Consider the following 288,358-nt stretch of genomic DNA (forward strand, 5'->3'; position numbering starts at 1 on the left):
AAATACTAAAAAGAGTTAAGAACGAATATGATGATAAAATACATAAAAAACACGAAGGATCAAGAAAATAAACTCAAATGAAGAATAAATCAACAACAAAAAAGGACGTCATTACTTACATAGATAAACAAATAGACAAAATAAATAAATAAAAGCCCAAAAAACTAGGAGGACAAGACAGGGATCAACAACAAATACTATAAAAAAGACGCCATTACTTACATAGATAAACAAATAGACAAAATAAATAAAAAAAAAACCCAAAAAACTAGGAGGACAAGACAGGGACCCAACTTCTACTAATATTCCAACCATCATCTCTATTCAAATTATTGGGTCTTTTTTCAATTTCTAGGGCCTCCCTCAATTTACGATGATGGAAATGACTAACCCTAGCAACAACTTGGGTCTCCTCAATGCACATGTGATGCTTATATTTATCTGCATGCTCCGCCAAAGCAGAAGAGCGGGTCTTGCCATGCTTGATGTCAGCACCATGCTCATGAATCCATTGATTAATCGAGTGACGAGTCTCACCAATATAGGGAGTCCCACAAGAGCATGGGAAAACTTAAACACCTTTCATATTCTTGGGGTCCACTGGGTCTTTTACAGATCTAAGGGAGCTCCGGATGGTATTTAAATGCCTAAAGGTCGAAGCCACCTTATGCTTCCTTAGGATCCTCACAATCTTGTCAGTGGTCCCTTGGATAAAAGGAAGATAAATCTAAGCATCACATGTGCATTGAGGAGGCCCAAGTCATTGCTAGGGTTAGTCATTTCCATCATCATAAATTGAGGGAGGCCCTAGAAATTGGAAAAAGACCCAATAATTTGAATTGAGATGATGGCTAGAATATTAGTAGAAGTTCGGTTCGTATCTTGTCCTCCTAATTTTTTAGGCTTCTTTTTGGGATTTATTTTGTTTGTTTGTTTATCTATGTAGGTATTGACATCATTTTTATAGTATTTGCGGTTGATTTATTCTTCATTAGAGTTTATTTTCTTGATCCTTCGTGTTTTTTTATTATTATGTATTTTATCATCATAGTCGTTCTTAACTCCTTTTAGTATTTTTGTTATTTGTTTAATGAGCATCAACCCCATATTTTATTGTCGACCTGTTTTATTTATTGAATACTTTTCTTTGGATATATATATATATATATCTTTTGACTTGTTATATATTTATTTTTTCATTAATTATTTTTAACTTAATTTATTTTATTTCCATTAATTATTTTATTTATCAAATGATCTTGTCTTGATTAAGGTCTTGACTCATTTTTATAATTTTTGACTTCCATCCTTTCCAATTACTTATTAATATTTGTTTTTAATAAAATATTAAACTAATATCATAATTTAAATATTATTTTTCAAAAACTACTAATATTTGGTTTGAATAAATTAATTTAAATATTATTTTTCAAAAAACTAACCATTTAATATAAATGCTACTAATATTTTTAATTAAATTAATAAATTCATATCATTATTTAAATATTATTTTTCAAAAACTAGTAATATTTGGATTTTATTTAATTAATTTTTAAAACCTAGCCATTTAATATAGACATTACCTATTAATATTTTTAATAAATTAATAAATTAATATCATTATTTAAATATTATTTTTTAAAATTAGCTGACCATTACTTATTAATATTTGTTTTTAATAAATTAATATCATAATTTTTGTTCAAATATAGCAGTTATTTGAAATTTTCTCTTTACATTACTCTCTATTTAACCATATGCTATGACCCGCCTTTTCATCTAATCTTGATGATACGAATTAGGCCAAAAAATTCTGTTATGTGATTTATACTGAAAAACTTTACATATTTCACAATTTAAAAAATAATAACTATTAATATTAATTTTTTGTTATTAATTAATTTAATATTATTATTAGGTTGAAAATTAAACTTAAACAAAAAAATAATAATCCTTCATCAAAACTATAATCAACTCCAATAATTTCCAACTTACTTTAATGAAAAAAAAGAGAATGCGCAGATATTGGTTAATTATTGAAATTTTTTATTTGAATGCCGTAGTTTACTATATCAAAGTATTTGCATAGTGCACGGACGCTGCTGGTTCTTGACAAAATGTAAAATGCATAGATATTAAATGATTTTTTATTATTTATATAAACATTTTGGTAGCTGAGAAAGCTAACGCCTGCACAGCGACACTTCCATGAAGGGAGACAATAATAAATTCGAATTTGTAAACAATAATATAATGTGATGATTTGGTAGCAATCGGTGTGATATTTTAATGTGCAACGTGATTGTCGTTGTCTGACTGAGTGACCGAGAAATTTCAGGGGTGCTGTATGATTTGAAGTTGAACCTCGGGTCAGTAATCCCTGTGCTTCGGAGGTCAAGAGATCGAGCCTCAGCACAGCCGGCATTGTGGCACAAATGGCCCTGATGAAGGCATTTCTGAGGTTCCGTCCGATTTCATCATCTCTGTGTCGCCATACATCCACAGTGGCCTGTGCTGATTCCGGTGCTTCTGCTGCTTCTGAATTACATAACTTGTCATCACCAGCGAGCGCCGAGGCAGAAAAGGCCGTCAGAAACGGTCCCAGAAATGACTGGACAAAACCAGAAATTCAGGCCGTGTACGACTCTCCTATCATGGACCTTCTCTTCCACGGAGTAAGTATTTTTGTTTGTTTGTCTGTAGTTGTATGGTTTAAGTTTTAATTATGAATTTTAGCTACTTGGAGAAATATGTCTCAAGATTTGAGGTCGCGCGGTTTTAAATTTTCAGATTAGATGTGAGGTTTGAGGGTATTATATTCTGCCAAATTCCCCAGGGTTTACACCCAGTTACGCTCTTTTTAAATGCCATTCCGGTAAACAGACGACAGTTAGAATAGAACCCTAGCGGATGGCTTCATACTATGTCAATGTCACTATAGAATTAAGATGCCATTTGCATTTTTCCTTTTTAAACTCAATTTGAAGCATTACAGCTGGCCTGAAGAGGCGGGACACAGCAAGGGGTAAAGAAAAATGATCTTCAAGCGCACTGAGCACAAGCCCATTGGTTCAGCTAAAACGCAGTAACGCGGTAAAATCACAGATCGAGTGGTTGGAGACAAATACCCACTTTGACATACATAGGAGGAGAGAAATTTGAACATTGCAACTCTTCCATGCGAGAGTAGTGATTTGACAATTTGGTCATGGGGCAATCCCATCAATCCTTTGACATTCTAAATTTTCTGAACAAAATTAAAATAATCTAAGAATCCATGTCGCTGATACTCTATTGACATGACACATTCTTACTCCGTTTTCCTCCCACGATCTTCATGCTAAGGAAGATGGTGTAGTTGTCCAATTTTGTTGGAGAACAAACGATTTCAGTTGTGCCCTACAGCAGTAGAATTTGGAACAACGGAAAGTGGCTTTACAAGCTACGTGCAGAAGACTGGAGATTTGAACCCACAAAGCCTGACTGAGGTCTGAATAAATTTTCGATATATTAAGAAAGCTGAGGCACAGATGTGGAGTGGTTATAATTAGAAAATGTTGGGATTGATACCTGTTGGTGAAGATCAAACCCAGCTTTGTATGGGGCTGAGCCACTTATGCATAAAACACATTTAACCAACGTCAGCCTAGAATTTACGCTGAATTTATTTATTTATTTATTTTTTCTACCTAAATATTTGTGATCTCCCTATGTTGTTTCATTCGAGTCTAATTTCCTTGACTGCTTGCACATCTCTCAAGAGTCTTTAAAAAAGCATATTACATAGCTTCCTATGTACAGAGGGTGCTTTATGGTACATAACGGTGAACTAATGATCCGTTACTTTTTACTTCCTTAACGTGGAGGTGATTTGCAGAGTGCCTAGGGTCAGCAGGACCACTATAAACAAAATCACAAGTTGTTGGACTATAATGATAAAAAATTCAAAGGCATTAGTTGTAGAACTTTCTAACCATAGTGAGAATGTAAGTACGTAATAAGCAGGGAGTTATATTTGAGACCTGTTCTTTGCCAGTTCAAAATGAAAATAACTTTAAATTGTATAAGAATATAGTAGAGAAGAAGAGAAAAATCCATGATTCAAGAACTCTAAAATTCAATAGCTACTCCCTTCATTTAGGATTTACTCCCTAATAATGCGAGCTGAGTATGGAACTTGGGACATGCATTTTGACTATTTGGACAGCATTTCCTTGGACACCATGCCCTTGCAGATCAGAGTCATGTGGGTTGGAAGCTTAAATTAATCAAATGACAAGGTTATGGTGATAGGGGAAGATTTTGTTGACAAAAGTTAGTGAGGTGAGTGACATGAAATAGTTTATTGATTTGTTTAGGAAGGTTTATTGAGAAGAGTTTTCAGCGAAAATCACGTCATAATTCATTTGTCGACGTGTTTTGAACCAATGAGTGTGGTTCCTCATTAGGTGTTCAATATTTATAATTAAGAGGGTTTCAATTATCCTCTTCTGGTTTAAAGTTTAGCTACTTTAATTCTATGTGCTTTTGAATGTTCATATGGAAACTTGAAAGATTTAATGTGCCAAGACTAAATGGAATTCGGAATTCCTATGTGCTAAGACTGAATGGAATTCCTCTGATTGCACATCTTTTCTTTCAACGTCTTAGATTGCCACCTAGGTCCATCATTAGGGGATATGAGCTGAAAAATTGAAAGAAAAAGTGCAATAATGGGAATTCCATTCAATCTAAGCTGCTTTACCTGTGAGAAACAAAATGAATAAAGAGTATGTAGCATTGAAGTTGTTGTTTAATACAGTGTTATCAGAATTGGACCGGAATCGGTGGAACCGGCCAGTCAGACTAGTTTGGGGGCCAAACCGGTCCTATTCGAGGTTGGAAATCGGAAATGGCTGAACCAACTAGTTCTGCAATGGAACCCAACCGGTCTAGTACAGAAGTGGCCATTTTTCATTGAACCGACTAGTTTTGTACCGAACCGACTGTTTCTATACAATTCGACCAAAGATGTTCCACACACAATTTTTTTAAGGAAAAACAAGATTTTCTGAGGGGGGTAGCCTAATATTCAAGCCTATAACCTTGGTATTGCTATGCATTTCATGTTAATGTTAAATTCTTAAAGTAACCTTTCATTTTCACATCCTTTTGCTTAAATTTTTAACATTTACCATGAAATGGCTCAGGATGTTTGAGAGTGGTTCCAAACTCATTGCATTTCATACAGAGAAAGTAGAATTTTAGATCTCACCCAAAATCTAGCAGACTTAACTTTTTTTTAGGATTTTGTTATGCGGACTAATCCCTCTTGCGGACAAGACGAATCTCCTTAAATCTCAGATGAAATCTATTAAAAAGCAAGAAAATAACTGTATACCTTTCCTTAGCTTACGATTGATTGAAACAAATAATATGCGAGGGATCGCTTATCGGTTTAACGAAATGCCTGTCGAAGTTCTTTAGTGCCTTCCACAGGCGGCTTCTCCTCGATGCTTTAGAGATCGTTCCAGCGCTTTCCAAAACTTCTCCATGATGTTTCGAAGGAGATCTGCATAGACGGAAACACACAAAGGATCAAAGCATCTACTGTATAGAATGAAAGATAAATGAAACACTTAACTCAACATATCTCATAAATTGAATCAGTAACCAATCATAACCTATGTGGATGATCAAGGAATCCCACGAATGATATTAGAAAAGACATCATTAGGAAAGAACAATTTATTTTTATTAAATAAAAGGGAGAACAAACTTACAACTTCAAAGCCTTGATGTTACAAGCCTCTTCTCACAATCTCCAACCTTCTCCTTGGATGAAAAGCCTACTAGCCTTATTTCTGCAACATAAGCCTACCTTCAATGGTCCTCTCCAATCCTCTGGCCTATGTTTGATTCATAGGCCAAGAGGAGGAAGTTTGAGATCCTCATCCTAAGGGATGATATCCACAAATGGTGGGATATGGGATCCACAAAGAGAGGGAAGTAGCTCTATGGTGGGAGAGATCAGGCTTGAGTAGGCATCCATTCGAAGCTGTTAGTTGGGAAAGATTCGAATAACAAGGCTTCTAGACTTTACTTTTTATTTTACTTGCGTTAAGTCATGTGCGCAGGCCATAGTGTAAGATAGAGCGTACTTTTGCGCAACTTCTAATGGTCTCTTCTGCGTATGCGCAGAAATGGACTAGGGAACTGCGTAGGAAGCCAAAAATAGGTTTTGGGCCTTGAGATCCAGGAATTTCATTCTCTTTGGGATTGTTTGGGTTCTAGCCTTGCGGGGAGATGCTTTGGAACACTTTGATGGATTGCGAAAGATCTAGACTGATGGTCATTTGTCTAATGCGACAAAATGACTTGTAACAATTGCCCGCTAAAGTGCAAAGTCAGAAGAGATGTTTGATGACCTAAGCGCTTTATCATGCCAAGGTTTGGGTTAGAGACCGTACTTGGAGACTTGAAACAATCAATCAAATGTGACAATGAAATATAAAATCACCGCTGAGGTAGGCATTCCCATACTCAGAGCATAAATGTCTTAGAGAACCAGTACAAAAATACACCTAAAGATCCATGTCAACAGAAGACACAGTATGGACGCAACCATCAATGGATATATGTTTACAATCATGAATATTTAATAACTCCACGTAGCTTGGATGGATGAAACTAGATCCAAGGTCTTGATCTCCATCTCTTGATTCGTAGTAAGAATCTAACCATGTGAGTGAATGTTTCGTAGTCGAACATGGTAGAAACCACTTGATTACCGATCAATGATGTGAATCGTTAACAAGCGCGAGAGAAACCACCAATAATGACAATGGTTCTCAAGGTACTTCCAGTACAATCTATGAAGTGTGAAAAGATGTCCTGAAGTCGAACACTCATAGAATCATTCGATCGAAGGTCAATGATGAGAACTTGTTGTCGAAGGCGAGAAACCTGCCATTAAGGCATGCAGTCTCCAAGGTATTGAATAAGGTTTCTAGATCAACTTCCTAGATAGTGAGCTGAAGTCGATAGGAAGCGACCCGTCGCAGGAGGGCCTATGACACGAAACTCATGTAAAGTTTTGAAGAACAATAGTTTGGAGTAATTCAGGACTGACTCAGGGATGACCAATGCGATTGAAGGCTATGAATTGCAAGGTAATTTTGACTGAGGTTGGACTTTTCTTGAACATATCGGCGGCACGACATTCTGACTTGGCAGCATTTGCCTCAAAAATAATACCCAAACTAACTGAAGTCTTTCAATGAGGTATGGTCGACTGAGAGGCAAATGGATTTCCCAACCCAGACACAAAAGTGACGGAGTGTCATGTTCAAGAGTGACATACTGCCTTTTACAATATAAACAAACATTTTTTCCCAATTCCCCCCCCACATTATTGACAAGTACCTCTTTATTTTTGGCAAGCTTGAGGAGGATAACATATGCTTGTCCTGTAAGCTCATCCTTCGGATGAGTCCTTCAGAGTATTTTTAACGAACCATAGGAAGGAGTGGTTCGGTCTCGTTATGATTAACGAGTCCTACACTATTTAAGTTTTACGAGTCCAGTGAAGGGGTAACTCGATGTCGTTTTCATGTTTAAAGAGTTTGAAAAGACACGAAAAGAAAACTCATTTAGTTCTTTCAACGTAAAATTTTAACAAGCCCGGAGAAAGTAAAACTTAGTGTTTTTCATTTTTAGGGAGTCAAGAGAAAAACATAAGTAAACTCCATAGTGTTCTTTTTCGTAAATTTAGTCTCTCAAGCCCAGAAAAGGGTAAAATAATGCAGGAGAGAACTCTATTGACCATGATTAGTCAACGTATACCTTTTTCGTAAATAGTCTAGTTCAGTCCGTAAAAGGGGTAAACTTATACTGAATAGATGACTATTCATTTAATTTACGAGTTCGAATAGTCAAATACTCGACAATCTTTTCATGTTTAGGGAGTCTGAAAAGGGCATAAAGAGAACTCTTGTATTTTGTTTTTTCATAAGTTTTAATGAGTCTGAAAAAGTGATAAAAGTGTACTCATATCACCGACTTTCAATTTAATTAACGAGCAAGAAAAGACAGAAATAACTCAGCATTTTCATGTACATTTTACGAGCATGAAAAGATAGCAAAAGACGCTCGGGATTTTCATGAGTTTAATGAGTCTTGAAAATAATAACTGAAATGGACTCAAGATAGGTTTCATTTTTATACAAGCTTGAAACAGAGAAAAAACTATGCTTGAGAGTGGTTTCATTTTTACACAAGCTTGAAACAGAGAAAAAACTGTGCTTGAGAGTGGTTTCATTTTTACACAAGCTTGAAACAGAGAGGAAAATGTGCTTGAGATAAGTTTTCATGCCCCCAACATACCGACATAGGCACATGCCCCCCAAGCTTCGTTTCATTCGCCTGAGTAGACTACTGTTTACTAATAGGTGGATGAAAGGAAGGTTCATTTACGAGATCAGGTGAAATAATCGACTTAATTAAGGGAGGATTTGTTTCATTTTTTTAACGACCTTTTGTTTCATTTTTTAACAAGTTTGACACAAGAAAAGGAATTATGATCATGGGTATTGTTTCATTTTTTAACGAGGTTGACACAGTAAAAGAACTATCCTCACAGGAAGAACCTGTTTCATTTTTTAACGAGGTTGACACAGTGAAAGAACCATCCTCAAAAGAATCTGTTTCATTTTTTAGTGAAGTTGACACAGTAAAAGAACCATCCTCACAATAACTTGTTTCATTTTTTACGAGGTTGGCACAGTTAAAGAGTCATCCTCAAAAGAACTTGTTTCATTTTTTAAAGAGGTTGACACAGTTAAAGAACCACCCTCACAACCACTTGTTTCATTTTTTAACGAAGTTGACATAATAACAGAAGCATGCTCTCAGGCACTTGTTTCATTTTAACGAGGTTGACACAGTAGAAGAATCCTCTCAAGTATTTGTTTCATTTTTTAACGAGGTTGACATAGTAAAATAACCATCCTTAGAGGTGGTTCTTTTATGTGAGTTGGAAACAAAAATAACTATGCTCGTAAGAACCTGTTTCATTTTTTAACGAGGTTGACACAGTAAAAGAACCATCCTCTTAGGGATTTGGATCATGGCTTCCATTTGGAAGAAACACATGCCAAGGGATACTTCCTGACCATGGCTTCCAAGAGATCTTCATCAGAAGGAAGAATAACTCTCTGGAAAGAAGACATGTGAAGAGAATCAAAAGGGGAAAGAAAATCCATTTCAAATTCCCTCATAGGGTTCCCTATGTCAATTACCAGATCTAAGTCATAAGAAGTCGAGCAAACAATGAGAGGCTCGCTTGCATCGGTAACTGAAAACATGGGATTGGTTACCACATAATTAACCCATGGTGGGGTAGATACCACTTGCATATAAGGAACATTAAGGGATGTCAGATGGCAGGTAGTCGAATCAAGACCAACAAACGAAAGTTGGTCAATCGTCACAATGTTTCCATTGTGAGGGAAATACATCACTTAAAAGAGTGTGGACACGACAACTTTCATGGCATAGACATAGTCTCGCCCAAGGAGCAAATTGAAATCCAAGGGGCCTTGGACTACCATAAGATCAATATAGACAATTTTTCCTTCCAGAGTAATAGGTAACTTAGGAAGGATCCCTAAAGGTTCGCTAATGGTTCTGTTAAAAGCCAAAAGATTCTGTGTAACAGGCACAAGCTGAGGGGAACCCAAAGCTTGCCAAGCGAATGAGGATAAAATATTGACAGAAGCACCTTCATCTACATTTGTGCGCCGCACATTCTTACCATACGCTTTCACAATGATTTGGAAAGGGGTGGAAGAAGGAAGACGAGGTCTTGTCAGTCTACTCCAATCAAAGGAAATAACCTCATTACTTGGAGGGGGATCACTGGAAACAGGTGAAATGCCCCCATGTGTAGAAGAATATGAGGTAACAAGAAGAACTTGAGCGGTATTAATTTCATTCTCTAAAGGGAGAGTGGGATCGACTGAAGATGGAATCGATTCGACCACTTGATCAACCAATGGCTCATCAACCTGAGTGATATGTGTTTCACTCTCCAATTGAAGAGTGGGATTGATTGTACTTGGAATTAGATTGATCACTTCGTCAACTGACGGTACGTTGGAAGAAAGTTTACGGTAACCAGTTGGAAGTTGTTGCTGTGAAACAATATGTTTTTCCAACAATTTTGATGCTTCATCCATATGAGGGCAAAGGTGATTATGATGAATCCCTTTGCATAACCTACAAGGTAACCTAACTTTACCCTTTTTCCTAGGAACCTCACAATCATTGGTCGATGGATCAACAGTAAGTTGATAAGAATTCTTTGACCATACTTCCAAGACCTTAGGAATACCAGGACAATCGATAAGGAAGTGGTCACCCTTACAAAGTTTGCAAGGGTATCTCGGCTTCTGATGCATGTTGGAAGTTTCCTCAACATCACCAATACTTGCAGCCATGGTTGGTTGGTTGACTTCTTTCTTATCTTGCCTCTTCTTCTTCTTAGTCACCTGGTTACTAGCATCAAGGCTTTTACCAAGCGAAGAAGAAGAAAGGGAGGACATGTTGGGTGAAGAAGGTAAAGGGTCAACATGAGGTTGGTGATGTTGAGATGGTGAACTCGGTTGAGGTGGAATAGTTTGGGTATTTGGGATCAAAGAAGTTGAAAACAACCACATCGATAAACCTATCGTGAATCTAGGAAGTGACAATGTAGCCATATAAGGAGGACTGACATTTGCAAAGTCAGGAAAAGGACTAGGATTCCCATTAAAAGGGGTTTCTTTATTGGTAACTTCCAACATTGTTGCCATTAGATTCAACTTATATAAATTTATTACCAATATTAATAACTCAAAATCACAATCCACACCTAAGGTCACTAAAGAGTAAAAACAAGAAAATAACACACGCTAGTAAATCTAAGGAGTCAAACCATGCAAACAAAATTTTCACAGAGAAATCACTAGTTGGTGATGAAATCCAACGTTGCGGAGATCAATGTGAAAGGTAAATAAAGATAGAGCGGGTGGAACCAGTTATGCTGACAACCTGCTTAATGTACATGATCTGGTGCAAGTAACTTCACTTATGCCATCTCGAGTGAAGAATACCCTCCAAAAAGGTCCAAGTGAGTCTAGCCAACGTTTGTTCCAGGTACAACAGAGACTTCCCCTCCGCTGTCACCTTGGGTAATAGCCCTAAGATTATGGTCTCTAAGGTTACCACTTAAAACAATTTAACCTGGGGGGGACAGTCACAGATTAGACGTACACGCAAGGGCAGAGTAACAAAGCTCAATCCCCTTGAAAGTTCCTCAACATGGTTAATCTGAGGTTTACTTCCAAGTGACTCCCAAGTACCTTTCGACACCATTTTTAATACGTGTAAATCACTCTACCATAACCAATGAAGTGGGGTTGATCACTCCACTGGGTCTGATATGATCTCATGCTTAACTCCTTTGTAAGGGGAGCTTCCCAGAGCCAAATTGCAGTAAATGGATTTACTCCCTATCACAAGATGCTAATATTTGTTTGCAGCTTTGGAAAGTTAACTCACTTCCCTATTCCAAAGCCCTACAACCTGATCTAATGTAGGTGGAAAAGAACCCTAAATAATAAAAAATTCTAAATTGATTTTATTAGCACTGTTTTTAAGAGCTGTTATTTACTCAGAGGTAAATGGACGTGAAACTCATGGTGTTATGACTTGACGCAAAACCTTAATGCAATCAAATATGAAAATGTAATCTTTCCTTCTCGATGAATTGTAACTAAAATAAGGGAAGAGGTTTCATTAACTTTTCAAAAAATACAAGAACCAATGAATCATTTTCAAGATACACGTCAGAGAGAATGCAAAATACACGATTCTTGTCTCTTCTTTGAGAAATGAAACCTAAATTCCTCAAAATCTAAGTTACAAGAAGCAAAATTTTGATCTTATAAACTTCTTTCATACCAAAAAACAAATAATGAATTCTTCCTTCAACATACACAAGCTATAATTTCAATTTGACGTAATGAGTTGCAAATCACTGTAAGCAGAAGATTGTGTTGTCTTATAGAGAGAAATAATCGGTAATCACTTTTGGCGAAACAAAAAACTCCCAATCACAAGTGCTCTCTTGCGAAACCCTAATTTTTTTTATTACTAATGACACTTTGCAATTGTAAAAACAAAGTACTTAATCTGATGCTTTGACATAAAAAAGGACATACTCAAACTATCTCATCAATGACTAGTCCTTCCGTTGATTAATTAGCAATTCACCAGATAAAACTTCGAACCCTAATTTGCAAAAATAAAGAATTCTTCAAAAAGGCAACCCAAAATGTCAAATCAAAATAAGGAGATTTCCAGAAGGTAAACAAGTCTAATTAAACACAGTGATAAAAAATTCATGGACTCAGCAATGAGAAAATTTTCAAAAATTTTCTGCATGTGCGCAGGCAATCAGTATAGTTCAGTGCGTATACGCACTGTTGCTAAACGGTAAGTGCACAGAAATACGCTCTGTAAGTAAAGATAAAGTGGGCACAATGGGAAAATTAAAGAAAAATAAAAATAAGCCAAACAAATCATAAAATCCAAACTCTCAATATTTTCAGACACTTAGAGAGGGCTATGACAAAAAGATCAAAAGTCAAAACAAAGAGAATGATGGAGAATGAGACGTTCCCCACTGTGGTTGCCAATTTGTTATGCGGACTAATCCCTCTTGCAGACAAGACGAATCTCCTTAAATCTCAGATGAAATGGCAGTAACAAACAAGAAAAGAACTGCTACCTTTCCTTAGCCCTACGATAGATTGAAACAAGTAATATGCGAGGGATCACTTATCGGTTTAACGAAATTCCTGTCAAAGTCCTTTAGTGCCTTCTCCTCGATGCTTTAAAGACCGTTCCAGCGATTTCCACAGCGTCTCCATGATGTTTCGAAGGAGATTTGCATAGACGGAAGCACACAAAGGATCAAAACATCTAGTGTATAGAATGAAAGATAAATAAAACACTTAACTCAACATATATCATAAATTGAATCAGTAACCAATCATAACCTATGTGGATGATCAAGGAATCCCACAAATGATATCAGAAAAGACATGATTAGGAAAGAACAATTGCTTTTTATTAAATAAAAGGGAGAACAAATTTACAACCTCAAAGCCTTGATGTTACAAGCCTCTTCTCACAATCTCCAACATTCTCCTTGGATGAAAAGCCTCTTAGCCTTATTTTTGCAGCGTAAGCCTACCTTCAATGGTCCTCTCCAATCCTCTGGTCTGTGTTTGATTTATAGGCCAAGAGGAGGAGGTTTGGGATCCTCTTCCTAAGGTATGAGATCCACAAATGGTGGGATAGGGCGACCGCAAATGGTGGGATAAGGGATCCACAAAGAGAGGGAAGTAGCTCCATGACGGGGGGGATCAGGCTTGAGTAGGCATCCATTCGAAGCTGTTAGTTGGGAAAGATTCGACTAACGAGGCTTCTAGACTTTACTTTTATTTTTACTGGCGTTAAGTCATTGCGCAGGCCATAGTGTAAGATAGAGCACACTTTTGCGCAGCTTCTAATGGTCTCTTTTGCGTATGCACAAAAATGGACTAGGGAACTACGTAGGAAGCCAAAAATAGGTTTTTGGGACTTGAGATCTAGGAATTTCATTCTCGTTGGGATTGTTTTGATTCTAGCCTTGCAAGGGGATGCTTTGGAACACTTTGATGGATAGCGAAAGATCCAGACTTATGGTCATTTGTCGAATGCGACAAAATGACTTGTAAGAAATTTCAAGATTGCGGGGATCGCAACATTTCCATCAAATTTTGTCATGTACGGGGTATGGAACTAGTATTTAATCAAGAGCACCAAACCCTCTATGTACTTTTATGTTAGTGGCATTGGTTGTCAAACTCCTTTATCATGACCCTACGAAAAATGGACCCATCACTCAAACAAAATCTTGATTTGACATGCTAAGTTTTTTCTATCTTATTTTAATACTTAGAGGGTGATATTGATTTTGAATATCCCAATATAGGCAATAATTTTGATGATAGGTAGGTATTTGTTGTAGCACAATTTTTTGGGATGCTAGAGGTCATATAGATTTATTTGTTGATGTTGGTTCATATATGCATTGCACTCGATGCTATTTTGGTTGTGCACCCTTACATGCTATATAAATGAGAACTTTTGTTTATTTGTGAATAAATGGTCTGGATTCATATGGATGCACATGACTATATATGCTTTTCTTTAAAATTTGAATATTTTGTGTTTTTGGTCGACTGTTTTTTTGGTTTACTGGTTCCGACCGTTCCCGGTCCACAAGGTTTTTATGTTCGGTCACTAGTTTGGTTCTGATAACATTGGTTTAATATGGGGGAAGGAGAATAAAGAGAGCGATGACATGATCAAAGCTCCAAAGAGATAAAGGCCTAGAATTTGATAACTAATTATGTTTTATTCATCGTACTGTCCATTGTTGTGTGTGCCTCCAATTTGAACAAGAAGTAATATCCACTCATCAATTGATCAAACTTGAAAGTGAATGAATGTTCAAGGAAGAGATCGCTGTTAGTTATATACAATAAATGATGTTGAACTGATGGTGAGTTTTGAAACTTGCTGGCATTCTGTATTCGCATTTCAATACCACTCTTTCTTGAAAGGGAATGTATGTTGGCACCTCTCTTTTTACGATCAAATTTTAAGACTCCTTACTGTTCGTACAATCTTTGTAGCTTTGTTTTTTTTGTTTTGTTTTTTTTTTTTTTTGCATGTGGTTCACGAGCACCCTGGTTAGTGAGTGATCGCTATGTCCACGGAAAAATCTGGGCGATAGCTAGGCTAAAACGCCCCTCGGCCTACTGCAAGACCTGACCCCAACGACTTCGGGTGGATTCGACCCTGTGACCTCCCGATGGCGAGGCACAGTTTTTGACCAACTGAGCTAACCCTTGGGCTTTTCCTTCTGAATCGAGGCGACCATCCTTTGTTTATTTTTCTTGTATGGGTGCTATTCTGCTTTCGTTCCTTATAGAATCTGCAAAGCAACTAAAAAATAGAAGTTAAGAATCTGCAATTTGGATTTTTTATTGGAATACTTTTGGCTGATACATCTTTGTTTGTGTTAAATTCGCCTTCCATTACTGCTTAAGCTGTTTACATGTCATATCCAACTGTATAATCGATTGTCTCATAGGATAACCCGACCAATGAGTGTTTTCAGGCTGTCAGATAACCAAAAAATAACACAAGGCAATACTAGTTGCCCTGAGGGCCAACTATATACCCTATCACTTTCTGTATAGGTGGTTACATTACTTAATATAACACTAAAGAGGCGTCATTTGTACATAGAATGAGCAGCGAGCAGACATAATTATAGTCAACCGAACTTTATCCAAATTTCCTCTTCATTTATCACCAGGCTTCTCCTACCTTTCAAGAGCCACATCTGTCGTGGGAAGATTGCCTTGAGTTGAGATTGCCAAGCAGGCATTTCGTAGATCTTCTGGCAGGTCTTGAGACCAATAGGCCTCCCAGAGAGGTCGTCCAATACCCAAGCCCCTGTTTGCCAGCATATCGGCTAATTTATTGCCACTTCGCCGAACATACATTAATGAAGGGCCCTTAATCTGATTCAGGAGCGAGGCTACCCTTGGAATGCACCCATCTATCCTCCAACTACCAGAGATCTTCGACACTGGAGTTCCATTTTGGACTTTTTTCAAAATTGAAATGACAAGCTGTGACTCACCTTCAATTATAATTTTCTGAAAATTCAGTTTGAGTGCTATTATGAGCCCCTGTTCCAGACCCCATAATTCTGCCACATTATTCGTGGTGTTGCCCAACTTGCCCATGAATTGTTGGAATTTCTAAGTTTAACCGTTAGAAATTCTTCCTGTATTATCTGATTTATTTCTTCCTACTTGTTCAATTACTTAACAAGTTATTTACCATGTAAATATTGAAAATAAATACAAGTACAATATCAACATCTATAGATCATCAATTGAAATTAAACAAGCACACAAGTGACACCATTATTTTTGGACTAATGTCCCCAGAAAAACCTAATGCGGGAAAACCGGTGCAACTATTCAGAGGGTTATATTATTACGCAGTTTATCAGAGTACAACTGGATGCCTAAACTGGCTCACCCGACAGAGAAAAATATACGGCAACAATACCTCTATATCCGAAAACAAGTATTCAGAAAACCTGTCCCACGAAACCCTCTCTAGCACAACTGAAGCTCAGCGCTGGCACTTCTGGCCTCTGCGTCGGCCTCCTGTTGACCTGCGTCAGCCCTCTGAGGCACTGCGTAGCCTCTGGAAGCTTCTGCGTTACTCCCTCTGCCCTCTGCGTGGATGGCGTAGTCTCTGTGGGCTCTGCGCTGCCTCTGCTGGGCTGTGCACTGCCTCTGTGTAGCCTGGACTGACTGTTGCTCTGGCTCTCTCTTCTTCTATGTTGGTATCCGTGTATTGTCCCTGCCTCTCTGCTTCATACTCACTGCCCCTTGCTGCTGATCACTGATTCAACTTTGCTTAGCAACCCCGCTCTAGCAAAATGAATGACTGATCACTCTGGCATATTCTCCAACTGACCCTCAAGCCTCTTCGTATACTTTTCCCGTTGGTCTCTCAATGACCGAGATTAAATCTCTAATCAATGCATAAGATTAGATTTGGCTTGATCCATGACTTTTGGAACATTCTAACCCAATTTTATATTAATACCGTTAATATTTTATTTTTCCTAAGTTTAGACTTAGGAACTCCATTAAAAATATTAACTATTTTAATATCTCCCAAACCAGGTACAGTTTGTCCAAATGATTTCTGGGTCTTGGAGATCTCATACGCTTTAGCCTCTCCACCAACTTTCATGGCTAGAGCACATTTGATGCTACTCCAAATCAACTCTCCCTCTTAGCAAGGACTATGCTCTAGTAATACTCCTCATTGAGTATATCACCCTGATCATCCAACATCAGTCCCTGTGCTGATGCTAGGACTCCTTGCCCAACATCTTCTGCGCTGCTGCATCATGTACTGCTACCCATGGCCATGCCACTGCCATTGTGGCATCCGTACGACAACTCCCTCTGCATTTGTGCTGCTACTGGTCCATATACCTAGTATTGCATGTGCACTGCATCCCCTTCTCCTCATGTTGCATCGTGCTGCCCATAGCACTGTCACTGCTAACTGTTGCACTCCAACCCAGTTACTGAGAAGGAAGTCACTGATCCACCTAACTCTGACATCCCTGTCAGGCTAGAGACTCTCCCGATGCTGAAGCTCCCTCTGCCACTAACAAGTGCTCCCTCTACTGACCTCTACGCTGCTACAACAACTCCATGCATCTGGCACCGTTGCACACCTCTCTATGCCATTCTGCACTGGTGCAACACTCCGTGCTTCTCGCATTGTTGCAGCCTACTTTCCTGGGACTCTTGCACTGTAGCACTCTCTGTTGCTCCATTCGCATCTGTCTCTACCGACATTTTCCAGTCCTGCTACTCCTCTTCGGGGCTCCCATAGCAAGGTATAATCCAAGAGGTTGGGTACCTCAAGGATCCAACCCCTTATCGCCAGTAGCCTGTCTGACTATAGCGTGATGTCACCCCACTTCCTCTCAAGTGGCGCATGAGCACTCATGGCACAGTCGTCATCTGTCTCGACTTCTTTCTCCGCCTTCGCTAGCGCTGCCTTGGTCTCAGAAGCCTCTCCCTTGCTCTTCTTCCTAGGACATTGGTTCGCAAAGTGACCCAGTTCCCCACAATGGAAGCACTTGACCTTGGAGAGGTCCTTCTTCTTCCGCTTCTCCTGCTTTCCGTAGATGCTAGAGCCGCATCCTCTTCTTCCTCCTTGATTCTAACTCCTTTACCGCTACTACCCACCTTGGTCAGCCGTTTGATCTCTTCTTGATGAAGAGCCGCCCACAGTTCCTCCCAATCGGAAGGCTCGTCCTGCCCAGAATGCTCTCGACAAATTTCTCCCAATCCTTTGAAACTGTGTTCAATGCGGTCCTCACCATCAATTCCTGATCCGGCGTGGCCCCTATGGAAGTTAGCTGGTCACGAATCTCCTTCAATCGACCGAGGAAGACATATATTTGCTCTCCTTTTTGCATCTGGTATGACTGCAATTGATTTTCAAGTAACATCTTCCTCTGCACAGAAGTATGCTGGTACAATTCTTCAGGGCTTCCCACATCTCATTTCCTGTATCCTTTTCGACAATATGTGGCACCACATGATCCTTGACTCCATAAAAGATGATGCACTTTGCCCTGGGCATTGCCTCCTCGTACTTCTCATTTTCAGTTGTGTCAACTGGGATCGCTATAATTTTCAAGGCGAAGTCCTTGATGCGATATCTGTCTAGAATGGACAAGATCCTGGCCTTCCAGACTACGAAGTTGGAAGCTCCGTCCAATCTATCCTGATCTCTTAGCCCATTCACTGCCATCTCGCTACTCTTCTTTCAAGTCCTCCGAGTCTTTCTACTTCCCTTCTGGAAGTTCTCGGTTTGACTCCCTTTGAGTCTCGATTTCCCTTCTGGAAATCCCTCTGCCAATGTCGAGTTGCTCCACTCCGATTGTCTGTGCAACTACACCACTGATCTGGATTCCTTGGCTAGAAATCCACCTCAGCAATGACTCCCTCAACCTTGGTCTTGCCCTGTTAGGTACTGTTCTGACCATAGTACCCCACCAGCTTCGCTCCGCAAATTTCCCACAGCCTCTTATGCCCTAACAACTAAAGGTCTGAGCATCTAGGCTCTGCGCAATCTCGGCACCGACAAAATCTGCACCTCTTGGCCACATCGTCGATCCTTCCTGACTAAGAAAGATGACCGAGCACTGCGTAGGTCAGGTTTGCTCCTCTCTGCCTCTGCAATGATCCTCCTCTTGGCTCGAACTGATGATGCAGGCCCTCTGCGTCACCCCTTCCTTGCTGCTTTCTGCTAGGAACAACTTTTGTCAATCGGGACAACTGTTTTTGCTACTATTGCTCTGCTAGCTGATGCCTTCTGTTATCCTGTGATCTACAACCACGCTCTGATACCATGTTGGAATTTCTAAGTTTAACCTGTTAGAAATTCTTCCTGTATTATTTGATTTATTACTTTCTACTTGTTCAATTACTTAACACGTTATTTCCCATGTGAATACTGAAAATAAATACAAGTACAGTATCAACATCTACAGATCATCAACTGAAAGTAAACAAGCACACAAGTGACACCGTTATTTTTGGACTAATGTTCTTGGAAAAACCCAATGCGGCAAAACCGGTGTAGCTATGCAGAGGGTTATATTATTATGCAGTTTATCAGAGTACAACTGGGTGCCTAAACCGGCTCACCCGACAGAGAAAAATATATGGCAACAATACCTCTATATCCAGAAACAGGTATTCATAAAACCTGTCCCACGAAACCCTCTTCAGCACAACTGAAGCTCAGCGCTGGCCCTTCTGGCCTCTGCATCACCCTCCTGCTCACTTGCGCCAACCCCAAGACTCTCTGCGTCAGCCCTCTGAGGCACTGTGCAGCCTCTGGAAGCTTCTGCGTCACTCCCTCTGCTCTCTGCGTGGATGACACAGTCTCTCTGGGCTCTGCGCTGCCTCTGCTGGGCTGTGCACTACCTCTGCGTAGCCTGGACTGACTGCTGCTCTGGCTCTCTATGCTTCTGTGCTGGTCTCCCAGTATTGTCCCTACCTCTCTGCCTCATACTTACTGCCCCTCGCTGTTGATCACTGATTCAACTTTGCTTAGAAACCTTGCTCTAGCAAAATGAATGACTGATCACTCTGGTGTATTCTCCAACTGACCCTCAAACCTCCTCTTATACTTTTCTTGTTGGTTTTTCAACGACCGACATTAAATCTCTAATCAACAACTAAGATACCCTCTAATCCATGACTTTTGGAACCTTCTAACCCAGTTTTATATTAATACACATTAATATTTTATTTTTCCTAAGTTTAGACTTATGAACTCCATTAAAAATATTAAATATTTTAATATCTCCCAAACCAAGTACAATCTGTCAAAACCATTTCTGGGTCTTGGAGATCTCATGTGCTTTAGCCTCTCCACCAATTTTCATGGCTAGAGCACATCCGATGCTACCCCAAATCAACATGAATAAGTATAAAATGGTCCCTCTTATCATTTCTGAAGGCACCACCAAAGCTGTCCGGTCCTGGATCACCGTTTGATGCCCCATCGAAATTCAGCTTGACGAATACGAGTGGGGGAGGTGACCAGAATGCTGGATTGCTAGCTTTTAAGGGAGAAGTCCCCCAATTCGTTACACTTTTTCTTGGTTCTAGGCCTAGGCGAGACAAGATCATCTTCTCAGGGATGGAACAGTCCCAGTCTTGATCGCTCCAAGGATAAAGAGTAATGGTTTCCTGAAGCATGCTTAACATTGAGTCCCATACCTTTCCTATCTCAAGAGATTTATTTCTGAAGATGCGATTATTTCTCTTTTCAAATGGCCCAGGTGGTGAATCTTGGGATTAAGAGCCAAGCTTTATTGAGAATTCCATTGGTGATGGAAGGGCTTGACCAATTCACTATGGTTTCAATGTCACTCGTTGATGTGGGAAAATTGCTCCCAAAGTCTTCATGTAGCCTGCACCATAGGTTCGAGGCAAAGTCGTAGTCAATGAAGAGATGATTCTGGTCTTCTCCTTGATTGAGGCATAAGACACATATAGAGGGTGTTGAGAAACCTCTTCGTTGAATCTTATCCCACGTTAGTGTTCTCTGCTTAAGAAGCATCCAAAGAAATAAAGTAAATTTTGGCCGATGTTTTAGATTCCATAGATGCTTCCAACGCGAGTCCTCTTCACTCTGTCGAGTTCTCATCAGGATATGACTGTGAAAATTCCTAAACCTGGAATCCCAACTGCAGCTAACTGATGTTACTCCTCCTGTTAATCCATACAAGTTATTTACTGTGTTCTACGGTAAATACCAAAGTAAATACAACTGTAACATTCACTATTTAAAATGATATGCGGAAACAAGAAACTGAACAGGAAAAAGATAAAACACAATGGCATGGATATTTTTGGACAAATGTCCCTGGAAAAACGCAGTGTGGGCAAACCGGTGCAACAGATCTGAGGGCTTTATTATTATGCAGTGGTAATTTCTGAATACAAACTCTGGATGCCTTGCTAGCTATCCAGTACAAAGAATATCACTCGGCAGAAGAAATTAGTGAGATTACCTCACTCTACACTACAAGTCCCGGTTGATCCGACAACTGAAACAACGAGTCCCTGGCTTCCTTTGCGCTGTCCCTACGCAATCACTACGTGGGCTTGTGTCACTGCCTCTGAGGAATTGCGTCACTTCCTCTACTGGATCGATTTTCTCTCAGGAGCCTCGACTTCAGCCCTCCCGGCTCAGAACATCAAACTCCCAACTAAATTTCAGACTTCTGCATTAAAGACACTGCACTGCTCTGCGTGAGCCCTTCGTGGCTCTGCGTCACCCTCACTAGGCATTGTGCTGCCTCCTCTGCGTCTTTCTATGCCTCTCTGCTGCGTATTCTTGGCTTAGGAGAAGATTCACCAACCAAAACTATCTCTACCCCTCTTTGCATGATTACCATGAAACAAGCCTTCTCTTTTAATCCTCTCGCTGATCAATCAAGGACCCACATTAGATTCTAATCAATGGCTAGGATCATATTGACTTGATCTCCGCCTTTTTCTAGAAGTTATACCCACAATTTAGATTAATACCCATTAATTATTTTAATTTCCTAAGTTTAGACTTAGGATCCCATTAAAAATAATTAATTATTTTAATAAAATTGTCTCCGGGTATTGGATAATGCATGTGTCTAAGCCTCCTTGCAAAATTAGAGACTTAAAGAACATCCAATGCTACCAAAATCAACACTCCCTCTTAGCGAGGAGTGTGCTCTAGCAATGCTACCTGCTGAAGCATCACTCTGTTCTGTAACATCTCCTTCTATGCTGTTGATGCCTGACATCTTGTCCATCAACTACTGTGCAAATGCTGCATCTTTACTATTGCTGACCCTGCCACTGTCAACACTGCTTTTGTATTGCAACTCCCTCTTAATTTTGCATCCATGCTGCTGCTGGCACTGCCATTGCCAATTGCATTTGCATTGCAACCTTCTCCAACTGCTACTGAACCAGCAACGAAATAGCATCCCAAATTACTGAATTGGTGTTCAGTATGATGCATTTTGTTGTTGGAGTCCGACTGCTGCTAGTCTCTACACTGACCCTCTGAAGTCTCTGCGCAGCCGCTGACTTCTGCTCTGTGTCAATTGCGCTGTTGCCAACTCTGCTTTGCGTTGCTCGGTCTTTGGCGCTCCTAGCCACTACAACTGTCACTCTGGCACTCCTCCGCACCAACCAACACTGGTCCATTATGCTACCACTAATCTGGGGTCCTGAAGCAAGGAATTGATCTGAGAGGTGGGATCCTCAAGGATCCTACCCATCTGTAGCTCTTCCGGACTACAACTCCAAATTATCCCACCTCCCTCCTGGAGGTATCACGACTGTCATGGCAAACTCATCCTCCTCGATCTTTGCAGTGGCAACTTTCGGATCATGCTTCTCATCTTTGTCCTTCTTCCTGAGAGGACATTGTGTTGCGTAGTGACCCATTTCACCACACTTGAAGCATTTGATCTTCGAGACATCCTTCTTCTGCCGCTATTGCTCTTGCTGCCCCTTGGATGCAAGGACTGCATTCTCTTCCTCTTCCTTGGGCTTTGACCCACTATTGTTGCTTCACTTGATGGAAGTAGCAATAGTGGGTCAAAGCCTAAGGAGGAGGAAGAGAATGTAGCCCTCGCATCCAAGGGGCAGCAGGAGCAGTTGCGGCAGAAGAAGGATGTCTTGAAGATCAAATGCTTCAGGTCTGGTGAAAAGGGTCACTACGCAGCACAATTGAAATTTTTGTGCCACTACAGTAGGCTGAACATTTAATTAGAATCTGTTAACGTTTTTACTCACTTGCATTGCTTACGGCCTTGGGAATCTGTGGAAGAAGTTTGTCTCTGTCCTCTGTGTTGGGAAAAAATGGGCTCTAGATGGTCCGGTCCAACATCTACATTTTGCAGAGGTGATCTCCGAAATCGAATTTTTGGTACGATATTTCAATTGATAAATCATTTGCACAATCTTGAGCAAAAGGCAAACACGTATTGAGATCGACGACTTCTTCCGGACCATCTAGAGCCCATTTTTTCCTAACACAGAGGACAGAGACAAACTTCTTCCGCAGATTCTCGGGCAGTAAGCAGTGCAAGTGAGTAAAGACATTAACAAATTCTAATTAAATGTTCATCCTATTGTAGTGGCACGAAAATTTCAATTGTGTTGTGTAGTGACCCATTTCACCACACCTGAAGCATTTGATCTTCAAGACATCCTTCTTCTGCCGCTATTGCTCCTGTTGCCCCTTGGATGCGAGGGTTGCATTCTCTTCCTCCTCCTAGGGCTTTGACCCACTGTTGTTGCTTCTGTCAAGTTTACGCTTGACCAAGCCCTTCCTTAACTCCTCTTGCTTGAGAGCTGCCCACATCTCATCCTAGTTTGGCAAAGTTGCCTTGCCCAGGATGCTTTGGACAAAGACTTGCCACTCCTCTGAGACTGAATTGAGGGCCAGTCTAACCATCTCGGATCCTTGAGGTGTCGACCCCACAACTGCTAACTCGTCCCGAGACTCCTGAAGCTTTGTAAGGAATGGATCAATGCATTCCCCTTTCTGCATCTGCATATATCTCATCTTCTGCTCCAAATACATCTTCCGTTGCTTGGAAGATCCTTGATACAACGTCGACAATGCATCCCGCATCTCTTTCGCAGTATTTCTGCTAGCTATGTGACAGAGTATATGATCCTTCACTCTGTCGAGGGTCATTTTTTTTGTCTTCGCCATTTCTCCCTTGTACTTCCTGAGCTGATCTAGATTTGTGGGCTCAGCTACCACTCATTGACATAGAATTTGAGAAAATGATCATCCAAAATGCATGACATCCTTGCCTTCCAGATCACATATTTGGATGCCCCATCCAACCTGTCTTGATCTCTCATTCCACTAGCTGCCATCTCTGCCAAATAGAAAGTCGAATAGCCTCCTCTCTTCTCTACGTAGCATTGGATTGGCCTATGCACTCCCTTCTGGAGCTTGTAGATTTGCCCCTTCTTGTTGCTACTCAGCTAGTGAGAATTTAGACTTCTTGGCTAGAAGTCCTTTGAAGAAGAAATTCCCTCAACTGTGTCTCTCTTTTCCCTCTAATGTATTTTTGCCTAGGAACTGCCTGCAGAAAATTGCGTCCCACCAGAAGAACCTCTTCGCTGAAGCTTCTGCTGCGTTGCTCCCTCTACCACTGACAAATCTTGATTTGGCAATACTACCTCTCTGTAGACTCACTCAGAGAGAGATTTGCCACGAAAATCTTGCCCTCTTGGCCTGACTGCGCAAACCCTCTGGGGATTCGAATTGCTACCTCTGCAATTTTTTTTGAATTCCCTTCTTCCTTCAGTGCTAGGTCTTCTAGCTCTGTTTTTCTTGCTTCACCTACAACTCTGATACCATGTGAACATTCCTAAACCCGGAATCCCTACTGCAGCAAACTGATGTTACCCCTCCTACTTGTTAATCCATACAAGTTATTTACTGTGTTCTACGGTAAATATCAAAGTAAATACAACTGCATCGTCCACTATTTAAAATAATATGTCGAAACAAGAAACTGAACAGGGAAAAGATACAACACAATCACACAATTATTTTTGGACAAATGTCCCCGAAAAAACCCAGTTTAGGAAAACAAGTGCAGCAGATCTGAGGGTTTTATTATTATGTAGTAGTAATTTCTGAATACAAACTCTAGATGCCTTGCTGGCTATCCAGTACAGAGAATATCACTTGACAAAAGAAATTAGTGAGATTACCTCACTCTACACTGCAAGTACCAGCTGATCCGACAACTGAAACAACGAGTCCCCGACTTCCTCTGCATTGTCCCTATGCAATCACGGCGTGGGCCTGTGTCACTGCCTCTGAGGAACCGCGTCACTTCCTCCTCCACTGGACCGATTTGCTCTCAGAAGCCTTGACTTTAGCCCTCTTGACTCAGAACATCGAACTCCCAGCTAAATTTCAGACTTCTGCATTGAAGACACTTCACTGCTCTGTGTGAGCCCTTCGTTTCTCTCCGTCACTCTCACTGGGCATTGTGCTACCTCCTCTGCGTCTTTCTCTACCTCTCTGCTGCGTATTCTTGGCTCAGGAGAAGATTCTCCAACCAAAACTATCTCTGCCCCTCTGCGTGATCACCACGAAATCACTGCGCTACTCTAGCCTCAACAATTCGATCTGACTGATCAACTCTGTGTATGTCCTCCGATTGCCCATCGAGCCTTCTCTTATAATCCTCTCACTGATCAATCATCGATCCAGATTAGATTCTAATCAATTGCTAGGATCATATTGACTTGATATCCGTCTTTTTTTAGAAGTTACACTCACAGTTTAGATTAATACCCATTAATTATTTTAATTTCCTAAGTTTAGACTTAGGGTCCCATTAAAAATAATTAATTATTTTAATAAAACTATCTCCGGGTGGAATTTCCCAAAACGATTTGTGGGTATTGGAGAGTGCATGTGTCTAAGCCTCCCTGCAAAATTTGAGACTTAGAGCACATCCGATGCTACCAGAAATCAACCATGACTAGCCTCTGGTTGGTAGTCCCATCTTAAAATGTCTTCCCCTTATTGAAATTCAATGCTTTGATCAGCTAAAAAAGTTGTGAAGAATTGCTGCTCCTCTAGGTGAGCTTCAACATATGCTGGTGTTAGAACTTTCCATTCCCGCCATGTAGAGGATTGATGCTGATTTTCCCAGTAATGGCAGACCAATGTTAATCATCTGTTGGTTAGGTTCTCACGTATCTAATGAGAATTTTCTGTTGTTAATCTCGGTCATTGATTCCATGAATCCTCCCAGAATAGAGCAAATTGGCCATTCCTTACCTCCCAGAAGCAATGATCTCGTACTAAAGACTTATTGTGCTTGGTTGCATTCCAGATATGAGATCCTTGGATCAGATTAGAAATTCTAATTAGTTGAGAGGTTGGAGTCCCTGAAGCGTATTTATTAGACTAGAATTTGCTCCACAAAGTTGAGGGACATTTGATCCAGCGCCACCATGTCTTGGCTGAGAGGGCTTGACTCATTACTGTAGGGTCATGGAGACCAAGACCCCCCATGCTTTTGAGAAGACAAATTTTATCCCACGCAACAAAAGCCCATTTGTGTAGTTTACTAGGGCCACCCCATAGAAAGGAGCGTTGAATGCTTCTGAGCTTACTGAAGATGCCTTTAGGGGTTGCTAGGGCTGAGAGCAGATATGTAGGAATGGACTGCATCATTGATTTGAGAAGGCGGAGGCGCCCTGCTAAATTTAGGGTCCTGAAAGTCCAAGTCTCAAGATGAGAGCTTAGCTTCCAATTTCACAATAAACTTCTCCCAAATTGATTGATGCAGGGGATTTTCTGTAAGGGGAGCACCCAAATATGTGGAGGGGAGACCTTCTCTTTGATAACCCATTATGCGCGAGATGTGAATCTGCACAACCAACAGAGTGTTAAAGATTTTTATTTTTTTTTGATATTTTATAAATGTACTTGAAGCGGCTCCAAATATTTCCGATATCTTCTTGAATTCTTGAGGTTCTTTGAGTGAGGGAAGGCCCATTAACATCATGTAATTTACGAATTGTTGATGTGCTGAACGCAGATGATCCGATCCTAAAGGAAGACCTTTGAGCTTTCCTTGTTCCAGAGCATGTTTAATAGATCGACCCAACCCTTCACCTATCAAGAGGAAAATATATGTTGACCCCTTGCCGAATGTCCCCGCGAAGGAATGAAGGTGGAAGAAGGCGATCCATGCCCAAAATTGAAAAGAAGGTTTTTGTGATCAAGGACATCACCCAGTGTACCAAATAATCATTGAATCCAAAGGCTACCAAATTATGAAAAATGAATTGCAAACTGATGTTGTTAAACGCCTTGTCGACATATCAAGTTTAAAGAGTATACTTGGTTTCTTAGGCGTGCGAAGGGAGTGAATTGTTGATTTGGGGTAGCATCGGATGTGCTCTAGCCTTGAAAATTGGTGGAGAGGCTAAAGCACATGAGATCTCCAAGACCTAGAAATGGTTTGGGTAGAATCTAACTAGTTTGGGAGATGTTAAAATAATTAATATTTTTAATGGAGTCCCTAAGTCTAAACTTAGGGAAAATAAAATATTAATGTGAATTAATATAAAACTGAGCTAGAATGGTCCAAAAGTCATGGATCAAGCCAGATCTAATCTTAGCCGTTGATTAGGGACTTAATCTCGGTCGTTGAATTGTCAACGAGAAAAATATAAGAGGAGGCTTGAGGGTCAGTTGGAGAACACATGGAGTTGATCAAGAATTCAATTTTTTGGGGCAAGGCTTGCTGAGGAAATCGAAGGAGTGATCAGAGTTGCAGTTGAGGGGTAGTGAATATAGTAGCAGAGAGGCAAAGAGAGTACGAGAACATCAACGCAGAAGCCGGGAGAGGGTTGACGCAGAGCCAGCTAGAGGCCACGCAGAGCTAGCCAGAGGCCACGCAGAGGTAGCCAGGGGCCACGCAGAGGTAGCCAGGGGCTGTGCAGAGCCTGAGGAGGGCCAGCGTGGGAGACGCAGAGGCTCAAGAGGCTGACGCTGGGCTAGAGAGGTTGACGCTGGGCTAGAGAGGCTGACGCATACCCTAGAGGCTGACGCCGGGAGATTTCGTGGCGTAGATTGGGGCTAATATCTGTCTCCGACTGAGAGGTACTACTGCTGAGGGCATTCTCTGTTGGGTGAGCCATTTCTGGCACCCAGATTGTATTCTGAAACTGTGTAATAATAAAACCCTCGGATAGCTGCACCGGTTTTCCCGCATTGGGTTTTTCTGGGGACATTAGTCCAAAAATAACTGTCACTTGTGTTCTTGTTTCTTTCAGTTGATGATTTGTATGTGTTGATACTGTACTTGTATTTATTTTCAGTATTTACATGGTAAATAACTTGTTAAGTAAATGAACAAGTAGGAAGAAATAAATCAGATAGTACAGGAAGAATTTCTGACGGATAGACTTAGAAATTCCAACATGGTATCAGAGCGTGGTTGCAGATCATAGGATAAGTGAGGGCATCAACCAAGCAGAGCAGCAACAACAGAAACAATTGTCCCAAGTGACAGAAGCTGTTCCTAGTGGAAAGTAACAAGGAAGGGGTGACACAGTACCTACGTCATCAGTTCGAGCCGAGAGGAGGATCAGTGCAGTGGCAGAGAGGAGCAGAACTGACCTACGCAGTGGCCGGTCATCTTTTTCTGTCACGAAGGATTGCCGCCTGTGGCCAGGAGGTGCAGATTTTGCTGGTGTTGGGATTGCGCAGAGCCTAGAGGCTCTAACCTTCAGATTGCTGAGGCATATGAGGCTGTGGGTAAGTTGCAGAGCGAAGTTGGTGGGGTACTGTGGTCAGAATAGTACCTAACAGGGCAAGACCAAGGAGGAGGGAGTTTTCGCCAAGGATTTCTAGCCAAGAAATCCGGATCAATGGTGTAGCTGCACTAACGATCGGAGTGGGGCATCTCGACATTCGCAGAGGGGTTTCCAGGAGGGAAATCGAGGCTTAGAGGGAGTCACACTGAGAAATTCCAGATGGGAAGTAGAGAGACTTGAAATAGTCGAAAGAGGAGCAAAAAAATGGCAGTGAATGGGCTAAGAGATCAGGATAGACTGAACGGAGCTTCAAACTTCGTAGTCTGGAAGGCCAGGATCTTGTCCATTTTAGACAGGTATCGCATCAAACACTTCGCCTTGAAAACGATAGCGATCCCGGTTGACCCACAAGGAGGCAATGGCCAGGGCAAAGTGCATCATCCTTGATGGTGTCAAGGATCATGTGGTGCCACACGTTGCCGAGAAGGAGACGGCAAATGAGATGTGGGAGACCCTGAAGAAATTGTACTAGCATACTTCTGTGCAGAGGAGGATGTTACTTGAAAACCAGTTGTGGTCATATCAGATGCAGAAAGGAGAGCAGATAGATGCCTTCCTCGGTGGATTGAAGGAGATCCGTGATCAGCTAACTTCCATAGGGGCCACACCGGATCAGGAACTGATGGTGAGGACCGCATTGAACGCAGTCTCAGAGGATTGGGAGGTATTTGTCCAGAGCATACTGGGCAGGACGAGCCTTCCAGATTGGGAGGAACTGTGGGCGACTCTTCGTCAAGAAGAGATCAGACGGGTGTCCAAGGCGGGGAGTAGCGGAAAAGGGGTCAGAATCAAGAAGGAGGAGGAAGAAGATGCGTCTCTTGCATCTGCGGGAAAGCAATAGAAACGGAAGAAGAAGGACCTCTCCAAGGTCAAGTGCTGCCACTGTGGGGAACTAGGTCACTATGCTAACCAGTGTCCTAGGAAGAAGAGCAAGGGAGAGGCTTCTAAGACCAAGGCTGCGCTGGCTAAGGCGGAGAAGGAAGTGGAGACTGATGATGACTGTGCCATGAGTGCTCATACACCTCGAGTGAAGATGCGGGGAGACATCGAGCTGTAGTCAGACGGACTTAGGCGATGAGGTGCATGATCCTCGAGGTACCCAACCTCTTGGATTATACCTTGCTACGGGAGCCCCGAAGAGTAACAAGACTGGCGGATGTTAGTAGAGACAGATGCAGATGGAGCGACAGAGAGGGCTACAGTGTAGGGTTCCCAGGACAGCGTGAGGTAGCAGTGCGAGAGGCATAAAGCTGTTGCAGTAGCGCATAGGTCTGAGAGGGAGCACTTGTGAGCAACAGAGGAAGCCTCAACACCGGGAGTGTTTCTAGCCTGACATAGATGTTAGAGTTGAGAGATCAATTACTTACTTCTCAGTAACTGAGTTACAGTGCAGCAGTGAGCAATGGTAGTGCTATGAGTAGCACGATGTAGGATGATGAGAGGGGATGCAGTGTAGATGTAGCAGTGGTAGTGGTAGGGCCATGGGCAGCAACACAGATGCAGAGGGAGCTGCCGTACGGATGCAGTAGTGGCAGGGCCATGGGTAGCAGTACATGATGCAGCAGTGGCAGGGCCATGGGTAGCAGTACATGATGCAACAGTGCAAAGGATGTTGGGCAACAGGCCTAGCATCAGCACAAGGACCGATGCCGGATGATCAGGGTGATACTCAGTGAGGAGTATTACTAGAGCACAATCCTTGCTAAGAGGGAGTGTTGATTTGGGGTAGCATCGGATGTGCTCTAGCCTTGAAAGTTGGTGGAGAGGCTAAAGCACATGAGATCTCCAAGACCTAGAAATGGTTTGGGCGGAATCTAACCAGTTTGGGAGATATTAAAATAATTAATATTTTTAATGGAGTCCCTAAGTCTAAACTTAAATAAAACTGAGTTAGAATGGTCCAAAAGTCATGGATCAAGCCAGATCTAATCTTAACCGTTGATTAGGGACTTAATCTCAGCTGTTGAATTGTCAACGAGAAAAGTATAAGAAGAGGCTTGAGGGTCAGTTGGAGAACACATCGAGTTGATCAAGAATTCAATTTTCTGGGGTAGGGTTTGTTGAGGAAATCGAAGGAGTGATCAAAGTTGCAGCTGAGGGGTAGTGAGTACAGTAGCAGAGAGGTAGAGAGAGTACCGGGAGCATCAACGCAGAAGCGGGAGAGGGTTGACACAGAGCCAGCTTGAGGCCACGTAGAGCTAGCCAAAGGCCACATAGAGGCAGCCAGGCGCTATGTAGAGCCTGAGGAGGGGGAGACGCAGAGGCTCCAAAGGCCGACGCAGAGCCCCGAGAGGCTGACACTGGGCCAAATAGGCTGACGCTGGGCTGATGCTGGGCCAGAGAGGCTGATGCATACCCTAGAGGCTGACGCTTGGAGATTTCGTGGGGTAGATTGGGGTTGATATCTGTCTCCGACTGAGAGGTACTACTATGGAGGGCATTCTCTGTTGGGTGAGTCATTTCTGGCACCCAAATTGTATTCTAAAACTGCTTAATAATAAAACCCTCTAATAGCTGCACCGGTTTTCCCGCATTGGGTTTTTCTGGGGACATTAGTCCAAAAATAAATGTCACTTGTGTTCTTGTTTCTTTCAGTTGATGATCTGTCTGTGTTGATACTGTACTTGTATTTATTTTCAGTATTTACATGGTAAATAACTTGTTAAATAAATGAAAAAGTAGGAAGAAATAAATCAGATAGTACAGGAAGAAATTTTGATGGATAGAATTAGAAATTGAAAAGAAGGTTTTTGTGATCAAGGACATCACCCAGTGTACCAAATAATCATTGAATCCAAAGGCTACCAAATTATGAAAAATGAATTGCAAACTGATTTTGTTAAACGCCTTGGACATATCAAGTTTAAAGAGCATACCTGGTTTCTTAGGCGTGCGAAGGGAGTGAATGTGTTCCTAAACCAAAATCAGACTGTTGAATATTTGTCTTCCTTCCACATACCCTGTTTGTTCCGGAGAAATCAAAGCTGGTAGAAGGGTCTTCAGCCTGTTAGCAATGGTTTTAGAGATTAGCTTATATAAGACATTGCACAAAGCAATTGGTCTGAAATCTGACTGAGCAGTGGCTTTATGTGATTTCGGCAGCAAGAAGATGAAAGTAGGCTTCGAAAGCTGAAAGAGAGAAGAGGTGCATCTTGAATTTTCCACCACTTGCCACATCATTGCCCAGGATTGACCAGCAGGCTGCGTAGAATTCTGCTGTGAATCCATCTGGACCCAGTGCTTTATTCTTTGGCATATTCATCACAATTTCCTCTACCTCACTAAATGTTACGTCTTTGTTCAAAATAGCATTTTGCTCCTCAGTTACCAGCTTTGGAACATGTCTGGTAACTTTCACTATTGCCTCCCTCCTGTCCCTTATTGGCTTTGAGAGTAATTCTTGAAAGTGGCGTTCCAGGGCACTAGATATATCATTATGATCCTCTAATACTTGACTTTTGGCTGATACATCAAAGTTGACTTCAGGATTCAGTTTAATTATGGTACAGTATTTATTGGCTGTCCACTCATGTTTCAAGAAAGAGAGATGCCATTTAACAGACTCTTGGGTATGTTTTTATATAGAAATTGTTTGTTTTCTTCTTAAGGAATATTTGTCTGGATGGATTAAGATTATGGTAGCAAACATGAATACCTGCCCTTTTTATTGCTTTCAAGAGTGCAATTTTAAGTGTTATATATGTTCAATTAATTGTTTACAATGTTTCTTTGCATATCCTCTAGGTTCTATCAATTGTATTATAGAGCTTAGGATGCAGCTTTTAGCTGTTTTTTTCTGCCATAGGCCACTTTTTTCTGGTTGTATTAGTTTCTATTTCTTGTGTTCTGCTTTGTGATCTTCTCAAGGAAGCAGTGACTACTTTAAGAGGTTAAACCTTTCCTGTAAAGTTAAAAATTGGGAATTGGACTTATTGTTTTGCTTGATTTGTTTGTTGGATTACTATCACGGATCCTACTATTCGTATATATTTCATATAAAGGGCTTTCACCCAGTCATCTCAAAATGAATTCTTTGACTTATGCAGGCTCAGGTGCACAGACATGCCCACAAATATAGAGAGGTACAACAATGCACTCTTCTTTCTATCAAGACAGGAGGCTGTTCTGAAGATTGTGCATATTGTCCCCAGTCATCTCGATATGACACTGGGGTGAAAGGCCAAAAGCTCATGAATAAAGATGCGGTGATTGAGTCAGCAAAAAAGGTGCTATTCTTTTTATTATTCAATTTGCGAACCAGGTGATTGTGTCCTTTGCTTTGATAGAGAGTGGGTTCACTTCTGTTTAATTTTAGAGGTTGTTATGGTAGAATGGACTATTTTCTAGTAAATTGTGTCTAGCTCAAGGTTTTGAGAGAAGAAATGTTATCATCTTCACCTGGATTCAAATCCCGTTTGTGACATGTTCGTTCTCTGTGAGCCAATTGTTGATTGTGGCTGGCAAGGTGATAGCAATCTCATTCTTGCTTACAGGCTTGAGGTTGGGTTGATATGTCACATGTTAAAAAGGGAATAGACATTTTTTCCTACAAATGTACTGGGCCCCTTTTGTACAGTACATCCCTTAGCTTAATATCTTGGTCACTACAAAGATTTCATGTAGCACTTTTTTACTTGTCATCCACAATCTAGAGATTAAGTAAATTCTAAATGTCCACTTGAAGAGTTCGACTTGGCTTGATTTCACCCTTGAAAGTGCAACGTTCCCTTTAATTTGACTCCAGAAAGGCAATAATATTATAAATGAAGAATAATAGCCCAAAAATACTCAATGTTATAATGAAGAATAATAGCCCAAAAATAATCAATGTCCAACTCAAGATGAGCCTCCGGCTAGATGAGGTGATTTGATTTGCTTTGCTTGGTTCAATTGGGTCCATGGGAAACTTGACTTGGTCAAAGTAAGTTCTATTTGGTTTTAAGCATCTTGATTTGACTTTGCAACTGCTATAACTTTGTCCAAAAGAAGACCAACTGTTCCCTTGACCATGTAACCACCCCAAGTCTCACTTTATTGACCTGCCATGTCTGTTGACCCCCACCTAGCATCTAGTGAGGATGTCATCATGCATGGAATGTGGATCTCCAACGCTCTATGGAATTTGAGGATTTTGCGACCTGTGTTTTGTTTGACCAACCTTGTAGATAACTTTTGATGTAAATATTGTCTCTTCATCCCAAGATTTGACCATGTTTTGCCACTTGGAATCCCCACGGGCCACGTGTCACTGATGACGTTTGACTATCATTTTTTGAGTGATTACTTCATCTTTTGCAAAAGTTTGCACATGCCATGTCATCCACTTTTTATTTTGAGCAATCTAAGAGCAAGTTGAATTTTTGACTTCTAGGACCAAATGCATTGGGAAATGTGCACTGCCTTGAGAAACGTGAACTGCTGAAAACTATGAAATTTCCATTTTGAGAACTAGCTGATAATTCTGTACCAAGGCCAAGATGCATATAGGCTTAATGACACATGACCATGTGGTAAGACAAAGATGTGCACAACATGAAATGATTGGCCCCTTCAATTGTGATCACTTGCACATAACCGGATGGTCCCACAAACCACTAGTCCTGAGGTGATCTACTCCAATTCCTCCAACCCTATACAGGATTAAAGGAGCTAAGGGCAGGAATCAAAGGGACTAGCCATGGTCTACCATAATAGGCCTAAGAGACCTCAATACAAAAACTCACATGGCCTACAAGGCTTTAGCTTGCATCCTTGGGCTTACAGTGATGTTATGCAATGTGGGGAATATCTGTATGTACCCTTGCTGAAATGAGGGCTAACAATACCTAGGATAAATCCTAGAATTTTCAAGGCACAAGGTTAGATAACAATAAGGCTCGAAGCCATTACAACAATATACTCGATATGAGCTCGACATGTCATTTGTGGGAATTGAACCTAGGTGGAGAGGATGACAATCATTCCTCCCAACCACCCGAGATAAACCCAATTGAATAGGTCGACAGATTGTTATGCCAATAGAGTGCACATCAAAATTGTGTTATGGTCTTTGGAACTTTGTACTGCTATCAAGCTAATATGTCTATGATTATGATGATACAATATTGATGTCAGGCTACGAGAATGCCCATTGCCATTGTATCAAGTTTTAAAATGGATAAGAACTAACATTGGAAATAATATTTCCTTGTTGCACACGTTAGCTTGCTCATGGTCATCGTATTCTGTCACTTTCCTTCTATTCGTCTAAATTTGCTTTTTTAGCTTCCTTAATGATGGTTATATTCACAGAGGAGTTTGGGAATGTAACTTCTTGTTCCTAAAAGGATACTTTTAGCCTCAATGCATTGTATATGTGACTTGTTCAACTGTTAATATTTTGTTATGTAATGCTACTGTTACAAGTATGGTAAGATCTGTTTATATTAGTGTTGCATGAAACGCTCCCCTCGGATCAAAACCCCGAAACGTGACCCTTATGGATCAAAATCCCGAAACGAAGATCCGGCCGAAAAAGCTGCTCCCTGCCCTGTGGGAACTATCTAGCCCGATCTGCGTTTTAGGGGGCAGATCGCTCGACCGAAACGCCACGTTTCAGGGCCGAATTCCTTCCCTAACCCAACTTAGATCCTCCCCCAACCACTAGTTAACGAAATAAATTAAAAAAACCGAATTAAAAAGCCCTTTCACGTCTCATTTGCGCACATGTATTTTTGGAGAGCTTGGAGAAGAGAGGAGAGGAGAGCTTGGAGAAGAGAGGAGAAAGAGAGGAGAGACTTGATGAGAGCTTGGAGGAGTGAAGAAGGAGGAGCTAGGAGAAGGAGGAGGAGCTTGGAGGAGTAAAGAAGGGCTTCCATCTACAAGAGCTAAAAAGGTAAGTGCAAACCTGAAACTCCCTCATTTTTTTGTCATTGTTTTTTGTAATTTTCTCCTCCCTCTTCTACTCTTTCCCATTTTTTCTTCTTGCTCATTTTATTGCAGGTTGCCCACCACCTATATTCATATTCCAAGATGGTGTTCTTTTGGCTTCTATGTATCATTCCACTTTTGGTTTTCATGATGGCAAGGGGGAGTAGGAATAGAAGGGAAGAAGAATAAGAGGATGGTCCCCATATGAGTGACCCAATGTATGATGAGGAGAAAGGGTTTGAAGAGAAAGGGGATGAACATGAAGGGGACTCTGAAACACTAGAGGGGAAAGCTGCCATGACACCCTTGTGGAACTATGTGACCAAACTTGAAGGCAGAAAAGGTGGTGGAAGTTACAAAATTTTGTGCCCTCATGGTTCTCATGGAGGAAAACCATTTAGTGGTTCATATACCCGTGTGGGGAGGCATCTTTGTGGGGTGATGGATAGTGATGAGAAAAAGGGTGTTGTGGGGATACAAATATGCCCAAACATTTCAGCTGAACAAAGAAGAAAATGAATCCAAATAGAGGAGGTTGCACAACAAAAAAGCAAGAAACAAAAATCTCAGTCTGAATCAAGTGCAACCTCTAGATTTGGTAGCTCATCTCCTCATGGTACTTTTGCAAGCTCTGGAGGTAAAATAACAATAGGGGATTTCCTGAATGTTGCTGGGAGGGATGATGTGGATGGAAAGGTAGTCTGATTTCTTTGTGCTTGTGGTGTACCTTTCAATGTGCTTCGCTCTACTTATTGGTATGAAATGGTAAAGACCATCAATGAAGCCCCAAAAGGGTACATGCCCCCCAACTATGAGAAAGATAGAACAATGTTATTAGAAAGAGAAAAAGCAAAGGTTCAAATAGATTTGACACATTTTACAAATGAGTGGGTGGATTGTGGGGTATCCATTGTATCAGATGGGTGGACAAATATTAGAAACCAACATTTGACAAATGTTCTTGGTGTTTCTGCTAGTGGTGCAGTATTTATTACATGTCATGACTCCTCCATCAGTGCAACCTCCCAGAACATTGCAAATCTCCTATTGCAATCAATCAGAGATGTTGCTCCCAATAATGTGGTTCAAGTGATCATAGATAATGCAACAAATTTTAAGGCAACAGGAAATGTGATTGAGCGTACTTATCCACACATCTTTTGGTCTGGGTGCTTGGTGCACACATTGAACCTTTTGATGCATGATATTATGAAGCATAAAGAATGTGGGTGGGTTAATGAGCCTTACAAGAGAGGGAAGCAACTCATTAAATTTATCATAGGGCATACAAGGGTAAACTACTTCTATGGCACTTACTCCAAGTTGCAGTTTCTTAAACTTGCAAAAACAAGATTTGCAAATTATTACCTCACCTTTAGGTGGCTAGTGAATGTGAGACAAGCTTTAATTAATATGGTGACCTCTAAATCATGGGAGGAAATTAACACTGATAGAGATGGTGCTAATGTTGCCAAGGACACTATTCTTGACATGTTCTTTTGGTCATAGGTTAAATATGTTTTGCAATTCACCAAACCAATTTATTACATGATCAAGTTTGCAGATTCAGATCGGCCAATAATTGGGTAGGCGTATGAGCAAATGTATAGCATGTTGGGGCAGATTTAAGACATTGTTGAGCCTAGAGATATCACCTTGTACAATTATATTCGTCCAAAGGTGGAAAAACGATGGGATATGCTAAATGTTCCATTGCCTGCATTAGCATATGTTTTGACACCTAAATACTATCATCCATCATGGCTTTCAACAGCAACACCTAGGGGGGGGGGAGTAGGAGAAAACCACATCTAGATCTAGAGGTTCTAGAAAAATATATGATTGCATTGGATAAATTAGTCCTTCATGAGGAGGAGGCTGCCATGGTACAGAAACAGTTGAGCAACTATATGCTTAGCACTGGTCCATTTGGGAGCATGCATGCAATTAGAGACTGAGAGAGTTTTTCTTCTCTTGAGTGGTGGAACATGCATGGAGGTGCTACTCCACTTTTACAGACTTTGGCACTGCGGGTGCTATCACAGGTGGTAAACACTTCTTCTGCAAAGAAGTGTTGGAGCTCTTATTATTTCATCCTCAGTGTTAAAAGGAACAGGTTGAGTTTAGACCCGACAGAGAGCTTGTTTTATGTTCATTACAACTTGCGATTGTTGTCCCATTACTGTGATGATGCAAAGATTAATAGAGACTTTAAGTTTTTGGACAAGAATCCATAGGAGCCCAATTTGGAGGATGGAGTGTTGCAATTAGAGCAATTATAGGATGCTCTTATCCAGGATGATGATGATCGAGTTGTGATGCCACCCCCATCTGGTCCCTTGGTTCCCAGGTTCGCAGGTTCCATGGTTCAACACCAACGACAGGGGCTTCGTCTTCATCAGTTTCAGTGCCACAACTTCCACAACCACCATCTTCTTCATTGTCACCACATGGAGGCCCACCACCATGTACTCTTCGTGGTTGAAGGAGGAGATATTAGTAGATATATTCAAAATTTACTACTTTTGTCATAGATTAATCATTAGACTTGTAGGCTTGTTGTGAATTTGAAATTTTTTGTTTTGGTGGTGGTCAAGTGGCCTATTTTGTAAACATTATTATTTTAATTTTGGACATGACTTATGTTGAGAGTTGCTCACTTGCTAGATAGTATGCTTTATGTTTTATAATATGCTTAAATGTTTTATGTTTTATAGTATGCTTAAAAATTTGATATATGTTTGTAATATCTAGAATATAGATGGTTGATGCTTGTTAAATAATCATTGATGTACAATGGAATCATGGATGTCATATCTATCTTGATTTATGTAAAAATATGCATGTTTTCATGTTTTCTACAACTAATTTGGTATTTGGGATGTTTATTTTGAATATAAATGCAAATATATATATATATATATATATATAGTAGACGCTTCGCTTCCATGATTTTTGGAAAATGACGCTTCAACGTCCCCGCCTCCAAAAAATGTCCCCGCTTCATGCAACGTTGGTTTATATGCTTTTAGCAAAGGGTTATATGCATTATTTTGGATAATATTAGCTGATTTTAAGGAATGTTGCATGGGATGCTGTATATATGTTGCGTAACTTGTATGTCTATCATTTAGATAGTACTGTGATTCTACTATTAGTAGATGAAAAACTTTCTGCTTGTTATTCAAATGCTTCCATTCATCATTTCTTTTTTGTGGTGCACAATTAGAGATTGGACCCATTGAGATAGAAGATAAATAGACACTATTGAATTTTCAATCACAATACCAAGTGACTTCTTGACCTTATCACGCAAATTTGTGTCCACAAACCTGCATGACACTTTTAGACAGTCAATCCTGTCATAATTGAAAGTCTGTTCGTTCGGACTGGTGTTTTCCAATATAAGAGCTTGAGTGCTGAAAGACAGTTTGGGACAGCAAAAGGAAAAATTACAGCTGCTGATTTTTCACTCAGAAAATTCCAGCAAGCTGATTTTTTTCATAAACAACAGTTTTATCTTTACTACAACAGTGCTATTTTTCAGTTTTAGGACAACAGGATGTCATTGGGATTGAGGGTGGAGGATAGGCTGGATGGGCATACAAATTACAATGTTTGGAAGGAGAGTATCTTTGAGGAGGCAGAAGTCTGGGATATCATGGTGCATACCACACAAAACCCTGTTGTTGTGCCTACTGATGCTACTCAGTTGACAACTTATAATAAAAAGAACAACAAGGGTAAGAGGCTGATTCTAGACGGAATCAAAGATCTCTACCAGAATACCAATGAGAACCGGAAGATGGTCCTGAAGGAGAAGCTGAAGAACATTAAGATGGGTAATGATAGTGCAGCTGGATATCTCACAAAGATTACTAATGTGAGAGATGAGTTGGCAGCGATTGGAGAGGCCATTCCACCCACTGAGTTGGTGCGGATTGCAGTGAATGGCCTCCCCCGTTCATGGTTGAATTTTGCTGATGGGGTTTGTGCACGTGAGACTCTTCCCACATGGGAGAGGTTTTGGGATGATTGCATTCAGACAAAGATGAGGAAAGGTCAGCTTGGGGCAGCCAAGCCAGTTGAGCAGGATGAGGATGTAGCACTGGTGGCAGGAGGCAAGAAAGGTAAAGGGAAGAAGCAGGCTTCCACAAGCAGTGGTGGGGGCAAAGGCAAAGGTAAAGGTAAACAGGGGAACACACAGAAGGACTATTCCAAGGTGAAGTGTTGGAATTGTCAAAAGATGGGACACTATGCAGTTGTGTGTCCGGAGAAGAAGAAGAAGAAGGGGAAGAACCAGGACGTGGCAGCTTCAGCAGAGATTGAGGACTTTGCAGGTCGTTTTGACCGGGAGTTTGCGTTCACTACGTGTGAGTCCTCTAGTGCAGGATCACTTGCCACACAGGTTCAGAGGGAGCATGCTTTTTCCGCGATTAGCAGAGAATCTTCAGGTATCTGGTATGTGGATAGTGGGGCTTCACGTCATATGACAGGAGTCCGTGAGTACTTCTCAGAGCTTTCAGAGAGTGGCACTGATATTGAGGTAGTACTCGGTGATGACAGAGTTGTTAGAGCAGTCGGGGTGGGGACACTGACATTTCAGAGGGAGTCCAAACCTCCATTGAAAGTGTCAGATGTTCTTTATGTGCTAGGGATGAGGAAGAACCTCATATCCTTCTCAGCTTTGGAGGACAGAGGATATGAGGTACTGTTCAGGGGAGGACAAGTGTTGATGTATCCCAGGGGCACTCCAGCTGATTCAGCTAGAGTGATAGGTGTACGCCATGCAAAGATGTACAAGTTTGCATTCCAGCCCCTTTTGGCATTAAGCAGTAGTACCGACAGCAGAGCTCGCAGTGCTGAGCTGTGTGAGATTTGGCACCGCAGGATGGGACATATGTATCATGGAGCCTTGAGGACATTGCGGGAGATCACTACAGGTGTGCCAGATTTCAGTACTAATCACTTTGATACTTGCAGAGGTTGTGCGATGGGCAAGTTTGCCAAATCCCCTTTTCCCAGCAGTGACAGCAGAGCGACTGGGATACTTGATTTGATTCATTTTGATGTGAGCGGTCGGATGTCTCATGTTTCCTTGAGTGGATATGAGTACTATGTTTTACTCATTGATGATCACTCCAGGAGGTACCTGGATTTATTTCTTGAAGACCAAGAGAGGTCTTCAAGCGGTTTGAGGAGTTCAGAGCTCTTGTGGAGACATAGACAGGTCGGAAGATCAAGTCCCTGAGGTCGGACAATGGAGGAGAGTACACCCTTGGAGAGTTTGTTGATTATTGTGTGGAGGCAGGCGTTAGGAGGGAGTTCACTGTTCCTTACAACCCCTAGCAGAACGGGGTTGCAGAGAGGAAGAACAGATCCATCAGAGGGGCTGCCAAAGCCATGTTACATGATCAGGGGTTGCCATTGTTCTTGTGGGCAGAGGCCTGCAACACAGCTGTTTACTTGCAGAATAGGAGTCCGCATCGTGCCTTGGGGCACATGACCCTGGAGGAGGCTTTCTCTGGGAAGAAGCCTGATATTGGTCATCTTCATATCTTTGGATGCATTACATACTCCTATATACACAAGGAGAAGAGGACCAAACTAGAGCCCACTGCAGAGAAGGGTATCTTTGTGGGCTACAGTGAGACCTCAAAGGCCTTTCGGATTTACATTCCTGCACAGAGGAGAGTTGTTGTTAGACGGGATGTGAAGTTCGAGGAGGACCGGGCCTTTAGGAGGTCACAGGAGTTAGAGTATCTGGATCAGCCAGACCCTCAGCAGCAGTTGAGTCAGTCGCAGGGATCCAGTGGGCAGGGATCAAGTGGATCAGGAGGATCAGGAGGTACATCTATGAGGATGTCAGGTCCGTCAGTGAGCAGTGGCTCGCCGAGCCAGAGGGGTGGTGCTCCGGGAAACATGCAGAGCAGTTCACAGAGCAGTTCACTAGGGAGTCCACTGATGGACAGTTCACATGGTACCTCAGCTTCTACAGGTTCAGGTCCAGGCAGGAGGACATCAGACAGACAGTCAGGAGTTCAGGCTACTGATGGTGATGAGGAGGAGGAGTTTCATTCTCCTATGGGAGAAGCATGCTCAGGGAAGAGGAAGCCCAAGTGGCTTCAGGACACCTTGAGAGATGCCTCATCTATTGCTGAGCCGAAGAGGCTGGTCAGAGAGAGTAGACCACCTGAGAGGTTTTGTAGCTATATGGCGATGGTTACCAGCATCCTTGACTCTGAGCCTTTTAGCTATGAGGAGGCAGCTAGCCAGCAGGTCTGGAGAGAGGCCATGCAGGAGGAGTATTCTTCTATCATGAAGAATGATGTTTGGGAGGTGGTGCCGAGGCCTGAGGGCAAATCCGTGGTTACTTCCAGATGGCTTTACAAGGTAAAGCATGCTACAGATGGTAGCATTGAGAAATTCAAAGCGAGGTTTGCGGCTAGAGGGTTCTCCCAGGTAGAGGGAGTTGATTATGAGGAGACCTTCTCTCCCGTGGCTCGATATACTTCGATCCGCTCCATTATATCGATAGCGACAGAGATGGGTTGGAAGATCCACCAGATGGATGTGAAGACCGCATTTATCAATGGCTTCATACAAAAGGAGGTGTACATTGAGCAGCCACAGGGCTTTGAGGTGCATGGGAAGGAGTCCCATGTGTGCAGACTGAAGAAGGCCCTTTATGGCCTGAAGCAAGCTCCCAGAGCTTGGTACTCCAGGATAGATACATACTTGCAGGGGATGGGTTTCACAAAGAGTGAGGCAGATCCGAACCTTTACTTTATTGTGATAGGTGAGGAGCCTCTCATTCTGGTGTTGTATGTGGATGACTTGGTCATTACAGGTGCAGAGAGACTCATAGAGCACTGCAAGAGAGATCTTGCGACGGAGTTTGAGATGAAGGACATTGGCTTGATGCATTACTTTTTGGGCTTGGAGGTGTGGCAGGAGGAGGGGAATTTCTTCCTGGGGCAGGGGAAGTATATTGTGGACATCCTTAGCAGATTCCACATGGAGGATTGTAGACCCATGTCGACACCGATGATCACCAACTGGAAGAAGCTTCATGCTTCGGATTCCGAGTTGGTGGATCCCACATTGTACAGGCAGCTGATTGGATCCTTGATGTATTTAGTCAACACTAGACCAGATATCTGTTTTGCAGTCAACACGATGAGTTAGTTTATGTGTGAGCCTAGGAAGGTTCACTGGGTGGCTGCAAAACACATTTTGCGGTACTTGCAGGGGACAGTGGATTATGGTCTGGACTACAGGCAGGGAGATGGAGTGAGATTGGCAGGATACACTGATTCTAATTGGGCAGGTTGTGCTTCTGATAGGAAGAGCACTTCAGGGTGCTGTTTTGGGTTGGGTTCAGCAGTAGTGTCATGGTTCAGCCGGAAGCAGCAGTCAGTAGCACTGAGTTCAGCGGAAGCAGAGTATATGGCAGCCAGTCTAGCTAGTTGTGAGGCTATCTGGCTTCGCAAGATGTTGTTTGGCTTATTTGGTCAACCGTTGAGACCTTCAGTGATTACTGTGATAATCAGAGTTGCATTAAACTCACGGAGAATCCAGTATTTCATGACAGGTCAAAGCATATCGGGATCAAATATCATTTCATCAGAGACTATGTTCAGAAGGGAGCTGTGAAGCTTGAGTATATTTTCACTGATGAGCAGGTTGCAGATATTCTTACCAAAGCCTTACCACGGGTCAAGCATGTCTACTTCAGAGACAAGATGGGTGTGGTGAGGAACACCTTCCTCGGTAAGAGGGAGTGTTGAAATTTGGTACCGGAGGGCAGGTGGTTCCCTTAGGCTTTGATCTTTGGCCTAGGGAAAAGTGTCCAAAAGAATTTAATTTTTCTCCTAAAGTAACTTTATAATTTTTATAAAGTTAAATCTAATTTAAAAGTGACTAAGTGATAAAGTTACTAAGTCTAATTTTAAAGTGACTTTTATAAAGTCAATGAAAAATTAGAAATGAAAAGTGAGTTTGGAAATAAATGACTAAGTGGGTCTTTATTAAAGTGGGGTGAATTAAAAAATAAAAAGTGAGATTTAAATGAGCATTTAATCTCAGCCTTAGATTTCAATCTATTTTAGCCATTGGATTTAAGGATCACCCAAAAGTAACTTGGATTACCCAAAAGTCACTTGGGGTTAGATTAAAGGAGGAAAATGAGGAAAATGTCATTCATTCTTTCATGAGCAGATTGGGAGAAGGAGAGCAAGAGAGCAAGAGAGATTTCTGAGCAGGGAGGAGAAGGAGACAGCAGCTTGGCACACATTCCAAGGCAGCAGTTGAGTAGATTTGTACAGTTGATTCAGCACACAGTGAAAGGCAGATTTTGGCACGATTTTCGAGTGGTTTGCACAAAAATCGAGGAGCAGTTTTCTTATTTTTCTGCACGCAAAACGAGGGCCGTACAATGTATTTATTGCAGTCCGTACAATGCATTTAATGTTGGCTGTACAACAACATTTAATGCTGAAAGTGGGCACGAAAATCGAGGAGGCTGTACAGCATTTATTGCTGTCTTGTTTGCTGTAATTTCTAGTTTGCTGTGAGGCATGGGAAAAGAGATAAGTTGTAAATTTGCTTGCTGATTTTTTGCTGAATATTTCTCACTGTGAAAAAGACATTTTCAGAAATAAAGAAGAGCTCTCGAACTGGTTTTCCCCAAGAGTTGTAGGGTGTTTTTCCAGGGTCAAGTTGACCAAAAATCTCAGTGTTTAAATGTGTTTTAATTGTTGTTTATTACTGCTGATTTTTATTTCTGCAATTTCCAGCATTCTGTAAAATTTCCAGAATTTGTGTTTTCAACAATATTTATTTTTTCAGCTTGTTAAATGTATGGTTATGGGAAAGGGCATTTAACTACATGGGAGAAATAAGGTGAAACTGGAAACCGGGGTGAGAAATGAGAAATTTCTACATTGTGCAACTATATGGTGCGTCTTTTCCTCTTTTTAGCCTCAAATTTATAACTTTAGATTGAGCTAAATCCCTAATGCTAATCTACTAAGTGATTTACTGTGGAGATTAGATTTCGCTTCGCTTGAGATCAATGGTTGAGATTAAAACATAATCATTAAAGTAAATACCTTACTTTTCCTATCTGCCAACATAATAATTATGTGCTTTTCCTAGGTGAAAAACTTAATCTAAGTTGCAATAGCAACTTGTTCACACTTTGGCAAGTGTCCTATGTTGATTTTTGGGTGACTTCTTGCATGCCTAGACACATAGGCATGTGCAGAAGTGCCCGGGCTACAAACATCAACACTCCTCCTTAGCGATGGAGGTACTTCTTCCCCTAAGAATGGGCTGCGTTCCTGGAACTGCATATGCTGCGATGGATGCCCCCTTTGAACTAGAAGCCTTCGCTACCACCTGGTCTAGAAACATCCTCGAAGCTCTGCCCCCCTTGGATTGGATTCTAGAAGCCTCCTGCACCTGAACTTGTAAGGTCATCTCATACCAAGAGACTTTCTTAACAGATTTGGAAGAATCTTCTGACTCCTTGTCTCTAACTGAACCTGAAGGTTGACATCCTCTGAGTTGCTCAATCTTTGCAACTATTGGCTCCTTGTTCTCTGTCATTGCTTTGCTTCTTGCCATCACTCAATTAGGTTGGCCATTTAGCCTATACAAGTTACTCTCTCTAACTCCAATAACGTGGCCCTCATCAGACTTAGATCCCATGGGTCTGATCAATGCTTGTTTGTCTTGGAAATGTACACAAAACCCCTTCTTCTCTATCATAGATACTGAGAGCAAAGTCCACCTGGGTCTTGGTACCCATAACATGTCCTTCACTTTTATCCTGCCTCCTGACTCAAGTTGGAATATCATTGTTCCAACCCCCTTCACTTCATGTTCGAAATCAACACCAATCTCTACATGCAGTTCTGAGCAATGTTGCGATAATCGTGATCGGGATTAAATTGACAAGGGTCTGGAAAAGGAAAAAAATCGGCAAAATTAAAAACATAAAAAAATTAAAAATATTAAAAAAACACAAAAATTAAGGTTTTTGGGGAAAAATCGCGATTTTTTCAAAATGAAGAAATACTGATTTAATCGTTTTAGGGAAAAAATCGCAATAAAATCGCGATTTTCGCAACACTGGTTCCAAGTCCCACTCGGTTAGGTTGTCAAATAACTCTTGTGCCCTTCTTCTTGTGGCCCTTGTGCTAAGTCCTTCTAGCACCCATAAGAAAACTATTGGTTTATAGACACCCACGTAAATTGCTGCCAAACCCTCGACTAGTACAGTTTCCCTCTCCACCTCAGAGGGTTGACCTCCACCAATCCTGTCGACAAGCCCTGTTGGTACTATCCTCTGTACCATGCTCTGCTGGGCACTACAGGTTCATGGTTGTCGCTGCGGATCCCCTTCCCAACAACTCTGCATCCTCTCATGACCGTTGTCCGGCCCGTGGCATTGCCAACAGGTTCTCATGGTTCAACCTACCACCCTATCCCTACTCAGTGCTTCTGCTCGTATCCGATCTCCTTGCGTGTGCTCGAACACCTTGTGGCAACTTATTTCCCATGGTTGGTCTCTACCTCACATGTCTACGACCTACTAACCATGCTAGTGGTTGACCCAACAAACTCCTACACAAGCCTAATCTGCGACTACTAGCTGCTATGGCATTGTGTATTGGCTCTAGCCTTGGCCCCCTTGCCCACATCTAGCACTACTCTCAACCGCTGTTGAGCGATAGTTTTCTTTGCCAACACTCTCGTGAACCCTGTCGACTTGTACCTGCATGGTTTTTATGCAGGTTGCTTGGCTTTACCTAGTGCCCACTCATCACAATACCTTGCAATGTCACTCATTTGTCAAACAATTGTGGGTTTACTTGACCACAAACCCGTGGCTGTTACCTGTGCCCTCGCGACCTTGCTTAGCAGGTGGCCCTTGTACCCTTTTGACATCATTGCCTCTACTATTATTGCTCGCGGTTGTGACTCCGTGGTTGTTGCCTTGCCCTTTAGTCCTGTCGCGGCTTTGATATCATCCCCATCTTTGCCACTTATCGAATTCTCTGTTGCTTGTGCTGTTGCGGCCTGTCTGGCAACTTTTCACCCCAATGGCTCAACTGGTTTGTACTATGCTTGCGTGTTCACCTTGTTGCCAACTTCTCCATAAGTCATTTGTCAATTTCTCATCAACAAGTTCATGGGGTATAATTGACTCATCGTTGTCATCCATCACCACATATGTTCCCAACATAGGTTCATATACCTCAGGATACAAAGGTACATTATTTAGTTGTTGCAGGTTTTCAACATCATGTAACATTTTATTCTCACAAAACAATCTAACCATGTAATTTGGCGCAACAAGGATATCATCATATGACTAGTCCATTTGAATCAGAATGTTACCTCCTACATTAGCTTCCCGCTTCTTGGACAGTAACATACCTCATTTTGGAGGACAGTCAATAACAACCATGTCCATGGTTAAGATTCAATTTGGATAATCTAGTAACTGGACTTCAAGGTATTTAATGACCTTACGTACTTGCACTTCATGTGAGTCCACAGGCTGTACATTCCTATATGGCTTAAAATTTTTTAGTCCTAATTCTTTCATCACCTTGAGAGTCGTGACATTTGTCGAGGCTCTTGAATCTACACACAATTGCGAAGTAATAAGCCATTTACAAGTAATGAAATGCAAAAGGGTGGGGGTTCACCAGTGTTAATCATACATAGATATAACTGTCGGTTAAATTCAATAGGTCAAGACTCAATAGAACCACCTAAACCCAGAATGTACAGATGATTTCTTCCTATCCAAGCATGCAGATCAGTTCTGTTAGTGTTACTAGAATCTTCACCTTTGCTAATTCACTTCGGAGGCAAAAATTTGAATTATGGAGGATCGCAGGATCTTGGTGGATTGCGGCAGTGACTTGTTGAGTATCATTTGGTAGATTAGGCTTTGTCTGTCAGTTGTTCAGTGCTTTACCTTTCCTGGCATAGGTTTTGGGGATCTCAGCAACCATGGCTGCAGCTTTAGACTGTACCTTATCAACATTTGATGCAGCAATTTGGCTTCCAAGGAGAGCCATACTGGTAGGCGACATATTACTCCTTCATGCATCAAAATGTTCAGGATTTAAAGGAAATTATTTATGTTGATACACCCCTTTACCATTGGAAACTTGGAATATCTATGGGCTACAATTGGCCTCAGTCATGGACAACATATTTAATGAATCTTCTGGTTGTTTGGGGAATTTTTTTGGCTGATGTTGACACCTAATCCTCAACGGATGGGTGAACTGGAACGTGAACTGTTGAAATTTGGTACCGGAGGACAGATGGTTCCCTTAGGCTTTGATCTTTGGCCTAGGGAAAAGTGTCCAAAAGAATTTAATTTTTCTCCTAAAGTGACTTTATAATTTTATAAAGTTAAATCTAATTTAAAAGTGACTTTAAGTGATAAAGTTACTAAGTTTAAAGTAACTTTTATAAAGTAAATGAAAAATTAGAAAGGAAAAGTGACTTTGGAAATAAATGACTAAGTGGGTCTTTATTAAAGTGGGGTGAATTAAAAAATAGAAAGTGAGATTTAAATGAGCATTTAATCTCAGCCATTGATCTAAATCTATTTCAGCCATTGGATTTAGAGATCACCCAAAAGTCACTTGGATCACCCAAAAGTCACTTGGAGTTATATTAAAGGAGGAAAATGAGGAAAAGGTCATTCATTCTTTTATGAGCAGATTGGGAGAAGGAGAGAAAGAGAGCAAGAGAGATTTCTGAGCAGGGAGGAGAAGGAGACAGCAGCTTGGCACACATTCCAAGGCAGCAGTTGAGCAGATTTGTACAGCTGATTCAGCACATAGTGAAAGACAGATTTTTGCACAAAAATCGAGGAGTAGTTTGCTGATTTTTCTGCACACAAAACGGAGGTCGTACAACATTTATTGCTGTCCTGTTTGCTGTAATTTCCAGATTGCTGTGAGGCACGGGAAAGGAGATAAGTTGTAAATTTGCTTGCTGATTTTTTGCTGAATAATTCTCACTGTAAAAAGACAATTTTCAGAAATAAAGAAGAGCTCTCAAACTGGTTTTCCCCAAGAGTTGTAGGGGGTTTTTCCAGGGTCAAGTTGACCAAAAATATCAGTGTTTTAATGGCTGTTTTTTATTGCTGATTTTTAATTCTGCAATTTCCAGCATTCTGAAAAATTTCCAGAATTTGTGTTTTCAGCAATATTTATTTTTTTCAGTCTGTTAAATGTATGGTTATGGGAATGGGCATTTAACTACATGGGAGAAATAAGGAGAAACTGAAAACCGGGGTGGGAAAACAGAAATTTCTACATGGTATCAGAGCTTGAGTGCTGAAGGGCAGTTTGGGACAGCAAAAGAAAAAATTACAGTTGCTGATTTTTCACTCAGAAAATTCCAGCAAGCTGATTTTTTCATAAACAGCGGTTTTATCTTTACTACAACAGTGCTATTTTTCAGTTTTAGGACAGCAGGATGTCATTGGGATTGAGGGTGGAGGATAGGTTGGATGGGCATACAAATTACAGTGTTTGGAAGGAGAGCATGCAGAGTATCTTTGAGGAGGCAGAAGTCTGGGATATCATGGTGCATACCGCACAGAACCCTGTTGTTGTGCCCACTGATGTTACTCAGTTGGCTGAGTATAAAAAGAAGAACAATAAGGGTAAGAGGCTGATTCTAGACGGAATCAAAGACCATTGCATTCCTCATGTGAGAGGAAAGAGCAATGCCCATGAGATGTGGACAGCTTTGTCCAATCTCTACCAGAGTACCAATGAGAATCGGAAGATGGTCCTGAAGGAGAAACTGAAGAACATTAAGATGGGGAATGATAGTGCAGCTGGATATCTCACAAAGATTACCAATGTGAGAGATGAGTTGGCAGCGATTGGAGAGGCCATTCCATCCACTGAGTTGGTGCGTATTGCAGTGAATGGCCTCCCCCGTTCATGGTTGAACTTTGCTGATGGGGTTTGTGCACGTGAGACCCTTCCCACGTGGGAGAGGTTTTGGGATGATTGTATTCAGACAGAGATCAGGAAAGGACAGCTTGGGGCAGCCAAGCCAGTTGAGCAGGATGAGGACGTAGCACTGATGGCATGAGGCAAGAAAGGCAAAGGGAAGAAGCAGGCTTCCACAAGTGGTGGTGGGGGCAAAGGCAAAGGTAAAGGTAAACAGGGGAACACACAAAAGGACTATTCCAAGGTGAAGTGTTGGAATTGTCAAAATATGGGACACTATGCAGTTGTGTGTCCGGAGAAGAAGAAGAAGGGGAAGAACCAGGACGTGGCAGCTTCAGCAGAGATTGAGGAGTTTGCTGGTCGTTTTGACCGAGAGTTTGCGTTCACTACATGTGAGTCCTCTAGTGCAGGATCACCTGCCACACAGGTTCAGAGGGAGCATGCTTTTCCCTCGATTAGCGGAGCATCTTCAGGTATCTGGTATGTGGACAGTGGGGCTTCACCTCACATGACAGGAGTCCGGGAGTACTTCTCAGAGCTTTCAGAGAGTGGCACTGATATTGAGGTAGTACTCGGTGATGACAGAGTTGTTAGAGCAGTCGGGGTGGGGACAGTGACATTTCAGAGGGAGTCCAAACCTCGCTTGAAGGTGTCAGAGGTTCTTTATGTGCCAGGGATGAGGAAGAACCTCATATCCGTCTCAGCTTTGGAGGACAGAGGATATGAGGTACTGTTCAGGGGAGGACAGGTGTTGATGTATCCCAGGGACGCTCCAGCTGATTCAGCTAGAGTGATAGGTGTACGCCATGCAAAGGTGTACAAGTTTGCATTCCAGCCCCTTTTGGCATTGAGCAGTAGTACCGACAGCAGAGCTAGCAGTTCTGAGCTGTGTGAGATTTGGCACCGCAGGATGGGACACATGTATCACGGAGCCTTGAGGACATTGCGGGAGATCACTACAGGTGTGCCAGATTTCAGTTCTGATCACTTTGATACTTGCAGAGGTTGTGCGATGGGCAAGTTTGCCAAATCCCCTTTTCCCAGCAGTGACAACAGAGCGACGGGGATACTTGATTTGATTCATTCCGATGTGAGCGGTCCGATGTCTCATGTTTCCTTGAGTGGATATGAGTACTATGTGTTATTCATTGATGATCACTCCAGGAGGACCTGGATTTATTTTTTGAAGACCAAGAGTGAGGTCTTCAAGCGGTTTCAGGAGTTCAGAGCTCTTGTGGAGACTCAGACAGGTCGAAAGATCAAGTCCTTGAGGTCGGACAATGGAGGAGAGTACACCCTTGGAGAGTTTGTTGACTATTGTGCGGAGGCAGGCATTAGGAGGGAGTTTATTGTTCCTTACAACCCCCAGCAGAACGGAGTTGCAGAGAGGAAGAACAGATCCATCATAGGGGCTGCCAAAGCCATGATACATGATCAGGGGTTGCCATTGTTCTTGTGGGCAGAGGCCTGCAACATAGCTGTTTACTTGCAGAACAGGAGTCCGCATCGTGCCTTGGGGCACATGACCCCTGAGGAGGCTTTCTCTGGGAAGAAACCTGATCTTGGTCATCTTCATATCTTTGGATGCATTACATACTCCTATATACCCAAGGAGGAGAGGACCAAACTAGAGCCCACCGCAGAGAAGGGTATCTTTGTGGGCTACAGTGAGACCTCAAAGGCCTTTCGGATTTACATTCCTGCACAGAGGAGAGTTGTTGTCAGACGGGATGTGAAGTTCGAGGAGGACAGGGGCTTTAGGAGGTCACGGGAGTTAGAGTATCTGGATCAGCCAGACCCTCAGCAGCAGTTGAGTCAGTCGTAGGGATCCAGTGGACAGGTATCAGGAGGATCCGGAGGTACATCTATGAGGATGTCAGGTCCATCAGTGAGCAGTGGCTCGCCGAGCCAGAGGGGTGGTGCTTCGGGCAGCATGCAGAGCAGTTCACAGAGCAGTTCACTAGGGAGTCCACTGATGGACAGTTCACACGGTACCTCAGCTTCTACAGGTTCAGGTGCAGGCAGGAGGACAGCAGACAGACAGTCAGGAGTTCAGGCTACTGATGGTGATGAGGAGGAGGAGTTTCATTCTCCTATGGGAGAAGCATGCTCAGGGAAGAGGAAGCCCAAGTGGCTTCAGGACACCTTGAGAGATGCCACATCTGTTGCTGAGCCGAAGAGGCCGGTCAGAGAGAGTAGACCACCTGAGAGGTTTTGTAGTTATATGGCGATGGTTACCAGCATCCTTGACTCTGAGCCTTCTAGCTATGAGAAGGCAGCTAGCCAGTAGGTCTGGAGAGAGGCCATGCAGGAGGAGTATTCTTCTATCATGAAGAATGATGTTTGGGAGGTGGTGCCGAGGCCTGAGGGCAAATCCGTGGTTACTTCCAGATGGCTTTACAAGGTAAAGCATGCTGCAGATGGCAGCATTGAGAAATTCAAAGCGAGGTTTGTGGCTAGAGGGTTCTCCCAGGTAGAGGGAGTTGATTATGAGGAGACCTTCGCTCCCGTGGCTCGATATACTTCGATCCGCTCCATTATATCGATAGCAGCAGAGATGGGTTGGAAGATCCACCAGATGGATGTGAAGACCGCATTTCTCAATGGCTTCATATAGGAGGAGGTGTACATTGAGCAGCCACAGGGCTTTGAGGTGCATGGGAAGGAGTCCCATGTGTGCAGATTGAAGAAGGCCCTTTATGGACTGAAGCAAGCTCCCAGAGCTTGGTACTCCAGGATAGATGCATACTTGCAGGGGATGGGTTTCACAAAGAGTGAGGCAGATCCGAACCTTTACTTTATTGTGATTGGTGAGGAGCCTCTCATTCTGGTGCTGTATGTGGATGACTTGATCATTACAGGTGCAAAGAGACTCATAGAGCACTGCAAGAGAGATCTTGCGGCGGAGTTTGAGATGAAGGACATCGGCTTGATGCATTACTTTTTGGGTTTGGAGGTGTGGCAGGAGGAGGGGCATTTCTTCCTGGGGCAGGGGAAGTATATTGTGGACATCCTTAGCAGATTCCACATGGAGGATTGTAGACCCATGTCGACACCGATGATCACCAACTGGAAGAAGCTTCATGCTTCGGATTTCGAGTTGGTGGATCCCACATTGTACAGGCAGCTGATTGGTTCCTTGATGTATTTGGTCAACACTAGACCAGATATCTGTTTTGCAGTCAACACGATGAGTCAGTTTATGTGTGAGCCTAGGAAGGTTCACTGGGTGGCTGCAAAACACATTTTGCGGTACTTGCAGGGGATAGTGGATTATGGTCTGGACTACAGGCAGGGAGATGGAGTGAGATTGGCAGGATACACTGATTCTGATTGGGCAGGTTGTGCTTCTGATAGGAAGAGCACTTCAGGGTGTTGTTTTGGGTTGGGTTCAGCAGTAGTGTCATGGTTCAGCCGGAAGCAGCAGTCAGTAGCACTGAGTTTAGCGGAAGCAGAGTATATGGCAGCCAGTCTAGCTAGTTGTGAGGCCATTTGGCTTCGCAAGATGTTGTTTGGCTTATTTGGTCAGCCGTTGAGACCTTCAGTGATTTACTGTGATAATCAGAGTTGCATTAAACTCACGGAGAATCCAGTATTTCATGACAGGTCAAAGCATATCGGGATCAGATTTCATTTCATTAGAGACTATGTTCAGAAGGGAGCTGTGAAGCTTGAGTATATTTCCACTGATGAGCAGGTTGCAGATATTCTTACCAAAGCCTTACCACGGGGCAAGCATGTCTACTTCAGAGACAAGATGGGTGTGGTGAGGAACACCTTCCTCGGTAAGAGGGAGTGTTGAAATTTGGTACCGGAGGACAGATGGTTCCCTTAGGCTTTGATCTTTGGCCTAGGGAAAAGTGTCCAAAAGAATTTAATTTTTCTCCTAAAGTGACTTTATAATTTTATAAAGTTAAATCTAATTTAAAAGTGACTTTAAGTGATAAAGTTACTAAGTTTAAAGTAACTTTTATAAAGTAAATGAAAAATTAGAAAGGAAAAGTGACTTTGGAAATAAATGACTAAGTGGGTCTTTATTAAAGTGGGGTGAATTAAAAAATAGAAAGTGAGATTTAAATGAGCATTTAATCTCAGCCATTGATCTAAATCTATTTCAGCCATTGGATTTAGAGATCACCCAAAAGTCACTTGGAGTTATATTAAAGGAGGAAAAGGAGGAAAAGGTCATTCATTCTTTCATGAGCAGATTGGGAGAAGGAGAGCAAGAGAGCAAGAGAGATTTCTGAGCAGGGAGGAGAAGGAGACAACAGCTTGGCACACATTCCAAGGCAACAGTTGAGCAGATTTGTACAGCTGATTCAAGACATAGTGAAAGGCAGATTTTTGCACAAAAATCAAGGAGCAGTTTGCTGATTTTTCTGCACACAAAACGGAGGTCGTACAACATTTATTGCTGTCCTGTTTGCTGTAATTTCCAGATTGCTGTGAGGCACGGGAAATGAGATAAGTTGTAAATTTGCTTCCTGATTTTTTGCTGAATAATTCTCACTGTAAAAAGACAATTTTCAGAAATAAAGAAGAGCTCTCAAACTTGTTTTCCCCAAGAGTTGTAGGGGGTTTTTCCAGGGTCAAGTTGACCAAAAATATCAGTGTTTTAATGTGTTTTAATGGCTGTTTTTTATTGCTGATTTTTAATTCTGCAATTTCTAGCATTCTGAAAAATTTCCAGAATTTGTGTTTTCAGCAATATTTATTTTTTTCAGTCTGTTAAATGTATGGTTATGGGAATGGGCATTTAACTACATGGGAGAAATAAGGAGAAACTGAAAACCGGGGTGGGAAAACAGAAATTTCTACATGAACAGTCATCAAGAAGATGAACTGTTCCGTCTCCTTCTTGTATATAATCAATAGTTCTCTAATGAAATTAGATATCATTTTTTCTTCCGCTCATTCTGGAGTTACCCTGGCCTGACATGGTATCAGAACGCAGGTCCCATATTCCTTGTAACTCCTCTGCCTGAAACGTTTGCCTGGCCATAACGCCTCTGCCTGCCTAAACGTCTGTCTCTCTGCGCATTGATTACCTCTGAACGTTTGTCTGGCTCCACCTCAGACCGCCTCTGCCGTTGGCTCTACGCTCCGACGCCGACTTGTAGCTCGTTGTTCTCAGGACGAAACGGTTTGGAAACACCGCCATTCATATCAACGGTATGATACGACTATTGGCATCGACATGTCTCTTAGGTAATTTCATGCCAGATTTTGAGCAACTTTTAGCTTGTTTCGGGGCTTGTCCGAGCGCTCAAGAGAGACATAGCGCTGTTTTCAACTACAACATAAAGGATTTTACTTATTGTTTTGAGTAGCGCAAGTAAGCTTTGGTGCATTTTAAGAAGACTGTGTTGGGTAGTGAGAAGAAGGTTGTGGGTAATATTCGGTGATTAGATATTGCGACTATTTTATAGTTTTAATAACTTCTCAGAGTGTTATCTTTAAAACCCCAGATTTCTTCAAGACAGGACCAAGAATACTATTGTTTGGATATTTTATAGTTTTAATGACTTCTCAAGCGTTTATTTACAGTTTTAATGATTTCTCAAGCTGTCAGCTGTATAGACATTGAATATTATAGTATGCAATATCATCTATGCCACACAGATGCTTATACTTGGAGCGGAAAGGATCCAGAGGGTCGTTTTCCATGCATTCTTGAACACGAAGCTGCTTGAATAAGTTTTTTGAATGCGCTGTTTCAATAAGTTTTTGAATGCGCTGTTTCAATAAGTTTTTTTGAATGCGCTGCTTGAATAAGTTATTGAATGCGTTTTGGACGCTGTTTCAATAAGTTTTGGAAGCTGTTTGAATATTTTAAGGAGGATATGGTATGGTAACTGACAAATAACATCTGGCACCGTCTGTGGGAAGTCTTTGAGAGTGAACATTGCTGCGTATGGTAACAAAACTGTGTTTGGTAGTTCAAATAGTATTGCGCAGTTTATATATATCATCCACAACGTTTATATAAGTAGTTTTCAAAGCATTCAAAGTTATATCAGTCAGAGTATTTTATATATCAAAGCATTTGTAGTGTTGCATGATAAATTGATATATTGAAGTGATCCCTTGCACATTTTTTTCAAAACATAGTAGTATTACAGTGATGAAATGCTGATGCTTTTAGCAAATATCAGAAGGATTTGAAGGCTGTAACGTAAGGATTTTTTATCAGCAGAAGTAATTTTTACAGAATGCATTCAATCATCTCTATGGTCGGAATAGTTCTCACTGGCAAGGAGAACTATTCTGAATGGTCTCGGATGGTAAAACACACCCTCATCTACAATGAGTTGTGGAAAGGAGTGTGTGTCGGAGAAGAAGACAAAGACCCTGTGCAGCCTACATCAGATAAAGAACTTGTCATTTGGGAAAACAAGAACAGCAAAGCATATGCATTGATCGCATCATCTGTAAATGAAGAAGTAAGTCGTCATATTTCATCCTATTCCACTGCCTTTGAAGCTTTACAAAAGCTGAAAGAACTCTATGATTTACATTCTGCACTTGAAGTTGTTCAGCTCATGATTAAACTCTTTACTCTTGAACTGAAAAATAATGATCCCCTTGCTCTTGCATCTGAAATAAAGTCTATAATGCATGATATTAAATCCACTAAGGTTGAGCTGGATATCTCTCTTATTGCCTTTCTCAAAGCACTCTATTCTACCTACTCCAATTATCTTGAGTCTTTACAAGCAAATGGAAATCTTAAAGACATAACCTTTGAATCTCTTGTGAAAAAGTTTGCTGAAAGAGAGAAAGCCTTTGGAAAGAAAACAGTCCCTGAATCTTCTGAAGAGACTGTTTGCCTTGCTCATAAAGAAAAGCATCCTGCTCAAGATTCTACAAGAGGAAGAGGTGGACGAAGAGGAAGAGGAAGATACTTCAGAGGCAGGGGGGCAGACATTCTCAAGCAGAAAAGGCAGATCTGCATTGCATTCGCTGCAAACGAAATGGATCACATGATGCTTCTACATGCAAGCTACCATGGGACAAAATTGAGCAGAGAAGAAATCAGCAGAAAGGTAAAACTGATGACACAGACAAAGGTAAAGCACCTGAATCCGCTCACTATATTGAGGCACAATGTAACATTGGAGTAAATGAAGACTTGTTTAATGCTTCACTTGCTTCTTCGAAAAATGATTGGTTGCTTGATTCAGGAGCAACCTGTTATATGACTCATAGGAAAGATTTTTTTGAAGATTTCACTGACAATGTTGATGGAGCAGTATACTTTGCAGATCAGTCAAAAATCAAGCCATCAGGGCTTGGCACAATCAGGCTTAAACTGCCTGGTCTTCTAGACTTTCTTCTGGATCATGTTCTATATCTCCCACAGCTCAAGAGAAACTTGCTGTCCTTGGTCCACATCCGCCAGCAAGGTCACTCCATTCATATGTTTGATGGAAAGCTTGAGGTAAGAAAGGCATCTGACCACTCACTTGTCATGAGGGGAATAGAAGAAGAAAGACTTCTTAAACTGCAAGGAACCTCTGCTCATGCACAACATTTCTCAGATATTTCTCATCATGAAGAAGGTACACTTCCGTCAAGTTTATTATAGAATGCTAGATTTGGACATTTAAACTATGACAGTCTCCGCTTATTGAAGAAAAATGGTGTTGCTGGTTTGCCTACAATTCCTAGAAAACATAAGCAATGTGATGCTTGCATTCTAGGAAAGCATAGCAAACAGTCTTTTCATGATTCACATTCAAGAGCACATAGGAAGCTTGAACTCATTCATTCAGATTTATGTGGTCCAATGCCTGTTTCTTCTGCAAATGGAAATAAATATATCATGACATTTATTGATGATTACACCAGAATGTGTTGGGTTTATTTATTGAAGAACAAATCTGATGCTTTTCAAACATTCAAGAATTTTCATAAGTGGATTGAAAATGATGCACAATCTCATATTGGGTCTATTCGCACTGATAATGGAAAAGAATATACATCAAATGAATTTGAAAACTATCTTCGCCAACATGGGATCAAACATCAAACAACTGTACCTTATAATCCCCAACAGAATGGTGTAGCAGAAAGAATGAATAGAACAATCTTGAATATGGTACGATCCATGCTTTTCTTCAAAAATGTAAAGACAATGTTTTGGGCTGATGCTGTTCTATGTGCTGCATATATAAAGAATAGATGTCCATCTAGTGCTATAAGAAACAAGATTCCTTATGAATTATGGTATGGACATGTTCCTTCGGTAAAACATCTCAGGATTTTTGGTTCCACTTGTTATGCTTTAATACCAAAGGTACATAGAAACAAACTTGGTGCTAGAAGTCGTAAGTGTATCTTCCTAGGGTATTCAAACACCTCTAAAGCATACCGTCTCTATGATGAAGTAAATAAAAAGTTTGTTATATCTAGAGATGTCATTTTTCTTGAATCATCCAAATCTGACAGTGTTGTTGAGCGGCAACTTGATTGCTTGGATAGATTCACAAAACCGAAATCATTTTAAGAGTTTGATAATCAGATTCCACATCTTGAAGGGGGGATTCCTATACTAGATCAACATGTGGAATCTTCTTCTTCTGAAGAACAATCTCCCCTGCATGACACTCCAACAACGGATGATGCTTTAAGTGATGTAATTGATAGAATTGGGAGACTTAATCTTGATTCAGTCCCAACTCAATCAACAGAGCAGCCTGGACCATCTCAGAAAGGTCCCCCAAAGTGGTTGACAAAGACACTTGAAAGTGTTCATCCTGATGAAATTGGAAAAACAGGAACCAGAAATACAAACCGACAAGATGGAGGTGATGTAGATAACTCTAATTCACCTGTTGATATGGATGTTACTTATGATTGTGAATTGAACTTGTCTACAGATTTTGAACCAACTTCCTTCAAAGAAGTTGCTTCTCATGATGAATGGAAAGAAGCGATGCAGAAGGAGTATGATGCCCTCATAAAGAATGGCACTTGGAAGCTGGTTGATCCTCCATTTGGAACCAAACCAATTGGCTGCAAGTGGGTTTACAAGAACAAGTACAAAGTTGATGGCTCACTTGACAAGCACAAAGCTAGGCTTGTGGCAAAAGGTTTTGCACAGAAGGAAGGGGTCGATTATGAGGAAACTTTTGCCCCCACAGCAAAATGGGCCACCATCCGGACACTCTTTGCACTAGCTGCTCAGAACGGTTGGAAAGTCCATCAAATGGATGTAAAAACTGCATTCTTGAATGGAGATCTAAAAGAGAATGTTTTTATGTTCCAGCCTGAAGGATTTGCTATGAAAGGACATGAACACAAAGTATGCAAACTTGTGAAGTCTTTGTATGGCCTCAAACAAGCACCACGAGCCTGGTATGAAAAACTAACTGAGCATCTTCTGAAACTCAACTTCAAACATTTTGATCTTGATGATGCAACTTTATTTGTCAAGAAAGTTGGCAAAACAGTTGTATATCTTGTGGTATATGTAGATGATCTTTTAATGACAGGGAACAATGAAAGCTATATTGCATCCATAAAGAAAGAATTAGGAAAAAGTTTTGAAATGACTGATTTGGGCTATGTTCATTACTATCTTGGCATTGAAGTAACCCAACATCCAAAATCCATATTTCTTTCTCAAAAGAAATACATTGGAGATTTGTTAAACAGATTTGGCATGACAGAGTGCAATCCTCTTTTTACTCCAATGGAACAAAACTTGAAGCTCACATCTATTGAAGGAAAGGAATTTGAGGATGCAACAAAGTATAGACAGCTTGTAGGAAGTCTCATCTACCTCACTACTACCAGACCAGACATTTCATTTGCTGTTGGAATCCTCTCCAGGTTTATGCAAAAGCCTTGTGAGGGACATTGGTCTGCTGCAAAAAGAGTTCTAAGGTACTTGAAGGGAACTCAAGACCTTGGAATCAAGTATACACAGGTGGACGACTTCAACTTGATTGGATACTCTGATTCAGACTTCGATGGAGACAAAGAAACTGGGGTATCTACTTCAGGATATGCTATGAGTCTTGGATCAGGAGCTGTCTCCTGGAGATCACGCAAACAATCAGTACCAACAGATTCCACAACAGAAGCATAATACGTGGCAGCAGCTGAAGCAACGAAAGAAATTGTGTGGCTCAGGAAAATTCTTGAAGATTTGCAGGTAAAAAAAATACAATCAACTCCACTCATGATTGATAACACCTCTGCAATAAAGTTGGCCAAGAACCCAAAGTTCCATGATCGTACTAAGCACATCAATACTAAATATCATTTGATCCGACATCATGTTGAGGCCAAAACAATCCATCTCCGTCATTGTTCCACAAACGAGCAAATTGCAGACATCTTCACCAAAGCGCTTGGAAGAGAAAAGCTTGAAAGATTTAGAACGATGCTTGGACTCACCAACATCCCTTCAGATTAAGGGGGGGAATGTTGACACCTAATCCTCAACGGATGGGTGAACTGGAACGTGAACAGTCATCAAGAAGATGAACTGTTCCGTCTCCTTCTTGTATATAATCAATAGTTCTCTAATGAAATTAGATATCAGTTTTTCTTCCGCTCATTCTGGAGTTACCCTGGTCTGACAGCTGATTTTGGGCAAACAAGTGCATTGGTTGTGCAAAAACTGTGTAGCTTTCTTCACTATGTGGCACTTTGCATGCTCTGCAGTAGTTGCTAGAAGAAGAGTAATGCATGAAATTGTTGCCAAACATGGGCACAGGAACTCGGGGTCACTCAAGCTTCTTTTCAGGCCGAAAAGGCCTTCTTGTAGGGGACTGTCTAGGCTGAAATGGTCTCTGATTTGCGGGAACAACTTGCTGATTTTGTAAATTTTTGTCTAATCTGGCCATTTTATTACTCAGATCCTGCAACAAATCATCAAAACTTGCAAGCACTTCATTATTTTCAGCGCCCATCTCTTATTTTGGGTTCTTGGAATGTTCTTTCCTGTGGATCAAATAATCTGGAGGAATGAGCTTGGACTTTCTTGGCCGCCAGAAGTTTTTTCTGGATCTCAAGAGCAGCATCTAAAGCGTCATCTAGATGTTTGAACCACTGGACTGTTATTTCCATATTTCTGAAAAGCACTTTCTTGCAAAGTTGCACTTCTTGGAACTTATCCAATATCAGCGTATTCCATAACCCTTCTCCTCTTCTCTTACTACAGTGTGGTTCTGGACCTATCTTTTACTGTCCGTTTTGCTTCTTGGTGCTTCATTGACTGAAAGAGTTTTACAGCATAAGTGCTAGCTCCTTGTTCTGCTTGTTCACTTCTGATGGAGTGTACATCCTGTGCTTTTGATCTCTGCTCACTCTCCTCCAGGTTCTTCATGACGTCCACCCTCAAGCTAGGAGTGAAGGTGTCTTTCAGTTCCAAAGTTTGATCCTTTCTCTTTCAATGTTTGGTCTACAAAATTGAATGTATAGACAACTTTCTCTTCTTTTGCAGAGGTGTTACTTCAATCACTTTATGTTTGGATGTGCATTCTGGACTGTTTTGTATTATGTAAGATTCCATCTAAAAGTGCAAGCAGAACATCGCTTCCCTTTTCCTTCTATCTTGCTCTGTGAATAAAGTTATATAGCCTGCTTTTGGATCCAAACAACCCTAATGGATAGTTCAAGTCTAGAACTTGTTGCCTGCGTATGTCATTCTAAGAATGCGTGTAAAAGTCTGACTCTTTTAACTGGGTCTCTTGTTATATATTCATATTTCCATATTTTTGAGAAAACATTGCTTCTTGGAAAGTTCTTCGTGGAACTTATCCAATATCGGTCTCTTCTGCATACTGGGTCTCTTGTTATATATTCCTATTTCCATATTTTTGAGAAAACACTGCTTCTTGGAAAGTTTTTCTTCGTGGAACTTATCCAATATCGGTCTCTTCTGCATACTGGGTCTCTTGTTATATATTCCTATTTCCATATTTTTGAGAAAACACTGCTTCTTGGAAAGTTTTTCTTCGTGGAACTTATCCAATATCGGTCTCTTCTGCATTCTTTGTCTAACTGCTGTGATTTGAAAGCTGCTTTGTGCCATTGTGGATACCAGATACCAAGGCTCGATTGATCCCTAATGTGTCATGAGGTGTCAAACTTATATTGACTATAGATGTTTCTGTGCTGTTTCCTCTTCACTGCATCTAACTTAATGTGGATATTTGACTCGGTAGCATTATTTTTCACATCTTGCTGGCTTTATTCCTCTTGGCATATGTTCACGTTACTATGTTCACTTATATCTTTGACATAGTGGCTGACATTTCATTTGGGCACAACTCAAATATCCCTTATTCGCTGTAGTATTTGGGCATCTTTACCATGTGGTTATGGCTTATTGAAATTTGAAACATGTCACATTAGCATTTGTTTTTCAGGTTGGTTGCATCATCATGGATCTCTGAGATTCCAAATTTGGTGCTTGCATCTTACCTGAAGGATCAAATTTGATTGAAAGACCATTCTTTGTTATGAACTTGTTATAGAACATTCTAAACTGCTGCTTAGAAGTAGATATGTTTACGCTGTATGTATCTGTTCTTATTTCTCATTAAAAGGGTGCCACTACACGGTCCTACAATTATATGGGTTTGGGAGGTTAGAAAGCATACTCAAACCAAGGCTAAAATTTGGTTTTCCGGCTCTCAAGCTTTATACCATTGCACTGGTCAATATGTTGTTTAGAGTTAGATGATCAGTGTGTTTCTTATGTAGAAGTTAGATAATCATGTTTTTCTTTTCTAGTGGTGATAATTTCTACATGTGCAGGCAAAAGAGGCAGGCAGCACACGTTTCTGCATGGGTGTTGCATGGCGGGATACCGTGGGTAGGAAGACAAACTTCAATCAAATTCTTGACTATGTGAAAGAAATCAGGTTTACTTCAAAACCCAAGAATATGTGTACGCTTTGTATTAAATCATATATTGAGCCATGAAGTGTTAATTGTTATATTTATCGAGTCATTAATTTTATGGGGGGTTGATCTGGCATGTTTTGATTGGGTTGATTTATGCGTGGTCATTGCTGGTGAGTGATGTTGTTTTCTCTGTTGTTTCACATAGAAGACATTCTTCTCATAAGTTAAATGGAAAAAGATGCCAAACATGCGGGGATTATATTCAGTTTTGTTTGTGAATCTACTTTAGAGGAAGGGAGTTATTTGGAAAAATTGGATGTTAAGACTGGCAGGGCGATTTAAAATAACATTTGACTTAAGGGTTTGTTGGTCCAAGTGTTTCAAACATCGGTGATATATCAGGATGCACTCTATTAAACAATATTGTCCCTTGGAAAAATTGTGATTTTTTGAAAATTGAGATTTTGAATATATTGTGATGCATCCAAAAAAATCACGATATATTGCCAGAAATTTGCAGGTCAATGGAAAAAATCGCTGGGTCTACTACAGGTTGCAAATAAAGTCCAATTTTTTGATTCATTTTGAGAAGTGGAAGCAGAGGATTGAGAACAAAGGAGAAATTCACCATCTTCAATCGAGCCAAGGAGGGGAAACTGAGTGTTATCATTGTTGTTAACAGATTTGTTAAAATTGGCAACTAGGGCCAAACACCATGTGGGTCACCTTATTCACGGCTGATAATATTTTTCCTAGATTCCTCTCGTCGAGAGGTGTAGGATTGATCTAAAGATCATCTGATTCCGATAAGTATTTATGGAGATATGAATTTATTTTGATTATGGACAAATTGTAAAAGTCAGCCAGCAACTTATGTAGGCTCAGAAGCCCAAAAGACACATCTATTCATCTTCAACGTTTGCATATAAATACAGGATGTCTCCTCCTCATTTGGTCACTTCACTTCTCATCATCTCTCTCTCTCCTGCGCAGAAAAGAGTCTCTTTCTCTCTCCTGCATAGAAAGACTCTCTCTCACACGTGTGGAAAAAGGACGCAGATTTCTAGGGTTTCAAGCTGCAAAAAGGTACTTTGACCAGCGTTGACCAGCGTGGACTCCTCCTTGACTGCGGATTTGGTGTGGCTGATCCTCCTTGGCAGGCCGCAATTTTTGGCACAGAAATCGAGGTGATCTGACCTCTGGTTTGACCGATATTGACTGCCCTAGTTTAGGGCTGCAAGTTGACTTCAGAAATCTGCAAATCGACTGAACTTTTGGGGCTGTTCTAGGGCTGCTTCTTCAGGCTGTTCAAGGGCAAGTTGACTAGAAATTGACCAAGCATATTGGAGGTCAATTTCAACTCATTTGACCAAGTTTGACTTTGTTGATCTAGGGTTTGCTGCTGCTGATATAAATCAGATTTTTGTACTATTTCTCTCTGCTGAATTATTGAAGATAAAAGAAGATTTGATCAAAGGGTTTCCCCATATTGGGGTTTGTCTCTAGCCAACTGCCACATCTTGTGTCTCTTGTCTTGGCTTGTTTTCTGTTGATTGTTTAAATGTTCTATCTGCACTTTACTTAATGTACATGTGATTGCTAATCTGTGGATCATAATAAGAAAAATAAGTAAACTGCTCTAAGCATAGAACATACCATAATTTAACATGGTATCAGAGCTAAGGTGAAGACAAAGCCCAAGCAAGAGCAAGAGCAATCACCGAAGAGAAGGTTGGCAAGGCTATCTAAAAGAAACTATGGGGTCCTCAACACACTTCCCTGCTGAAGACAAACTCCGTGAGAAGTCTGACTACCACGGATGGAAGATGTCTCTCGATCTAACATTAGAAGAACAAGAAGTGCTGGACCATGTGAGAGGCGGAGTTGTTGAGCCTCCATCAAATGCATCTGCTGCTGCCAAGAACAAATGGACCAAGGGAGAAGTCAAAGCAAAGAAGATCATCAGGGACTTCATTGACAAGCGCTTGGTGGCCTATGTTTCTGAGCTGAACATCTCCAAGGAAATCTTCGATAGACTGGTGAGTTTATTTAAAGTTAATGATGCAAATCAAGTCCTGTTTCTTAGAAATAAGCTGAAGGAAATTAAGAAGGGCAAAGATGAAAATATGCAAGCATATTTTTTAAGGATCACCGAGATCAAGAACGATCTCCTATCTATTGGGGAAGTAATTCCTGATAGGGAAATGGCACTCACAAATCTTGGAGAACTACCATCTGAATGGTATATATTCAGGGCTACTCTCCTCAACAATAATGTAATTCCTAGATTTGAGGAATTAATGGCAAGATGCATTCAAGAAGAAGTAAGGATGGAAGAACAGGAAATGCCTACACTTAAAGGTCATCCCGCTGCCTTTTCTTCTCATGCTAAAAGAAGAAACAATTTCGGGGCTAAATCCAAAGGAAAGGTTGGACCAAAGGGTGGAAGAAAAGGACAATGCTACCATTGCAATAAACCAGGTCATTATGCAAGGGAGTGTCCCGATAAAAGGGACTCACATCGGGATGATGATCAAAATCCCTCTCAAGGCAATCAAAGAAATGGTAGGTCAAATGGCCGAGGTAAAAGGAATGCTGGAAATCAAGGAAGAGGACAACCGTTCAAGAAGGCAAGAAATTCCAGGTATGAATCTAACACTGTTAACAATAAGCAAGATGAATATTATCTACCAGCTGCTCTATCTACCTCTGCTCCTCCGGACTCGCTGGGAAATTGGCTTATTGATAGTGGTGCCTCAAGGCACTTCACTGGTTACAAAGAAGCTCTCCATAATCTAATAGAAAAAGAAACCAACCTGGAAATTGTTCTTGGAGATAATTCGAAATATCCCGTGAAAGGTGTAGGAAATGTCTCTCTTAAATTGAATCAGGGTAATACAATCCACCTACAAGATGTATTATATGTACCTGATCTTAAAAAGAACCTGGTATCCATTTCGGCTATGGAAGACAAAGGCTACAAGGTGGCTTTCAGCGATGGCAAGGTACGTGTATGGAAAAAGAATATTAAAGATGCCTTCACTCTTGGGTTTCGAGTTGATTCATTATATCAAGTCGGAGGAAGTCCGCTAGGTGTCATGTCTTGTGACACATCCCTTCAGTCTGAACTATGGCATCGGAGGTTTGCTCACCTTCATTATAAAGCTCTACTCGATGTTAGACAAATGGTGACCGGGATGCCCGAATTCCGAGTAGAGCAAGAAGGTGTATGTTCGGGATGTGCCAAAGGAAAGCTCAAAAGGGGACCATTTCCCTCAAGCCAAAGCAAGACCTCTGATATATTGCAATTGGTTCACTCAGACATATTTGGTATGATGCCTGTGAACTCCTTGGGAGGATATTCATATTACCTCACTTTTACAGATGATTATTCTCACAAGACTTGGATATACTTAATGAAAAAGAAGGATGAATTGTTCTCCTGGTTTCGACATTTCAAAGCCTTGATCTAGAATCAAACCAAAAAGAAGATCAAGATTTTAAGGATTGATAACGGGACTAAATATGAATCCAATGAGTTTCATAACTTTTGCAATGAGGCTGGCATTAAGAGGGAGACTACTACACCATATACTCCTGAGCAGAATGGTGTGGCAGAAAGGAAGAACCGTACCATTGTGGAAGCTGTCCGTGCTATGCTCCATGATCAAAGACTTAATAAATTTTTCTGGGGCGAAGCTGCAAACACCGCCGTATATGTGCAAAACCGATGCCCTCATCAAGCATTGGGTTCCAAGACTCCCGAAGAGATGTTCACTGGTAAGAAACCTGACGTATCTCATTTTAGAATTTTTGGAAGCCCTGTATATTTTCATGTGCCGAAAGAGAAAAGGAATAAATTGGGTGCATCTGGAAAGAAAGGAATCTTTGTGGGCTATAGTGAAAACACTAAGGGCTATAGAATCTATGTAGCTAGTCAAAGGGAAGTCGAGATTAGTCATGATGTCACCTTTGACGAAGATATGGCCCTTAACAAGGTGGACAATCTTCCTACTTTAAGAAGCTCTCAAGAAGCTGACACCAGGGAACCAAAGGAAAAAGAAGATGAGAAGATGCCTGATGTGGAAGAACCCTTGGATCCTATTGATCCTCCACTGCCTAAGCCTTCCTCTTCAAGGAAGAGGCATTCATGGCTTAGGGGGACACTTGATGATGCTGAAGGACACACAACTCCCCGAGGAACCTTCCGTGAAAGTAAGAAGCCAAACAGGTATCAAGGATACCTGACCATCATGAGCACGATCATCCAAAATGAACCTTCATCATTCATAGATGCCGTCAAGCATCAAGTATGGAAGGGTGCTATGACCGAAGAATATGAGTCTATTATGAAGAACGATGTCTGGGATGTGGTCCCTAGACCCCAGGACAAGATAGTTGTCACTTCAAAATGGATTTACAAGCTAAAGCATGCAGCTGATGGAAGTACAGAAAAATATAAGGCTCGTTTTGTCGCTTGTGGCTTCTCCTAGAAGGAAGGTATACACTATGATGAGATATTTGCACCTGTTGCCCGATTTACCACCATCCGCTCGATCATAGCCCTTGCTGCTTCACAAGGATGGAACCTACATCAGATGGATGTCAAGACTGCATTCTTACATGGTTCGATCAAAGAGGAGGTCTATGTGGAGCAACCCGAAGGATTTGAAATTTATGATCGAGAATCTGATGTGTGCAGGTTGAAAAAGGCCCTCTATGGGCTAAAGCAAGCACCCCGAGCATGGTGTTAGTGTCAGTGTTTCCATCCTTCCTCTAGTGATCAAATATGCTCTTACAAAGTGATTTTGAAGTGTCAAGGTCAAATTTTGTCATTTCAGTGAGTCTTCAAACAAAATTTGGTCACTAGGCATTAGGTCTAGGGTTTGCCCAAATGTCAGTCCATGTCACCATTCAGCTGAGTTTATCATCATTCATAGGGTTGTCATTATTATGTCAGTGTCTAATGAGTCATTTTACACCTTATTCATGCTTCAGTTGTGCCTAGGCAAGCTCATTTCCCTCTCCTAGGGTTTTGAAGGCAATTTCTCTTGGATGGTCAAATCACCGGCAAAACTTGTTTCCTGATGTTCATACACCTTCCCCTATCCTTAAAGTACCTTATCAAACACTTCCCATCCCTTAGATCTGCCAAATTCCTTATTTTTGCACAAACCCTAGTTTCTAGCTACAACATGGCAATTTTCTAGGTTTGGCCTGTGTTTTTCCCTTTTCGACCCCTTCCCCTCACTCAATCTCTGAGATTCCACTTTCCCCTGCTTCCTAACATCCCTCCCCACTCCCAAAAATTTCCCCAAGAATTTAGAAGCCCCCTATCCCCTTCATTTCGCTCCATTTCGACAAAATTCCTTGTTTCACACATCAGGAAAAGTTGCACTCAAATGATGTTTCAGAGCAATAAAAGATGAATTTTGGAAAACTGAGAGAGGTTTTTGTCCATAACATGCCAAAGAGGAAAAACCTCCTTCACTTTTTACACAGGTGTCATGGTTTTAGAGAAATGCCAAAATTACAATCGCCGGATCCAAGGAGTTTGACCAAAGCACAAAAACGAAGGAAAACGCCCGATCCCCTCCATATCTTGGCCGAGGCCTCTCTCACTCACCATGATATTCATTAGCCTCCTCCTAGCAGCAAACCCAAGAAATTTTGAGAGTTTTGAGACATTTTTGGCATTTTTGAGAATTTTACAGGTTTCGGCCATTGGAGTGGTCTCACCCCGCGCGCGACCACTCGTGGGGACAGCTCAGAACGGGAAAAACTCTACATTTTTGGAATTTCCATGCAAAAATACACTTGCCTATGGATGGACTTAAAATTTTATGGAGATTTGGACTTCCAAAAGCTCAAAATACATGCAAATTTTGACTTTCTGCCCCTTTTTTGAGTTGCAGAAAGCTGCCTTGGGAGAAATGACTTTTGAGGGGTCAAATCAATTCCAAATTCAGAAATTCCAGTGGGGTTGGAAAGTAGACTCATAGACCTTTCCAACAAGCTATCTTGCACCTGATTTGGACACCAGGAAGGCCTTCAAACACAGCTGCCAATGTGCGCGACCACTCCAAGGGAGGGGCGCGACCACTCAGGGAAATTTCACCATTTTGACTATTTCGGCCTGCAAAACACTGTTTTTACTTTGGTTGACTTTTGATGTATGTAAATGATGGATTGTTGGGTAATTTTCATGGCACATGGATACATTTACTCTCCTTTAACACTTCTAGAAGTTTCCTTGATGTAAATAGTGAATATTAAATGCATGGATGGGTTACCTAAGTTTTAGAGGCAAGTTGTTTTGACTGCCTATTATCTAGTGCTCAGTTTAGAATTAGTTCAAACTGCTCCTAGGAAGCTGAGCTCGACCTCTAGAGGTGGGGAAAGGAGTTAGATGATCTATATTATGCCTTCTCTTGCTCATTTTCATGGTTGGACTCTGGAGGGAGAAGCTCTATTGTATATTTTTACTTGTATCTCTGCAATTTGAGGAAAAGGAAGGCCAGGGTTTTGCAGACATCATTGTGGATTCTTGTGGATTATTATGTTGATGGTGTGTTTCCTACTTGTCATTGTAAGTGTGTTTATGTGTTCCATCTCTTATTCTATTGCTGCTAATTAAACAAAAGAAGTGATAAAGTTTGAATTCATGCATGCCATGCTTAGCTTTCAATTTTGTTTAATATTTGTGTTTTCCACTGTCTAAAGAGGATTCAAAGTCATTGTTTGCCCTCTTTAGCTCCCTCTCTTTCTTCCTTGATCATCCATCTCAGCTTAAGGCATCAGCACAAACTCCTACCTTGCCCCAAAGACCCACCTGCAAAAACTGAGCTCAAATCCCCACACCCTGAATTGCACTCCCTCCAATTGCCACCAAAATCCCAAAAACTTTAAATCAACCCTCCTTATCAGTTTACTAGCCTAATATCAGTGTCACTGTATTGGTCATCTCTGTCCATTGAATATTTTACTGAGATTGACCGGAGAGAGCCTTCTCATACCCCGTAGGGTTAGCTACGAGGTGAAATGGTTTGATGTTGCCTTGAAGGTTTACCTTCCTCAGCCTAGGGTGAAATCTCAAGCGCTAACATACTGGCGACCATACTGGGGAGAACAAACTTGTCTGTTGATTGATGTGTGTGTTTCATAAGTCTTAGACGGAGCCTGAAGATACGCCAGGTAGCCTTCGAAAACGCTCTTGTTTTACATCAGCGTTAGTAGATAAACGCTGCTTCAGTCAATCTCCGTGAGCTTGTGAACGTAGCGCTTCATTGACACTTTACCCCAGTACATATATCAAGTTCAGATCTGATTGTTGATAGTGGACAACGATCAGACACTTGAAAGGCTGAAATCATTCACTGGCGACTCCTTCACTGAAAAATCCAGAGATCAATGCTTCATGGTGACTTCACTGCAGAGAGATCAGTAGCTTTGAGATTTTCAAGATGGATCGGTTCGCAAGAAGATATGCTCCCTTGAGCCGAGATCACATCCCCGGTTTTCCAAATAAAATTCCGAAGGTAGATTGGTCAAGGAATCTGCCTATATTTAATGATGATGGTAAGAAAGATGCTGCTTTACATCTGGTTAGATTTCATATGCATATTCGCAAGTTGAAGGTGGATTTTCCTGAAGATTGCTTGATAAAGATATTCTTGGCCACTCTGGAAGGTAAAGCTCAATCTTGGTATGAAAGTTTGCCGCCTGCTTGTATTTACTGTTTAAAGGATTTTCATGCTATGTTCATTGAAAGATATAAGGACTCTTATCTATCATTAAATCTAGTTCAAGACTGTTGCCAGCATGCATATAGTTTTATTGAAAGCCTTGAGAAGTTTTATGAAGATGATAATTTCATGGATGAAGAGATCATGGAAGCTCTGTATGAAAAGCCGTTTCAGCAGCACATAGAAATCTTAGAGGATACTTGTCAAGATCAGCAGGTTGAAGATGGCCATATGGCTGTAATTGATGAAAGAGAAGAGCTTGTTTCAGATCTGCCCACAGAAGAAGACAGCAGCATGCAACCCATCAAAGAGAGCTCTACTGTTGAGATCATAGACAGAGTTTTGGATTCAGATGTTCATGAACAACAAGGTGAGATCTTTGTGCAAGTAAGTGATGAATCTCCTTTCAATAACTCAGTAATAAATGATAGTTTGAATGCCTTGTCATATGAAGATAATTATTGTTTAAGCAAAAGAAACCAAAAGGCATTGTCTGAAGAGGAGATAGATCAGCTTTTGAAAGGTCTTGTTACAACCCAAGCTACAACAGATTTGCAATGCACACAGTCAGGAAAGTGTTGGGGAAACTTCTTCCTCTGTTGAAGAAGATGATTGTCTTGTAGATCAGCAAACAGATAATGATAATCTGGTTGTCATATCATGTGAAGATCACCCACCATATTGTCTGACTACCGAAGATCATAGTATACAGGATTACCTTTCAGATTCTTCATATGTTTCATGTGCTGAATTTTTTTTCCAAGAAGAGATTTGCTCATCCATTTGTTCAGAGATTTTTGAAGCCCATGAGCATACTTTTACTGAAGCACATGATGAAGGTAGATCAGAATTTGAAACAAAGGACACCTTGATCTTTCAGCAAGAGGTGGTAATGTCAAGTCTTCATGTTTTCCAGGATCCAATAGCAAGTTTGTTGCAACCAGCAGTGATAGTGTTTATTGCAGTGTTCAGTGATGAAGGAGATCATGGTCAGCTATGTTTTTGGATGCCTAGTTATCAGTTTGTATTGTTGACCAGAAGATCTGATAAGAAGAATCAATCAAGAAGGCATCTGCTTGATTGGTTACATTGGCATTATGATATAGTTTGATGTATATTGTCTTGTAAGAAACACAAGTGGTTGTCATCATGATTTCAAATCTTGATGGACTGCTGCCCTTCAAAAAGCTTTGTAAAGTTTTGTTTTAAGTCGGTCATGAGTCATTTGTGTTTGGTCTGTTGAGTGAGTTTTTTCAAGTTATTTTAGTTTGCCATCGGGTCGGTTTGAGTCAAGTTGCAGTTAAGTTTCAGTCAGTTTTCAGTCAAGTTTTCAGTCAATAAATGAGTCAAAGTCTTGTGTTGTTTGCCGAAATAATGACTCCATTGCCCAATGAATAAAGCACTGGTCTGCTCTCCCAGAGGTCTAAGGTTCTTGGCACCTCCAAGGAGCTACCATCCCCATTGGAGCCAATGTTAGTGTCAGTCTTTCTAGCCTTCCTCCAGTGATCAAATATGCTCTTACAAAGTGATTTTGAAGTGTCAAGGTCAAATTTTGTCATTTCAGTGAGTCTTCAAACAAAATTTGGTCACTAGGCATTAGGTCTAGGGTTTGACCAAATGTCAGTCCATGTCACCATTCAGCTGAGTTTATCATCATTCATAGGGTTGTCATTATTATGTCAGTGTCTAATGAGTCATTTTACACCTTATTCATGCTTCAGTTGTGCCTAGGCAAGCTCATTTCCTTCTCCTAGGGTTTTGAAGGCAATTTCTCTTGGATGGTCAAATCACCGGCAAAACTTGTTTCCTGATGTTCATACACCTTCCTCTATCCTTAAAGTACCTTATCAAACACTTCCCATCCCTTAGATCTGCCAAATTCCTTATTTTTGCACAAACCCTAGTTTCTAGCTACAACATGGCAATTTTCTAGGTTTGGCCTGTGTTTTTCCCTTTTCGACCCCTTCCCCTCACTCAATCTTTGAGATTCCACTTTCCCCTGCTTCCTAACATCCCTCCCCACTCCCAAAAATTTCCCCAAGAATTTAGAAGCCCCCTATCCCCTTCATTTCGCTCCATTTCGACAAAATTCCTTGTTTCACACATCGGGAAAAGTTGCACTCAAATGATGTTTCAGAGCAATAAAAGATGAATTTTGGAAAACTGAGAGAGGTTTTTGTCCATAACATGCCAAAGAAGAAAAACCTCCTTCACTTTTTGCACAGGTGTCATGGTTTTAGAGAAATGTCAAAATTACAATCGCCGGATCCAAGGTGGTTGGCCAAAGCACAAAAACGAAGGAAAACGCCCGATCCCCTCCATATCTTGGCCGAGGCCTCTCTCACTCACCATGATACTCATTAGCCTCCTCCTAGCAGCAAACCCAAGAAATTTTGAGAGTTTTGAGACATTTTTGGCATTTTTGAGAATTTTACAGGTTTTGGCCATTGGAGTGGTCTCACCCCGCGCGCGACCACTCGTGGGGACAGCTCAGAACGGGGAAAACTCTACATTTTTGGAATTGCCATGCAAAAATACACTTGCCTATGGATGGACTTAAAATTTTATGGAGATTTGGACTTCCAAAAGCTCAAAATACATGCAAATTTTGACTTTCTGCCCCTTTTTTGAGTTGCAGAAAGCTGCCTTGGGAGAAATGACTTTTGAGGGGTCAAATCAACTCCAAATTCAGAAATTCCAGTGGGGTTGGAAAGTAGACTCATAGACCTTTCCAACAAGCTATCTTGCACCTGATTTGGACACCAGGAAGGCCTTCAAACACAGCTGCCAATGTGCGCGACCACTCCAAGGGAGGGGCGCGACCACTCAGGGAAATTTCACCATTTTGACTATTTCGGCCTGCAAAACACTGTTTTTACTTTGGTTGACTTTTGATGTATGTAAATGATGGATTGTTGGGTAATTTTCATGGCACATGGATACATTTACTCTCCTTTAACACTTCTAGAAGTTTCCTTGATGTAAATAGTGAATATTAAATGCATGGATGGGTTACCTAAGTTTTAGAGGCAAGTTGTTTTGACTGCCTATTATCTAGTGCTCAGTTTAGAATTAGTTCAAACTGCTCCTAGGAAGCTGAGCTCGACCCCTAGAGGTGGGGAAAGGAGTTAGATGATCTATATTATGCCTTCTCTTGCTCATTTTCATGGTTGGACTCTGGAGGGAGAAGCTCTATTGTATATTTTACTTGTATCTCTGCAATTTGAGGAAAAGGAAGGCCAGGGTTTTGCAGACATCATTGTGGATTCTTGTGGATTATTATGTTGATGGTGTGTTTCCTACTTGTCATTGTAAGTGTGTTTATGTGTTCCATCTCTTATTCTATTGCTGCTAATTAAACAAAAGAAGTGATAAAAGTTTGAATTCATGCATGCCATGCTTAGCTTTCAATTTTGTTTAATATTTGTGTTTTCCACTGTCTAAAGAGGATTAAAAGTCATTGTTTGCCCTCTTTAGCTCCCTCTCTTTCTTCCTTGATCATCCATCTCAGCTTAAGGCATCAGCACAAACTCCTACCTTGCCCCAAAGACCCACCTGCAAAAACTGAGCTCAAATCCCCACACCCTGAATTGCACTCCCTCCAATTGCCACCAAAAACCCCAAAAACTTTAAATCAACCCTCCTTATCAGTTTACTAGCCTAATATCAGTGTCACTGTATTGGTCATCTCTGTCCATTGAATATTTTACTGAGATTGACTGGAGAGAGCCTTCTCATACCCCGTAGGGCTAGCTACGAGGTGAAATGGTTTGATGTTGCCTTGAAGGTTTACCTTCCTCAGCCTAGGGTGAAATCTCAAGCGCTAACACATGGTATGGGAGAATCGATAACTATTTGATGAAGCTGGGATTCACTAGAAGTGAAGCTGGCCCTAACCTTTACTTTAAGGTTATAGATAACAAGCCTCTCATATTGGTGCTTTATGTTGAAGACCTCTTTCTAACAGGTGCAGACCCTCTCATTCACAAATGTAAGAGGGCGCTGGCTTCTGAATTCAAGATGAAAGACCTAGGACTCATGCACTATTTCCTAGCACTCGAAATCTGGCAGAAACCAGGGGAGATTTTTCTATCTCAAGGAAAGTATGTGGTGAAGATACTGGAAATATTCTACATGGTGGACTGCAAGCCCGTAACTATTCCGATGGAGCTTAAATTTAAGAAGTTAAGTGGTAGTGTTGCCGGACCTGTTTTAAGTGGTGAACTCCTGTCCGGATATATGCTTTGCAGTCAACACTTTGAGTCAACATATGGTTGAGCCTCGCCACTCACAGTGGATTGGTGCCAAGAATTTGCTGAGATATATTCATGGCACAATCACTCGTGGATTAAGATACATTGCCGGAAATGTGAGACTACTTGGGTATACTGATGTTGATTGGGCAGGCAATGTGGAGGACCGAAAGAGCACCTTCGGGTGCTGTTTTTTCTTTAGGATCTGGCTCGATATCCTGGATGAGCAAGAAGTAGAAGTTGGTGGCTTTGAGCACCGCCGAGGCAGAATACATTGCAGCTAGTATGGCCTCCTGTGAGGTATTCTGGTTGCGAAAGCTCTTCAGTGAGCTGTGTTGACCACTACTGGTCAACTACCCATGCAGTACACCTCCTTTCTGTTGGCAGAGAAGGGTAGCTCCTGAGCGACATGTCCGTGCCAGCCTACAGTCATCGACAGCTTGATCTTTCCTGTTGTAAACCCAGTCTGCACGTTTGAATTGTAAATAATCTAAGCAGATCAGAGTCATGTATGTAAAGTTGCCTAGGTGGACCTAACTTTCTAATGACAATCTGCGTCCCGGGAGGTTTTTAGTCCCACCGATCCATGGATCGGCAGAGTTTTCCTTCAAACCCGACCCCAAAGCCGGGATGCATTTCGTTATTAGGACTTTAGGAGAATCCTAGCGTGTTAATCTGCTAGATTATAGTTGTGTCGCAGATCTGGGTGGTCTATGAGGGTCTATGTTAAAGTGGGTTCGTCCCCTTAAGATGTAAATTGTAAAAGTCATGATGTAATGTGTCTTGAGGGTTGAGAAATGTTTAAATCCCCTCATGAGTCCTAGGTCCTAGGTCCTAGGGGATGTTTCCAACGGTTTGGTTCAAATGATCCATTTAGAAAATAAATAAAATATTAAAATAAAAATAAAAAAAAAATAAAAAAAATAATAATAATAATAAAAAATTCATAAAACAAAGCAAAAACCCTAAATAATAAAATAATAATATTTTTTGTGAACACATGCAAAATATCTTTTAAATAAAATCGACGGATGAGATCAAGAGGTGTCTTGATCCTCATCAACGGTCGAGATCAGTTCTACATGGATCACCCAAAACTAGCCGTTGGGATCATTTCCTTCTTATAGGGTCTTAGGGGGTCATTTTACAGGTTTATCTGATCTGTGAGTCTGTACTGAAAGCTCTCTTGTAAACTGATTTCTGATTAATAAAAAGACTTTGGGGTTCAAACTGGCTGGTGTTACTCTCCGGAATTGCTGTGAGGTTTTCATTTTTTCTGCATATTTCAGTTTTCAGCAGTTAATAATAGCTGGTTTTCAGAGCATTGTGGGTACAGGTAGCTTGCTCATGTGCTAGGGTTTGAATGTTGTAGGTTTTTTTTGGAATAATGGCAGGTATCTCCATTATTCCTTGAATTCTAGCAGCATTTCTTGCCCTCTTTGCTGATGTTTGCTTGAAGTGTGCAGGAAACCTTTAGGTGCAGGGTATTTGTGGGCGTTTGGGGAAGTTCTGGGCTGAACCAGCCGACTCCCACAGGCTGTTCTGTGCAGAGCCCAGCTGATTGTGCCCTGGGTTAATCTGTTAAAGTTTATTTCATGTTTTACATTGAGAAATTTTCCTTCTGATTCACAGTAAAGTTCAAATTTTCTGATATTTCAAAAGTACTACTGCAATTATTGTTAAATTTGGCTGTCCAGAGCTGTAATTTTTGTTACTCTAGCTAATTTTTCGAGGGTTTTACTCTGAAATTCTGCATATATCTGCGAGATTTTGTTGTCTGTCTTTCAGGATTATAGTGTTGCTGTCCTGAGAATAAAAGTGCTTTCTTTGGAGGCTGGCATAAGCGTGAAATTTTGTTTTGTCACCGAGTAAAAGGAACCAGGTACTTCATATGTTCAACATGGTCGATTAATGTGAAATGAGCAACACGTTATCTCATGCAGGCATCAGGTAAGTCCGTCGTGAACGTTGATACATCTCTCAGAAAGTCGATTTACAAATTCGAGCTTGACTTATGAAGGGTTTGGTAAATGTATAGAACAGATTTCTAGAACGCAAATCTCGATATATTTTGAGCCATATTCACTCCGAAATCTTAGTATCTGGTCCAAATCCTTTCGATTTCGTGTTTCCCTCAGCGTGGATTGTGTTTGTTTGGCGTGTTTAAATTTTTTTTTGGTTTCGAGCCTTTCCCCTGGACGTCACCTGTACACAGAAATTCTGAAGACAACCTGATTAGCTTTCCACCCAGCGTTCCTTCTCTCAGTGATACGACTTAGTTACTGTTTCATTTCTCTTGCCTCCTCATTCGCTGGTTTTTCTTTTTTTCGGTTTATGGTCCTCGACTGATTGCATCACCTTGCTGGTTTCATTGCCAAATACGCTGCCGTCAGGGTATTCGCCTCAGATAAATCGGTTTTTTTTTCATCAACAGTCGATCAGCGAACTTCTCAAAACCCTCGCCCTGTCACGCGAACCCCGTCCTCTTTCTTGTCGTCGTTTTCTTCCAGCGTGAGGCTGCCTGCAGTCGTTTTCGTAAATCCTCTTTTGTGACTGCGCTTGGTTTCGATTTCCATTTTTTTTTTTCTGGTTTCAGCGTGAGTACCAGCCCGCAGCCCAGCGATTTCATGAATCGTATCTGGTCACACCTCCATCGAGCTTTGCCATCGTTCGACCTGCACAGATAAACAAGGAAAATCTCTTTGCGGCTTGTTTCCATTCGACTTGCATCCTTGGGTCACGATTTTGTTTGAGTTTCGAATGCGTTCGGGCTGCTGCCTTTGGTGTAGTCGCAGGTTCAGCTTAGTTTAGGGTTTTGCGTATATGCATTTTTAGATATAGACGTAGGTTATTTGTTAGTTTAAAGTCTTTTTTTTAGATTTCATTAAAGTTGTTTATAGTTTAGTTTTTTTTATTTAGTTTTGTTTAGATTTCAAATTTTAATTTTATTTAAAAAAAATAAATAAATAAATAAATATTTAGTTTAGTTTATATTTCAAATTGTTTGTAGTTTAGACTTTAATATTTAGTTTTGTTTAGATTTCAAATTTTAATTTTTTTTTTTTTTTTAAAAAAAAAAAAAAAAAAAAAAAAGAAAGAGAAAGAGATTAACATTTAGCTTGAAATCTTTTGCCTGAAAATTTGGTGGAAATTCTTTTGGTCGAAATTCAGTTATTTGGGAAATTTTTATTTTTTTTTATGCTGAGATTTAAGGTTATTGATGTGGAATGAATGCTTTACCTGAACGATTACCTTGACGTGGTATCTGGTTAACAATTGGTGGCTTATAGCTGTGTTATCTTCCTCCTAATTGCCTGACATTGTGATTGAGTTCCTTGATTTTTGCGGTTTACTGAATTTTCAAGCATTGTTCAGGCTATTTGATCGCTAGTGATTGTTGTTCATGGTTTTGCATTTTATATCATCTAACAAGTGATCGCTTTAAAGGCACTGGTCCGCTAAATCAAATCATCTTAGTGTTTGCCATATCGTGTCTCCGACCAACTAGTCGATAGTTGGTCTCCTTCACCTTGTAGGGTCTACCCCCCTTAGCCACAGGAGACAGGCTTAAACGGAGAGATCGGGGATCAGAGTGACAGCCCCCGGTCTGAGCGTTGTCGTGCCAGTTTGTGCGACAACATTTTTTGGCGCCGTTGCCGGGGATAGAGTTTTTCTGTCCTTGGTCCTTGTTTTTCAAGCTTTTCCGTGCTTAGCTTCTTGTTCAAGTGGCGACTCCACTTCCTATATTATCTGCAAGAGTGTACACTAGAAGACATCCGAGCAGTCTGTGCAATCCTACTCCTGATCCTGAAAAGGTTTATAGGGTGCGATCGCACAAACTCGCCTCTCGTACACTTCTTGGAAATCTTGGACAAGAAGCCCTCGCCGATATTCATTTGCTCTTTAAAGGTCAAGTTAAGCGCAGCACCATGAGTCTGTTTGCCCCTTGCGATTTTTCCAACATTCCTGGAGCCCCCAATGATATTCCATCTGTTGGGATAGACAAATTGCCTAGCTTTCATGGAGATAATGCCATTACTGTTAATTCCCATTTGCGTGATTTCAACATATGGATGGCTAAGTATGCTAGATCTCCTGATTTTGATCATGAAGATGTCAGGATGACCCTTTTTATCTTGACTCTAGGAGGTGATGCTCATCACTGGTATACAGAAAAACCTCCTAACTCTTTTAACTCTCTACACTCACTCATTAGTTCATTTAGAGAAAAATTTGGAGATAAGAGAGAGGGAAGACATCTTGTAAGAGCTCTTACTCTGATGAAAAAGAGAGAAGACGAAACTGTTGAAGAATTTAATAGAAGGTTTAATGGTATTATTAGAGAATTACCTCAGGACTATAAACCTTCAGATAAAACTCTCCAAGATTTTTATATCGATGCCTTTGGTCCTGAACCATCTTATGAGTTAAGGCGTGCTAAACTTACTGATTATCGAGATTGCCAAGCCTTAGCTGTAGAACTTGAAAAGGACAAGGCAGCTTCTCGGAAGTCTGAAATCCCAAGTTTTGATAGGGCTGCTACGAAACTAAAGGAACCTAAGGGGAAAGCAGCCCAGGAGCCTGAAAATGAACTTGTTCTCAAATTGCTTCAGAAAATTGAAACCATGGAAATTAATCATAACAAGGAGATAAACACTTTGCAGAATAGGTTAATTCAAATGGAAAGAGTGCAACCGCAAAATTTTCAGCCTCGAAATAATAATAACAGAAATAGTAACTGGCCAAGAAAGGGTCAATCTAGTGCGCAGAGGCCCCCTAATCCGCTTACCAATCTGGTGGATGATGCTCCTCCTTACTGTCGTGCTTGTGCTGATTTTCACGAAGAATCCTCTTGTCTCATTATCAGAAGACTTTTCGATAATGGAATGTTTGGGACAGGTGAGCAAATAAACGTGGTAGGGAGCAAGTTTCCTTTGCCCATGAATGATTGGATAGAGGTTAAGGAAAGAAGCCATGATGTTGTGAATCCTAAATCTGCTTTTAGTATAAATAACCTTGAAAACGAAGATGACATTTTGGCCAGGTTATATGGTGAGAAACCCTCTCCTGAGAAAATTCTGGAAATTGCTAGAGATAAGGGTTTAACATACCAGAGAAGGGATAAAGATCAGAGCAGGGATCAAATTCCTCCTCGAACTTTAAACCCTGGTATAAACTCTGGGATAGATGTCGACTTGGGGAGTTGGTTTAACAATGCTAAAATCTGGGTCCCCGTGTCTGAGATCGCTAAGATCCCTTCCCAAAGAGACAAATTACTAAAAGCAATTCAGGGTCCTCAAGTCAATGCTTCTCAACAGAAGATTCGTGAGGTTGACTATCAGGATGCTCCTATTTACCTGCAAAGCGTAGATGCTGATAACAAGGATCATCAACCCTTCTTTATCACCTTGTTAGTCAATGGGTATAAATTGAATAACTGCATGTTGGATTCAGGTGCATCTGCTTGTGTTATGACTAAAAGGGTTATGGAACAGCTTAACTTAAGAGTTTCCAGACCCTACTATAATATATGTGCCATGGATTCTAAGAAAATCGAAGTACATGGTTTAATCAAGGATTTGCAAGTTCATCTTTCGGTCTACCCAGACATCATGGTGGTTATGGATATTGTTGTCGTTGATGTACCTGATGCTTGGGGTATGCTGTTATCTAGAAAGTGGGCCTCTAATCTAGGGGGAAGCATTCAAATGAATTGGTCATATGCTATGATTCCTTCTCCCAGCGGTGACGGTTTCGTTAGACTAAATAGAGAGCTTGAGAGGAAATTTCATGTTGAAAATCCTAAAAAGCCTCATAACGAAATAATTAGAGAGCAATCTGACATCGGGAACTATGCTATCCTGTCTAACTTCATAGCTCCTCCCGACGAAAAGGTCAGAAGTCTTAAAGATGAAGTCTGGTATATGTATTTCGATGGTGCTTTCTCTAGTCATTGTAAGGGTGCTGGAATTGTGCTTAAGTCTCCCCTTGGTCACGTATTCAAGTTTGCCTATCGTCTAGAATTTGAAGCAACCAACAATGTCGCTGAGTATGAAGCCATATTGTTGGGCCTTGAATTGGCCAAAGCTTTGAAGATTAAGTTGCTTAGCATAAAAGGGGATTCCGATTTGGTTATCATGCAGCTTAAGAACAAATTCACGTGTAGAAATCAGAGATTAAGAAACTATCGAAATGCTGTGTGGGATACTATGGAGCACTTCGATGCCCTTAACCTTGAAGCAATTCCTAGAGAACTAAATAGTTCGGCAGATGAGCTTGCCGTAGCTGCTACCACTTTCCAGTTGTCTGACGAGTTGATTAACGATAAAATTAAAATGGAAGTAATATTCAGACCATCTGTTCCAGACAACTCAGAGCATTGGCAAGTTTTTAATGATGAAAAACAAGTCGTTCGTTTTCTCAATCATTTGGATGAGTTTGAGGATTTCCGGATAGTTTCTGGCGAGGATAGTTCTTTAGATCATGGACATATCATAAACCCTACTCCCAGAAATGTAGTTGCCTTAGAGCAACATTTTGATCGGCATGATGCCACGAAGCTGAGAGAAGAAGACAAGTTGGACCCAGGCGAGTACCTTGAAGTTAACATTGGTACTTCTGAAAATCCTAAAATGGTTAAAATCAGTAAAGGTACTAGTCTGGAGGAAAGGAAAAAGTTAATTGATTTACTTCGTGAATATCGAGATGTTTTGGCTTTTTCCTATGATGAGTTGAAGGGCTATAGGGAAGATATTATGGAGCATACTATTCCATTAAAGGACGAAAATGCTAGACCCTTCCGGCAGAAGCTTAGGCAGATTAATCCTAAGTTAGCCCCCCTGGTCCAGAAAGAGCTTACGAAAATGCTTGCAGCAGGGATCATCGCTCAAACTAGGCATTCGACATGGTGTTCGAATTTGGTGATTGTCAGGAAGAAGAATGGTACAATAAGACTTTGTGTCGATTTTAGAAACCTTAATCTAGCGTGCAAAAAGGATAATTACCCTTTGCCAAAAATGGAAACTTTGTTGCAAAGAGTAACTGGGTCTGGGATGATGTCATTGCTAGACGGTTTTTCTGGGTATAATCAAGTTTGGGTTAAAAGGGAAGATCGACACAAGACCACATTCACAACACCATGGGGCACTTTTGAATACATCAGAATGCCATTTGGGTTAACAAATGCTGGGGCTACTTTCCAGAGGGCCATGGATTATGCCTTCAAAGGGTTAATCGGGAAAATCATCGAAATTTACCAAGACGATCTTACTGTTTTCTCTAAAGATGGTATCAGCCATATGGATCATCTTAGGAAAGTTTTCGATAGATGCAGAGAATATGGAATTTCTTTGAATCCGGCTAAATCTGTCTTTGGGGTAACTGAAGGGAAACTTCTGGGTCATATCATTTCTAAGGAAGGAGTCAAGGTCGATCCTGAACGAGTTGAAGCAATTCAAAAGATTCCTCTCCCGCACAACCTCAAGTCCCTTCAGTCTTTCCTTGGAAAGATAAATTTTATTAGAAGATTCATCCCGAATTATGCGGAAATAGCTAAGCCCATTCAAAGTCTTCTGAAGAAAGATGTGAAATTTGTCTGGCAGGAAGAGGGCAAAAGGGCTTTCCAAGAAATCAAGTATGCTATTGCGAAAGCTCCTGTCCTTGTTAGTCCTGATTACTCCAAAGATTTCATGATTTTTTCTTTCGCTTCTGAGGATACCATTGCCGGTGTCTTGCTTCAAAAGAATAAAGATGGTCATGAGCAGCCTATCGCTTTCATGAGTAGAGCACTTCAAAACTCCGAATTGAAGTACAATACCATGGAAAAGCAGGCTTATGCCCTGGTCAAGTCTCTTAAGCATTTTAAAACTTATGTGGGTTATTCTAAGATCATCGCTTTCGTCCCACATTCTGCTGTTAAGGACATATTAACTCAAACTGATTGCTTAGGGACTCGTGCTAGGTGGGTTACTAAGATACAGGAGTATGATTTAGAAATTAGACCCACTAAGCTGATCAAAGGTCAAGGTTTAGCTCAAATGTTAGCTGAAAGTAATGAAAGAACTCTTGGTTTGTTCTGCCTTGACGATCTATCTTCACCAGAATTAAGAAGGTTAGCTGAGCATGAATGGTATAAGGACATAGTTTACTACTTAACAAACTTTACATGTCCTAACCACTTAGTCGCTCATAAGAGAAGGGCTCTTAGACTAAAAGCCACCAAGTACTGCCTTATGAAGGATGGCCTTGGATGGAGAAATCTAGAGGGCATAGTGCTTAGGTGTGTTGATGATGTTGAGTCCAAAAGATTAATCTCCGAATTTCATTCAGGATTTTGTGGTGGTCATTATGCCGCTAGAACTACTGCCCACAAAATCCTGAGAGCTGGCTATTATTGGCCTTCGATTTTTTCTGATGTGCACAAGTATGTTAGAACGTGTCAAGCCTGTCAACTGTTCACTGGGAAACAGAAGCTTGCTGCCCTTCCTCTACAACCTGTTATTGTAGAGGCACCTTTTCAGCATTGGGGTCTGGACTTCATAGGGAAGTTCCATGAAAATTCTAGCAATGGCTACTCTTGGATTTTGACTGCTACTGATTATTTCACTAAATGGGTCGAAGCCATTCCTGCTAAGAATGCCACTGAAAAGGTGATTATGGATTTCATTGAGAATAATATCATTACTAGATTTGGTTTCCCCGCTAAGATCACTACTGACAATGCCAAAGCTTTCAGTTCTTCAGAGTTTACATCTTTTTGTTTCAAATATGGCATTGTCTTATCTCATTCGTCGAATTACTATCCTCAGGGTAATGGTTTGGCTGAATCAAGTAATAAAAATCTCATAACCATTATCAAGAAAATAGTAGGAGATAACAAGAAGTCTTGGGACAGCAAAATCAAGTATGCTTTGTGGGCAGACAGAATTACTAAGAAGAAATCTACTGGTAAATCTCCCTTTGAATTGGTTTATGGCTTGGATGTTACCTTACCTGTGCACCTAAAATTGCCAGCCTATCAGCTTCTCCAAAATTTTTCCACTGATAAAGATGTTGTTCAGAATAGGATAGATCAGATTGTGGAATTAGATGAGACTCGTCGGACAACTTTTGAAACTATATGCAAAAATCAATCTAATATTAAGAAAAGCTTTGATAAATGCTCTAGATCTAGATCTTTGCAGGTTGGAGATATGGTTTTACTTTGGGATCGCAAAAATGAAAAACCAGGAAAGCATAAAAAGTTTGACAGCTTGTGGTTGGGACCGTACATCATTAGAGACATAGCTGGACCAAACTCATTCCACTTGAGCAGATTGGATGGTAAATCACTTCATCTACCAGCGAACGGCCAAATGCTCAAGCTGTTCTTCAGAGATGATATCTGATGCCATGGGGCATCTTTTGTATTGTATTTCTATCCCTACTCCTTGTCTTTTCAGCATTTCATTTCTGTTTTTAGGATTAGATTTACTTTTCATGTTATTAGTTAGTCAATAAATGAAGAGCTTTTATCTTTCCTGTACTTAATGCATATGATGATTTGGGAATGGATGCTACTTATTTTTATTTGTGTGTTGTATGGATGCAGATTCTGGATTCTCACATTCCTACCAGTGCAGCAACGTGTCCCCAAGTAGAGCCAGATGTTGACCACTACTGGTCAACTACCCATGCAGTACACCTCCTTTCTGTTGGCAGAGAAGGGTAGCTCCTGAGCGACATGTCCGTGCCAGCCTACAGTCATCGACAGCTTGATCTTTCCTGTTGTAAACCCAGTCTGCACGTTTGAATTGTAAATAATCTAAGCAGATCAGAGTCATGTATGTAAAGTTGCCTAGGTGGACCTAACTTTCTAATGACAATCTGCGTCCCGGGAGGTTTTTAGTCTCACCGATCCATGGATCGGCAGAGTTTTCCTTCAAACCCGACCCCAAAGCCGGGATGCATTTCGTTATTAGGACTTTAGGAGAATCCTAGCGTGTTAATCTGCTAGATTATAGTTGTGTCGCAGATCTGGGTGGTCTATGAGGTTCTATGTTAAAGTGGGTTCGTCCCCTTAAGATGTAAATTGTAAAAGTCATGATGTAATGTGTCTTGAGGGTTGAGAAATGTTTAAATCCCCTCATGAGTCCTAGGTCCTAGGTCCTAGGGGATGTTTCCAACGGTTTGGTTCAAATGATCCATTTAGAAAATAAATAAAATATTAAAATAAAATTAAAAAAAAATAAAAAATAAAAAAAATAAAATAAAAAATAATAAAAAATTCATAAAACAAAGCAAAAACCCTAAATAATAAAATAATAATATTTTTTGTGAACACATGCAAAATATCTTTTTTAAATAAAATCGACGGATGAGATCAAGAGGTGTCTTGATCCTCATCAACGGTCGAGATCAGTTCTACATGGATCACCCAAAACTAGCCGTTGGGATCATTTCCTTCTTATAGGGTCTTAGGGGGTCATTTTACAGGTTTATCTGATCTGTGAGTCTGTACTGAAAGCTCTCTTGTAAACTGATTTCTGATTAATAAAAAGACTTTGGGGTTCAAACTGGCTGGTGTTACTCTCCGGAATTGCTGTGAGGTTTTCATTTTTTCTGCATATTTCAGTTTTCAGCAGTTATTAATAGCTGGTTTTCAGAGCATTGTGGGTACAGGTAGCTTGCTCATGTGCTAGGGTTTGAATGTTGTAGGTTTTTTTTGCAATAATGGCAGGTATCTCCATTATTCCTTGAATTCTAGCAGCATTTCTTGCCCTCTTTGCTGATGTTTGCTTGAAGTGTGCAGGAAACCTTTAGGTGCAGGGTATTTGTGGGCGTTTGGGGAAGTTCTGGGCTGAACCAGCCGACTCCCACAGGCTGTTCTGTGCAGAGCCCAGCTGATTGTGCCCTGGGTTAATCTGTTAAAGTTTATTTCATGTTTTACATTGAGAAATTTTCCTTCTGATTCATAGTAAAGTTCAAATTTTCTGATATTTCAAAAGTACTACTGCAATTATTGTTAAATTTGGCTGTCCAGAGCTGTAATTTTTGTTATTCTAGCTAATTTTTCGAGGGTTTTACTCTGAAATTCTGCATATATCTGCGAGATTTTGTTGTCTGTCTTTCAGGATTATAGTGTTGCTGTCCTGAGAATAAAAGTGCTTTCTTTGGAGGCTGGCATAAGCGTGAAATTTTGTTTTGTCACCGAGTAAAAGGAACCAGGTACTTCATATGTTCAACATGGTCGATTAATGTGAAATGAGCAACACGTTATCTCATGCAGGCATCAGGTAAGTCCGTCGTGAACGCTGATACATCTCTCAGAAAGTCGATTTACAAATTCGAGCTTGACTTATGAAGGGTTTGGTAAATGTATAGAACAGATTTCTAGAACGAAAATCTCGATATATTTTGAGCCATATTCACTCCGAAATCTTAGTATCTGGTCCAAATCCTTTCGATTTCGTGTTTCCCTCAGCGTGGATTGTGTTTGTTTGGCGTGTTTAATTTTTTTTTTGGTTTCGAGCCTTTCCCCTGGACGTCACCTGTACACAGAAATTCTGAAGACAGCCTGATTAGCTTTCACCCAGCGTTCCTTCTTTCAGTGATACGACTTAGTTACTGTTTCATTTCTCTTGCCTCCTCATTCGCTGGTTTTTCTTTTTTTCGGTTTATGGTCCTCGACTGATTGCATCACCTTGCTGGTTTCATTGCCAAATACGCTGCCGTCAGGGTTTTCGCCTCAGATAAATCGGTTTTTCTCATCAACAGTCGATCAGCAAACTTCTCAAAACCCTCGCCCTGTCACGCGAACCCCGTCCTCTTTCTCGTCGTCGTTTTCTTCCAGCGTGAGGCTGCCTGCAGTCGTTTTCGTAAATCCTCTTTTTGTGACTGCGCTTGGTTTCGATTTCCATTTTTTTTTTCCGGTTTCAGCGTGAGTACCAGCCCGCAGCCCAGCGATTTCATAAATCGTATCTGGTCACACCTCCATTGAGCTTTGCCATCGTTCGACCTGCACAGATAAACAAGGAAAATCTCTTTGCGGCTTGTTTCCATTCGACTTGCATGCTTGGGTCACGATTTTGTTTGAGTTTCGAATGTGTTCGGGCTGCTGCCTTTGGTGTAGTCGCAGGTTCAGCTTAGTTTAGGGTTTTGCGTATATGCATTTTTAGATATAGACGTAGGTTATTTGTTAGTTTAAAGTCTTTTTTTTAGATTTCATTAAAGTTGTTTATAGTTTAGTTTTTTTTATTTAGTTTTGTTTAGATTTCAAATTTTAAATTTAAAAAAAAAAAAAAAAAAAAAAAAAAAAAATATTTAGTTTAGTTTAGATTTCAAATTGTTTGTAGTTTAGACTTTAATATTTAGTTTTGTTTAGATTTCAAATTTTAATTTAGAGAAAGAGAAAGAGAAAGAGAAAGAGATTAACATTTAGCTTGAAATATTTTGCCTGAAAATTTGGTGGAAATTCTTTTGGTCGAAATTCAGTTATTTGGGAAATTTTTATTTTTTTTTATGCTGAGATTTAAGGTTATTGATGTGGAATGAATGCTTTACCTGAACGATTACCTTGACGTGGTATCTGGTTAACAATTGGTGGTTTATAGCTGTGTTATCTTTCTCCTAATTGCCTGATATTGTGATTGAGTTCCTTGATTTTTGCGGTTTACTGAATTTTCAAGCATTGTTCAGGCTATTTGATCGTTAGTGATTGTTGTTCATGGTTTTACATTTTATATCATCTAACAAGTGATCGCTTTAAAGGCACTGGTCCGCTAAATCAAATCATCTTAGTGTTTGCCATATCGTGTCTCCGACCAACTAGTCGATAGTTGGTCTCCTTCACCTTGTAGGGTCTACCCCCCTTAGCCACAGGAGACAGGCTTAAACGGAGAGATCGGGGATCAGAGTGACAGCCCCCGGTCTGAGCGTTGTCGTGCCAGTTTGCGCGACAACAAGCTGTTTGGACTTACATTGGATACCACTATGATTCTATGTGACAACCAGAGCGGGATCCTTTTATCAGAAAATCCCGTATTTCGTGATTGCTCCAAGCATATCATTGTCAGGTAACACTATATTCGAGATATGGTGTGGCGAGGAGCAATAAGGCTCCAACATATCAGTACAAATGAACAGGTCGCCGACATTATAACAAAACCCCTAGGAAAGGTTAAATTCTTGACTTTCCGAGAACGACTTGGTGTCGTTCAGAGACCCTCTGATGGGCGTCAAGTATGATGTACTAAGCTCTGGGAGCTCCATGGGGTTGCGGGGTACTTCTTGGAGCAACATATGACCACAGGGTGACTCACCATCCCCTGTTGGTGCACTTTGTGTAGGGTAAAAGGTTCAACCTTCCCCTGTGACACCCCGTGGCGACTATGGAATATGATGATTAGTTCTCATGTGGGCCAGGATGATTTGTTCTTCGTGGCGACTATGGAACAGGATGATTCGTTCTCCTGTAGGCCAGGATGATTAGTTCTCCGTGGCATCCACTAGACAGGATGATTCGTTCTCCTGTGGATAGGATGATTAGTTCTCTTGTCGAGGCATCCTACCCATGCAGTCTGGGACTCATGGGAAGTACCTCTCATCTGATCAATGAGCAAGGAAATGAGGATAGGGACCATAGTAGTTCTATCGATGGACGCATCGTTGTATCTACCGTACTCCCTATGCTAGGATGACCTCCATTGATTTGGGATCAATGATACTGGTCTGGGACCAGTGAGAGTGGTACACACTCTGAGACTGATTTCGGGTCAGTGGAGGATGGTATGATACATCCTTGATCACTTCTTCTTCATAGTTCAAGTAGAGCAAAGCAGAACAGAGCAAAGCAGAGCAAGGGTCAAGCTGTACAAGGCAGTGCATTTGATGGATGAATAGTAGCAATGGTCTGACGAATTGCAGAGGGAGTTCTCCCTAGTTGAGAGGGAGTGTTAAAATTGGTAACTAGGGCCAAAATCCATTTGGGTCACCTTATTCATGGTTGATAATATTTTTCCTAGATTCCTCTCATTGAGAGGCATATGATTGATCTAAAGATCATCTGATTCCAATAAGTATTTATGGAGATATGAATTTATTTTGATTATGGACAAATTGTAAAAGTCGGCGAGCAACTTATGTACGCTCAGAAGCCCAAAAGACACATCTATTCATCATCAATGTTTGCATATAAATACAGGATGTCTCCTCCTCATTTGGTCACTTCACTTCTTATCATCTCTCTCTCTCCTGCGCATAAAAGAGTCTCTTTCTCTCTCTTGCGCAGAAAGACTCTCTCTCACACGTGTGGAAAAAGGACGTAGATTTCTAGGGTTTGAAGCTGCAGAAAGGAACTTTGACCAGCGTTGACCAGCGTGGACTCCTCCTTGACTGCAGATTTGGTGTGGCTAATCCTCCTTGGCAGGCCGCAATTTTTGGCACAGAAATCGAGGTGATTTGACCTCCGGTTTGACCAATATTGACTGCCCTAGTTTAGGGCTGCAAGTTGACTTCAGAAATCTGCAAATCGACTGAACTTTTGGGGCTGTTCTAGGGCTGCTTCTTCAGGCTGTTCAAGGGCAAGTTGACTGGAAATTGACCAAGCATATTGGAGGTCAATTTCAACTCGTTTGACCAAGTTTGACTTTGCTGATCTAGGGTTTGTTGCTGCTGATATAAATCAGATTTTTGTACTATTTCTCTCTGCTGAATTATTGAAGATAAAAGAAGATTTGATCAAAGGGTTTCCCCATATTGGGGTTTGTCCCTGGCTAGCCGCCACATCTTGTGTCTCTTGTCTTGGCTTGTTTTCTGTTGATCGTTTAAATGTTCTATCTGCACTTTACTTAATGTACATGTGATTGCTAATCTGTGGATCATAATAAGAAATAATAAGTAGACTGCTCTAAGCATAGAACATACCATAATTTAATTAGATTTATTGTGGTGTGGGGATTGATTCCCATCTACTGTGGGGAATTAATGGAAATTGTGCAAAATGGCTTAGAGTTTACCAGAGGAAACTTAAGGGTTTTGCCCTCAACCCACCTTGCAAAGGGGGTTACTGTAACATGTGAAAATTTCTGAATCTAACACATCAGAAACCCCTATTGCAATATTTGGTTTACTATCTCCTACTTGTATTAACAAGTTATTTAATAACATAAACATCAAAGTAAACACAATTGCAGTCTTCACAAATATACAGATCAACCACTGAAATACACTGAGACAACACTAGGGACACCGTTATTTTTGGACAATCGTCCCCAGAAAACCGCATTGCGGGAAAACCGGTGCAGTATATAGAGGGTTTTATTAAGTAGGTTCTGAATACAACTAGGGTGCCAGAAATGGCTCACCCTTCAGAGAATTTCCTTGGCAGTGCAACCTCTCTCCGGAGACAGATATTCTGGCAAATCAGTAGCCGAATGAATAACCCCACAGTGACTTTGACTGTTCCTTGTGCTGGACAACGAAAGCTGCTCCAAGTAGTCCTCTTGAACTACGTCACCCTCTCTGTAACTGTGTCACCCTTTCCCGGCTAATATGCTCTCAGTCTACCCCACAGAACCTCCTTAGTGCAACCTCTTCAGCCCAACGTCAACCTCTACAGCCTCTGCACTGTCTGCGTCAGCCTCTACGTCTTTCTGCGTCCTTTGCGTCTGCCTCTGCAGCTTCTGCATCCTCTGCGTTGGCCTCCTTAGCCTCTGCGTCAACCCTCCTAGGCTCTGTGCTGACTCTTCCGACTCTTTGCTGCCTCTTTGATATGTATTCTTCGGCCTCCTGCCGAATTGCCCCTCACTTCAATTGATCACTTGTTTGATTTCCTCAACAAACCTCACCCCAGAAAATCGAACTGATTGATCTCACTTGGTGTCTTGGTGTTAAAATTGGCAACTAGGGCCAAACTCCATGTGGGTCATCTTATTTATGGCAACTGATATTTTTTTTGGATCCCTCTCATCGAGAGGTGTAGGATTGATCTAAATATCATTTGATTCCGATAAGTATTCATGGAGTTATGAATTTATTTGTGTTATAAGACAATTCATCAAGGTCGGCTAGCAACCAAATAAACCCCACATGTGCTCAACGTTTTAGTATAGAAGGAGATGACTTGAGAGTCATTTTTCACACACATTTCTATCTTGATTTCTCTCCACTTGTCTTGGGTTTTAGTGGAAGATAAATCTAGGAGTGGAAGCCCTAGACGTTGGAGGAAAAGAGGCTGCCCTAGATGTAGATAGAAGGCAGCCCTAGACGCAGATGGAATGCAACCCTAGATGGAGATGGAAGGCAGCCCTAACCTATGCTATCTCAAGGGTAACCTAGCCGCAATCACCTACCAACGAGGTCACCTACCTTGTAAAGAAAGGGAGGCCACATAATTCAAGGTGAGTTATGGGCTGATTGTTGGATTGTTGTAGGTTACAAGAGGGTGCCCTAACCAGTGATCGAATTCTATCATGAACAACAGTACAGAGATGTTGGGTACTACCACAAAGGAACTGCAATGCCACTAACAAATTGGACAATGTGACAACAACATGTTGGGGTGGCAACTTTGATGGGACAGACCAATGACATAAGACAACTATGACAATTGTGCAGTAGTGGCACAAGTGGGACAACTGCTAACTAGTGCAACAAAGTAAATAGGACAACAAGGTACATAGTGTTGTATAGATGCATGGGACAAAAAGGTACATAGTGTTGTATAGATACATGAGACAGCCGTGACATGGCAACAAAGGTACATGGGACAACAACAAGTATGGTGCATGATGGCAAGCATGGACAACATGGATAATAGTGGTAAGCATGGTGCTGCAAGCACATGATACATGCTATATGACAACATGGTTATGACGCATGGGACAACAATGCAACATAAGGTGCAACAATATGATGTGTACAGCATGGTCATGAGGTCCAACATTGTGATGATGGGTGCAGCATGGTGCGGCACGATGAGGTGCAACATGATGACGGGATGCAACAAAATGATAGGTGAAGGAGTCACCTTGGAGAATCAATTGAAGCAGCATGTCTTCAACTGATCTCATGTATCGTCTTCTTAGAGATGATCTATGCTCTTATCTAGATAAGTCAAAGTGTTGACTTATGTTGTAAATGTACTATCTTTGTCTCTCTCTCTGCTGAACTGTTGAAGAACATAAAAGAAGAATTGATCAAGGGTTTCCCCACATTGGGGTTTGTCCCTGGCTAGCGCCACATCTTGTGTCCTCTTGTCTTGGCTTGTCGTCTGCGATTTATGTTTATGTTCTATCTGCAGTTTACTTTAACGCGGATGTGATTGCTAATTTGGAAAAAATATTGAGTTAACTGTGAAAATTGAAATAAATTGCTCTAAGCATAGAACATACCTAAAATTAACACTTCGTGTGTCTCCAATTGACCCTCAAGCCTCCTCTTATACTGTTCCCATTGATGATTCAACGGCGAGATTAAGTCCCTAATCAACGACTAAGATTAGATATGGCTTGATCCTCGTTATTTAGAACTTTCTCACCCATATTATATTAATACACATTAATATTTTAATTTTCCTAAGGTTAGACTTAGGAATCCATTAAAAATATTAATTATTTTAATATCTCTTCATCCGGGTGGAATTTCTCCAAACGATTTTTGGTCTTGGAGATCTCATGTGCCTTGGCCTCTCCATCAATTTTCATGGCTAGAGCACATCCGATGCTACCAAAAATCAACGTAACATACCTGACCCCTTAACTTTGATTAAGGCTGTGGGGTATGCAGACTTGGTCACCTTAAGGAAGTGAGGTTATCAAATTTCCTTTTTCTGCAATCACCTTGAAACTTATTTCTAAGACTACAATTGTATTCTGCTTGTCGGGGGTTTACCAACAATATAAATTTTACCCAAAACTGAGCTTTGGTCAAGAAGTTATGCCCATTGAAAGATTTGCCCCTCCTAGGGCCCACATCATCCTCTGTACCGCCATGGGTCTTTACCTCACTGGCTCATGTTTGCCAGCCCAGCTTGTTGACAGGTATATCGGCCATTGACACCTTGGGCTTGGCTTTCAACGATTAAACTCACTTCTCTCTTTTCTACCCAAGCTGATATTGGGTCGTTAGCTAACGGACTTACCTTCCCATTTTCTATCTTGTCTATCTTCCAGGGCCTTGGGAACACAAAATTGAACTCTTCCACTCCTCAGGCCGACCTTATAATAGATTGCCCCTTGATGATCACCACTGTCCAACATTTGTCGTTCCGTCTATCGGCTCCTCGGGTCCCCTAGCCATTGGGACATACGTTGCTGTTGCAATTCTAGAATCAACCAATAGTTGACACTCAACATGCTTATAAGTTGATAGCTTGACATGTTGATAGGTCGATAGCTCGACATGCTGACACCTCAACATTCATGTCATTATAGCTTGGGCACCACCTGGCTTCCACCACAGCAATGCTACGAACTTTGATGCACGTCTTCCGACCACATAGACATGCCATGCTAGCACCACATCAGCATGTCACGTCATCAATACTTGCTTCGTGCCATGTCACTGGCTACATGGCAAACATGTGACAACTTTGTTCCATGTCATCTCACCATGTCAGGGCTTCTGTTGGGTTTCAGTGGTATTGTTAAGAAATCCTTATAGATAGGCTTTGTTCTCCCAATGCCCGATTGTCAACAACCCAACAATTGATGATTGATAACTTATATATGTCACCTGCTGTATGCAGTAAACCACACTTGTCTGATAACATGTCGGGTTTTGTTTGCATTGGGGGTTTCTACCTGAAGGATTCCATAATGTTCTCCTGATCATCGAAAGTCGAAAGGCTGACACCCAATGGCCAAAGGCCTGGTAGCCTTTTCTGTCCAGGCTTTCAGTCACAACTCCTGTCAGCCATGTGACCAGGGGCTTAAAGATAAGGGACTATGTTCTTAAAAAATTCTCATTTTCTTTGTTATGTCAGTTAACAAAGGTTTAAAGGGTCAATCCCCGAGTTCCAATACTTCAGCGCCAAAGGTTGACAAACTTATATATGACAGCCGAAACATGATCCATTGATGTAAAATGGTTATGTTATTTGCTAGCATAATGTGTCCATTAGTGTGGAGAAATTTGTGACTGATGCATGTTGCAATGCCCAACCCCTGTGGCTCAATAGCCTGTTACTTTGTTTCTCTGTCAATCCAAGCTTATGCCCCCTCTTACGATAAAACTCTAGGACATGGCTCCCTTGTCGCCTACACAATGAGGGGCTAAGGTTAGGGATCCCTGAATTGTTAAAATATCCTAAAATTAGCTATCTAAGCAAACATATCCAATCTAGTTACTTGTTGGAATTATTGCCTTTTGCATGTAGTGAAAAACGAGAAAAGCAATCACACACTGCACAAATATTTCTGCTTTTCTAGATCAGTTCATCATTCAAAATTATCTTCAGAACTTAAAAGAGCTCTCTTACAAGGAGAAATGTTTCTGAGAAATTAATCAAATGAACAACAAACCTGAAAATTACAGTCTGCACAGAAATCAAGGCAACCTGCCTTCCAATCTGTACGACGGTACAAAATTCATACGAATGGCCATACAAATTGCTTTGATGGGTTGTATCGCTGATCTTTTCCTTGCTGCTGACTGGCTGCATGTCCTTGCTGAAGACTGGTTGCCTTTTCCTCGCTAAACTACTGTTGAAATCCTCACCAATGGTTGAAAATCAGATCTCAGATTTTCTCCTTCATTCACGTGACTTGTGAAATGAATGCTCTGTGTGCCTTTGTTCTTTGCCTTCTCTCTTTTTGTAACTTTGACATGAGCCAAAAACCTAATCTTCAACGGTTGAGATTTAACTGTGAGGTCAATGACTCTCTTTTAATTAGAATATTAAGTGACCCACTTTAATAAAAAATGTTCACTTTATTAATGAATTATTATAGTGAACTTCTGAAAAAACATAGGATACTTTTAATGACGATTTCCATAAGTAGACATCCCTCATTGAAATACCTGTCTGAGTTACACACACTAACAGTCTTATCAGTCCAGTTGACTGTGACAATTGATTCTTGATGCTGAAAGAGACTTTGACGAGGCAATGAGATGCCAAAAGACTTATGAACTACGGAGATCTTCACCAACCATGAAGGCACCCAAATACTTCATCCTCATTGCGAGTAACCAGTCAACTTCTCAAGTGATTCCAGAGAGGTCACGACACATAGTCTGCCTCTTTTGAGGCTTTCAAGCCTCTTCTTACAACCAAGAAAACCTTACAACTGATCATCAGTCCAAATAGGTTCAGATAATAGTTGCTAAATCCTCCATCTGGCCTAGTAAAGACAAAACACCTTCACCCAAAGGCCACCTTATGCTCTTTAACAGATTAGTAAGAAGGTTAGGAGTTCTTGACTTAACTCCATAACACTCATCATTAGATCTTTTGAGAAGACTCTTTCCCCTTGAGTCTCCTTTTTTTAATCAAGACATCTATTCATGTCTCTAGGCTCATATCATCTACAAGGCTCTTTGATCACTTCAACATGCGTAGAGCTTCTCCATTCTGTCTAATAATAGACCATGAACATTAGTCTTACCCAGGCTATAGGTCTATCAATCCCATGCTTAAGGTCGACCATTTACTTCCTGTCCATAAACATGAAAGACACAACACAAGAGCAAATTAAAGGTTGTTTAGCAGGGATATGAACACTATGCAACCATTACAGTCAGATCTACTAATTCTCATAATAATGCATCATATAGGCCATATTGTCCATTTAACAGACAAGCACATAATCATAAAACATTTCATCAATCATCTTTTCTTTCCTATTAACATGGTTTACATTACAAAGATGAAGCCCACAAGGTACTTATTTGATCTAGTTCATTAACTGTTTGCAACTGATGAAAGGTGAGCCACGTTCCACACCACCATAGGCTCAATTACACTGCAATCTATCTTGCAGTTGGCCACTCCTGAGCGAGACCATGAAGCCATGAGGGAAGTTCTTGTTGAAAATAGTAACTAGGTTCGGTCTTCATAATTATAATTGTACTTGTATCATTATGTATTTTATGTAAAAAGAAGAAAAAGAATAAAAATTATTATTGTTATTATTATTATTTCATTAGCTAAGCATGTTCTTCATGCTTCTAGGATTTATTGAGTCAAAGAGTCTAAGTCCTATTTGGACCTCTTGTAAAGAAAAGAAAAAAAATGAATTTTAAAAAAAGGAAATTTTGGGTCAGCTCACCTAAAGAAGCGAAGTCAACCCTCCAAGATGACAAGTCGGCTCAATGAAGGGATGCGTCTTATCGCACATAAGAACAACTATATATTGGCATACGTCCACCTCCAAAAGGGCAAGCAATTCGATGCTTTTTCTGTGACAAGTTCTGAGGCAAGGGCATGCGATGTTCAAAGGCCACTTTTATGAAAAAGACATGCAAGTTTCCTGGGCTATTGGTCTGAAGAATTGCGATTTTTGTGGCAGATGACCTGCGAGCTTTCTATGAAAGAGACTCTGAAACTAATGCAAATTTCTAATGGCAAAATACGTGAGCTTCCTGTGTTATAAGAGCGGGAATTGATGCTTGTTTCTATGATTGAGATTGAAGGTATTTCCTATAATTTGGAGGGCTTGACTTGGCTTCTTGAAGGGTTGGAGTTTTGTCATGGACTTGGGTCTTGGATTTCTCACTTTGATTTGATTCTATAAGAAGATGAACTTTTTTGGGTTTTCCCCCTTGTGGGGTTTTGGCCCTGGCTTCAAGAGCCTACATCTTTGTGTTCTTTTGTCTTCTGTGATCTTCATGTTTTTATATTATGGTAATTGCTTGATGAAAGAAGAAAAACATAATAATAAAGATGCCAACAAATTCACAAGTAATTATTGTGCAAAGAGAAATCAGCCCTAATTCATAAGAACTTTGATTTCTCAACAATTCTTACTTAGCGTTATAGGGTGGAGTCATGAAGGCCATTCTCCATCAAGTCAACTCATCAAGTTTCTTATAATCCCACTAAGCGTAGAATCTGCCCAGTTATTATGGGTGGTTTCTCAATTGCTTTGCATAGCAAAAACCCCAAAAAAGGGAAAATCTCCTCTAGTCTATCAATAGTGTTCCATGGGGACTTGCCCCCATAGGGTGTGGGGCGCACTCCCAATGTTTGCTATGCCCCTGGGACGGGGGTACAACTCTCTCTTTTGGGGAAACTCAAGGAATGCAGGGGGAATGTGTCCCCAACGTGGGACACACATTTACTGAAAAGGGGTGCTTTTGGGCACCTCTCCTAAAAAAAGGGCTGGAGCTTGGGTGTCCCTCGAGAATTTTGCCTAAAAATAATAGTTTGAGTGGGGTAGCCTATTGTTCAACCCTAGGGCCCTACTAATGCTATGTAATTAATGGTAATGTCAAATTCCTAAAGTAAAATGATGGATCTTTCTACATAAATTTTTGTCATTACCATTAATTGTTTCATGATGTTTGAGAGTGGTTCCAACCTCATTGGATTTCATATGGAGAAAGTAAAATTTTACATCACACTCAAAATCCAACAGACTAAACAATTTTTAGGATTTCAATATTGTAGGGGATTACAACGTATCCATTGGATTCTATCATGTATGAGGGTATGAAACTAGCATTTAATCAAGAGCACCAAGCCCTTTATGTACCTCAATGTTGGTGACATTGATTGTTGAACTCCTCTATCATGACCCTAGTAAAAATGTACCTATCACTCAAACAAAATCTCGATTTGACATGTTAAGCTTTTTCTATCTTATTTTAATGCTTAGAGGGTGATATTGATGATAAGGATCCCAATATAGGCAATGATTTTGATGATATGTAAGTATTTGTTGTAGCATGATTTTTTTTTAACTACAAAGGTCATCTAGATTCTCTTTGTTGATGTATTTTTGGTTGAAGGATGGATTGCGCTCGATGCTATTTTGGTTATATTCACTCCTACTTGCTAAATATATGAGAAACTTTGCTTATTTGGGTATAATGTTTTGGATTCATATAGATGCACATGAATATTTATGTATTTTTTGGTCGACTAGTTTTTGGTCCTGCTTTTCTTCAGTTCCAGTGTTGGGGTCGATTGGTTAAATGACCAGTGTGGTTCTTATAACATTGGCTCATTATCCATTGTTAATTTTCAGTTTTAACTTTTGAGTCTTGACTCTAGATATTGATGACCTCATATTGAGTCTTTGACTTGTCATTCTTTACTATTTTTGAGTTTGAGTAATTTCTATTTACTATTCCAGCCTTGAAACTTTAGTATCTATTTTTTTGGTTAGTACTAATTAGATTCTAGGATAATGAATGATGAATTTAAATCAATGTAGATTTTAGAATGATGAATGGTGAATTTAAATCAATGTAGATTCTAGAATGTTGAATGATGAATTTGAATAAATGAATACAATATTTTACTATTTCTATTTCATTGAATTATCTATATGTATGAATCAATGTATTTCATTATTGAATTTGAATTTGAATCATGTTTATATATATATACACACCTCAACTTATTTTGTCCCCCCTAAATTTCCCTAAAATTTGGGGGTGCTCCCACCCCCCCTTCTATGTCTTTGCATTCCTGCATCCCCCCATCCCAATAACTTATTGGAACATTCTCTGTCAATGGTGTAGGGATGAATGCTACTCTCCTTTATTCACACAAAAGTGAATATTAGATCTCTCAACTTATTGAGCCGAGGCATATTCTCATTCACAGTATGGCCACCAAATGCCTACACAACATAAAGAGAGTCCTTTTCGATGCTTCCCTCCCGTGCTTCTCATGCATGGGTTCGACAAGCTTTCTTAGTAACTGACCATACTGGCCTTACGTAACACGAAGGGAGTTCTTCACTTAGCCAAGAGTCTCTTGGTGTGTCCCGGTGTGATTTTGTGCTTAACACAACAAATTCCTCATAAATCCTATTGGCTCTCTAGCTCAGGTCAAGGACTCAAACACGGACCTCTCTCACAATGAGGTAGACTCAATCACGCATAGAGTTTTTCTTTAGTTCCCATGAGAGCCTTCTCTCATCTCTCTGCTATGCTCTTCTTCTCTTCTCCACTCTTTGCTTCCACGGGTGCTTTCCTTCATGAATGGTCCCTCCCGATTGCTTATGCTTTAGGTACAACTGCACACTCGTGCTTCTTCCTTTGAATGTTCCTTCTCATTTGTGTGCACGTGTGCTTGCACACACTTCTTGGTCTTCCCTCTGGGTGTCTTTCTTCCTTAATGGGTTTCTTATCAAGTTTTCCCATGTTGGTCAAATTAGAAGCTTTTGTTCAAACTTCAAAAGTCTTATGGTGGTATGTTTCCCATACCTTGTATCTGATAGTTAGGGTATGTTGTCGCTAAAATTGTACAGGCACGGTGCGACAATGACTCAGGTTGGGGGCTGTCACTCTAATCCTTAACCTGTCTATTCTAGCTGTCTCCGAACAAGAAGCTATTGGGGGTCGTCCCTATGGAATATGAAAATGCAAGACTTATTGGCGACCAACAAGTTTGGGAAACATGATTGAATGGCCTAGCCACTTGGTTGATTTAGCAAGTTTTAAGGATTATATTAGATTATTGTGTGAGACCAGTGCCTTGTGGAGTCAATTACTTCCTTTATGTCGTTTAAGTGCCAAATGACTGGATGAACAATTGCTGCTTAACATATGCGTAGCTATCCTAGATGAGATGCAAGTCCTACAATCCAAGTGACATGCAAAAATCTTAGTTGATTTTAATTATATGCCTAATTGGGTGAATCCCTTAATCCCTAGCTGTTTTTAGGCCTAGTCTCTAAAGTAGGCTGTAGAGAGAAGTGAAGGCGAAGCAAGCAAAGGCTTTGTTAACGATACCTCCCCTTGAAATCTAACCACCCGGTGCCTCCGACACTGTAGAGACTATGGCTCTGAAGAATGCAAGGTCACCGTGTTAAGCACTAGAAAGGGTCTATCCTTCGCAAGCTACAAGATGAAGGGTGTTTGTTGGGTCTTCGTTTTGATTTTGCAAAGGTTTTGATCATTTTGGCGGGCCAGAGAACGGGGAGGAAATGGGCGACAACAACGGTTAGCTTGCGGGAAGGACAGCTGGACCGCAAAGCAGGAACATGTAGTTGTGGAGGGGTTGCGGCAAGGTGGCAGCAAAAGACAAAGGCAGCCGAGCAGACAGGAAGGAGGAGGGGCAGCTGAGGGGAAGAACAACTGAGCAGGAACTAGTAGTCCAAGTGGCAAAGAAGAATATAAAAGGAGAAGGCCCGTAAGGAAGCGAGGTTGGTTGGTGAGGCTATTGAGGTTGGCGTTGCAGAGAGGATAGTTGGTTGCGGTAGACTGGTATCAGAATGCAAAAGCTTAGCTGAGTAGGACCTTTGAGCTAGAGAATGAGCCCGTGAGTCTGTAAATGGGTATTTCTTATATTCACCTGTGGCGAATGCTGAGATGTATTGTAATGTTGTAATGCTGAATTAATATAAAGGAAAGTCTAGACTGGTTGCGGAGCATAATGTGTATGAGTGTACATGATGTGGTGACCCACTTAAAATCTTGAAATGTCCTGTAAGATTCATGCATGTAGTAGTTTCTGTGTATTAGATGGTATGCTGTTATCTTGAATATGTGTGTAATGTTATATATCTTTTATCGGTTGGTGCTTCCTTGACTCCATGACGAACCCTTCTTATTTCTGGTCGTGACACGCCTCGGGTGAGACTCCTTACCCCTTGGGTAAGGTGAAAATGCCGGCGCTTGAACCTAGGGTCTTTTCCCCCTGATGACTTCTTCGCGCCAACAAATGGTTCCGTTGCCGAGACTAGAAGTTGCAAGAATTGGTTCGGAACATGGTGTCGAGGATATTCAAGAAAAAGATCATGGATTGGTGGAATCATAAAATAGATCAGTTTGTAGCAGAGCAAGCTATCCACAAGAATCAATCGATCGGCAAGGTGAGTGAAGGGATTTTATATGCTGATGGTACTAATGACCAGTATGAGATATTCTGGTGCAAATTTCCAGAAGACTTGTACAATTGGTTAAGAACAATGAAAGGGAATACTCGGTCAGGGAGGTTGACGACAGTTCGCCGTAGTTGGACTCCCTCAGATCTCGTACTGCTTCAGCAGTTAGACAGTGATCTAACCAAAGCAGTCGACTTTTGGGTAAAGACTACGGTGGAAGGATATATAGTTGAGTTTGTTGCCGAGAGTTATCAATCCTTCTCAAAGGCAGAAGCGGTATTTGGATCCGGATTAAGAGGAAGGTTGATGAGGGAAGTACCGATGTGGATTAAGATGTTTATGGTAGAAGAAGGACTACTGCCCTCACCCACCGCAGAGATGGTAGCGTAAAATCCAAGTACTGAGGGAAGGACCTAAGGGGGGAATGCTGCTGGTTGGGGAATAGAGATGCTGCTGAAGGAATGGATGTGGAAGGGTTGAAGAAAGCTAGAGATATTAGAACACAGAGGAGAGCATTGCTAACTGATAAGTGGCAAGCAAGAGTGGTTTCAAACTTTGAAGAAAAGAAAGATGGGACCCCACCAAGTAGGAGCGGTGTCGGGAAAACCCCAAGATGAAGGGGGAGAGAAAGAAGATGCAGAACAGAGCAAGATCAACAACAAGAGGTATAGGAGCCAGGAGGGTGAAAAGGGTCCTTCCTTACAGGTTGCGGGAGGGATGGTGTAGGAGAAAATGCTGAGTGAGTATGAAGAGGAGAGAGAAGAGGACATGGGTGATGTTATGAGAAGATTATTTGCCGAAGGAGAAGCATCCACTAGGAGTCAACAACAATACCCCAAGACACAGGTAGCATCCCTTTTGACCTTCCCCTAGTACCTTACTACAATCCAAAGAAATTTGTTATTAAATTAGCCAAGGCAATACGGGTACATAGCGCGCGTGAGAAATATAAGGCCAGTTTTAATATTGGAAGCAACAAGGGAACGAGTAGTATTAGTAGCTTGGGACTACAAGGATCCCAGCGGCCAGGGAACAAAGGGTTCGTGTTGCTAGCTCATACCCAAGTAAACATGGCGGGATCATTTACTAGATATCCAGAGTTTGCGGGGAGGGGAACCAAAGACGTGGAACAACACTGGTACCTCTGTGAAGCTATTTAGAGAGCACGTCAGACTCCAGACAACGTCAGGACAGTGGAGTTCCAGACCACGCTGAGGGAGAGAGCTCTGCGTTGGTTTATAAAATGGGCAGAGCAAAACCAGAATCCCACGATAGATGATATCAAGAAAGGATTCGTGCAGGAATTCAAAGTACCCTAGACATATCAACAAAGGGCTATCGAAACTGTAGGAGATCAAGTAGGAGGGTGAAACGGCTTGGGAACTCATGCAAAGGTTTAAGGATGCCATTGCTAAGCTGAGTTACACTCTAGACCTGAACCACCAACGGGACTGGTTTATCAAGGCACTCCTGCCCCTCACCAGAACGCCACTGACACAATAGAAAATCAGAACTCTCCAAGATGCTTTGGAGCAAGCATCACACATAGAGGCCATGGTTGGATATCCTCATGAATATTGGGGAGGGACGAGTTTGCAGGATCTGTCAATCATGGGTCTTCAGAATCAGATCGCAACTTTAACGGAGAAACTGAAGGATCTTCAACCAGTGCGACCAACCAGACCCAACGTATGGTGCACACATTGCATGGTGGAAGGACATGTCGTGACAGAATGCCCAAGGTTGCGAGGAATTAATCATCCAGGGGAGGTGCAGGATCGTTGGGGGCCCCACCAACCGCAAGAGTTGCGGCAGTAGGGGCGCAAGGAGTTTTTTTCGGGACAAAATAACCAAGACTATTACGAGATTTGTAGAATGTATGGACATTTGCCATGGTTGTGCCTGATACTATAGAAGTACTCCAACGTCCCTAATAACAACTATTGTGAGTTCTATGCATCTACAACACATCACACTGACCAGTGCCAGGCGTTGGATGCTCTAGCAGAGCGGTTGGACAGGTCGACGTTCAGGATTAATGAGTCAAATCGAGGACGAGGAGGAAATGGGAGAGGAGGAAGAATGGGAGGGAGAGGCCCCATAAGGTGTTACAACTGTGACTAGGAAGGACACGTCGCCAGGGAATGCCCGCTCCCTAGGAGACCATGGTGTTCACAATGCAGGATTAATACTCATACCACAGAGGATTGCCCGAAACTCATTGCAAAATGGGAGGAAAGGACCAGGCAGAGGGGGGCTAACTTGGGTAATGCCGAACCTCGTACTAACGATGGTCTTCCAGTGACCAATATTAACATAGTTACAAGAGGAGGAAAGAAAATGAGGGAGGATTGTAGTACGACGGACCCACCCTTAATTGTTAGAGCGACATCTCCAAAGAAAGCATATCAACCTGAGCGCCAAAAGCAGTATTATCACGAGGAAACTAAGCTGTTCGAGGGGATGACCGAGAGGAAGGAAGGCTAGAGACAGAATGGCCACGTACTTGATCGCAACTAGCCGATTGAAGAATGGTTTAAATTATTCCTGCAGATCATTGAAGATGAATACATGTTAAAGGAGTTGCAAAAAAGTTTAAAGGCTGCATTATCAGTGGAGGAAGGGGAAGCAGAACGACCACCTGTCAACCTACCAAAAAAGCATTCTAGAAGAGTGAGACGAAACAAGAAGAGAAGCGAGAAGGAATTCCGAATTAATGCTCAGGTTGTGGGATTCCAGATTAGGGACATGATGCTAGACCTGGGATCAGATGTAAACATCCTGCCTAGGAAAACATGGGAGGCAATGGGGAAGCCACAACTGAAATACTCACCGATTCAACTAAGAATGGCGAACCAGTATTGTATACTACCCATTGGAAGGCTAGAAAATGTAGAGGTAGATGTGGCGGGGGTGAAGACACACACTGAATTTGAGGTGATCGACATAATGGGAGATAAGGACCCATACCTAATGCTCCTTGGGATCGACTAGGCCTATGAAAACTATGCTATCATCGACCTAAAGAAAGAGCTGATGATTTTCGAAGCAGAAGGAATGAGGGTGATCCAACCCTTGGACCCGTATCAAGGGCCCAGGTTCACAGAACCTGTAGATGATAGGGATGAACTAGGAATGCTGGACCAGCTATACACCTTAACAACAGGAAAAATGGAGGATTACATAAATCCTACTGCAGGAGGATCCGTCAGCTGGAGAAGTATTCAAAGCTCAGAGACCGGTTCAGAAGCTGCATGGGACGCATGGCAGCAAGGAGGATATGAACTAAACACCAGATGCTGTGCAATGATAAGCCAAGTTTTTTGGATAGGAACAGAGATAAGCGACTATGCCAAGTACTACGACGTTGAACCGATTTAAATCTTCTTGAACAAGGTAGACAATGAAATGAGGGAAGATCAAAAGATTCCTTTCTTGATATTGCGCTCATGGAAACACCGATAAGATGGTGGAGAACCCACCGCAGCGCACTGCCAAATTGGGAAACCATTAAGCAAGCACTAAGGGAAAGATTTGCCTAGGATAAAGACCGACCACACGATAACATGAAGTACTAAGGGAATTGAAGTCCTGAAAGGCACATCGAGGCCTGCATACAATACTGGAAGACCCAGGGAAGACCGCAGGATCTATGGGTACATATATTCATACATACCCTAGGAACTACTCCTTGAGCTTGGTACATACAGGAGGAACTCCGTCAACAAATGATAGATTGGGATGTTTTGGAGGCACAGTTCGTTAGCAACTTTTCATTCAGAGGTGATGATGAATGCATGACTGAGACACTCCATGCAATAAAAAGGGTTTTGTTCGCCCCAGGACAGTTAGTTGAAGGTTGTCCTGATGAAAGTTCTCTACAGTATCTGTATGACATGAACTCTCCAGAATACGCGACCTGCGACAAGGTGGATGCAGAGCCAGAAGAGGATGGTTTAGACGGATTGAGACACCTGACCTTCGAGGAAACAAAAGGAGAGAGAGACATCTGGGAAAGTCCCTCAAGAGAAGGCGCTCACCTTCTGCCGATGAAACTGAGAAAACAAAATATTGGGACGGAGGATAAACCCAAAATGGCGTCTGTAGGGGATTACTGGGATGAACAGACCATGAGAGAAATTTTCGACCTAGTATAGGAGTACCAGGACTTGTTTCCAGCTTCAGTAGCGGAGTTGAAGGGGATTAAAGGAGACATAGGGGAGATGAAGATTGTTCTAAGGCGAGATGCCTGTCTGGTAAAGCATAGGCCATATAGACTAAACCCAAGGGTGAAGGAGAAGGTTAAGAAAGAAATCGACAAAATGTTGGAAGCAGGGATCATATTTGTGGTAGAGGATGCAGAGTGGATAAATCCAATAGTCATACAAAACAAGAAGGATGTGATCGAAATTAGAGTATGCGTTGATTATAGAAGTCTCAACAATGCATGTGTGCATGACCTGTTCCCGACACCCTTCAGTGATGAGGTCCTGGACAATGTGGCGGGTAATGAAGCATATTCGTTTACAGACAGATTCTCGGGCTACCATCAAGTTCGGATAGCTGAGGAGGATAAAAAGAAAACAACATTCACTACCGAATGGGGGTCATATGCGTACAACGTAATGCCCTTCGGATTGAAGAATGCACCAACGATCTTCTCAAGAATTGTCATTGTTGCATTCTGAGACTACATTCACAGATTTCTGGAGGTGTACATGGATGATTGGACAGTGTATAGCCTGCTAAAGAAACACACCAGCTTACTAAGGGTTATGTTTGAAAGGTGCCGACAACTGCAAATTTCTTTAAACCTCAAGAAGTGTATTTTCGTGGTCCCATTTGGAACATTGTTAGGCCATATCGTCTGCAAGGATGGAGTATGCGTAGACCTAGTGAAGGTTGTGGCGATTGTCAACATGGAGCTGCCACGCAACATGAAGCAGCTAAGGTCAACCCTAGGCCATACGGGCTACTACCGACGTTTCATCAGGAATTATGCGTCAATCACAGCCTCGATGGAAAAATTACTGAAGAGGACGGAAGAGTTCATGTGGACTAACGACTATCAAACAACACTGAATATATTGAAAGAAAAACTGGTAAGCGCCCCGATACTTGTCTATCCAGATTGGAACAAAATGTTTCATGTACACATTGATGCGTCAGGGATAGCGCTAGGAGCGGTCTTAGTGCAACTAGGGGAGAAAAATATAGACCACTCGGTGTATTACGCCAACAGAAAGCTATCAACGACAGAAAGGAATTATACAACAACCGAGAGGGAGGCATTGGCCATGGTTTATTCTCTCCAAAAGTTCAGACATTACTTATTGGGGGCACCATTCAAATTCTTCACAGACCATTCTGCACTGAAATACTTAGTAAACAAATCCGTACTATAAGGTAGAATATGCCGATGGCTGTTGCTGTTCCAGGAATTTACTTTCGAGGTGGTCATAAAACTCGACAGACTGAATGTGGGGCCAGACCACTTATCACGACTGGAGACAGGAGAGAATCAAGGAGCGTTAGATGAGCGTTAGATGATCGGTTGTCCGATGCCCAGTTATTCAGAATAGAAGCAGTCCCGGATCACCTAGAACAAATCGCCACATTATTAACAACAGGCTATTGCCCAGAAGGATATACCACAGCACAAAAGCGACACTTAATAGTAAGGGCAACAGACTACCAGCTGATCGCAGGACACCTCTACAAAATGGGCTTGGATCAAGTATTGAGGCGGTGCATCCTTCAGCATGAAAGAGAAGATGTATTATGGGAATGCCATGCGGGAGTTGCAGGAGGCCATGTAGGGGGTAAAGCCACTGCAAGAAAGATACTGCAAGCGGGACTATGGTGGCCAACCATACATAAAGATTCTAAAGAATATGCTAAGAGCTGTGATGTCTATCAAAGGGTTGGGAAGCCTTCCTGACGGGATGAGTTGCCTCTAAATCCCATTCACACAGTGCAAATCTTTGAGAAATGGGCAATAGATTTCATCAAACCTATTACACCACCGACAAGGCATTCATGCGCAAGATACATCATAACTGCAACAGAATACCTCACCAGGTGGGCAGAAGCAACACCCGTCAAGGACTGTACAATGGACACAGCTGCAAGGTTTATTTTCGAGAACATAATCTTGAGGTTCGGATGCCCAAAGAGTCTCACAAGTGACCAAGGGACGCACTTTATAAACGAAACTATTGAGGCTCTTCTAAAGAATTTCATGATTCAACATAACAAAAGTAGTCCCTATCATCCCCAGGCCAATGACACCATTGAAGCATTCAACAAAATCTAAAGATTATATCAGCCAACGGGGACGATTAGGATGAGAGAATACCAAAGCCTTTATGGGCGTACAAAACAATAGAGAAGAGACTCCATAAACAAATTCCATTTCAGCTAGTATACGGAAGGGAGGCAGTGGTGCCAACAGAGTTCATTATACCAAGCATGTTCATATCTGAAGCAACAAGAATGATGGACAACATGGCTTTGAGAGAAAGACTTAGTCAGCTAATGGAACTTGATGAATCTCGATTCTTGGCCGAGTTTCATCAGTCAGTGGAGTAGAGAAGGAAAAAAGCTTGGCACGATAGGCATATCAGGAAGAAGACATTCAGAATTGGGGATCAGGTACTACTATACGACAACAAGTTCCAAAAATTCCCAGGGAAACTACAGATGCACTGGCTGGGACCGTTTATAGTTACAAAAATCAGAGATTCTGGAGCAGTAAGATTGGCGCAACTGGATGGAATCATGCTGCATGGATGGGTAAATGGCGCATGCCTAAAGCCCTTCCACAATGCACCAACCACAAATTCAAAATAAAGAGGGTCTTGAAAACGAGCCCGCAAGTAGGTAGGAGGTAATAAGAGTTAGTCAGTCATGTTAAGCAGCTAGTTAGAGTCTTGCTTTTTATCATAAAAATAAGCGAAATGTCAATAAGGTTGCGGCAACATTATCATCATGCCGCAACCCATTTGTGGTTGGGGGGAGGGAAAAGTAGAATTAGCAGTCATAGTCAGCAAATTACACATAGGCAGGCGCTTTTTCCAACCTTTATGATCACACATTGTACCCGTCCTTTTCGCCGTACCAGTAGTCATTTCCATAATAAATAACTAGTAATGCAACTGTCAAAGTACAAGTTTAGTTAATAAATAACCCCATCATGACAAAATTAATATGCCATGCAGCCCACTCTATCCTTTCCAAGTCCACGTCATGGTTGTCAGGTCCAGGTCAGCCGACGACGACAAAGTATGGCTAAAACACATGGGGAAAGTTGCCGGAGTAATTAGTTGGTAAGGTCCAATCAGGGAATGTTGCATGAAGCATGACTACTTTCTCGCAAGATAATGAAGGAAATCATAGAGTTTCAATTGCAGATAGTAGAAGAATTCCAGGCTCACTCTGAAGAACAACTGTAGAAACACAGAAGCGAGAAGCCTCAAGTAACAATTGTATACCAGAGACGAAGGGAGATGGCGAAGGGGATTGTCTCTGTTCCATAGGATCCGTTAGATGAGTGAATTGAGTTGGTTGACAATTTGTATGGCAAATACGATAAGGCGATTCTAATTGACAACGACCTTACGGATTGCTTCCAATTCCCAACTCTGAAGAGGGAGGTTTATGTAGAGGAAATCCAGAAGGACGACGACACCAAGACTTCCAGAGTCAAGGAGGCCTTTAAAGGATTACAGAGGTCGACCTTACTTCATTTGAGAAGCCTACTTGTTTTCGGCACTCAATTTGCCGCAATGCAATGTACCAAACTACTGGCAAGCAGAATGCATGGGGGGTCACTATGGCTTGACAAAGAGTACCCCATTCATGTAGATGATATTCATCATCTAACAGGGTTGTCAGCAGGAGGGAACGTAGTCAGCACAACATTTCAGGTAGGTGCTAAAAGAGCCAAGAAGCAAAACGAAGATAACTACTATGCAAGATATGGGACTGAATGGGGTGGAAGAGGAGCAAAGCTTGATATGATAAACAAGGTCGACATCAGATTTTCCTGCTACATCATAGCAGGCAAAACCATGAGACACTTTTCGAGAAATGAATGCACATTGGACGCAATTTCGGTTGCAGAACATTGCTGCCAAGGAGAGGTACTTAACTGGTCTGCTTTTGTTCTTAACGAACTTTTTGAAGCATGTGAAGATGTGTATAGGCGGAGTACCAATTTTTTGTTTGGGTACATTTTGATGTCTTTGGCAATGTGGAAATGGAGACCGCCGAAAGAAAGGGAAATGGCGACCCTTGTCGAAGGACAACCGATAGCACTCCGTTATGAACCATGGAGAGCGTCGGGGGATCCCAGCACAAAAGAGATAAATGAGACGACTTTCAAGGATTGGTATGAACTGATGCTAACCACGATAAGGTCGATGCAGAGGATACCTAAGACTCTGCTGGATGAATTTTCAGAAGAAATCTGGTTCAGAGCCTCACACGCGCACACCTATCTTAGACCAAGGTGTGTCCACCCAGAGACATTCAAGATGAGGCCATAGAGGTTCGTTTTGACTGCAGCAGCACTACACACTGAGGTGGGATCATGGCCGGGGGTGGCTTGTGAAATTATTGACGGGAAGTACAACTATTTGTTTAGAGCCTTGAAGCAGCAGGCGCAAGGGGGAGATGCAGCAGAAAGCAGCAGGAAAAGGCCAGCCGAAGATGTCCTCCAACCGATGGTGCTTCATATGGAGGAGAAAATGTTCGAGTTGAGGCGAACAATTGCAAGCTTTGAAGGACAATCAGGTGAGAGTAATTATCCCGTGCAATTTCAAGGTTCCACTATGTTTTCACCCATCATCACCACTCCGCTGGCCATGAAACTCCCCACTGGAGTAGCCCACCCTCCATCTCAGCCAACAGTCCCCAAGCCAAAGAAGAAAAGAGTTGTTCGCAGTCCGACCGTTAAAAAGCTGAAAATTGCTCCACCACCTCCAGTTGTCGACCTTACTGATGAGGTCGAGCACTCAGTTTCTGCGTCTCCCATAATCGAAGAGATTCCTACCACCACCTCCACCACCTTACATTAGTCGTGGGAATCCTCCCCGCACACAACCTCCACCTCCGCGACCCTGTCAGAAACCCTCTTGTCCGGCCGACGATGAACAACTGTGGAAACAAAAGTTGAGTCAGCAGGGCAGGCAAAGGGCACCACTTCTGCTAGCGGTACACAACCAACATCACTTGCATCACTACTGCTTGGGTCAGACCCACCACAAGGGGGAAGCCTAGACACTGTATTGCAGGAAGAAAGGGTTGAGCCGTACCGACCACTTTTTCCTATAAATCTCATAGTGGTCCCGAACCCTAGCATTGTGCCCCCCACTCCACAGTTCACTCTGCAGTCACAACAAGTTCATTCGCCTGCCTCCCACTCCGAAAAATCCATCACTAGTGGCCTACCCATATAGCAACATTTCCCTAAGCCCAACACAATGCAAGCCGACACACTACAACACTAGTCGTCGGCATAGTTATTCACATTCATACAACAAGCAATGCACAGGGCTGAAAAGATCCATGAGGATCTGGCCAAGGAGCATGAGCAGCAGACAAAGTGATTGCAGGAGGTAACAAAAGAACACGATCACCTGAGGTGAGCGACTACAGATTTACAAGCCCAGGTTGACCAGGTCACGTAGAGATTCTAGTCATTATGGCCAATGATCGTTGATGCAAACATAGAGGCGCCAACGGACATCACAACCTGCACACTGGTAAACTGTTGTGACCACATCCAGGCGGCATGCTCGAATCTAGTAGCCACTAATGTCGACATGAAAAGGAAGCTGGAGACGGTAAGATCAACACTGCCGAACCTGGTAGAGATATACACGAGGACTGTCGAGGGTAAAATCACTGAAGTGGAAGCAAAGAAGCAAGCACTAGTCGATGCCCTTGCAGACGGCTACTCCTTGATGAACAGAGTCCATGATTGGCCAGGAAGCTTGGTGCTGAAAAATCGCTTGGTCTTCCTGATGAGAGAGCGAATACAGACATTATTTGCCAGCACAAATGACTGCACAGGTCCTGCCCACTTGCAGCAGATCAACGACCTGATCGACACAATCTAGGCCCAAGTTGATCAAATTGAGAAAGAGTCAGCAAAAACGAAGAAGGTGATTAGGGACTTGCGGCCACCAGTCCGTACGCAGGTGCTAAGTCTAAAAGAGCTTTGTGACTCCAACGGACAACAATGGGACAACTTGCAAAGCCAACGGCCAACAAAGGGACAACTTGCAAAGCCAACGACCAATGAAGTTAACGTCAAATACGGCCGAAGAATTCACTCAACGTGCTGACGCAATCCTCGCCGGATGGGAAACTGCCATTCAGAGGTACAGAGAATTCAGGCAGCAAACCACAACAACTGTTCCAGAGTTGGAGCCTTCGTTTGGAACGGGGGAGCCTCAGAAGGAGGAAAGTGCACTGGGAGCAGATGCCACCCTGCAAGCGTTGGTCGAAGTGAAAGAAGCACCAACCCAACAGTCAACAGAACTAGTGCAACTGACAGTACAACCACCAACCGAAGAACCCATGGAAATACCAGCAGGGCTGACCGAGGTCGAAATGAATTGACTTGGGGACGAGTCAAAGAATTGTGGTCGGGGCCTGTTGGGGCCTTTGTTTTTATTTTGCAAAGGTTTTGATCATTTTGGTGGGCCAGAGAATGGGGAGGAAACGGGCGGTAGCAATAATTAGCTTGCGGGAAGGACAACTGGACCGCAAAGCAGGGATATGTAGTTGCGGAGGGGTTGCGACAAGGTGGTAGCAGAAGACAAAGGCAGCTGAAGCGGACAAGAAGGAGGAGGGGCAACCGAGGGGAAGAACATCCAAGCAAGTTCTAGTATTCCAAGAGACGGAGAAGAATATAAAAGGAGAAGGCTCGTAAGGAAGCAAGGTTGGTTGGTGAGGCTATTGAGGTTGGCGTTGCGGATAGGATAGCTGGTTGCGGTAGACTGGTATCAGAATGCAGAAGCTTAGCTGAGCAGGACCTTTGAGCTAGAGAACGAGCCCGTGAGTCTGTAAATGGGTATTTCTTATATTCACCTGTGGCGAATGTCGAGATGTATTGTAATGTTGTAATGCTGAATTAATATAAAGGAAAGTCTAGATTGGTTGCGGAGCATAATGTGTATGAGTGTACATGATGTGGTGACCCACTTAAAATCTTGAAATGTCCTGTAAGATTCATGCATGTAGTAGTTTTTGTGTATTAGATGGTATGCTGTTATCTTGAATATGTGTGTAATGTTATATATCTTTCATCGGTTGGGGCTTCTTTGACTCCACGACGAACCCTTCTTATTTCTAGTCGTGGCACGCCTCGGGTGAGACTCCTTACCCCTTGGGTAAGGTGAAAATGACGGCGTTGTCCTAGACTACAATGAACCATTGTTGGCTCTCCATGCTTGAACCTAGGGTCTTTCCCCCTGATGACTCCTTCGCGCCAACAATGTTCCTATCTTTCTATCAATCAAGCTTATGCTTGGAGGTAATGAATGCAAAAATAAGCCTGGAATCCAAATGCAAATGATTGAGTGATCTTGAGTTAAGATTGCTTATGATCTTAAGTACTTGGTTACAATTAATCTTTAGTTACGACAAGGAGTACTTAATTGACGAAAAGGACAATCTTAATCACAAGGTAGAGTGCTCAATTTCAATAGTGCTCAAAAGATGAATCCAATGAAACCAAGAGATAATTGCTCAAGTACCAAATGAAAACAAGATAGATGCTCCAAATAACAATTCACCAATATGTCAAAGATAGATTATCATCCACAATATGTATCCAATTTAACCATGAAACAATAATGACAATGATGGCAAACAAATGAGATTAGAGCATTTATCCACGATATTACTTAGAACAATTAGCCAAGGTTCTTGTTAACACTTATATGAGGCAATACAAGAATGAAAATGATGTCAATGAACACTTGCTCAAGAGATAGACAATTTAGACGATCAATGCTCCTTAAACACAATTAGCACTTCAATTTATGACAATTTATCACAATGCCAAATTAATGTAGAACAATTAGATCTCCAATGCTATTGTGAGAGAACAAGAGATGCCAATATGCCCAAATCCAATGACCAATTAAAAAATACTAATCATTCAAGATGATATTAGATCTTAGGATTAGGTGCTTTTATGAGTGAGTTAGTGTGCAATTAGGAATTCTTAGGATTATGAAACTCACAAGAAACCAATTTGTTTGTATTTTTAAGCAATATAATGAACTCAATACTAACAATTCTTTCCACAATAGAGCATTAACCAATTCAAGAAACCTTGTGCAATTTACTTTTAAGTTTTAAATTACACCATTTGAGGAAGAATGAGCCTTTATGACAGCAGTAGGCAAGTTATAACAGCAGAGAGTTAACCTATGCCAAATGTTCAAAACAGTCCACAATTTATGGCTTTCTCTTGATTTAAATGAGAGCACTTAAGATGAAATGCAAACAGTGAGAAAATGCCTATGAGTGCATGCATGCAAGAGTGCAAATGAGATGAATGAGGCAGCCAAGGGAAGCCTAGAAGGCAGCTCTCTCAAATTAGTTTTCCAAACGCAAAAATATAACCAAAGATACAAGGGAAACCAAGAGATAAATATCCAATGAATTTAGAATCCTTTTAGATGTCACTGTTATGTTAGATCAGACCTTAAGATGCTTCCCCAAACAGTATGACAGTCATCAAAATTTGTGAATTTATGCCAAAGAGTGAATACCTAATTGATACAAGTGACTTAGGAATATGTTAGGTAACTTATCAATTATCTTTATGCCAGTTAGACGAGTATTATACCACTGTAAACAAATTGATTAGAGGCTGCAAGTAAAACAGTGATGAAAGAGAAGGTTTGAGAAAGCAAACCAAGAGGCCTTTGGGCCTTGGAAATGACTAGTCTTCTTGCCTAAAATTCTTATAGTAGAATGACCTCCTGCAACGACAAATATTAGCCCAAAATCTCTGCAAACACCAAGTGTTAGAGGCAAAAAATCAAATGATAACCCAAACAATGACTGAAAAGAGGCAGAAGTGCTAGGAAAAGGGCAATGATCAAAGCTAGAAGCCTAGGAGAGGCAGCGGCTAAGGGAAAACTATAGGCTCTAGTGCCTCCTTCCTTCTCCTATTGTGTCATATTTGTAAATCCTTCAATCCTATCCCAAGTTGTTCTTAAGGGGGGATGTTAGGATATTCCGACACATAGGATATAGTTAAGTTCAACTTGGTCTAGTATAGAGTTAGGTTAGAGTTAGGTAAAGTGTGTTTCTTTACCGTTGTACATTTTGTAACTTACAATCCGACGGTCACGATATGTAGTGATCCGACGGTTCACTCTCACCTCGGTATTACCGACACTTGATCCGTGGCTTGACACCCGATTGGTCCATGAGTTCTATTTAAAGCGCATGGAGGGTCATTGTTCGGGTAATCCGTGCATGAGAGAAGCTTATGTAAATTTTTATTCTTTGATTAATAAATTGCCTGTAGTATCCACGTTGGGACAGGCCGTGGACTGTTTCCCTCCTTGCACTTTGAGGGTTTTAACCACGTCAAAAATACTGGTGTATTGATTTGAGATCTGGTTGTGAGCGGTGTCCTTTTGGTATTCTTTCTGAGGAACTTACCCTGTAAATTCCTACATGGTATCGGAGCTATTTAAGGGCCGCGTCCGTTGGTGATCCAAATCTGAAGCCGGTAGAACTGCATGCGGCTGTCGTTTCCTAGATCTGCTGTTTCTGATTGCTTTCGGGCCGAGAGGACTGCTCTGTTGCGTTCGGAGCATCTGTTCCAGTGAGGAACCCCTTTCGTTTCACGCGAAAAGGTTTCCGGTAGCCCTAGCTGCGTCATTTTTTCAGATCGGGAGGTATACAGTGTTTTTTGCAGTTTACTGTTATTTTCTCTCTGCTTATTTCGGTCTCAGTTTATTTAGCCTTTTTTTTTAACCGGATCTATACCTTTCATTTCTGCGTATGCTCTTTGCCCTGCGACTCTGTGCGATCTGGGCAAATCAGAAACAGAAAGGAAGGATTTTTCTCATGCGTATGCTCTTTTCCCTGCACCTTAGTGTGATCTCGGAAAATCAGAAACATTGAGAAAAATATTTAGTTTTTCGGCTAAAGCTAACTTTGAGATTTTTTTTTAAATTTTTAGTTTTTTGGCTAAAGCTAACTTCGAGCCGCAAGGTTCGTTTTTCTTTGCATATTCGTGTTGGATTTTGTGTTTTGTGTTTTGTAGGGAAAAAGAGCTTTCTCAAGGCAAGCACGCAAACCAAGGCCCCCCCCTCTCTCTCTCTCACTCAAATTTTTTGTATAGATCAATTGGTTCAAAGCTATTTTAAGAGAGTAGAGGTCTTGGGTTCAAGTCTCCATTTTGTGGGGGCGGATTTTTTTTCATTCCCGCACATTCGCGCACTTTGCCGGCAACGTCAACAATTTTTTTTCAAAAAGCCATAACTTCTTCATCCGGAAGCCTTTTTCAGAGCCGTTTTTTTTAAAACCGCCTATTTTTTCGAGATCTATCCATTGGAACACTTACTTTCAGCATCTTCAGCTTCAGTTTTTTTTAAAAAAAATGGAAAGTCCATGCCAAGTCATTCTTGACAGCACTAACTACTTCCAATGGGTAGCCTACATAGAAGATTTACTTAGAAGTAAAGGTCTCTTCAGAATAGCCACAGACCAAGAGAAGAAACCAAAAGATGAAGACAAGGCGGCAAAATGGGAAAATAGACAAGATCAAGCACGTGGTTTGATAGGGATGTCTATATCTCCTGATCTTAGATTCCACATTGCAGAACTTGAGACTCCTCATGAAGCATTAGAAAAACTTGCTAAAGTTTTTGGGATTAAAAATGAAATTAGAGCCCATCAACTTGAAAATGAGCTGCTTACTTTGGATCCTAATAATTTTTCTTGCATTGAAGATTTCTTGTCCAAATTCAAGACCCTTAGATATCTCTTGGAAGGTGTTAAAGTTAAGAAAGAAGATGGTAACCATATTTATTCCATCCTTACTAAGTTGGGACCAGCCTACTCTGTATTTGTTTCCACTTTCCATTCTACAAGGGAAGCTTTCATTTGTCAAGGACAAGACTACAAGGCCCCTTCCTTTGACTCCTTTTGTGATTCCTTAATAAGAGAACAAGAAAAACTCTTACACCTTGGTCTTCTTAATCTTGACAACTCTTCCACGAAAGCGTTAGCCGCCCAGCAGCAACCAAATTCAAAGAATCCTAAGAAGTCATATCCTCAAAAGAATGGTCCTAAACCATCTCAGCTTCAAAATGAAAGATCATTTCAGCAAAATGATAAGACCAATAAAAACAAATGGAAAAAGACTGATAGACATTGTAACTTTTGTAATCGAGATGACCACTTAGAATCTAAATGCTTTAAGAAGATGGAAGCCTTGGAAGCCGCAATGAAGAAACATAACATCCATGTGGAGCCTACTTCAACTTCAACTTCCGGAATGGCACTTTCTGCATGTCATTGTCAATCATCTCAGTCTGGTTATGCATTAAATGTATCTTCTTCTTCTTCTCATTCTCATGAGTGGCTCATTGATTCTGGAGCCTCTTGTCACATGGCCAAAAACCAAGCCATGTTTTCTTCTTTAAATGATTGTAACACCAAAATATATATATTGGTGATGATAGATCTTTTAATGTTGTAGGGACTGGAACTGTTCATCTAGACAATGGTCAGTTTAATGATGTATTATGTGTTCCAACCTTATCCTGCAACCTTCTATCTGTCTATCAGATAACTCATTCAGGTGAAGGTAAAATTGTTGAATTTTCACCTCATGATGTTGTAATCAAGGATCTAAAAGATCCTAAACAGATTCTAGCTACTGGTCTTGCTGATGATTCCAAAAGGTTGTATAAGTTTCACAACTTTGGGTCATCAAATCTTCCCTCAGTATTTGTTGCTCATAATGATGAAGTGAGCAAACTTTGGCATGAGCGATTTGGTCACTTAAACTATTGCTCCCTTCAGCATCTATGTAAAGAAAATATGGTGACAGGTCTTCCTATGGTATCTTGCAGAGATGGTGTTTGTTCCGGATGTGTACTCGGAAAACATCATCGGGACAGTTTTGACAAACGTGCCTTTTGGCACGCCTCAGCCCCTTTACAGCTTGTGCACAATGATTTATGTGCTCCTCTTCCTGTTGCTTCATTCTCTGGCTGCAAGTACTTCTTAACTTTCATTGATGATTTCTCCAGACGCACTTGGGGGGATAGGCTCTAGTGCCTCCTTCCTTCTCCTATTGTGTCATATTTGTAAATCCTTCAATCTTATCCTAAGTTGTTCTTAAGGGGGGATGTTAGGATATTCCGACACATAGGATATAGTTAAGTTCAACTTGGTCTAGTATAGAGTTAGGTTAGAGTTAGGTAAAGTGTGTTTCTTTACCGTTGTACATTTTGTAACTTACAATCCGACGGTCACGATATGTAGTGATTCGACGGTTCACTCTCACCTCGGTATTACCGACACTTGATCCGTGGCTTGACACCCGATTGGTCCATGAGTTCTATTTAAAGCGCATGGAGGGTCATTGTTCGGGTAATCCGTGCATGAGAGAAGCTTATGTAAATTTTCATTCTTTGATTAATAAATTGCCTGTAGTACCCACGTTGGGACAGGCCGTGGACTGTTTCCCTCCTTGCACTTTGAGGGTTTTAACCACGTCAAAAATACTGGTGTATTGATTTGAGATCTGGTTGTGAGCGGTGTCCTTTTGGTATTCTTTCTGAGGAACTTACCCTGTAAATTCCTACAAAAACGACCAAATAGACCTGTCGTCAAGGGGGAGGAGGGCCTTAGAGACCTGTGGCCAAGGCAAAGAAACCTCTAGGCCCTGCCGCAAGCCCTCCAAAGGCTCTAGCTTAGGGAAGACAGCCCCTTAGGGGTTGCGGCTCAAAGGAAAGGGGCCGTGGGGCCCACGACAAAGGTGAGGGAGGTTCATGGAGGGCAATAGAGAAGGAAAAAAAGGCAGTGGATGAAGGATAAGGCCTTGGAAGGCCCGTAGCTAGGTCTTGGCAGCTCTTTCGGGCTTGCGGCTATTGATATTTGGTAGCACCGGATGTGCTCTATCCATGAAATTTGGTGGAGAGGCTAAGGCACATGAGATCTCCCAGACCCATAAATCATTTGGAGAAATTCCACTCAGATGAAGAGATATTAAAATAATTAATATTTTTAATGGGCCCCTAAGTCTAAACTTAGGAAAATAAAAATATTAATGTGTATTAATATAAAATGGGTGAGAATAAGTGACGAGGATCAAGCCAGTTCTAATCTCAGTCGTTGATTAGGGACGTAATCTCGGCCGTTGAATCGTCAACAGGAAAAGTATAAGAGGAGGCTTGAGGGTCAGTTGGAAATACACCAAGAGAGATCAAAAATTCGATTTTCTGGGGCTGGGTTTGCTGAGGAAATGGAGTTAGTGATCAGTTGTAGTGAGGGGCAGTTCAGGCAGTGAAGTGTCGGGAGAGACAATGCATGCCCAAGAAGAGCTGATGTAGAGGCCTGAGGAGCCAGCGCAGAGGACGCAGAGGGTCATAGAGGCTGACACAAAAGCCGTAGAGGCTGACGCAGAGGATGCAAAGGGCTTGGGAGGCAGTGTTGGGAGATTCTGTGGGGCAGATTGGGAGCTAATCAGTAGTTCCTGAGCCGGGGGAGGGTGAAGTAGTTCAAGAGTAGTGCTTGGATCAACGTTCACTGTCCAGCACAAGGAACAATCAGAGTCACTGTGGTGTTGATCATCTGGTTGCTGATTTGTCGAAATATCTATCTCCGGATAGAGGTACTACTGCCAAGGACATTCTCTGTTGGGTGAGCCATTTCTGGCACCCTAGTTGTATTTAAGAATATGCTTAATAATAAAACCTCCATATTTGCTACACTGGTTTTCCCACCTTGGGGTTTTTCCGGGGACGATTGTCCAAAAATAACGGTGTCCCTTGTGTTATTGTTTCTGTTTACTTCAATGCATGATCTGTATATTTGTGAAGGCTGCATTTGTGTTTACATCGATGTTTATGTAATTAAATAACTTGTTAATGTAAAGAACAAGTAGGAGATAGTAAACCAGAAATTGCAGTAGGGCTTTCTGATGTGTTAGATTCAGGAATTTTCACATGGTATCTGAGGGATTTCAGATTAGAGGTGACTGAAGACACCAGTCGAGAAAATCTGAGAATTTGCAGCAAAGAAGCAGCTGTCCCGAGAGACAGCGCTGTTCCAGAGCTAGAGACGCAGAAGGAGGAGGGACGCAGTGTAGGGAAGGTGATGCAGAGGCTCACGCAGTGCCTATGTCAGTATTCTGAGCCGGGAAAGAAAGACGTAGTAGCTGGGAGGAGCCCACGCAGTAGCTGCGTTAGTTAGAAGGGCCAGCGCAGAGGCAGAGGGGGGCAGATCAGGCCTACGCAGTGCTAAGTGATCTTTCTCAGTCAGGAAGGATTGACGCAGTGGCCAGGAGGAGCTGATCCGATTTTCACTGTGATTGCGCAGAGCTAGAAGGGCTCAAATACTTTGAGTTGCCGGGGCTAAGGGAGCTGTGCAAATTTTGATTTGAGGAGTTGGTGGGACGCTGTTTCTGTCAATGCAGAACAATGTCTAGGGAGACTGAACCAAGGTAGAGGGAAGCAGTACCTCGACAGATTTCTAGCCAAGATATCTAGATCAAGTTTGCAGTGGCAAAGGAGGATTGGAGAGGAGTGATTCGACAGTTGGCCGGAGGATTTCCGAGAGGGAAATTAGGAGTCAGAGGGAGTCTAGAGAAGAGGAGCAGAGATGGCAGTGAACGAATCAAGGGATCAGGACAGATTGGACGAGGCTTCCAATTTTGTCATCTGTAAGGCCGGGATCCTGACAATCTTGGATAAACATCACATCAAGGACTATGGCTCGAGAACCGTAGCTATCCCAGTTGACTCGAATGCAAATGAGAAGTATGAGGAGGCTGAGGCGAAAGCAAAATGCATGATTCTAGACAGGGTCAAGGATCATGTCCTACCACATATTGCTGAGAAGAACACAACAAGGGAGATGTGGCAGACATTGACCACCTTATACCAGGGCTCTTATGTGCAGTGGAAGATGTTATTAGAGAATCAACTGAGGTCATATTAGATGCAGAAAAGAGAGGAGATAGCTCCGTTCCTTCTCAAGTTGCAAGGAATTCTTGACCAGCTTACTTCCGTGGGGTCTACACCGGATCTAGAGTTTATGGTCAGGACTGCTATGAATGCAGTCTCCAAGGACAGGGAGATGTTTGTCCAAATCATTTTGGGTCGAGCGACTGTCCTCAATTGGGAAAATATTTGGGCAGCTCTTCGACATGAAGAGATTAGGAGGTTGACTAAGGTGGGGAGTAGCGGTAAGGGAGTTGGAATCAAGAAAGAGGAGGAGGAGGATGCAGCTCTAGCATCTGTGGGACAACAGGGGGTTCAGAAGAGGAAGAAGAAAGATATCTCCAAGGTCAAGTGCTTCAACTGTGGGGCGCTGGGACATTATGCCTCTCAGTGCCCTAGGAAGAAAGGCAAGGGAGAAGCTTCCGACTCAAAGGCTGCTCCAACAAAGGTGGAGAAGGATGTCGAGACTGATGATGATTGTGCCATGAGTGCTCATGCGCCTCTAGGGAAGAGGTGGGGAGATATAGAGCTGTAGTCGAGAGGAATACTACGAGCGGCAGGATCCTTGAGGTGCCCAAACTCTTGGATCACATACAACTACGAGAGCCCTTAACGACAATAGCATGATGACAAGTGTCAGGTGGAGCAAGGTTTGATGGAGCAACAAGGCAATGCTAGAGTGCAGACATTTGTAGCAGTGCAGTGGATGTTGCAGCAGTGCGCGAGGCACATAAGAGGTTGCAGCAGCGCAGTGGTATCAGAGGGAGCTTTAGCATCACGAGGCTTCCAGATTGACCAGGATGTCCGTATTTGGGTGAACTCAATTACTTACTTCTTGGTAATTGAGTTGCAGTGCAACAATTAGCAGTGGCAGTGCTATGGGCAACATGATGCAACATGTTGAGAGGGAGCTGCAGTATAGATGTAGTAGTGTCATGGGCAACAATACAGGAAGTAGTAGCGCAATGGATGTGGGGCAGCAGGTCAAGCATCAACACAGAGGACCAATGCAGAGGATCAATGTGATGCTTCTTTGGTGAAGCATTGCTAGACCACATTCCTCACTAAGAGAGAGTGTTGATTTTTTGGTAGCATCAGATGTGCTCTAGCCATGAAATTTGGTGGAGAGGCTAAGGCACATGAGGTCTCCAAGACTTAGAAATCGTTTGGAGAAATTCTATCCAGATGAAGAGATATTAAAATAATTAATATTTTTAATGGGTCCCTAAGTCTAAACTTAGGAAAATAAAAATATTAATGTGTATTAATATAAAATGTGAGAAAGTTCTAAGTGACGAGGATGAATCCAGTTCTAATCTTAGCCGTTGATTAGGGACTTAATCTTGGCCGTTGAATCGTCAACAAGAAAGGTATAAGAGGAGGCTTGAGGATCAGTTGGAAATACACCAAGAGAGATCAAGAATTCGATTTTTTGGGGTTGGGTTTGCTGAGGAAATCGAGTTAGTGATCAGTTGCAGCGAGGGGTAGTTCAACTAGGGATTTCGATCCAAGGATGAAGAATACATAGTAGAGAGGGAGTGAAGTGCTGGGAGAGATAGTGCATGCCCAAGAAGGGCTGATGCAGAGGCCTGAGGAGCCAACGTAAAGGGTCATAGAGGCTTACGCAGAGGATGCAGAGGGCTTGAGATGCAGCATTGGGAGATTCTGTGGGGCAGATTGGGAGCTGATCAGCAGATCCTGAGCCGAGAGAGGGTGACGCAGTTCTAGAGAGGGTGACGTAGTTCCAGAGCAGTGCTTGGAGCAGCTTTCGCTGTCCAGCACAAGGAACAGTCAGAGTCACTGTGGGGTTGATCATCTGATTGCTGATTTGCCGAAATATCTGTCTCCGGATAGAGGTACTACTGCCAAGGAAATTCTCTGTTGGGTGGGCCATTTCTGACACCCTAGTTGTATTCATAAATCTGCTTAATAATAAACCCTCATATTTGCTGCATTGGTTTTCCAACATTGGGTTTTTTTGGGGACGATTGTCCAAAAACAGCGGCATCCCTTGTGTTATTGTTTCTGTTTACTTCTGTATAAGTGTGAAGGCTGCATTTGTGTTTACTTTGATGTTTATGTACTTAAATAACTTGTTAATGTAAAGAACAAGTAGGAGTTAGTAAACCAGAAATTGCAGTAGGGGTTTCTGATGTATTAGAATCAACAATTTTCACAGCGACAAGGAGAAAAAGGGCCACGACAAATGTTTCAAGGCCAAAAAAGGGCAGGGTTTCACCAAGAGAGAGAAAAAAGGCCACGACTAAGGCAAGGAGGGCTAACGCTAGGCCATGAAGGCCTAAAAAATTTATGAACTCTAGCTCCAAGATCAAACTTTGCCCGAACATCCCTAAGGCTAGTGCCTCATAGGATCAATTTGACACTTTTAAGTGCAAATTCTTGCTTTGATCCTTTCCCCCTCCTTGTCTGGGTTAAGAACATCATTGGTTTCTAAATTCTTGCCCCTTAACCTAGGCTTGGTCCACTTGGTCCCGTGTGGTCCCGCACCTTTGAAAAGTCAAATCTTCAAGAACCATTCGGGAAGTCAAGTTCAATTAGGATTTTAGCATTAGGAAACTCCTTCATAAAGCATATTCCTCTAACCTAACCCTCAAGTCCTCACCTCCTCCTCCTAGAAGTGTATGTACCTTGCTTGATAAGCAAGAAAGATTTATTCTTAAAACCTCTTCTAGGAAAAGGATTATAAGGGTCACTTCATATCCATTGGTCGATTTATCCCTTTTAAGTGACCTTCTATATATACCGAGTCTCCTCCCATCGGTGAAAGTCCGTAAAGAGTAGGGAGTCTTAGCTTGAGGTGACAGTGGGCTAAGCCTCCATTGTTGCCCTTTGATCTAGCAATTGCCCTTTAGGAATCCCTTTTATGACCCCTGCTAGTTTGAGCGGTAACATTTTGTCGCCGTTGTCGGGGACACGAAATGTGTGTTTTGTTCCCTATACGACATATTGACATATCATTATTGTCGACTCCATTGGAAGAACGAAGCCCTAGTTCTTCCCTAAGCTTCAAAGTTAATGCTTGTAGGGTGAAGCAAGCATTTATCAAGGCACTTTAATTCACCCTGGTGACTTCATTATAATCCTAATATGCAAAATCATAGAAAATGGAGATTTCTCTTGGTCCTATATTTACAAAACTCAATAACCAAGAGATTCAGGAACTACAAAAGAAAGTGGTGGAATATGCAAAACCTTATCAAAATATATTGGAAGGTAGGGATATGGAATTCATGCTCAGGTTTTATAGGTCTCAAGAAGCACAACTCGACATGGTAAGGTGTGCTTATGAAAAAGATCCTGGTCGTCTCCTTGATCTTGCTCACATAACCTGTGCTTTGAATATTCTGGATAACCTGATCAATAACAATGAGAAAGGGAATACCTCCTTTGAGGATGATGAAGAGTTGGATCTTGTGAGCCTCCAAATCATGCAAGAAAGAATGGATGAATATAGTAGGTCGTGCAGGGGGTTAGTAAGGGAATGTAATTCTAAGGAAATATTCTCCTGTTTATATGATGAAGAGGTGAAGCTTCATAAGATGAAATGTGAATATAAAGAGAACCCCACTAACGCTCTCCTCCTAGAAGCCTATTACCAAAATCATGTAACAAATACCTTAGCCATTGTTCTTCAAGAGAAGAGAGAAGAAGAGAGGTCTCACTTGTCAACCAACCAAGATACAAATGACCTTTAGGATCTCAGTGATGAGTAGGAAGATGAGTCCTCGTTGGGCCCACAAGATGGACAGGATGGTTTTGAGAGCACATGTGTTAAGGAGAATGAGGCCATGGAAAGTAAGGCTGAGACTAACCTTACCTTTCTCAAGGGTATCACTCTTGATGACTCTCCTTTTGAGAACCTTGAGGAAGGTGATCCCATGAGCTCCTTGGAAGATGACATTGGAGATTATTTCCGCATTGAAAAGGAGAAATGGGAGATTATTGGGCCTCAATTTGATTGTGCTCCCATTTATGATACTGACAAAGAAGATGAGGTTGAGATTGGTTTTCCCTTTATCCTGGGCATTACTTGCAATGACATATCCATCGAAGGAGAATTATTATTTTCCCTTACCTAAAGAAGAGCAATTGGAAGTGATTGATTCCCCTTTTAATGAAAACCCAATCTTTGATGCTTATAATGAGGAAAGCAATGAGGCTCATACCTACCCACCTTATGTTTATATATTCAAATCGCTCGAGCCTTTAGATTATGGGGAAGGAAAACCATTGAGTATGACACTCCACCCTCCCCTTTGCCTTTCCCTCTTCTTCATCATCTTGAGTCTTCCTCAAGTGAGTCCCTCGTCCCTTTTGGTATGACCTCGAGTGACCATGCCCCTTTTCCCCTTTCTGAATATGGTGTCAAGGAAAAGCCCTTCATTGAATATACTTTATCCCCTTTGACTCATCCTCAGTTATGATCACTCCGTGACCTCCCCTCCCCAATGTGACCATCACCATGGGAGACCTATTTGTTGCGCTCCTCTTGTCCCTCACCCTTTGTTCCCTTCTCATCACAACCTTGTGGCATCTACAAAGCATAATATTATAAACAATGATTGTGATAGGGAATTCTTAAGAGTGATCTTTCATTCCATCATTGTGTACTTAGAAGGAAAGCCCTGCACTTCTAGATCAACCTATTCTCCTCCTCTCAGGGCTTCCTTTTACATCAAATGGGGATCATGTTTTCCCACCTCCCACCCACTTCGTCCTCCATGTGATTCTGTCCACAATCGCTTTGGGTTTTGTTTCATGAGTAATCATACTGGTAAGCGTATGTACATTGATGTGATGATGTCTTGGTTGCACTGGTTGTATGATTACACTTAGTATTAGCCTTACTACATGCATGTTAGGATAGGATGCATTGCATGCTCGTTTTCTCATTAGAACTAACATCATATGATATTTCTCATGGTAGATTAGATGCATTTAGATTGAATTTGCATTGTATTTACTTTCAGTTGATTTTATGGCCTAACATTAAGCATGTGCGATCATGAGACGCTGCAAAGGCATGCTGCCCCATGTTTTTCATCATTGATATGTGTAGGTAACAGGTCTGCGGTAACCAAGAGATTCTTGAAGTTCTCTTAACCTCCTGTTCGAGTAGCTTCGTCCACTTCTTCGAGAGATCACGTCCCAGTTGGACCCAGATGTTACCCACCATTTTGTGGGTGATATCTCTAGGAGATTTTTTTTCTTCAAGATGGTCCTCAGTCAGTAGCCAACATCCCCTTGTAGCCACCAACTAGCTTATTGCGCCATTTCTCTGCCACCTGAGTCAGCCATGTGGTCCCTCACCCATCTGCCATGATCGTATGTTTGAAGGTGGGCCTCTCGAACCTAAAGGTATGCCTTGTCATTTGGTAATTGAGTATTGTAGTTTGCTTATCATGGACACTTTTGGGCATGAATTAATGGGGGGATTCAACGGAAAGAATGGGTTAGGTTTGTGCTCTTGTCTCCTAGACCCCTTTTGGATGTTAACCTTAGATTCTAGTCTCATGGGATCTCTTTTACTGATCATTTGGCTTTAGGGATGGTATTTCACGGGAAACCTTGATTTTGGTTGTGTGGTCCCGCTTCCCCATCCGCATATATTACCCCATTTCCACTCATTATTACGCCATTCATCTTTTCTCCCACCTGGGTCCACATTCCTCCACTGGGTCCACACAAGGTTAGTTCTTCCCTTCCCCTTGCCCACACCTTGGGTCAGGCTTGGAATGATGTCCCAAAAGTTGATGCAGCTAAAAGGAAAAAAAAAACATAATTGGCCAGATTCAATAGGAAAATGTACCACAAAAGGCAAAATCTAGGGACAAACACATTTAACACGTGGGCAAAAGCCAATACATGAGCTCTACCCCATCATCATGGCTATCACCCTGGTTCCTACAGGTTCTATGAGCCTCCTTCATCATATAGGAACCCATGATCGTCCCAACCCCTAGTGGGCAATGAACCGCCCTACCTTAAAAAGGGGGTACCCACTGCTATATCTCACACATCATGCCTTGCCCCTTGAACCCTGAGCAGTTAATCAAAGAAAAGTCATAAAAAGGCAAAAGGCATATAAAGAAGGGTGGAAAAATCAAGGCTGAGGCACCTCATGTACCACGATTGCTCCCTCCTATACATTTTATACCCAAGTGTGGGGTTCCCTTTTATTAGCTAGCCTTGTACCCCAACATGTGGCCCACGGTTGCCCCTTTTCATCCCCTACTTCATTCACCTTTCTATCACATACCACCACCTTTTAAATGATGTACCTCGAACATATTATCCCCTTTAAAAGTAGAAACCACCTAATAGGATACTTGGTTAACCCCATTTGGAGTTTGGGGACATTAGCACATGCCAAAGCCCATTATGGAAGGGCAGACCATTTTGAAGTCCCCACATTTGGTCCACGGTTTGTAAGCTCTTTTACTAGATTTCTCTAATGACTTGTTGTACTGGAAGACTAGGGGATGCATTGGATCTTATGCAGGATTGCAGATTGTCTCCATCTTGGGTTTGGTCTCTCTATACGGGGTCCTAACGTTCCAGAGTGATACATCAACACATGTAGGGTGTGCTTTGAGAGCCATGGGCCTCCACAGCAGTAGACAACACTCCATTAATCCAAGAGGATGTTCAGAGATTGCTTGAGATTCACATATTGGATGAGGAAGATGCACCTGGTTCACCATTGGCCAGCTAACCACATAGATGTACCATGCACTTGGCAGCTGACCTGGGACTTGTTGGTTGATGTGGTGTCACCTACACCATCATTAGAGCCCTTACAAATGATCTACAGGAATCTTCAACTCATTTGGAGACCCATGAGGTTATTATTGTGTCCCCACACCCACTAGGAATACCACAGGTTTATTGTTTGGAGAACAAGGTGCCAACCCCTTGTCCATCACTTTTGAAGGTCTTATTCTTCATTATGGCACCTATGGACCTCATCAGGCCTCTTGGAGGGCCTTACGACATGTATTATTTATCATTCGACCTCTTAAGAAGCTAATTATTTCACTTGTGAGCTAGTTTGGTGGGCTTGTCACCAAAAGTTAGGTTATTAGCACATTATTTTAGTTTTGGGGCTTATGTAGGCCTAGGAGACTAATTCGAACTCCTCATTAGTGTATAAATACAAGTGAGATGAGTTCATTTGCTCATCATCACATTGGATTGGATCTCTCTTCTCTTTAGAGAATTTCACACTTTTTCTTGGAGGATGAATTGGAGCTTTATGGATGAATTTTAATGTTTGGATTTGGTTTATCTTATCTTGGAGCTTATCTATTGCCAAATTGTTGATGGTTGGATATGTTTTATTACATGTAAGTACAAGCTTTTAACGCTATTCTTGTTTTACTTTGTCATATACATTGGATTGGGAATTTCTCTATTTTTAGGGCTGATTGCTGCATGCATTTACTGCTTAAATTGTGGAATTTTGTCTATATATAACATCTCTTAATGTATGGGCCATGTAATTTTGAATGAAATTTCCTAGGGATAATTCTATCATTGAATTCATCTTGAGAAGCCATCACCTTTTGCAAGTCGAAGTATAAAGCTGTAAGGTTGCTTTCCCTTGCCCTTGAAGGCAAGCAAAGTAGTCTTAAGGCCTCCTTGACCAAGAAACAAGGTCGTCATTCATATTTATCCTAGACTCCATTATCCCAAGACTAAAGCACTAATCTATCAAGAGGTGGTCACTCAAAAAGCAACTCTTTTTCACCTTCTTCTAGGTCTAGCTAAGTTGGGTCACCTAGGGTATCACTTTCCCGACAAAGTAGCCCTCCAAAAAGTTCGATCTCCTAGCCTCTCCTTTGTTGGTGTGTCCTCACGGCCTCCAAATTTGAAGCCATTTCGATAGTGGAGTTGTGAGATAACCCAAGCCTTGGCTTCAGGATTAAACTTTTCCCTAGCATCCCCAAGGCTGGTGCCTCATAGGATCAATTTGACACCGTTAAGTGAAAGTTCTTGCTTTGATCCTTTCCCCATCCTTGTTTGGGTTAAGAACACCATTGGTTGCTAAATTCTTGCCCCTTAACCTAGGCTGGGCCCACTTGGTCCCATGTGGTCCCGCACCTTTGAAAAGTCAAATCTTCAAGAACCATTCGGGAAGTCAAGTTCAATTAGGATTTAGCATTGGGAAACTCTTTCACAAAGCATATTCCATTAACCTAACCCTCAAGTCCTCACCTCCTCCTCCTAGAAGTCTACGTACCTTGCTTGATAAGTAAGAAAGATCTATTCTTAAAACCCCTTCTAGGAAAAGGATTATAAGGGTCACTTCATATGCTTTGGTCGATTTATCCCTTACAAGTGACCTTCTATATATACTGGGTCTCCTCCCATTGGTGAAAGTCCGTAAAAAGTAGGGAGTCTTAGCTAAGGTGACGGTGGGCTAAGTCTCCATCGTTGCCCTTTGATCTAGCAGTTGCCCTTTGGGAATCCCTTTTATGACTGTAATGTCCCAAACAAAATAAATTTGGAACAAACAAAACTTTTCTTCAAATTCTAACTCGAGATTTCTTCAGTTAAAAAATTCTATTCATAAAGAGAAGATTGCCATGTAAAATAAAACGAATAGAGCGCTGCAATCCCTTAACACAATGAACAAGAAATTCTCAGCTTTATTATATTAGAAGAACTGGGGTTTACATGCACATACAACCCATATAGCTGAGATAAAATGGCCTCAAACAGATCTACAATAATGCCACAATCGGCCTCCAAAACAAACTGAAAAACAATAAACTGCAACCTGTGAACCCTGAATGGATCCACCAAGGGAAGAGATGGGTGCTCGCCCACTCTCACTGAATCACCCGAGGGTTTCCGTCCTGGGGCTACTGCAGAAGTAGAGAACCAAGTTCTCAAACCTCTCCACAAAAAAAATACTCAAATCCAAGATCCAAGATGTTTCCAAATGACCTTCTCCTCCTCTTTTATAGATTTCACGGCCTTTTAGTTTTATTTTATTTCACTTAAGTCACTTTTGATCCTTTTTCTCTAATTAGTTATTTTTCCTTAATTAAATAACTAATTAAAGTCATTTTTAACTAAGGAAAATCGAAAATTGCCCACCATACTCTCTTTGGCCACTGGAAGTCTCTTCTCAGCATCCCATCCTGTAGATCTTCTTGTTCCAGTTCCAACGAGTTATTACACTGAGGTGTCCATCAATTAATCTCCCCGGAATGCCATCTCGAGCATAATTAATTAAGTTATGCCAATAATAACATTGATTTTTGAAAGTTGTCGTAATGCGACGAAACGAAAGGCAAACTATGCGAATGATGGAATATGGCAAGCAAATGCCATCAAATCCTATAAAAACTCCTCAAAACTCCATCGAGACCCCTGATGACATAAACCTGCTCCACTGACCTGACCATCCCCTGCCCTGGAAATCCACCCTGGCTGTACTATGAAGAAGAATAAAAATGGGGACATTACAGTCCTCCCGCCCCAGGATTGCTTGCCCTCAAGCAATCTAAATTTGTGGACCATTTTGGCGGCCCAACGCAACTGAGATCGAATGCTCGAATCCCATACGAACCCTTGGGCGATGCTCTGCTCCTGTGTCATCTCACCATGAACGGACCCCTCAATACCCAGATTCCAGACTAATCTTTGACTAAACCTGTCATCAACAAATCCTCCTGGATACCAATGCAACTAAGACCAAGTATCAAGGCTCCAAGGCTCCTGTTGTGCTATAACTCCAACCGTGAATGCTGCTCCATCCACCGTGTACCAACTCATCACCTCTCTCCAATCAACCTCGGGAATAGGTCAAGGTCAACCCCACTTTGCTAATGGTAGGCTAGTGCTACTGAAATATTGATGAACCGTTGGTCCACATCCCATTGCCCACGGAAACATATAGTAACCCCCTCATCTAAGTGCCCCTGTTGTACTGTGCCCCGAACTAAGGTTGATACTCCATCAAAAGGATACCAACTCATGATCTCCCGCCAATCTAATGTATGGACACCTGTGCAAGGAATACGTCTGCTATGCTGATACTGGTCCATGCTGAAATCCTGATGCTCTACCCATGATCCAGGTGGATATTGGTGGCCACCCGCCAATTCCACTTGAACCCCCACCATTGCTTCTTTCAATTTTTTCAGTTTCCTTAATTGTAGCACAACTTACTATTTTTAGCAGTTTTTTGGGTCCTAAACTTCTGGAGCCGTTTTGAGGCCCGAAACGTTGTTTTTTTTGGAAATCTTCCGCTGACGATTTTCTACCTAAAATTGTCTTTTCTGTCGTAGTCCTCGAAGAGATCTTTCCAATGGGTTATCATGCGCATCAAATGGAGATAATATGACCAAGTCACGACCGCGGGAGGTTGGCTGTCCAACTCACTCCAACGGGGCCCATAAAGTCTTGGTGTTACATCTCCTTGGGTTAGGGTTTTGTTTGTTTAGGGTTTGCTCTTATTGTCCAATAATAAAAAGGCCCTTGAGCCTCATTGTAAGGCAGTTCATAGGCATGTAGCCGCCACATTTCTTCTTAGAGATAAGCTACCATCGCCCTAGTTGGTTTATTTCCATTTCTGTTTGTAAGCATATTTCAGTATTTTACAGTAATGAAATGAAGTATTATTTCTGCTGCATCTCTGTGTTTATGGTTATCTCTGTAATTTGTTGCGTTCCTGTTTAAATCTGGATCAGTGGTATCAGGGCGGTCTGTTTTTTCTCTGTTTTTTCTTTTCATGTCCCCAACGAGGTCGGGATATAAGAAGTTAGGGCTTGAACTGGTCGAACCTTTGCAAGACCGGGCTCGCAAATCCCAACGGCCTCCCATGGCGGATGAAAAGAAAGACGAGGGGGCAGGTGATCCTATCAAAATCTTGCTCAAAGAAGCCCTCGAGCGACAAAGGAACGCGATGATGGATAGCTTTGCCCAAATCCTTCAGCGGCTACCCGGGGGCGATGCATCGGCTTTCAACAGCTACTCTGGAAACGCCATACCGTTTAAGGTACAAGTTAATTTTGAAATACCCATATTCGAGGGTCAAATAGATGCAGATGCTGTCGATTAATGGTTAAATCTGCTAGAGGGTTATTTTTCTGTTCATGATTTTTCCAATTGGGAAAAGATTATTTTCGCTCTTCTCAAAGTAGCCCCCCACGTCAAGGACTGGTGGGAAACCTACTGCGAGCAGAAGGATGAAAGTATAGGCTCACTATTTTCAGCCGCACCCACTTGGGATTCATTCTGGGATGCCATCAACGAACAGTACTACCCTGTCGGAAGCTATGAGGATCAATACATAAAGTGGACCATGCTGCGGCAGGGAAGGGACGAAGATGTGCCAGAGTTTACCAATATTTTCCATACCCTTCGCACAAAGTTGGGTATTAAGGATTTGGAGCAGCATTTGATACTCAAATACCGCGACTGCCTTCACAAGTACATCCAGGAAGAAATAGAATTTCTGAACATCTCCTTGCTCGGCACAACATACCGATATGCCGTCAAGGTCGAGCAAAAGTTCAAACAGAAGAGGTGAGACTTTGGATCTGCGAATTGGAAGCCAGGGAAAGGTGCTCCCAAACCGTAGAATAAAGGACAAAGCCAAGGCGGGGCGGCCCAAGACAACCCGCCAAAGCTACAAGCAAAAAACAGTGCCGCGAAGCCGAAAAAGGATGCGGGAAAGTGGTGTGAGTTCCGTAAGAGCTCCACTCACAACACAAGTGAGTGTCGGGCCAAGCAGTCACTGGTGGCCGAGCTAAGAGTTTCAGAATCAGATGCATGTTTCGACTCTGAGTCAGAACTCGACAAGGGGAATGACAAAGGGAATTAGATTACTGATGTGGAGCCCAACGCCACCGTTGCCACCACAAAGATCTAGAAGGAGGAACCCAAAGATACAGAGGAGGAGGAGCGTCTCTTCCACTCCAAGATGTGGGTAAAGGGCTCCTCGCTACAGTTCATTGTCGATAGCAGGAGTCAAAAGAATCTCATTTCGGCAGAGGTCGTGAAGCGGCTAGGCTTACCGACCACAACGCATCCACAACCGTACAGCATCGGGTGGCTTCACCAAAGAAGGGATCTTCGCGTGAGCTAGCAGTGTCGCCTTCCATACAACATCAAGCCCTTCACGAATGAGGTATTCTGTGACATTGTTCCCCTTGAAGTTTGTGATGTATTATTAGGACAACCATACTTGTGGAAGCGACATGTTGTGTATGAATCAAGACCCCCTGCTGTTATTGTTACTTTGGGAAATAAGTTGTACAAGATACCGGAGGTAGCACCGGCTACCGCCATCTCTTTGGTTACTGCAAAACAATGCAGTAAGCTCATTTCCAAAATCGAAAAATTTGTTTTCCTGATGATATGCCCTCAAGGAAAGAAGAAGACGGTGGCCACGACCTTGAGATAGGGACCCTCTGCACGACAACTACAGATAGACAAGGTCATGGAGGAGTACGAGGACATCTTCACCTCCCCCGCAGGGGTTCCTCTACACTGTCAGGTCAAACACTCCATTGATCTGACCCCAGGTTCGCCGCTGCCCAATGGACCAATATATCGGCGCTCCGTTTCGGAGAACGATGAAATCAAGAGGCAGATTCAGGAGCTGCTGCAGAAAGGTCACCTCCGTCTGAGTTCATCGCCTTGTGGGAGCCCGATTGTGTTGGTATAGAAGAAGGATGGGACTTGGAGACTCTGCATTGACTATCGGGCGCTAAACAAGATCATTGTCCGTAATAGGTACCTGATCCCATGGATTGATGACTTCCTGGACCAATTGAAGGGGGCAAAATATTTCAGCAAGATCGATCAAAAGTCATGATATCGCCAGGTGCCAATCGAACCCTCCGATGTGTGGACGACTACCGTCAAAACCAAGGAGGGCCTTTTTGAATGGTTGGTTATGCCTTTCGGATTGACGAATGCTCCTGCAACCTTCATGAGGCTAATGGATGACATCTTGCGGCTATTCACCAACTCATTTGTAGTGGTATACTTGGATGACATCTTGATCTTCAGCCAGAGTTGGGAAGAGCACTTCCACCACATCCGATAGGTTCTCCAAACACTGCGGCAACACAAGCTATGTGCCAATTTGGAGAAATGCACTTTTGGCATGACCCATTTCCAAATGAACAGGGGGTGCATGTGGATCCAGCCAAGATCCAAGTCATTTGGGATTGGCCATCTCCAACCACTCTGACAGAGCTCTGCAACTTTCTAGGTCTTGCCAACTTCTATTGCAGGTTCGTGTTGGGATTTTTTCATATCACTTGGCCTTTGAGTCAAGTCACCAAGGGAGGAGCGAAAGCAAAATTCTTTTGGTCTGAATCTCAACAGAAGGCATTCACAGAGTTGAAAGATCGCCTCTGCTCGGCACTAGTGCTCGCATTACCAAACTTGCAACAACCATTTGAGGTCGAGACAGATGGCTCTGACTATGCTATTGGGGTAGTCCTTACTCAACACGGGCATCCAGTGGAATATCACAGTGAGACACTTTCAGACACAGTCCGGAAGTATCCCATTATTGACAAATAGATGTATACCATTGTGCAGGCCTGCTGACAATGGAAGCATTACATTTTGGGGAAGGAAACAATCATCCACAAAGACCATCGACCCACAGACCCAAGGGAAATTGCAGAATGATTGCCATCAGAAGTGGTCCACATACTTGCAACAATTTCATTTGAATATCAAGTATAAGAAGGGCAACACCAATAATGTTGTAGATTGCCTCAGTCGGCCACCGATCATGGCGTTAACCACCGTGCTCAACTCTTGTGTGCACGAGACTTCTGATTGGCCACAAATACCAGACACTCTTGGAGGGTCAACATGTTCTAGATTTTCACCTCCAGGATGCCCTGTTATGCCACCTGGGTCACCTTTGTGTTCGTTCAAGTGAGCGTGCCAAGATGATTTGGGAAGCACACTATAGTCGGGCTGCTGGGCATTTGGGGGTCGAGAAAATGGTGGCAGTATGACAAAAGTATTTCGATTGGCCGAATCTTCGACAGGATGTTGGAAGTACATCAGATCATGCACTGCCTGCGCCATTGCCAAACCAACCATCAAGAAGCAATTCCTCTATACCTCGCTGCTTACCCCTAGTCGACCTTGGGAATCCATCTCCATGGATTACATGTCAGACCTTCCTTCCACTAAGCATGGAAACGACTATGTTTTTGTGGTCGTCGACAGGTTCTCAAAGATGGCCATTATGGCGGCCTGCAAGAAGAATATCACAGTAGAAGCCATTGCTAAACTCTTCTTTGAACGAGTGTGGGTACACTTTGGGATCCCACAGTCTATCATCTCAGATCGGGACAGCAGGTTCCTTAGTATATTTTGGTCTAGTCTCTGGTCGATGTTGGACACCAAACTCACTAAGTCCACAACCTTCCATCCTCAAACTGATGGCCAAACAGAGGTTGTCAATAGGATGATCATACACATTCTACGCATGTACAACTGAAAGCATCCACGCACATGGGACGAGAGCCTCCCCTATGTTCGGCACAGCTACAACCGGGCTCTCCACAGCTCGACTGGTCACAACCCTTTTCAGCTAGGCTTGGGATTCCAACCACTATGTCCCATTGATGTGGCCATGCCATTTGCAGCTACTCACGCAGATTCAGCTCATGTCCTGTCTGAAACAGATAAGGCAAACAACTTCATGGAGCAAATCCAACATATTCGCTAGCAGGTCCATGACATTTTGGAGAAATCAAATGCCAAGTACAAGCAGCGACATGATCAACATCGGGTGCCACACAAGTTTTAGGTGGGCGACAAAGTCTGGTTGCATTTGCAAAAGGAATGCCTTACTGGAGCCTATCGGAAACTCAGACCACTTCGATATGGTCCTTACACCATTACCAAGGCTGTGGGAGATAATGCATTTGAGTTTAGCATTCCCCCATTCCTTGGCCTGCATACATTGTTCAATGTGGACCGCCTTCGGCCATACTTTCCACCATTACTAGACACATCCGACATTGCAAAACAACTCACACCCACAGAGTTGAATCCAGATTGCATGGAACAAGCTGCAACTGATCAGATCATGGGCACACAGATCAAGCACACTCGCCAACAGAATATTGAAATGTATCGAGTTGTCAAAGCAGGCCAACTCCTTCACTAGGGAAAGTGGCTCACCAGGGACCACGTTCAACAGAAGTTTCCTCATCTCATGGAGGAACTCAATGCAATGGGGACCATTGCTTCCTAAGGGGGGAGGAATGATCCAAGTGGATATTGGTGGCCACCCGCCAATTCCACTTGGACCCCCACCCTTTCTTCTTTCAATTTTTCAGTTTCCTTAATTGTAGCAGAGTTTACTATTTTTAGCAATTTTTCGGGTACTAAACTTTTGGAGCTGTTTTGAGGCCCTAAAAATCTTCTTTTCCGTCGTAGTCCTCAGAGAGATTTTCTAACGGGTTATCATGCACGTCAAATGAAGATAATATGACCAAGTCACGACCCTGGGAAGTTGGCATTCCAACTCAGCCCAACGCGGTCCATAAACTCTTGGTGTTACATCTCCTCGGGTTAGGGTTTTGGTTGTTTAGGGTTTGCTCTTATTGTTCAATAATAAAAAGGCCCTTGAGCCTCATTGTAAGGCAGTTCAGAGGCATGTAGCTGCCACATCTCTTCTCAGAGATCAACTACCATCGCCCTAGCTAGTTTATTTCTATTTCTGTTTGTAAGCATATTTCAGTATTTTACAGTAATGAAATGAAGTATTATTTCCGTTGCATCTCTGTGTTTATGGTTATCTCTGTAATTTGTTGCGTTCTTGTTTAAATCCAGATCAACCCAGTCAATCAAAACATGTCCAATAAATTCTGCCTCTCTCCCTCTAATGGGAAAAAGTGGGCAAACTGTGTTGCTAGCCCTGTCTATGTACTCTTGGAGAGGGCTTCTGCTTGAAAATTTTGCAGCTGTGCTGGCTGCCACTACATCTGTTTGCACCTCATCAATGGGTAGACCCAAAGATGAATGCACTGCCGCCTCCCTCTTCTGATGGGAAAGTCTACGCTCCTCCAATACACCAATCTCCTGCAAAACTGTCATGTCATACTCCAGAACCTCCTGAAGACGCGTGTTTGCAAATACTGTCACCCTATTCCCTGTCTGCACATCTCTATCTGCTCCGCATCAATGGTTGGCCCCAAGGATGGCTAGTCATCCTCTTCCATCATGGGCTCAACATGAACCTCCAATTGGCTCTCCTCAAAAGGCTCTTCCTGCATACTGTACATATTATCCTCCTGAGCTAACTCATGCTTCACCATATGCTACTCCTATTGAATCATCACTGGTGACTCATCCTCCCAAATGTCTCCCATAGGGTCCATTGACTGCTCACCATACACACTCGAATATAAATCTGGTCTGCCGTCAACTTCATATGATGGTTCATGAGAACTAATGCGCTCATCTATAGTAGACTCTTGTCCAATTAAGGACCCTTCAATCTTCTTTATAATCAGTTGACTTGAGTTCCTTGCCAGCTCTACTTCAATTTTAGCAGTCTCGTCTGCGTCTCTGTCCCCTCTAATTTTACATTTGTGATCCAGTGTCCATGCTCCCTGACATGTAAAACAGATCCACTCTCTTCTCATTTGATTTCTTCTCTTCTTTGGGGGTTTTGGAGACTGCTCTTTCTTTGGCTCCTCATCTTTCCCAGATCTGAACCCTTCAAAAATTCTCTTTATTAAATTTCTTCTAACAAGAGGTTCAGCACTAAGGGCTGCGAGCTTCCTTAATGACTCACCCATGACCCAATAAGTTTTAAAATTTCAAGCTCCCCTTACCGCTGTTGCAAAGGCCCAACAAAATAACACAAATAATTATTTCGCACTACCAGAAATTATGTTGTTGCTACTAAAGATGAATTGGTGTTTTTGCCCTCAATTCTACTCCAAAAATTCTGAAAATTTAACTTGAGGCTCCTCACACCAAACCCATAAAAACCCAAAAATGGTTTGGCTTAAATCCAAGCCAAGATCAAGCTCACCAAGTGGTGTGAATTACCCAGTTCACTGATAAAACGAACTGATGAAGGAATACTGATTTGCAACCCGCATACTACCCGGAAGATTTTGAAATTTTAACCACAAACTCCTCTCATAAAACCCAGAAAAAACCCAGAATTTTTTTGGGTAGATTCCAGAAGATATAGAAAGCCTCAATTTAGTGCAAGTTTCCTACTCCGCCCAACTCTGCACATTGCAATGTCCCTTTTAATAATTTGCACAAATAATAAAAGATTTGGCCTCTAATAAATTTGATGGCTCAATGAAAAACCCTCAAATCATAATAGCTGCAACTGAAAACTGAAAACCCGCAGGCTGAGCCGAGATCGATGCTCTGATACCATTGTAATGTCCCAAACGAAATAAATTTGGAACAAGCAAAACTTTTCTTCAAATTTTAACTCAAAATTTCTTCAGATAAAAAATTCTATTGATAAACAGAAGATTGCCATGTAAAATAAAACGAATAGAGCACTGCAATCCCATAACACAATGAATGGGAAATTCTCAGCTTTATTATATTAGAAGAACTGGGGTTTACATGCACATACAACCCATATAGATGAGATAAAATGGCCTTAAATAGATCTACAATAATGCCACAATCAGCCTCCAAAACAAACTGAAAGACAATAAATTGCAATCTGTGAACCCTGAATGGATCCACCAAGGGAAGAGATGGGTGCTCGCCCACTCTCATTGAATCACCCGAGGGTTTCCGTCCTGGGGCTACTGCTGAAGTAGAGAACCAAGTTCTCAAACCTCTCGACAAAAACAATACACAAATCCAAGATCCAAGATGTTTCCCAATGACCTTGTCCTCCTCTTTTATAGATCTCATAGATAGATCCCCAAGCCTCTAGAAACATCTTATTTTATTATTTTATTATTATTCTAGAAACTCCTCCATTGACTTTATCAAGTGGCCTTTTAATTTTATTTTATTTCACTTAAGTCACTTTTGGCCCTTTTTCTCTAATTAGTTATTTTTCCTTAATTAAATAACTAATTAAAGTCATTTTTAACTATGGGAAATGGCAAATCGCCCACCATACTCTCTTTGGCCACTGGAATTCTCTTCTCATCATCCCATCTTGTAGATCTTCTCGTTTCAGTTCCAACGAGCTATTATTACACTGAGGCGTTCCATCAATTAATCTCCCTGGAATGCCACCTCGACCATAATTAATTAAGTTATTGCCAACAATAACGCTGATTTTTGAAAGTTGTCGGAATATGACAGAACGAAAGACAAACTGTGCGGATGATGGAATATGCTGAGCAAATGCCATCAAATCCCATATAATCTCCTCAAAACTCCATCGGGATCCCTGATGACATAAACCTGCTCCACTGCCCCGACCATCCCCTGTCTTGGAAATCCACCCTGGCTGCACTATGGAGAAGAATAAAAATGGGGACATTACAATAACCCCTGCTAGTTTGAGTGGTAACATTGCCCATACAATCAGGGGCTGAGGCGAGGGATACCTGAATTTCCTCTGTCCGGTAGACTACTACATTGATTCTTGAGGCTGAAAGAGGCTTTGATTAGGCAATGGGCTGCAAGAAGACTTATGAAGTACTGAGATCTTCACCAACCATGAAGGGACCCAAATATTTCATCCTCACTGCCAGTAACCAGTCAACTTCTCAAGTATTTCCAGGGAGGTCACTACACACAGTCTGCCTCTTCTGAAGCCTTCAGAGCTCTTATCCCAACCATGGAAACCTTACAACTGATCATCAGTCCACACAGGTACACATCATAGCTACTAAATCCTCCAGCTGGCCTAGTAAAAGCCAAACACCTTCACCCAAAGGCCACCTTATGCTCTTTAATAGACTTCCAACCAGCTCAAGATGTTCTGAGAAGACTCTTTCCCTTTGAGTCTCCCTTTTTCAATCAGGAATTTTGTTCTTGTCTCTAAGCCTGTATCATCCACAAGGCTGTCTAATCACTTCAGTAGGCCTAGAGCTTCTCCAGTCTGTCTAATACCAGAACATGGACATTAGTTTATCAGTCCCATGCTTAAGGTGAACAATTTACTTAATGCCCATAAACATTAAAGTCACAACATGAGAGCACATTAAAGGTTGTTTAGCAGATATATGAATACTATGCAGTGAATATAATCAGGTCTAATTTTCATCATAATTCATCATATAGGCCAATGTCACATGGTTTGGGTTCGAATTTGAGTTTGACAATGATTAATTTCGATTTGAATTCAAATTTTGTAATAAAATCCGATTGAGGTTCGAGATTAGGTTCGTGTTTGTGTGTATATATATATAATTCTTTTTATAAATATTACTTTTATTAATTTATTATATCACGATAAAATTCTTCTTATAAATATCACTTTTATTAATTTATTATATCATATATCCATTATACATGAAAAAGGATAATTATAATATTATATATATATATATATATATATTTTAATAAATATCATTATTCATTTACAATATGCATTATATGCGATTAATAAATTTATGGCGGAATATGTTTAAACATTTTATCACTTCATTTTAAATATAGTAAAAAATTAAAACATAATTAAACCTAAACCATGCACAAAGGATAGGGACGGATTGGGCTTGGTTCTCTCTGGGCCGGGGTTCATAATTCATCTTCATTCAGAACTTTTGAAACCTCATCTTACTTAGGAGCCCTTCCCATCGCAGTTCTGGGTGATACTTTTGGACATTTCCCTAGGCATTTTCAACTTGCTTGCATCTTGAGTGACGCATAAATGATGCCATTCGTCTTCAACTTGTTTGCGTTGACCCGCGAGTTTCACAGGTTGTCGATACAGAGGCCAAAATGCTACGCAGGCTTCTAACCCTCGCTTCTAATTTTTCAACATATGAATTTGCAAGGCACACGTTTAATAGTTGTATGGAGGTTCAAGGGCACATTTCTAAACATTTTTTTCAACTGCACACTTGATAGCTGTACGAAGGTCCAAAAGTTTGACGGTAAAATTGAACACTGAACATCGTGGTTTTGAATCAGCCAAATGTGAGCCGAATTTAAAATTTGTATTTGGTTTCGTCAAACATTTGAACCCCAAGGTTCAAGTTCAACGAACCCTGTGACATAGATATAGGCCATATTGTCCATTTAGTAGACAAGCACATAATCAATCATCTAAAGACATAGAAGACATTTTTCTCATAAGTTAAAATGAAAAATATGCCAAACATGTGGGGTCATATTTAGTTTTGTTTGTGTACCTACTTTTGAGGAAGGGAGTTCTTCGGGAAAATTCTAAGTTGCAGGAAACGTGGGCCGGGGCGGAGTTTTCGTACGGAAATGGAAACGAAACTCAGAAACGCGTACGCTATGGCCCAGAAACGCATTTCCGGCTGTACTGGCACGTTTCTCGAGGCGGAAACGTGGCCAGTACGGCCGGAAACGCGTTTTTGGGCCGTACGATGCTGTTTCTAGATGCAATTTGACTTTTGTTTTTTTAATTTTTTGTTAATTTTTCTTCTATTTTTTAATTAGGTTATTAAAATGAACTTCATGGTAATGTTAAATGCTTAAAGTAAAAGTGACTTAAATTTTTAACATTACCATGAAATGACTCAGGATGTTTGAGAGTGGTTTCGCCCTCATTGGATTTCATATGGAGAAAGTAGAATCTTAGATCTCACTCAAAATCTAGCAGACTTATCTGTTTTTCAGGATTGGGGGGATTGCAATGTTTCCATTGGATTTTATCATGTACTAGGGTATGGAACTTGTATTTAATCAAGAGAACCAACCCCTCTATGCAGGGGAGACTCCCAATAATCAAGAGCATGTAGGGTACTAGGGTATGAAACTTGTATTTAATCAAGAGCACTAAGGTCGTTCGACTATGTAGGAGGAGACTCCCAATCAAGCACGAGACAAGAAATTAGAAATTTCTCATGGCTGATTTTGAATATTTCTATTTTCATTATGTGATCATTCATGAGTAAATGTGATGTAAATTTAGAGACTTATAGTTTATGCATTGACAATTGACAATTTTATCATAATGTAATAAATTAGAATGTATCATATATGCTTTATGATTGCACATATTTCTTAAATGTCCTAATATATATATATATATATATATATATTCGCGTTTCCCCGTTTCCAAAATTTGGGGGGGGGGGTCATGTTTCGTACCCGTGCCCGTTTCGGAAACTCGTACCCATTTCCCCGTTTCGTGCAACTTAGGGAAAATTGGATGTAATACTGGCAGGGATATCTCAAATAACATTTGATTTAAGGGTTTGTTGTTCCAAGTGTTTCAAACATTGGCGATATATAATGATGCACTCTGTTCAACAATATTTTTTTTTTTTTATCGGTAAAAGACTATCTAGACTATTATATTATATTTACATGTAAACTTTACAAACAGTGAGACAGGCTTTCCAGGGCCAGCAGTTGCACCTTGGATAGCTTAGCTTTGAAACAAAAAGCTCCCACACCGGGGCAGCACCTACAGAACTTCCAAAATCACCTACAAGACTAACAGAGTCCCTCCAAAATCTAATCGCTGCTGGAGGCCCAAAAGACATGAGTAGCAGCGTGCTAAGGGGCCTCATTGCGCTTAACAGACCCATGACTGCCCACGCAGGGGCTTTCAACAGAAACTGACTGTGTGCCATGGACCGGCAAGAACCAAACAGTGTTGAAAATTGACAATAGACCCGACAAACATAAACCAGACAGACATAAGTATAAACTGCCAGCCAACAAACATAGTGATATCCGGAACCGACATACCCGCAGAAGCTTTAATCCTGGATTCGGGCTGAGAGAGGAGGGCGTGTGTTGAGTCGTGCTTCAGAGTCCTGGTCCTCGCAGAGACTTTTGTCTTCCACAATGTAGCACCACCCCCGCCCCTCAGGGACTCCTTCCCACATCGCCTTCCATTTGTCCTCAGCAATGCCCTGAGGTGCCGGCCCCATTGGATTTGAGGTGCCTTGCATAATCTCCTTCCCCGAAATGCCTGCCTCAATCGGGGGCAACACAGCAGGGCTATCCTCACCAGAGCCTCCTGGAGGCTTCTCCAACGTACCCAGAGGATTTTCAGCTTCATTTCCTTCAGGGATTTTGGTGAAAAGAACTGAAATGTGGGCGTTGACTCCTGCATTGTCTGCTGAGCTGCCCAGAGTGAACACCACGGAGCCGAATGCCGGAAGCATTGGCCCTCCCTCGCTAGAGCTACCGACCTCCACGAATTGCCCGGCTGGGAGTTGTGTGGCTCTTGCCCGCCTATGACAGTAGCAGCAACAACAATGGTGGTGTTCATCTGCTGCAGGGGTTCGAGAGGAAGATCCTCTCCATGGTCCCCGTCTGCTAGGCTGTCGCTCCCGTAATTTGGCCATGTCTTCTTCGCTGCCACCCTCAAATACCTGAGAGAATAGGTGAGAATAGGCACAGTGCAGATTTCGCCCCAATCCCCACACTGGTGAGACGAATTCTGAGCGACTTCCTCCTGCGAGAGAGTTAACACTTCTCGCTTCCAGTTGTTCCAGAAATCTCTCGAATTGCACCCCCTTCCTACAGCAGCAGCTTGAATTGCAGCAGCAAGAGGCTTCAACATCCACCGACCCGAAATTTCTCTGCTCTCGCACCCTTCGAACCTCGACATGCCAATGAACCTGCGTCGTCGCTCCGGTCCATTGATATTGTACTCCATTCCTTCGTTGCAGGCGTGCATTAACTGCCTTCTGCGCCACCATCGAAAACCTCTGTCTAGCATTGAATGCCCATCGCTTCGATGCTGAGCCATTAAACCTTGACGGCGTTCTACCATGGAGTCGTAAGGTTAACACGGGGCGGCACATGCTGGGCATGTGGCACGCCCCCCCTTGACGTATCATCACCCGCATCCGGGGACTCTGTTCAACAATATTATCCCTGGGGAAAATTGTGATTTTTCCAGATTTTGAATATATTGTGATACTTGCAAAATATAACAATATATTGTCATAAATTTGCTTGTTAATGGCAAAAGTTGCCAGGTCTGCTACAGGGTGCTGATAAATCCGATTTTTTGACTTATTTTGAGAAACAGAAGCAGAGGATTGAGAGCAAAGGAGAAATTCACCAGCTGAAATTGAGCCAAAGAGGGGAAGCTGAATGTTATCATTGCTGTTAATGGATTTATTGTAGTGTGGGGATTGATTCCTATCTACTGTGTGGAATCAACGGAAATTGTGCAAAATGGGCTTTAGAATTCACCCGAAGAAACCAAGGACTTTGCCCGCAACCCACCCTGCAGAGGGGGTTACCACCTCCTTGATCCCCTCAACTACTCTTGGAAGTTGAAAACCCCTGGAATATTATCTTGAATAAATAACAGTGAAATGGGGAGGATAAAACCATTATTTGTTTTGTTTAATAGCATTCAAATTCAGATCAATGAGGAGTCAAGGAGACGATTCAAAAATGTTGTTTAGTAATGGAAAAATCCTGTACATGAGTTATGGGTCCATCTTGGGAGATAAATTCACTTCAGTAAAGAGTCCAATTCATTATATTTTTTGCTATAATTTTGAGATTCAAGAATCAGGACTCAGGACAGGAATCGATATCAATGTGTGATGCATTCCTTGATATCTTATATATCAGTTCTTTTTTCACATTTATATGGCAGTGCATATGTTTGATGTTATTGTTGCTTTAGATGTTTAAAAAGTTGATAACAAATGAATGCTTTTGTATGTTTTTAAGTTGGTTGATTTTCCGATATTTTTCTTGATGTTGCTGATTAGTCACTTTCTAGACCCTCGTCAAGACTTTTTGTCAACATGATGTTTGAAACATTGGTTATTTCTATGGAGTAGGTGTAGGACAACTTTAGCAAGGATTCCTCTAAGTTCAGTTTGGGAGGAAATACCAGCTTCTAAACTTTAAAGATGAACTAGCAGCTCAGATAATAGCTAGGCTAAATGTATTTAGGAGAATAGATTGTACGGAGCTTGGAGCTAAGGCTGGCATGTTGGTTCATCTTGGTTATGTTGGATGCAAAGACACTTCAGATAGTTTACTCTCTGATGCAAATCTCTTGATAATGGTGTAATACATACATGGTTTTTACTAAGTCAAAATAGCCAACACATGCTTCATAACAGTTTTGCTGCTACTTTCTCCATCACTTGCAAGTGCTTAGTGGTCTTCTCTTCTTTCCACATTTCTTATAGAATGGGCATCCGACAGTTTTAAGTGCCCCTAAAAAAGTTGCTTTGTCAAAGTATTCTTTTATGTACCTGACGGTACCAGATAGGCAAATCACATTTGTTGCCCGCATATTCAACTGTTGGTTTCTAACCTTTTACTTTTTATGTTATGATATTGTTTTAATGAATAATTGTTAGAACATAAAGTTGTATGATTGGGTCAAAGGAATTCATTTGTGTTTGTTTAGTAAAGGTGTTTAGTCTAGTTTATGCCCGTCTAAATAATTTTCTATGGTTTTTTGTCAGGGGCTTGGGAATGGAAGTATGCTGCACTTTGGGTATGTTGGAGAAGCAACAAGCTGAGGACCTCAAAAAGGCTGGCCTTACAGCTTATAACCATAACTTAGATACATCCAGGGAATTTTACCCCAGCATTATAACAACCAGGTCTTATGATGAGAGGCTTAAAACTCTTGAATTTGTTCGTGAAGCAGGAATCAGTGTCTGCTCAGGTTTTTACATCCTTTTCCCTTTTCTTAGTAACTTATTTGTTTATTGTATATGGAAAAATAAATTGTATGATTTTTCATTTGCATATTTCCTATCCACTAATCACACATTCTATTTGCTCAAGTTCATTTAAAGAAAGCACCTAGAAGGAAATTACATCTCTAAGATCTCATATGAAGAAAGAAAATTGCTTTAAGTCTAATGGTTGTCTTAATTTTATGAATCGCGAGAATGATATGTTGATTTCTGTATTTAGTTTGTCCAAGTAGTTATGATCCAGTAGGAATTTGAAGTGTAGTCATAGTACTTGTCGAAACTCAGTAATTTTTTGACAACTCAACTCAGCTCACTGCTTTGGTGAGCTGAGTGATTTTTTTATTATCAAAATTCTCAATTTTGATCAAAACTTAACGAGTTTGAACAGATTCTATGAATCTAACTATAGATTCAGCAAGGTTGACTATAACTCCCAAGTTCAGAAAAACTTCATCAATTCGACTTATAAGCTCCTTCCACATATTTAATTTTTGTCCCCTTGTAATAAAACACAAGAAACCCTTGGAGACTTCACCACCATTGACAAGTGGTAACCAGGATAAACAGCCAGTGCCTAACTTCGAAACACCTTACCCAGAGATCCGGGGATCTGTCACCTCCCCAACTTCAGGGAGAGATCCTACTTCTTGCTCATAACTGCCTACTTGATTTTAGGGGATTCCTCCCAGAGGTTTGTATATCAAAATTGGATATTTTTGGTAAGCTGAATTGCTTCTGTTTTGCTATTTTGCAGTGCATGAGAGGGTATTTAGCTGAGAAGCAGTTTGGGGTGCTCTGGAGAGTTTTGTTTGTGTTTTTTCTTTAGGGAGTAAAATTCACTGAGGTATAGTACACAGGCTACATTCTGGACTTGAACTTCACTTGGGAAGCATTTTTTTGCAAAGTAGGCATGCTAGGGATTAGAGTTACCCTTGGAGAAGCCAGGGCACAGAATTTTCAAGGTATTTTGAAGGACCTTTACCTATTTTTTTGGCCATTTTTTTCCACTTATCCACATTTTTTTTTGTTGGCTAACCCACAGGGAATTTGAACTGGTGACCTATCACAAGGAGTGCCTTAAGAGTGTACCCATTCACCGCCAATCCAAAGTCTTGTGGATTCTAGTTAACCACCATTAATATTAAGAAACATTTTAGATTTCTCATAGCGACAACATTTTCTCATAACTTCATAGCCTTTGACATTTCAATTTGGTGAAGGAAAGTGACTTTTGCTGGACAGGATCTTGGTGGGGTAAAGGTCCAATGAAAATTTTGTGTCACAACAATAAGAGGGGAGTGAAATGTTTAAAGTACCGCCTTGCCAAAATAACTGGCAGTTATGTTCTTCCTTGTTCTAAATACATGTGGATAGAATCCATCAATTCCAAGTCAATCTAGATGCCATAACTAAGAGTATATATAAGAAAAAAATTATGATGAATATAATTTATATAAAAACAATAAAATTAATGTAAACAATAATAATCATAATTAATGATTAATTAACTAGTAATTAGTTAATGAAGAGGCATGTTCTAAGGACATGACCATTCAATGAAAGGGTACTTGCCTAGGTATATAAGCAAGCCCTCATTTGTAACATCAACACATCTTATATAAACTATTTTATACACTATTTTATATATATATATATATATATATATATATATTTCTTATCTTCAATGGATGTCTTTGTGTACCAAGTGTTCCGAAGATTATTGCAAGAGTGCAAACTTTGTTCGTTAAATTGGTATCAGAGCTATTCGATCCTCCAGACTCTCAACCGCTGCACATAGCCACTATGATCCGGCCATTGGCCATCGATCTTTGTCAAGTTTGTTGTTGTTGCGATCGAGGCTTTTAGCCACATAAAGATTGTTCGAATATTCTCTATCTTGCCGTCAAGCCTTTGGTCATAAATTGAAAAAAAAAGAAGAAAAAGAAAGGAAAACAAATATTATATATATAGGAAATAAAAAAAAGAGGCAAACAAATTATTAAAAAAATGTCAAAGAAAAATAAAAAAAGGCCAAATATATATATATATTAATGTGACTCGTACTTGTATTAGACTCATCTGGCTATTAACTCGACAACCTGAATAAGACTCGGGAATGACCTGTATAAGACTCGGCAAAATATAGAAAAAAACTTAAAATATGGTAAATTTTAAGCACAAAAAAGAAAAATTTTAAAAATCAAATTTTGAGGGTCTCCACAAGTCTTATGTGGGTCCTATGCGAGGCCTATGCGGTTCTTCACGGGTTCAATGTGGGTAGCCGAGTTTTATGCGGGTACGGGTAGAAACGCGGGTTCTATGCGAGTGACATATCTCACTATAAAACCCATCAGGACCCGCAGGTACTCGCGGGTCTTATAAGAGTCGTGCTACACTGATATACATATATATATTAAAAAAATTATAAATAAAAAATAAAACAAAATCGATAGTTGTTTTTCAACTGCAACTAGTAGCCGCTGCCATTTGCTGTCCAGTCGCTGCAGATTTGTCTGCCCGCACCCACATTGTCATCTGCCGCCTCTGAATCTCTGCCATCATTTGTAGCAACCTGATCGATCATATGTTGCCATCCATTCACACCAACAATGCCAAAATCTGTACAACAAATTTCCTTCCTATCGTACCAACGACCAAAATTCTGTATTCAACAATCACTGTGTTTATTGTGCCACCCCACCTGTTCGTCGTACAACTGTACTGTCCAACAATTGTAAATTCAACAAAATTCATTTGATATGAATTTGGAGCGATATCTGTACAACCACCATGCATGGTATTACAGATTCATATCACAATCTAAAAAAATTCAGATACATAAAGCAAATCAAGGAAAAGGGATAATATATATTACAAGATTACCCAGGAGAAAGGAGAAAATAATCATTAAGAAATTCCAACATTTAATTGGACATACATTGCTCCCTGCTTCGAACATTCGAGGAAATTAATCATATTAAGATTTTATCAAAGGTTATAAGGTGCGTTGAATATCATACAAAAGATTAAAAGGAAAAAGGGAAATATTATTAAAGTTATAAAAAAGTACCGACTATAAAAGGGGGATATATCTATAAGAGGAGAATTTTTTTTAATAAATTATTATAAAAAAGGTATAAAGTAAAAGAATTATTGATCGAAAAATTATAAAAGGAAGTTTGAAGTTTTAAATAAAATGGATTATTTAAATAAATAAATATTCAAAAGGTATTTATAGATAAAAAAGGGGAATACAATATCATATTACGAAATTTGTTTAAACTTTATATATCTAAACTCCTTGATTTAAGTATTATTGATGAAATTATCAACAATGTTAAATGGGAACCAATAATGAAAGATTTTCTAAAACCTTTAAAACCAAAGGATCACTTGCAAGAAGGGATATTATAATCTCTATCAATCCTATTCAAGATACTAATTATGTTAGTGCTGAGTGTGCTAACCAGTTAGTGATTCTTGAATTGAATATAATTGAAACGATTTTTTCTGAAACAAGTGATAAACAATGTGACATAAACAATCTACAACTAAGTATTGGAGATTACACTTTTGTTTTGCAACTCACCATTAAAACCTTATTTTGTAATGATAGTGATATAATTCTGGGTTCACCTTGGATTGAATTTCTAGGGTCCTTCATCCTAAATACGAAGAAGTAGTTTTTAGCATTTTCCTACAAAAAGAAAAAAAATAACATTACAAGGCGTTACATTGAAACCAGATTTAGTAACACTAGAAGACATACAAGATATCTCAAAAGCAATTTTTCAAGAAGGTAAAAAGTGATACAAAATATGCAAAGCGAAGTTGACAAAATCATCGCTGATAAAAATGAAGAAGTTTCGCGACTTAAGGACCGTAGTGAAAAATTATTGATGCAAATTAAGAAGCTTAAGAAGGACAAGTAGTCGTTGGAAAACAAGCTACAACTTATTGGGAAGGAAGCGTTGAAATCTTCAATTGTAGATATTCAAGTTGAAGGAACGAATATTGATCCAGTGAATACTAGAACTCAAGAAGATAACCAACCAGTGGAAGTAAAAACACACTCAAATGTTGTAGTTCAAGCAATGAAAATTCGAAGTAAAGATTCTGTAACCAACTCAACATCATCAGTACATGATGTAAATCAAGAAATTGCCACATGCATGATAAGGGAAAATCAAACCACAAGAACTCCTTATCGGCATCCGATTCACAAGAGAAGACAACTCAATCAATTTGCGTATCTGTATCATTTAGAATAGAAACAACAAACTTATGTTTTGAAGAAAAATGATGTCAGTGTTGGAATTTCTAAGTCTAACTGTTAGAAATCCTTCCTGTACTTTCTGATTTATTTCTTCCTTCTTGTTCTATTAATTAACAAGTTATTTACTATGTAAATACCGAAAATAAATACAAATAGTCTCAACACATACAGATCATCAACTAAAGAAAAAACAAGCACACAAGTGACGCCGTTATTTTTGGACTAATGTCCCTGGAAAAACCCAATGTGGGAAAACCGGTGCAACTATCTAAGGGTTTTATTATTAAGCAGTTTCAGAATAAAATCTAGGTGCCAGAAATGGCTCACCCAACAGAGAATGCCCTCGATAGTAGTACCTCTTTGTTGGAGATAGATATCAGCCTCAATCTGCCCCACGAAATCTCCCAGCGTCAGCCTCTAGGGTTTGCATCAGCATCTCTTGCCCAACGTCAACTTATTTGGCCCAACGTTAGTCTCTCAGGGCTTTGTGTCAGCCTCTGGAGCCTTTGCGTCTCCCACGTTGGCCCTCCTCGGGCTCTACGCAACTCTTGGCTTCCTTTGCGTGGCCTCTCGCTGCGTTTGCGTGGCCTCTAGCTGGCTCTGCGTCAACCCTTTCCCGGCTTCTGCACTGATTCTCCCAGTACTATCTTTGCCTCTTTGCTACTTTATTCACTACCCCTCAGCTGCAACTCTGATCACTCCTTCGATTTCCTCAGCAAGCCCTGCCCCAGAAAATCGAATTCTTGATCAACTCGGTGTGTTCTCCAAGTGACCCTCAAGCCTCCTCTTATACTTTTCTCGTTGACAATTCAACAGCCGAGATTATGTCCCTAATCAACGGCTAAGATTATATTTGGCTTGATCCATGTCTTTTGGACCATTCTAACTTAGTTTTATATTAATTCACATTAATATTTTATTTTCCCTAAGTTTAGACTTAGGGACTCATTTAAAAATATTAATTATTTTAATATCTCCCAAACCGGTTAGATTCTGCCCAAACCATTTATGGGTCTTGGAGATCTCATGTGCTTTAGCCTCTCCACCAATTTTTGTGGCTAGAGCACATCCGATGCTACCCCAAATCAATAGTCACAAGTTTCCAACAACTGCAAGATTCCATAGAAGATTGATTTAGGATGGTGAGATCCCTTCTCAGTATGACAATTATGTTCATCACTCAGATCTTATCATCATGTATCAGCAAAGATGACTACTCGAAGAACTCCGAAAGATACGAAAAGATTAAAAGACAAAGAAACAAATGACACACATTGTCAAGCAATAACCTTTGAGGACAATTTTTTTTGAAGAGGAAGACAATGTTATGAATATAATTTATATAAAAACAATAAAATTAATGTAAACAATAATAATCATAATTGATGATTAATTAACTAGTAACTAGTTAATGAAGAGGCATGTTCTAAGGACATGATCATTCAACGAAAGGGAACCTGCCTACTTGTTCTTTACATTAACAAGTTATTTAATTGCATAAACATCGACGTAAACACAAATGCAACCTTCATAGATATACAAATCTTGTACTGAAGTAAACAGAAACAATAACATAAGGGACACCGTTATTTTTGTACAATCGTCCCCGGAAAAACCCAATGTAGGAAAACCAGTGCAATAGATATGAGTGTTTTACTATTAAGCAGATTCTTGAATACAACTAGGGTGCCAGAATTGGCTCACCCAACAGAGAATGTCCTTGGCAGTAGTACCTCTATCCGGAGACAGATATTCCAGCAAATCAGCAACCGGATGATCAACCCCACAGTGACTCTGATTGTTCCTTGTGTTGGACAGTGAAAGCTGCTCCAAGCATTGCTCTGGAACTGCGTCACCCTTCAGGAACGACGTCACCCCCTCCCGGTTGATCTGCTCTCAGCCTGCCCCACAGATTCTTCCCAGCGCTGCCTCTAAAGCTCTCTACGTCCTCTGCGTCAGCCCCTTCGGCTTCTGCGTCAGCCTCTTCGGCTTCTGCATCAGCCTCTACGACACTCTGCGTCCTCTGCGCTGACTTCTTCGGCCTTTGCATCAGCCCTTCTTGTGCTTGTGCTCTCTCCGAACACTTCACTGCCTCTCTGCTATGTATTCTTCAGCTTTGGATGAAAATCCCTTGCTGAACTGCCCCTCGCTGCAACGATCACTAACTCGATTTCCTCAGCAAACCTCACCCCAGAAAATCGGATTCTTGATCTCTCTTGGTGTATCTCCAACTGACCCTCAAGCCTCCTCTTATACTTTTCCTGTTGACGATTCAACAGTCGAGATTAAGTCCCTAATCAACGGCTAAGATTAGAACTGGCTTGATCCTCATCACTTAGAACTTTCTCACCCATTTTATATTAAAACACATTAATATTTTTATTTTGCCAAGTTTAGATTTAGGGACCCATTTAAAATATTAATTATTTTAATATCTCTTCATTCGGGTGGAATTTCTCCAAACGATTTCTGTCGGAGATCTCATGTGCCTTAGCCTCTCCGCCAAATTTCATGGCTAGAGCACATCCAATGCTACCAAAAATCAACACTCCCTCTTAGCGAGGAATGTGCTCTAGGAATGCTTCACCATAGAAGGATCACACTGATCCTCTGCATCGGTCTTCTGTGCTGATGCTTGTCCTGCTGCCCCACATCCACTGCATTGCTGCTTCCTTTACTGCTGTCCATGACACTACCACTGCCACTGCTACATTTGTACTGCAGCTCTCTCTCAACATGTTGCATCATGCTACCCATAGCACTGCCACTGCTAATTGTTGCATTGCAACTCAGTTACCGAGAAGTAAGTAACTGACTTCACCCAAACACTAACATCTTGGTTAGTCTGGAAGCCTCATGATGCTGAAGCCTCCTTTGCTGCTATCCTGTGCTCCCTTTGCTGCCACTGTGTTGCTGCAACCTCTTCTGTGCCTCTCGCACTGCTGCAACCTCCACTGCGCTAGTACAGACCTCTGCTCTCTAGCGCTGCCTTGTCGCTCCATCACACCTTGGTCCACCCGACACCTGTTGTCATGCTACTGTCGTTAAGGGCTCCTGTAGCCGTATGTGATCCAAGAGTTTGGGCACCTCAAGGATCCTGCCCCACATCTATAGTGCTCTCGACTACAACTCAATGTCTCCCCACCTCTTCTCTAGAGGCGCATGAGCACTCATTGCACAATCATCATTAGTCTGGACGTCCTTCTTCGCCTTTGAGTCAGAAGCTTCTCCCTTGCCTTTCTTCCTGGGGCACTGAGAGGCATAATGTCCCAGCTCACCACAGTTGAAGCACTTGACCTCTGAGATATCTTTCTTCTTCCTGTTCTGAACCCTTTGCTGTCCCGTAGATGCTAGAGCTGCATCCTCTTCCTCCTCTTTCTTGATCCGAACTCCCTTACCGCTACTCCTTGCCTTGGTCAAGCTCTTGATCTCTTCCTGCGAATAGCTACCTACATCTCCTCCCAACTGGGGAGAGTCGCTCTGCTCAAGATGATTTGGACAAATGTCTCCCAGCCCTCGGAGACTGCATTCAGAGAAGTCCTGACCATGAACTCTGGATCCGGTGTAGACCTGACGAAAGTAAGCTGGTCACGAATTCCTTGCGACCCGAGAAGGAACATATCTATCTCCTATGCTTTTTGCATCTGATATGACCTCATCTAATTTTCTAGTAACATCCTTCGCTGCACGGAAGAGCCTTGGTATAAGGTGGTCAACATCTGCCACATCTCCCTTGTTGTGTTCTTCTCAGTAATACGTGGTATGACATGATCTTTGACCCTGTCTAGAATCATGCATTTCGCTTTCGCCTTGGCCTCCTCATACTTCTCATTTGCATTCGGGTCAACTGGGATAGCTACGGTTCTCGAGGCATAGTCCTTGATGCGACGTTTATCCAGGATTGCCAGGATCCTGGCCTTCTAAATGACAAAATTGGAAGCCCCGTCCAATTTGTCCTGATCCCTCAATCCGCTCATTGCCATCTCTGCTTCTCTTCTCTAGACTCCCTTTGAGTCCTGATTTCCCTCTTGGAAATCCTCTCGCCAATTGTCGAATCACTCCTCTCCAATCCTCCTTTGCCGCTACAACCCAGATCTAGATTTCTTGGCTAGAAATCTGTCGAGTTAGTGCTTCTCTCTACCTTGGTTCAATCTCCTTAGACATTGTTCTGCACTCACAGAAACAACATTTGACTAGCTCCACAAATCAAAATCTGCTCAGCTCCCTTAACCCCGACAACTGAAGAATTTGAGGCCCTCTGGCTTTACACAATCACAATGAGAGCTGGATCAACTCCTCCTGGCCACTGCGTCAATCCTTCCTTGCTGAGAAGGATGACTTGGCACTGCATAGGTCTGATATGCCCCCCCTCTACCTTTGCGCTGGCTTGGATAGCTGATGCAGCTACTGTGTGGGCTCCTCCGAGCTATTGTGTCACCTTCACCTAGCTCAGAGTGCTGGTGCAAGCACTGCGTGAGCCTCTGCGTCACCTTCTCTGCACTACGTCCCTCCTCCTTTTGCGTGTCTGGCTCTGGAGCAGCACTGTCTCTCGAGACAGCTGCTTCTCTGCTGCATATTCTCAGATTTTCTTGACTGGTGTCTTCAATCGCTTCTGATCTGCAATCCCTTTGATACCATGTGAAAATTCTTGAATCTAACAACCTACTGCAATTTCTGGTTTACTATCTCCTACTTGTTTTTTACATTAACAAGTTATTTAATTGCATAAACATCGAAGTAAACACAAATGCAACCTTCACAGATATACAGATCTTGTACTGAAGTAAACAGAAACAATAACATAAGGGACACCTTTATTTTTGGACAATCGTCCCAGGAAAAACCCAATGCAGGAAAACCAGTGCAACAGATATGAGTGTTTTACTATTAAGTAGATTCTTGAATACAACTAGGGTGCCAGAATTGGCTCACCCAGCAGAGAATGTCCTTGGCAATAGTACCTCTATCCGAAGACAAAGATTCTGGCAAATCAGCAACCGAATGATCAACCCCATAGTGACTCTGACTGTTCCTTGTGCTGGACAATGAAAGTTGCTCCAAGCACTGCTCTATAACTGCGTCACCCTCTCCTCGTTGATTTGCTCTCAGTTTGCCCCATAGATTCTTCCCAGCTCTGCCTCTGAAGCCCTTTGCGGCCTTTGCATCAGCCTCTACAGCCCTCTACGTCCTCTGCACTGCCTCCTTCGACCTCTGCGTCAGCCTTTCTTGGGCCTGCACTGTCTCTCCCAACATTTCACTGCCGCTCTGCTATGTATTCTTCAACCTTGGATGAAAATCCCTTGCTGAATTGCCCCTCGCTGCAACTAATCACCAACTCGATTTCCTCAGCAAAACTTGCCCCAGAAAATCAAATTCTTGATCTCTCTTGGTGTGTCTCCAACTGACCCTCAAGCCTCCTTGTATACTTTTCCTATTGACGATTGAACGACCGAGATTAAGTCCCTATTCAACGGCTAAGATTAGAATTGGCTTGATCCTTGTCACTTAGAACTTTCTCACCTATTTTATATTAATACACATTAATATTTTTATTTTCCTAAGTTTAGACTTAGGGACCCATTAAAAATATTAATTATTTTAATATCTCTTCATCTGAGTGGAATTTCTCCAAACGATTTCTGGGTCTCGGAGATCTTATGTGCCTTAATCTCTCCACCAAATTTCATGGCTAGAGCACATCCGATGCTACCAAAACTCAACATGGAGCCTATTCAAGAAAAGGGCGTGGGTAAAATGAAAAAGAAGGGTGATATCAAAAGTTATTTCACACCCATCTCTCCCTCTGATAGTGCACATGGTCCTCAAGCTAATAGAGGTCAAATGCAACCCACTTTAGATGACCATTGGAAGAAAGAATTGAGTGAGACTGTCTGTGATTACAAAGCTAAATGGTGGTATGATGCTGATATCCCCTTTAATGCTTCTCGTTCACCATATTATGAACCTATGTTTGATGCCATATTTTCTGCTGGAAAGGGCTTCAAAGACACTACTATGCATGAGTTAAGGGGATCTCTTTTGCAAAATGAAGTTTCCTCCATTGATGAATATTTGAAAGATTTCAAAAGCTCATGGGAAAAAACAGGATGTACCATCATGTTTGATGGATAGACTGATCAAATGAACCATACCATCATAAACTTTCTTATCTTTTGCCCACAGGGGACCATGTTTCTAAAATCAGTTGATGCATTTGATAGTGTGAAAGATGCACACCTGTTGTTTCAGCTTTTGGATGAGGTTGTTGAAGAGGTGGGGGTGGCTAATGTTGTTCAAATCATCACAGGTAATGCCTCTAACTATGTTCTTGTTGGTAAAATGTTGGAAGAAAAACACAAAACCATCTTTTGGACCCCATGTGCTGCACATTGCATAGACCTCATGCTTGAGGATATTGGCAAAATAGATTGGGTCAAGAACACTGGAGAGCATGCCAAAAACATAACAAAATGTATCTACAATCACTCATGGATTTTGAACCTGATGAGGAAACACACATGGGGCAGGTATCACTAGATTTGCAACTCATTTTTTGACATTGCAATCTATGCTTTCCCAACATAGAAACTTCCAAAGGTGTTTTCTAGTGATGAATGGAATGAATGTCAATGATCTCACAAACAGGATGGCAAAGATGTGAGAAAGGAAGTTAATGAAGAAATATTTTGGAAAAAGGCAACAAAGATTGTGAAGGTTGTTGAGCCACTAGTTAAGGTGTTGCGGTTGGTGGATGGGGAAATATTGGCTATGGGCTTCATTTACGAGGTTATGGATCAAGCAAAGGAGCAAATAAAGGCATATACAAGGATAGAGTGGCTAGGTATGGGCCCATTTGGGAAATCATTGATCAAATATGGAACAATCAACTCCATCGCCCTATACATGTAGCTGAGTTTTTTCTGAACCCAAGGTATCATTATAAAGCTTTGGAGGCAAAAGCTTTGACTGGGGAGGTTAGAGATGGATTGATTGACTACATTGACCGCATGGTCCCTAAGGAGAGTGATCAACTGGAGATACACTGACAGATCACTTGTTTCAGCAGAGCCACAGGTACCTTTGGCAAGAACCTAGCAAGGATTGTAAGGGAAGCAGATGAGCGAAGGAAAGAAAAATTTCAATTTTCAAATTCTTATTTTGTTAAATTGTTTATAATTTGAAAGGTTGATATAATTTGTTGAGCTAACTCATTACACAACTATGTTTTTTGTAGCATAATGGTGGGAGGCTTTTGGTAGCCATTGTCCTCAATTGCAGAAGTTTGCAATCCGTATTTTGAGTCAAACTTATTGTGCTATTGGGTGCGAGCGCAATTGGTCTGTCTTTTAGAGGATTCACATGAAGAAGAGAAACTGTTTGGAACAAAAACGGTTAAATGATCTAGTCTATGTCCAATACAACCTTCGTCTATGATGCAACCAATTGTTGAACAAAAGACCTAATACAAATCCCATTGTGTTGGAAGATATTGATCCAACATCAGATTGGGTAGTGGAGAGTCATCCAACAGAGTTTGATTCTGATGAGGATATTGGTCTTCATTTGGATTTACAGATGGAGGCATTAGTTGAACATAATGTTTAGTTGAATGCAGATCCACTTGTACTAGACCCAACCCCAAGTACTCCAGTTGCAACCACTTCCTCTACTTAGCCACAACGGAAGCACATATCTCGTCTATCTCAACGTGCAACTGTTGCGCCTGCTAGTGCTACTACTTCTACAGTTGCAGTTGGAGATGTTGATGCTGAGGAAGAGGAGCCATGGGTTTCCCTGTTTGACTTTGATTCAGAGTCTGAGCCAAATGATGTTGGCTTCTCTAGCAGTAGCTAGTAGTATTGGTGACTAGTGATGTTTTACAGTTTACTTTTGTTGTAGAGGCCATTTAGAGCCTCCTTGGTTATGTGCTTTTGTTTTGATCTCTATATCATGTATGTATTGGTCCTTGGACAATGCATTGGGTGCCATTTTGATATAATGGATATATTCATGAGCCTACTTTGATCATATGTTGTCTTCTCTCTTTATTCTAATGCTTTGTGTTTGGAAACATGAATGAAAATATTTAAAATTATTTTTTTTCATAAAAAAAATATTTATGTATTTTTTACAACGACCGAGTCATTGAAATCAAACTGGCCGAGTCGATACCGATTCGGAGTAAGAGTTGGAGCCGACCCTTGCCCGGTTTCGAACCCAAGTCGGAGTTTTAAAACACATAGCTGGGCATGATATTTTTCCACGAGGTGTCATGCAAATCAAATATAACATGACATGTACGGTCCGCATCTCGTTCTCAACTAGCATAGCTGGGTCAAATGATTGCTTTACCGACTAGCAAGCACAAAGATATCCATAATGTGTTCGACATTTGATCTTGCTCACCTTGGTGACCCACAATCCCTGAGCCACCATGGCCTACTGCTCCCACATGCTCTCTTGCGCATTTATATTGGCATAGTTGTACATTAGATCATCCCCGTTGGTCACCATTGATGTTGTAGATGTTTATACTTGTGCCTCTATGCTACGACCTCACAAAGCATGTCAACAGTGCTAGTGCATGTTCCAATGGCACTACCCATTCTCAGAATCATAGATCTACGATCAAATTATGTATCACTGTAACATGAGTTGCGCTACTTTATTAATTTTCAACCTGTGTTGCGCCTCCTCCATGTAAATCAAGGCATCCAAGTAGTGAATGTTGAAATTTGAGCAGCTATGGGACGAATTTAGCATAGGAACTCAACTGCCCCATTAGAAGCCCCAAAGGAGAATTCAAATTGTTCAAGGAAAATATTATTAATATGTGTGGGGCACTCCCATTGTTATTATTATTAATATGGAAAATCATATGTGGGCAAGCCATTATCAAAGCGAAATATATTTAAATACTACTTTGACCAAAAATTCAAAATCAAGTAATTCTCTCTCCAAATTACAATGTCGACTTTAGTAAGGGTTATGTTTGATTCTCCATCGTAGTGTATATAAAGTGAATCCTTGTGTTAGATTAGGAGGTATGAAAGAGGCTCACATCCATATACTCTTCTCGCATTAATCTGAAGCTCACTATTAATTTCATCTGAGGTGCGCAAATAATTCTATGGTTCGAATATTCTTTTCTGAGGCTCGCAAGTTTGTATAAAAGGCTTGCATCATACCCTTTGGCGGCTTACTTATATGGCCAGACTTTAACACTTAACATTTATGACTTGCATCGTCCGATGGTTCATTTGTATTCTCTGTGTTCTGTTCTAGCATTGCACCTGTAGCTTACACAATGGTCTTGTATCTGATTGGCTCGCTCTTGTATCAGATATGGTATTAAAAGTTAACATGGTATAAGAGCACTAAAATTTTTAGGAGTAGGAAGATGAAATTTGTCACTGGTGTTTACAACAACAAAATATTTATTCTTTTCAACAAATATATTTTTTGGGGGTTTTTGAGTAATTGATTTGGAATTTGGGAGGATGGCTACTGCTGGACTAAGATTTGAAGATCAGTTGGAGGGTGCATTCAACTACAGTCCTTGGAAGGAGAGAATACATTGATGTTGATAGAGAATGGGATCTGGGAGTTCGTAGATCAACAACTCACCCCTACTATTGATGCTACACAATTGTCCATCCATAACTAAAAGGATGTGAAGGCCAGGAGAATCATTCTGGACGGGGTGAAGGATGATGTGATCCCTCGTCTTTCCATAAAGAAATTAGTTAAGGAAATTTGGGAGGATTTGACTAAGTGATTTCAAAGCGACAACGCAAATAGAAAAATGGTGTTGAAGGAGAAGCTGAGAAACACTTAGATATCCAAGTTAGATATAGTTGCCTCCTATCTCAACTGATCACACAGTTCCGAGATGAGTTGGTTGCAATTGGGGAGGTCATGCCAAATCTAGGATTGGTGAGAACAACTCTTGATGAATTTTCCAAGCATTGGGAAATGTTTGTCAAAGGGAGCATAACATGTGAACACCTACCTTACTAGAAGAGGTTATGGGATGACTTCATATATTAGGAGATTCGAGAGGAGTCCCTTCATGGGATCCACTCTAAGGGTGATATTGAGAACCTCTTCCATGCCAATTAGGCAAGGAAGGGCAAGGGGAATGGCAAGAAAAACCCGAGAGGAAAGAGTACCGTAGGAGTTGGAGAAAAGGACATGAATAAAGTGAAATGCCTTGCATGTCACAAGTTTGGCCACTATGCAGGCCAATGCTCGAACAAAAATAAGGGTAAGGGGAAGTCATATGTTGTTGTATCATCAAACTCATTGGTGAGTGAGTTTGCTACATGGTCCGTGGATAGTGGAGCATCTCGTCATATGACGAGATTACGAGAGTTATTGCTAGCCTAAGAGAGGATGACCTAGATCTTATTGTGGAGCTTGGCAACAATGCCAAGTGTGCAGTGGAGGGAGTTGGAACTATATAGTTTCAACTAGAGTCAAGTGAACCCATGGAGGTTATAGATGTTTTATATGTTCTAGGGCTACATAATAACCTTCTTATAGTCTCAGACTCTCAGCCATGGAAGACAAGGGCTATGAAGTTCTTTTCTGAGATGGAAAAGTGATTGCTAGGCTGAGATCGTCTAGTTCGAGTACAAGATGGGTCATTGGGAGGAGAGATGGTAATATGTATACGCTGAGGGGTCAACTAGCGAGGGCCTTGGTTCATGGGAGTGACAACTTATGCGAGTTTTGGCACAGGAGGATGACACATTTACATCATAGGGCTTTACCTATATCACGAGAGATTGTCCATGGTTTTCCTGAGTTTAGCATGGAGCAACAAGGTGTTTGCAAAGGGTGCCCTTGAGGCAAGTATGGCAACACTGCTTTCCCAAGCAGTGATTGTAGGTCCAAAAGGTCCAAAGGGTTGTTGGATCTAGTACATTCTGAGGTGTGGTGTCCTATGTCAGTGGGGTCCTTGAGTGGGTGCAACTATTATGTTACCTTTATTGATGATTGTCTAGGAGGACCTGGATCTACTTCATGAAGACTAAGGATGAGGTCTCGCGGAGAACCAAACTAGGAGCAATGTCAAGGTCCTTAGATTGGATAATGGGGGTGAGTAAACCTTCAATGAGTTCAAGGTATTTTGCAGATAGGCATGCATCAAGAGAGAGTTGATAGTTCCATATAACGTGCAACAAAACGAGGTTGCTAAGAGGAAAAATAGGGCCATCTTTGAGGCTAGTAAAGCCATGATCCATGATCCATGATCATGATCTGCCCATGTTCTTGTGAGGTGTGCAATACAACAATTTACATTCAGAACAAGAGTCCTCACAAAGTCTTGGGGTCCAAGACCGTAGAGGAGGTGTTGACATGAGTGAAACCAAAGGTGGGACATTTACGTCTTAGGGTGTCCGATGTATATCTATCTACCATTAGAGAAGAGGGAAAAGTTAGAGCCATCAAGATAAAAGGGCATTTTTGTTGGGTATAGTGAGAATTTTAAGGCATACAAGGTGTGCACTCCATCATAAGGGAAGACTGTGGCGAGTGGGATGCGAGATTTGAGCAGCACAAAGCCTTGAGGAAGTCACATGATACCATAGTAGCAGTCGCAAGTGATCGATAGCAGTAGTCGTAGATGATCGAGTGCGAGAATTTTTTATGGTTGAGGAGAGGCCAACGACACTAGCAATAGGTGCTCCGTCTTCAAATCAGGAGGAGGAGCAAGTACCTAGGGCATGGTACTCGACGATTGATGGTATATACTGGGCATGGGCCTCACCAAGAGTGAGATGAGTTCTAACTTGTACTATATACTAGTTGGTGACGATCCACTCATTATGTTTCTTTGTCTAAATGACCTCTATCTTATAGGGGCAAAGAAGCCCATAGAGATGTGAAGAGAGACCTAGCTGCAAAGTTTGAGATGAAGAACATCATCATGATGCACTACTTTTTGGGGTTGGAGTTGTGGTGGTAGACAAGTGAGATATGCCTTGGACAGGGGAAGTATGCCGTTGAAATCTTAAAGAGATTCAAAATGGTGGATTGCAAGCCTGTGATGACACCCATGATTACCAACTTGAGGAAGTTCAATGCTTTTGAGTTAGAATTGGTGCATCCCACATTGTACATGCTTTAATGTATTTGGTCAACACCAGGGTAGATATATGTTTCGTTGTGAACATGTTGAGCTAGTTTCTGGTCGAGTCGAAGATGGTACATTGGGTGGCAACGAAGCTCATGCTTAGGTATCTTTCAGGTGCAATGGAGCATGGACACAAGGATGTCAAGGGTGGAGTGTAGTTTGTAGGCTATATAGACTCAGACTAAATTGGGAGTGTAGTGGACAGGAAAACCACCTCTTGGTGCTGTTTCAGTTTGGGGCAACAATGATCTCATGGTTCAACAAGTAGTCTTCCATGGCAACTAACTTGGCGAGTTGTGAGGCCATTTGCCTTCACAAGATACTCACAAAATTATTTGGTCTTGAGTTGGATCATCCAACAATGTTTCATTGTGAAAATTAGAGTTGCATCAAGCTCTTGGAGAATACAGTGTTTCATGAAAGGTCGAAAATACAGAGATCAAATATTATTTCATTAGAGACAGTTTCCAAGAGGGAGCTATGAAGCTCAAGTATATCTCCACATATGAGTAGGTGGTAGATATTCTCATTAAGCCCTTAGCGAAGGGTAACATTTTGTTTTACAGAGATAAGTTGGGGGTGGTGCAAAATACCTTTCTCGCTAGGAGGAAGCGTTGATATTTATAGATCAGACAAACGCTTTTGCATAGGCTAGGTGTCAAGCAAGCAAAAGATGTCCAATATCCTCTTTAGGTGCTTGCTCATGAGGACTAAATGATTAATATGTTTTCTTTCCTAAGTCTAACTTAGGAAACATCCATCGATTAATTTAATTGATTAAGTTGGCTATTGAACCAACTTTCTAAGGATAAATAGTTTAATTATTTAAGTGACTTAGATCTAATCTCTATCGTTAATCTCAAGTGAGGCATGGGTTCTAATCCTAGCCATTCATTAGTTTGAAGATTCAGGTTAGGGGTTTTGTTGAATGAAATTATAAAATAAGCCTAAGAGAGAGGTGAAAGATGCATTTTGTGACTGAGAGAGCGATTTTCTCAAGAGAGTGAGGGACTTAATACTGAAGAGCAGAGTAAGGTGTGCAACTAGAGGTTCGAGTGAGCAAGAGTTTTGGAGGTTGAGTGCATAGGTGAAGGGGCCAAGTTTGCTTGGGGTCAAGACTGAGATTGTGTCAAACTTCAGGCATGTCAAAATTGTGGAGACAACTAGCATAATTGTAGATTGAATTTTTGGGGGCCGGTTGCCAGGTTCCATTGTTGTAATTTTTGTGTATTCTCTGTGGTTCCAGTTCTTTCTTGAAGGAGGGCCTAATTTTCTAGTGTGATAGAAAGTGAAGGAAAATTTGTTGGGATTTTTTTGTTTGCTCTGTTGTGTTATGTGATTGGTTTTCCAGTTACTTTCCACTACAAGTTTATAAAGTTAAAATGCTAGTGTATTAATTTTCAACAGTTTTTAGTTTTTTTTTTTTTTTACTTGGTGAAGTATTTTCTGGGTATAAAATATTTAGGTAGGAAAATCAAATCAAATTTGGTATTGAAAGTTAACATAAAATGTAGTATCTCAAGCCTTTGAATAGGACGATATTTCTAGTTGGTTGCATGAAGTAAAGGGAGAAGGGCCGAGTTTGCTAGAGGGATTAAACCTGGAAGTCGAGTTTTGCTAGAGGGGCCGAGAGTTTGAGACTTCCAGTGCATAAGATGTATGATTAGGAGGGCTGAAATTTGTAGGTATCGGCCAAGATTTGCCAGGGCCGATTTATCTTCTAGAGCAACCAATTTCTAAAGGCAAAATCTCCCTTAGGTCAAAAATCTAGAGGGTCGTTTCTAGGTTTAGTTTATTTTTGTTATTTCTATGTATTTCTTTGTGGGTCAGGGCCCTATTTTTCCAGATTAATAAAAGTGAAGGAAGATTTGTTGGACATAAAATTCCTGCTATCTTGTGGTTGATTTTCCAATTCATTTTTGTTTCCTAATTTTATTGTGAAGTTATAAATACCAATCTCTATATTTTCCAACAATTTCAGAATTTATTTGAGCATAAATATTTTTTAGGGTATAAAACAATTGTGAGAGATAAATTTGACTTGGTTTAAAAAGTTAAACATGGTATCAGAGCACTAAAACTCCGAGAAGGAAGATTTGTCACACAGGTTTACAACAATTTTTTTTTCCAACAATTATTTTATGGGGTTTTGAGTATTTAGTTTGGAAGTTGGGAATTTGGCTACAAATGGACTATGGTTTGAAGATTGGTTCGAGGGTGCATCCAACTACAGTTCCTAGGAGGAGAGAATAACATTAATACTACTGGAGAATGGGATTTGGAAGTTTGTAACAATCTCATTTCTCCTATTGATTCTATAGAATTGGCCATCTTTAACCAAGACGATGTAAAGGCTAGGAGAATTATCTTGGATGGGGTGAAGGATCATGTGATCCTTCATCTCTCCATGAAGAAATTTGCCAGGAAAATGTGGGAGGCTTTGACCAAGCTATATCAAGGCAACAATGCAAACATAATAATGGTGTTGAAGGAGAAGCTAAGAAACACCAAGATATCCAAGTCAGATACAATTGCTACATATCTCACTAAGATAACATAGGTTCGAGACATATTGGCTGTAGTTGGGGAGAAAGTATTAAATGAGGAGATTGTGAGAACAACCTTGAATGACTTTTCCCCGCCATGAGCATCCTTTGTCAAAGAGATCATAGCACGTGAGAATCTACCCCAATTGGGAGAGGCTATGGAATGACTTTATTTAGGATTAGATTCGAGAGGAGTCTCTTCATGGGAGCCACTGTAAGGGTGATGATGAGAACCTTGCCCTTGCTAGTTAGTCAAGGAAGGGCAAAGGAAGAAGAGCATGAGAGGAAAGAGTACCTCCGGTGGAAGATTTTGTAACCAACTCAACAACATCAGTATTTGAAGTAAATCAGGAAGTTGTCACACACAAGATAAGGGAAAATCAAACCACAAGAACTCCTTATCAACATCCGAATCACAAGAACAAGCAACTCAATCAATTTGCATATCTATGTCACTCAAATCAGAAACAACAAACTTATGTTCCGAAAAAACCAAAGTTTGCACAATTCAGTTCGGTGATAACAATTCATTACAAATTTCTAATAATCAAAAGATTCCACAGAAGATTGATTTTGTTGAAATATGTAACTAAGTTCAGTCTTCATAATGACATATGTAATCATGATTTTTATGTATTTAATGAAAAGAGAAAAATAAATTTATTATTGTTGTTCTTGAGGCATGGGTTTTTGTTGATTTGGGGTAGCACCGGATGTGCTCTAGCCACGAAATTTGGTGGAGAGGTTGGGGCACATGAAATCTCCAATACCCAGAAAGGGTTTGGGCAGATTCTAAATAGTTCAAGAGATATTAGAATAATTAATATTTTTAATGGAGTCCCTTTTTTCCGAAAGAAAAATTGTAATTTTATTAATGAAAACAAAATTACATGTTGTAGATGCGAGACGCATTCATCAGCAAGTCAAAGACTGTTGATCAGATGTTCATAGAAAGCAAAAAAAATATTATACAGATGGGGAGAAAGGTCATGCTTTTCTCCCTTTTTTCTTCTCAACCTTTCGCCACTCCCCTTGAGTCGGCATCGAAGATACAAGTGCAAGCGAAGTGTCAGCCATAGGTTGAGGGTTGTCCTTATCAGAATTAGAATTGTCTGATGTATGTAGTCCCTTTGAGCCACTGGTATCCATTGTATCTGGTATTTTTGCCGATTGTGAGTCCATCGGATCTTGTGGATTTGTCACCTGTATTTCTGGGTCTTTGTCCATCTGATTGTTCTCATTGGATATGGGATGTTCCACATCAGCTTCCTCCTCCTCATTTGACAATGGTGGGGGAAATTGCCATCCCTTGAATTGCTTCCTTGTTTTTTTCTTTCTTCGGGTATCTTTTTTGGCTTCAGGGCACGTATTTTGTAGTTGTCCTGTTTGCCGGCAGATTTTGCATCTAAATACTGTATTTTTATAATCTAGTATCTGTGTCTAGCACCTTTGTTTGTGTTTCAATTGTATGCGGTTTGGCAGGCCTTTGCTGATATCTACTTAAACACAAATTCATGCAAAAGTGAAAATTCTTTCCTCAAGTCTTTGTGAGTCCGTTTTAATGTATCTCCCAATGGTGTTGCCAATACCTGCAAGGAATTGTTGGTTCCGAAGATGTAATGGGAGATTGTATAAACAGACCCATACAGGCATCTTGGATACAACCATAGTATTTGCTTCAAATTCTGGAAAACATGGTGTGATGAAGAGGCCTGTGGATCCCCAGAACCATGGTGTTAGGGTCCCACCCTAACCCCCTTATTTATGTAATGGGATCACGTCATAGTCAAGAGTCAATAAAGCCCATATTAATAAGTGTAAGTGGTTAATCCGCAATTAATGACGGGACCACAATTAGTTGCAAATGGGCCGTAGTATTAGATAGATGGTATTAATAAAACCCACGGTATTGGCTCGTGGTATTGCATGTATGAGTCATATATAAAGGATAGAGACTCCCTGCGAGGAGCATCGTGTCTTATTTTGTAATCAAGCTCTGCTCTATCGGAGGTTGCCCCCTCGAAGAGGCAAGTGAACATTACTCTCTGAATAATAAAATCATTGCTATTCTGTGTTCTGGGTATCTTTTCTTCGCATATTCTGTATTTGGGTATCATTTTGCAGGTTAAGAGCATAACAAGTGGTATCAGAGCACTTTCCAGGGCCGGTGGGATCTCCATTTCTTAGCAATTTTTTTTTTTTGGCTAGAGACGTGTTCCGGCGTCTTTAAACCACGGGATCTGTCGTTGAGCGCATAAACCTGCGGATTTGGGGAGGCATGCACGCAGGAAATACAAGAGGTGGTCACGTCTGTTGGACTCCCTTGTAACCCCTGTGGGTACCCCTTCGAGTAGTAGCGCATTAGACAGAACCGCGCACGGACTGTCTTCCACGTACCCTCTGGGTATATCGGAAGCCCCCTAGGCTCCCTTGAAACCTCGCCATAGATAAACCGTCGGCCGTCTTGCGGCTACAGTACACCGAGAACAGCACTCGGAGAGATTACTCGCCCGTACAATAGGGTAGTCGGGTTGTACGGCTAAGGGTACGGTCGATCCTCCTTAGTTAGAGCCCTGAAACATTGGGCCGAGTACTGCTGCCAGACCCTTATGTATATTGCGATCTGTAGCACCTGACACTCCTCAAGACCATAGTTCCCTTTTCTATCGGGGGATCACACATCATCTCTTCCAGATCCGCTTGTGAAAAGGGGTACAACAGCAGCAGACATCAGTCCCGCAGTCTCGAGTTCGCAGATCAACTATTCCGATCTATCAGATCCATCAGATCCGCAGAAGCAGTCTGTTCTGCCGCCCAGAGCTATCAGATCCGCCATTCAGATCTCTCAGCTCCACCAGATCGGAGTCGTTCCTATACCGGGGTATAATTTTCGCAGGACTTTTGGCCGCATTGACATTTTGAGGATTTGGCGACTGCAGTATTGATAAGGAAGGAGGAGTAAAACTCCGTTAGGAGTTTTCAAAACAAAAAAAAAAATCTGAGATCTTTCGGGGCGCTTATTGGTGATCTAACCCATCAGAATCAGGACGACGAGCTGAGCACGGTGGTACCATCCACTTAGTGAAAATTTCTTTTAGGCGGTCCCAATTTTCAAAAAAAAAAAATCAGGTTGGTGTATGGTAGAAACTAGAGCTCAAGCGATGGCCAATGAAAGGATGGACAAACTTGAAGAATCAATGCAAAACCTCCACATTCAGCTTACCAGACTATGTAGCATGGTCGAGAAAATAGTCCCGAAGGGCAAGGAGCAAGCCCACGAGGAGGAGTATAATGGCAATGAACACAATGAGGGTGAGTCTAGCCACTCTCCTCATGTCTGGCACACCCACCAAGTTAGCGACCTCCCAAGTTGGATATGCATAAATTTGAAGGTTCTCACCCATCGGCATGGATAGCACAAATGGAGCAGTATTTCAAACTGAATCACATCTTCAATGATGCGACTCAGCTTATGTTGGGGAGCATGTACTTGGACAATGAAAGGTGGCAATGGTGGGAATGGCATCAACATTGCACTGGACCTTTTAGGACTTGGACCAAATTCACCAAAGCTCTTCAAGACCGCTTTGACCAGGAATCATCTTTTTTGGGTCGTCTTACTAAGCTCCGACAGACTGGTACAGTGGATGAGTATATTACAGCTTTTGAAGCCTTAGCCTTCCGCACTTGGGGTCTCTCAGATGTGTTCTACACGGAATGTTTTATCAGCGGTCTTAAAGAAGCTATCAAAGCCCAAGTCCTACTGCACCACCCTCCCGCATGGACGGAGGCTTGCAAGGTAGCTCGTAACGTGGAACGTGCATTAGCAGCCCAATACAGTCGCCCAAATTTCTCAGCTAAAGGTCGCCCCCCACAGGCTCACAACACGACTCAAACACTTAAGGTCCAAAAGGTGTCACCTGCGGAAATGGCCGAAAGAAGAAAGCAAGGCCTCTGTTACTACTGTGATGAAAAATACTCCCCAGGCCATAAATGCAAGGAGCCCAAATTTTTTCAAATTGATGCCACTAACTACAGCTCAGCAGAGGAAGATCCACCACTTGAGGAACATGAGCCGCTAGAAGAAGACAACCAAAAGGACAATGTCTCTGACGAACCAGTTATTTCGTTGCATGCTTTGGCAGGGATTTCTTCCCCTCAAACTCTCAAAATCCGAGGTTTTATTAAACATCACCCAGTAGTAGTCTTGATTAATAGTGGAAGTACACATAATTTCATCCATCAAAAAGTCGCAGAAGCAGTGCATTGTTTTGTACGAGCAGTTTCTAACTTCCAAGTACAAATTGCGGATGGAGGCACAATGAAATGTGAAGGCCGCTGTGAAAATGTCAAACTTCAAATGGGGGATTATCAGTTGAAAACCCACATGTTTGCCATACACATGGGGGGTTGCGACATTGTCCTCGGCACTGAATGGCTCCACACTCTTGGGCCAATCACAATGGATTTACAGGAGTTATATATGAGTTTTAAGCAGAACAACTACACACATACCCTCCGTGGACTCCAGGCGGGAGCCCCCTCTATCATCAGCTCGCATAGAATGGAAAAATTGTTAAAAAAAGGCAATCATGGAGTTGTAGCTCAATTTAATGCCATCCAGGCAGTCGAAACCAAGCCTCTGCCAATTCATCCTGAGATGCAACAGATTTTAAATAACCATCTGCCGGTCTTTGACAAGCCTCATGAGCTTCCACCCTCACGAGGGGAACATGATCATAGCATCACATTGGTTCCAGGGGCCCAACCCCGAAATGTGCGCCCATACAGATATCCGTTCACCCAAAAGAATGAAATAGAAAAAATAATCAAGGAACTTTTGGAAGCAGGTGTCATTCGTCCCAACATTAGTCCTTATTCATCCCCAGTGGTCATGGTGCTCAAGGAAGACGGGGAATGGCGGATGTGTCCCGACTTCAAGGCCCTCAATAAGTTGACAGTCAAAGATAAATTTCCCATCCCGGTGGTTGATGATTTGCTGGATGAACTCAATGGGGCTCAATTCTTCACTAAGCTGGATCTTCGCTCAGGCTACCACCAAATTCACATGAAGGAAGTCGACATTCCCAAGACTGCTTTCAGAACTCATGAAGGCCATTATGAATTCCTGGTCATGTCATTTGGTCTTTGTAATGCCCCCTCTACTTTTCAGAGCCTTATGAACCACATTCTCAAACCATATTTCAGGAAATTTGTCCTTGTCTTCTTCGATAACATCCTCATCTATAGTTGCACTTGGGCCGCACATCTTCAACATGTAGATCTACTCTTGCAACTGCTCCGCAAGCATAAATTATTTGTCAAGATGTCCAAGTGTTCGTTTGGCATGGCAGAAGTAGAATATTTGGGCCACATTGTGGGGCGTGAAGGTGTCAAGGTGGACCCCAAAAAGATCCAGGCAATGCAGGAATGGCCTCAACCTAAGACCTTGAAGAGCTTGAGAGGATTTTTGGGTCTCACAGGCTATTATCGTAAATTTGTCCGCAACTATGGTCGCATAGCGAAGCCCCTCACCCAACTCTTAAAGAAAAATTCATTCTTCTGGAATGAGGAAGCACAACAGGCCTTTACAACTCTAAAAAATGCCATGTGTTCCACTCCAGTCTTAGCACTACCTGATTTCACCAAATCTTTTGTCATTGAATGTGATGCTTCGTGTACAGGTATTGGGGCGGTCTTGATGCAGGAAGGGCGACCTTTGGCCTTCACAAGCCAACAACTAAGTGGGAGGAATCTGGGCCAATCTACCTACGAGAAGGAAATGATGGCCATCTTACATGTAGTCGAGACCTGGCGACCTTACTTATTGGGGCGACGTTTTCAAATCCGCACTGATCATCACAGTCTTAAATATTTTTTGGAGCAACGCCTATCCTCCCCACAACAAAATAAATGGCTCGCCAAAATGCTGGGATATGATTATGAGATCATTTACAAGAAAGGGAAAGACAATAGTGTAGCAGATGCATTATCTCGCCAATTTGAGGAGGAAAGTACTCTGCTAGCAATTTCCCTCCCCATTCCAGAATGGATTGAAGAGGCTCACAGGGAATGGTTTTCACACCCCGGGCTCTCCCAACTCATTTCTCAATTGCAGGTAGATCCAAATTCCACCAAGGGCTACTCGTGGCAGGATGATATTCTTTGCTACAAGGACAGAGTCGTAATATCACCAACATCCACCCTCAAAAGTCGCATTTTGGCAGAATTGCACTCATCTCCCATTGTAGGACATTCGGGCTTTCAGAAGACGTATGCTCGCACCAGAAGATCATTTTTTTGGACAGGCATGAAAAAGGACATCCTTACTTTCGTAGCAGAATGCGATGTCTGTCAACGCCACAAAGGGGAAACCGTCAACACACCAGGCACATTACAACCATTGCCCATTCCGGCATCAATTTGGATGGAGGTTTCTATGGATTTCATTACAGGTCTTCCAAAGTCAGGGAACAAGTCAGTCATCATGGTGGTTGTGGACCGACTGTCGAAGTATGCTCATTTCTGCGCCCTACCACACCCGTTTACACCAACTTTGGTCGCTCAATCTTTCATGGATCAGATCTTCAAATTGCATGGCATGCCCACTTCTATTGTGTCCGATCGCGACCAGATCTTCACCAGTAATTTTTGGCAGGAACTCTTCAAGATACAAGGCACTCAACTAAAACTCAGTACTTCCTATCATCCGCAAACAGATGGTCAAACCGAAGCCGTTAACAAATGTCTAGAAACCTACCTTAGGTGTTTCACTTCAAAAAAGCAACACCTTTGGGTACAGTGGTTACCTCTGGCTGAATGGTGGTATAACACCAACTATCATGCCACCACCAAAATGACTCCCTATGAAGCAGTATATGGTCAACTCCCGCCTTCACCTACTTCGTATCTCAAGGGGTGCTCAAAAGTCCAAGCAGTGGATCAACTCCTACAACACCGCGCAACCATGCTCGCCCATCTTCGAAAGAATCTTCATCAAGCTCAGAACCGCATGAAGCAACAGGTAGATCAACATTGCTCAGAGCGCCAATTTCAAGAAGGGGATCAGGTCTTTTTACGGCTACAACCATATAAGCAAACATCACTCAAAGACAAGGGGTGTCAGAAACTATCTCCCAAATTCTACGGACCATATCAAGTACTTCAGCGCATTGGAGAAGTGGCTTACAAGTTGGCCTTACCACCTACTGCAAAAATCCATTAGTTTTCCATGTCTCATGCCTCAAGAAAGTGATTGGGAACAATTGCAGAATTCAGACCAGTCTACCTGAATTAGACGAAGAAGGGTCCATCTGGCTTCAACCCGAACAGGTCCTAGACACACGAGACAAGCAACTGCGCGGCCGCATGATTAAGGAAGTCCTCGTCAAATGGAAAGACACCTCTCCGGAAGATGCAACTTGGGAACCAGCCACTATTCTTCAGCAGTTTCCGCAGCTTCAGCCTTGAGGACAAGGCTAGTCTTAAGGGGGAGGGCATGTTAGGGTCCCACCCTAACCCCCTTATTTATGTAATGGGATCACATCATAGTAAGAGTCAATAAAGCCCATATTAATAATTGTAAGTGGTTAATCCGCAATTAATGACGGGACCACAGTTAGTTGCAAATGGGCCGTAGTATTAGATAGATGGTATTAATAAAACCCACGGTATTGGCCTGTGGTATTGCATGTATGAGTCATATATAAAGGATAGAGACTCCCTGCGACGAGCATCGTGTCTTATTTTGTAATCGAGCTTTGCTCTATTTGAGGTTGCCCCCTCGAAGAGGCAAGTGAACATTACTCTCTGAATAATAAAATCATTGCTATTCTGTGTTCTGGGTATCTTTTCTTCGCATATTCTGTATTTGGGTATCATTTTGCAGGTTAAGAGCATAACACATGGTCCTTCCTGTAATAAAATGTCTCTGGCATTTGTTGAAGGGAAATTTACAATGAAGAAACCCTTGGAATAGAGATGAATTTCACAGTGTGTAGTCCAGTTTGTGAAAATCCAATGGAAGAGCTCGACAGGTTTTGGCCAAAAACAGTTGAATCTACAGATAATAGCTTGTTTTTCAAAAATATTACAGTGTTCATCTGTTTTCGGTATATCTATGTTTAATTATGGGGTATAATTCAATTGCTCCACAATATATGGGCTAGGTTCAGTTCCAGCTTGCTTTGGTGTCGCTGTAGGAGTATTTTTCCCTTGGAGGATGTTCTTGAAGGAAAGCCCTGCATTTTTGTGCTTCTATTGTGTTTCTATATTTTTTGTTGAACTACTCTCTATGCCGCCTCCTGTTTGTTTTGATTTATTGTAGTCTGCTGCTGCGCCACCTCTCAGTCTCATATTGAGTATTATTGTAGATGTAGATATAATATTATAGTCCATGAGAGGTCTGGTGTCCTGGAGAGCTCTGCCCCCATATATCAGATGTTGAGATCTGACAGGATATCCAATATGGTGGAAAATGCTATTCTTCAAATGTAAAACAGAGTTTGTTGCAAGAACCCAAACCAAGATAGATATCCCCAAAGGGGTTTTAATAAAAATTTGATATCGCTGAGGGTTTACCAGGGATTCTGCTTCCGTTTGGGGGTTTCTAGGCCGTGCAATGGTGTCTCCGCAGACAGTCCATATAGCGGGACTCGTCGTTGCTCGTCCATGCACTTGTTCATGAATCGCTGCACTGTTGAGCAATGCCGGTAGCCGATGGTTGCCGAGGGTTCAGGGAAATAATTATCGGATGTGTGCAATGGTGTCTCCGCAGACAGTCCATATAGCGGGACTCGTCGTTGCTCGTCCATGCACTTGTTCATGAATCTGTTGAGCAATGCTGGTAGCCGATGGTTGCCGAGGGTTCAGGGAAATAATTATTGGATGTGCTTCCTTGGCTGCCGGATGCTGAAGGTGCAGAGGGGTATGAGGCGGCATTGCTGGACTTGAATGAAGATCTAGCCTGTGTGCCATTAGGAATGCTGCCCGACAATCCATGGCGACAGACAAAACACGTATTGTGTTGAACCAGCTAGGGAAGTATGCATTCTGAATGGTAAATGTGCTTGCAGGGCATCTCCCTGGCTTCGCCGCCGACCTCGAACCGGTCCTTGCAGACAAGGCAATGCGAATTGTTAACTAGATGCCGAGTATTGATCTTAATCGTGGGCATTGCATCCACGGCTGCACTTGGGGCAGGAGGAGGGCTGCATCTATCATTCTGAGACAACTGTTCTATGAGTTGTTCTAATCTAGAGCCCATGAAATAATCCCCAAAGTTTGCAGGCAAGGCCCTGGGTTCTTTTTCTGTATCGCCACCCAAAATTAACTCCATGTGGCCCTTAGCCCCCATCGGGCCCCGTTTGAGAATCAGAAGGGGACTGTAGAACATCCGGTCATGGATGTGGTCATGGCCTTCATTGATTCCTCGGTTGTTCAGCCGGCTGAGCAAGGCGGCCATGAGGTCAGCCCCAGAAGGCCTCTCTCTGTCCTCCATTAAGAAGCCCTCAAAGGGGTTTGTTCGAGAGATCGAAATGCCATCACTTACTTCCTCTATAAACCCTCCGCCACAGGTGGGACAAAGGGTAGGGTCTCTGGCCGATAATCTTGACATACGATTGCAAGCATGGCACCAGTAGGGAGAACTACTTCTAGAACCCATCTTGATAAACCCTGAAAATTCAGAGAGGCGACCTCGCACCTGCCTCGGCTCATTCTGTTTCTTCCATCCTGGGGGAACTAGAAGCTCGACGGCAACAACTTCAACGAAGTCTGACTGTGCTTCCATCTCAGGTTCCTTCTCAGCATGCTGTTGTTCCTTCTTGGCTGGGCTCGACATGTTGCGAGTTCGAATTGCAGAAGCTCCAACTTCTTTTTCTTTGCAGAGCTCCGTCCTATGATCTCACATTGAATTTATTATTCTAATGGAGTCCCTAAGTCTAAACTGAGGGAAAATAAAATATTAATGTGTATTAATATGAAACTGTGTTAGAATGGTCCAAAAGACATGGATCAAGCCATATCTAATCTTAGTCATTGATTAGGGACTTAATCTCGACCGTTGATATGTCAACAGGAAAAGTATAAGAGGAGGCTTGAGGGTCACTTGGAGAATACACCAGAGTGATCAATCATTCTATTCTTTAGGGCGGGGTTTGCTAAGAAAGATAGAATTAATGATCGGGAGTTGCAGCTGAGGGGCATTGAGTACAGAGAGACAAAGAGGTAGAGATAGTGTCGGGAGAGCAGTGCAGTAGCGAGGGAGAGTGACGCAGAGCTAGGCAGGGCTCACGGCAGGGCCACATAGAGGCAGCTGGGCGCTGCACAAAGCCTCAAAGAGGCCAGCGTTGTTGACGCAGAGGGCTAGAGGGCTGACGCAGGCCCATTCAGGGTGACGCAGGGCCAACGCTGGGCAGAGAGGGGTTGACGCAGTCTAGAAAAGGCTGACGCTGGGGTTTCTGGGGCAGATTGGTGCTGAGGAGCTGCCGGAAGGATTATCCGGGGTTTCAGCCGGAAGATTTGTCTCAAATTGAGAGGTATTACTGCCAAGGAAATTCTTTGTTGGGTAGGCTAGGTTCGACACCCAGATTGTACTCTAATATTGCTTAATAAGAAAACACTCAGATAGCTGCACCGGTTTTCCCACATTGGGTTTTTCCGAGGGCATTGGTCCAAAAATAATGGTGTCATATGGTGTGATTATATATGTTTCTTCCAGTTGTTGATCTATAATATGTTGAGCATGCACTAATGTTTATTTTCAGTGTTTACATCATAAATAACTTGTTAAGTAACAGAACAAGTAGGTAGTAATAAATCAAATAAAGTGCATGGAGGGTTTCTAACTAAGTAGACTTAGAAACTTAAACATGGTATCAGAGCGTGATTGCAGATCACAGGAGGATTGAGGACATCAGCCGAGTGGAACAATAGCAATGGAAAACAGTGGTCCCGAGGTGACAGAAGCTGTTTCTAGCGGAGAAGCAACAAGGGAAGGGTGATGCAGTGCCTGCGTCATCAAGGGTGAGTTGGGAAGAGGCAGCGCAAAGGCTAAGGAAGGCAAAGGGAGCCTCACGCAGAAGCTGGGAGGGCTAACGCAGTTGGTTGAGGAGGTTGGGTTGCTGGTGTCGGGATTGCGCAGAGCCTAGGAACTTTCACCTTCAGGTTGCTGGGGTTTAGAAGGCCGTGCGAATATTGCAAAGTGGAGTTGGTGTGGTACTATAGTCAGAACAATACCTGACAGAGCAAGGCCAAGAGGAGGGAGTTGCTACCGAGGGTTTCTAGCCGAGGAACCCGGATCAGTGGTGCGGTTGCACAAGATGATCAGAGTAGGGGGCATCTCGACAGTGGCAGGAGGATTTCTAGGAGGGAAATCGGGACTCAGAGGGAGTCTAGAAGAGAACTTCTAGACAGGAAGTAGAGACTCAGAGGAGTCGAATAGAGAACTTCCAGGAGGGAAGTAGAAGAGCATCATGGCACTACACGGAGCAAGAGACCAGGATAGATTGGACGGAGCGTCGAACTTCGTAGTTTGGAAGGCCAGAATCTTATCCGTACTTGACAAAAATCATGTCAAGAACTTCCCGTTGAAGGTTATAGCTATCTCAGTCGATCCCAATGATAATGACAAGTACGAGGAGGCAATGGCGAGGGCCAAGAGCATCAATCCTTGACGGGTCAAGGACCATGTAGTACCACATTGCCGAGAAGGAAATGACATATGAGATGTGGGAGGCCCTCAAGAAATTGTACCAGCATACTTCTGTGCAGAGAAAAATGCTACTTGAGAATCAGTTGAGGTCGTATCAGATGAAGAAGGGAGAACCGATCGACACCTTCCTCGGAGGACTGAATGAGATTCGAGAACCGCTGACTGCTATAGAAGCCATGCCAGATTAGGAGTTGATGGTGAGGACGACCCTAAATGTAGTCTTAGAAGACTGGGAAGTATTTGTCCAGAGTATACTGGGCCGAGGGACACTTCCAGCTTGGGATGAGATGTGGGCACATCTTCACCAGGAAGAGATCAAACGGCAGTCGAAGACTGGTAGCAGCAGCGAGGGGATCAAAGTCAAGCAGGAGGAGGAAGATGTTGCCCTAGCATCTGAGGGAAAGTAGGAGAAGTAGAAGAAGAAGGATCTCTCCAAGATCAAGTGCTTCCACTGTGGGGAGTTGGGTCATTATGCGACCCAGTGTCTAAGGAAGAAGAGTAAGGGAGAGTCTTCCAAGACTAAGGCAGTTCCAGCACGGGCAAAGAAGGAAGTTTTGACAGATGATGATTGTGCCATGAGTGCACACTAGAGAGATCAGTCATTCTATTCTCTAGAGCGGGGTTTGCTATAAGAGAGATAGAATTAGTGATCGGGAGTTGCAGCTGAGGGGCATTGAGTACAGAGAGACAAAGAGGTAGAGATAGTGCTGGGAGAGCAGTGCAGTAGCCTGGGAGAGTGACGCATAGCCAGCCAGGGCTCACACAGGGCCATGCAGAGGCAGCTGGGAGCTGCTCAGGGCCTCAGGGAGGCCAGCATTGTTGACGTAGAGGGCTGACGCAGGGCCTCCTAAGGCTGACGCAAACCCATCCGGGGTGACGCAGGTCCAATGCTGGTTAGAGAGGGGTTGACGCTGTCCAGAAAAGGCTGAAGCTGGGGTTTCTGGGGCAAATTGGTGCTGGGGAGTTGTCGGAAGGATTATCAGGGGTTTCAGCCAGGAGATTTGTCTCAAATTGAGAGGTATTATTGCCAAGGAAATTCTCTGTTGGGTACGCTAGGTTCGACACCTAGATTGTACTCTGATATTGCTTAATAAGAAAACCCTCAGATAGCTGCACCGATTTTCCCACATTACATTTTTCCAGGGACATTGGTCCAAAAATAATGGTGTCATATGGTGTCACATGGTGTGATTGTTTATGTTTCTTTTAGTTGTTGATCTGTAATATGTTGAGCATGCATTAGTGTTTATTTTCAGTATTTACATTGTAAATAACTTGTTAAGTAACGTAACAAGTGGGTAGGAATAAATCAGATAAAGTGCATGGAGGGTCTTTAACTAAGTAGACTTAGAAACTTCAACAGTTTCATGTTGAAGGGAAATTTATTTTTAGGTCAAGCACCCATTGAGTGCTTCTAGGTTTGTCATGAAGTCAATTGAGTCATTGTCATGTATTGAAGACCCATTTGGGCATGTTACATATTGTAAAAGAAAATTTATTTGAGTCAAAATAGAGTCAAAAGAACCTCCAAGTCCTTGTGCAAAGATCAAGTCGGCCTACATGAAGGGACAAGTCAGCCTAAAGATAGCAATTTGTAACCCTCACAAGCCTATAATTAAGAAGGAACTCGTTCTCATTTGGAGACTCACTCAAGAAAGTTCGATCTTCTCAAGATATAAGCTGGAAAAGGACGAAAAAGAAGGAGAAGAACTAGATCGAAATTTTTGGGCCTCTCTCTCTCTCTCTTGTGTTAGGGTTTCTACATTTGTTGGGCTTGTCGAAGTTGCAGAAGAATTTGTTGGGCAAGTCAAAATTGCAGAAGAGTTTGTTGGGCAGGTCGAAGTTGTAGAATAATTCGCTGGGAAGATTGAAGTTCCAAAAGAATTTGTTGGGTAAGTCGAAATTGTAGAAGTTGCTGGAAGCAAGGTTTGACTTGGTCTTGGAGGGTCTTGGTCAACGGTCGTAGGTCTTGATATTCGTCAATTGAAGTTCTGTAAGAAGAGAAATATTCTTGTGGGTTTTCCTCTCAGTTGGAGAGGTTTTGGCCCTAGCTGATTGCCTACATCTTGTGTCCTATTGTCTCATTGATTTTATTGTTTGGTAGTTGTTTGATGATAAAGAACACTAATAATAATCAAGTGTAAGAAGAAGCTAATCAAGTTAAGTAAAAATACATCACAAGCAGTTATCAAAGTAAGAGAAATCGGTTGATCTAGTTGCCCCTAGATTTCTCAACAGATTTAGAATGGTCAAATCCCTTTTTAGTGCGGCAATTTTGTTTATCACTTATAGGATTCTATTATCATGTATCAATGAAGATGACAATTCAAAGAACTCCGAAAAATACGAAAAGATTAAAAGACAAAGAAACACATGACATGCCTTGTCAAGCAATAAGCTTTGAGGGCAAAGCTTTTTGATAAGGAAGGCAATGTTATGAATAAAATAAAAATAATACAAATAATGTAAATAAGAATAATTATTATTAATTAACTAATAATTAGTAGTGAAGAGGCATGTCTCTGTGGACATGACGGTTCGTGAAAGGGTACCTGCCTAGCTATATATACAAGACCCTCTTGTAATCAAATCTTCTCACTTATATTCAAATACTCTATATACAATTACTTGTCCTACAATGGATGTCTTTGTCTTCGAAGTGTTCTGAAGATTATTGCAGAGTACAAAGTTTGTTCGTTACATTGAAGGTGACAGAATCTAAACTGAAAATTCAGGTTTTAATATAGAAACTGGATTGGATAGTGTCTAAGTACAATCCAACAATATTGCTTTTCATATGGTCTTTATTAAATTGTAAAGGTCTATGAAGTCTTGGAATTTGACAACCATCACCTGCTTATTGAAGCAAATATGGTAATATTCCAGGCTGGCCTAAATTTTTAATGAGCTTATCAAACTAATTTCTTATAGGAAGTAATTTCATAAAGCCTTGTAGGAAAGGCAGTCTTATTTGCCTAGTTGTCACAAGATTTTGGGTTAACAAGCAAGGTGCCTGTCAAATTCCAGGCCTGTATAAGGCTATAAACATGACAGAATTTTTGGTTTACATAGTGTGAGCATAGACAGGCAAGAACTTCCAAGTTTTCATTTTTCCCGCAAATTGTTGGTCCTTGAGTTTTATATTTAATCATTCTTTTATTTTCAGCTTCTAAGTTGTGGGGTTGACACGCACCATGCTTAGAAAATATTAAAAAAAACTGTCTGCTGTACATAAATGGCTACATCTTGTTTCGTATTGTCTCATTGATTTTATTGTTTGGTAGTTGTTTGATGATAAAGAACACTAATAATAATCAAGTGTATGAAGAAGCTAATCAAGTTAAGTAAAAATACATCACACTCAATTATCAACTAAGTCACCTGACACGGGGATTCGGGATTCAACGGATACGCGGATTCGAGTGTCGAATATGGACACGTTGACCCCCCAGAACAGGATACATTCAGATACGTTATATATATATATATTAAAAATTATATATTTCTTACACAAATTCTCATTCATGATACAAATTCGTTGATTCAAACTTTAGATCTTCATCTACATGTAAGTTTTACAGAGTAATATTATGCATACAAAATTACAAATACAATTGTGACATAAATGATAAATGATAAATTTATAATACATATTCAATTCATCAATGATCCAATAGGAGAAAGACAAGATAGTAAGATAAAGATATTGTAGTTTTCTCAGTGAGTCATCAAAATCAAAATGTGTTACTGTTTATATAGGTAGTGCAATGCCAATGGCAAATAGAAATAGCAAATACAAAATAACTACAACTACAAGTCTACAAGTATACAAGCCTCAAGGAAGGAGGTAGCTCATGACTCATGAGTCATCAATCCTCATAGTCATCATCACTGTCCTCATCATCATGGTCACCACTGCTTTCGTCTGCTGCATCCTCCTACTCTATATCCAAAGTCATCTTTGCATCTGCTGGTGTGGAGGATGACCCCTCTATAGTATCACCATTATCAAATCTGACAGGCTCTAACACTTATCTGTTACTTGAATCTCCTTGAATATGCTCCCACACCCTTTGCTCTTTGCTCCCAAACACCCATAGCAAATTGACAACAAACTAAACAAGTGAATGTGCAAATAGAAGTGTCTTTATCAAGACACGTTCCAAATTCCAAGTGTCCTGATCAGACACGACGTGTCTCGATTTTCGGACACGAATCCGCCCGAATCGTGTCCGATTCGCCGGATTTGGGACACGTAGGGCATGGGGGACAAATCCGGTTTCATACGTTATCAAAGTAAGAAATCGCCTAATTTCGCTGCCCCTAGATTTAGAATGGTCGAATCCCTTTTCAGTGCAGCGATTTTGTTTATCACTTGGAGGATTCTATCATCATGTATCAATGAAGATGACAATTCAAAGAACTCCGAAAGATACGAAAAGATTAAAAGACAAAGAAACAGATAACACGCCTTGTCAAGTAATAAGCTTTGAGGACAAAGCTTTTTGATGAGGAAGACAATGTTATGAATAAAATATAAAATAAAAATAATACAAATAATGTAAATAATAATAATAATGATTAATTAACTAATAATTAGTAGTGAAAGGGTACCTGCCTAGCTATATATACGAGACCCTCTTGTAATTGAATCATCTCATTTGTATTCAGATATTCTATATACAATTACTTGTCTTACACTGAATGTCTTTGTCTTCGAAGTGTTCTGAAGATTATTGCAGAGTACAAAGTTTTAGATATCAGTTTTTGGGATTCAACTGCATTAAGAAAGTCATTCATCTATGACCATTTCGATGAGAGGTAGTCGTAACTGACTAATTTCTCATGATTTTTGAATAGTCCACTTAGTCCAAAGTTTGTTCATTACATTGAAGGTGACAGAATCTAACTGAAAATTCAGGTTTTGAATATAGAAACCGGATTGGACAGTGTCCAAGTACAATCCAGCAATATTGCTTTTCATGTGGTTTTTATTAAATTTTAAAGGTCTATGATGGCTTGGAATTTGACAACCATCACCTGCTTTTTAAAGCAAATATGGTAATATTCCAGGCTGGCCTAAATTTTTAATGAGCTTATCAAACTAATTTCTTATAGGAAGTAATTTCATAAAGCCTTGTAAGAAGGGTAGTCTTATTTGCCTAACTGTCACAAGATTTTGGGTTAACAGGCAAGGTGCCTGTCAAATTCCAAGCTTGTATAAGGCTATAAACATGACAGAATTTTTGGTTTACGTAGTGTGAGCATAGACAAGCAAGAACTTCCAAGTTTTCATTTTTCCTGCAAATTGTTGGTTCTTGAGTTTTATAATTAATCATTCTTCTTATTTTCAGCGTCTAAGTTGTGGGGTTGACAAACACCATGCTTAGAAAATATTAAAGAAAAAACTGTCTGCTGTACAGAAATAATTGCATCAGTACACTATAATTGCTGGGAGACATTCAGGAAATGTTTCCCAGTCATTTTCTAGAGCCCAGGCCACAGACATTTCCATACCAGAAATGTTTTTCTTTCTGGAAACAAGTTCGTTTTGGTTTCAAAGATGTATATATGTTAAACTATAATTATAATAATTTAGTATAATATATGTTTTGTTGTATAAGGTCCCAAATGGCCTGGGTATTTTATCATTTACCTGACACTTTTGCTTGAGCATTGTGTGAAGATATACATTACCTTATAAAGTGTATATTGAAAACATTAGGCACCACCCACTTACCAAGATACCCAATCCATCATTGTAGTGATCAAGTTAATAAATTGGGGACAGTATCTTGCCAATTAGTGAGGAAAGCATGTTATTGAAAAATCTTTGGCTTTTCATTTGATTTTTTGTGGGGTTTTGATTTATTAATTAAATCTATTATGTTTTTCGTTACCTTTCTTCTCCTACCATCAAATTTACTCCATTATTTTTGCCTAAGTACAACATCAAATAATGGCAGATATGCCATTCACATTTTGTTTCCTTCAGTGGAAATTGTTGCTAGTAAAGTTAAAAACTGACAGTTCGTCTCAATTTTTCTCAGGAGAAATAATAGGACTAGGGGAACAAGTAGAAGATCATGTTGGGTTGCTACACACCTTGGCAACACTTCCTGAGCATCCAGAGAGTGTTCCTATAAATGCTTTACCTGCAGTCAAAGGCACACCTCTTCAAGATCAAAAGGTGCTTAATTTTCCTAATTTTAGTGAACAATTTTTTGCTCAATTGAATGATATGTTATATTTCATTTTATTGTGGTGATGATTTTATGAGGCTTTGACATTTATGGGTAATGACACATAAATTGTATCTTCTCACAACCAGTTGAAATATGGGAAATGATTCGCATGATAGCAACAAAACGAATTGTGATGCCAAAGGCCATGGTTCGATTATTTGCTGGGCGGGTCCGTTTCTCTCTTCCAGAATAGGCGTTGTGCTTTCTAGCAGGGGCAAATTCCATTTTTACCGGTGAAAAATTGTTGACCACACCTAATAATGACTTTGATGCCGATCAACAAATGTTCAAGTTGTTGGGTCTTATACCCAAAGCTACTAGCATTGTAGATGAAATCAAGTGTGAGGCTGAGACTGTAGAGAATGATGCAGATAGTGAAAAAGATGAGGCGGCTGCTGCCAATTACAGATGACAAAATTCAATTGATTTTAATATAGAAAAGTTAAAGTATCAGGCGTGCCTTACGTTTTTTAGTGTCAAGGCTTTAATTGACTCATAATATCAATTTTCATTAATTAGTGGATACTTGGTTAGAGGTTAATATGTGTGCTTGGGCACTTTTTTCAGGCAATTTCTCTGTTGTATGTACTCTACTTACAACTTTTTCAGGTGTTGCATATATTCACACATAACAATGGGTCTGACAATTCATGGCATTATTGGTGGTGTTAAATTTCTCTATCTTATTATTCATTTTGTAGTTTTCTTTCATTTATATTTCCTATTACCATGGTAAGGTTTTCAGGAGTCCAAGATGCCTTTCTTTCTGTCATAGATTTCCTAACAACTGGCAGAAGGTGAAATTCACTGATAAGTAATTTCATTTTAGTGATATTACAATTTAATGTCGACCTGCCAGACAGTCATCCATTTCAATTGTAATCAGTACCACGGTTTAAGCTATAATGCTAAGCTCATTCTAGAAGTGGAAGAAAGTAAATAGGTTGCACTCTGATCCAAAAATAACAGTAGGATAGCCTTATGAAAGCATATTAAAGAAGTTTTATGTAGTGTAACTCGAATCAAGTTGTTAGCTAAGATATCCATTTTGTTTCTTTGTTTTTTGTAAGATTCCAAACAAGGAAACTTCCCAATTGACCACAAATTTCCGAGTTTTTCCAGTGAATATTTCAGCTAGAAATTTTGTCAAACATGTCACAAGCAAACTGCTGTAGGTGTATCTTTTAATTTTGTTTTTGCAGAACAAATTATACAGTGCACAAGCACTAAAACAGACTTCAGAAACCTTTATATCAGACCCAGAATTTAACACACAGTTGATAGATAACAATATGTAAATAACATTATCACACAAGCATTCTCTTCTTCCTTGAAATTTGAATATACAGATAGGAAATAGGAACAGTAGAACCTGATAATTCCAGCAAGCAAAACTGAATACAATGGGTTATTTGGTGGAGGACTTCAGCTCCCAATGACCAAGAACAAACCCAGAAATTATTTCTTGAAATCTCAGTGACCAAGACAAGCTACGGAACTCTCCTCTGGAAGCTTCAGCGCCTACTTTCTTCTAACAGCGGCCATATCAGCTATCATTAACTCCAATGCAGCTCAGAAAATAAGCAATGGGGACTGATACATGCACAGTAGGGATAATCTCTGGCTCTGGTTCGAATCAGCCCAGCAAACATGTCCCTTGGTGTACTGTGTTTACCCAGCTCTGTGTACAAAATGCAGTCTTTTTACAGTCCAAAAATCATGGTCTCTTTGGATGTGGATTTGACCAGGATGAGAGTAAAATACTTGGCCCCTTATTTGAGCAGACAACCTGTCCTCCCTTATCAACGTTTGGACCAAAGTTTGTGGCATAAACTCGTCCCAAAAAACTTCAGCGTACAGTGGTGCCTTGGCTCCTCAAATGACCCAAAAAATTGTATTGTTTAGCAGTATGAAGTCTGGGTAATAAATTGACCTGTTCAGATGAGCTTGAAGCTGTGGTTCTCCATGGGTTCTCTCACCCTGTCAAACAAACAGATCTGGTTCTTTCTCCAGCCTGTCGACAAAGTAGGAAATACGATATAAGGATATAAAACAATTGATAAAGCTCGAGTACCTCAATATTTCTCAGGAAATTCGTTATCCATTGAAGCTCTACGGTGAAATCTGAGTGATTTCACTCTCAGACTAAGGGGTATTGTTGCAACACCGAAGTCTGCTATGGTAGCTAGGGCTCCAAAGCCCTCGGCTTCATCTACCAACTCTCTCCAATAGTTCTCTCTTCAACCTCACTCAATGTCCAAATGAATTAGAGTTTCCTAAATTCTTTTCTTTAATGAGTTTAGGATTGTCTTTTCATCTTTGCCTTCCCACCAAAAATTGCTTGTCCTCCCCACCAAAAATTGCTTGTCCTCAAACAATTGGAACTATATTCCCGGATCCCACACATACATGGGAAACTCTAGTTGTAAATGATCCAGAATCTGCATATCTATGCCAGGATCCCAGTTACACCTGTTGAATGCCTTCGTACAACTGAACCCCATCTGCTCAGTAATTTCTTGTATTGATGAACCCACTCTGCCTGCTGGAGTAGTGCTTCTATCAACCTTCATGGAAGTATCTGCCAACCATCAGCATGTTAGGCAAAACACCCATGTTACCTTCTGCATGTCTCTGGTTTTTTATGATGCTATGTTCAATGGTGTCTTTGATTTTTAAATCTTTAGTGCTTTGAGTGATGTAACCAATATCTCTATGGTTCCTATGTTCAAATTCCTTGTTTTCATCTGTCAGTAAAGTGTCAACTTCTTGATGCACCCAAGAATTATTGTCCTTTTCAGGTTTCAAACGATTGTGCCTATCAGGAGTACTGATTACCAAAGCACTGCCTTGAGTTTCCTTTTTCACCAAAGAGTCAGTTGACGCTAGCTGAATCAAAACATGATTTTGAGGCTGTGTTCAAGTACCATGCAAGCTGTCTTTTTAATCCAGCAGAAACGATGGCAAAGGCAACCAACAATGATCTTTCCAATTGTTCCATCTCATCTACATCTATTTCTGCTGTTGCGAAAAAAATATTTGTATCTCTCATATAGTAGTGCCTTGGAATGTTTGATGCATCTGTAAAGCCCAAAAGCTTCAGGCCCTTCTCAGGCTTGAATTTGAGTGCTTCTTCTTCTGTAGTGGAAATAGGAGCCATTTGTGGTCCATACTGAAAACCCTTGATCCTTTGATTTGGAGGAATTTTCTTGTCAGGATCTTCCCTACCTTGGTACACAACATCCACCTTCACTTCTCGTGTTGCATTTCGATCATTTGGAGGTGCCATGTCTGAATATCTCTTTAAAGGAGGGATACTTTCTTTCCTTGTCTTCTTATAAACCCACACCTGAATTCTCATCATAGGAGTCAGCTCCAAGTTACCTCTGAATACAATTACTGGAAAAATGTTCCTGGCTTCCATAGCACCCAATAGTGAGGTTGAACTTTCAACAACTATCACTTCTGCTTGTGCTTGCTTCGAAAATCTGTTTAAAAGGGAAAGATCTTCACAGAATAACTTTGATTTAGTTCGTCTAGGCATCCTCTGTCGGAAAATTACAATGTCAAGTTGGATATCATGCTCTTCCATCTGGTTAGCAATTATGTCTACCTGGTCCTCTTTTGTTCCTTCTTCAGGTTCTTTGATCAAGGATTGAGCACTTGTAATTAAACAAAGGCATTTATTTCCTGCACTCTTTCTTCCAAGTTCCTTTATCAGCAAGTCTACTCCAACTACTATGGCATCCAAAAAATCACCTGGAACCATTCCTCTTGGTAGCCTGTTCAAGGCTTCAAGAAGATCCTCATCAACAACCTTAATAGGTCGGAAATCAACCACACTCTCATAGCCACCAACTTCCCTCTGCAGATCATTGTCAACTTCTAGCTCCGATTTAAGACCTGACGTTCTTTTACTGTAATTAAACCCTGTAGGGTGCAATGCTTCATCTGCCATTTTTTCCAAGTCTGCTAAAACATTTAAAGACTTGCTTTGGAAGGCCCTGTGAAAACCCCAGTGAATATACTTACGGTGTTTTTCTTCAGACAGATTTTTGAATTGTATTTCATTGGCAAACTCATCACCTAAGGTTGATTCGTAAAACTCCTGTACCATGCCAACCTCCTTATTCTTGCCTCGATCAAACACAGTGGCTGTCCAAATTCCTTTCTGCCTCTCTTCTGCTGCATATGATAGAAGTGGTTCATTTGTAAATAAAAGAATATGATCCATGAGGCTTCCCATGATATGCTGAGGCCCAATATTATAGACATCAGTAGACAATAATTTATTTACTGCTAGGCCAATTCTGCCACTGTCTATCTTTCCAATTCTGCTCATGTCACCACCAACATTACAAGAATTGGAAAAAACCTCTTTCATAGTTTTGTCCTTTAATCTTTGGGCAAGTGTCCTGTCATTCTGCAGTGGAATAGCAATAATTTCTTCGACAATGATGGAGCAATCTTCAGCATTAGTGCCATCCACATCCCATACATGAACAGATGGTTGACAAACTAAATCAACATTTTCCTGGCAAAATTTGATCTTTTCTGTTTCTCTATTATTTGTCAAAGAATCATCTATGGGCTTGCATAGTGCTTCATCACCATCTTGAGGATACATGAACAGATGGTTGACAAACTAAATCAACATTTTCCTGGCAAAATTTGATCTTTTCTGTTTCTCTATTATTTGTCAAAGAATCATCTATGGGCTTGCATAGTGCTTCATCACCATCTTGAGGATGATCTCTGGGGAGGCCAACTTCATATCCTTCTCCACATTCTTCTGGGTTTGTGGCCACTGATTTATCTTCGAGTCTGCAACCTTCCTTTTCCTTTCTTGCTTTCTTTGACCGGACCCAAGCCTCTATAAGTTCTGTCACTTTTGTGAAAGCTTGACTGTAATTTTCGAATTTTTGAGTGGGAAGCATTTCTCTTAGTTACCTTTAGCCTTTAATTCCGGTCCTGGAATTTTTCTCCTTGATATCACCCACAGCTGGCCAGAGTCATGCTATGGTGTCATAAAATGGAGGGTTTCCCACAGGCTGAGCCAAGATTAGGGCTTTGATACCATTGTAAGATTCCAAACAAGGAAACTACCCAATTGACCACAAATTTCTGAGTTTTTTCAGTGAATATTTCAGCTAGAAATTTTGTCAAACATGTCACATGCAAACTGCTGTAGGTGTATCTTTTAATTTTGTTTTTCCAGAACAAATTATACAGTGCTCAAGCACTAAAACAGAGTTCAAAAACCTTTATATCAAACTCATAATTTAGCACACGGTTGATATATAACAATATGCAAATAACATTATCGCACAAGCAGTGTTCTTCATTGAAATTTGAATATACAGATAGCAAATAGGAACAGTCGAACCTGATAATTACTCTAGCAAGCAAAACTGAGTACAATGGGTTATTTGGTGGAGGACTTCTGCTCCCAACGACCAAGAACAAACCCGGAAATTATTTCTTAAAATCTCAGTGACCAAGACAAGCTACAGAACTCTCCTCTTGAAGCTTCAACGCCTACTTTCTTCTAACAGCGGCCATATCAGCTATCATTAACTCCAATGCAGCTCAAAAAATAAGCAATGGGTGTTGATTTTTGGTAGCATCGTATGTGCTCTAAGTCTCAAATTTTGCAGGGAGGCTTGGGCACATGTATTCCAAAGAACCCATAAAACATTTTGGGAAATTCTACCCAGAAATAGTTTTATTAAAATAATTAATTATTTTTAATGGAACCTTAAGTCTAAACACAAGAAAATAAAATAATTAATGGGTATTAATCTAATTGTGGGTGTAACTTTTAGAAGAAGACGAGGATCAAGCATAAATGATCTTAGCCATTGATTAGCTTTTAATCTGGGCCGTTGAATGTCAACAAGTAGATTATTTAAGAAGGCTCGAGGGCCATTTGGAAAGGCACACAAGAGAGAGTTCAGAGAATCGATTTTCTGAAGCAGAGTAGCTACCGAGAGATTTTTGATATTGTGCTTTTGAAGTGAGGGGTAGGGATAGTTGGGTTGGAGTATCTTCTCCATGACCCAGGATCAACAGCAGAGGTAGAGAGACACTAGGAGGAGACACCGCAGACCCAAGAGGTGTTGATGTTAGGCCAGAAGGGCCCATGCAGCGCTGACGCAGAGGCAAAAGGGTTCACTCAAAAGTAGCGCAGACCCAGGAGGGGTTGACACTAGGCCAAAAGGGCCCACATAAAGCCAGAAGGGCTCACGCAAAAGCAGCGCAGTCTTCCAGTGAAAAATCTGAAATCTGCCGGGGAGCTGAGATTTCTGAGCAGGGAGGGCTAGAAATTGCTTCAGAAGGCAGACGTTTCCCAATTGGGTTGACGCAGGGCCAACACAAAGATAGTTGGGGATAGTTGGTTCAGTGACCAGAACAAACGAAATTGCCGGGTAGAGTGAGGTAATCTCACTAAGTTTTTCTGTTAGTTTGTTTTCTCTGTAACTGGATTGCCAGAAAGGAATCCAGAGTTGTATTAAAAAAACTACTACTTAATAATATAAAACCCTCAATGCTGCTGCACCGGTTTTCCTGCATTGGGTTTTTCCGGGGACATTTGTCCAAAAAATACTGTCACTTGTGCATCTTTCTCTATTTGTTTTGTTCTTGTTTTGGGCAAATTAATTAATTAAGTGAAGGCTGCAGTTGTATTAGCTTCAATATTTGATGTAGGAAGCAGTAAATAATTTGTTTCAGTAATTAACAAATAGGAGAAGTTTAATCAGTGGTTGCAGTAGTAGATTCGGATATCAGAGCATTGCAGGTGAAGCAAGAAAGAATAGTACCAGATACCCAACGCTGAGCAGAAGAGGGAGTTCGAAAAAGCTGCAGGAGGTAGCAGTTCGAAACCCCAGAGGGTTTGCGCAGTTCTAGCCGAAGGGCTGAAATTTCTAGCAGTTCTAGCAGTTCTAGCTGGAGGGCTGAAATTTCGAGGCAGTGTCTCTTTGAGTGAGTCGACATAGAGAAGGGCTTCTAGATCGAGTTTTTGCCGGGGCAGAGGGAGTAGTGCAGAAGCCCCAACGTGAGGAGAGCTAGTGGGACACAATGTTTTTTGCAGGCCGTTTTGCTGGGTAGAAATACGTCAGAGGAGAAGGAAGGAGCACACTTGTGGGAATTTCTTCCTCAGAGAATTCCTAGATAAGGAATTCAAATTCTCACGAACTGAGCAACAACAAAGGGCAACAATTTTACTAGCTCCAGCAGGGAGTGTGTAGGCTAGCCCAGCAGTAGCGCAGAGGAGAGAGGTGGTCATTCGACTTTCTATTTGTGGCAGAAATGGTAACCAGTGGCTTGAGGGACCAGGACAGGCTGGATGGGGCATCCAACTACGTCATCTGTAAAGAAAGAATGTCGTTCCTTCTAGATGGGTATGCCCTCAAGGCATACATCGACAATGTGGTGGGTGTCCTTGCAGATGCAGATCTGTTGAAGAAATACAAAGTTGAGATGGCGAAGGCGAAATGAATGATCCTCGACGGAGTGAAGGATCATGTGGTTTGCCACATTGCTAGCAGAGGGACTGCTAAGGAGATGTGGGACACATTGTCTACGTTATATTAGGGATCTTCCGAGTAGTGGAAGATGTACCTTGAACAAAAGCTGAGATCTGCTCAGATGCAGAAGGCGGGGTGGGGCATACACTTCAAGATTCAGAGTTGGTTAAATTGACCCTCAATTCTGTCTCAGATGAGTGGCAAGTCTTTGTCCAGAGTATCCTGGGTAGAGCAGCTTTGCCAAATTGGGATGAGACGTGGGCAACTCTAAAACAAGAGGAGCTGAGGAGAGACTTAGTCAAGGTTAAACTTGACGGAATCAACAACAGTAGGTTGAAGCCCAAGGAGGAGGAGAATGCAACCCTTGCATCGAAGGGATAGCAGGAGCAACGAAGACGTAGAAAGGACGTCTCGAAGATCAAGTGTTTCAGGTGTGGTGAGATGGGTCATTATGCTACATAGTGTCCTCTCAAGAAGAAGGACAAAGATGAGAAACACGATTTGAAGGCTGCGCTCGCAAAAATCGAAAAGGAGGAGTTCGCCATGACAATCGAGATACTTCCAGCAGGGAGGTGGGTTGATTTGGAGTTATAGTTCGAAAGAGCTACAGATGGGCAGGATCCTTGAGGAGCCCACCTCTTGGATCAATTCCTTGCTACGGGAGCCCAGATCAGAGGTAGCAAGATGGACTAGTGTTGGATGATGTCGAGGAGTGTCAGAGAGAATTATAGTGGCTAGGAGTGCCAGAGTCTGAGCAATGCAGAGCAAAGTTGGCGGTAGTGCAGATGGCACAGAGCAGAGGTCAGCAACAATGCAGTAGATTCAGAGGGGCAGTGCAGAGACTAGCAGCAGTCAGGCTTCAACATTCACGTGGTATCATATTGAACACAGTTAGTTCAGTAATTTGGGCTGTTTTTTTGTTGCTGATGTAGTAGCAACAACAATTTGTAGTGCAGTAGCAGTTGGCATTGGTAGTGCTAGCAGTAGCACAGATGCAGAAATTCAGAGGGAGTTGTAGTATGGATGCAGCGTTGATAGTGGCAGGGTCAGAAGCAATACCTATGCAGCATTTGCACAAAGGTTGGTGGACAGCATGTCAGACATCAACAACGCAGAGGGAGATGTTATAGAACAATGTGATGCTTCAATTGGAGGCATTACTAGAGCACATTCCTTGCCAAGAGAGAGTGTTGATTTCTAGTAGCATTGTATGTGTTCTAAGTCTCAAATTTTGTAGGGAGGCTTGGGCACATGTATTCCAAAGAACCCAGAAAGGGTTTTGGAAAATTCCACCCAGAAATAGTTTTATTAAAACAATTAATTATTTTTAATGGCACCTTAAGTCTAAACTTAGAAAAATAAAATAATTAATGGGTATTAATCTAATTGTGGGTGTAACTTCTATAAGAAGATGAAGATCAAGCAGAAATGATCTTAGCCATTGATTAGCTTCTAATATGGGCCGTTGAATCTCAACAAGAAGATTATTTAAGCAAGCTTGAGGGCTATTTGGAAAGATACAGAGAGAGTTCAGAGAATCGATTTTCTGAAGCAGAGCAGCTGCCGGGGATTTTCAATAGTGAGCTTTTGCAATGAGGGGCAAGGATAGTTGGGTTGGAGAATCTTCTCCAGGACCCAGGATCAGTAGCAGAGAGGTAGAGAGACACTAGGAGGAGGCAGTGTAGACCCAGGAGGGATTGACGTTGGGACATAAGGGCCCACGCAGAGCTCACACAGAGCCCGGGGAGCTGAGGTTTTTGAGCCGGGAGGGCTGGAAACTACTCGAGAGGGCAAACATTTCCCAATTGGCCTGACGCAGAGCCCGTTGAGGCCAATGCAGAGATAGTTGGGGACAGTTGGTTTAGTTGCCAGAACAGACGGAATTGTCGGGTAGAGTGAGGTAATCTCACTAAGTTTTTTTGCCAGTTTATTTTCTCTGTAATTGGATTGCCAGAAAGGCATCCAGAGTTGTATTCAGAAACTACTGCTTAATAATATAACAGAAACTACTGCTTAATAATATAAAACCCTCAACATTGTTGCACTAGTTTTCCCACATTGGGTTTTTCCAGGAACATTTGGCCAAAAACTACTGTCACTTGTGCATCTTTCTCTATTTGCTCTGTTCTTGTTTTGAGCAAATTAATTAATTAAGTGAAGGTTGTAGTTGTATTAGCTTTGATATTTGTTGTAGGAAACAGTGAATAATTTGTTTTAGTAATTAACAAATAGTAGAAGTTTAATCAATTGTTGCAGTAGTAGATTCGGGTGGGATTCTCGAATTTTCACAATGGGGACTACTACACACACAGAAAGGATAATCTATGGCTCTGGTTCAAATCAGGGCAACAAGCATGTCCCTTAGTGTATTGCGTTTACCCAGCTCTGTGTACAAAATGCAGTCTTCTTACAATCCAAAAATCATGGTCTCTTTGGATGTGGATTAGACCAGGTTGAGAGTAAAATACATGGCCCCTTATTTGAGCAGACAACCTGTCCTCCCTTATCAACGTTTGGACTAGAGTTTGTGGCATAAACTCGTCCCAAAAAACTTCAGTGTATAGTGGTGCCTTGGCTCCTCAAATGACCCAAAAAATCGTATTCTTTAGCAGTATGAGGTCTGGGTACTAAATTGACTCGTTCAGATGAGCCTGAAGCTATGGTTTTCCATGGGTTCTCTCAACTTGTCAAACAAACAGATTTGGTTCTTTCTCCAGCCTGTCGACAAAGTAGGAAATACAATATAAGAATATAAAACAATTGATAAAGCTTGAGTACCTCAATATTTCTCAGGAAATTTGTTCTCCATTGAAGCTCTATAGTAAAATTTGAGTGATTTCACTCTCAGACTAGGGGGTATCGTCACAACACCGAAGTCTTCTATTGCAACTAGGGCTCCAAAGCCCTCGGCTTCCTCTTCCAACTCTCTCCAAGAGTTCTTTCTTCGAACTCACACGATGTTTGAATGAATTAGAGTTGCCTCAATTCTCTTCTTTAATGAGTTTAGGATTGTCTTTTCATCTTTGCCTTCCCTTTTGTATTTTCATCTTCATCTTCCCTTTTCTCTCTTTAATATAATTTTTTTCTTTTTATAAATTCACTTTTATAAAGTCACTTTATGATACTCCACTTTATAAAGTTAAAGTGACATCCAACTTTCCTTTCTCCTTCTTTAATAAAGTCTCCTTAGGCAAATTTAAGTCCCCTTGTTAATTATTTCCAAAATTGCAGAACTCCCAAGTGATTTTGCATGCACAAAATTTGGGAACATTACATGCATTTTTGTTGGTTGAAGACTGTTTTGCTACAAACCTTAACTTGGGATTGCCTGTGCGAGCTGGAGCTTCGACCTCTTTGGGCGCTGGCAGTGATAATGGCTGGATGGGTGTATACGTGTCACATTTCATGTGGACTTAGCCTGGCCATCAAGTCACTTTTAGAGTGATTTGTTGGCTTGGAATTAATTCTGGCTTTTGTTACTTCCCTTCTATGGCAGTTTCTGTCTGCTTTAGACAAACTAATTGGGGAGGTTCAAGTTGCAGGGTCTGTCTGCTTTCTACAGAATAACTGGGGAGTTTCAATTTGCTTTGAGAGAATACAAGTTAACACAACAAATTAACCGCATGCGCAGAGAATGGCATGTTCTCCGGGGTTGTCTCTATAAGATGCCTTGACCATAACATGCTCATGCCACTTTCATATTCATAACTTTGTGCAAGTGAACTGTATCAGTTGGTGTCTTATAGTGAATAAATATCCTAACTTTTTTTAAGAAGATAATAAAGAATTTGGTTATTCGCTGATGGAGTTGGTTGATCAGCCTTCAGTTATTTACTTCATAATAAAGATACTACAAAATAACATTTCAATTCATATGCAAATTTTTAAATAGTACAAGTACAAAGCTATTTAGTGCTTTTTTAAGCAATCAATAATTTTCTATAACACTGGACACATCTGAATATTTAACCAGAAGTCAAGAATGAGAACCTGATGACAATAATTTCTACTACAACCAGTTCATTAACATCTCCGGTTCTTGGTCTTGCCCTCCATTGAATTCTCTAAAATAGAGACGAGCTTAAAAAATAATGTAAATGATACCATTTGGTGTGGATGAAAAGAAAAACTTAAAATGCAATGTAATGTAAATGATACCATTTGATGCCGATGAAAATGTGGAGTTTTATTACAGTGGTTGTGGTTGTACGGTAATCTAGGTCAATGAGAGCCTATTACGGCTAATCTATGTTTCATTCTCAATGCATTTTTCTTATCTAGGTTTGATTTTCAATGCATTCGTATTTCCTAGATTTGATTTTGAGTTTGGTTCTCAATGTATTCTACTCCTTATTTACGTTTTAATCTCAATGCATTCTTATTTGGATTTACCGAAGATTCTGTAAAATGAAATTCTTTTTTATTTAGACTTTTACCCAATAATCCATAAAATGAAATTCTCCAAGAGTTTGTGTTTTTAGTTTTTACATCATACCGGTGATTTATATAGCCATTAAATAAGAGATCACGATTTTTACATTATGAATACATGGGCTGATTTGTGATATTATGGTAGTGGATAAATGTCTACCAGCACCAGCTAATACTTGATTCCAAGTGCTTTCTCAGCTCATCCACACATGGATATTCTTAGATTCTAAGCGCTTTCCTAGCTCATCCCCCATGAAAAGTCTTGAAGTAACGTGCTTCAAGAGTTTTAGTTCTTCATTAAGTTTTTTGTTTCATCAAGTTGAAATCGTCTACTACGCGTCCGATAATTCCTGCTTCCACCAGCTTCTTCTTTCTCTCCTCCATTACTTGGCCAACTTAATGCAGCACCATGCGAAATCAAGAATGGAAGAGACTTCTAAATTCCGATGAAAACTCTCAACCGCTACTTATACTATTCAGGCGCAACGGAAAAGACGAAGAGGGAAGAAAGTGCTTGTACTATCCTGGCACAACGGAAAAGATGGAGAGAAAAAGTGCTTGCGATATGCCGTTTGTAATGGATTCTTGAAAGCAACCGGAGCCGAGTTTCAAGAGGTTACAAATAATATTTTGCGGAAATTCGACGACATTCAGTTAGATTTTTTTTTTTTAAACGATTAAAGTATGTTATGTTTTAGTATTTTTATCAATAAGTTTAATAATGAGTATTTTTATCATTAAGTTTAATATTTAGAATTAATTTTTAATATTTATAATTAATTTTTATTTTTTATGTGGAATTTGGATTCCGACTTTAAAAAATAATGATTGATGTTTATCAAAATTTGAAATTCGACGACATTCAGTTAGATTTTTTTTTTTAAACGATTAAAGTATTTTATGTTTTAGTATTTTTATCAATAAGTTTAATAATGAGTATTTTTATCATTAAGTTTAATATTTAGAATTAATTTTTAATATTTATAATTAATTTTTATTTTTTACGTGGAATTTGGATTCCGACTTTAAAAAATAATGATTAATGTTTATCAAAATTTTCTATGGTTTATTTGATTTTAGAGAGGTAAGAGGGTTAATTGAATTTTTTTTTTATTTTAGAGAGGTAAGAGGGTTAATTGAATTTTTTTTAATATTTTATTTATATTAGAATTTTGATTTTAAGTGCTTTCTCAGCTTATCCACATATGGATATCTAACACAATTGGATGTAAAAATGGAATATCTACCTCAATGCTTGTCTCACAAATAGCAAGGAGCTAAAGAATTTTGTTATAGAGAAGTTTTGTAAAAAGGTATGGGGAAAAGAGTCGGGTAGAAATAAGAAATATTACATTGAGGAATTCAACCCTATGTGTAATCTACAACAAGAATTCATTGGAGTTCATTGGAGCTAGCATTTCGTGGAGGGCAAAGGTTCTTATTGCTCAATTAAGGACCAACTCACATCAACTTCGGTGTGAAACAGGATGGTGGAAAAGGCCTAAAGAAACTTGGGAAGAACAAGTGTGTACATTTTGCACGTCTTGGGCGAAAAACATGGAACTAATGGTCTCATAGACTATTTTTAGTCTTGTGGACCTAAAAATATCATTTCATTTCATTTCCCCATGAAAAGTCTTGAGAAGTAACGTGCTTCCAGAGTTTTAGTTTATTAAGTTTTTTGTTTCATCAAGTTAAAAAAAGGAGGATCTTCCATTTAAAATAAAACACTGGCCCATTTAATCTATATGAATTTATAGTTTCAAAGGATTTATTAAAACCAATAATGTAAACTATCACATGAAAAAATAGCCATTACATTTAGTATAATTTTTTGAAGGTTGAACACTAATTTAGAATTTTGATTGGTGATTCATAGGAATTCTCTCTAGGATGTCTTGAATTAGTTGAATTTTTATTTATTCATACGCCAAACTCTCTTATTATTAATGCTCATTTTCGTTGAAACTTGTCATGGTTGTCACACATATTTTTATTGAAACTCAGTAAGTTTGTTTGTTTGTTTTTTTATCTTTTTTTTTGTTTTTGTTTTGTTTTGTTTTTTTCCCTCGAGGAAAAAGACTAAACTAGAATTTTATTTAGGGAGAAAATGCCAATTACATTTGTTTGTCATTCTGCAGTTTTCCGGATCCAAACAAAAACTAACAAGAGTCATAATGTCTCAAGATACATGTTCACGGTACCAATGAAATCTATGATAAACATCAACAAAAAGAGTCTATATATGATCTGAAATATAATTGTTCGATAAACCAGTTGAAGTGCATTGCGGCCCTCCTCCCTGACCACTCCATTAGAAAGAAAGGAAACAAACATATATCCTTCCTCATCTTGTAATCCTCTTTTTGACAAGGAGTCGGCCATCTCGTTCGATTCCCTAAATATATGCACAATGTCAAAGCTCAGAAAGGTCTTTATGAGAGCATCTATACGTTCCCATCAACCCTTGAGATCTGGAGGGTCAAAAGTTGTGTTACCCAAAATACCATCAATGATGGTCTTTGAATCTCCATAGACGTGTGCACTAGATCTGCCTTTCATTTGTAAACCAAAAAAGACCCCAAAGAGTCACCATCTCTGCCTTGGAGTTTGTGCCAAATCCCCCAAACCAATGCAAATAATAGTGAGAGTTACCACTAATGCGTAGCCAAGCACCACAACCGCATCTCCCCAGCTGTGCAACACCATCGAAAAATCCAGCCGATAAGTTTATCTGAGGGCGCAAAAATCTCCCCTACAGGTCCTTGGTAATCATCGTTTGAGGTTCCATATGTTCTAGCCAAGCCAAAATTTTAGAGCATGTCCTTTAAGCACTAAAAGGGATTCCCCGAAAGATGAGATGATTTCGGGCCTTCCAGAGTTCCTAGATTACATACAACGAGATATACTTGTGTATGCCATGTCCATCCAAGCCCCACTTGAAACATTAATCAATCAAAATGGAATTCCTGAAAGTAATTTTGAAAAAGGATAGAGTCATCGACCAAACCTGAATAGCGGCACTGCAGAAGAGAAAAATATGCACAATTGTTTCCATATCAACACCACATAAGGGACAACACCCAGGGCCCTGAAAACCATGCTTACATAAATTATCCCATGTTAAAATTTTGTTTTTCCACACCAACCAACAGACCAAAGTGATTTTCAAAGGGGCATGCATTTTCCATATAGTCATGAGCCACAACACAGTTGATTCCCATGTAAGGTGCATAAGATGTTTATAATTCTATGCAACCACCACAACTTTTTGAAGAGGCCCATCCCATGAAAGGAAGTTACCCTTCTCATTTCTGCATAGACCAACACTTTTTAGTGCTTTGACATAGTTATTCCAATCCACAACCATATGTCTGATCAATCCGATGTGTGCTGCCTCTTTCCATGTCAGATGGACATCGTTCCAACAATTGATAGCCTGGGCCAAAAGAAGAATGCCTCTCCGATGAAGTGCCACAATCGTGGCTTCAAAATATTAATGGAGTTTGAAACACTCACAATTCTGTCCCGTCCAATAATCAATAGATTTCCTTTTCCAAAAGTCCATTTCACCCAACTCAAGAACCATGTCTTGATCTTTTGGAAGCTCGCCCAAATGTATGATCCTCTCTTGATTCTGATATCATCCATCTTAATCCAATGCATGTTAGACCTACACATCTGATATTTTGTAGATAAGATCTGCCCCCAAATGCCACCCCCAAATAGCGCTTGCCAGAGAGACTTCATTAACAGGGACCAACCGAAAACTTGGGTATTCAATATCCCCCAACCACCGAGTTCTATAGGTTTGGAGATAGTACTCCGCGCGATTAAATGATATTTGTGATCTCCATTTGTGCCAGACCATAAGAAGTGTGCTAAATGGGAACAAGTTTTAGATATAATATGTACCAGAATAGCAAATAGGTGCATCCAATAAATGACCAGTTGTTGAAGAACATATAGGATCAAGGTGAATCTCCCACCCAATGAGAGTCAACGATGTGTCCAAACCATAAGCTTCTTATCAAACTTTGAAAGTAGCCATGTCCAGTGCTCTGAATGGTAGTTTGTCAGCTTTAATCTAAATCCCAAGTAGGTAAATCCATCATGTACATGCTTAATACCCACCCCAAATGTCTTAGCAATATAATTGATATCAGTCTGATTTCCAGTAGAGTAAATAAGAAAGGATTTGTGTCCATTTGAAAAGAGTCCCAAAGCCTCACCAAAACATGAAATATATAGTGAAACACCTCCCACTGTGCCCGAGCAATCATCCCAAATGTAAGGATATTGTCAACAAAGAAAAGGTGTGTAATACTAACCTCTAGAGCCATATGTAGTCCCTTGAATGTCCCCAATGCCTTTGCCGAGTTTATCTTCTTGCTGATGTCGTCCATAACCAATATGAAGAGCAGTGGTGACAATGAACATCCCTGCCGAAGACCTTGCTTGATCGAAAGTGGGAAATCCATTAATTAGGATAGCGAGCCAAACATTTGTCACACATGCCATGATCCATTCCACATTATGTATCTCGAGTCCAATCTTCAATAGAATGATCCTAAGAAAATTCCAGTCCATGCAATCGTATTCTCTCTGTAAGTCAATCTTCATTACCACTGCTTTCAGTTTTTGTCTGGATGGAGTGAATGCACTCGTAAGCAGTAGCAATTGCATCATGTATAGATCTATTGTGGAGAAAACCAAACTGTTACCTAGATATATGAACAAAGAGAGTGCCTTTGATCCGTTCAGCAATGACCTTCGAAATAAGTTTGTATATGATATTGCATAATGAGATTGGCCTAAAATCTGAGAAAGTGTCTGGTGAGGTGACCTTCAGTATGAGGGCAATGAAAGTAGATTTAATAGAACTGGAAATGAACCTCTTGTATTGGGATTCCTCAAGCAAATCCATCAATCCCTGCCTCATAAGCTCAAAAGAATGCAAAAATATTTCCACAGTGCATCCATCGGGACCTAGGCACTTGTCCTTTGCAAAGGATTTCAAAACCAAGTGAATTTCATCAGAGGAAACCGGTCTATAGAGGGCATCATTTGTTCCTGATCAAACATCCTCGGATATTCCTCAACTCCCCATAGGTGATTTTCAATGAGGGTCGCACCTTTGGCCTAAAAGATATCATAGAAAACTAGAACTACCTCTTTTTTAATCTCAGTGTCAGAGTATCTATAGTTTCCATCCACTCCCTTTATGCTCCAAATAGCATTGATATTCTTCCGATGACTGGTGAATTGATTAAATAATTTAGTATTGTGATCCCCCCTGTGGATCTAGATTGCCCTGCTTTTTAGTCTCCATGTATTTCCCTGTATCAACAATATGCACCTTTTCCTATCTTCCAGGAACTTCAACCTATCTAATGTGTGCTGAGAGGGTGGTCCCGTCGAGAGACTGTCACCGATCATTTGTATTTCATCCACCAAAGCCCTCAATTCCATGTATAGCCTAACCTTCTTCTCCTGCTCCCAAATGCGCAGTTGACATTAAGGGCACTTAATTTTTTAGTAATGTTATCCATGGCCGATCAACCAGGCAAAGTTTCAAAGGAATTCCAGACATTTGTAACCAATTTGTTAAAATCATCATCATCTAGCTAGGTTCAATTGAATTTGAAGGGGATGCCCCTTCAGACTGATTCTGCCCACCATTGTAGGACAACAAGGCAATGATCCGAGATGTATGTCTTCTCAACCCTCGATATTAAATTACCATGAATTTCAAACAAGTTCTACGGTACCATTAATCGATCAAGTCGCTTCCCAATATATTCACCGCCACTTCTTCCATTATGCCAAGTAGGTTGAATAGGCACAAGGAAAATGTCCACCATATGGTTATCATCAAACACAGAGTTGAGTCCGTCTGAAAGAGGGTCACCATGATTCTTCAACCCCTAATGCTCATCCCTGGATAATATCGCGTTATAATCCACTTGCAATGATCAATGATCCAATCTTTAGAAGATTCGAAGTCTACACCCTATCCCAAAAAACATTGTCTGCCTTCATATGGAACATATATGTTCCATATGTGGATCTTCTCTCCCAGACCTCGGATATGTCAAGAGAGTAAAATGCCCGCAAAGAACTTATGAGCCTCTACCAGTATGGATCCTAGAGTGCCAAACCATAGGAGTCGATTGCAACCATGCACCAATTAGGACAAACCGATCTAAAATATGCTAAAGATCTTACATAATCTACCATTGTTACTTGAATGAGAATAATAGAGGGCCAAATAAAGAGGACTAGGTGGCGCAAAGACAACATTTTGGTTGCGTCCCCCAATCCACGCATATTTAAAGATAAAATGGAAATCATGGCCCAACCTCAAAGGGCACACATGCTCTAAGGGCCCCAAATGAAGAGGATTCAAGGATAGAAACATCAAACATTCCAACAGAGTCCGGAAATAGGTGTTTTCTAGACTATTTTCTCCGGAAGTGTCGACTGCCCTTGCCACCTTGACGACGTATGGAAATGTTTTTGCAGACTCAGGGTTGATGACGTAGGAATTACCTTTGTGTACACTAAGGGCAGACTGGTCCATCACCAGATTGAGCATTAAAAAACCAAGGTCACTGTCCACTGAGTTGTGAGGGGACGAGGGAGGCAATGGTTCCAATGAAGGAGGAAGGGAGGGCAAATGAAAATTGAAAGACCGAGAATCAACAAAAAATGACTTTTCCAATTAAGGGATGACAAAGGGACCCGTGGTACGGGGATTAAACGTAGCATCCAAGAGTGTAACAGGACAAGAGGTTGCGCTGACGTTAAGTGAAATGGAAAGCCCCGCCAAAGGCACATTTGAGCACACAAAATATGGATTTTGGGGCCTCCCCTGACAGGAGTCCGACTTATTTGTGTGAAGAAATAAGAGATTCATAAGGAAGAGAAACATGATTATTACCAAGTAAAGAGGTCTCATCAGAGAATGTGGAGGTACCATTATCGGTCTCCGACTGAGGCCGAGATGATCTTGAACCACATTCATAAAAACGTCGGAGTTCATCCCGGCGCGGAACACCATTCCCATGAAAACGCCTAGGGAATCTCTCCAATAAATGACCAGTGTGATGGCATAACAAACAATGAAACGACATGCCCCAATAGTCAAACATCTTGTTGATACGCGAAGTGTCCCATTCCAAATCGATGCTCCCCAACATGTCCCATGTATAATCCACCTCAACCAATATCTAGACCACCCTCTTGTCACAAGCGCCCAAAACCTAGGGATCCATGTACACAAAACGTCCCACCACATTCCCGATCTCGACCAGAGCGTGCTTGGTCCAAAACACCAGCGATAACCAGGGAGTTTTACTGAAATGTAGTTATTTTTTGGAGTGTCAAGGAGTGGGTTAAAATCAACATACCATCTATTAAGTTGCAGGAAACTTTGACCTTGAACCCATGGGATCAATAATATCCTCTTTGAATCCTCCTTATGCAAGAAGTGAAAACTATACCATTGGTTTAATAATCTACTCACTTTTGGCGTGTATCCTAGGATAGGCAACCACAGAGCCGATACCCTCCAAACCATGTCCATGTCCATGTCCTTTGTACCTACGAAGAACCATCGCTCAACCAATGCTTGTTTCTGTAAACTTACCACCGGATCCTATAGGACACCATGTCCAAAACTCAACAATTTAGGTTCCACGACGTACTTGACATTTTTGTTCTGCCTTCTATGACGATTTGAAGGTTGAGAACGCTGATGTCGATATTGGGTATCCACCTCAGGAAAGGGACATGCAAGTGGATGCAACTCCGACTGTAAACATGTGTTCACCATGCACATTAGGTGAGTCAACTCCCCAAGAATGGGCCCCTTTCCCATAATTAGTTCCATGTCCAGCGTGGCATGCACAAATTCCTCTTGAGCGAATATGTCCACATCAAGTGATTCAATAAATCCCTCCATCCACTGCCACCAATGATGACAAGTCGTAGTGTCACAGGGATGTAGGTACCTACACCCTCAACAGTCAGAGAAAATCCAACACCACACCTACACAACCATCCATATGATGAAAAGTTAATACATCAAGGGCTATTACAATGAGCATATATTTTCAATGGTTGAGCAATTAATTTGTTATTTTTGTTATTGATGAATTAATAATGCGTCTTAGATTTTATTTTATTTTAATTTTTACATTTTATTGTTTATGATACATTATTATGTTCTTGTAAACTTCATGAAAAATTGATTTTGATCCAAATAAAGATAGCTCTCTCTATGGAGAGGAACAAGAACATACTCACAACATACTTTTTATGGCTTTTTATCAGTATTGGCCATGGTTCAATCGATATGGCCATGGTTCAATAGATATCACGAGGTACAAGAACATACACCATATTTGTTATCACTATGGACAGGTACAAGAACATACACCATATTTGTTATCACTATGGAGAGGTACAAGAACATACACCATATTTTATGGATTTTTATCAATACTTTATTATTATTGAGACTTAGCAACATTGTTATAATTTGGGAAAAGTAGAGCAAGAGTAGTGCATCCAACCATTGAAAAAAATGAGCTTGCCATTGACTTATTTTTTAAATTATTAGAATCATTATATGTTATATATTTCTTTATTATTGATATGAAGAAAAGGAAAGGCCTTGCATTGTATTATGAGTTATATGTGTTTATAAATGTTGATTGAAAATGTTAATTTTTTTTGGTTAAAAATAAAAATAAAGATAGAAGCAAAATAAATAGATTTTATAAAAAATCTCATAGCTTTTTATTTGGAAATAACTTTTTGGGAAACTCTTAGGGTCTTTCCTTGGTTCAAGGATGATACTCGATGTAAGTGGGTGGTGTAAACTAGGTGCACCTAACTCTGTGATAATAGAATTGGGACCTACACAATGCATTAAATTATTAACAATGTCCTAGAAATTATGTCACTATGGCACTAATTGATTGGGCTAACTTAAAGTCCAAATGTTTGGAACACTTTGTCCCTCCCAATCACTTAAGTAAGAATGAGATTGTCAATACCATATAAATTGAGAGGCATATCCTTAGCATGTACCTCTTTGTCCCTCTCAATCACTTAAGTAAGAATGAGATTGTCAATGCCATATAAATTGAGGGGCATATCCTTATCATTTACCTCATATGTGTTTTTGGATGAAAGATCCACTTACTTTATCGTCAGAACATATTTAAACATGGATGGGCAAGAGAACAATGATCTTGTGCAATAAAATGTTCTTTATTAGGACAAAATAAATACCAAAAAATAAGCAATCCTAAGAATTTCATTAGGAAAATAAACTCCAAGGTGTTTAAGCCTCGTAGATTTATTTTAACAATGTAAATATTTTGTTAATGATTATTTCCACAGTCAATAACTTGATGTAGATGAAGATGTTGGTAATCACGATTGATGTTAAACCAAAACCTGCAGGTGTTAGTCAACGATCGCATCGCCAGAGATAAGGATCCACGAGAGGTAGTTAGTCCATGTCATGAAACACATGGGGACCGTTGGTTTATCCAATGTCCAACAATATCCCCCCCAATGCGAGCCGAGTGTGTATCGAATTCTTGACCTATGCTCTGATACTACGTGTTGGGAATCACGATTGGCGTTAAACCAAAACTCGCAGGTGTTAGTCAACGATCGCATCGCCAGAGATAACGATCCACGAGAGGCGGTTAGTCCATGTCACGAAACACATGGAGAGCGTTGGTTTATCCAATGTCCAACAAAAGACTTCTGGGAAGCTACATGTGATTGTTATGCCTGACATTTCGAATGAACACATCTCCCATCTTCAGGGACATTAAGCTTTCTTGAAAATATTTAATAGACATGGTTTAACTTGTGATGCATTTTTTTCTTCAAAAGCGATACACTAATGCATTAACACTAATGGATACATGAGCATTTTGTGATCCTGCATACTAATGGTATTCACAAAGCATTGGTGGTTTAAACAAGATCAAAAGCATTGAACTAACGAACTAGAGCATCACAATGCATCACCCTTGGACATGAATAGATACATTCTTAATTATACAAGAGGCATTGATGCATCAAAATATATAGGAAAGATTGGTGTGCCAAAATAAACATGATGCATAGGGGTGCCCAAGATTTTTAGCAACACATGCTCTTTTCCATTAGACATTGTGTTGATTAATGTGGCATAGGTCAATGGAAGCACTATTGCACTTCAAGCTCAGCAATTCTTCGATGCACATTACAAACAACATAACACCAGCATGCATCATTGACATAAGCGCATCATGGCACACTATTAACAACAAATGTCGTTTATCCATAACCTAACATTGAACTATTAATAGTAATGTTTTTACCATATTTTTTTTACAATCATATACTATAATGTGTGTGATATAATTATTAATGGTAGTTTTAAAGGAATGGATATAATGGCATGGAATGATGTTTTTATTTCACCATTAGGCAATACGCGATTTTTATGGAGTTTTTTCAAGCTGTGTGCTACCTTGGTTGAAGTTGATGTACTGGTTGAAGTGTGGTTGCATATTCATTAGTTACATATTTTTTCTACTTTTCGTTGTTTGATTATTTTTGGATACATTGCAATTATTTGTATTTCTACCATTTTTTTTTTTTTACTTTTTGGAACATTCCTATAGTTTCATTCTCCAAATTGTCTGGTTCATCATTTCTTTTTTGCCATAAATGTTGTGCAAAAATAAGTTGGTTATTTTTTTCAGATCACTATATAACAATAGAAGGAGAGAGATACAAGTAGAAATTACTTTTTAAATTTTTCTTTTTTGTTTAGTCATTACACTCAGAAGTGCTTTCCAACTTAGTATAAGGGAGATATTTATAGCATTATATAAGGGAATGTTGTAGTACCAGTTCATATCCACCTTAATTTCGGATCTATGTCAAGATGGACCAAATCACTTTTCACTCTAAAAAGAGGTTTGCACCTGAGGATAATCGATTTGCCTTGGGGGTTGGTAGATCCTGAATTAAGATGGATCTAGGCTGGTTTAAAATATTCTTTCATTCTATATATATATATATATATATATCTTAGAATACTTTTGGAAAGTCCATGGGTTCCCAAAACCTAAAACCCAAAAACCTCATAAATTGACTCTTTTATCTCAATTTTATTTTAATTAATTTTTTAAACCTTTTTTTAATTGTAATTTGTCCTAAGTCAAAATGTTTACAATATAAGAAATTAACTTATTTATCATAATTATTTAAAAAAACAATAATTATAAACTGAGACAAAATTTGAAGTCACAATTCTTTTAAATTTTTCAATTGTCAATAAAAATAATAATATTTTAAGTGACTAAATTCTTTTAAATTTTCAGTCGTCAACAAAAATAATACAACTTCTAATTTTGTTTTTAATTATGTGTATGAATTTTCTTAATAAAATCATTTACTTGTTACCTAACATTTCCAACTAAAATTTGCTACAGCACCAGAGAATCAACTTTTACCCATTTGTCTCCCTCTTGTCATTGGGCTTTTAGGAACTGTTACTGGAGTTGAGGATGAATGTAAGACTGCTAGCAGAAAAGAAGCAATTGTTAAGCTCCATTAATTTTTTGCACAATTGCTGCCTACAATTATGGAATTTAAACTGCAGTCTTTCCTTAACTTATGGAAACCAACTGCAGTAGTTTCCTTAAGTTAAGGAAACCAACTGCAGTTAATAAATTTATTGTTGGGAGCTACTGAAGTGGTCCATTACTCCCATCTGGAGTTCTCTGCCTTGATCTGTGGGACATCTGACACATAGCTATCAGAAGCTTGATGGAAGCTTGGCTATAAATTCATCTGTTTGGTCCCCAAGCTTGCATCGCAATCCCCTTCAGTTTTTTACACCATCTAGCTGAGATAGAGAGCTTGGAAGTGCCTTCAGAATTTCTGCATTCTTTTCTTTTTGCTTGGATAGCTAGAGCGTGGTTTTTCAGAAAGAAATTGCATCAAGAGTTTCACCAATGGCTGGAGGTAATTCGTATCCCTGGGAATTAAGTTTCAACGATTCATTGAATTTTTTCCACATGTAGAATCGTTGTTATAATTATTTTACATTTGGTATCAGAGCCCTTTTACCTCTGCCTTGCTGTGTGTTGGCTAAAATATTGAGTGGTTTCGAGCCCGTCATGCATTTGGAGGAGCGCTGCCTGTGCATTTGACTAATTGAAGTATGCGTTAACCATATTATGTGAGGTTGTTTGCTGCCTGATAGACTATCTTCCTCTATTCAGCCCGTGCCATCAAAGGAATTGTCAAGCCGTAAACATAATCTATTTAATTGCTCCTTCCGCCCATTGCGTTGAAATGATGTGGTTCAATTCATTTGGGCATTTTGTTGGTCGTAATTTCTTGGCATTCTCTTGTTTTAACGGAATTGTCTCATTCCCATCTAATGGAGATGCCACTACATATATATGCACATATAAATCTTAAAACTCGTGAAAGCCTTCTATTAAACGTAACACTCATTTGTGAAAGCATTTCTGACTCCACTTGGATTTTCCTTGTTTTAAGATCAGCCACTCCAAACGCACCGAACGAAACTTAGAACGCCATTAGATGTAAAATTTTGGCTTGTTTTGTTTCCTTTTTGTGTCGTTTTTTTGACGCAATTCAGTCAATTAGCTTTCCACATTTCTTGGTTTCTGTCTTCAATTTTGATACTTCTAGTTTCCAATCACACACCCAATTTTATTACAGGGGATTCTGCAGCAGCCCGCAGCTGTAATAAATATTATTATTTTTGCAATTGTATTCAACCCTGTCTCTCTGCGTCAATCTGACTTCATTAGGGTTTACTTGCATTCGGTTGGTGTGGATTTGTTTAATGTTTGAACCATGCATATCTGTGTTAGAGCCTTATGATTGCATAAATATCCTGCGATTAAAGTAAGTCTCAGGTAAGACATGAACACCTGTATTTTGCAGGTGTTGCTTTCTTTAAAATACTTAAATGATTACTGAGATCTATTGGTTACACGAGTAGCCTCTGGTGGTTACACACAACATGGCCCATTTGTTATTTCAAGTGTGACTGATGGTATAAAAGCATCTATTTGCCATTTTAACTACAGTTTGTCTACACCTATGGGTTACTACATTAGATGCTTCGTGGACATTCTGGACCATAAGATAGTTTCTTGGACTGTAGTGCATAGTTTATTTTTGGACTGTAGTGCACTAATCAGAGGCTGTCTATTATAGTCCAGTAATTAAAATTCCAAGCCTACCTATGGGCTACAGATAGTAAGCTATGCAAAAGTTTTAATATATTGCTTTGAGCAAATATGGATTTCTTTTAAAAAAATTACTAAAAACAGAGTGTAGAGACATATCAACCAAACTTACGCATATAAGTACATACACATGCTTATAAAGAATTGAATCCCGAATCCGGATTAAGTTAACTGGTTTCGGGATTTGAATCTATTAGTCGGGCCTTCTAAAAATTCTGAGCAAAATAGCTTGTTTGCTGGTCTATTTTGTTTGTTTTATAAACTTAAGGACGGAGCCTGAAGTCAAGCCAGCTAGCCTTCGAACTGCATTTGCTATGCAAGTGCAAAGTAGATCAACGCTGCTTCAGTCAATCTCCGGATTTTGTTTATAAAGTGAACAATCAATTTGCAGTGATTTACGGTAATGCTGACTGCTTTAACCTTAATTTTGATTTTGTGAAGAATTATTACAGTTATATGGAGTTTATTTAAAATGTCATTTTGACTTACTCTTTTCAGTAAACATTATTTTTTCTCTGGTTAAGTTTTGTTTATGCAACAAAAATAATGTCTAGTGATCCATATAATTTTAATTAATTAGAGAATAGCCACAGCATCTTTAATTAAATAAAATTATATATTTTGATTGGTTAGATCACATAAAGATTATTTAGACATTAAATTGTAATTAATTAGACTGAATATAATAAATTTTATCCCACAGGAATCTTTATTATATTTATCTAATTAATTAGGATAAAATTTCATAACCTACCCACAGGAGTTATGAATTAATAAGTTTTATTGAATCTGTTTGAATTGAAAATTTAGCCCACAGGCAATTTTTATGTCATTAGATTCAATTTTTTTTTTTTTTAGGCATGATTTACATTGAATATTTTATCATACAGGAATTTTTATTATATTTATGTAATTAATTAGGATAAAATTTCATAACCTACCCACAGGAGTTATGAATTAATAAGTTTTATCATAAAGTTTTATTGAATCTGTTTGAAATGAAAATTTAGCCCACAGGCAATTTTTATGTCATTAGATTCAATTTTTTTAGCATGATTTACATTGGTAAAACATGAAAGTTTATTAAGCCTCAATTTTAACATAAGCATGTGATTTTTTAATGCAGTAGTACAACCTGCAAATTTCTCTGAAATTCGTTGTGACATTCCCGAACTTAAGGAAGTAATCTCATTTGTTTGTTATGAATCTAATATGGTTAACGTTAATATTAACACATGGTGGATTGATTCTGGATCAACAATTCACATTTCGAATTCCTTGCAAGGTTTGCAAAACCTAAGGAAGCCAGTGGGAAGTGAGCAAAGCATCTTATTAGGAAACAAGATGGGCTCGCATGTAGAAGCTATAGGAACATGTTATTTGACTTTAAGTAGTGGTTTTGTTTTAGAATTAGAAAAGACCTTCTATGTTCCAAGTTTTTCTAGAAACTTGATTTCAGTTTCAAGGCTTGTACCTTTTGGATATTCCTTAAACTTTTCAGAAAAATCTTTCAGTCTATTATATAAATCTGATTATGTTGGGAATGGTATTTTGTCTAATGGTCTTTACTGCATTAATTTACAAAACGATGTCACTTATGATTCAATGCATGTTCACACTGGCACTAAAAGATGTGTTATTAATGAAGATTCCTCTAAATTATGGCACCGGAGACTAGGTAATATCTCCATATAAAGAATTAAAAGATTGGTAAATGAAGGGGTACTTAATACTCTAGATTTTACTGATTTTGAGACTTGTATGGACTGCATAAAGGGAAAGCAGACCAACAAGTCAAAGAAAGGTGCCAAAAGGAGTTCGGACATATTAGAGATCATACATACTGATATATGTAGTCCAGACATGGACTCACATGGTCAGAGATACTTCATCTCCTTTATAGATGATTACTCACAATATATGTATCTCTACATGCTTCATAAAAAGAGCGAAGCATTAGATGCCTTTAAAATCGTTAAGGCTGAAGTAGAGAAACAATGCGGCAAGCAAATTAAGATCGTGAGATCAGATAGAGGTGGAGAATATTATGGTAGATACACAGAAGATGGACAAGCACCTGGGCCATTTGCTAAATTTTTTCAAGAGCATGGGATTGTTGCCCAATACACCATGCCTGGTTCACCCGACCAGAATGGTGTAGCAGAAAGAAGAAATCGAACATTATTGGACATGGTGTGGAGTATGCTTAGCAGCTCCAATCTTCCTAAATCCTTTTGGACTGAAGCACTTAAGACGGCAGTGTATATATTAAACCGAGTTCCAACCAAGGCGGTTCCTAAAACGCCATTTGAATTATGGAAAGGTTGGAAACCGAGTTTGCGACATATGCGCGTTTGGGGATGCCCGTCTGAAGTGAGAATTTATAATCCACAAGAGAAGAAGCTGGACCCAAGGACCATTAGTGGGTATTTCATTGGATATGCTGAAAGGTCTAAAGGTTACAGATGTTATTGTCCATCTCACAGCACTAGGATTGTGGAATCAAGAAATGCAAAGTTTCTTGAAAATGACTTGATCAGTGGGAGCGATCAAACCAGAAACATAGTTTCTGAGAAGAATCATTCAGAATCTCAATCTTCCACTTCAAGTGATAGATTGGTTATTGTTCATATCACCCCTCAAGTACAAACTGGTGTTGAACAACCAATTGTTGAAGTTCCACAAGTTGCTGACAATATTCCAGTAGATCAAGGAGTTCAAGAGTTGCCAAGAACTTTTGAACAACAAGTTGAACCACATACTTTCCAGGAAGATGATGGTACAACATTAAGAAGATCTACTAGACCTAAGAGATCAGCAATTCCTAATGATTATATTGTGTATCTACAAGAATCTGACTACAACATTGGAGCCGAAAATGATCCTGAGTCATTTTCACAAGCCATGAGTTGCAAAGAATCAGAACTATGGTACAATGCCATGAAGGAAGAGATGAATTCCATAAAGAGTAACGAAGTTTGGGATCTTGTTGAGTTGCCTAATGGTGCAAAAGCCATTGGATGTAAATGGGTCTTTAAGACAAAGAAAGACTCATTAGGCAACATTGAGAGATACAAGGCAAGACTTGTTGCTAAGGGATTCACTCAGAAAGAAGGAATCGACTACATGGAGACTTTTTCTCCTGTATCTAAGAAATATTCCTTGCGCGTTATTATGGCATTAGTAGCCCATTTTGACTTGGAGTTGCATCAAATGGATGTGAAAATGGCTTTTCTTAATGGAGATCTAGAGGAGGAGGTTTACATAAAACAACCTGAAGGATTCCCCTCTAGTGATGGTGAGAAATTGGTTTGCAAGCTCAAGAAGTCATTATATGGTTTAAAACAAGCATCCCGCCAATGGTATTTGAAATTCCATAATGTAATTTCTTCTTTTGATTTTGTAGAAAACATTATGGATCAATGTATATACCTGAAAGTTAGCGGGAGTAAAATTTGTTTTCTTGTTTTATATGTGGATGACATTTTGCTAGCAACCAATGATAAGGGTTTGCTACATGAGGTGAAACAATTCCTCTGTAAAAATTTTGATATGAAGGATATGGGTGAAGCATCTTATGTCATTGGCATTAAGATCCATAGAGACAGATTTCGAGGCATTTTGGGTCTGTCACAGGAAACCTATATTAATAAAATTTTAGAGAGATTTCGGATGAAGGATTGTTCACCAAGTGTAGCTCCCATTGTGAAGGGTGATAGGTTCAATTTGAACCAATGCCCGAGAAACGACTTTGAAAGGGAACAAATGAAGAACATTCCATATGCTTCTGCTGTCGGAAGCCTAATGTATGCTCAAGTCTGCACAAGACCTGACATTGCATTTGTTGTGGGAATGTTGGGACAATATCAGAGTGATCCAGGTTTAGACCACTGGAGAGCTGCAAACAAAATAATGAGGTACCTTCAAGGAACCAAAGACTACATGCTTATGTATAGACGGACGGACAACTTGGAAGTAATTGGCTACTCAGATTCTGAATTTGCTAGATGTGTTGATTCACGCAAATCAACATCAGGATACATTTTTATGATGGTCGGTGGAGCTGTATCATGGAGGAGTGCCAAGCAGACCTTGATTGCCACTTCCACTATGGAAGCCGAGTTCGTCTCCTGTTTTGAGGCTACTTTACATGGTGTATGGCTTAGGAGTTTCATTTCTGGGCTTAGAATTATGGATTCTATATCTCAGCCATTGAGAATATATTGTGATAATTCAGCAGCTGTTTTTATGGCTAAAAACAATAAAAGTGGGAGTCGAAATAAACACATCGACGTTAAGTATTTAGCTATAAGGGAACGTGTTAAAGAAAAGAAAGTGGTCATTGAGCACGTCAGCACTGAGTTGATGATCGCTGATCCTTTGACTAAGGGCATGCCACCGTTTAAATTCAAGGATCATGTATTGAATATGGGACTTGGTCCCATTATGTAGTTTCTCATTGTATGGACAATGTTATTTTAATGAAATTCTTAATTATTGTGATGTTTTTTCTCATATTTATGTGCACTTTAAGTTGATTTGAGAAAATTCATTTAAGAAGGACCAAGAGTAAACATAAGGTTTATTCATTAAGAAATTGTTGCCACATAAATTATAATAAGAATAAATACATAGTAATACATGGAAGATAATACTCGTCGTTAGAGGACTTATCGCCATGATTCATGTATCTATTACTTAATACAGATTATCAATGGATTTTAAGTTGAGACATTAAGTTTGGAAGTATGGACCAAGTGGGAGAATGTTAAGCTCCATTAATTTTTTGCACAATTGTTGCCTACAATTATGGAATTTAAACTGCAGCCTTTCCTTAACTTATGGAAACCAACTGCAGTAGTTTCCTTAAGTTAAGGAAATCAATTGCAGTTAATAAATTTATTGTTGGGAGCCACTGAAGTGGTCCATTACTCCCATCTGGAGTTCTCTGCCTTGATCTGTGGGACATCTGACACATAGCTATCAGAATCTTGATGGAAGCTTGGCTATAAATTCATCTGTTTGGTCCCCAAGCTTGCATCTCAATCCCCTTTAGTTTTTTACACCATCTAGCTGAGATAGCAGAGCTTGGAAGTGCCTTCAAAATTTCTGCATTCTTTTCTTTTTGCTTGGATAGCTGGAGCGTGGTTTTTCAGAAAGAAGTTGCATCAAGAGTTTCACCAATGGCTGGAGGTAATTCGTATCCCTGGGCATTAAGTTTCAACGATTCATTGAAAAAAAAAATCCGCATGTAGAATCGTTGTTATAATTATTTTACAGCAATGGTTGGGTGCAAATAGTTTATGGGTTTGATGTCAATGGAAGACGTGTATGATAGCTAGAGATACATCAATTTGGCCGATTATAGTTTTCATAAAACTTGCAATCACTCCCTTAAAAATAAGATTAAAAAAATCGGTGAATATGTAAAGATGTCAAAATCTTGATGAATATGCAAAGGTGTTAAATCTTTTGATTACATGAATAAACTCTACACCATTAACATTTAAATAGAAAAATTGAAAAATTTCATGTAGTTATTGAATTTTACTACACTATCTCAATTTCAATTTTTAGAAAGCATGAGCAATTGCACAATAAATACACTTACAAATAAATTTATACGTAAATATGAATGCAATGTTTTCTATTAGTAATCAGGTGTATGTGAACTTGTAAAAATTAAAACCACTTATGTACTTAAAATAGGTGCAATCTAATTAATAAACAAAATCTTTTTTTCTAGCTGGAATGTAACAATACAATTTCTACCTACATTATAATTGATTGTTATCCAAAATTAACTAAAAAATATCATCTTGTCTATTGATTAGACTACTTTCATTTATTAATTAGAATACCTTAAAATATAACATAAGGCATTTTGAGTATTGAATATTTTATTTTAGATGTTCCAGCATACTATTATAATGGCATTTGAGGATGTTTTTGTAAACCAACTCTTTTTTTTTCAGAGATGGTAAACCAACTCTATACACAAGAAAGAAAAAGGAACAACAACTTGAATTTAGCAATTTAATTGATTATGAAAATTAAAGTACCAACATTTTCAATTAAAGAATCCTATGGCACGCCATCTTGAAAGAATCCTATGGCACGCCATCTTTTGTGTCCGGTCAGAGTAATTGTAACAACAGCTTTTCTTCCTGGTAATTTGACTCCAGCACTTAAAATCTCTATTGAAATCAACTAGAATTTCATCTCCGGAGTGGGGAGATGGTTGTTCAATTCATCGAAAAAAACCATTAAAATTGTATTAGCGAGATTTCAAATCAATACAACCTACAACCTTTCACTTTTAATATGGTTACATTTTTCAATTCCAACAAATGATGGTCAGATAATTCGATGTTGGGATGGAGTTTTTTAGTAAGAAAAAAAAGTTGATTTTTATTAGATTTGGCCAAAATAAAACCATACATATTGTGGGAAAATCTATCAAAATAAAAGCATCAAATATGATCAATGACCCAGACACAACAAAAGATAACCATAATGGCCCAACAAATAACATGTCAATCAAAGAGACGGTTATTCTAAATTAGGATTGAGTTGTCCATCAAACAAACAATTTATTCAACCATATTTTTTTTTAATTCGGATGGGTAGATTTTTATTTTAAAAAGTGCAACCAATTATAATTACATGATGAGTTGAGCATATTCTGTGAGAAAACCAAATTTCAAAAAAAAAAAAAAAATTGAGACCAATGAATGCAGCCTTAACAAAAAAATTGGGAGACCAATGAATGCAGCCTTTTGTAGCTTGGCTAAGGCAGGGAATGAGGCGAGCAAAGTCTTCTATTGAAACTAAAGTTTCCTTGAGTCAACAAACAGCCTTTGTTTACCAAAAAGTTAACTTGCTGGTTTAAATCCCGCAACATGTGTAAGAGTCAACTCTGTCACAATATTTCAAAGTATTTCAAATTCGCTACAGAATTTTGTTTAATGTATTCAACACTATTTTAATTGCTCTATTTAATATAATAAAAAAATTGTAATCTAATTAAATCTCTCGTTCAAATTGTAATTTTGCTGATCCTGTCCCTTTAAAAGCCATGAATCATGTTAAACGCGGTCTTTAAAAGATGATATCAGAGATTTGCGAACGCTGCAATTCCAACTTGAGCAAAATTCTCAATGACACAGAAAATGAGGAAATTTGATTGTACATTAAACTACAGAGACATGGACATGGGCCACAACAAACTGTGGCGATAAACCTGCTGTCCAACTAAATTTCTGTAGCTAAAGTTATCCGGTAAACACTTAACTGTCTGGATAAACAACTAATATTTTTGTCAGGAAATTGAAAGAAAGGAAAAATTATTTTAACACGTTTAGAGAAGTTAAAGATGGTTTATAGGACAGATTACTTCATCATCTGCTTGATGTATTCGGCTATTTTTTTGTGAAGTTTCAAAATAAATGCTCCAGCGTCTCGACAAACCCTTCGCTAAATAGATTACCCAAGAGCTAGCTGCCAACGTATCTGCATGACTTTCCCTGTTGTTTTTGAAGGCCTCACATTCTAAAATGAAATGTTTTTCTGTTTCCACTTTTCCAGAAGAACAAAAAATGCATATTCTCTCCTCTCACACTTCCTTTGGCATTTTCCTTGTTTCACAACTGAGTTGATGAGAAATAATCCTCACATTCAAAAATGAAATGTTTTTCTGTTTCCACTTTTCCAGAAAAACAAAAAATGCATACTCTTTCCTCTTACACTTCCTTTGGGGCCTTGTTTCACCACCAGTTGATAAGAATTAATCCTTAACTAAGCATTAAGAATTTTGGTTCTCCAAGATATATTGACCTCTGTGCATGTTTTTCACACTTCCAAGTTTTTTGAGAAGTTCAAATGGTTCACAGTTAACAAGTTTATTAGTTATTTATATTTACTTATTTATTTATTTTTAAATATATTGTTAACTTGGCACTAGGAATGGTTAAATATGTGGTAAAAGAAAAATACTGGAAGTTAAATTTCTTGGAATTTGTTGCAAAAATTGACCCGGGAACAAAATTCACCAAAAGTAAAACCTAAATTTGAAACTGGAAAAACCTTAAATTTGTTGCTAAATTGACTAAGAAAAAAACCTAAAAAGATGATTGTCTGCTCTACTATGTTTAGATTTTGGTTAAGACGATTGTCTTTGATTTCAGTTGTGGCCCGAGCCATCACAATCATATGACTAAATTTATTTTATATATTGTTAAATTAGCAAATATTCATTTTCCACGAAAGTAGGGAAGATAGAAATATTTTCCCATATTATTAAATTCATATAAGTGGTTTTAGGGTAAAGTTTACAAACCCTGAGATGATGTAAAAACAAAAAAACAAAACAAAAACAAAAAAAATAAATAAATTCATATACATTAAACATTACTAGCTCAAATATTGACTTTAACAGAATTTCAGTCATACTTCAGTATATTTTTATTATAAATTGTTCTCATAATATTTATTTGAGAGATGCATATGATTATAAATTAAAAAAAAATACAAATACAAATACTCTAAACATTTTAAATTTTAATATTGCTAGTTTATTTTATTTTAACATATCTCATTGCATCCAAAGACACTTTGCTATCCACCAAAGTATGGTAGAAATGTTGTAATGTTTAACATTTTAACTCAATCAACATAAAATAAAATTATATATATATATATATATATATATCAATGAAACATTTTAGCTCCATCAAATTACATATAACTAAAATAAAAATGAAAATAAAATAAATAAACAAAACATAAAATTAATTATTATAGTTATAATTAATAATTAAATCATCTTAGATTTTTCTTAGTTTAAGATTTACCAAGAGCTGAAATAGATCAAATCTCTTGAGATGACAACTTTTTTTTTATATTGAAAAGAGATTGGATAACTATTAGACTTTTTGGAGTTTTTGGCCAGAGTATAAAGAAAAATGTTTTGGTCAAATCTTGATTTTTGTTGTTTAATATATGAAAAAAGTGAAAAAAAAAAAGGGGGCAGAACTTTCACATTTTACCATTTTAAAGTATTGATATATGAAAAAGAAAGAAATCATGGATGACACAAAACAACAAATGGACGCAAAAATGGAATATTTACCTCCATGCATGTTCCACAAATAGCGATAATTTAAAGAGTTATGTTATGGAGAAGTTTAGTAAGCATATATGGGGAAAGAGTTGGCTAGAAAGAAAAAGTATCATGTTCAAGAATTCAACCCCACCTGCAATTTCCAACAAAAAGAGTAAAGAGTACATTGGAGCTAGCATTCTATGGAGAGCAGAGATTCTTATTGCTCAATTAAAAACTAACTCACATCAAGTACAATGCAGAACGGGTAGGTGGAAAGGACCTAAAAAAGCTTGGGAAGAGCAAGTGTGTACTTTTTGCATTTTGGAATAGTAGAATCGGAAAAACATTTCATTTGGAATGCGATGCTTTCAACATCAGAGAAAATTACAATAGTATGTTAACATCAGTTCCTTGACATTGTCTTTTCAATAAAAAGACTTTTAAAAAATTGAATTAAGGCATCATTAATATGAATAATAATAAGATTAAATTTAAAAAAAAAAAAAAAAATCCAAAAAAAAATAAATAAATAAATAAATGTCTCATAAATCTGGTGAGCGTTAAAACTTCCTTCATTCATGTCAATCGTGAGGAATCAGTGCCCCGTGAGCTACTCCCTCGTCCAGAAAGACGTAGTCGTGGGGAATCCAGTGCCCCATGGGCTACTCTCTCGTCCAGAAAGTTGTTCTCTTTGTATTGCCTGCGCCTCGGCCTGCTAATTTGAGCCATCTCGTTGCTTCGGCCATTGTTGTGGTATATTGGCTGCAAATAAAAAGTACACACACAGTTAAAGCGTATTTCTCAGTGTTTCGTATGATACTACGAACGCTCTCCGACTGAAGTGGTAAGGGTTTGGCATTAGCCACTTATGTTCATTATTTCTCAATATCTTGTCTGTTGTCCAGCCAACGTCTTGTCCACTATGGAGCCTAGCTATGGGCTCTGATTCTGTGTTTCTCTTTTCTCTGCAATTAGCCAGTTTCTGATCTAGTCATTGGTTCTTTTGAAGCTGTCACTTTCAAAAATGCCATACTTCATCTGTTTTTCTTCCATTCTGGTTCATAAAGCTCACTCCATTTCCATTCCCATTGGATTGGAAGCTTATGAAAAATCCTCAGCACAAGATACTCAAGATCTTAACGAGCCAACAAGCACTCTACCTACTTAAACAAAAGTCTGGACAAACCTAACCTAGGGAAGAAGAAGAAATCTCCATTAAAATCTCAACCAATGATCACAAGAAGTTGCCCCAAAAAATAAAATTAATTACATAGTGTATCTATGTATTATTCTGCAACCAATGCATGAAATATATTCATGTGAGAAATGTTAAAATGTAACCATTTTACGTATTTGGTAATTTTTGCAGATTATGCTTAATACCATTCCTCTAGTTAATAAAAGGAATTTTTACACGAAAGTGATAGAACTACATTGAGAGCGACGACACAGGTTGATTTGAGCAATGGCTTCAAAGAGAGAAGTAAAGGGCTCTTGTTGCCACTAAGAAGAAGGCGTCGAAGGTTATAAATCCACAGGTTGATTTCAGCAATGGCTTCAAAGAGAGAAGTAAAGGCTCTTGCTGCCACTAAGAAGAAGGCGTCGAAGGTTATAAATCCGTTGTTAGTTTGAAAGCAACCCAAACAGTTTGGAATTGGGGGAGCTCGGCACCAAAGAAGGATTTGCACAGATTTGTGAAATGGCCAAAGAATGTTTGCATCCAGAGGCAGCAGCAGAGGGTATTGAAGCAGTGTTCGAAGATCCCGCTAGCTTTAAATGAATTCACCAAAACACTTGACAAGAATCTTGATATGGGGAGTTTTCGATTGTTGATATTCATGTTTCATCCTCCCCCATGATCTTTGCCTCCTCAGCTTGCACCGTTCCTTTTAGATCGGGGGAGATCTAAAAGAAAGGCCCCCTCTTTCTTCATCATTGGGGTTGGTGGGAAGTTTAAAAAGGCCTAAACCTTGTAGAAGGGTTTATGGTTTTTATTAAGACACTCGGAGGGAACTCGATTTAGATCTAGGTCACTGCATTTGATAAAGTGGCGTGGCGTCCCTAAAGCATAATTTGGAGAACTGCTTGGGGATTCTTGTAGCCATGCAACAATTAATTTGTGAAGGGAAACAGATGTAGGATATGTTGCGTTTGCATGAATATAGTATTTTTGGGAACTCCACCGTTGTCATGTTACTGAAGCTACATGGGGGTGCACTAGGATCTAGAAATCCAGCGTCTTTAGCTTCATACAAGGATGCAACATGGGGTAAGGGGCCCATTTCAATGAATCAACCTTCATCCCTTCCAAGGTCATATATTGTTGAAAAATCGGATCAAATACCAGCACTGGATGTCAACAATAAAGAGGTAAATAATATTTTCTTTGTTCTCCAGTCAAGGGTTCCCATTTGCAAATTCAATAGATTCTGGCCAAGATCCAAAGCACTGGAGTAGTGGGTTTTTACAACCTAGACCAAAATTTGTAACATATATCTTTGTTCAAAGGGCTTTTTTATTGTACAGTTGGGCTCCCAAGAAGATTTAGAGAAAGTCTTGAAGGAAGGGCCTTGGTTTTGGTGAAGATCAGGGCTCTTCGTCACTCCTTGGTGTTTGGAGTTTGATTCTTCAACAATGGTAGTAACAAAGATATCAATCTAAGTAAGATTGCCAATTTTTCCTCTTCCTTGCTCACATCATAAGATACTAGAGAACATTGGCAATACCTTGGGCACTTTAAAAAAATGGATGTTGAAAGAACAAAGAAAGGTTTATTTACCTTTGCTTGTATCTGTGTAAAAATAGACCTAAGCAAAGGTCTACTTGATCATATATTGTTGAAACATAGATCCTATTAATGGATCCAAATCTTGGATTATGGAAACACGACATTCAGATGTCGTATATGTTTTCAAACTTGACACTTATAGGATTCTTGTCCACAAGCTAAAAGTCCCCCCCAAAAATAAAAAGGGGAAAGCCTGTAAAACAAAAGGTTGGCAGCCTTTTGATCCCATTTTTTTGGAGGATGAAGAAGTGGGAAATCAAAGAGGACTCTCCCAAACACGATGATATAAGCACTTAGAATCCTAATGAACCTGCAAACCCATGCAGAATGTTATAAAAACATAAATGATCCTTGAATTTTATCATCCTAGAGATGTGGCACGCAAAGAGGATGGGTTGGTGGGTTCAAAAAGAGCCCTTGTCTCAGAAAGTTCGGATTCTAATAAAGAACACACCTTTGTTGTGTCTATGTTTGAACTTGCAATATGTTGATCCACATTAAAGGGGGTAGCAGAAGGTCTGTAGAAACAAAGGAAAGAAAGAGAAGTTGAGTTACTTTTATAACACTTAATTTATCTTTTGTTTTTAGTTTGTTTTTGTTTTAGAGCCGAGAAGATCTCAATCTGTTCTAAGTGTTTCTCATAATGAATGTTTCTAGAATTTACAAAATGTAATTTTGTTCTTCCTAGGAGTTGGAATTTGACAACTAATTGTAAATATGTGCAAAATTGTATTTACTTCCAAGTTGGTTTTATAACGAAACAGTGGTTATGTAACGAAGGAGGCTCCTATAAAATTATGAATGCCCGAACTATTCTAATAAGGAAAATCATTATTGGTTTAATTGAAAATCCAATCCCTTGCTCCGTGGATGTTTCTTTGACACCCTGTCAAGGTTTTACCACGTAAACATTGTGTTTTACTTGTGTAATTTATTGTTGGTTTCCATTCAGTTTTTCCATTTCTTTCTTGCTTTATGAACTGCTCCAACCAACAATTGGCATCAGAACATGTGTTGAGTTGAATTTAGTTGAAAAATTGGGAGCCCTCGATAAGACTGAAAACGCCAGAAGCCATTTTGCGCAATCCTGGAAAAGCCATCAGAAGCCATTCTGCGCAGTCCTGGAAAAGCCATAACTGTCAGGGCTTAGAATAGTGAGCCCATGCCCACGCCCACGCCCACCTCTTGACAGAGCTGATTATAAAAATTATTGGAGCCCACATCGAGCCCGTGTGTGAAGTCCACCGCCAGAGAAAGAGATGTTGCCGCTGTTGAGGAAGAGGGTTGCAGGTTGAGTGTTGCACTATTGAGGAAGAGGGTTGTCAGTTTCTCGTTGTCAGAGAGAAAGGCACTATGTGTTGGAGCCCATTGCCATAGAAAGAAAAAAAAATCAAGCTGCTGGAAAGAGCCACTGTTTAAAGTCTCGGTCGATTGCTGAAGTCTGACGGTCGATTGCTGAAGTCTGACGCCGGAGGGAAGAGCGCAGTCTATGTGTGAAGTCTGTCGGAGAAAATAAAATAAAATTTGAGAGCTGTAGAGGCAACAACCAAGCCGATCATGCAGATTGCTAGCAGAGAGCCATTGTTTGAAGTCTGTAATTTTTTTAAAGAAAATGTTTGGGTAACATCAGAATTCAGAGAGCCCCTGTCAAAGTAGAAAACAACAGAGAGAAGATGAAAGCCCCTTGTTTGAAGCAAAGCTGATGTTTAAAAAGAAATCCGGGTAATTTTTTTCAGAAACAAAGATATTTTTTTTAATTGGAGTAGGGAAATTTCTGAACCGAAGATGAGTAGGGTTTATTAAAAAAAAAAGGAAGAAAGAATTGTTTTTCTCTGAAATTTTGAACTAAAAAGGATATAGGAAAAGTTGAATAAGGTTTGAAGTTTTTTGTGGAAGTTTTGGAAATTTATTAAAGGGGAAGATAATCACTTTTTTTTAAAGAAATCAAAGGAAGATAAATTCTGAGAAACCCTAGTTGAAAGATTGAAACCCTAGGAGGAAAGAAATGGCCAAGATGACGAATGCAAAGTTCAAGGTGGAGAAATTCACCGGCAAGAACAACTTTGCTCTATGGAAACTGAAAGTTAGGGATTTGTTGGTGCAACAAGGGTTGCACAAAGCATTAGATGGGGCAAATAAGAAACCTGCTAGCATGACAGATTTGGACTGGGAGGACTTGGATGCCTGAGCTCTCAGTACCATCAGGTTATGCCTGGCGGATGAAGTTCTCTTCAACATTGTTGAAGAGAGTACAGCGGCAGGTTTATGGGAAAAACTGGAAAAACTATATATGACAAAATCGTTAACCAATAGAATTTATTTGAAAAGAAAATTGTACAGTCTGCAGATGAAGGAGGGTACAAAAGTTGCAGAACATTTAAATATTTTTAATACACTTATATGTCAATTATCAGATATGGAAGTTAAAATTCAGGAAGAAGACAAATCTATAACCTTGTTGTGTTCTCTTCCCGAGTCGTGGGACCACTTCGTAACTTCAATCAGTTTGAGCACTGCTGATTCTTTGAAATTTGAATCAGTTGTGGGAGCTCTCTTGTCTGAAGAAGTACGAAGGAAATCCAGTACTAAAACAATTGCACCAGAAGCCATGATAGCCAGAGGATGGTCAAAGGAAAGAGGAGAAAAAACAAGGGGGCCTTCCAGATCAAAAAAAAAAGGGAAAGAAGTGTAAGGCAAAATGTTGGCATTGCAATAAAATTGGACACCTTAAGAAAGACTGTTGGAAACGAAAAGAGTCTGATAACCTGAAGAAGGAAGCAAATCAAGCTGATTCAGGTATGATAGACGAAGTTTTATCTACTGAAGAATTATTGACACCTAATCATCAGGATTGGGTGAATAACTGTAATTGATGTAAATAAATAATAGAAAATATGAAGAGTCACTGAGATATGAAATGAACAGTCTCTCCCTCATGTATATAATAAAGACCAACCTGAATGAATATCATGAATTGTTTTGAGGAGTTACCTCCTGGTCTGACATGGTATCAGAGCCAGCCTCTATTTTTAGTTTTCTGCTCCTGTAACTCCTTTACACCATTTTTCTAGCAGCTCCAGACTCTGTCATTTCTCTGCCTGTTATCATTGTCTGATTTCTGTCCTCTGCGTGATAATTTGGTGTACATTCATAGACTCCAAACGCTGGCCTCTGTCCAAATGTTGTGTAATGCTCCCACAGGCATACGCTGGTTTTCCTTACTCATTGTGCTACCGAGGTTGAACCACGCAGTCGAAGAAATGTTGAGGACTGTGTCTGATCGTTGCCACAGTGCATAGGAGGAAGGAAGGCCGAGACTCGGGCGACCTTGGTGTGGCTCTTCCCACAGGCGGAGGAATGGTAACTGATTGCATTAAACGTTGTGGTATTACATATAACGCTGGCTATTTAATACCCCTTATTACCGCTCGACAGTCATATGAATGTTGTGGTTAATTCCATATGAATGTTTCTCTTGGTTAATGCCTTAATGTTGTAGTTAATGCTCTCCCAATCCGTTGCATACGTTGAATGAACTCCATATCCGTTTCATACATTGAACGCTGGTCCAGAATATTACCATGCTACAGGTGTTTTTTTTAATATAACTGTGGTGTAATATTACACATACCACCAGTCCTCTGCCATGCATTTGAATACCCACTGCGTTTCATTATAATACTATGTTTCAATATAGTACTGTCATACCAATGCCCCTTTGAAACCACCCTTTGCAGGCTCCTTGAATGTATTACATTGGTATTACACTGTCATATGTGTTTTAATACTATGTTATTTCAATATTCTAGCTTACCAAATGCCAGCGTTATAACGTGTCTCGTCAGTGATAACCATGGGGCATGAACCCGCCTCCCTCATATAAGCCCTCCCCCATATAAACCTCCGTCATATACTCCCTCCCTCATATAATACCTCTGCTCTATATATATCAGAATTGTAAATTTTTTTACAAAATTACCACCAGAAGTGCATTTCTTGCCAGCAGAAGTATTTTTACAGCACTCAGATTTTACAATGCATTCAATCATATCTATTGTGGGAGTAGTTCTCACTAGCAAGGAGAACTATCCTGAGTGGTCCCGGAAGATAAAACACACCCTCATTTTCAATGAGTTGTGGAAAGGAGTGTGTGTTGGAGACAGAGACAAAGAGCCAGAACAACCTACCTCAGACAAGGAGTTCGCCATTTGGGAAAATAAGAACAGCAAAGCCTATGCATTAATTGCAGCATCTGTAAGTGAAGAGGTGAGTTGCCATATTTCGCCATTTTCAAATGCTTTCGAAGCCTTACAAAAGCTGAAAGAACTCTATAACTCACACTCTGCACTTGAACTTGTTCAACTCATGATTAAACTCTTCCCTCTTGAATTACAAAATAATGATCCTCTTGCTCTTGCATCCGAAGTAAAATCTATAATGCATGATATCAAAGCCACTAAGGTTAAATTGGATATTCCTCTTATCGCTTTTCTCAAGGCACTTTATCCTACTTACTCCAATTATCTTGAGTCATTGCAAGCAAATGGAAATCTCAAAGATATTACCTTTGACTCTCTTGTGAAAAAATTTGTTGAAAAAGAGAAATCTTTTGGAAAATCTTCTTAAGAAGTTGTGTGCCTTGCTCATAAAGAAAAGAATCTTTCCCAAGATTCTTCCAGAGGAAGAGGTGGTCAAAGAGGAAGAGGAAGATATTTCAGAGGCATGGGTGGCAGACACTCTCAAGGAGAAAAGTTATATTTGCACTGCATACGCTGCAAAAGAAATGGATCACATGCAAGTTACCTTGGGACAAAATTGAGCAGCAAAGAAACCAACCCAAAGGTAAAACTAATGACACAGACAAAGGTAAAGCACCTGAATCTGCTCATTATTTTGGGGCACAATGTAATATTGGAGTAAATGAAGACTTATTTAATGGTTCACTTGCTTCTTGGAAAAATGATTGGTTGCTTGATTCAGGAGCAACTTGCCACATGACCCATAGAAAATATTTTTTTGAAGAATTTACTGACAATGTTGATGGAGCAGTATACTTTGCAGACCAATCAAAACTCAAGCCATCAGGGCTTGGCACAATCAGGCTTAAATTGCTGGTCTTCCAGACTTCCTTCTGCATCATGTTCTATATCCCCCACAGCTGAAGAGAAACTTGTTGTCCTTGGTCCACATCCTCCAGCAAGGTCACTCCATTCATATGTTTGATGGCAAGCTTGAGGTGAGAAAATCATCTGACCACTCACTTGTCATGAGGGGATAGAAGAAGAAAGGCTTCTCAAGCTACAAAGTACCTTTGCTCGTGCGCAACATTTCTCATACAATTCTCATTATGAAGAAGGTACACTTCCATCAAGTTTATTATGGCATGCTAGATTTGGACGTTTGAACTATGACGACCTCTGCTTGTTGAAGAAAACTGGTGTTCCTGGTTTGCCTACAATTCCTAAGAAACTTAAGCGATGTGATGCTTGTATTCTAGAAAAGCATAGCAAATGGTCTTTTCATGATTCACATTCAAGAGCACATAGAAAACTTGAACTCATTCATTCAGATTTATGTGGTCCAATGTCTGTTCCTTCTGCAAATGGAAATAAATATATGATGACATTTATTGATGACTACACCAAAATGTGTTGGGTTTATTTATTGAAAAACAAATCTAATGCTTTTCAAACATTCAAGAACTTTCATACATGGATTTAAAATTATGCACAATCTCATATTGACTCTATTCGCACTGATAATGGAAAACAATGTACTTCAAATGAATTTGAAAACTATCTTCGCCAACATGGGATCAAACATCAAACAATTGTGCCTTATAATCCCCAACAGAACGGTGTAGCTGAAATAATGAATAGGACAATCTTAAATATGGTGCGCTCCAGGATGTTTTTCAAAAATGTAAAATTGATGTTTTGGGCTGATGCAGTTCTATGTGTTGTATATATAAAGAATAGATGTCCATCTAATGCTATCAGAAACAAGACTCCCTATGAAATGTGGTATGGGCACATTCCTTTGGTAACGCATCTCAAGGTCTTTGGTTCCATCTATTGTGCCTTGATACCAAAGGTAACTAGAAACAAACTTGGTGCAAGAAGTCGTAAGTGTATCTTCCTAGGGTATTCAAACACCTCCAAAGCATACCGTCTCTATGATGAAGTCAATAAAAAATTTGTTGTATCTAGAGATGTAATATTTCTTGAAACATCAAAAACTGACAATGTTGTTGAGTGGCAACTTGATCGCTTGGATAGATTCACAAATACAAAATCATTTCAAGAATTTGATAATCAGATTCCACATCTTGAAGGGGTGATTCCTATACTAGATCAACATGTGGAATCTTCTTCTGAAGCACTCTCTCCCCCGCATGAAACTCCAACAATGGATGATACTTTAAGTGATGTGATTGATAGAACTGGGAGACTCAATCTTGATTCAGTCCCAACTCAATCAACGGAGCAGCCTGGACCATCTGAGAAAGGTCCCCCAAAGTGGCTGACAAAGACACTTGAAAGTGTTCATCCCGATGAGGTTGGAAAGACAAGAACTAGAAATTCAAACCGACAAAATGGAGGTGATGTAGATGACTCTAATTCACCTGTTGATATAGATGTTTCTTATGATTGTGAATTGAATTTGTCTACAAATTTCGAACCAACTACCTTCAAAGAAACTTCTTCTCATAATGAATGGAAAGAAGCGATGCAAAAGGAGTATGATGCCCTGATAAAGAATGGCACTTGGAAGCTGGTTGATCCTCCATTAGAAACCAAACCAATTGGCTACAAGTGGGTCTACAAGAACAAGTATAAAGTTGATGGCTCACTTGACAAGCACAAAGCCAGGATTGTGGCAAAAGGTTTTTCACAGAAGGAAGGGGTCAATTATGAGAAAACTTTTGCCCCCACAGCAAAATGAGCTACTATCTGGATAGTCTTTGCCCTAGCAACTCAGAACGGTTGGAAAGTCCATCAAATGGATGTAAAAACTGCTTTTTTGAATGGAGATCTAAAAGAGAATGTTTTTATGTCCCAACCTGAAGGATTTGTTGTGAAAGGACATGAACATAAAGTATGAAAACTTGTGAAATCCTTGTATGGCCTCAAACAAGCACCGCAAGCCTGGTCTGAAAAACTAACTAAGCATCTTCTGAAACTCAATTTCAAACATTATGATCTTGATGATGCAACTTTATTTTTCAAGAAATTTAGCAAAACGGTTGTATTCTTGTGGTATATGTAGTTGATCTTTTGATGACAAGGAACAATGAAAGCTACATTGCATCCATAAAGAAGGAATTGAGGAAAGGTTTTGAAATGACTGATTTGGGCTATGTTCATTACTATCTTGGTATTGAAGTAACTCAACATCCGAAGTCCATATTCCTTTATCAAAAGAAGTACATTGGAGATCTGTTGAATAGGTTTGGCATGAAAGAATGCAATCCTCTTACTACTCCAATGGAACAAAACTTAAAGCTCACATCCATTGAAGGAAAAGAATTTGAGGATGCAACAAAGTATAGACAGCTTGTAGGAAGTCTCAACTACCTAACTACTACCAAACCAGACATTTCATTTGTTGTTGGAATCCTCTCCAGGTTTATGCAAGAGCCTTGTGAGGGACATTGGTCTGCTGCAAAAAGAGTTTTAAGGTACTTGAAGGGAGCTCAAGACTTTGGAATCAAGTATACACAGGTGGACGACTTCAGCTTGATTGGATACTCTAATTCAGACTTCGATAGAGACAAATAAATTGGGGTATCTACTTCAGGTTATGCTATGAGTCTTGGATCAGGAGCTGTCTCTTGGAGATCACGCAAACAATCAGTTCCAGCAGATTCCACAACAGAGGCAGAATATGTGGCAGCAACTGAGGCAACAAAAGAAATTGTGTGGCTCAGGAAAATTCTTGAAGATTTGCAGGTAAAACAAGTACAATCTACTCCACTCATGATTGACAATACCTCAGCAATAAAGTTGGCCAAGAACCCAAAGTTCCATGATCGAACGAAGCACATCAATACTAAATATCATCTTATTCGACATCATGTTGAGTCAAAAACAATCCATCTCCGCCATTGTTCCACTAATGAGCAAATTGCAGACATCTTCACCAAAGCGCTTGGAAGAGAAAAGTTTGAAAGATTTAGAACGATGCTTGGACTCACCAACATCCCTTCAGATTAAGGGGGGGGGGGAATGTTGACATCTAATCATGAAGATTGGGTGAATAACTGTAATTGATGTAAATAAATAATAGAAAATATGAAGAGTCACCGGGAGATGAAATGAACAATCTCTCCCTCATGTATATAATAAAGACCAACCTGAATGAATATCATGAATTATTTTGAGGTGTTACCTCCTGGTCTGACAAGAATTATGTATGATAGATGAAACTTTACCTGTCTGTAATATATCTTGGGATTTTGAAAGTTGGCTGTTAGACTCTGGTGCTTCTCATCACATATGTCCACACAGAAATTGGTTTACTTCATATGAAGATGTAAATGGTAGTTCTGTGTTTATGGGTAATAATGTATCATGTCAGACTGTTGGGATGGGAAATATTAGGATTAAAATTTATGATAACACAGTTAAAACATTAACTAGTGTTAGACATGTACCTGAATTGAAGAAAAATTTGATTTCTTTGGGAGTGTTGGATTCGGATGGTTATAAGTTTACAGGTCAGAATGGAGTGTTGAAAGTCTCTAAAGGCGCCCTAGTTGTTATGAAAGCATAAAAGGTCGGAAATATTTACAGACTCAAAGGAAGTACTCAGGTCAGTGAAGCAGCAATTGTGTCAGAGAAAGAAGAAGAAGGTACTCGCCTATGGCATCAGTGATTGGGTCACATGAGCGAGAAAGGTCTTCAGGTACTGATGAAACGTAAATCACTTCCTAATTTGAAATCCTTGAAGTTGGATTTCTGTAAACATTGTGTGTATGGAAAACAGTGTAAACAGAGATTTAAAACTGGAAGTCATAATAGTAAAGAAATTTTAGACTATATTCATTCTGATCTATGGGGACCATCTCCTGTTGTATCATATGGAGGTGCTCTATATTTTTTAACGTTTATTGATGATTTCTCCCGTAAAGTTTGGGTCTTTATGCTGAAAAATATAAAATAAAATAAAATAATAAATAAATAATAAAAATAAATAAATAAAATTGATGTATTCAATGTCTTTAAACAATTAAATTGATGTATTCAATGTCTTTAAACAATTTAAAACAATGGTAGAAAAAAGAACAGGCAAATCAATTAAATGTTTAAGAACTGACAATGGTGGTGAATTTACTTCTCTAGAATTTGAACAATATTGTAAGGATGAAGGAATTGTTAGACACAAAACTGTTATTTATACTCCTCAGCAAAATGGTGTTGCTGAACATATGAATCGGACTCTTATGGAAAGAGCCAGAAGCATGATCAACAATGCTAACCTGCAAAAAGGAGTTGTGGGAAGAAGCAGTATCCACTACTTGCTACTTAGTTAACAAATCACCTTCACTAGCAATTAATTGTAAAATTCCTGAAGAAGTTTGTTTATATCAGTGTTGTGATTATTCACATTTAAGGATATTTGGTTGTGATGTTTATGCTCTTATTCCTAAAAATCAGCATTCAAAATTAGATCCAAAATCGAAATGTTATTTCTTTGTTGGGTATGACTATGCGGTGAAAGGGTACATGTTGTGGGATCCTACGTCACGGAAGATAGTCATTAGCAGAGATGTAACATTTGATGAATCTTCTCTTTTAAAATCAAATGTTGAAAGAATTGAACAAGAACATGTATCGCCAAATCAACAAATTCAGTTGGAGTCTAGACCTTTCTTTGAAAGTCGAAAGGAATGAGAGACTTCTGGAGGAAAAGGTGATGAAGATACAAAGGAAACTATTGAAGTTTCTGAACCAGTTCAGCAACCAGTCACTCTAAGAAGGTCTACAAGGGAAAGAAAAACTTCCAAAAGGTATGAAGATTCTGCTTCATCTTTTGATCTAATTACTGAAGATGGGGAACCTTGTTGTTATCAAGAAGTAGTAGATGATACGGATAACAAAAAATGGAAAATGGTTATGGAAGAAGAAATGGATTCCTTAGCCAAGAACAACACCCGGAATCTTGTAGAACTTCCTGAATGGAGAAGTGTTTTCGGATGCAAATGGGTCTTCAAACGGAAAGTTGATGGGAGTATCGAAAGGTATAAGGCGAGACTGGTAGCAAAAGGGTATTCTCAGGTTGAAGGTATTAACTTTCATGAGATTGTTTCACCAGTTGTAAAACTTGTTTCTATTCGTACTGTGTTCGCACCAACTGCATTACTTAACCTTGAGTTAGAACAGTTAGATGTTAAAACAACTTTTCTACATGGTGATTTGGATGAAGAGATATATATGGAACAGCCAAAAGGTTTTGTACAAGGTCGCAGCAGAAGATTAGTTTGCAAGCTCAGGAAATCATTGTATGGCCTGAGGTAGTCTCCCAGGCAATGGTACAAGAATTTTGACTCCTTCATGGTGAGCCAGAACTTTATCAGAAGTGAGTATGATCATTGTGTATACTTCAAGAGTTTCAGTGGCATATTCATTATCTTAGTTTTGTATGTTGACGATATGCTTATTGCAAGCAAAAGCATGGAAGAAATCAACAGGTTAAAGGCTCAGCGCTCTAAGACGTTTGATATGAAAGATCTTGGAGCAGCAAAACATGTCTTGGGCATGGAGATACATAGAGACAGGAAAAATGGTAAGGTTTGGTTATCATAGCGTAAGTATGTGGAAAGAGTACTTGAAAAGTTCTGTATGAACAATGTGAAACCTTGATTTTAGACTTTTGTGATCCATACTGATTTTGATTAATTCTTTCGGATTAATCACATTGTGAGTTTTTGGTCGATGTTTAGAACCATCTAATGTGGTTCATCATCGGGACAAAGGTGAAAAAATCAGTCAGTCAAAATGTTTAAATAGCAAGGATGCATCTGTTCCATAGTTAGCCGTTAAAAAATTAGTTGAATAAATTTATTATTTTTTTCTTATGTTTTATTTTAATTTATTTATATTTTTAATTAAAATAATATTGAATTCAAAATTAGTTAGATTAATTTAATAATATAATAAAAATTGAATATTTGTAAATATATAATTAAAAATAAGTTTGATATGGTTATTATTAAAAATTAATAATATTTAAATATTATTATATTAAAATATTGAGTAAAATTTTAATAGGGAGGTCAAAGAGGATATAAATTGCAATATAAAAATTAAAATAATCAATTATTAATTATTGTATTTATTGAAAAAAAAAAATTATGAAAAGAGGGCGAGGATCCAATTTCTACTTAACTTCCAATCATCGCCCCTGTTAAGATTAATAGCATGTTTTTCAATTTCAATGGCTTCTCAAAGCTTCCTATGATGGAAGTGATCAATCTTGGTGATGACTCGGGAATCCTCGATGCAAACATGGTGATTGGATTTCACTGCATGTTCAGCTAAAGCCGAAGAATGAGAGCGGTTGTGCTTAATATCTGCAGCATGTTCTTGGATTCTCTGGTTAATGGAGTAGCCAGTTTCCCCAATGTAGGGAATCCCACAAGAACATGGGATGGAGTAGACCCCTTTCATGTCTTTAGGGTTTACAGGGTCTTTGATGGATCTAAGAGAATTTCTAATGGTATTAAGGGGTTTGAAGGTAGCAGAAACTTTGTTCTTTTTGAGGATATGAGAAATCTTATCGGTGGTCCCTTGAATAAAAGGAAGTTGAACACTGGAGATTGTATCGTCACGAGAAGGTTTAATCCTTGATTCTTTACTAGCCCTTAGAAAATCTTTGAGGCCTTGCTGCATGCTATAGTCGTTATTTTCAAAAACTTTCAGAAGATGAGATTTTTCCTCTTCTAAGTGATTCTCATCAGAAATTCTTAGAGCACGGGTCGCAAGGGTGTTGAGAACCCCGAGTTTTTGTGCTAGAAAATGATGAGAATTGGCATGAAGATATTGTTCCGTGTGCGTTTTTTTACGAAAAACCCGGTGAGAGACAGTACCATCATCCATTCTAGAGAGGAGAATATCAAGAAAAGGGAGACATCCATCTACCTCTATTTCCATCATGAATTTGATGGAGTCGGATTGGGAATTAAGATGGTTGAGAAATAGATTTAATTTTTCACGACCATGGGGCCACACGATATTAGTATCATCAACAAACATCTTCCATCGCTTGGGGCGAAATGGAGTAGAGGCTAAAGCTTTACTCTCGAAATCTTCCATGAACAAGTTGGCAACAATAGGGGAAAGGGGAGAACCCATCGCAACCCCACAAGTCTGTTCATAGAACTCACCATGGAAGCTGAAAAATGTAGAGGTAAGGCATAGTCCAACCAATTTGGTTGTGTTCTCATTAGTAACACGATTAATGACATCGATGGCTTCTTGAATAGGGATATTAATATAAAGGGAAACAACATCAACTCATGATGTGATTAATCCGGAAGAATTCTTCAAAATGTGAAACCTGCTATTGTTCCATTAGCTTCCCATTTTTCCTGTCTCTGTGTATCTCCATGCCCAAGATATGTTTTGTTGCTCCAAGATCCTTCATATCAAACGTCCTAGAGAGTTGAGCCTTTAACTTGTTGATTTCTTCCATGCTTTTTCTTGCAATAAGCATATCGTCAACATACAAAACTAAGATAATGAATACGCCACTAAATCTTGGGCATGGAGATACACAGAGACAGGAAAAATGGTAATCTTTGGTTATTACAGCAGAAGTATGTGGAAAGAGTACTTGAAAAGTTCTGTATGAACAATGTGAAACCTATTAATGTTCCATTAGCTTCCCATTTTAAGCGTTCTTCAGTTTTGAGTCCTAGAACTGATGAAAAAAAGTAGTATATGTCTCATGTACCATATGCAAATGTTGTAGGCAACTTAATGTATGCGATGGTATCTACAAAACCTGACATTTCACATGCAGTTGGAGTTGTCAACAGGTTCATGGCAAATCCAGATGAAGAACATTGGCTAGTAGTGAAATGGGTGCTTCGATATCTATGAGGCACAAGTGACCATTGCATCATCTTTAATGGTAGTGAAGGATTAGTCTGCGGATATGTAGATGTTGACTATGCAGGTGATTTGGACGAAAGGAGATCTACTACAGGTTATGTCTTTACTCTTTTAGGTGGGGCAATTAGTTGGATGTGAAAGCTTCAAGAAACAGTGGTGTTGTCCACTACTGAAGCAGAATATATTGCTGCTTCAGATGCTAGTAAAGAAGCAATCTGATTAAAGGGTCTACTTGATGAGATTGGAAGGACGCAGGAGAGAGTGAATGTACTCTGTGATAGTCAGAGTGCTATTCACTTGGCTACAAATCCAGCTTATCACAGCAAGACCAAGCACATTGATGTAAGGTATCATTTTCTGAGACATGTGATCGATGGCGGAAAAGTAGCTCTTAAGAAGGTCCATACACAGGAAAATTGTGCAGACATATTTACGAAGCCAATTACAGTAGAGAAGTTGCGATGGTGTTTAGCTTCTCTTGGCTTGCAGAAGAGATGATGAATGGGCATGGGCAAGGGATTAGGAAAATTGTTGTCAAGGTGGAGTTTGTTGAAATTTGACAACTAATTGTAAATATGTGTAAAATTGTATTTACTGCCAAGTTGGTTTTATAACGAAACAACTGTTATATAAAATAATGAATACCCGAACTATTATAATAAGGAGAATCATTATTGGTTTAATAGAAAATCCAATCCCTTGCCCTGTGGATGTTTCCTTGACACCCAGGTAAACATTGTGTTTTACTTGTGTAATTTATTGTTGGTTTCCATTCAGTTTTTCCATTTCTTTCTTGCTTTATCAACTGCTCCAACCAACACTAAGTTGCAACGAAATTACCATTTTTTTTATTTTCAAAGAAAAAAAGGGAAAATTTTCATTAAAAATGTTTGTATACTGTTTTTATTAACCATGTATTGATTTCTCATTTCTCACTAATCTTTGATGATGCATTAATTCCTCACCAGATTTTGATAGAGCACAAATTTCTCCAACTTTCTTTGCAAGTGCACCTCCTTGTTTAGTTGCAGGCTTTATAAACGAAATATGTGTTCAGCTTGTGTCTTCCTTGTTTAATTGCAGGCTTGATAATCTCAGGATGTGTTCAGCTTGTGTCTTTGCTTTATCCAATTGTCAAATTTATGGCCTATTCCTGGTACATGAATGAATGAATAATCTTACAGTAAAGAACAATTTATGGCCTATTCCTGGTACATGAATGAATGAATAATCTTACAGTAAAGAACAATTTCTAGAAAACCCCATAAACACCATTAAAGTAAAGAGATTCCAAAATTTAAAACCAAGTTTTTCAAATTTCGAATCCGATTTTGGCAAAAATCAATGAAAAATTTTGTCCACTCCGCTTTAAAGTAATGCCTTGCGACTTTCAATAAAAGCACGTTTTCTGTAGTCCTCAGATATAAAAACTATGGTTTATAGTCAAACGAGGTGCAGAGCCTATACCCACTCCATAATTACTGAAAATTATTTGCAGGCAAGATAGCACTGGTATTCTGGTCAGTAAATGGTCTCACACTCAAATCCATTCACTCGAGAATCCACAAGTATCAGGTACGACACCTACGCTGGACATAGAGTGAAGGACATCATTGTTTTATCAAGAGATTTTGGACTAAATGGATCAGAAACTTGGTTGGTTGAAACCATGTTGGAGGAGGGAATAGAGTTAATCGATCAAAGAAGTAGCTCACCTTAGCTCTACAATATCCTCTAAGATATCCGAACATTATAATATCAAATAATATTGCGAAGTATGTCTCTATATATTTTTCACAGGTATTTGATTCATCATTCCATTCCAAATTCGGCTCATATTTCTCTGTATACAATGATTGTTGTTTAGAAGATTTTGAAGTAAGTATCTGAGAGATTTTCATAGATTTGTAATTATTAACAGATTTGTATTTTCGTGTGGTTATACAGGCTTTTCAGAGTCTGGAATTTTCTTCATGCCCTTAGAATACTTACCTGAGCTCAGATTACCTGGTTGTGCTCATACACAATGTAATATACATTTAATTATTTTCCGTTGGTTACTCATCCTTATAACTCTTGTGTTTTAGGGGTATAATAATTAAATTATTATTCAATTTTTGTTATGTTGGCTGGTGCTTTCCAATCTACTAGGAGATGTTGTAATGTCTTGGTGTTTTATGGGTATAGTAATTAAATTATTATTCAATTTTTGTTATGTTAGTTGGTGCTTTCCAATTTAATAGGAGGAGATGTTGTAATGTCTTGTTTTGTTAGGGAGATATTGTAATACTTTGTTTTATCTTCTCTTATGTAAATCAAAATAATAAAAATAAAAATAACCATAAACTAAAGTAAAAATAATGTATTGATCCATGGTATTCACTCATAGTATTGATTCATGGTATTCATGTGGATTATAGTTTTTTTTCTAAGGGAAAGACCAATCCAAATCCATGTTAACACTAGAGTCTAAATCCATCTTAACAATGGATCTACCAAGGGCCTAGAGGATCAAATATCTTGAGGTGCCTTCATGTTATGTAATACACAAATAAAATGTTTCAATTATCCATTTTTTTCATTTACTTTATTATATATATATATATATATATATATATATATATATATATAGTGTCTCTCTTTTTCTTTTTCTTTTTGAGAGAAAAGAGATTAGCCCCCCTCTCGGCCAACCCACAAGTATGCTGACTTAAAAGTTCAAAAGGCTCAAAGGCAATATAGCAAAGGTTTATTGGCTTAAGAGTTTGCATGGCTCAAGTCAATATAACAATATTCATAGGCGTGAAAAGATATTACAACAACCCATAGGTATACTCGCTTAAGAGTTCACAAGGCTCAAAGCCAATATCCATTTTTTTTCATTTACCTTATATTATATATACAGTCTCTCTCTCTTTTTCTTTTTTTTCAAGGAAAAAATCAACCTCCCTCTCGGCCAACCCACGAGTATGCTCATTTAAGAGTTCACAAGGCTCAAATTAAATCAACCCACAAGTATGCTCACTTAAGAGTTCAACAGACTCAAAGGCAATATAACAAAGGTATGTTTACTTAAGAGTTTGCATGGCTCAAAGCCAATATAACAATATTCATAGGCATGAAAGTTATTACAAAACCCACAAGTATAGTCACTTGAGTTCACAAGTCTCAAAGATGATAATAGTAATTTTGATCAACCCAAGATGGGTATACTCACTTATCAGTTCACAAGGCTCAAAGCCAATATGACAATATGCATAGGCATGAAAACCGTTACAACGATATTCATAGGCACTAGTGAAGGAAGAAAGTCGGCCTCCCTCTTAGCAGGAAGGAAATTAGGCCAAGAGAGTAAACATGTCAACTTATGAATCTTGAACCTACATGGGGAGGATAACAACTATTTCACTCAACCAACCAAGCTAAACTCAATTATCAAATCTCTCGAGGTGCAAACCTCTTCTTTTAGTGCAAAACTTGAGGAAAGGTTTGCACCTCGAGAAATTTGATCCCTCTTAGAGCTGGATAGATCCAGAGTTAAGACATATCTAAGCTGGTTTAATTATTAATAATTAATTAATTAATTATTATTATTATTACTATTATTATTATTTTTATTTTTATGATTTAATTTTTTATTTTTATGTAATTTTACTGAGTCAAAATGTTTTAATTAATAATTTTATTTTTATTTTTATATAATTTCACTGACTCAAAATGTTTAGATAACATAATATCAAATGGCATTACAAAATCTCTTCCTTATTGGGTTGGAGAGTGTCTCAATGCAAAAATGTAATAAAATAAACTATTCAACACAAATTAATTAAAAAAATAATTATTTTATTTTTGACCGAATTAAAATGATTACCTTACATCACATTAATCTTTTTATTTATTTTTATGTATTTTGACCGAGCCAAAATGTTTACAGAGCACGACATTACAACATCTCTTGCATATTGGGTTAGAGAGCACTTCTCGCCGCAAAAATTATTATTTTAATATATATGATAAAATGGATCTTAATTTATAGCTACTATTTATATATTATATATTTTAATGTGATAGAGGGTCTAGATATATCTCAAAAGTAATTATAATCTTTTTTCTTTTATATTTAATTGAAAAAATGTTATAAAATTAAATTCAAATAAAATATTTATAAAATGTTTTGATAATGAGAGAAGGTTTTTGGGAAACGACTTGGCACGTTTAGACTTTAGTGGGCAAGTTGCAGGCGGAAGCAGCAAAAGAAAGGATCAAGCGTCAAATGGAACACCATATGTAGATGAAAGCAATTGAGCAACAGCTGAAGGGGTCAAGGAGGCACTCCTGGGTGGTGAAGATAGAACGCCCGCAGGATTATCGAAATGGTGATAAGAACAAAATATTTTCAATTTACTTGAAATATATCCATAACCTGGATGTTACTATGGGTCAGGGACATGGAGATCCAACCAAATTAACGAAATACAAGGTCAAATAGGTAGTTGGAGCCAGTGATAAGCAATCGGTAATGCCGAGAGAGGGAGCGACAGATGCAGCAACTCTAGTGGCGAAAACTACACCTACGTTTGGATCAAGTGTGGTGGAGGCCCCATCATTGTCCCTGGAAAAATGATCATGTTTATGTGTCTAATTTTGCTATATTTTGTCGATATGCTAGGAAGGCCGAAGCAAAGTAATAAGATAATAGGCAAGTATGTAGGTATAGATTAGAAAGTTAGATATTCACTCAGACCTCCAGCAAGTTGTAAATGGTTAAGTAGCAGTAGAAAAATGAATTTTGTTGATATGCCTAGGAAATACTATAGACATAAAAACCTTTTGGCAAGTTTGGTTAAGTTCTGGAACAAAGCTATATTTTACTGCAGTTGGTTTCAGTCTGGCAAACCAACAGACTATGATGTAAATTTTTGTGTTATCGTAATCTAAGGTTTTACTCTAACTTACAAAAAAAAATGGTTTTTGGGCATGTGGTATTGATGAGCCATGGTATTGGCACATGGTCTTGTAGCAAGCCTATTTACAATTTAATAATGTCTATGGTAAAGTGGGCATGAATATTCATGGTTTAAAATATTATTATATTGTAGGTTTATTGTAAGTATTAAAGTTTTAATGTGCTTATTAATTAAGTTTAAATATGGTTACAAAATCATTATTTTAATTTATAAGGTACAATGGTTCTTGACTTATAGCTACTAATTGTTTTTATTACTTTTTACGGACACTACAACATCTCAACTACATTGGGCTCTATATTGATTTTAACCTTTTATTATTATTTAATTGAGCATTGAACCGACATGCAAAAATGTTAACATACTTTCTTGTGTTACATCTACACATCTCCCCTATATTGAGTTGTAAAGCACCTCTCGGCGCAACTATAGACATGCCTAGATCCATCTTAACTTTAGCTCTACCAAGCACCGAGAGGAATCAAATCTCTTGAGACGTAAACGTCTTTTACATTGAAAAGAGATTTGATCTCTCTTGGTGCTTGGTAGATCTGGAGTTAAGATGGATCTAGGGTGGTACATATGTTCTCTCATTGCGATGTTCAATATAGCCTACATGTTAAAAAATGTTGACGTACTTACATTACACCTATATATCTCCGCTATATTGGGTTGTAGAGCGCCTCTTGGCACAATAAATAAATATTTATAGTAAATTTCTTTTACTGTTACTATTTTTTCAAATGTTGTCAACTCCATATTAATCATTGAAGGAATTATAATGGATTAAAAAGAACTTATCTTAGCATAACACTAACAAAATGTTTTAACCATTAAAAAAAAAAAAAACAAAACAAAACAAAACAAAAACAAAACAAAAAACAAAAAGCAAAAAAACAAAATCATTTGCTTTATATAATATAGTTTGTGTTTTGAAGTCTTTCGCTAGGGTATTCAAGTAATAGTTTGTAAGCTTTCTTTCACTCATGGTGTAGTTTTTACTTTTTACTGTTCAGATTTTGGCAACACTCCTCCCATTTTTTTAGTTATAGGTCTGGCTGGTAGACTCCTCATGGTGAGCCTCAAGATTTTGTGTCGACAACACTTACAGTTAGACTTCAGTCGTGGCAAGTGTGGCTTTTGTGGAAGGGAAAGTAGTTGACCTGGCAATTACCTGTCACTTTCCTTATGGAGGACGAAGAGTTGCTCAATTACAAACTTGAAGAAAATGACCTACAGGAATTTTGGGTTTGGTCGTCGAACCTCAATCATGGTCATATAGAGGATGGGGTGGTTAACAGGTTGGTTCAAGAGGCCCATCCTATACCCACTAGCATCGAAGAAACCCTAGTCTTGGAATACCAACCACCTAGCAGCACGAAAATCTTCCCCCCAATTGTATCCTCACTAGCCTTGGAAATCCTATGGAGGGTGAGCCCTAGTGCAGAAGAAATTGGTTAGGGTGGAGCACTGCAGATACAAGCCCCCCACATTGCCAAAGTTATCCTATGCAATTTGGGAAGTTGGGATAGAACCATTGTTTTCATTAGAGAACCCTAGTCAATCTAAGGTTTCTGCATAAATGATGGTTTCATTCTCTCAAAAGCACCATCATCTTCCCTTCCTCCCCCGGTTACATCGCCCCATCCCCTTCGAGCAATTTTTGACGTGAACTATTAGTTTCAACATATATAGCAATCCTAAACAAAGGGGTATCAATGATATATCCACATAAAAGGAATCCCTACATATATGAGAAGGATAAGCAACTCTAAAGACAAATCGATAGGCATCGGGCAAGCAGAAGAAAATTCATTGCATTAAGAAAGTAGGCAAGGTGAGAATCTCCTTGGTATTTGGGGCGAACGTTGCCATGCGAAAAGTGGAAGATTTAGCCATGAAATTGTTGGTAGGACAAGTGCGTGGCAGGAAATTTGGTACACCCTTACTCAAATCATGGGCCAAAAAGGAGGTGACGTTGAATGTCAAAAACCCTCTAGAAGTTTAGGTTTTAGTGCAGGGTTGGATACAACTGAATTTAAGGAGGAGGAGGAGGAGGATGCAAAAGTGGTCTCCGAAAGGGTTTGGAAGATTAAAATTAGGCCTCCCCGCGCGCATTTGGTATGATTTAATCTTTTAGGATATAGGGAATTCATTGGGGACTTATTTGGAGCATGACACCTCTTATTTGGTTACTCGAGACAAGTCAATGGCTCAAATCTTAATTAATATTCACCTACGAGGAGGATTATCCAAGGAGCTTGACATTGGTTAAGGGGAGATTTTCCTTTGGCTTTGGACTATGGAGTACCATTTCGGTGCAAGCTGTGTCACCAACATGGGGATTTTGTTAGAGATTGTGAGCTACCCTTTCAAAAGTGGGTGAATGTTAGTTTTTGTCGCATCGGAGGTTTTCTAGTCTTGAAACTTTGTGGAGAGGCTAAAACATAAGATTTCTCCATAACCCATAAATCGTTTCTGGAAATTTCACCTAGATGAGTCTCAATTAGATTATTAGCCTATTTTTTAATATTTCCAAATTCTAAAATTAGGAAATTTGGTTAATTAATTAGTTTTAATTGAGAAAGGTGAGAATCATCTAGAAACTCACACAGATTGATACAAAAATGATCTCAACCATCGATTATGTTTTAATCTTGGTCGTTGGAGTCCAACTGGAGATTATAAGAGGAGGTCAAGGGGTAGGTGGAGAATACACCAGTGTAGATACTCAATTGCCTAGGTAGCCTGATTTTCTAAATAGCAGAGACCCAGCAAAGAAGATTGAACCAGAGGGTGAGTAGCAGTTGTCAAATGAGGTCAACAGCATTTCCGAAGGAAGTCTTCCAGTTCCGGAAGAGGCAGTGAGAGGGAGTGTGTAATTCCCATAGGCTCTATGCAAGGATTGCGCAAGTACAGCAACAGAACAGTTCAATCTAGATGTAAGAGTTAGTGATTCAGCAGTTGGAGGTCATATTTTCATCAAAGGATCTAGTGAGTCAGTTCCAAAGCTAGAGAGAGACAAAGTTGTTGATTTCAGAGTTTTCCGAAGGCAGCTACAGTATAGTCTGTGTAAGCTTTGCGCAGAGGTTGACGCAAAAGGATCTGTGTGTGGCTGGGGAGGCAGTTCCGGGGATAAAAATCAGCTCTGGGTTGAGGAAAAATCCTCACAATACTTTTGCTAGTATTTATCTTAGATTGGATTGCCAGTAAAGCATCCAAATTATTGTACTCAAAAAATTGTTGTTGCGTAATAAAATAAACCCTCATACTCCTGCATCGGTTTTCCCACACTGGGTTTTTTCAGGGATTTTTGTCCAAAATAACGGTGTTAATTCTCTGTGTGTGTGCTAGCATATTTCTTAGTTCCTATTTTTTTTCTTTAGCGGTATTTTATTTGGTAAAGAAATTGCAGTGAGAATATATTGTTATTTTTTCATAAACAAAATAAACTACATAATTAATTTTTCAGTTGGGAGAAATATTTCTAGTTACTGCATTTCAATGAATTTTCACATGGTATCAGAACATATTTGACAGACAGAAGGATCAAAGTCGAAGGGAGGAAAAATCATTGCTTAGAGGGAGCATCTAGACGAAATTTTTATGGGTTATGCAGTGCCTACCCAGGCAGTGCGAATTGTTGGGCAAGGGTTCGATTTTTCAGTTGCAGGTGGTAGAAAAATTTGAACTATATAGGGAAGCAATTCCTGCAGGTAGAGGGAGCAACAACTTAATATTTTCACAAAGCATATTTCTTGTCTGGGCACAAACGATTCGCAACAATTTTCTAGAGTTGATTTAGTGTTAGAAGGAAGAGAAATAAGCACACTAGAGTACACCCAAAATTCTTTAGTATGACCATGGATCGAATTGATATTTAAGGGGCTTCAGAGCTATCTTTCATATTAGAGGACGAATTTGCTTGCTTATCATACTCAACTTCACAAGGTGTCTGGTATATAGACAGTTGAGCATCATCTCACATGATAGGGGCTAGAGAATATCTCTCTAGCTACAATGAGGAGCAAATGGATTTCCATATTATGATGGGAAACAAAACGAAGTGTACTCTAGTAGGGAGAGGTACCATCAACTTTCAGAGGGAGTTAGGGGCAAGTACTAGCACTACAGATGTATTGCATGTGCCAAGATTAGGTGTGAACCTAATTTCAGTATCCTGGCTATAGCATAAGGGATATGAAGTCCACATCATAAGGAAAATGGTGTTTGCCAAACACCCAAGATAGAAGAGGGTGAGACAAATTGGAGTTTGAAGTAGCAGACTATACAGGTTACAGCTCTATTATGCAATGGCACTGGTAGGTAGTGATAGCATCAATGGGAAGGAACTGAATGAGCTATGGCTTAGGAGAATGGAACATTTACACCATGGATCACTAAAGATGCTCATCGAGACAGTAACTAGGGTTCCAGAACTTGGCATGGAACACGATGATGTGTGCAGAGGGTGTGTGTCAAGAAGTGACAATAGAGCAGATGGCGTGTTAGGACTTACATCTGTGGCCCGATGTCCACTACAGCTCTTAGTGGGGCCAAATACTTTGTCATCTTTATTGATGACCATTCCAGGAAAACCTAGATCTACTTCTTGAAGACCAAAGATGAGGTCTTTAATCACTATAGGGATTTTAAGGCTCTCATGGAGAAAGTGACAGGGAAGAACATCAAGGTGCTTTGCTCGGATAATGGTTGAGAGTATATTGATGAATACTTCATATATTTTTGTGTGAAGGAAGGCATGATAAGAGAGTGGACAACTCCATACAATCCACAACAAAATGGGGTAGCGGAGCAGAAAAACAGAACTATAGTTGGTGTTGCAAAAGCAATGTTATATGACCAGGACTTGCCCAGGTTTCTATGGACAGAGGCATGTAACACAGCAGAGTATATTTAGAATAAAACTCCTCGTAGAGCATTGGGTTAGAAAAGGCCAGAAGGGGTCTTCACAGAGAAGAAGTCATAAGTTAGTCACTTCAAGATCTTTGGCAGCATTGCTAATTTCCATGTGTAAGATGAAAAGTGTACCAAATTGGATTAGACTGTAGAGAAGGGGTTCCTCGTTGGGTATAGAAAAACTTCCAAGGCATACAGGATCTACATCCCTAGCAACAAAAAGATTATAGTAAGATGGGATGCAAAGTTCATGGAAGATCAATCCATTAAGAGATCTCGTGAGATGTCTGTAGGTGATCAAAAATTTGCCAACTGAAGCTCCATTGGTCCAACAATAGGGACAACGAGTGGGACAGTCATAGGGATCCAGTACAATGGCCAATACTAACATTTCCTCAAGTGTAGAGGATCAAATGAGATTTCAATAGCCAGAGCAGTAGAGGCAAGATGAGGAGGAGTTGGTTGAACCTCCCACCACTAGTAATCGAGCCAGTAGATAAGTTTGTCAGACATTGAGAGATGCAGAGGAGTTTGTTGGAGCTACTAGAATGAACAAGAGAGAGCATAGATAGCTTGACAGGTACTAAGCATTGGTGGCTCAAGTTGCATAAGCTTCCATCTTTCAGGAAGTTGCAGACCATCAGGTGTGGGTAGATGCCATGGTAGAGGAATATAGCTCTATCATGATGAATGATGTTTGGGAGGTGGTGTCGAGGTCTAAGGAGAGGTCAGTTGTAGGTTCCCGATGGATCTATAAGATCAAGTATGTTGTAGATGGAAACATGGATAAGTACAAGGATAGGTTCATGGCAAGGGGTATGCACATAAAGAAGGTATAGATTATGAAGAGACCTTTGCTACAGTTTCCAAATACACTTTTATTCGGTCAGTTATATCCCTAGCAGCTCAGATGGGGTGGCAGATTCACCAGATGGACATCAAGACAACCTTCTTGAACGAGTTGATAGAGGAATAGGTGTACATATAACATCCAGAGGGATTCAATACTCATGAGAGGCACACTCATGTGTGCAGACTAAAGAAAGATTTATACGGGCTCAAGCAGGCTTCTAGGGCATGGTATGGTAGGATTGACGGCTACTTGTAGCAGATGGGATTCGTTAAGAGTGATGCAGATCCCAACCTTTACTATTTGATGGTAGAGGGTGAGCCACAGCTACTTGCAGCAGATGGGATTCGTTGAGAGTGACGCAGATCCAAACCTTTACTATTTGATGGTAGAGGGTGAGACACTCATACTAGTATTGTATGTGGATGATCTCTTCTTGACAAAGTCATCAAGGATCATAGAGGACTGCAAGTGAAACCTGGCAGCAAAGTTTGATATGAAGGATTTAGGGTTGATGCACTATTTCCTAGTATTGGAAGTGTGGCAGAAGGACGGGGAGATATTCCTTAGGCAAGGAAAATATGCTAAATATATTCTGAAGAGAGTTAGAATGCAGGATTGTAGACCCATGTCTATGCCCATGATCACCAACTGGAAGAAAATAGATGCATCATATGATGAGGATGTTGACCCCACCCTATATAGACAACTCATTGGTTCTCTCATGTATCTAGTCAACATTAGGCTAGATATCTGCTTCGCGGTCAATACCCTAAGTCAGTTCATGGTGGAATCAAAGAGGCTACATTAGCAAGGCACATTTTAAGGTATGTGTGTGGCACAATCAAGTATGGGTTGAGGTATACCTGAGGGAATGACATCAGGATATGTGGGTTCACATATGCAAATTGGGTAGGTAGTTCAGTGAATAGGAAAAGTACCTCTAGGTATTGCTTCAACATTGGATCAGGAATGGTTTCTTGGTGTAGCAGGAAGAAGAAGTTAGTAGCATTGAGCTCTACATAAGCATAATATATGGCAGCAAGCATAGCTACATGCGTAGCTATATGGCTTCGAAAGTTGTTGGTAAGCTTGCTCAGGCAGAGGATGGAGGTGACCAGCGTCTACTGCGATAATCAAAGTTGCATCAATCTCTCTGAAAATCTAGTGTTTCATGAGAGGTCGAAACACATTATGTTCAGTGACATTTCACAGAGATTTTGTGCAGTGTAGAGCGGTCTAGATACAGTATGTTCCCATAGATGAGCAGGTTGAAGATATACTCACAAAATCTTTAGGAAGAGCACAGTTCATCTATTTCAGAGAACAGATGGGTATGGTGGAGAACCTGTTTCAGCAGTAGGGTCAGATTATTTTGGATGCTTCTTAGTTGCAGTAGTTGCAGTAGAAGCAACAACAATTGAGAGGGAGTGGCAGTGCATATGCAGAGTTGGCAGCAACATAGCAATGTCGGTAGCAACACAAATGCAGCATCAGATTTCTGTAGCAGTCAGTGGGCAGTGGCAGGCAGTCATCGTGGCCAGTCATCAGCGACGTGACAGAGGGTGATACAGAGACAGGGTGTTGTGACAGTGGTGAAACACTAGAACACCTTCCTTGCTAAGAGGGAGTGTTAGTTTTTGTAGAATAGGAGGTGTTCTAGTCTCGAAACATTATGGATAGGCTAAAACACAGGAGTTCTCCATAACCCAAAAATCATTTCTAGAAATTCCACCTAGAAGTGTCTCGATTAGATTGTTATATCCTATTTTTTAATATTTCTTAAGTCTAAACTTAGGAAATCTTGTTAATTAATCAGTATTGATTGAGAAATGTGAGAATCATCTAGAAACTCACAGCGATCGATCCATAAATATCTCAGCCATCGATTATGTTTTAATCATGGTCATTGGAGTCCCAACTGGATATTATAAGAGGAGGTTGGTGGATAGATGGAGAATACACCAGTACAGATACTCAGTTGCCGAGGTAGTTCGATTTTCTCAATAAAAGAGACCCAACAGAGAATATTGAGCCAAATTAGGGTGAGTAGAAGGTGGAAGAGGAGGTCAACAGCATTTCTGGAGGAAGTCTTCCAGTTCTGGAAGAGGCAGTGAGAGGGAGTACGTAATTCCCATGGGGTCTACGCAAGGATTGTGCAGGAATAACAACATAACAGTTGATCTAGCTAGAGGAATAGTGATTTCGTAGCTAGAGGCCGAGATTTTGGTCAGAGAATCCAGTGAGTCAGTTCCAGAGCCAGAGAGAGATAGAGTTTTTGTATTCAAGCTTATGTGATCCATAATGAATTAAACAAAATCTTCAGTGGAAATCACATGAGAGAAATCCATGATAGAGTTATTGATTTCAAAGTTTTCCAGAGGCGGCTACAACAGATTTTGCGCAACCTCTACGCAGAGGTTGATACAAAAGGATTTGCATGTGGCTAGGGAGGCAATTACGGGGACAGAAATTGGTTATCGGGTGAGGAAAACTCCTCACAATAATTTTGCCTATATTTCTCTCAGATTGGATTTCCAGTAAAGCATCCAAATTATTATTCAGAAATTTGTTGATGAATAATAAAATATACCTCATACTCCTGCACCAGTTTTCCCACATTGGGTTTTACTAGGGACTTTTGTCCAAAATAACGATGTCAATTATATGTGTGTGTGCTAGCATATTTCTCAATTCTTATTCTTTTCTTATGCATTATTTTATTTGGTGAAGAAATTGCAATGAGAATATTTCATTATTTTGTTGTAAACAAAATAAATTGCATAATTAATTTTTTAGTTAGGAGAAATATTTCCAGTTATTGCATTTCAAGAAATTTTCACAGTGAACAAATCCCCTGGTCAAGTTCAGAGTAGTGGTCTTGAGCACAGGGATTCCTCTCAGGTACAGAGGGATTCAGAGTCCAACCTAGAACCTCACTGCCAAAATGCAATTGGATAAGGCCACTCAAGGGAGGAAGCGAGATTAGGACAAGGCACCTCGACTCTAGACAGTGTGGCCAAATCTCATCGAGGTACTTCGATGCATTCCCTTCCCCATATATCTTCTCCTATTTTTACTAAATGTAGGCCAAATATACCACTTAATTAGTTAAATGTATATGTGGTCACATTATTTATGGTGCATCCCTTCCTCCTTTTAAAACTCGTCCTTCCTTACCCCATCCCATTCCAGATGTTTGTCCTTTCCCAAGTCCTCAAGGTGATCCCTCCTTGTTGTCATCCTCAATCGTTCCCTCTTACCATGAAATCTTTGATTCCAATCTTGTCCTCTATAACCTTCAATCATGGCTGGTGGTGCCCCAAAAGGGAGGCATTGTCTAGGGTTTCGGGTATTTATACCTCTCCTCGCCCAAAGGAAAAAGTCTAGGTAGAAAGTCTCTTTTAACCAAATCCAAGGAAAAATCTCATGTATACCTTACAACAAGAAAATAATTATCTATCAAAGGGGCCCTTAGAGAAAACACAACCCCTATTGGGGTTCCTAAATGAAATTGTTGTCCTTCAACTATCGGGGTTTAGCATGCCCCCTTAAAAAACATGCTCTTAAGAGACTTGTTGAAGTCAGTAATTTGGACCTCATTTTCCTTTAGGAAACTCTCACTAATAGTGATGGTATTATAAAATGCCTTGAAGCTCTTTAGTGGGGTGGAATTTCGTGGCCTTGGATGCATATGGACAATTTGAGGGGCTCGTAGTGGGTTGGAGATCTAACCAAATCCAAATTATAAATATTTGGAGTATGAGCTATGTTTTGGGTGTTGAGGCTATCTCAAAGGATTTGGACTTCTCCCTCACACTGATAAACATTTATGGGCCTTCCTAAAACTAAAAGGAGTTTTTGGATAATATTCTCAATAAATATTTCTTCAAGTCCAATTTTGTTATCATATTCAAATACTTAAATTTCTTCCTTGGTACCTCTAAATCTTGGGGCCCTCGGGAAAGGCCAAATCCCTTTGTTGATTTTTTTAGGAGTGGGATGGTCTAAAGTAAGATGGCAAATGTGGAGCCCGCCAAGCTCATTCCTACCTAGCGAAATCGTAGGACAAGGGAAGATAGAGTTTCCAAGAGAATAGATTGATTCATCATTTCTAAAGCTCTAGTGGAAACCTTCCCGTGATAAAAAAAAATGGACTCAAACAAGCGGAATATTTGATCATTTACCCATTTTGGGGGATATTAAAGGAGACTCTAAGAAGTTGACCGGCCCTTTCAACATGAATTCCTCATGGTTAAAAGATGAGGATGTTTTATCCCTCGTTAAATCTCACTAGAAAACATATGATCCCCACTCAGGAGCCTTGATTACTACCCAATTTGATGCAAACCTAAAGCTTATCAAAATAAGACAAAGGAGTGGGAAAAAAGGAAGAAAATGGATGAAGTTCAGGACTTGGAGGCAATAGAATGGCAACTTCAGGACATTTCCAACTCAAAAGAGGAAGGCTTCAACTCTCATGGATCCAGAGAGATTCTCTTCATCCTCAAAAGAAGGAAAAACGAAATCCTCACAACTCGAGAGGAAGAATGATGCCTGAAAAGCAAGGCCATCTGGTTAAAGAGTGAGGATGCAAATACTAAAAAATTTCAAGCCTATGCAAAGGACAGAAAAAATGGAAAATTCCATATGGATTCTTCAAGATGACAAAGGAAAAGAGGTCTCCTCTTTTAAAGGATTGGCCGCCACGGGAAAGATCTACTTTGAAAATATATTTAGAGCTCCAATGGGAGCCTCAATTGCAAAATTTATCCATACCCATATTTGATCAATAAAGAGCAAAGTAGGGCTATTATGGAGGAGGTATCAGAGGAGGAGCTCTAATTGGTGATGCACAGTTTTAAAAAAGACAAGATCCCTGGGCTATTATGGAGGAGGTATCAGAGGAGGAGCTCTAATTGGCGATGCACAGTTTTAAAAAAGACAAGATCCCTGGGCCTGAAAGGTGGCTATCGATTTTTTCCTAGGGCTTTATGAAATTTTATGCCCAGATCTTCTAGTTGTAGTGGAAGAGTCCATAGGTGAAGGTAGAATGTATCATGATTTTCATTCAACCTTCATTACTCTCATCCCCAAAGTCAATCATCCCATATCCTTCATTGATTTCCATCTCATTTCTCTGCAACGGCATCTACAAGATCGTAGCCAAAATCATTGCTTCCAAACAAAGCTTATCCTTTCCAAATCAATATCCCTAGAATAATTTGCCTTTCTGGAGGGGAGGAAAAATCACAAAGATATTGGAATTGCCCAAGAGGGTATGCATAGTATCAAAACTCCAAATCAAAAGGTGGTTATTATCAAAATTAACCTATCAAAAGTGTGTGATAGAGCTAACTGGATCTATATTAGGCTTCTTCTTACCCATGTTGGTTTTACCCTGAATTTTATCAATTGGGTTATGAGTTGCATCTAGATTGTCTCCTTTGATGTTCTAATAAATGGTTCAACCTCTCCCTTTTTCCATGCACAAATAGGATTGTGTCAGGGGTGTCACCCCTCCCTTTATTGTTCTTATTGTTGGCAGAAGGATTAAGATGTCTCTTATCATAGGCAAAAAGGTGTAGGAACTTTCATGGATCTCTCATTGCTAGAACGTTGGCTATCACACACATGATCTTTGTTGATGACATGCTTATCTTTAGCAATGGGATGTTAAGGGAGATTAATATGCTAGAAAATATTCTTAATATTTTTGGAAAATCCACCAGTATGTCTATCAATACCCATAAATCTACTATATATTATCACAATCTTAATGTGGACAAAATCTGTCAGATATCCCAACTTCTTCCATCTGAAACTAGCCTTTAGATGAAGGCCTGAAGTGCCCAGGATTTCATTTAAAACAAAACTATTAAAACAAAGAATATTGGGGTTGGATTATAGCCAAAGTGGAAAAACAATTGAAAATTTGGTGTCTTAGATGGCTCTCCAAGGCGGGTCGTCAGGTTCTTATCAAGCCTCTATTAGAAGCCATTCATGTTTATTGGGCATCTCTAGCATGGATCCCTAAAGGTGTATTGGAAAAATTACAAGACTCTACCCTAAATTTCTCTAGGCTGGTAAGCAGGAACTGGGGATGATGCCTTGGGTCAAGTGAAAAATGATTGCTATGACAAAACTTCTATAAAGTTGGGTCCTTAAGAATATTTTCTTATTCTTGAAAGCATTGGCTTCCAAATGTGGTCGGAAGTTGATCTCATTGGTCTACTGATGGACATTGGTGTTCACCCATAAGTACATTTCCCCAAGTTCATTGGAAGACTAGATAAGGAGGAATGATAAGCCTAGAGAAAATATCACGGTAATATAGAGGGTTGTGCTCAATTATTTTGATATCATAAGTAATGGGTTGGCATGGCGAGTTGGCAAAGGAGACAGAGTGAGACTCTATCTTGACCCATGGCCTAGTAGGATCTAGAATCATGTGTTCCCCCTCCTCTAATTAAAATACTAAGAGACAGAGGTTACACAAATTTGTGTAATATCACAAACCCTGCAAAATCATTTATTTGGAGACAAGGTTGGTTATCAGTCGAAGAGTTGGGCCTAAAGGGGGAGTTTGATGACATACAGGAAGTGTTCTCGCAAGCTCTATCCAACATACATCTACGATTTATAGATAGAAACGAAAAAATTGTGTGGAGTGTCTCCCCCTTTGGAACCTACACCCCAAAGCTTGGCTACATTCCCCTATTGGCTGACAGAGTTGCAGCAGACCAAAAATGGTGGTAGAAAGTGGTCTGGAGAGCTAAGTGTCTTGCCAAATCAAAATTTCTTATGTGGTGCCTAATGGAAAAAAGGTCCCCACCTAGGACATACTGCAAAGAAGATTTATAATTGGGCCCAATTGGTGCTCCCTATGTCAAAAACTAATGAAAACACAATGTAAATGTTCATGTCTTACCCTTTCCATCAGCAGGTGTTGAATGAATGTAGGATCATTCTGGGTCACACGGGCCCTTGGGATGGTGTGGATTTGGAGGATTCTTGGAATTCATGGCACTCAAACCCCTGCAGTCGTGCAATCAAAGCACTCCCCCTAATCATAAGCTGGGGGATATGGTTGGCCAGAAACAGGCCCATTTTTCAGGATAAGCCCATGATACCTTAGCATACTATAGAAATTTGATAGAATTTCAACTGCTCAAGAAAATTAATCTAAAATCAAGAGACGCAATTCTACTCTACTGATTTGTGGAATGAAATTCACAATTTAGAACAACATGCAATAAGCAAAATCACAAATGCACAGTGATTTCTAGGGGAACCCAACTGGGAAAAAACCCTTAATCCTATTTTCATTAATCACATGAATAGAGAATCTATTACAATTTCTAGCTCTAGCTTTGAGCTCAACCTGCAAAAGAATAATTGTTCTCTCTACTCAATGAACAACTCTAGCCAACATTTATCCAAATATCAGCTCACCTAGCCTCCTATTTCCTTGTACAAATCTTGAGGAAATTAGCCCCTATAATTTAGGAATTTACTCCAAATTGATTGTGCAATTCCCAAGGATGGATCACCTAACCTCATGCAACACATGTACATTAAAGCTAGTTTACAACTGTTGTTACACTACCTTGTCATCTCCACTTCAGCTGAGGAACTCGAATTCCTTACATGCGCTAGTTATTTTGGGTTGATTGATCAATTAACTAACATATCTCTTAGTTAGACTATTGTCCCACTGCACAATTGACCTTCAACTAACTCTAATAATAGTTAGAGGCCAGTTAACCAAATACAACTAAAAATAATTGAGCTGGATTACGAAAATTTAGCAATCACACATGCATAACTGAACTTCAAGCCCTCTAACTCAAATTTACTGAGCTAATTGAGTGACCATATCCATGCCACACTAGTTAATTGCCTCCAAGTTGTCCTGTTGATGTGGAAATTCGATTTTACTCAGTTTGACTAAGGCTAAAGTCAAATTGAGCCTTTCTTGATACATTTTTTTCCAACACTCCCTCTTAGCAAGAAAGGGATTTTCACCACCCCTATCCTGCATCTGTGGAATTTGAATTTACCTCTTGACAATGCCTTTGTCAAGATGTCATCATCTTGCTCCTCAGTTGGAATTTACTATAGCAACATAATTCTCCTCTACACACAGTCTCGCAAATGATGATACCGAATATCAATGTGCTTGAACCTGTCATGAAATATCGGATTCTTAGAGAGCTTATTGTAACTTTGATTATCACAATATATCACTGTTGGGTCCATCTCCTGAATGAATAGTCTCACAAGTATTTTCCTCATCCATATTACTTCACATGTTGCTTGACTTGCAGCCATGCATTCAGCCTCTGCTGAGCTGAGCGCCACTGACCTCTGCTTCCTGCTGTACCAGGAAATAGTTACGGACCCAACACTAAAGATAACACCTGATGTACTTTTCCTTTCTGACAGACTACCTAACCAATTTGCATTGGTGAAGCCTTGGATCTTCACTCCCTCTATCCTCTTGTACCATAATCCACACTCAGTAATGCCTCTGAGGTATCGTAACACATGTTTTGTTGCCTTCCAATACAGTTTGTTAGGCCTCACCATAGCTTGACTCAGCTGGTTTACTGCATAACACATGTCGGGACTTATGTTCACCATATACATCAAAGACCCCACAAGCTACCTGTAAATGGTAGCATCAACCTCTTCACCAGAAGTGACATTCTCCTTCCTCCAGTTTGTAGCTAGAAGTGTGTTCATGGGCTTACAATTCTCCATGTGAAATCTCTGAAGTATTTTAGAGGCATACTTCCCCTAATTCACAAACAATTCACCATCACCTTTCCATACTTCCAGCCCGAGAAAGTAATATATGAGGCCCATGTCTTTCATCTCAAATTCCCTTGTGATATCCTCTTTGTAAGAGCGTATCAACTAATCATCACCTGTCAATATTAAATTGTCAACATATAAAACAAGAAGAAACAACTTACCATCTACCACAATGTGATAGAGGTTCGCATCTGCTTCACTTTTGTGAATCCCAAACCACTAAGATAATTGTCGATCTGAGTGTACCATGCTCGGAGCACCTGTTTGAGACCATACAATGCTCTCTTGAGTCTGCACATATGTGGCTGTCGATCATATGTCTCAAATCCTTCTGAATTCTATATGTAAATTTCCTCCTCAACAACTCCATTGAGAAAGGTGGTCTTCGCATCCATCTGGTGGATTTCCCACCCCATCTATGCAACCAATGCTAGAATTGATCTGATTGAGGAATATCTTGCAACTGGTGCAAAAGATTCATCTGAGAGAATCCTTTGGCCACAAATTTGGCCTTGTACTTCTTGATGCTCCTGTTTGTTGCATCCTTCACTTTGTAGATCCATCTCAAACCAACCATTGATTTCCCTTATGGTATGGTGAGCACCACTATTGCAGCAATAATGTTGCAACTACTGGGGCTCCCTACTTTACTTTTATCAACCCGGTAGTTCGTAACAAACTTGGAAGCGACGGTGTTGTATGCACAAGTACTAGCTCTTACTGTAGGCTGTCACTTGATCAGCTGGCGCAAGTTCGCTAGGAGCTTAAGCCAACTTCTATGAATTCTCAGAAGAAGCTTTTAACTGTGATGAAAGAAAGCTAACTCTAAAGAGGCTATTCTACTTGCAGAAAGAGAAGGAAAACTAAAATGTAACGCAAACCCTAGCAAACCCTAATTTACCCACTAACCCTACTGTTGCAGGAAAAGAGATCAAAACTGATGAAATGAGTGCCATTGACTACTGAAAAGGTAAATTGCATTTATTCAAGCTACTTCTGAAAAGAAATGAGAAGAAAACATCATTTTGTATTTTTGAGTGTTTTTATGTGAAATTATTATGCTTGTGATTTATCTGGCTATGACTGTGTAGAGGTTCGGTGGCAAAGGAAGATGGATTTGGTTGTTGCAGAGGTGGAGGAAGGTGTGGAGAGGTCCTAAGAAGCCCCTAGTACCCTTATGAAGACTTCCATTGCAATCAGACTTCGAAAAATCACTCATAGGAAATTCTACAGGAGGCTGCAGGGGATCTACAGGAGGTTCTACAGGAGGATCTACAGGAGGAGGCTGAGAGCTATTTTTGGAGTTTTGAAAGTGTAAAAATGATGGGAAAAGGGAACTGAAGGCTGGATGAAGGTGTTGAGGTGTCTATAACTTGTCGAGGAAGATCAGGGATGAATGAGATGGTTGGATTTGTTCAAATGGCAAGAAAACAACTTTATGGAAAACACAGAGATTAGGGCAGATTGGTGAAATGTTGCGAATGAGCTAGGAAATCTATGAGGAGTGAGCTGGTGCTGGCTATTTTATGGAGAGATGGTGAGCTGAGATGTCCTACAAGATATCTGCACATTCACTTATCAAAACTGACCAAAGAAAGAACTAAGAACAGAATTTTGTCTAGCTTGACCTAATTTCTGACCTAAAACAGAAAATGTTGAACAGTACCTTATGAACAGGAAATCACGCAGAGAGAACTATGGTAAAAGAACATAAATGATCTAAGCAACTAAATCTGAATTAATATATCAATCTTTCCCAAATCAAGTTATCACACTAGCAGTTGCATGGAAGAGCAAAAACTGTGGTTTTGGTGGTAGCAGTAGTGCCCTGACCCCAAATCATAGTCCCAGGAAGGGAGAAAGGAGATGAGGGCCTGTTGTTGGCCTTTTTGAATCTTATTCTGTCACTGCAGTAACCTACTTGAGCAACTGAAACAAAAACAACTATACTAACCATCAAAAGCAACCTAATTTAACAAAGTAAAATGAATCTATGCAACAGAAATTAACTAATAACCTAAAGCAAAAACATATAAGTACACAGGAGGAGGTGTTGGGAAACTTGGGTTGGGCCCTAACCCAAGAGATTCAACCCTCTGAAAGAGATCAGTGCTGGCTCAAAAACTGTTTCATCTTCATTTATCAAAAAATAGCAGTTACGTCACATAAAACTGTTCTCAAAAAGAACTCGAAAATAAGTTGACCAATGTGCTGCACAAAAGTGCGAAAGTCTACTAAGAACTGGCTAACCTACTGAGGCTCGAAGCCTTCTTATTTATACAAATGGGGACTTCCAACAGTCCTCCTAAAATCAAGGAACTCAGCTTCCTAGAACTGAAGATAAACAGCAGTCCTACTTGACTTGCTCGGCTGCCCCTTGGAATCATCAATGTGGGCCTTTGTGCTCCGAGTTACTGATGGAGGATTCAAGGAAAGGGGTCATTAATGAAGGAGACACCCCCCCCTACAAGTCCTCTTCCCTGTTTTCCTCGAGTTTGGCTGCCATTTGCTCATAAATTCCTTGTCTTTGTCCAAAATTGTCCAAAAAATTTGCATAAAACACTCATTAGACTACATGGCAAAGTGACTAACCCAATTCACTCTATTAGCATAAATATATTCAAAAACATGCATTAAACTAATGAGAATGGTGGATTAAGTCGAAATAAGAGGTAGAATGAGCCCATATAATTACCCATTTCTGGGGCTCATCATCACCCCCCTGCTAAATGGGTTGCTCATCCTCTGAGCAACTAATCTAACTCTTCATCCTTAAGGGCTCTGACAGATTCCCTGACATCCCAAGCCTCTGATGTGATGTCTTCCTCCTTATCATGGAAACCTGCTTTCCTATCCACTTCCTCCCATTGTTTCTGTTCTTCCTCCACCTTGGCTCCTTTGTTACAGTAGGTGCATCCTCAATGATAATGGGTTCTTTCGAAGGTGGTTGGGGCTTGCCCACCTTAATTATGGTGCTCCTCCAAGATTTGAAATGCATAGATGTCTGTCTTTTTATTTTCCCTTTTTGCTTAGCTGGAGTGCTAAGTGTAGCAAGAACAGTTGCTGCTTCTCTTGCTAGTGTCTCAGGAGATACTTCTTCTTGTTGTTTTTCTTCTTCATCCTCTGCAGTTTTGCCTGTGTCTGTTGTTTTTGTTTTATTTTCTGCTATTTCTGGTGTTGTCTTCTCCTTTTCTTGCTAACTTCCTGCCTTTCCTGTGGCAATCTTTTTCTAAGCTGTCTTGGGCTTCTTCTTCTCAGCTCTTGTCCTCTTCCTTTTCTCTGCTTTTGATGTTGTTTTCTTCTCTGCTTTAGGTTCAACTGTGGTGGTGTCTTGTTTCTCTTCTCCTCTCTATTTTTCTTCTTTGTCTTCTCCCAATTGAATATTCTGTGTTTCCTCATGGATTTCCTTCTCAAGTTCCTCTTTCTGCTCTTCCTCTTCACTGCCAGATGGACTAAGGTCATCAGTGAGAGTTTTTATGTCATCTTCCCTAGACATGTTCCTAAAAATTTCCCAGGCTATAGGGATGGTGTATGTGTGGAGGGCATCCTCTACCAGTAATTTAATGAGCCCATGGTGGGCCAGTTGGTCTGGAACCCCTACATTCAACTTGGTGCCACACTCTATCAAAGATTGGAGGAGGAAATATGGGAGACTGAGTTTTCTAGATGCAGGTAGGTCCATTCCATATCTTAGTTCATGCAATAATCTGAAATGATAACCATAGACTATACTGTATCTCCCTTCACAGGAGATATATTTCATGATCTGGTAGCTAACCTCACCCCATGGATGAGGTATACTTGTCCTTCTGACCCCATTCTTATCCTCTACAGGATGTTCATCAGGTTGGAAAAATGTCTTTTTAGCAACCTGTCCTAGTGGTTTTTCTTCTTTGCTCCAGGGGAGCCCAAGTGGAAGACCTGTGATTCTGCTGATGAATTCTGGTGTGTAAGCATGGGTTAGACCCCTGAAATTGACTGTAGCATGGGTTTTTGAATGGGGTCTTAAAGACATTAAAAATTCCTTTGTCACTTCCTCATCATACCCATGAATTTTCTCAAAGAAAGGCATCCAATTTTCCCTAGTAAAGAGGGCTACCACTTCTGGGTGTTCATGCAATTTGGTGGAATTTAGAGGCTCTTTTCTCATAAAACCCCCTGTCATGATGTTTAGTGACTGCTAGAAATTCTCAAGTGAGGAGGGAGACAACAAATTTTCAAGACCGAAAACAGAGGAACAGCTAAGGTTTGTCTTTCTAGAACCAGAGAGGGAATTTTTTCGTGTTCTTTTTTCACAACAACAATTTGCAATTTCCCTCCCTCCCTTCAACCTGAATTTACTTCTCGGGCTTTTTTGACGAAATCAAGATTTTGACAAAACAGAGAGTATATAAAACAGTGCTTTTTCTTTCTCACAAGATAAACAGACTTCCCAAATGCAAATTCACTTCTTTTTTTTTATAGGCTTGATTTTCTATGGTTGCATCCCTTCTTTACAGGAGAATACAGGGAAGAAAAAGACAGACTTTTAGTGCAGAGAGTAAAATGGAGAGACTATATGTATTTCAGAAAAACACAGGCAAACTTTTGTTTTCACTTTCCCTTCCTTTTTCAACCCAGTACTTTGCTTCAAATCCCACCACCTTTTGTATATATATCACATGCAGAGTGGGTTTCCGAGCTTACCTTGTTTCGAGATCAAATTGGAAAAAATTTCAAATTTTCCCTCTGCAAAGCTACTCTCTGGGCTTCCTGTAGAAAGGCTCCTATATATTGTGTTTCCGCTCTTGTAGAATGCGATAATGCTCCTGTAGAGCCCGATAAGTGGGAGGGTTTTGAAAACTGGCAGAGAGCGACTGTTTCAATGTTCTGAAGGTGGTAGGTGAGTTGTTGCAGCCGAGAACTCATCGATGCCAATGAAAACAAAAGGTGGTGGAGGCTTCTACCACAGTGTACTTAAGCTGATGGCGTGTTCTGCGGTGACAAGGTGAGGTGGCAGGAAGGGTACGTTATCCCCATCTGGACCGTTGGTCCCTACTCCAGTGCCATTATGATATTTCATGTCGCCTGCCCGCCATCACTTCCATCATTCCCGTTATACACCGCCACCACTACTGGTTCTGAGTTTTTCTTCCCAAGTTGACGGACCACACGTGCTGATTGCACCTTCTGAACTATTGTTTGAATTGGACAAGGCTTGTTTGAACTGAACGAGGGTGGCCAGTTAGCTGGCCGCCGATTTCATTTAATCGCGACCATCTCAATGGTTCATGCAGTTCCTAAATAATATTCATGCAACAGAGGAACAGGTTTAGCCACTTACCTGTTAGTCGCTACCGTGCTCTGCATGCTCAGACTTTGGCACTTTGTTCTTTGATTGCTGCTACTGTTGATGCTTGTGGCCTCTAGACTGGTGGCTTGGCTACCTTATGCTAGTCTTTTTTTTTTATCAAGAACGCTCCTTGCACGTTGTATACACCTGTGGTTGCACTGACCCTGTCTCTGGAGCTTGTTTTTTTAAAGGGATCAGCTACTACAGGAATCCTGTAGGATTTCCTGTAGCTGCTTCTCCCTCTAAAATTTCTGGCTGATGCTTGAGCAGGGACTGAAGAGACAGCTGAGGAAGGTTCTGAAGGAAAGGAAAAGCAGCTGGAATGCATCAGGTAAGAAACAAGTGAAGAATGTTGTTGGTTTTCATCATCATTTTTTTTTTAAACAAAAGAAACAGAATTTATGTGTTTTCTATACAGGGAAGGAAAAGCGAGTGGAAATCTAGTGGTGCAGGGATGGAATGGAGAGTGAGGAGGATAAATGGTGGCAGGGAGGTCCCCAGGCCTTCTGGACTAATCTCTAGCCCTCGGATTCTTTTCTGAACTTGATTTCGAGCTCTTTGTGGTTTCTATAGGAGCCTCCTGTAGAATGCACAAAGTTTCCTGTAGAATGCAAAATTTCAAGAAGAAGTGAGACCAAGGCTTGGGAAAAGACAATGGCGATGGAGAAATGAGCTATCAAGGGTGTATGCAGCCTGGCCATGTCCTTTTTTTCTTCTGTGACCCTCCTGCAATCTGCAATGCATCCAAAAGAAGTTAGTTTTTTTCTGTTTTTTCTGTTTTTCTCTGTTTTTTTCTTTCTTTTCTTTTTATCTTTTCCTTTTTTTCTCTTTTTTTTCTTCTTTTTTTGTTTGTTTGTTTTATGAGACAGCTGGGGTGCCTCTAGGAGGTTTTCACCCTCACTGCCTGCCCTGGGCGCCTCCAAGAGGTTTTCACCCAAGGATCTTTTTTTTTTTTTAGGGTGTGGGTGGAGTGGAGGCAAAGACCTGCTCCACTACCAACACTATTTTACTCAGATTCTCAATGAATTCTTTCTTGGAGAGGGGCTTCCTATAGATCTTCAACCTATGCCCATTGACGAGCATGGGGATAGCTTCTTCATCGATGGTCTGGATCAGAACTGAACTATTGTCATTGCATTTTTCTACTGTGTATGGTCCCAGCCATCTTGTCCTCAGTTTGCCCTTGAAATCCTTATATCTTGAATCATACAACAGCGCCCAATCTCCTTCCTGGAATTGTTTTTCTTTGAGGTGTCTGTCATGCCATATTTTTCTTTGAAGTTGGACTACCTTTGAGTGGAGAAGGGCCTGCAATCTCTGTTCATCCAATCCATTTAGCTGAAGTAACATTTCCTTTTGTGCATGGCTGAGATCTAGGTCCAGCTGAGTTGCCATCCTTAATGTGTTATATTCAAATTCTATGGACAGCAAAGCCTTCTTCCCATAGACCAGCTCATAGGGTGTAAACCTTGTGGTGGTTTTCTAGGTGGTGTTATAGGCCCAGGTGGCCTCAACCAATCAATCTGCCCAATCTTTTTTGCTGCTGCTCACTACCTTAGTCAAAATCCCTTCCAAAGCTCTGTTAGTGACTTCCACCTGTTCATTTGCTTGCGGATGATAAGGGGTGGAAGTTTCGTGCTTAATTTTGTGATGTGTGAGCAGGTCTTCAATCAGATTGGAGGTAAACTGACTCCCTTGATCTGTGACTAGTTCTCTTGGATAGCCAAACTTGTAGAAGATATTTTCCCTCAAAAAATCAGCTACTTTTTCTGTTGCTGCCTTGATCGCCTTTGTTTCTGCCCATTTTGTCAGATAATTAGTACACACAATGATGTAAGATTTCTGTTTTGAAGGAGGGTTGATAGGACCCACAAAGTCCATGCCCCACTTCTCAAATGGCTCAAAAGTCACTTGAGGTTGCAGGGACATCTCATCCCTTGGAGTAGGTTTCCCCATCCTTTGACATCGGTCACATTAGCTGATATATCTTCTAACATCTTGATGAAGAGTGGGCCAATAGTAACCTGCTTGCAGAATTTTGAAGGCAGTCCTCTTTGCTGCAAAATGGCCCCCACAGGGCCCATCATGACAGGTTAGGAGAATGTCAAAAACTTCCTCCTCCCTGACACATCGCCTCAAAATCTGATCTAGGCCAAGTTTAAAAAGATTGCCCCCAATCCAGGTGAATGGGGCACTTTTCCTCACGATCTTGCTCTTCTCTTTTGAGGACAGGTGTGGCGAAAACTGTGCTGAAACCAAGTAATTTGCTATATCAGCAAACCATGGAAAGAGTACTGAAATAGCAAATAGGTGTTCATATGGCATTTGATCATCCACCATTCCTTCTTCACCTGCAGGCAGATCTACTCTAGACAGAAAGTCAGCAACAACATTTTCCTTACCCGGCTTATCAACGATGGTTAAGTCAAATTGCTGCAATAAAAGTAACCATCTAATAATATGAGCATTCACATCTGGTTTATTCATCAAATACCTAATTGCAGCATGATCAGCGTGCACAAATGTTTGATAGCCGGTGATATAGTGTCTGAACTTATTTAGGGAATGGACTACAGCTAGGAGTTCTTTTTTGGTTACAGTGTAGTTTAATTCTGCCTTGGACAAGTTTTTACTTACAAAATATATGGCATAAGGTAGTTTCTCATCAATTTGCCCTAAGGCTACTCCTATCACTTTGTTCGAGGCATCTGTATGAATGTGGAAAGGCAGGGCCCAGTTTGGACCTCTCAAAATTGGGGTTGTTGCCAGTTTACCTTTCAAGGTGTCCAAAGCCTCTTGACAGTTGTCAGTCCATATGAACTCAGCATCTTTTCCCAAAAGACCAAACAATGGAGAGGCTAGCTTACTAAAATCCTTAATGAATCTTCTATAATACCCTGCTAAGCCTAGGAAACTTCGAACATCTCTTACCTTTTGAGGAGGTGGGACCCTTTGGATGATGGCAATTTTGTTGGGATCCACCTGTAATCCTTGCTGAGAAATTGTATGACCTAGCATAGTCCCTTCAGTCATTAGGAATTCGCATTTTTCAGGACTGAGGGACAGGTTCATTTCGATGCACTTGGCTAAAACTTTTCCCAGGTTAGTCAAAGCTTCCTGGAAGTTAGAACCATAAGGGGTAAAGTCATCCATATAGATTTCCACTGAATCATGAACCAGTTCAGCAAATATGCTCAGTACTTCTCTCTGGAAAGTGGCGGGAGCATTGCACAACCCAAAAGGAAGGACCCGGTATGCAAAAGTACCCCAAGGACAAGTGAAAGTGGTCTTATCTTGGTCTTCTGGGCTGATTTGGATCTGGTTGTACCCGCTAAACCCATCTAGGAAGGAGAAGAACTTCTTCCCTGCCAAGCCATCTAACACTTCATCTATGAAAGGCAAAGAGAAATGGTCCTTCTTGGTGGCCTTGTTTAGTTCTCGATAATCGACACAGATTCTCCACTTCTCATTTTTCTTTGGCACTGTTATCACTCAGGTTGTTCCCAAAAGTTGTAAGAAAGGGAATACGGCCGAGGTAACCACAGACCAATCTTTTAGATACAGATTCTAGCCAATCTGCATCTAGAGAGGGCTCTCTCTTTATGATTCAGCTTTGTTTTGAGGTATATTATGCTAGTTATGAAGTACAAGGGTTTTGTTTAGAGTTTTGGTTGGAAGGATGGGGACTCAATAGCACAGTGAGGTAAAACTGAAACATTTCAGTCCATTGGGCATGATGGATTCAAAGAGGGAGGGCTTCCTGGGTGAGGTTTCTTTAACAGAGGAGGTATCACAGAGCAAGGTAATCAAACATGGAACAATTCATAGGCTGGAGTAAGGCAGAATGGAGTCAATGGGTGAAGGGCAATTAAGAATCCTTCATCATGTTGACAGAGGGAAAATGGCTAATTACTGTTAAGGAGCAGTTAAGAATTCCTTAGCAACTATTCAAGGTGGAAGAATCAGGGGAAACAGGAGCAATTAAGAATTCATTGTTTATGCTAATTCTGAAGAAAACATTGATAATAACAAAGACTGAACACAGAGTGCAAACAAGCAAATTCTGAGTTATTCTTTTTCTCTATTATTAAGATCATGAAACATATATGATATAGTAAACACAGAAACTGTAAGACACAAGTTAGAAGGGACTTATTGATCCATAAAAACGATTCAAGAATTCTGTAACATGGTCCTTAGCATCAATTCTTCATCCAGTGAGCTCAACAAAAATGGTTCCAACAGCTTTTTATTTCCAAAATTGTTCAGTATTACAGTCACAACTATGAACATCCACCACCAACCAACCCCAACTACTTCGTCTGGGGGGGTATTTATACAAAAATGTCAAGATATCATACAAAATATATGATAGACATAATATCTGCTGACAATTAATGCTTCTTTTACATAGATAGAGACAAACAGTCTTCGAAACAGGGAGACAATAAATAGATGCAATAAATTCATGCTGCGCTGGTTGTTCTGTCTTTATGAGACGTACTGGAGGTAGGTGCTGTAAGTCAGTTCACGATCGTCTGTTATTGATCCTTAGTGCTGATTATTCTGCCTTGGTCGGGCTCTCTTTAACTCTGATGTGATACGCTCTGACCCGTATGACCGTGATTGATTTATGTTCTCCACATTATAGCAGATGGTGCACAATTTTGATTTGACCAAAGATAAGTTTACAGGATCTCTAGCATGCTCTGCCACCACTTTGGTCCTGGTAATTTATGTCTCTGCAGCTTCCTTAAAGTCTCGTCAGTCTCTGTGTACCTGAAGAAATTAGGTGGGATGGTGAACAGATGCTTCACCTCATGCTCTATGTAGAATAGATTTTCCAGGCTGTCATAAAGGGACTGGCCAGATGGAAGTGCCCTCTCTCCTGAAGTGCTTGAAGATGCATTAGCTTGATTGATAGCATATGTATTTAATTTATGTATATAGTCCTTGTGTTTCATCAGACGATCATTATTTCCCAAAGGACTTGGCAAACCTTTTTGATGCAGGACTGTAAATTTTTTTGTGAAAGAATCAATCTCTACCTGCATGTCCTAGCATCTTCTGTCCAAGTTTTGCATTAGAGTTCTCATGGTTAGAACTCTCTTGATGTCCAGAATGGTACCTGTTCTGTCTCTAATATCCAGTGCTTCCAGTTCTTCACTGGTCTTGGTATTCAAAAAATGTATTAGCCTGTTAGCTTGCTCAGGCATCTGTCCCAATAAGGCTCTTGTTTTCTGAATTTCCACTTGGGCCACTCTTATCAAATCAATTTGTTCATAAATGGTTTGAATAGACCTCCATACATCACTAAGGGATTGAGTGATGTTGGTCCACAAAATTCCTCTGATTTCTGCCAGAGGCTTATGTAGAGAGAGATCATTTTCTAAGGCTCTTACCTTGTTCTCCAATGCTTTGACCTCCCTTGTTTTCTCTGCCACATTCATCTTGGATTTATCATAGCTTTGCTCTACTTTTGCCAATTTTTCTTTGACTTGCTTCAATTCAGATACTTGGAGTTTCAGATCCTCCATGGCTTTTATTAATTGCTCTGTAGTCATAGCTATACTGCTGCCTAGTGTTGTTGATGTTGATGTCGTTCCTGTGATGATTTCTGTTGTTGATGCCGGGACAGTGGGAGGCACTGCTGTTATAACTATGGAAGGGGCAGTTGTGACTATTGGAGCTACTTCAAGTGGCTGGGAGGTCGAGTCTCCCTGCTTTTCTTGTAGTGCTTTCTCAAATGCTTGCTTTGTCTCACTCAATCTCTCATTCAACCTCATGGGCAGGTCCATCATGTCCTCTTCGGACTTCTGTTGTACAACATCTGTTGTCTGTGGATGCATAGAATGAGGCATTTTGAGTTGTTTTCTGAGGGCAACAATGTCCTCTTCCTTTTTCTTCATTAGTGCTTTTATGCCTTTGGCATCTTTGGGATCATGTCCCAGTTCAATGATAATATCTTCCAAGGATTTTATCCTGTTGTCCTTTGCTAGAGAAGAAGCGTTCTCTAAGTCTAACTGAGCATAGGTATTATTTAAGGAATTTTGCAGTTTATGAGCCAACATTTCTTTATCAGCTAGCGTGGAATACACCATCTCTCCAGTCTGTTTTTGCAGCTCAATCTGGTCTATTGGATGAATGTACTTGGCCAAGACTTCCAAATTTGTCCTGATATAATCAGCTACCGATTGCGGTTGCTGCACCTTGGGCTTGAAATAGCTCATGATCATTTTGCCCTCCTTTATGTCATAGGCAAACATCAATCTTTGTTGTTTTCTGGGGGCCATCTTAAGATATTGGTTATAAATTTGCAGCCTCAATGGATCATTTCTAGCCTTTATCTTTGTGAATGTTTTTTTGATATCAGAGGTCTGCTTACTTGGTGGCCTAGTGGATGAAACTTCCACACTATGCTGCCTTTCTAGCTCCTGCCTGTGTGAGCTGGTTGATGTGTCTATCACTGGGGAGGTCTGTGGGCTAGTTACCCTCTCACCTCTTAAACTTTCTATTGTTTCTTCAATGATTTCCTCTTCAGATAGAGGATTCAGTCTTTGCCTTTTTTCACCTGGCTGTTCTGCAGGTCCACTAATGGGTGTGGCCTTTTCTCTGTCTCTTTTCTTGCCTTTTTCCTCATTTAGAGGAGTCTGTAGTGTAGGAATCTCTGCTGCTTTGGTCTGGACCGAAGGAATTTGCCCCTGTTGATCAGTCATTGCTTGCTGCTCTGTGCCTGCTACTTCCTTGCCCTTAGAAGAGCCTGAAACTGGTGTGTTGGTTTCTTGTACAGGTTGCTGTGAAGTTCCAGCAGAAGATGTACCCACTCCGGTTTGCTGAGGCAACTTGAAAGATACATGTCCAAAAGAGTCCAGGTCAAGGGTCTTTTCTAAATCTTTCATAGCTTGTTCCATCTTTTCTTGCTGAGTAAGTTCTTCTATTAATGTACCCTCTACCCACTCATCCTAATTAGCATATTGTTCTACTTCAGGGATCCTATGATGTATGTAAGTTGACAGCCGGTTTCTTACTTTTCTGTCACTTATAAAGCTATTTGGGTCATATGGCACCCACTAGAAGCTTTTCTTCAATTTAAGGTCTTCCCCTAATATCTTATCAGCATCTTCCCATGCTTCCCTCTTGTTAATGATAAAAGGGCCTAACTGGTTTCTTATTCTCAGCTGAGCCTTTTTCTTTACATTGCAAAAGTGAGTTAAATCTGCATTGATAAGTTGCTTGAAATACTCCAGTCCAAATATTCTCATGGGCACATATTTGGGCAGCTTATAAGGGCACAGTTCACAGCCATATATCCTGATTTCAGTGTGATCTTGGTAGAAGTACCAGTCACCTATCCTGTAGTTTTTGGAGAGCTGTAAAATCTTCTTTATGTCACCAGAGAGCCTAGGAGGAGGAGCTCCTATCAATAGAGTGGAGGCTGGATGTACAAACCCGTCAATGAATTCACAGTAGGTATAAGGGGATTCACCAACATTGTGGAAGACCGAGGTCCAAAAGATTACAGACCTCCTCTCTCCTTTGGAATCCAATTTCCTGATGGGAAATAAAAAACTGTCTGGGTGATAATATAACAGCAGATGGTATATGAAAGTTGTGTATTTAAACACTCCTTCTCTTTCCAAATTCATAAATTGAGCATGGATTTTGTCAGCAATGAAAGAGGCATAGTCATACTTAATAGCAGGGGGCTGTCCTGGAGTAAAGGTGGATAACAAAACAGGACAATCTCATCCACATATTCACTGGACCTAAATCCCAAGATCACTGATATCATGTCAAGAATAATTCTTCCAGTCTCATTGAACCAGACATGTAAATAGGGAGGTGGGCCTTGGGGCTGGCAATCTGGTTTCATGAATAACTTAGCAATCCGGGTTATTTCTGCACTGGACAGTTGAGAGCCTTGCTCAAGAAAAAATCCCATGGAAAGAGGAGCAAGAGGCTGAACTGGATGGAAGTGTAGCATCTCATTGATAGATTCAGCAGTTATGTAAAAGAGAACAGTTTGTGATGGAGTCATAACTGCTTTACTGACAGGGTCATAATTGGCACAACAGTGGCGAATAATATCTGGGAACACATTGACTGAGGGAAGGTAATACCTGGGGAGATTGGATTCCCATATTCCATAGATATCAGAGTTGTTCAGATGACTATTTTTTATTAGGCAGAAAGTATGAAGATGATTTTGGCAACCAGACGGATCATTTATTTGGAAATCTTTGTCGTCCAAGGGTAGATGATTCTGGTCTTTATGAAGTGCATTGAGGGGCGTTACATTGAGGGCCACAGGGGCTTCCATGTTCAATTCTCTATGTTTTTAAACTGGAGGTCGAGTTTCTGTGGAAAAAAGGGCAAAAGAGCAGTTTTGGATGTCTTGGTATAACAATTATGGACTGCTTCAGTTTGAATTTGGCTCTTATAGGTATAATTTACAGAGGAAAACCGAAAATACAGGTTCGGGAGGTGGGACGAGGTAAATACCTGTATTTTGGAGGCAAACAGGGCAATTGCAGGTTGACCGATGAGCTGCGGAACAGGATGCTGGACTTTGTTTGGCAGGGTGGCGCACTGAATGCTCGATCAGTTGTTTGGACGTCATTTGTATGCAACAGTTTCGCAGAGAAGAACGAATGAGAATGGGCGAAAATGACATTTTCACGAGTTTTTAACAAAAATTGGCTTCGCGGGGCTTTTTGGTGCTTTTCGGTCGGATGACGTCATCGGGATGTGATGTTTTGTCGTGACGCAGGGGTACGAGATGCTGATGTGGAGGTGACGTGGCGATGACGTCAGTGGGCGGGGTCAGCGGGAGGGCGGTAAGCGGTATTGGCCCGCACCGCTTATGCGCTGAAACGATTTTGGTGGGGAGGGCCGCGAGCATGGCGGGAGGGCGCCGCGTGTCCCTGGTACGGCGGTAATACCGCCGGCTCCCCAGAAGTTAATGGTTGGGCGGAAGGGGGAGCGCAATATGATTGTGATACGTTCGATGAGTGGGCCCGGATCCAACGGTCAACAGTTAATGGAGCTGGCGGAGGGTTACGGCGCGGGGCCCATGTAATATAAACAATGGTTTAACACTTCTCGGGGCGATTATTATTGGTTGTCGGGATGTTTGTTAATTAACCCAGATGGTTAATTAACCACGTTTTGCACGGTGGAGGTTTTTAATAAATTCCAAATGAACCATTAAACCCTTGTTTATATAGTATTATGGTTATAGATTAACCAGGGGCGGGATATTAATTTTTTTTTTGGGTTTTTTCATATATTTACATAATAAGGGAGGGAACAAATTATGTGAGAATTATATAATAAAGTTACAGTTAGTATGAAAATTGATATGAAAATAAGCGCTAAGTTATAATGTTTAACAACTTAGGCTTAACAGGAAAATAGGGATTTTTACACAAGAAATGTGGTTTCTTTTTCTAAAGCAAGAATGTTATTTTACTCAGGCTTTTTCATGAAATGGGGTGATTTAGGAGTATTGAGCAGATCTCAATATCCTTAGGGGGGTTAATAAGTGATTTTGGGAGAAGTGTGAGGGGAAGTTAGTCATGCCTCACTTGATTTGTAGCCAAACAATTGCCATTGTACTTATGATAACAATAAGATGAACCTCTTGAGAAACAAAAATTAATCATAAGCATGCTTCTGCAACACCAAAACTACCTACCCAGCCTATTATACCTAACATTTTTTCTTCCTTTTTCTTTGGGTGCATTTAAACTAGCAAACCCTCATTCACTTCTTTTCTTTTTGCTGCAATCCTATCTAGATCTACCCTTATCACATCCAAGGGCTCAGGTTTAACAGTTGAGCTCCTTTGCTTCTCTACCTAACTATTTATCTGCCAAGTTTGAATAGTTTGAACAGATTTTATTCTCTATCTCTAAAACAGGAAATTCAAACATGAGCTGGCCAAGATTAAGCTGTTTGGCCATTCATCAACTGTGGCCAGAGTTAACAAACTGCACACCATCAGATTATTGCAAAAATCAGAATAGTAGTGGCATTTTGAACTAGCACACTTTCCTGGTCCTCTTTATTTGGGGTTCATTTCTTTTCTTTTTTGACCATTTCATTCTTTTTGCCCTTTGATCTTTCTTTTAAGGCATACCCTCTTTACATTTTTTAAGTTTTTTTATTTTTTCAAAATATGGAACCTTTGCAGCAGGGAAAGGATGAACATATTAGGGACTTTTACCAGTCAATCATGAAATATGACACCTATTGGTATAGGAGCATAACAGTCACCAACACCAAAGGAGAGACCCATTCGTTGTCAGAGATGGGGTAGATGAATCCTGCATCCAGCAACTTTTGCAGTTCTTCTTTGACAATGTCCTTGAGGGCTGGATTCATCCTCCTTTGAGGCTGCCTGACTAGTTTACAATCTTCTTTAATGTAAATGTGATGAGTATAGACTGAAGGGTGGACTCCCTTCATCTCCTTATAGCTCCAAGAAAAATCATCCAAGTGATTTTTCAATAAGCTACACAGTTCTTTCTCCTGAGAGGTGGATAGGGATGAGTTGATCTTCAAGGTTCTTTCTGGGCCGAATTCCACATTCTTAACTCAGAGAGGGGTCGGATCAGCCACACAGAGATCAACTAAAGGATTGGCTTGGGTTTCTTCCACCAGCTCTTTTAATGGCAACACACTGGGGGGTGGATTCTGAATCAAGTTTTCAATAAGATCATCCTCAGTTTGTGGGCCCCTCATGGTAGCTTCTACTGTACACAATGGTGCGGAATAGACTTCATCCTCATCTTCCTCCTCCAACCAAAGAGGTAAATCATGTTCTAACAGAGGTTGGGCAGGAGGATATAGGACTAGTTGTTTGGACATATGCCCATTATTGATTGTCATGTTCCCAGCTCAACAACTGATGTAGGCATCCGCAGTAGCCAACAAGGGTCTTCCCAGGATGAGAGGATACCCAGTGAGCTTTGCCTTTGGCTGGAGAACCAGGAAATCAGCAGGGTACTCCCAAGAATCAATAGAGACCATTACATCTTCCACAATCCCCTCAGGGGTCACGGTGGAGCGGTCTGCTAGCTACAGTACTATTGTGGTTTTTCTCAGGGAACCCTGAAGGTTGAGCTTGAGCATAGTGTCCTTGGTAATCACATTAATGGCAGCCCCTAGATCAATCAGGGTATGGGGGATTACAGTGCCATTCATGTGGACATCAACTACAGGACTCCCAGGGTCTAGATATTTCGGACAGATTACCTACCCCAACATCAAGTCGGACAGTTGTCCTATGACATTGATAGTTGGAGCATCTCTCCTGCGCCTGCCTGGGTGCCTGAAGCACTTCTCCTTGATCATCTTGTTGTATATAGGCACATCTTTTATGGCTTGGAGAAGTGGTATCTTTACACATAACTGTTTCAATTCTCCTAGAAGTTCAGTTTCTTCTGGGGTCGGTTGTGTGGTTCCAGTTAGTCTCTCAGGAAAGGGTGGAATGGCTTTCGGTTCACTTTCTTGTTTTTCTTCCTCATCCTCCTTAGGAGGAGGTTGGCTATCTGGGAGAACCTTCCCAGATCGTAGGTTAATCTCCTGAATCTCCACAGCATAGGTCGAGCATGATGTTTCTCCAATATATACCTGTTGGGTCTGTCTGTTATTGGGGTTCGGGTTCGGTTGAGCACGTATTTAGGGTTTCCTTGGTGGAGCAGGAGGCAATGGTTGTGGTTGAGCAAGTGGTGGAGGCAAAAGAGCAGGAGGAGAGTTGTACTGGGGCCTCCACCCCTGATGAGGTGCATTCCACTGAGGTTGTGGCTGAGCATAAGAGTGAAACGGATGAGCAACTAGTTAAGCATGGTATTGAGATGGATACGACCAAGGAGGGGGTGTGGACCAGGAAGGATGAGCAAGGGGACCCCAAGAAGGCATGGAAATGGCTTGATTTGGGTTGTAATAGGTCTGGGATGTCCCTTGCATCCCCTGCTGGTAAGGTCTAGGTCCATGTGGCCTCCTTTGGTTCATGAAATAGAGTGGTTCAATGGCGCCTTCGGCCCCCTGATATGCAGCTTTAATTCTGGGCAAGGAAGGGCACTGATTCATAGGATGGTCTTCTTCACAAACTAAACACACTTCTATAGAGTGCAATGGACATTCATTCCTAGGATGCTTTCTAGTGCACCTGGGACAAAAGATGGCCAAAGCCCTCTCGGCTTCCTCTTGTTTCCTTTTGATATGCAAGGTATCCATTTGCATGGCAAGAGTCTGCCTCATCTCGCTCTTGAAATCTTCCAACCGATTCTCAAGTTCGCTTCTAAGGGATGAACTGGATGAGGATGTACTGGCTAAAAGTTGACTTCCCCTACCTCTCTTTCTGGCTGCCCTAGAATGGTTTCTAAACACAGTCTTTATGTCATCATAAGGTAGTTGGTAGATGTCTCCCCCAGCCAGCAAATGGAGGGTATCTAGAAGGTCTTCAGGGACTCCTCTGAGCAGGACCAACTTCAGAGATTCGGGGTCAAGTGTGCACCTGGCCCTTTTATAACTGAGTTGAAACCTCTCTTCATAGTTTTCTAAAGATTTATCACTTCCCATAGTCATTTGGAAGATTTCTTCCTTGGTATCCTTTGACCTACAGTAGTCCCGGTATTTGTTGTTAAAGGCTTGCTGCATCTGAGCCCAAGTTGTGATATTGTTTCCAGGTAACCCCATGAACCAGCGTAATGTTGCATCCTTGAGGGTAGAAGGAAACAGTTTCAACTTCTGCTCGTCTTCTGCATAGTCATAGGTTCGACAGAGAACAGCAAATTCAAACAAGAAGGTATCAGGATCTTCGGTAGTCAATCCATGGAAGTGAGGTAAGGCTGAAGGACTTATGTTTTTAATTTTTGTGTCCCCATTGGTCTCTCGGATAGGAAAGGCACCCTCTATTCTTTCCCCATTTCCTCTAACGTTTCTGTTTTCAGCCATAGTCTCAGGAGGAATGGTTTCTTGCTCTTCTTCTATTATAGGATCTTCGTATATCTCTAGAGGTTCACCTATAGGTTCTTCTGGATCACTGCCACCAAAGAAGAGAGAAGGGTGACTTAGTGATGTGGTGGGGGTGTTGGGTAGGAATTTTCCTGAATTGTCTCTGTTCCTACGAGGCATGAAAGGAAATCTCTTTTTGGGTGATTTTTTTTTTCTCTGCTTGTACCTGCAAAACTGAAATGGATTGAACAACAAACTACAACTAACTGAAATGAACTTGCTGAAATGAAATTGCAGAATTGAAATGAAAGCAGGAAATGACTAATCTATTTTGTTGAAATGGAAATTGCAAAATTGAAATGAAAGCAGGAAATGACTAATCTATTTTGTTGAAATGGAAATTGCAAAATTGAAATGAAAGCAGGAAATTCCTAATCTACGCTTGCTGAAATGAAATTGCAGAATTGAAATGAAACAACTACTCTACTTTTGCTAAAATAAACTACTTAGCATAACGTTGTAGTAGAAAATAGAAGAAAAGCAGTAATCACAAAATACTCTGACGCTTCCCCGGCAATGGCGCCAAAAAGGTGGTGAGCACCAGTATTGCAGCAATAATGCCGCAACTCTTGGGGCTCCCTACTTTACTTTTATCAACCCGGTAGTTCGTAACAAACTTGGAAGCAACGGTGTTGTATGCACAAGTACTAGCTCTTACTACAAACTATCACTTGATCAGCTAGCGCAAGTTCACTAGGAGCTTAAGCCAACTTCTATGACTTCTTAGAAGAAGCTTTTAACTGTGATGAAGGAAAGCTAACTCTAAAGAGGCTATTCTACTTGAAAAAAGAGAAGGAAAACTGAAATGTAACACAAACCCTAGCAAACCCTAATTTACCCACTAACCCTACTGTTGTAGGAAAAGAGATCAAAACTGATGAAATGAGTGCCATTGACTACTAAAAAGGTAAATTGCATTTATTCAAGCTACTTTTGAAAAGAAATGAGAATAAAACGTCATTTTGTGTTTTTGAGTGTTTTTATGTGAAACTATTATGCTTGTGATTTATCTCGCTATCACTGTGTAGAGGTTCGGTGGCAAAGGAAGATGGATTTGGTTGTTGCAGAGGTGGAGGAAGGTGTGGAGAGGTCCTAAGAAGCCCCTAATACCCTTTTGAAGACTTCCATGCGATTATACTTCAAAAAATCACTCACAGGAAATTCTACAGGAGGCTGCAGGCGATCTACAGGAGGTTCTACAGAAGGATCTACAAGAGCAGGCCGAGAGCTAATTTTGGAGTTTTGAAAGTGGAAAAATGATGGGAAAAGGGAATTGAAGGTTGGATGAAGGTGTTGAGGTGTCGAGAACTTGTCGAGGAATATCAGGAACGAATGAGATGGTTGGATTTGTTCAAACGGAAAGAAAACAGCTTTATGGAAAACGCAGAGATTAGGGCAGATTGGCGAAATGTTGCGAATGAGCTGGGAAATCTATGATGAGTGAGCTGGTGCGGCTGTTTTATGGAGAGATGGTGAGCTAAGATGTCCTACAAGAGATCTGCACATTCACTTATCAAAACTGACCAAAGAAAGAACTAAAAACAGAATTTTATCTAGCTTGACCTAATTTCTGACCTAAAACAGAAAATGTTGAACAGTACCTTATGAACAGGAAAGCACACGGAGAGAACTATAGTAAAAGCACTGAAATGATCTAAGCAACTAAATCTGAATTAATATATCAATCTTCCCCAAATCAAGTTATCACACTAGCAGTTGCGTGGAAGAGCAAAAACTATGGTTTTGGTGGCAGCAGTAGTGCCTTGACCTCAAATCATAGTCCCATGAAGGGAGAAAGGAGATCAGGGCCTATTGTTGGCCTTTTTTAATCTTATTTTGTCACTGCAGTAACCTACTTGAGCAACTGAAACAAAAACAACTATACTAACCATCAAAAGCAACCTAATTTAACAAAGTAAAATGAATCTATGCAACAGAAATTAACTGATAACCTGAAGCAAAAACATATAAGTACACAGGAGGAGGTGTTGGGCAACTTGGGTTGGGCCCTAACCCAAGAGCTTCAGCCCTCTGAAAGAGATCAGTGCTGGCCTAAAAACTGTTTCATCTTTATTTATCAAAAAATAGCAGTTACATCACATAAAATTGTTCTCAAAAATAACTCGAAAAGAAGCTGACCAATGTGCTGCACAAAAGTGTGAAAATATACTAAGAACTGGCTAACCTACTGAGGCTCGAAGCCTTCTTATTTATACAAATGGGGACTTCCAACAGTCCTCCTAAAATCAAGGAACTCGGCTTCCTAGAACTGAAGATAAACAGTTGTCCTACTTAACTTGCTCGACTGCCCCTTGGAATCATCAATGTGGGCATTTTTGCTCCGAGTTGTTGATGGAGGATTCGAGGAAAGGGGTCATTAATGAAGAAGACATCCCCCCTACAAGTCCTCTTCCATGTTTTCCTCGAGTTTGGCTACCATTTTCTCATAAATTCCTTGTCTTTGTCCAAAATTGTCCAAAAAATCTGCATAAAACACCCATTAGACTACATGGCAAAGTGACTAACCCAGTTCACTCTATTAGCATAAATATATTCAAAAACATGCATTAAACTAATACTAATGGTGGATTAAGTCAAAATAAGAGGCAGAATGAGCCCATATAATTACCCATTTCTGGGGCTCATCATGGTCTTTGCACCAACTCCCATACATTGTTCTTCACTGTGGATTCATATTCTTACACCATGGTATCAACCCAGACTGGTTCAGCAACTGCTTCCTCAGACGAGGAACACTTTATCTCAATGAGCTCGGTCATGAAAGCCATGTAACTCATGTACCTATCTGCCTCTGTCTAGGCAGTAATGTAGGGGCTCCCACCTTCTCCCATGCATCCTGCAACAATCTATCAGCTTCTCTAGTTCTCTTTCTCCCCTCTTTGGAAGACTCTGTTTGAGTGGGTGCCTCCACTCTACCTCATGTTTGCTCCTCTGCATGTGGCTGCTCCAAAACCTTATGAAGATCATCCTGAGGCTCCTCCTTTAGAGCTACAAGCTCCTGCTCCAATGGGATACTTAACTCTCGTTCCAGAGAGCATCTCACAGCCTTGTCCTCATCGAACTTGACATCTCTCCTTACAACTGTCATCCTTAGTGAAGACAAATATGCCTGGTAATTGTGTCGAGTTTTTGTGTATTCCACAAAATCTCCCAACTCTGTTATAGGCTCAAGTTTCTTCCTCGAATCCTTGGAGACATGAAAATAAACTAAAGCTCCAAAATTCTAAAATGAGAAACATCATACTTTCTCCTCGAGAAAGCTTCCTCCAGTGTGATCATACCAAGTATCCTATGAGAACTTTGGTTTTGCAAGTAGACTGCGGTGTTGCATGCTTCTTCCCAAAGATGTAATGGCAGCACTTGATCATGCAACATGGCCCTTGTTTCCCCCATTATGCTTATGTTCTTCCTTTCATCTTCCCCATTCTACTGTGGGTTATGGGGTGGTGTCAGTTCCTTTCGAATACCTTCTTTCGCATAAAAATATTTGAAGGCATGCGAAACAAATTCACCTCCATTGTCACTCCTGAGAGCCTTCACCTTCTTCCCAATCTCCTTCTCAACTAATTCCTTGAACATTTTTTAGAAAACTTCATCCTTTTTCTGCATGAAGAAAATCCAGCATTTCCTATAGAAATCATCAATAAAAAAAAGCATAGTACTTATGTCTTGTTATGGAGGTTGTAGAAAATGGTCCACTAACATCAGAGTGAACTCGTTCCAAGATTGCATCTTCTCAACAATCTCGATCATGGAATGTGGATTTGACATATTTCCCTAATGTGCAACCCTTGCAGATATCTTGTTGATCAAGAGAGCCTTTAGGGAGACCGTGGTTATTTGTTGCATGATTTTTAAAGCACCATGGGGTAGACGACCCAATCTACTATGTCAAATTTCTTCAACATCGCAACTCTACACTTTTTTTTCCTTACTTCTCAATGCAGTGCAATATCCCACTTCAAGTTTGTATAGATTCTTCACACGAACCCTGATCTGATTCACTTTCCCGGTAGCTATGTGTCTCAAAAAGGCTTTCCCTTTACTGAAATTAACATCATAGCCATGATCCTCCAATACTACTACATAACTCATGTTCTTCTTTAGCCCAGGTAAAAACATAACATCTTTGAGGTGAAGAGGAGAGGGTTTCTCCCTCTCAAAGGTTACGGTACCGATTCTAGTAGCACCATACCTCCCATCATCCCCATTTTGATATGCATCTGGAGATGCATCCCCTCCAGGCTACTAAAAAACTGCTTACACCCTGTCATATGAAACGAGGCACCAAAATCAAGGTACCACACACTCCCCATAATAGTGTTGGTAATGCATGCTATTAGGGTGAAGTCTAATTCAAATTATGAAGCCAGTGATTCACATGTTGCTCCACCTGCAGGATTCTTGGTAGACTTCTTGTGCAGCCATTTTGTTGCATAATGCACGAACTTGTGGCAGTGGAAGCACTTGATCTTTCTTAAGTCTTTCTTCTTTCCATTATTTTGGCTAGACTCAGGTTTGCTCTAGGTATTCTTCCCTTTGCCCTTCTTCTCCTTTCCAACCAATGCAAAGTTGTCTTCATCCTCAGCTTTGGATGACATTCCATCCCGGCTATTTCTCCTAAACTCTTCTTGAACCAAATCAAACCACAACCTTTCCCAATTAGGTAATTTTTATCTTCCAATCACAGAGTCCTGGTAGTTGTCCTGAGATTTTGGAAGGCCTAGAAGAGCTAGGTGTAGGTTTTAACCCCGTGCATAAATTACCTGCATACGAATTGTAAAACATAGAAAATAAACAATGCGAGAGAATAACACATAAAACACATATACATAGAGATTTTCCCCTAGATCCCAAAATCGAGACTACCAGCTTGATTTTTCATTATGTTCCTTTCAATGTTACAATACATATATATACATTCCGAAGCATCCAATATCATGGACCGAAAAACCATCACGCCCAAAACCATGTGCGAAAACCATTCACAAAACCATAGGTAGGTCCACCCACCTAATATAGGGTCCAAAAAAAAATCAAACCCCCTAAGACCCCCCTTGCTGCGCAATCGGCGCAACGAATAGGGGGCTCTGCCCCCCCTCTAACCCCCCAGTTAACTAGGTGGGCTAGTCGTGGAAAGAATATAACACAACCCAACATTCTCCCACTTGTTGTTTTCTTTCCACAGGGGGCCACAAGAGAGCTTAGTCATTTATCCAGTCCTACAACGCCCATTGTTTCTCTACACCAAGAGAACTTCTCGGAGTTCATAGATTTTGTCAATGCATCTATAGTATTCTTCAAAGTTTCCACCTTTACCAGCAACACCTTTTTGTCTTCTATCATATCCCTCACAAAGTGATACTGAACATCAATGTGCTTTGTCTTTGAATGGTAAGCAGGGTTCTTTGCCAAGAAAATTGCACTTTGGCTATCACAGCCTATTCTTATAGCTCCCTGTACTAACCCCATACTTGAACACAATCTTTGCAACCAAACTGCTTCCTTGCTTGCATGAGTAGCTGCCATGTACTATGCCTTTGTAGTTGATAGTGCCACTACAGATTATTTCTTACTCATCCAACTGACTGCACCTCCAAATAGGTTAAACACATACCCACTTGTAGATCTTCTCTGATCCATATCTCCAACCCAGTCTGCATCAACAAAGCCACTAATATCCAACACTCTGTCCAATCCTGGTCTTCCTTGGTAGCACAAACCATAATCACTAGTGCCACGAAAATACCTGAAAACCAGTTTCATTGTTGTCCAGTGCTCCTTCCCTGGTTTTGACATAAACCTGCTCAATACTCCCATGGCATGTGCAATGTCTGGTCTAGTATAGGCCATCGCATACATTAGGCTACCAACTGCACTTGCATATGGAACACGGGACATGTCCTCTTCCTCTTCTTGTGTCTTCGGACACTATTCAACAAATAACATTACACCTATCGAAATAGGAACCTTCACTGGTTTACTATCATGCATATTAAACCTCTACAGTATTGTCTCGACATACTTCCTCTGGTTTAACCACAACTTCCTCTTTGTCTGATCTCTTTTAATTTCCATGCCCAAAATATAGTTTCCAACACCAAGATCTTTCATGTCGAATTTGGAGGACAATTGGGTCTTCAAATCCTGGATAATTTCTTTGTCATTTCCAACTAGAACATATCATCCACATACAAGACCAGATAAATAACACGGTCACAATTAATTTAAAATACACACAATGATCTTCTTTGCTTCTGGTGAAGCCAAGTCCCCGTATAAACGTATCAAATTTCTAATACTACATCCTTGGTGATTGTTTTAACCCATATAGAGACTTCTTTAACTTGCATACCAGTTATTTCTTACCCTTCACCGCAAAGCCTTCAGGTTACTTCATGTAGATATGTTCTTCTATATCCCCATGAAGAAATGATGTCTTCACATCCCTCTGTTCTACCACAAAATCAAAAGCAGCAGCAACAGATAAAAGTAATGTAATAGAAGCTACCTTGGCAACAGGAGAAAAAATATCACCAAAATCAATTCCTGGCACCTGGGAGTAACCTTTTTCTACCAACCGAGCTTTGTATTTCTCCACCTTTCCTTCTGCAATTGTCTTCTTCTTGAACACCCATTTGTTGTCAATGGGTTTCCTTCCAGCCGACAACTCCAACAGATCCCAAGCCTCATTTTTGTGCAAAGATTCCATTTCATCAACCATGGCCTCTTTCCAGAGTTTTCCATCCTCTGAATCTACTGCTTCCTTCACAGTTTTGGGATCATCATCAGTAATAGATAAAGAAAAATTTGAACAGAAAGCAGATTGAATATAGCTTTCTGGTTTCCTTCTTTCTCGAACTGATCTTCTCACAACCGAAGTTTGTGGATGTTCATCTTTTGATTCCTCTTCTGCTGTAGAGTCTGATTCTTCCTCTTTTAGCTCAAACTCTATCTTCTCAGGTTCCTTTGGTTGGAATTCATGTTTAATAACATCTTTCACCTCTCTGAACACCACATCTCGGCTATACACAACCTTCCTTGTCAGTGGGTTCCAAAGCTTCTAACCCTTTAAACCATCCTTATACCCAATAAAGATGCACTTTTTAGATTTACTATCCAACTTTTTTTTGGAACATGTACATATGCATCACATCTAAATACCCTCAAATGTGAAAGAGAGGGTTTCTTACCAGTCCATACCTCTTGTGGAGTCTTATCCTCCAATGCTGATGAAGGTGATCCGTTGACCAGGAAACATGCAGTCTCCACTGCCTCTGCCCAGAATTCATGTCCTAACCTAGCACCACTGAGCATGCTTCTTGCCTTTCCATCAACATCTTGTTCATTCTTTCTGCAACTCCATTTTTCTCAGGTGTGTATGGAGTAGTCTTATGTCATGCTATACCACACTTCTTACAGAATTCTTCAAATTCCTTCTTGCAAAACTCTCCACCATTATCTGTCCTCAGCACCTTTATCTTCTTCTCTGTCTGGTTTTCCACCAGAGCCTTAAATTATTTAAACCTATCAAAGACTTCACATTTCTTCTTAAGGAAATGTATCCATGTATTCCTTGAGAATTCATCTATAAATGATACATAGTACACAGACTTACCAAATGATGGAACCTTCACAGGTCCAAACACATCACTGTGCACTAGCTCTCATATCTGTTTCGCCCTCTTACCACCAAAAGGGAAACTCACCGGATTCTGCTTCCCATATACACAACTTTCACAGAAATCAAAATCCAGAGAACTATTAGTCATAACTTCTACCATACCTTTACCATGAAGTATTCGAAGGCCCTTCTCTCCAATATGTCCAAGCCTTTGATGCCATAACATGGTCTTTTCTCCAGAGACCACTAGATTTTCTGCTCCACTTTCAGGAACCACAGAATCATTGCACCCATCAATAACATTACTACCTTGCAACTTGTACAGAGTTCTAATCTGAACTCCCACATCAATACTAGTGCCCCCGAACCATCTTGCAAGTATCTTTCTCGAACACTGTTTTTACACATGCATCATCTAGCTTGCTTACAGAAATTGAATTTCTAGCTAATGCAAGAATATGCAGAACACCCGGAAGTGTTCTAATCCTTCCACCTTGCAACTTCAACTTGACTTTTCCGCAACCAACGATTCTAGCCTCCCTATCATCCCCAAGAAGACATCACCACCATCATATTTCTCATACTCACAGAACCACTCTCTATGGGGAGTGAAGTGAAAGGATGCACCTGAGTCAATCAACCATGCCTCATGATCTACATGTGTACTTTAAGAAGCCAAGTACACATCCCCACCTTCATCTGAGGTGGTTTTCACCTCTGCAGAAGGAGCATCGTCAGATCCCTTTCCTTTTTCGGGAGCTTTAGATTTACAGTCCCTTTTGTAGTGCCCTTCCTTTCCGCATTTCCAGCACACCTTTACAGGTTTTCCTAGAGATTTAGATCTCCCTCTAGATTTATATCTCCCACTCGATGACTTGTTTTTGTTTATGTTCCGGGACCATCCTCATATAGACAAGGCATCACCATTCTGGCTCTCCATATTTTCCGTCTCATCTCCTCCATCAGTAAGGATGAGACTATTTCATCAAACTGCAAGGTAGTTGCATTGCTACCTATTGCAATAACCAGACTATCCCACAAATCTGGTAAAGAACAGAATAAACTGATGCACTTACCTCCATCTGAAATTTTAATATCAACAAATAATAACTGACTTACCATAGTATTAAATGCATTCAGATGCTTTTTCACCGAGTCTCCATCTTTCATCCTCAAGTTATACAGCTTTTTCCGTAGGAATAGTTTATTCACCAGAGACATAGATTGGTACAAAGTCCCTAACTTGTCCCACAAAGCCTTCGTCGTAGCATCCACTGATACATTCAGTAATACTGAATTTGAGACACACAATCATATTGTGCTCTTTGCCTTCCAATCCAACTTCTTTCATTCTTCATTAGAAACTCCCGTTGGTTTACTACCTGGATCTACTGCGATCCACTAATCTTTGTCCGCCAATAGATCCTCCATCTTGAGTTTCCATGACTCAAAACTCTGACCATTAAATTTCTCAATCTCTATCTTTCCACTGCTCGCCATCTTCTTTCACCACCAGAATTGATCCCGCAGATCTCCCACTGAACAGGGTCTACCACAGGCCCAATAGAAACCACTCAACAACAAAGGCGTCCCCTTGAACCCAAAACAGCTCTGATACCAAATGTAGGTTTTAACCCCGTACTGAAATTACCTACATATGAATTCTAAAACACAGAAAATAAATAATGTGAGAGCATAACACGTATAACACATATACACAGAGATTTTCCCCTGGATCCCAAAACTGGGAATACCAGCTTGATTTTTCATTATGTTCCTTTTAATGTTACAATACATATATATACATGTCGAAGCATCCAATACCATGGACTGAAAAAGCATCGCGCCCAAAACCATGTGCGAAAACCATGCACAAAACCATAGGTAGGTCCACCCACCTAATATAGGGTCCAAAAATATTTTCCCCGAGGTGTTGCCCCGGACCCCGTAGAGGGGGGCTAACCACCCCCCTCAAACCCCCTGTGACCCCCCCACTGCGCAATCGGCGCAACAAAGGGGGGGCTCTGCCCCCCCTCTAACCCCCCGGTTAACTAGATGGGCTAGTCATGGAAAGAATATAACACTAGGCTCACCACGTCATCTTCGGAAACATTCACACCAACCACTCCAAGCTCATCCCAAACTTGTGTAAATCTGGAGAGATAATGTGGAATAGTATCATTCTTTTGCATCTTAATGTTTCGAAGTTTGTATTTCAGGGCCAATTTCCTATGGTCACTGTTATTTTCAAATGGCTCAGTCAATGCCTTTCACATAGCAAATGGTGTCTCTTTTCCATGGAGATTACATGGTCTCTCACACCTTCCAGAAGAATTCTCCTAGTCTTCGCAACATCCTTCTTCCATTAGGCTAATTGTTTTGCATCTGATTGTGGAGGTTTCAAAATGTCAATTTTAACATATTCTAACACACCATTGTCATTGAGCACTGCTTCCATTCGGATCCTTCCATGCTATCAAATTCGAGCTACCCTCCAGGGCATACTCCAATCTCAGTTCGTTGAAAGACATCCTCCCAATCCTGAAGAAAAGTTGTTGAACAAAATTTGAAAATTAGAAATTCTTGAGAGACAAGTTCGAAATATTGGTTCTAATGGTGATTTTGAGGCTCTTATACCATGTAGAAATTTGATTCAATTGCAACTACTCAAGAAATTTAATCTAAAATCAAGTCACACAATTCTACTCTACAAATCTACGAAATGAAATTCATAATTTAGAACAACATGCATAGACATGCAATAAGAAAAATCACAAATAGGCAATGATTTCTAGGGGAACCCAACTGGGAAAAACCCCTCAAGCCTCTTCGCATTAATCAGATGAATAGAGAATAAATTACAATTGTTAGCTCCAGCTTTGAGCTCAACCTGCAAAAGAATTATTGTTCTCTATGCTCAATGAACAACTCTAGCCAACACTTAGCCAAAAATTAGCTCACCTAGCCTCTTATTTCCTTGTGCAAATCCTGAGGAAATAAGCCCCTATTATTTAGGAATTTCCTCCAAATTCATTGCATAATTCCCAAGGATGGATCGCCTAACCTCATGCAACACCTATACACTCAAGCTAATTTATAGTTGTTGTTACACTTCCTTGTCATCTCCACTTCAATTGAGGAACTAGAATTCCTTGCATGCACTAGCTATTTTGGGTTGATTGATCAGTTAACTAACAAATCTCTAAGTTAGATTGTCATCCCACTGCACAACTAACCTTCATCTGACTTTAACAATAGTTAGAGGTCAGTCAACTGAATACAACTAAAAATAATTAAACTAGATTACTAAAATTTAGCAATCACACATGTATAACTAAACTCTTTCTAACTCGAATTTACTAAGCTAACTAAGTGACAAGATCCATGTCACACTAGTTAACTACCTCCAAGTTGTCTTGTTGATGTGGAAAATTGTTTTTACTCAATTTAACTAAGGCTAAAGTCAAATTGAGCCTTTCTTGCTACATTTTTTTCAACACATACTACAGTTGAAGTTCTTACTATTTTTGGACAGTCTCCTCAAAAAAAGGTCTTGCCCCACCCAGAGTGATTAGGTCAGAACGCATAGATCAAACTAAGTCGTGGGCCTATTTTGATGGAGCTTTAATCAATAAGGGATAGCATAGTGGAGGCGGATTTGTCCTTTTCCTTTTCGAAGCTCATTGTTATCAGGTTAAAATGGGTCTGGGCCAAGGGACCAACATTCAAGCGGAACTTCTAGCCTATCAACATTTGTTATTATTTTCCTTAGAGAATGGATGCACTCAGTACAAGTTTTTAGGGACTCCGTGCTCACTATTAATTAGCTCAAAAATTCCAAGCTTGTAGGAACATTATTCTCATGCCTATCTTGGAGGAAATCATGTGGACTATTCACTCTTTCTCTGTTTTTACTTACTCTTGTATTTACAGGGAGAGGAACCAGACAACAAACCACCTCCCAAAAGAAGGCATTGATTTGGGCCAAGGCCTGTGGGGTATAAAAGAGTGGATCAATGGGCAGGCTTATGAGTATTTTCATCGACCTTTCATGGACATTCATCACAAACCAGCAGCAATTTAATCCATTTTGGTTTGCATCCGGTTTTCCAGGTTTCTATTGACAGTATTTCTCATGCTTTTTTGGACATATCCACTGGTTTTCTCTACACTGGAGGAAATTATCAGTTAATTGTTATGTTTTGATGCTTAAATGTGTTGTCAAAAGTTTGGGCACACTAGTCATAGGACCTCCTTTCCTTCCACGAGCTCATGCAATTGTTATGTTTGGGTTTTTTGATAAATGAATGCACACAGGTTGTGTATCTACAAAATGTAATCTTCACTCATTTTAATGAATGAAATTACGATTTTTTCCTTTAAAAAAATATATAGTTTGTGTTTCTCTCTATAAACACACACATCTCTTTTGTCTTTTAGCAACATACAAATGAAACGCTTTAACAATAATAATAAAATTATTTCCATTTGTTTTATATAATATATACATACTCTCTTTATGTTTACATTGAATCTTTTTTATTATTAGTAGTTTTTAAAGTGTCACATGTAAACTATGTATTAAACATTGAAGGAATTACCAAATCTTTCCTATATACTTAATTAGAAAACATGTATCAATGGAATAAGAGAACTTTTTCTCTCTATCGATAAATATGAATATATTTAATATTGAAATATTGTATCTTTAATCTACATTGAGTTTTTTTTAATTAAATTTTTAAAATGGCATATACCAACTCCACATTAAAAATTGAATCAATTACACATCTCTCTCACACTAAAAAAAAATAAAATCCCCCGGATGCGGGTGTTTAACGCGATGGGACGGGAGATGGAAGCCAGCCACATGCCGCTCCATGGGCATCACGTGGCATTCCATGCGAGAGGATGACGTGCACATTCCTGGTTTAAATCGAAGGGACGGGGGACGGCAGAAGTGAATGCCCAGAGCATTGATGCAGTTATGGCGGATGGGAATTCGAGGCGGGTAGGTGACGATGGCGAGCTTATATCTGGTTGGGAGAAAGGAATTCTGGTCGTGCTGCACTTGGCTGGCCTCTCTGTTGTTGAAGCGGCCCCCTCTCAGGCGGTGGAGTCTAATACGGTGCTGGTTCTGGTTTGCGACAATCCGGCTCACCTGGCAGTTTGCAGGGAGGCTCATACCATTATGGTGAGACCCAGACAAAGGTTGCTGAGCCGTCGTGGTTCCTCCAGAGGCGGGGGCTCGAGCAGACCTGTGAGAAATGAAACGAGGCACTGCTGCCACTGTAATCTGGCAAGCTCCATTGGAGCCATTCCCCTGCTCTCTGGCCAACATATGGATGCAGAGGCATCCAGCTCGGCCTCCTTGCCAGCCTTCGGCTCCACGATTTTCAACTTCACCAGCTCCACGGCAAATCCGAGAATTAGTGCTCATGTCTCCATTCTGTTCATCGAGAACCCTCCTGAGGTGGATGACCCCATGGATGCTCGGGAGCATGGGATGCAGGACCACCAGGGGGATGCAGAGCAAGCTCCGACTGCTGAGATGGAGCAGGAAGACAAGAGTCGGGCCAACATTGAGGATACATCCAAGCAATCCCAGAATGCTCCAAAAGCCACCGCTGGGGAGGCGGAAGCGACCTCGCCTACTCATGCTGAGCCGGATTACTACGGCTGGTACCCAATTGTGGAGGAGCAACTGGATGAGCCGAGTGAATAATCACGCCGGCGCCCCTGCTCCACCTGGGCGCAAGCACGCTGCCGTCTCCTGGTTTGTTGTTGTTTCAGTCTATGTTTTTTTCAGAATGTCAAAGCTAATGGTTTTTTGTGTCTCCCCTGCGCGGGACGACCTGAACAGTCCTTTTTGTGTCAATGGTGATAGTTCTTTCTGTATCCCCTGCGCTGGCTTGCGTGTCTATGGACAGTCTTAGTTTTGTCTATGCCTGGGTAAGAGCAAACAGGTCTTACCTGATGTAATTTTGTACTCTGTAAATATTTAATAGAATAGCTTTGTTACCGAGAAAAAAAAAAATCAATTACTTCATCTTTCTATATAAAGGCAATATAAAATTATGTTACTTAATAGCATAACTATTTTGGAATAGGGCATTAAAATTTTAATTTAATTATCAGTAATTACATGGATAGACGTGTCTATTTTATAATAGGGCTTCCAAAATTTTAATTTAATTATCAATAATTGTTAGGTAGATGCTACAGATTTAATGTCCAAAGGTTGAGATTTATCTCCAAAGCAGTTATGCCCTTTTTTCTCTTTTAATTAAATTGATTAATTAAAAAAAAAAAATCATATGAACAGTATCATATGAAGTGAATTATGGTTTTTTGGGTATGTGGTATTGATAAGTCATGGTATTAACCCATGATATTGTAACAAAGCCTATTTACAAATTAACAATCTAGATAAAATGGGGATAAGCTAAATCTCCATGGTTAAGAATTGTGTTCCATCTTTTTTTAAATGTATATATGTTTAACTTGTATATTATTTTTTTTATAATAAAAAGTAATAATAATAATAATTTAAAATAAAGTTATAATCTAACTAGTTATTATTATTATTTTATTTAAGCAATGTGAGGTGTATCATGAAGTGTTTTGATGTTTAGTATGGATTGATGTTCAACAGTGTAATTTGTATGGTTGCGTTAGTTATTAGATAGATGGTAGGCTTTAACCTTCATGGAATATTCTAGAATATTCATAATAGTATTACACAAATCAAAGGTTGAGATTTATCTCCAAATTAGTTATGTTATTTTTGTCATTTCACTTATATTGATTAAGTACAAAAAAGTAGCATATGAACAAGTGCCATTTAAAGTGAGTTATGGGTTTTTGAGCATGCAGTATCATAAGCCATGGTATTGGAACAAAGTCTATTACAGATTAAGAATCTCCATGGTAAAATGGAGGTAAATTTTCATTGTAAAGAATCTTGTACCATGTTTTTTTATATGTATATATGCTAAACATATATATTAATTCCTTTTAGTAATAAAAATAATAACAATAATAATTTAAAATAAAGTTATAATTTAGTTAGCTTTTATTATTTTTTTTTAATTTAGCAACATGATATGTATAATGAAGTAAGTGTTTTTATGTTTATTATGGATAAATCGGCATTTATCAACTACTTAATTTGTATGGTTGTGTTGGTTTATCGTTTACGTTAAAACATTTTTTATCAATATAATCTTTTAAATACCACATGTCAATTAAACATAAAATGAATTACAAAACAATAGTATCAACATTATTTTTAGATGCCACTTGTAAACTCCATATTGAGTTATGAAGGAATTACATTTTTTTTTTTAAAGAGACGGATAAGGTTTTGTATTAAAAAGAGATGGATTTTGGGCCAAAACCCCTACAATAGCTAACTCCATTTTCATCATTGATACTTTTTGTCGTCCATTCATTCAAAAAAAACATCAAAAATGTCTCCATTCCTACATATACTAAAGACATTACAACTAAGCACACAATAAAAGGTCCCATGGATTAGACATAACTTGCACGACAACATAAAGACAATCTGAGATGTGTTATGATCCAGGTGGATATTGGTGGCCACCCGCAAATTCCACTTGGACCCCCACGATTGCTTCTTTCAATTTTTTAGTTTCCTTAATTGTAGCATAGTTTACTATTTTTAGTAGTTTTTTGGGTCCTAAACTTCCGGAGTCGTTTTGAGGCCCTAAACGACGTTTTTTTGGAAATCTACCGCTAATGATTTTCTGACTAAAATCATCTTTTTTGTCGTAGTCCTCGAAGAGATCTTTCCAACGGGTTATCATGCGTGTCAAACGGAGATAATATGACCAAGTCGCGACCCCGGGAAGTTGGCTGTCCAACTCACCCCAACGGGACCCATAAACTCTTGGTGTTACATCTCCTCGGGTTAGGGTTTTGGTTGTTTAGGGTTTGCTCTTATTGTTCAATAATAAAAATGCCCTTGAGCCTCATTGTAAGGCAGTTCAAAGGCATGTAGCCACCACATCTCTTCTCAGAGATAAGCTACCATCACCCTAGCTGATTTATTTCCATTTCTTTTTGTAAGCATATTTTAGTATTTTACATTAATGAAATGAAGTATTATTTCCACTGCATCTCTGTGTTTATGGTTATCTCTGTAATTTGTTGCGTTCCTGTTTAAATCTGGATCAGTGGTATCAGAGCGGTCTGCTTTTTTTTCTCTATTTTTCTTTGCATGTCCCCAACGAGGTCGGGATATAAGGAGTTAGGGCTTGAACTAGTCGAACCTTTGCAAGACCAGCCTCGCAAATCCCGATAGCCTCCCATGGCGAATGAAAAGAAATACGAGGGGGCAAGAGATCCTATCAAAATCTTGCTCGAAGAAGCCCTCGAGCGACAAAGGAATGCGATGATGGACAGCTTTGCCCAAATCCTTCAACGACTACCCAGGGGCGACGCATCGGCTTCCAACAGCTACTCTGGAAATGCCACACCGTTTAAGGTACAAGTTAATTTTGAAATCCCCATATTCGAGGGTCAAATAGACACAGATGTCGTTGATAAATGGTTAAATTTGCTAGAGGGTTATTTTTTTGTTCATGATTTTTCCAGTCGGGAAAAGATTATTTTCGCTCTTCTCAAAGCAGCCCCCCACGTCAAGGACTGGTGGGAAACCTACTGCGAGTAGAAGGATGAAAGTACAGGCTCACTATTTTCAGCCGCACCCACTTGGAATTCATTCCAGGATGCCATCAAGGAGCAGTACTACCCTGTCAGAAGCTATGAGGATCAATACATAAATTGGACCATGTTGCGGTAGGGAAGGGACCAAGACGTGTCGGAGTTTACCAATATTTTCCGTACCCTTCGCACAAAGTTGGGTATCAAGGATTCGGAGCAACATTTGGTACTCAAATACCATGACTGCCTGCACAAGTACATCCAGGAAGAAATAGAATTCCTGAACATCTCCTCGCTCGGCGCGGCATATCGATATGTCGTCAAGGTCGAGCAAAAGTTTAAATAGAAGAAGCGAGACTGTGGATGTGTGAATCCAAAGCAAGGGAAAGGTGCCCCCAAACCGCAAAACAAAGGACAAAGCCAAGGCGGGGTGGCCCAAGACAACCCGCCAAAGCTGCAAGCAAAGAACAACACCGCGAAGCCGAAAAAGGACACTGGAAAGTGGTGTGAGTTCCATAAGAGATCCGATCACAACACAAGTGAGTGTCGGGCCATGATCTGATACTGAGATCTAAGACAACAATAAGGTATTACAGACTTATGTGCATGGATTTGTCTATGTCATTTTAAGAAATGGATCGATAAGATTACGAAATGCACAGACAATGAAGCAGTAAACAAAAAACATAATAGGCAACACATGACACAGAAAATTCAATGAGGAGTTCACCCAATACTCCTGGGCTACATCTCCTGGTCCAGCCTTCAGTGGTGGCCTCTTTGTTATGTCTTCAAGGAGAGTTCTTTTTACAACAATGAGTTCAATTTGAGCCTCACACACAACAGAATACAATAACAAGAGCTTTACTTGAACCTCTCAAGTTTTCTATGAGTACACAAACTCCCTCAGTGCTCTCTATCTCTATGCTAACTCTGTCTCGGCATATGCCTACAATACTGCCTCTCTTGTTGTGCTCTTTGTCTATGGCTTTAAAGCCAACGTTGCCTGTTCGTTTTAGGTTCCCGTCTCTCGGTCTCCCTGGCCTCTGTCCGCTTCGAATCCCTCTTTCAGCGTGATGCAATCATTGCTTAACGCATAGAGAGGAGGTGGCCACCCATTCTGAAACGTAAGAGTGTCGCGGGCCTCTACAACTCCTGAAACGGCTGCGCTCTGTTTTCACAGTGAAAATGTATTTTAACAGAGAAAGTCCGCCAAAACTCAATGTATCAGACTTCAAAAGTCCTTAAATCCTCCCTATTCTCCCATCGGGTCCGCCTATTGTCGCTGTCGCAAATCGCAATGGCTCTGTCCCTTTGCGTTTCGTAAATATTTTAAAAACTGTGAAAATGCATTATAATTGACTTTCCTCAGGACTTGAAACTATATATAATAGCCTTAACAGGCCCTTTCGGGTTCGACTTATCGCATCGGCCTTCATCCTTCGCTCTTCGTTTAATAACTGAAACTGCGAAAAATGCATTAAAACTGGCTTTTCCGCGGACCTCAAATCTTATGAAATATTACTGATAAACCCGTCGGGTCCGGTTCATCGGATTGCACCTCATGGTTGCTCTGATTGCAATATCACAATCGCTCATCGCAATAACCCTCGGGTCGTTGTAAGTGCTCCTGCAATCCCCGATAGCGATCCTGCGATGTAATATGGGCTGTCGATCTGCGCGCTTGATCGATGGTCCAAATTAACTCTGCCAATCGCCGTCGCCATACATATATGTTAAGCGCTGATCCATGTCTACGAGTCCCGATTGCGATTGCCGATCAGATCTGGACCGTTGATCGGCCAGATCTGACGGCTGTTGTGCATCCATTGTTCCACGCCTCCAAACTCTGTTTTATTCACGATTTTCTCTAGTTTTTACCTCCCGATAGTGTTTTTCAGCCATTTTAAAGGCTCTTGGCATGCGGCTGTGTTGATCTTTGGCATGATTTTTCAAGTTTTTAAGACTTAGAGAGTGTTCTTGGATCCATTTGAATCAAGCCAAGCAATCACTAGTGGTCGAGCTAAAGGTTTCAGAATCAGATGCATGTTTTGACTCTGAGTCAGAACCCGACAAGGGGAATGACAAAGGGAAGCAGATTATCAATGCGGAGCCCAATGCCATCGTTGCCACCACGAAGATCCAGAAGGAGGAACCCAAAGATCCGGAGGAGGAGGAGTGTCTCTTCCACTCCCATATGTGGGTAAAGGGCTCCCCGCTACAGTTCATTGTCGACAACGAGAGCCAAAAGAACATCATTTCGGTAGATGTCGTGAAGCGGCTGGGCTTACCGACCACAGCACATCCACAACCGTACACCATCGAGTGGCTTCACCAAGGACGGGGTCTTCGCGTGAGCCAGAAGTGTCGCCTTCCATACAACATCAAGCCCTTCACAGATGAGGTATTGTGTGACATTGCTCCCCTTGAAGTTTGTGATGTATTATTAGGACAACCATA

At 40.4% G+C, this 288,358-nt stretch overlaps 2 pseudogenes across 1 annotated transcript; one reads left to right on the forward strand and one right to left on the reverse strand.

Annotated features, from left to right (window-relative positions):
- The first annotated feature begins 2,126 nt into the window (after nt 1-2,126).
- Nucleotides 2,127-182,121, forward strand: LOC149156913 (biotin synthase, mitochondrial-like; annotated as a pseudogene). The gene is made up of 6 exons (XR_016262385.1): nt 2,127-2,675; nt 32,696-32,875; nt 62,345-62,451; nt 144,207-144,412; nt 181,174-181,311; nt 181,449-182,121. The product of XR_016262385.1 is annotated as a biotin synthase, mitochondrial-like (transcript).
- On the reverse strand, nt 172,232-173,074 carry LOC149156914 (putative E3 ubiquitin-protein ligase RHC1A; annotated as a pseudogene).
- Nucleotides 182,122-288,358: the final 106,237 nt, after the last annotated feature.

The sequence above is a fragment of the Pinus tabuliformis genome, chromosome 9, assembly GCF_031772625.1.
Source record: "Pinus tabuliformis cultivar Carrire ecotype Pingquan chromosome 9, CPIR1, whole genome shotgun sequence".
In the NCBI taxonomy this organism is placed as follows: Eukaryota; Viridiplantae; Streptophyta; class Pinopsida; order Pinales; family Pinaceae; genus Pinus; species Pinus tabuliformis.